Below are 229103 nucleotides of genomic sequence, written 5' to 3'. Positions count from 1 at the left end.
CAGGGGATTGTCTTACTGTGTTGTTAAATTGAGTTTGGTGTATGTAGGGGTCTTGGAAAGACTTCCTTTCCAGCTTCTTTAAGGAGGTTGAGGCCTTACCCAGAACATCATTTAGAATTGCATTTAAGTAAAATTCACTAATAGTATTATTTATTTATCAAGTGCTGTACTGTGGTATGGAGAACTTTTAGCAAATCCCCTTTTAAAGATGAAGAAATGGACTTGTTCAAGAACATACAGCAGGAGGAGCTGTTAGTGGGATCCACAGCCTGTGGGAGTCTTTCTTTAGTAGGGGGGAGGGTTCTTTATTCCTGAGAGAGTGAACCTGGAGCTAATGTGCAGATTTGTTGGGTGGTTAATGGAGATGGTCACATCAAAGTAAGGAAATGGCTAGGTTTGATTTAGGATTAGCCACCCTGACGTATCCATCATATAAATAGTTAAGTCTCTGGGAGGGATTTGCTTTCCAGCTTTACTGTGGAGAATTTGTATTAAATCCCCTTTTACAGGTGCTAGAGTCTTCCCTTTTTGTATTGCAGGGATCTTTATTCTTTACAGGGTGAAGCTGGCTAATATGCTGGTTTGTTGGGTGGGAAAGAGGACACAGTCACTACTTTGCACCCAGTAAGCATGTGATTTTCTTTTTTTTTTTTTTTGAGGGACAGACCTTCTGACTTGAATTGCTGGTGTGTTTTTTTCTTCACAGCTCTTTATTGGGGAGGGAGGAAGAAAACCAGCCATGACTATAATTGTTTTTCCTATTACATTTACTTTACACTTTTTGAAAATTGTACACATTCCTCTTTACGTGGGTTACTTGTGTAAAGTCTTAAGCATTTTGAGGTACAGAAACTTTCCAATACATGTCTTAAGTCATCTTGAGCTATGTGCGATGCTGTCACATCCAGCCAAAGGTACACACAGCCTTCTCCACAGTATGATTTGCCTTGAAATTTTCAAAGACCAAGAGAGAATGCACCTGTTATGTCATTGGGAAGGAAGTCATCATTTCCTTGGTACTCTGAGTTTCTTTCACCTCACACAAATTGTCTGCCATAGTATCGTTACTTCATAAAAATCAGTGACAGATCAACATTAACTCCCTCTTCTTTTCCCCATTGTAAGTACACACATACATGCCTTCATTTTCTGGAATAGGGACGATCTTTCTGCTGAAGCAGACTTGTGAATTCTGACCCATTAATACATCACCTGGTCAGCTCGCTCTGTGCGACTCTCTCCTGTCTACTAGTACACACCACAATGAAGTTCTGCTGGTTTGGAAGGTGACAGGAGCCATTTTCTGAGCCTTATTAAAGTGGGTAGAGCTTGGTTTGTCTTTACTGAGATGGCTTCTGTGCCACTATTCCATGAGCCATGGACTGAGAAGTCAGTCTTCAGGTAGTGCTTATCACAGTAGGCTCTAAAAACAACCATACTAGTGAATGAGTGGCCTAGCCCACTCTGCATTTTGGGCCTCAGTCTTTTCAAAGCCCTCTGTCGATCAACATACCATGCATTGAGCCCCATGAGCACCACTGCCTACCCCAATTTTAAAAGCTCAGTGTGAAAAACAGTAATGCACACTGCCACCCTAAGATTGGAGAAGTACCACAGAAAAACAATTAGGCATTAGTAATTCTTTTCCCAAGTAACCCAGTTACAGTACATTTGACTGCTTAGTGGGTATTTTCTGATGTCCAAAGGGTCGGGGGAAAGCTTCAGCGAGGGAGGCAACAGAACAGCTATTTTGTTTTCACCAAAGTAAATGTAAATGATGTTGAGGAGCAGAAGGAAGATGACTCACTTTATAATATATATATTGACCACTTGACCAGAGTGTTCATTTACATCATCCTGGGTCAACAGTCATGCCAGCTCTGTTCTACTATTGCAGAAACTCATTTTTTGTATTCCCCCTTGTTCTGATACAACCTGTGCAGTCTGGCTGTTTGCTGGACTACTGGGATTGGGTTTGTCCAATAAAGACTATAAAGAAGCTTCAACTTGGAGAAGTGATAAGCTGTGTTAAAGACATCTGAGTTTGCATTTTGAAAAGGGGATTAGGTTCAGGTAGATACACTGTGCTGGGCATGTTTCATCTCCCCCACTATTCACTCAATACACAATAGATTATCTCTTCTCATTTTTATAATGAACCCGTTTTCCAAGGACTGGCATAATTGTATGTTAAGTGCTTTCCATGTGTGTTAAGAACTGTATTAAGCCCCATGGTGGATGCAGGATAGTTACAATAGGTTAGAGTCCCTCTCCCATAAGGGGTTCACCGTTTAAGTGGAGGGAGGAGAACAGGTACTTAATCCCCATTTGCCATAGGAGGAAATGGAGGTACAGAAAAGCTGTGTGACTCATCTGAGGTCACACACCAGGCAAAACTGGCAGAGCCAAAATTAGAACTCAAGTCCCCGTAGTCCCACTGCTTCTCAGTGTGGTCAAATTCAGTGTTAGATGACTATAGTCATCCATCAGCAGCACTCAAATCTGTAAAACTGGGTGCTTTCCTAAACTATGATTTATACTGAAGTGCGGGCTCTCTTGAGGGCAACCGTCATGCCTACTTAAAGAAATAAAAGTATTGCACTGTATTGTAAATGTTGTGTTCTGTTCTGCACTGCCCTAACCTAAAGTACAATGTGCAGAATAGGTCCTCACATCTATTATTGACTGAAGTGACACTTTAGTACGGAATGACTCACCTGTATCGAAGTTAATATGGAGGATACATCATAGGTTGGACTCCAACAGTTCTGAGGAATATCCAGACATATACTACCATCTGCATAAATTAGAAGGGGGAATTAAGAAACTAGGTTCATTAAAGGACTGATTACTTTCAATTGGCTAAAACTTCTTTTTTTCACCATACAGCTATTAGTTGATGTTTTTCCTTTCACTTTGATTCCATTTTTTTAAATAAAAAAACACGGCTGGGTTAAGTGCGAAAATAGTTGTATCGGTTGAGGGGTAAAGGGATCATGATTTGAAAAACCCTGGTAAAAAACATCCCGACTTTTTTGCTTTCAAAAGTTTCAAGACAGTGTTTGTTCGTTACTCCCTTTTATCCCTGTGAAGTTTTCTGCTGCCAGCCTACCACCACTGCACATTCCCACTACGGTAAGTCTGGAAGAGGGTAACCTGAGCACTGAGCGCAATGCCTTCAAGGAAGATTTATCATTCCCCTTGCGTCGCCGAGAAATAAGAAGAGCCTATGTCTGGCTTAATGGGCTGTCATCAGCTCTCTCGATAAGTGAATAGAGCATTAGGTTCTTTGTACCCGTGACTTGTGCCACTTAGTTACTCTGCCTAAAGGACCGATGGTGACGAGCCCAACAAAGTGGCCTGAAAGTGCTCACTGAGCTCTCTTGCTCCTCTCCCACTACACTGCAGCTGCATACTTGGCTCCCTTAACACCAACCGACTTACTCTGCCTCCATCTCTCCTGCCAACCGCAATTTAACGGCCATCTCCACGTCTACTCTGAAAGTTCCTTGAGGACAGCCATCGGATTCTTGCCCTCTCACCCCCCTGAGCTCTTTGTAGACTGCTTTCCACACAGTAAGCACGTGCATGCCACTGATTAGGTTGTTCCTGTGATAAACAGGTTTTGCTTTAGGAAAAAAAGCACTAGCAACCCAGCCACAGAATTCACTCTGCCCTAACTTGAGAGGCCACAGCTTATTATGCTCCCAAAGGCATCGACATAAGAAGCGGCAGTGGTTTCTCTTCACCTCTGGAGGCGACTGCTGCTACGCATTCCCTCAGTTCCTGCGTCTACAAGAAGTAGTCGGCAGTGGTAGGGGTGCACTAAAAATGACCATCGCCACACCTACCTTTGAGTTCTTTCCAGTGGGCCAGACCTTAGCGGTACTTTCAGTTGAAAGCCACTGGCCTGCAGGGTCACCATTACTTTATTCACATCAAATGGAAGATTTCCAGACAGGCCTCGGGGACAAACACGTCTCTCACTAAGCCAAATCTAAACTCCCGCCCGCTCCCTAAAAGGTTATTTTCTGCTCCCTCTGACTGCTCTTGAAGTGAGAGGTTGGTCCAAGAGCAGTTGAAAGGACCCATGGTCCCACTTATAGTGAGGAATGGTTGAGGGAAAGGAAAGGGAAGAAGTGAGAATGTGGCAGAGAAAGTCAAGTATGCCAGGCACACACTGTAATTCCTCCTTTCCTCTGTATTGCGGACCAGGGCGTGGCTCCCATCCTGCCATGCTGTAATTGGGACTGTAGGCCTTTCAACTGCTCCTGGGGGAATTTATGCCTTCAAGAGCAGTCACTGGGATTAGAAACTGACCCTGTAGATTTGATCTTTCTCTAGTGAATAAGATTTCAAGAGACCATAAAGGCGTTGAACTTTGGAGTGTTTTTTGAGGACCGTTCTCTTCACATACTTTGATATTGTGAGAGGTGTTTACAGTAAATGTCTTCTTATAAATAGAACAAATTTGCTAAGGTCACATAAAATGGTTTTGAATGGATGTGAGTTTTCAAAACTGCTGAGGAAATGAGATATCCTACAACATTTTAGTTTCCTCTAATGAATATGCTTATATTAAACCAATTCAGGGAGTTATTTCCTTGCAATATTTTTCTTTGGCCACACGATGGCAGGATAGACAACCTATTGTGTGGGAAGTACTAATTGCTTGAGTACATATAAAGTGATCATAATTTTATCATTAATATATTTCATGGTTTTTCTGAAGCACTTAGTGTTGGCCAGGCACCATGCTGGGGTAGTTACAAGCCAATCAGGTTGGACACAGTCTCTGTTCCACATGGAGTCCATGGTCCTATTCCCCATTCCACAGATGATATAACATAGGCATAGAGAAGTTAAGTGACTTGTCAAGGCAAGTGGTGGTCAGAATTAGAACTCAGGTCCTTCTGGCTCCCAGGCCTGTGCTCTATCCACTAGGGCATGGTGCTTCTTTGTCATCTTGGGTTGGTTAAGGAAAAATGCACTCATCCTTTTCCTTTGCAAATAGTGGGGCATATTAACACTGAAAAATATAGCTCTTTACAGTGGCTAAAGGGCTTGGGGCCCATTTTGTCCTCACTGCCCCACCCCTGAACATCATACTTTTCCCACTCAGAAGCCAGTGATGGGGGAGGAATGAGGGGAAGGGGATGAAGAGGGAAGGGTTTCAGCATGGCAGTATAATAATTATAATAATAACTGTGGTATTTGTTAAGCAGTAACTCTGTGCAGCACTTTTCTATTTGATCTGAACCTCCTGCCCCTGACAACAGGATGGACGAGATAAACCCAGCCTGCTTCAAAGCATTTCTAACGGTGAAAACATGGCATGGTCAGCTTCAGTGCAGCACTAAGCCATCAAATTGGGCAATAAACCAAACGTAGTTCATGTAAAATATCAGTGCTGACACAGGCATGTCCATATAGATTTCTTCAGTCATAACCTGCCGAGTTTAGTTCCCCAACAGGCAAGTGACATAAAGGACACTCCCACCTAACTGTGTGCTGGAAAACACTTTGGAGATGCTTAGGCTATTTAATGACTCATAATTGGATAAGGAACTCTAGAACAGAATGGAATTATACACTTTTGTTTTCTTTTTTGGGATGGCATGGGGAGATTTACTGGTAAAGCTATTAGTAATAACCTGTCAGGGTATTAGTAATAACCTGTCCTGGGGATATGAATTACTGGTATCTTCAAAAGCAACTTTTATAATGAGCTTTTTGTCAGAATTTTTTTTTTAATCTAGAGAAGCAGCATGGCCTAGTGGAAAGAGCATGGGCCTGGTAATCAGAAGACCTGGGTTTTAATCCCTGCTCCTCCAATTATGTTTAGGGTGACCTTGAGCAAGTTGCTTAACTTTTGTGCCTCAGTTTCCTCATCTGTAAAATGATGATTCCATACCTGTTTTCCCTCCTACTTAGACTGAGCTCCATGCAGTCCAGGAACTGCATCTGACCTGATTAACTTGTATCTACCCTAGAGCTTAGAACAGAGGTCGACACCTAAAATGCACTTAAATACCATATAAGAAACGTGTCACTTAAAGATAAAACCATCTCAGAGACTATTAATAAAATGAAAAATTCCCAAATTCAGATATCAGATTAGTAATTCTAATATAGACATGAAAGAATACTAGATAATGAATATCCATGTTGAAAAGAAATATCTACATTTAAATAATAAATATTCCTCCAATGACATACAAATATTAAGAAGTGTCATTACCATCATTAATGGTTCATCCAGCTCAGTTAATATTGAATCCAACAGTTACAGCAGGTGACTTAGTACAATGCTCAAGCACTTAGTACAGTGTTTAATAAATGATTGATTGCTCTCCTTGGCATCATTTGTAATAGTTATGTTTTATCATCTTATAATCCTAACTTTACTATGTGCGTTTCTACTTTGCATCTGGTAGCCCATGAAATACATCTAAAAAGAAAAAACCTCCAACTTTAAAAAATTCTTTTGCAGCTTTTTCCTTATATGATCAAAGTTCCTTTTTTAGAATGTAGTGCCTTAGAGTGAATGATTTGGAGGCCTCCCTCTCCAGTGAGAAAGCTAAATTTAAAATTATTCATTATTGCAGAGTGGCTCTACCACATACATCATCAGCCTTGTTGTCCACTAATCCCCTACTTGATCTCTAGTACTAGTTTTCTAGAAAGTAATCAGTAATGCTATGCAAACACCTCATCTCCAACTTCTCTGAGGATCATCTCCCACTTTAACTAACTGCTCTAATTATATTACTTCCCTAACATTGTCTACCCTTTCCTCATTATTTTCAAGTGGTCTCTTTAGCAGTCCTACTCTATTTTTGTTAAGTTCACTGTTTCTTACTCCTTTAAGATTTCCAGACAAGAAGTTGATATTGTCAGCTGTCTCCTCACAGTCTGTCACCCATTTTTGTCTTTATTGTTTTTAGCCTGGCAGCTCCCAATCTGTCACTGAGTTTATTGAGCACCCCTGAGTGTAGAACACAGTACTAAGCACTGAGGATAATGTAATAGATGTAGGAGACATGATACCTGCCTTCAAGGAGTTCAATCTGAAATGGGTACAGACACAATTCACAGGAGGAAGACATGCTTCAGTAGCAGAGGATGGTAAACAATATGTGCAAGAGAAGTTTGTGAGTGCTAAATGAATAAGGCATTAGCTCTTCCTAAACCAGCAATTATGAGTTTGTCTCATCTGGAATGCAAGCAATTTTTTCCTTCTAAGCTGTAAACCTGTTGTGGGCAGGGAGCGTGTCTACCAACTCTGTTATATTGTACATTCCCAAGCGCTTACTACAGTACTCTGCCCACAATGGAGGGTTCAACAAATACAACTGATTGATTGTTAAAGTGCTGAGGTGGTACAAAGATACTGAGATGAGAACTGACTGGTTGCAACGTGGGAAGAAGGGAAATTAAGCAGGGACAGCTTCTGAGAGGTTGCGGAATTTCAGAAGGACTTAAAGAAAGGGAGAGCTGTGGTCTGACAGAGTTGAAGGGAGACCTGGTTCCAGCCAGGAAGGATGTAAACCAGAGGCTGGAGGTGAATAAGTTAAAAACAACATACTGTATTTAAGCACTTGGGAAAGTATATGACCATTGTTTTAGGAGGAAGCTAAATCTGACTTGGTGTGTTGTAGGAGGTCCAGTTGGTCTGTCTCCAGGTGGCAGCCCCTTTTCATTCAGTAGAAGCAGCATGGCTCAGTGGCCTGGGAGTCAGAAGGTCATGAGATCTAATACCAGCTCTTCACTTGTCTGCTTTGTAACCTTGGGCAAGTTGCTTTGCTTCTCCATGCCTCAGTTCCCTCATTTGTAAAATGGGGATTAATACTGTAAACCCAATATGGGATGGGGCTGTATTCAACCTGGTTATCTTGTATCTTCCCAAGTGCTTAGAACAGTGCTCAGCACATAGTAAACACTTAACAAATACCATTATTATTATTAGGAAATGAGAGTGAAAGGGGGAAATGACTTGATGGTGCCATAAAACCAATGTTCAGGAGTTTGATAGGAATGGATAACATTGAAAGGGTTTTTTTTTAATTTGGCAGATTTGGCAGAAGGACATTTTAGGAAGATGACAACCATCAGAGTGAAGTCTAGATGGAAAGGTGACCAGAAAGACCACAGATAAAGACCACTAATACAATGATCTAGCTGAGATATGACAAGCACCTCCAACAGGGTGGGAGCTATTTAGATAGAAGGGGATTATCAGAATCATCAAGCATTCCAAATTACTCTATATTTTTTTATCTTATATCAGCAAAGAAATATTGGCATATTTTGGTTCTGTTTTCACCCATTTCCACCTTGCCCAAGTAATAAAATGTTTCATTTGCCCTCTTCGTTTACCTCTAATGCTCTGTTTGTTCGTTTTTCTCTCTACAATCTCTCAGCCGCTCCTTGCTATTCATTTAATAACCTCTGGAATTTTGCAAATCAGGTTTTTGTGCTTTTTTGTATTCACTAGCTTTCTCCCAACTTTAAAAACATAATTATAGCTGTTAAAAATTCATGATTTAACTTAGAGCTGTATTATTGTATACCATTAAAAGCATTTGATTGCTTACTGTGTGCAGTGGACAATCTTAAGCACTTGGGAAAGTACAATACAAGAAACAATTCCCACCCTTATGGAAACTAGAGCTAAAGATACTAAGTATCCAAAGCAGTTATGAAATTAATGTCTCCCACCAGCAAACTAGTAGTGCCATATCGGCTCCACTAGCTCTGAGCCAAACTAAGCAAGATTAAAATCAGGATTTAAGGACAAATTGAAAGTTCACAATCCAGAATACTAAAAACATTTACCATTGGTTTAAAAGCACCAAGTCAGCTCACCTCCTCCTAATTTACCTTGCTGATTTCCTGCAAAGCAACCTACACACTTTGTACTTCTAACACCAGTTTACTCACTGTTTCTCAGTCTTGAGTATCTCATTGCTGACCCCTTGCCAGCATCCTTTGTCTTAGAAGTCCCACCCCCTTCATTTCAACAGACCACCACTTTCTCACTTTCAAAGCCTTATTAAAATCACATCTCTTCCAAGAGGTCTTCCCCAGTTAAGCCCTTTTTTCCCCTCCTCACCCTCCTTTCTCCATCTCCTACACACTTGATATTTGCCCCCTCTCAGCCCTACATTTACACATCTGTACATATCTGTAATTCATCTTATTGTCCATCTTCCTCTCTGGACTCAGCTTCTTGAATGCAGAGGATTGTCTACCAACTGTTGGATTGTACTCTTCTAAGCACTTAGTACAGTGCTTTGCATACAGTATGCACTCATACCACTGATTGAATACTAAAAGAGATATTTCTAGCTATCTACAGCCCCTAAAGTTCTGAAGTGTAAGCTCAAGGTGGGCAGGGAACATGCCAAACAACTCGTGGTTTGTACTGTCCCAAGTCCTCAGTACAGTACTCTGCCCACAGTAAGCACTCAACAAATCCTATTGATTGATTGATGGTTCCACAGCCAATATAGAGGCATTTAGGATTATAAGGTCATGAGGTTGTTCCAGGCTTGACTCTTTGACAAACACTGACAAACTGGGTTTAGAGTCAAATCTCCTGGAAATTACACTCACAACTAAATTAACTCATACTAACCTTCCTTTGTTACCCCCAGTGTAGCATAGAGAGAACGAGGCATACACTACCAAGTGCACATTGATGTGGTTGAAAGTCAGTTACAGGAGTAGGGCTTACAACAACAATCCCAACCTACACCAAAAACTGAAAAACTTCCCTAGCTCAGCTCCACCCATCAAGAAGATAGAATCCTCCCCCAGAATATTCCAAATGACCCAGGAGGAGGAAGGTGGGTAAGGGGGTGGATTTGCCTTCAATGAACTTGTCACAAAAGCATCTTGAATTCTAATTTTGATTATAAGGAGTACCTGCATAGTAACTTTTTAAGTGTGACTATGAAATTAAAATGACTTTTGAAGTGTTATTTTTCCTATTAGGTGTTTCATGAAAGTGTAAACTAGTTTTTTGGTTTGTTTTTTTTTCTTTGCTTGTTTGGTTGGTTGGTTGGTTTTTTTAAATGCATAAGACCCAGAGAAAGATTTAAAATTGGCCAGTCCCTGGCTGGGCCAAAGAGATCCTTAGGAACAGCAGGCTGACCTGAACCCATACAGATTAAGTTTGTAGAGAAATGAGCCTGAAGGTGTTTGGGTTTCAGCATAAATTATTTTGTGCACTGAAAGTGAGAGTCAGTAACTCTAAAATTCAGGGGTGCTTAGTTCATCAGTATGCAGTGCAGAAAGTGGTATTCTTACAATTTACTACCATTCTCTATGCCTGCCCTGGATTTCACAGATTTTCAGTTATAGTTCTTTTCTGAACACTGTGTACATATGCATATGATTTATATTGACTTATTATTTCTTACAATTGATTTCTGGGATCCGTATATAGATTACAGAAATTTTTTCCCATCAGTGTTAAGAGGAAAAACCATTTCTGGACATCGGGAAGCTTTTCTAGGAGTTTAGAAATAATTAATCCCAAGGATTCTAGGTGCTTTAAAAAAAAATCCATTTCCTACCTTCTTGGACCTGGATGCAAATTCTTCAATCCATACCCTTCCAAAACTAACACTTTTTAAAATCTTTTCTCGATTTTAGTTCAAGTTTACATGTGAAGGAAAATTTAACTGATTTTATTAAACTTAGTTTCATTCTTTTCCCCTGACAAGATTGTGCTGTCACAGATCTTATAAAAAGATAGTGATGTCATAATATATTGCATTCAGTCTACTAATCTCCAATGACATTCTAAGCTCCATGAAAAACAGTGTCCAGGTGTGGCGTCGACTCACAGCTAAAACATTCAACATGGATATTTATTTCAAAAACTTTTTACTATTCTCTGCCTGGATGAATTGTTATATCGCAGCAGGCAAACAGGGAACTTCTGAAGGTGTGTGACATTAAATTAAAATCTATAATTAAAAATCTATGTACAGGTATGTACAGCATCAGTAAGAGATTAGGAACATTGAAATTTAATACTTATCATAAGTTTTCTAGACTAGTTGAAAGGACCTTGGTCTGGAAATCAGGAGACCTGGGTTCTAGTTCCATTTCCATCTCTAACCATCTACATTGGGTCAAGACCTATCTACTCATTTTCTGCACTGCTTATCCCAGTGGAAACACAACTGGTAGGAATGGGAGAGTTTGAGAGGCACTCTAAGCCAGCCCGTAGCAATATAATCAATTCTTCTGCACAGGTTTTCAATCCTGAAATCTCAGGTCCAAGGCTCAGCTGTTGTTTCTCACAAGAGACTCTATCATTAATGGATTTTGAGATTTTTTTCTCAGCCCATAACTGATGTAGTCCTTGTTTCTTAAAGACCTAGTAGTTTTGTTTTTTTAAAATGGAATTTGTTAAGCAACTTGAATCAACCCTAGCGTAAATTCAAGTTTATATACCAGTATCACTATATGGGTAGCTATACCATATGGGGCTTACAGTTTGTTGGAGGGAGAGCAAATATTTAAATCCCATTTTATAGATGAGGCAGTTGAGGAACAGAAAAGGTAAGTGATTTAGGCTAGGGCATACAGAAGGTAATTAGTAGGGATTAGAAGTCAAGTCCTCTGACACCTAAGCTCTTTCTACTAGGTCACTCCGCTTCTCTTACCTTAGACTTATCTTGCCTTAGATGTATTTAACAAGGGTATTTATTGTGTCCAAGGCTAGGATCCAGCTAACTAAAGTTACCACTCACCTCCTGAAATCTTTTCCCAAAGCAGAAGTTGTAGATCTGGGAATTGCTGTAAATCTCAGAGGGCACCAGCTCTTCCTCATTCAAAGATTTCTGACCCATATTGACCCCTTCTCTCTTCTCCCCCTTCTCTCCTTCTACATCACAGCCTGCATATTCCGCTTGTCTGCTGCTAACCTTTTCACTTGTGCCTCATTCTTGCCTGTCCCTCTGTCAACCTCTGGCCTGGAGTACCCTCCCTCCTCAAATCTGCCAAATAATCACACTTCCCCCATTCAAAGCCCTACCAAAGGCTCACCTCCTCCAAGAGGCCTTCCCAGACTTAGCACCCCTTTTCCTCAGCTCTCTCTCCCCTCCCCATCGCCCCGACTCGCTCCTTTTGCTCTACCCTCGTTCCCAACATCACAGCACTTGTGTATATATCTGTGTACCTATAATTCTATTTATATTAATGCCTGTTTACTTGTTTTGATATGTATATATAACTGTAATTCTATTCGTTTGATCTATCCTTCCCTTCCCCACAGCACCGGTGCATATATATACATTTATTTATATTAATGCCTGTTTGTTTTGATGTGTATATATGTGTATATATATATCTATGATTTTATACCTTTGCTCTACCCTCCCCCACCCCACAGCACTTGTGTATAGATGTACATATCTATAATTCTATTTATATTAATGCCTGTTTACATCGTTTTGATGTCTGTCTCCAACCCTTCTAGACTGTGAGCCCGTTGTGGGCAGGGATCGTTTCTGTTGCTGAATTGTACTTTCCAAGTGCTTAGTACAGTGCTCTGCATACAGTAAGCAATCAATAAATACAATTGAATGAATGAATCCAGTAATGCAGACAGCTAAGCTGCTTTCCAAACCAATTTCAATCTGCAGTGGCTCATCGCTTAGATCAAGTGGCCTATACTTATTCTGTGCTGCCACTGTGAATCATCAGATGGGTGGCAGTGCTTTCAGTCGATTGTATTGAGTGCTTACTCTGTGCAGAGCACTGTACTAAGTACTTTCACCTGAGTCCATCCCAAACATGGGATAGGAGGAAGGCAAGGGAAAGGGGGACTTTCTCCCCATTGCCCATTTTTTATGCTTTAACATGTGGGAATGTTAGCCTAGTTCCTAAGAGGGCCTGCTTAATTGACTGGCTACTATATTTCCAGTGTACTGAGGGACTTCTCTAGATCAGCTTCTGGTTTTTAAGGAATGTTCAAAGAGGTGTATGGCTGGAAGAGTGAAGAAGAAAGGAGGGTATTTGGCTTGAATCCCAGGACAAATCCTGGGTATGAACATTAGTTTTCCTGAATCTCTGTTTCTTTTATCTTGGTTTATTGGGGCATATAGCTTATGCTCAGTAGACTGCCATAATAGTATTACTGATTTTGGGGTTTTTTAGCTTTAGCATTCAGTTATACAGAACTTCACCTCCCCTAGGTAAATATAAGCAAGATTATTCTGTTGTCTAATTCTATTTGGTGATCTATCTCTTTGACAGGGGTTTTGGGAAAAGGACCTGAAGACAGTGCGGTTATTAAGAGTGACTTAATCATTGCCATTATGAGTGTTCTTCTTTTGCTGGCGTTCATAACTATAGCCTGTTGCTGTTTCTTTCACTGCAAACTTGTGACTGACACTGTTCCCCAAAAAGTGTAAGTTTTGTAATTAGCATTAAAATGCTATTATTGTCCTGTGTGGTTCACCTGGGATTTGAGAATCAGAGTCTCTTCTCCACAAATCCAAGTCATTGATTTTGTAATCAATATTGAGTCTAGTGGAGCATAACTTTATAGAAATAGAGGCCTAGGTACTTTTTATTTGAATAATTAATTGGATAAAAAACACTAGGGGCAGGCTAGTCAGTGGATTTTTTTAATGTTAAATTGTTTTCCAGATAATCATTCTCTTAATTGTATTAATACTGGCTCTCTTATTGTATGAGTATCTCTTATTGTATCCAACACTTCAGCTCTCAGATACTGTGGTTGAAAAATTGAGTCAGACTAGAAATCCATTCTTCTTTCTATACTTGAGAAAAGAAATAGGCCAGATAGAAACTCTGCTGTACAAATATAGTATCAATGTGTTTGTTCTTGAAACTCTTACTTGCCTCTGACCCTTCTCAGTCTCTTAAACTGGCTCCTCCTCTCCCACCCACACTTTAACTCTGAAAGTCCTTCAAGGCTCAGTGTGAGCCCCCTTCTTGTCTCCATTACACCCACTTCCTTGGAGAACTCAGTCCCCCTTCAATTCTCATCTCTATACTGTAAGCTCATTGTGGTCAGGGAATGTGTCTGTTTATTCTGGCATTGTACTTTCCCAAGCATTTAGTACAGTGTGCTTACACAGTAAGCGCTTGATAAATATGATTGAGTGAATCTCTGTGCCAATAATTCCCAAATCTGCTGCTTCATCTCTGACCTCTCTCCTTATCTGCAATCTCACATTTCCTCCTGCCTTCATGACATCTCTATCTGGATGGCCCGTGGACACCTCATACTTAACATGCTCAAAACAGAACTTCTCATCTTCCCACTCAAACCCTGTCTTTCCCCTGACTCTACTATCTTTCACTGTAGACCTCACCAGTATCCTCTCTGTCTCACAAATCCATAATTTTGGCACAGGGAAGCATTATCACGCCCCCCCCCCCCCCATCCCCAAGACTGAGCTCGTTGTGGGCAGGGAATATCACTTTTTATTGTTGTACTTTCCCAGGCACTTAGGACAGTGCTCTGCCCACAGTAAGCACTTAATAAATATGATTCAATGAATATTGAAAAGGGCTTGGGTTTGAGAGTCAGAGGACTTGGGTTCTAATCCCTATTCTGCCATTTGTCTGCTTTGTGACCTTGGGCAAGTCATTCAACTTCTCCGTGCCTCAGTCTCCTCATCTATAAAACAGGGATTCAATACCTGATCTCCCTCCTACTTAGACTGAGAGACCCACTCTGGACAAGGGACTGTGTCAGACCTGATTAATTTGTGTCTACCCAGTGCTTAGAACAGTGTTCGACACATAGTAAATGCTTAACAAATACTGTTATTATTGTTATTATCTTCCTCATCTTTCTTATTCTACCCGCATATTCATTGTCACCAAATCCTATCAGTTCTTTCTTCACATCATTAAAAAGGCTTTCCTCTCCAACCTAGCAGCTACTACGCTGATCCAAGCACTTATATCCCACCTTGACTACTGTTTCCTGTCTCTACCCACGCCAGTCCATATTTCACTTGGCTGCCCAGCTCATTATTCTGAAAAACTGTTCAGACCACATCTCCCTACTCCTCAAGAACCTTCAAGGTTGTCCATCCACTTCTGGATCAAACACAAACTCTTTACCATTGGCTTTAAGGCATTGGATCAGCTTTCTTCCTCCTACCTGACCGCACCAATCCCTTACTTCACCCAACTTGCACACACCACTCCTCTAACACCAATCTGCTCTCCATACTCTGATTTCATCTATCCTGCCACTGACCCCTTGCTTACATCTTCTCTCAGTCCTGGAATTCCCTCCACCTTCATACCCCACAGCCTATCAGTCTCCCCACCTTGAAAGCAAGCACATCCCCTCAACCAGCTCTTCTCTGACTAAAGCCCTCATTTCTCCTACCCACCTTCCCCCCTATGTGGAATATGTACTTGGCTGTGTACCCCTTAAGCACTTTGCTGCTCATCCCAACCCCACAACACTTATGTAAATATCCTTAAGCTATACCATTTCCTTATTTTGTTATTTATTTTAATGCCTGTCTCCTCTTTAAACTGTAAACAATTTAGTTTACTGTGGGCAGGGATCTTGTCAAATGACTCCTAATTTTTACTCTCCCAAATACTTAGGACAGTGCTTTGCACACAGCATATCATTTATTAATTGATTAATTGATTGATTGCCCCCAAAGTGTAGGAATATTTTTCTCTAAAATGATTGGGCTGCTCCTTTTATATTTTTTTAAGTTTAAAGACTGACCATAGGTATTTGGTAAGGAGCAACTTTCAGTTATTCCTCTGATTTGAGTAATCAATCTATCTTATTGAGAACTTAAATGTGTCAGGAGCACTAAGTACTTGGGAGAGTACAATATGAGAGTTGGTAGAAATGTTCCCTGCTCACAGAGCTTACAGTCTGAGGTATGAGAAGGAAGTGTTTGGGAGGGGGGGAGGGGAGTATATTTGAAAAACTTAATGCTGAAGGTATTTGGTACTATTGTAAAATGGCAGTCCAGACAAACTTTAACAGGAAAACTCCAAAAAACAAAGAAGACCTATTCAGAGAGGAATGGAAAATTGTGGGTGTAGTAAACTGGACCTAAAAATTTGAATACATCTTAGGACAATTTTACAAGAAAGAACTTGTAAAGAAAATTTTACTACACTTAATTTTATTAATGGAGCAGGAAAAGTCTCCTGACATCCATCTCTCGTCACCTTAAGATCTGAATGCAGAAATTCTTTGGTGTTCTCAAGATGAAATGGTATTTTTCTTGCCTTAAGTTGTTTTAATTCAAACTTCTATATTTTTAGGACCACAAAGAAAGTAGTGCAGTCTATTGACACCAAGACTCTACCATATGGCAAAGAACAGTACACTGAACTTAAGTCAGAGTGTAAAGCTACGACCAAGCCTGTGCTCATCCATCTTTCTCAATCTGATAAGTCAAAAAAGCAAACTGCATCCCATTATAGTCACCATGATATTACAATGACTTTCTCCAACCCGCCTGCTGTCACTTGTGTAAAACAGTCTCTCTCTGATGATCGTTCAGATCCCGATTGTAGAATGGACCACTTAAAAAACCTTTTCAGCCAGTCAAAACATCCTTATTCCTTATTCCCTTGTGAGAGCTTTTTAGATGCCTCAGGTTATTATTGTTCAGCAAAGCTTGTAGATGATGGAAATCACACATATAATGAAGAAAATTCAGAAGAGGATGAAGAAACCATTTTTTGTCCCTCTGATACTCAAATTTTTATATCCCTCAACTCAGATTCTTCTGAAGATGATTAAGAAAAAAATGCCTCGATATGAAAATATGCAGCTTCTTGTGCTATTTTATAAGCTTACTGGCAGGGTAAAAGTCCACATATAATATCAACTTTAAGACAAACAAGACGTTTTTACTTAAAGTATTAGTAAAATAAGTAGAAAATGCACAACTTTTAGCCAAATTATTGTTTGAAAGGCCTGAGTTCTTTTGAAAATGGAATTTTACTTTAAAACAATCATAATTTTATACAACCTGATTTGCTTGTATCCACCCCAGCTCTTAGTAAGTGCAGTGCTTGGCACATAGTAAGTGCTAAATCAATAACACAATTGTATTTGTGTGCCTTCTGTGTGCAGAGCACTCTAATAAATGCTGGCAAGAGTACAATACAACAGAATTAGTAGTATTTCCTGCCCGAAAGGAGCTTAAAATCTAGAGGAGGAGAGAAACATTAAAATAAATTACAGATAGGTACATAAATACTCTGGGCCTGAGGGTGGGGTGAATATCAAGTGCTTAAAGGGTACAGATCCAAGTTTATGGCTGATGCAGAAGGGAGAGGGAGTAGAGGAAGTGAGGGCTTATTCAGTGAAGGCGTCTTGGAGATGTGATTTTTAGGAGTTTTGAATGTGGTGAGCATGATGGTCTGTCATATGTGAAGGGGGAGGGAGTTTCAGACCCGAGGGAAGATGCCTCAGGTTATTACTGTTCAGCAAAGCTTGTAGATGATGGAAATCACACATATAATGAACAAAATTCAGAAGAGGATGAAGAAACCATGGAAGATGTTAGCAAGGGACCAGTAGTGAGATAAATAAGGTTGAGGTACAGGGAGTAAGTTGACATTAGTATAGTGGAAGCACGCAGCTTGGGTTGCAGGAGAAATCGGTAAGGTTAGGTAAGGGGGTGAACCGATTGTCTTAAAGCTGATGGTGAGGAGTTTCTGTTTGCCACTGTAGATGATCAACCACTGGAGGTTCTTGAGTGGGAGGTGTAGATGAGCAGTTTTTTCAGAATAATGATGCAGGGAGCAGAGTGAAATATGGACTGGAATAGGGAGAAGCAGAAGGCAGGGTGGCCGGTGAAGGGAAGCTATAGCTGTTTGGATGAAGAGGAAAGGGCAGATTTTAGCAAAGTTATTTAAGAAGAACTGACAGGAGTGGATAACGGAGTGAATATGTGCATTCAATGAGAGATGAGTTGAGGATAACGCCAAGATTTTAGGTTTGTGAGACAGGGAGTATAGCGATGTGGTCTTCAGTGATGGGAAAGGCAGGAAGAAGCTAGAGTTTGGGTGGGAGGATGAGGAGTTTGGTTTAAGATATAATAATAATGTGTAGTATTTAAATGCTTACTATGTGCCAGGCACTTATCTAAGTCCTGGAGAAGCAGCATGGTGTAGTGGATAGAGCATGGGCCTGGGATTCAGAAGGTCAAGGGTTTTAATCCCGGCTCTGCCAATTGTCTGCTCTTTGACCTTAGGTAAGACACTTTTCTTCTCTGGGCCTCAGTTCCTTCATCTGTAAAATGGGGATTAAAACTAGGAGCCCCATGTGGGACAGGGACTGTCCAACCTGATTTGCGTATATCCATCCCTGTGCTTAGTACAGGGCCTGGCACATAGTAAATGCTTAACAAATACCATAATAATAATAGTTATTATAATAATAATTATTATTACAAGAGAATCAAGTTGGGCGTCATATTAACTTTGAGGTGTCACTGAGACATACAAGTAGAGAAGTTCTGAAGGCAAGAGGAAATGTGAGACTGCAGAGAAGAAGAGAGGTCAGGGCTGGAGAGGAAGATTTGGGAATCATCTGCATTGAGATGGTAGTTGAAGCCATGGGAACACAGGAATTCTTAATGGGAGAGGGTGAAAATGGAGACTAGAAGGGGCCCCAGAACTGAGCCTTGAGGGACATCGATAATTAAAGGGAGGGAGGCAGAAGAGGAGCCTGTGAGAGACTGAGTGGCGAGAGAGATAGAGAAGAACCAGAAGAGAAAGTGTCAGTGAAACAGATAATGTTTCCAAGAAAAGGGGGTGGTCCACGGTGTTGCACGTAGCTGAGAGTTTAAGGCAGATTAGGATGGAGTGGAAGCCAGAGAGAGCAGTTTTTGTGATGTGAAAGGGGTGGAAGCCACGAGTGAGGGTTTCAAGGAAAGACTCAGAGGTGAGGAAGTAGAGACAGTGGTGTTAATTTACTCAAGGAGTTTGAAGAGGAATAGTAGGAAAGAGGTGGGGCAATAACTGAAGGGAGCCTGAAATCAGGAGACCTGAAATGGTGTTTCATTGCTCTTTTCTATGAAAGGAAGGGATTTAAGGGACAGGCTGCCCCTGACCAATATGGATCCTGGAGGCTTGCTCCAATTCAGGTCAGGGTTTCATACTATTCTCAGAGGATAGAAAAATATGTGCTATTCTCCAATGAGTGGGTGGTTTGGAGCTAAGAACCAGATTTACCCAGAGACTACAAAGAGCTTCAGTCTAGGGGCCTCATCATACCCTCAGAATTGTGACCCCTCTTGAGTTTGCCTGCCTAGCTGCTGCTTGGGATATGACGAAGATGGCAGTTTCTCAAAATGTTTGCTACGTGACAGCCTGTGCTAGCATGAATTGCTATTAAAGCACTTATCCTATCCTGCCTTGATTATTGAATCTGTCTCCTCACTGACCTCCCTGCCTCCTGTCTTTTCCCACTCCAGTCTATTCTACCCCCTTCTGCATGGATCATTTTCTCAAATGTTCAGTCCTTGCTTCCCCCCTCCTCAGAAGCCTCCAGTGGCTGCCCATATGCCTCTACGTGAAACAGAAACCCCATACTGTCAGCTTCAAAGCATTCAATCAGCTCGCCCCCTCCCACCTCACCTCACTCATCTAATACAGCCCAGACGGCACACTCCGCTCCTCTTGTGCCAGCTTACTCGCTGTGCCCCTATATCGCCGCAGACTCATTTCCCATGTCCTCCCCCAGCCTGCAACTCCCTTCTCCATATATGACAGGCCACCACTCTCCCCACTTTCAAAGCATTATTAAGGTTGCATCTCCTCCAAGAGGCCTTTCCTGATTGAGCCTTCTTTTCTGGCTACACCCTTCTGCACTGGATCTGTGACTTTTGGATTTTTTATATTTGTCCCACCCTCAATCCCACAGCCCTTAAGTACATATATTTAAATTACACATTATTCATACTAATTTTGGTCTTCCCCATTATTCGCTAAGCTCACGGTGGGCAGAAAATGTATCTGCTAACTTTGTTGCATTGTACCCTGCCAAACTGATGATGATTAAAGGAAACCCTGTCTTTAAAACTGCAGGCTGAGGTGTCACAAAATAAAAGCAGGTTCCTGAGCTGCTTTCTTTAAAATCCACTACAGCAATGAACACAGATAGGTGCTAATGAAATAGGTTCTAATCACTACTCTGCCTGCTAACTTTTCATCTCAGTGCCTCCAAAAGGAATCTCACTTACTTCTTGGACAGGAGAGGTCATTAAAAAGAGAAATTATAGAAGGAGGAAAAAGTGGCCTTGATGTGTGAAGCATACTGGTGATTAGATGAAATGGCAAGTCAGAAAGAAGAGGTGATTTATGTTTATGTGCCTGTGTGTGTTTGTTTATTGGGGTGCTGTCCTTCAGAGTGTCATAAAAACTGGAGGAAAGAGAGGGACTCCCTATCACCCCCTTTGAGCTCTGTAACAATAATAACAACAGTGATATTTGTTCAGTGCTTACTCTCTGCCAAGTACTGAGAGTAGATAACTAGGTTAGACACAGTCTCTGTACCATACTTGGCTCACAGTCTAAATAGAAGGGAGAACAGGTATTTGATCCCCATTTTACAGATAATGTAAGAGACAGAGAAGTTAAATGACTTGCCCAAGGTCACACAATGGGCACATGGCAGAGCTGGTATTAGAACTCAGGTTTTCTGACTCCCAGGCCCATGCACTTTTCAATAAATTAAGTTTTCACCCAGGCAGAACTCTTTAGTGTCTGCCTCCTAAGGTAAGATTATGAACTCCTTGAGGGCAAGGATTGTGTCTATTAATTTTATTGTTTTCCCAAGCACTTAGTACGATGCTCTGCATGTACTAGCTGTTCAGTAAATACTAGTGATTAATGGATAACTGATTTTTCAAAGGAATGGTACAAAGAATAGCAACAGCTAACAATGACAACATGCTGGAAAACCTCAGAAAAGGGTTAAAAAATAAAACAAAAGCAGTGTGTCCTAGTGGATAGAGCATGGACCTGGGAGTCAGAAGGACCTGGTTATTATTATTGTATTTGTTAAGTGCTTTCCATGTGCCAGGCACTGGATTCTAATCCTGACTCTGCCACTTGTCTACTGTGTGACCTTGGGTAAGTCACTAAACTTCCCTGTGCCCCAATTATCTCATCTGTAAAATGGGGATTAAGACTGTGTCCAACCTGATTAGCTTTTATCTATCCTAGCACTTAGTACAGCGCTTGGCACATAGTGCTTAACAGTATCATTAAAAAACCCTTAAATTGACACTTTTTAATACATCAGGTGATAAGCATTTATATTTTCAGCAGGTGAAAATATTAACTATTTTAAGAAGGATTTCAATTAATTCAGGGACAAGAGATTGATAATGGCTACCAAAGAGAAAGGTAAAATGAAGAGGAAAAAATAAAGGACATTAAATGGTAAATTTCTAAACATTAGGATGAGGATGAATGTGGTCATTACACTGACTCTACAGACATCCTGTTGCAACTGCTGGTGGGAATCACTGGGATAGATGGATTAATAATCTAACTGGGAAATGGCCTTTCTTTTTTACCCTCTTTGGACAGCAGACTTCTAAGACAGTTATTCTGCAAATACCTCAGAGGTATCTTAGGGAGCTATTAATTAATGATCATAAAATGCTATGAAGTGATCAAATAATGAGCTACCATAGAAGCCTCATGGTATTTTTTTTATTTTGATCGGGTCTCAGTTGTGGCTTTACAAGTTTGAGCTGGCATTCTTTGATAGGAATATACTAGAAAAGTAAATACTGACTCTTAAGAACCCTAAATTCTGTTTGGTTGCCACAGGCAACCTTAGTAAACACCACCGTGGAACACATCAGTTCCAAGAACCAGGGAATGGAGACAGAAGGAGAAAACTTTCTCTCAGGTGAAAATGAAGTTCCGACTGTAAGTACATGTCACTAACGGAACTAAATTCTTATTCTTCGTGTCCGGATTTTAAAGTTAAGCAGGCCTGGTATGGGCTAATAAGGGTCAGTTTGACTGCTGCTTGGAGGGCAAGATTAAAGACAGTGAGGGAGACTAGAACACCAATTTCATCTATGCTGCTGACTGGAGAGAAGCAGACTTAGTGATAGGGCTGTGGGTGTCTGAGTCCTTCCTGGAGTAGAGGAGGGGCTGCTGAGAGCTGCAAAGGCAGGGAGAGGCGGCCAAATTTTTTCTGCCATGAAATAGGGTCTGGTGGTCCAGTGTACGGAGATCAGTTGTGGTATGGAGATCAGTTGTGGACTCATCCTGCTGATGGTGTTTTAGGACTAGGGCGAGCCAAGCAAGAGTTGCTGGTTGGCGGTAGACACCCAGTGCGGTTGAGAGCTCCATGAAACTGGCTGGTGTTTGGCTTAGAGAAAAGGGAAGATGGATAACAGACACAAGAGCTTGAAAGAAATGGGCCTAAATCTCAATATTTTCACGAGGCAGAGGGCTTGTGAAACTCAGTCTGGAGGAAGTGGGATCCATAGGAGATGGGTGAGAAGCAGTGGAATTTGAAGGAGAGAAGCAGAGCAGGAAGTGATGGGGTTAAGGGCAGAAAAATGGCACTGCTTTGTCCCACCAAGCTGCAGCCTGGCCAACACTCCATTTAAAGCACCCAGCCTTGTTGATCTACTACAACCCAGCCTGCATACTCCACTCATCTAGCACCAACCTACTTTCTGCACCTCTTTCTCATTTGTCCCACTACTGACCCTTTGCCCATGTCCTCCCTCTGGCTTGGAACTCCCTCCCCCTTCAAGTATGGCAGACCACCATTCTCCCCACCTTCAAAACCTTCCAAAAATCACATTTCCTTCAAGAGGTCTTCCCTGGCTAAGCCCTTGTTTCCTCTATTTGCCCTCCCCTCACCATGGACAATGTTCTTGGCTATGTACCCTTAAAGCATTTTGACAGCCACCCAAGTCCCACAACACGTAAATATCCTCATACTGACCTATCTGTAATTTATTTTAATGTCTGCCTCCTCTTATAGGCTAGAAACTCCTTGTGGTCAGGGATCATATCCATTCATTCATTCAATAGTATTTATTGAGCGCTTACTATGTGCAGAGCACTGTACTAAGCACTTGGAATGTACAGTTCGGCAACAGATAGAGACAATCCCTGCCCATTGATGGGCTCACACTCTATTGTGCTGTGCAGTCCCTTGCACAGTAAGTGCTTATTAAATACTACTTATTGATTAATGAGTTAACCCTCCTAAATAGAAGGTGGGGGATGGGTGGAAAGTGATAGATGGCAAGTGTCAAAGACTGTGATAAGAGGGAAGGGAGAGATGGTGGGATCTGTAGAGGGTTGGCAGGAGGGCCCAGCTGAGCCCTAGGACCTATTGAGCCTACTTCTGAGGCAGGAAGTAGGTGCCCCAGGTGGCCAGAGGCCAGTGAGAGATATTGAGGCCTAGGGCCGGAAGGAGTCACAAGAGCCTGATGACAAGCTTTGGCCCTTTGCTAAGCTGCATGCCACTGGGTTTAACTCAGGAGAGAGATGAGAGAGGCTCAAAGGAAGAGAGATGAGAGAGGCACAAAGGAAGGGAGATGATGGTGGCTAGGAGCAAGAAAATGAAAGAGACTTGGATAAAGGGAAGAGATGAAATATTGGAATGGAGTGTGGGGAGGAGAGAAAGGAAGTGAGGGAGCAGAGCACAGTTGGGACCATGGCCCTCCTGGAAAGCTATGAGTTCCCTCTTCCTTCAATCTTTGGGGCAGGGAAGATGGCTGAAGCCAGGCCAACTGGAACTAGTGCAACCTAGATGATGGCTTCACTTGTGGCTTGTCCTTCACCTTGCTGATTGGGTCAGCCCAGGTTTCATTCATTCATTCATTCAATAGTATTTATTGAGCACTTACTATGTGCAGAGCACTGTACTAAGCGCTTGGGATGAACAAGTCGGCAACAGATAGAGACAGTCCCTGCCGTTTGACGGGCTTACAGTCTAATCGGGGGAGACGGACAGACAAGAACAATGGCGATAAATAGAGTCAAGGGGAAGAACATCTCGTAAAAACAATGGCAACTAAATAGAATCAAGGCGATGTACAATTCATTAACAAAATAAATAGGGTAACGAAAATATATACAGTTGAGCGGACGAGTACAGTGCTGTGGGGATGGGAAGGGAGAAGTGGAGGAGCAGAGGGAAAAGGGGAAAAAGAGGGTTTAGCTGCGGAGAGGTAAAGGGGGGATGGCAGAGGGAGTAGAGGGAGAAGAGGAGCTCAGTCTGTGAAGGCCTCTTGGAGGAGGTGAGTTCTAAGTAGGGTTTTGAAGAGGGAAAGAGAATCAGTTTGGCGGAGGTGAGGAGGGAGGGCGTTCCGGGACCGCGGGAGGATGTGACCCGGGGGTCGACGGCGGGATAGGCGAGACCGAGGGACGGTGAGGAGGTGGGCGGCGGAGGAGCGGAGCGTGTGGGGTGGGTGGTAGAAAGAGAGAAGGGAGGAGAGGAGTTTCCTAGACTCATCCTGCTCAGAGTTGGCTGGGATGGGATTTAACTCCTTGTGGCTGTGGGAAGTTTCCTAGTTCCTAGTTCCCTAGCACTTGGAGACAGGTTGTTTGTTCATTCAATCGTATTTATTGAGTGCTTACTGTGTGCAGAGTACTGTTGACCCTGGGCCTCTCTTCTTGGCTCTGCTGTCCTCTCGGGAAGCCCCATGTAAATTCTCCCCACCATAAATATGTGAAGTTGGCACCCATGAGAAGGGCATGGAGGGGTGGGGAGGGGAAGGCTGAAACAGAAGCAGATTGGGAGAGAAGGGGAAGATCTGAGCTAAAGAGATCGATATAATTAAGAGAGGGATATAAAGAGTGAGAACCCACCGAAAGGAAAGAAAAAAAAATGTTTGGAAAGGAGACTGAGGAGACAATCTGGAAAGGGAAGGCAGAAAGAGACAAAAATGCTAAAATTCACGAATGCTTCACAGCTATTAGCTGGTAATGTATTAATGCACTTCAGCAGTGTTTGGACACTAGTGCCAGAGAAAATTGGTCATTAAGCCTTCCTGCTAGAAATGCCAGCAGTTTGCTGATGCAATGAGAACTTCATTTGCTGCAGTCAGCTGACCTCCTTGTGGCATTAGTTCTGTGTTCCTGGGGTGTGTAGAATCTAGGCTGAAGGCTGTTTTGTTGTTTTAGATATTTCTATATGGAGTTGCCTTTATGGAGCTACTGGATAGTGATCCATTTAACAGAGTCATGAACCAAAACATCATGGATCCCAGATTAAGTCCTGGCTTCCCTGGCGTCGCTGACCTCCTCTTCCTTCTGTCTCTCTGCACTCAGATCTGTGACCTTTAGGCATTTGATATTCACCCCACCCTCAAACCCATAGCACTTATGTACATATCTATAAATTATGCATTATCAATTATTTATATTACTATCTGTCAACCTCTTTGGACTTCAAACTCCCTGTGGGCAGGGATTGTGTCTACCAACTCGGTTGTGTTATACTCTCCCAAGCATTTAGTACAGTGCTCTGCACATCATAAGCACTCAGTAAATATCTTTGATGATGATGATTGATGATCTCTTTGGAAAGAGTAAAAGGACATGAAAAATAAATGAACTGTAATCCCATTCCTTCAAATAAACCTTTCATATAAATAAAGAGGCTCTCGCTTTCAAATTGGATTAGACAATGTAACCAAGGTAATTTGCATGTTGTTTCTATGGAACCATGCAACCAGCTTTTTGTTCCAGTTGATGTTTTAGTGATTAGATGTGAAGACTGTGATCTCTTTCAGCAGCAGTGTCTGATTAAGAAGTAACAAACCTAATAGGTATCCCAGAATAGAGTCTGGAGAAATAAAATTCAGAATTGCATTTTTTTTCTGTTTTGAATTTGCATTTTTTAATTCTGAAAGTCTGTAACTCCTGGTTATGGCCGGGAGAAAAGGCTCCCACCTAGATTTTCCCATTTAATTTCTGGCTGAAAGAAAGAATGACTCAGTAACTGCTAGCAGTCTATGCAGACTCCAGGAGAATTTTGCTAGATCCCTAGAAAGATCCCCTGCTAGGTAAACTACAGTAGATAATTAATTAATCAGTGGTATTTATTGAGCACTTTCTGTGTGCAGAGCACTGCATTAAGCCCTTGGGAGAGTACAATCATTGTCTAAAGAAACTTCTACAGAAGTGCATCTTCCAATTCCATTTTTCATGTTCCTGAAAGGAACAGATCAAATGTTAAAGAAATGAAGTACAGTTTGTCTGCCGTGGTGCTGGAAATGTGTACCCTGCAGAACCTCGTGTTCACAAAAACTTACACTGCCGCTTGCAACACCTCGCAAATATGCAAAATCCTTTCTTCCAGTGTGGGGTCTCACTGTATGCAGACAGACATGTTATTGGAGAAACATTCAACATCCTGTAACAGTAGAGAAAGCCTGAGTTTTGGAGGAACTGTCCATGAGTTTTAATGAAAATAGAAAATAAGTTCATTGTCATTTTTTCAGTTCACTGACTTAAGTCTACCTCTCTAGACTGTAAGATCACTGTGGGCAGAGAATGCTTCTGCTAATTCTCTTGCATGGTACTCTCCCAAGTGCGCTGCACATAGTCATACTCAATAAATTGCATTGATTGATTGCAGCTGGATTTGGAAAAAGCCAGACAAACAGCCAGGCTTTTAAGATGATCGTTTTATGTTTAGCCTCAGAACCAAATTTTGAAAATATTTTAACAAAATTAAATAATATAACCCCTTGTGCTGCCACTTTAGGAAACCCTCCTGTCACTTGAATCAAGCAGCCATCGAGGAATATGATCTGTGCTGAGAGTCCATTTGACACTCAATAAGTAATTATATTTGGAGTATTTGTAGTATATATTTGTAGTAATTGTGGGGTAGGTTAGATTTTTGACCTTTGGGCATCAGATATTTGCCCAACCCTCAACCTCCCAATACGTATGTACTTATTTTTAAATTATGTAATACACATTATTTACATTAATGTCTGTCACCTTGTCTAGACTATAAGCTCACTGTAGGCACTGAATGTGTCTGCCAGATCATATTGTACTCTCCTAAGTGCTTAGTACAATGCTCTGCACATAGTAAGTGCTCAATAAATATATTGATTTGATAGAAAAAAATCAGTACACAGTCCCTGATCCACATGGGGATCCACACAGTATAAGTAGGCGAGAGAACAGGTATCATCTCCATTTAGCAGTTGAGGGAACTGAGGCACAGAGAGGTTAAGTGATTTGCCCACAGTCAAACAGCAGAACAAGGATCAGAACGGAGGGGTCTGATTCCCAGGGCTCCTTTCACTGGGCCACGGTCCTAGCCAGCCACTTGTCAATAAGGAGAGTTTTTGGATCTTACATGTCACACTAAGGATCATCCAGTGCCAGAAGGAACATCCCACAGAAATAAGCCCAACACAGTAACCCCTGCAAATCTCAGTTCAGGGCCCAAAGCTATTTTGTGGCTACTGGTGGTTCAGTATACATCACTGTCCTGGAAGCTGCATTAAGCCTTTTTTTATGGTATTTGCTAAGCACTTACTATGTGCCAAGCACTGTTCTAAGTGCTGGGGAAGGTACAAGATAATCAGGTTGGACACAGTCCCTGTCCCACAGAGGGCTCACAGTCTTCATCCCCATTTTACAGATGAAAAAACTGAGGCCCAGAGAAGTTAAGTCACTTGCCCAAGGTCACACAGCAGACAAGTGGAGGAGCTGGAATTGGAACCCATGACCTTCTGACTCCCAGTCCTGGGCTCTATCCACTATGCAGTGCTGCTACTCATGTGCCTGTGGTACAGGTCTTGACTCAGTGGTCAATCTCTGCAGATGCAAGACTCCTCAGTGATGTTACTCTAGGATCACAGATGTGGAAATTTTCTGGCTTGGTTGGTTGCTGCCTCTTTCATGGGCTTAGTGGACACAGGTACCAGACCCAACTCATTTGAAGTGATGGTCTTTGCTTCCCACTATAGTGTTTCTCACACACACACACACACACACACACACACACACTCTGAGCTGTTGTTGGGTGGGGATTGTGTCTTGCTGAATTGTACTGTCCAAACGCGTAGTACAGTGTTCTGCACACAGTAAGCGCTCAATAAATACGATTGAATGAACGAACACACACACACACACCCTCCCTCCCTCCCCCACGCCCCCGTGTCCCATAAAGTGTGTTGTTTCCCACTTGGTTGTCCAGAATCTTAGGGAAAGAACGCTATGTAAAACTGTTTGAAAACCTGGTCAAATATGCAATTTGCATAAAGACTCAATTCAGCCACTAGGCAGCAGCATAAAACGGCAGTATAAAACGTCCTGCAAGTCCCCGTGTTACAAAAATATCTTCCAAGGTTTTCTGAGAATAATATTACCATCACCTCAAGCCAGGCCTCAGACATTGCTGCATCCCAGCTGAAAACAGTCAGTTGGTGGGGTCAGACTTGCATTGCACAGTGTCATGAGGAAGGGAATGACTCTCTCTTTGGGCAAAAGCTTTGCAAGGAGAGACTGACAAGGATGTAGAAGAGAAAACCAAGCCAGAGGCTGCAAACATTAAGCACAACCACACTATGAGGGACAATCTTTTTGGGGTACCCAGTTTGACTGAGACTGTGGATCCTGCATTGGCCTTTTCAGACACACACACACACGGTATTGATGCCTGTCTACTTGTTTTATTTTGTTGTCTGTCTCCCCTTCTAGACGATGAGCCCGTTGTTGGGTAGGAATTGTCTCTGTTGTCGAACTGTACTTTCCAAGCACTTAGTACAGTGCTCTGCACAGAGTGAGTGCTCAATAAATACAATTGAATGAATGAATGAACACACACACAGCAGTGTATTTTTCTAATACAAAGAACATATATATATATATATATGCACCAATTAACTAAGTACAATAGATCTATTTTCTCTTAGAATATGCTCTCTTCTATATTGCTAAGTGTTCAAGAACTGTGATCATTAAGCATGAGTAAAAAAACCTCTCAAAATGGATATTTAATGAAAACTATGAAAATGCCATACATTATTAACTTAAAGCACACTGTGAAGTGGTAAAGGCCCAAAGTCAAGTTTCCAAGACTAACATTCTGTTAAGACAAAAACAACTAAATGCGCATGTCCTTGCATTGTTAGAATCATGAACACACCCAAAAATTTGGATTCCATAAAAATCTAGGCCACTAAATTAAGCAGAAGATAAGGTAGGTGGTTGAATTGTGAAAATCCATATATATGGTATGTAGGAATAGCATAAAAAGTAAATTATTTTCAAATTTCTTCAGTCGATCATATTTATTGAGCACTTACTGCATGTGGAACACTGTACTAGGTGCTTAGGTGAGTACAATATAACAGAGTTGGTAGACACGTTTCCGGCCCACAATGAGCTCACAGTCTAGAGCAGGAGGCAGACTGTTCTATAGTATATATATATATAAATTACTGATATGTTCATAAATGCTTTGGGGTTGAAGGAGGGGTGAATAAAGGGAGCAAATTAGGGTGATGCAGAAGAGATTGGGAAAAGAGGAAATGAGGGCTTTGTCTGGGAATTCCTTTTGGAGATGTGCCTTCAAAAAAGGCTTTGAAGGTGGAAAAAGTAATTATCTGGCAGATCTGAAGAGGGAGGGCGTTTCAGGCCACAGGCAGGATGTGGGCAAAATGTCAGCAAGGAGATAGGATTGAGGTACAGTAGGTATCTGTGTTGGCATTAGAGGAGCGAAGTGTGCAGGCTGGCTTGTAATAGGTAAACAGCGAGGTGAGGTAGGAAGGGGCAAGGTGATTGAATGATTTAAAGCCGGTGGTAAGGATCTTCCGTTTGATACGGAGGTGGATGGGCAACTACTGGAAGTTCTTGAGGAGAGAGGAAACATGGTCTGAACATTTTTGTATTAAAATGATCCTTACAGCAGACTGAAGTATGGACTGGAGTGGGGAGAAACAGGAGGCAGGGAGGACAGCAAAGAGGCTGTTGCAGGAATCAAGGCGGGTTGGTATAAGTGCTTAGATGAACATGGTAGCAGTTTGGATGGAGAGGAAAAGGCAGATTTTAATGATGTTGTGAAGGTTGAACTGACAGGATTCAGTGATAGATTGAATATGTGGGTTGAATGACAGAGAGGAGTCAAGGACACCACCTTACAGGCTTGTGAGTCAGGAAAGATGGTGGTGCTTTCTACAGTGACGGGAAAGTCACGGGGAGGACAGGGTTTGGATGAAAGATAAAGAGTTCTGTTTTGGACATGTTAAATTTGAGGTGCTGGCAGGACATTCAAAAAGAAATGTCTTGAAGGCAGGAGGAAATGCAGTGGAAATGCAGGGAGAGATCAGGGCTGAAGATGTAGATTTGGGAATCATCCACATAGAGGTGGTAGATGAAGCCATGGGAGCGAATGAGTTTTCCAAGGCATGGGGTGTAGATGGTGAATAGAAGGACCCAGAATTGAACCTTGAGAGACACTCCCCCCCCCCCCCAGGTTAGAGAATGGGAGGCAAAGGGGCCCGCAAAAGGGATTGAGAATGAGTGGTCCAGAGATATAGGAGGTGAACCAGGAGAGGACAGCATCAGTGCAGCCGAGAGTGGATAATGTTTACAGAAGGGGGTGGTTGACAGTGTTGAAGGCAGCTGATGGGTCAAGGAGGATTAGGATGGAGTAGAGGCTGTTGGATTTGGCAAAAAGGAGATCATTTGTGATTTTTAAGAGGATGATTTCTCTGGTGTGAAATGGACGGAAAGCAGATTGGAGGGGGTTGAGGAGAGAATTGAAGACAGGAATTTGAGACTGCAGGAGTAGACAACTTGCTCAAGGAGTTTGGAGAGGAATGGTAGGAGAGAGATGGGGTGATACCTGGAGGGAGCTGTGGGATCAAGGGAGTGTTCCTCAGACTTAGAGGTGTCTTTATTTCTGTCTTTCTCTCCTGTCCCATATGGGGCTGACAGTCTAAGTAGGAGGGAGAATAGGTTTCAAGCAGCGTGACCTAATGGATACAGCACGGACCTGGAAGTCTGAAGGACCTGGGTTCTCATCCTGGCTCCGCCACCTAAGTACGTCACTTAACTTCTCTGTGCCTCAGTTACCTCATCTGTAAAATGGGGGTTAAGACAGTGAGTCCATTTGAGACAGGAACCCTGTATATCCCTATTTGCTTGTATCCACCCCAGGGCCGAATACAGTGTCTGGCACATAGTAAGTGCTTAAGAAATACCACGCTTATTTATTATTATTATCATCATTCATTCATTCAATCATATTTATTGAGCGCTGTTTGCAGAGCACTGTATCATCCCCATTTTATGGATGAGGGTACTGAGGCACAGCGATGTTGGTGACTGTTCTAAAGTCAGCTGGTAGGCAAGTGGCAGAGCAAAATGACTACCAAGACTGTACTCTTTCCACTAGGCCATAATGCTGAGAGAGATAAACCGAGAGAGAGCGTGTTTTGGGGGGTGGGGGTGGGGGTTGCAAAGGAAAGGAAGGGGTTAGGTGAGGAGGGGAAGGGTGAAAAGCAGCGTGGCTTAGTGGAAAGAGCCTGGGCTTGGAAGTCAGAGGTCATGGGTTCTAATTCCAGCTCTGCCACTTGTCTGCTGTGTGACCTTGGGCAAGTCACTTAACTTCCCTTTGCCTCAGTTATCTCATCTGCCAAAATGGGGATTAAAAATTGTGAGCCCCACGTGGGACAATCTGATTATCCTGTATCTACCACAGCGCTTAGGACAGTGCTCTGCACATAGGAAGCGCTTAAGAAATACCATAATTATTATTATTAAAAGAGGAGGGGAAGAGAGGGGTAGAAGAGAAGATAGGAGGTAATGGGAGAGAGAAAAATGGGGAAGAAGGAAAGTAAGAGTCGTGTGGAGGGGGCCAGGTCCCCGAGCAGCTGCCGGCGCCGCCGTTCCCGGGTGGCTCAGTGGAAAAAGCCCGGGTTTGGGAGAGAGAGGTCGTGGGTTCTAATCCCGCCTCCCCACTTGTCTGTTGTGTGATTTTGGGCAAGTCACTTCACTTTTCTGTGCCTCAGTTCCCTCCTCTGTAAAATGGGGATTCAAACTGTGAGCCCCACGTGGGACAACCTGATCACCTCGTATCCCCCACCGCTTAGAACAGTGCTTTGCCCATAGTAAGCGCTTAACAAATCCCACAATCTATATTTCATTTTGGGGGCAGTCCGAAGTCGTGGGTTCTGATCCCGACCCCGCCGCTTGCCAGCGGTGTGACTTGGGGCGAGTCGCCGTGCCTCAGTTCCCTCCTCCGGAAAAGGGGGATGCAGACGGTGAGCCCCACGTGGGACAAGCCCCTGACCTCGCATCGTCCGCAGCGCTGAGAACGGTGTTGGGCACAGAGTGAGCGCTCCACAAGATGCCATCGTGCTGAAAGGCTGAGAGCGGCCTTTCCCGTCCGCAGGGACAACGGGGCTGAGCGTCTGCAGAGAGGACGGGCTGCAGGACCGGCCGCAGCTCGCTTTAGGAGGGCAGCGGGGCCATACTACAGTTCCCAGCCTGCATTCGCGGGGCGGGAAGGCGGTGCAGCTCCCGCTCCGCCCCGCCCCGTACGACACAAAGCCGGGGCGGCAGTTTGCTGGCTAGGAAAGTGCGGGAGGCTCGGAGGAAGAAGGGAAGGAGAGAAGAAGGAAGGGAGGGAGGGAGGGAGGGAGGTGCGGGGGCCTCGCAGCTCGGCATCTGTGTCCGGGGAGGTGGGGAGCGGTGCAGGCCGGCTCGGCCCTCCGGCCCGCAGCCCGGAGCACCTGCCCGGGAGAGGAGGCAGGTCGGGAGGACGATGCGGGAGCGGCGGGTCCTGCGGGGCCCGGGCGCCTTGGAGGGGACCGTCCTGCAGGCGAAGCGCCGGGCCGGGCGGCCGCTCACCACGCCGCACTGACGGCCCGCTCCCACCCGCCCTCCATCTCCATCCCCATCGTCTCCGCGCCGAGATGTTCCGCTGGACCATTAATCGATTCGTAAGTAGGGCCGCCCCCCACCCCGGGGGGAAAGGAGGGGAGCGGCCACCCGACAGGGCCCGGCCGCGGGGCCTCGAGGGCCCTCGCTCTCTCTCCCTGGCTCGGGGGGTGTGTGCAAGATGGTACGTGTGTCTGGCCGCAGTGTGTTTGTGACTCTGTGCCTCTGTCCCTCTGTCCCTCTGTGTGTGGCTGAGCACTGTGGGTCCCTGACTGGGTGTACCTGAGCACAGTGTGTCTCTGACTGGGTGTGCTTGAGCACAGTGTGTGTCGGTGACCGTGTGTGCCTGAACAGGGTGTCTGCGTGTGTGTCTGTGACTGTGTGTCTGAGCATTGTGTCCGTGACTCTGTGTGTCTGAGCACAGTGTTTCTGTGACTGTGTGTGTCTGAGCACAGTGTGTGTCTGAGCACTGTGTGTCAGTGACTGTGTGTCTGAGCACTGTGTGTCTGTGAGTGTATGTGTGTCTGAGCACAGTGTGTGTCTGAGCACTGTGTGTCTGTGAGTGTATGTGTGTCTGAGCACAGTGTGTGTCTGAGCACAGTGTGTGTCTGAGCACTGTGTGTCTGTGAGTGTATGTGTGTCTGTGACTGTGTGTGTCTGAGCACAGTGTGTGTCTGAGCACAGTGTTTCCGTGACTCTGTGTGTCTGAGCATAGTGTGTGTCTGAACACAGTGTGTCTGTGACTGTGGGTCTGTGACTGTGTGTGTCTGAGCACAGTGTGTGTCTGTGACTGTGTGTCTGATCACTGTGTGTCTGTGACTATGTATGTCTGTGACTGTGTCTGAGCATAGTGTGTGTCTGCGACTGTGTGTCTGAGCACTGTGTGTCTGTGACTGTGTGTGTCTAAGCACAGTGTGTCTTTGTGTGTGTGTGTCTAAGCGCAGTGTGTCTTTATGTCTGAGCGCAGTGCCTTACTGTGTGTGTGTCTGAGCACTGTGCGTCCATGACTGTGTGTGTGTCTGAGCGCTGTATGCTTGGGACTGTGTATCTCAGCGCAGTGTGTCTGGCTGTGTGTCTGAGCGCTGTGTGTGTCTGTGACTATGTGTCTGTGTGTGATGTGTGTGTGTGTGTGTGAGTACGGTGTGTGTTGGCGCGCAGACCTGCCTGCCTCCCTTAATTGGGCGATGGTTTTTAAGATGGGAATTGCTTCGTAGGCCGGGTCGGTCCTGCCTAACGTTACCCCGCTGCCGATCATCTTGCCCCCAGGCCTCAGGCGTCCCTCTCCTACAGTAACCAGCTAAACATGGCGCCTGAATCTACGCTCCGCACAATCAGCCCTATTTATTGAGCGCCTACAGTGTGCACGGCACTCTACCAAACGCGTGGGTGAGCACGGTGGTGCAGAGTTGCTCCACACGTGCGCCGTCCACAACGATCTTACTGGCCCAGGGAGGGGCTGGGGGAGAGAGACAGATGTGAATATTAAATAAATAAATTCCCGATAGGTACGTAAGTGCTGCGGGGCCGAGGGTAGGGTGAATAAAGGGAGCAAATCCAAGGGCCAGGGCAAAACTGAAGGGAGTGGGAGAAGAGGAAATGAGGGCACAGTCAGGGGAAGGCCTGTTGGGGGAAATACCCATTGTATAAGCGCTCAATAAATACCGGTGACTGATAGGACGATTTTCTTTTGTTCACCATGCTCTGAGCACGTGGGGGAGCCCCAATGCCTCACTGCTGCCAAAAGAAGGCAGGAAAGACTAGAGAAAGCCGGGTTTCTGCAGCCCACTGGGTAGGGCAAAGGAGGAATTGGGGCAAATCAACTCTTAGGATGCATACGTGCCAGCGTTTAGAACAGTGCCAGTGCTTAGAGCAATGCTTGGCACGTAGTAAATGCTTACCAAGTACCATCATCATCATCACACAGACCTGAGGTTTACCTCCCAGGGATTATAAAATGTCAGGTGCATTTGCAGGGGGGCAGTGGGTGACGGGAAGAAGCCCAACAGCCAAGAGGCTGTGCACTGCTGCTGCGGGCAGCATTATGTCTGAAAAATTGCTGAGTTTCAGAAGCAAAATAATTTAATTCTGAAAGGGGAAGGCCACAGCAGAACCCCCCCGGGACTTGTTTGCCCCCCAACAGTGAGACTAAAGGAAAGGGAATCCATTTCTGTAGAACCTAAACTAATAATAATAATTGTAGTATTTGTTAAGCGCTTATTATGGCCAGGCAGTATACTAAGCACTGGAGTGGATGCAAGCAAATCAGGTTGGACACAGTCCCTGTCCCACTTGGGGCTTACAGTCTCAACCCTCTTTTTACAGAGGAGTAACCGAGGCCTGGAGAACTGAAGGGTCTTGCCCAAGGTTACATAGCAGACAAGTGGCAGAATTGGGATTAGAACCCATGACCTTCTGACTCCCAGGCTCGTGCTCTATCGGCTACGTCATGCTGCTTCTCCGATGATGGGGACGATGAAGATGACCTGGACCGTTCTCAGGCTCTTTGAAGATGACTTGTTAACTCCTGAAGTCTCCCTCCCCTTTCATATCCAACTGACCACCACTCTCCCCATTAAAATTAAATTGATCAAAATCCCATCTCTAAGAGGCCTCCCTGACTAAACCCTTCCCTACGAGAAGCAGCACGGCGTGGTGGATAGAGCCTGGGCGTCAGAAGGTAATGGGTTCCAATCCCGACTCTGCCACTTGCTGCTGCGTGACCTGGGGCAAGTCACTTCACTTCTCTGGGCCTCGGTTCACCTGTAAAATGGTGATTAGGACTGTGAGCCCCATTTGGGACAGGGATTGTGTTCAACCTGATTATTTCGTATTATCAGGATAATAATTGTGGTATTTAAGTGTGTACTATGTGCCAAGCACTGTTCTAAGCACTGGGGTAGATACAGGGTAATCAGGTTGTCCCACGTGGGGCTCACACTTTTAATCCCCATTTTACAGATGAGGTAACTGAGGCACAGAGAAGTTTAGTGACTTGCCCAAGGTCACACAGCAGACAAATGGCGGTCTGTGCCTACCCCAGGGCTTAGAACAGTGCCTGGCACATAGGGCTTAACCAATACCATCATTATTATAATTATTAATTGTATGCTGCATCTGTTGCCATCAGCCTCTTCTCCCCATCAGTCAATCAGTGATATTTATTGAGCACCTACTGTGTGCAGAGCACTGTACCAAGCACTTGGGCGAGTATAATACAACAGAATCGGTAGACACGTACCCGGATGGTCTGAAACTCACTGATGCACCAGGACCTGAGCTAAGCGAGAAGAGTCAGCCGAAGGCAGCAGCAGGATCAGGTTGGAGACCAGATAGGGAGGTTTTGCCTTCTCTGGTGACCTGTTTACTCTGTGAGGGTACAGGGAGAGTGGAGCTTAAGAGGTGATTTATTTCTCCTCTGCATCAGGTTCCTGCTGCTATATGTGGTAACTTCCTTAATTGCATGAGGAGGTGGTAGGTAATGGCATTTTAATTCTGCTTCTGAGATGAAAAACCACTGAAGACTTCACTTTGACATTTACTTTTATGCAGCAAAAAGGGATGTCTGAAGGTTTTGTTTACAGTGCCTTTTTTGGTTACAGTTGGACAATTTTCACATTTGTAAGATACAACATTCCCAAGTGTCTTTAACCTCTCAATACCCTAGGTTACTTTTTGTTATGTATTGTGAAGAGTCCTAGTAATACTGACTTCAAAATTTTTCCTTGTCAGGCATAAGTAAAATTTGAAACTTGTCTCAGTCAAGTGGATGAGAGATTGGTGAAACAAAATCCAACTTTCAAAATCTTTAGCTCCAGGTAATGTGAAAAGAGCCTGGGCTTCGGAGTCAGAGGTCATGAGTTCGATTCCCGGCTCTGCCACTTGTCAGCTGTGTGACTGTGGGCAAGTCACTTAACTTCTCTGTGCCTGTTACCTCATCTGAAAAATAGGGATTAACTGTGAGCCTCACGTGGGACAACCTGATGACCCTGTATCTACCCCAGCGCTTAGAACAGTGCTCGGCACGTAGTAAGCACTTAACAAATACCAACAATATTGTTATTATTATTATTAATACGCCTTGGAGAGAAGAATGCATATCTTCAAATCTTATTTTGCCTCAGTATTTGAGATTCTTGAGTGCCAGGAGGAACAAGAAGGGATATTTAGAATATTTTTGAAAATGGTTGTATGCTCTGGTGTTGAAAATCTCTGGATTTCACATTGATTATGATAAATCCAATATTAATTTTAAAACGTTTATAGTACAATGGAAATATTAAATATTTAACCAAATGTTGATAAAGAACCATCACAACTTTAGTATAACATTCTCGCCGTGTGTGGGAATTAACCAGACCTGGTGGGTCTTGAAAGCAAGGACATGCAGTAGAATTTACAGCAGTTGTAATGGTGCCAGCTTGCAGGTTTGATGCAACTGTTTCTCAACATCGACCAATATGTTGTTAGAGATCCTACAAACTACCTCATAAAACGGCTTTTATCTCAGTTGGACTTAACAACTGCTTATATTTTCCCATGCGGCAATGATTGTGGTAAATTCATATCCCTAGCATCAGTGCAGTATACTGTATAGATTTATTGTTTTTGAGCCCTAACCTAACATTCGTTCTACTGGGTCTAAATTTCAGATATTAGTGTGATTAGTTTTCTACACATGTAATTAAAGAAGGCATAAATATGTGATTTATTTTTCCTTTTGGGTCATTACACCATATGCTGCAGTAAAATACTCACGCATCTTTCTAGTTAGGAACTTTTAAGGACAGTTCTTTAGGTTCTGGAGTGTAAATTATATTTAGATTGGCTTTAGTGCTTTTAATTTTTTCTTTTAAATCATAGGATTTTTCAAAAGTGTGCTCTGTCTGAATATGTATATGAAGTGGAGTGAACTCTTATTTTTCTGTGACATGAGAATAATTGACTGATGACACCATTGGCCACTCAGAGTCTTAAAATTTGAATCTCCCAAATTCATTGTAACTGTGCCTCAGATAAAATATGCCTCTTTATATTGTCACTCGTGGAATGGCTTTTGCTCAGTCACTTCAAGAAATGTCATTTTCCTCCATGCCCCCTAACTTCAACTCAAAGAAATGTAGAACCATTTGCATCAAAGTAAAAAGATCAGAGATTTCAAGTTATTTATAGCTTGTGATATTTTTGCAAGAAGTGAGATGTTTTGTGCCTCATTAATGTCCAAACCAAGCCAAAGAACAATTTGGCGTAGCACCTTGACTCATGTATATCCGAAGATATCTTTTACATAGTGTGCTTATAAAGATGTGATTTGAAAGAGACATTTCTCCTCATCCCTGACATCTTCAGTCCCCAGGCCGTTCCTAAGTGCAGCAGCAAACTAGTACTCTACTCTTTTAAACCCCTTGCCTTCCAAAAGTAATGCTGTTTCTCAGAGTATTTCATCGTAATCAGTCATGTTTCCTATTCTATCACTTTTTCTAACTAAATCTCCAATGATTTTTGTAATGTACTCTTGAGTGAAAGTTATGTCTCCTAAAAAACCTCAAACAATAATAGGTTTGTTTTTTTCCCCTCCTGTGCTTTTTATATTTAAAACAGATTCTCAGAAGTTCTTTGTGTGGCTTTCCCTTGCCCAGAGATAGTAAATTTTGGGGTGTGAGCAGGTTGACAACATCTCCTTGACTTTTCATATTGTGCCTGTGAGTACTATATTTCCAGCCCTGTGTTTATCATACAAAAACAAGCCCACTGTCTCCTGCAGACTTTAACTTGAAGCAATAAATGCTGCTGCTTGGTATGCTTACTAAGTCCTTGGTACTTACATTCTGAACTCCTAAATCTATGGACTTATTTATATGGGCCCTGAAGGTTCCCAAGATGCTTGAGGTATTTGTTTTGTGTCATAGGTTAGTAATTTTGTCTTGAAATAGTGATATTTGACCCATGCAGATTAGCAAGGCCCTGAAAAAAATGAACGTCGCAGGCTAACCATTAACCTAACCATTATCTAGGTAGTTCACAGAAAACCTGGCTTTCCTCAGAGATAATTTGGTCAAAGGAAATTTTACATTATTCAGCTATTTTACTTGGTTTTCCATTTCACTGTACTAATATAAACCGTAGCTAATGTGGAAGAGGTTAGGTGTATTTTGTGACCTCTTTACCTATGTAGGGTGCTAGAACCAAGAGACCCCCAAATTAATATTACAATTAGCATTGCTGGAGATTTCACACATGCTGTATGTGTGAGGATTTTTGTGTCCCTTGTTCATTTGGCTTTTTTTCTTCTCTACAGGACAGGGAGTTAGGGATTGAGGAGTAGAGAAGCAGATGGGGCACTTATGATCCTACCACTATCACCTTGCTTTTCACCCTTTCCCCTGTGCCTCTTGCTGCCTTACTGGCCAAGGGATGTGCTTTTAGAAGGTGACAGAGGTTGGGAAAGGGATAAAACACGGAGTAATGTGTGTTGGGGCAAGGTGAGGGGAGAGGCTTTTGGAATACAGCAGAGAGTACTGAAAACCAAGTTTTCCAGTGCTGTTAATGTGCTTCAGAATAGACTTGAGGGTCCATCTTGTCATATGCTGTCAAGTCGTCTCCGACCCATAGCGACACCATGGACACATCTCTCCCAGAACACCCCCACCTCCATCTGCAATCATTCTGGTAGTGTATCCATAGAGTTTTCTCGGTAAAATTCCATTGACTCCTTCTGCACAGTAAATTTGAGTCTCCACGCTTGACTCTCTCCCATGCCGCCGCTGTCCAACACAGGTGAGTTTTGATTTGTAGCTGATTGCCTTCCACTCTCTAGCCACTGCCCAAGCTAAGAATGGAATAGCTGTGCCTCAGCTTGACTCTACCTCCTGTAGTCGACACTGGTAGAGTACTAGAAACTCTCCAGGTGTGACCCTAAGAGGGAACCCCACTTTGCGGATGAGTTCACCGCTGTTGAACTGATTAGTGCTTCTCTTTGCTCAGAACATCACAGAACTTCAGGTCTGCCTGGTGGAGATTTTTATTTAAATTTGGCTCCAGAGAGGGCCAATGACCTATCTGAGGTGTCATGGCAGGCCAAGGGCAGAGTCGGGACTAGACCGTAGTACTGTCAGAATATGTCCTTAGCATTCAGTTGAGGGTAAAGACTAAGTTTGCCTTCTCAATAAGTTCCAAGGGTCCAGTCCAATGCTCTATGCTTAGTAGATACTCGAGAAATAACCTTAAATGTTGGATAATTTTTTGAAACAGATCCGTGCTTGTTAGCCTCTTTTTCAAGATGACATATGATATTTAAGGAAGGATTTGTTTTGCAGCTAGAGTTATTTATTATGGGTGTATGTTGGCCTTACTTAGAGCTGAAGGAAACGCAGAGGAAGTTTAAAGTAGAAAAAGAATGGTACCTCTTAAAGGAAAACAATAAGGGTACTCCAGGGTGTGCATTGATATTATAAAATGGTTCATAAATAATTGGCAAGCTGGTAGCCAATTGCCTGAAAGCAAGTAATTATGGTAAAGAAACATGACTGGTCTTTTGATTCCCTCCGCCCCAGTGCTCCCAGTTATAATACATTTAATGAATTAATAGGTGTAGGGTTATTTGCACATATTTTTGCATGTATTTGTGCCCTAAGCATTCAGTTGCTACTTGATAGGGATGTGGATTTCTTGGAAACACATTTTTAAACAAGGTCTAATGATCTGAGAACTGTGGAGTGGTTTATGTGAAATGAATCGCTGATTTTAACTTATGTCAATTTCCTTTCAGGAAGTCTGCATAGGGAGATCCCAGGTAAAAAGAAGCTTGCATGGTTAATTGGTGGATCTTACCACATTAAGAGGTGGTCTCACAACTGAACAAACCATAAAGCTAGGTTTTAAAACGAAAAATAGCTCTTATTGGATTAAGTATTTAATTAAAGTGTATATTTTAGTAACTTATTTTTTGTGGCCCAGCTTTAAGTGGGCCACATTTTAATCTAGTATCTGGATATAACCCTGCCAGCATTCATAAGAGTTTTATTTGTGTGGCTCCAAATTTTTTTTAACAAAGATTATTTTGAAATATAGGTTTTTGAAGTGCAAATGTTTGCTTCAGCCTTTGTTGGGAAACAAATGTGTGTTTTGGACCACCAAACATGTTTTACAAATATTTCCAGGGGCCAGCCTTGCCTATGCCCAAGATCACCACCGTTTAACATATTAGTGCTTCTGTTTGCTCAGAACATCACAGAACTTCAGGTCTGCCTGGTAGAAATCTTTATGAAATAGGTCTGTGTGGATAAGGTGGTCCTGATATTTTCTAATATCTGTGCTTGACAGATCTCATTGTTCTATCACTTCATTTCCTAGGAGAGTACAGCTTTTTAACTTCTTACAGTGTTGTGCCTTGAATGAACTATTCACTGTAGCAATATGACATTCCTTGATTTGTTATTTCTTAGGCACTCAGTGCTGCCTTAAAGCATGTTTTCAAAAACATTTTGGCTAGAATATGATTAGAGAATCTGGGCATGTTCTCCTGACAACACAACCCTGTTTCGCCTTTGCGGATGGTGTTATCAAACTACTTGTGTGCAAGGTGACGCATTAGTTGAGTCCTGCAGTGTGAGTTTACCTTAACACAAGATTGTGCAAGAATTTGACTCTCACCTTACTAGAGAAGCGAGTTAGTGACCCAATCATTTTCTGTTCCATTTTGTACTGCAAAAAAAAGTGTCCGCTTTTCAATCCCTTGGCCAGACCAGTGTGGTGGGGGCTGGATAGAGTCAGTGACCATAAAATAGAATATTTCTGAATATTCCACAGCAGTAGATACTGCAGTACCCTCAACCTTTTAAAATGCCATTATTAATTACTGTACAGAGCACTAGGAAGAGTACAATATAATAGATGTGTTCCCTGCCCATGAGGCGCTTATGGTGTACAGAGGAAGACAGACATTAAAATAAATTACAGATAGGGGAAATAGTAGAGTATAAGGATAATTACATAAATGCTGGGGTAAGTATCAAAGTGCTTAAGCGGTATACGGCCAAATGTGTAGATGACACAGAGCATAGGGCAAGGAGGGGAAATGAGAAGCAGCATGGGCTAGTGGACAGACCACAAGCTTGGGAGTCAGAAAGATCTGGGTTCTAATCCTGACTCTGCCACTTACCTTTGGTTTGTCCTTGGGCAAGTCAGTTCCCTTGTCTGTGCCTTAAATTACCTCATCTGTAAAATGGGGATTGAGACTGTGACCCCTCTGTCTAACCTGATTATCTTGTATCCACCCCAGATGGTACAGTGCCTGACATATAGTAAGCAAGTAACATTTTTAAAAAAAAGGATTTAGGAAATGCATCTTGGGAGAGATGTGTGGGTGAATTTTTTTTTTTGGTGTTTTTTTTTTTACAGAAGGGTTTTGAAGGTGGGGGAGTAGTGGAATGGTCAGTAATTTCACAACTAATCCAGAAACTCTGGTGCAATTTTGAGTAGGCGAGCCAGCGGTCAGGGAGGAGAGAAGTGGCTGCTCTAGAGCTGAAGCTCCAGGCAAATCATGAATCCAAAGAGGGAAACAAGGAAACAACATCAGATATTGCACATAATGTTACTGCGCATGACATTGCCCTAACAAAAGACAATCAATCCATTGTCCACCAGTTGTTTTTTTTTCAGCCTCCCCCATGTATGTGTCTATATTTGAAGTGTCAATGTAGCAGCACCTTCTTATGCAAAGGATGGGAATAAATACATGGGCATATAAACCCACATGCCAAACATACAAATGTATGCATGAGCTATCTGCAGTTTAAGTTGGTATACCTTTAAAACTGAAGGAATTTTTAAAGGAATAGTTTATTGTTTAATGAAGTAGCTTCTTTCTGTGCGGGGAGTTCAGTGTAACCTCTCTTAAAAATTACTTTGTAAGAATTAAAGGTAGTGTAAGATCAATACCTGATGGAAAAAAGACTGCCCACTAGCATCTTGCTCAGGTTCGGCCCTCAAGTATTTTTAGTGAGATTTTATTTTAGTTTAATTCTTTAGTTTGAGCATTGGTTAACTCTACATTTCCAAATGGGCTGAAATAACTTAAGAATCTATTTCAAGCAACTAGTGAACAAGAATGCTGATGGTATTAAATTTTATCTTTCCACTTTTGGGAGGAAAGGTGGATTGTTTAAAAAAATAAGACTTTGGTAAGCCCTATTAATAAATTACTATAATTAGAGGAGAAGCTTTGCTGCAGGCACTATCTTTGCATTGTGAGTGCTTGTGGTTGGTTGTGACCTTAATTTGAGGCATTTGATGTGCAGAAATACCCACACAACGTGTGATTTTTAGGAACACGGTTTCGTACAACATTCAAGCTCCATTCAATTACTGATGAGTAAAAAGGTTATTTAGACATTGAACTCTTCAAATGTATATAAAGATGAAGCATGTTGGATTCAGCCAAGGCTTTGAATAGCTGGCAATTTCTCATGAGTGTTCTTGATTAAATATCTTGCTGCTTGGGACTGGAGTAATATCCTTTATGGGTAGATGAAACAAAGTAAGCAGTTTGATTTGGAGAGGCCTTTTTACGATAACTCTTATTATTGTAGCCAACGAGGATTTTTGATACTCAGGCCATCCCTTTCCTATCAGTGTTGTTGTTTTTAAAGACCAAAATATGTATGAGAAAAAGAGCAGAGCGTGTTTTTAGGAGAAGGGATTCTGAAGGCTAGAGACAAAGCTTGAAACCTGATAGTTCACCAGATTCCTCTTACCAAGTAGGTAGTGTTAGGTCTTTAGGGAAGATATTGTCTAGGGGCTTAGTCCCTAGTAACAGGTCCCTTGTGTCACCTGACTTCTTTGGAGTAAAGTAGCCACTTCTGCCCTGTTCAAGATTAATTGTGGACTGCTGTCTATGAATTTGTCCAACCGCTTCCCTGACTTATTAGTATTTTCATCCAAAACAACTTCCTGAGGTAATTAATTCTGCCTTTGTACTTCCTATTATATGAAGAAGTTATTCTGCTGATTAGTTTTGAGCTGACCACCCTCAGGTGCCAGAAAGTGACCCCGTGCCCTGGTATTGGGAATTTGGTGAACAGAATCATTGATAGTCTTCCTAAATGTCTGCTCTCTGAACCCAAATGTGACAATATTCAGGCCCCTATTGGAAGCAAAGCTGAAGTCCCTCTAGACTGCAAACTTGTTATGGGCAGGGAATGTGTTACCAACCCCGTTATGTTGAACTCTCCCTAGTGCTTAGTACAGGGCTTTGCATGCAGTAAATGATCAATAATCACCTTGGTTTGTTTAACGGGTCTGGGTGAGCAGGAGGAGAGGAGAAACGTAGCTGAGAACTAAACTTTCCAGAATCTGGGTGAGTGATCCAGCTGGGTGGTACGTTTTAATTTGAGGAGAAGGAATCGTCTCTGGCGGTCTGTCACATACAAATCTCCTTAGATACAGAAAGTTGAACAGGTATAATGATCCAAGACATCTGATAGAACATGAGATCCAACATAGTCACTTTTCAAAATGTAGTAAAAATAGTTCGTTCTTCATAAGGTAGGGGGTTATTCAATTTCATGTGTAGCATTTATGGAGTTTCTACTATGTACAGAGCACTGGACTAAGCATGGGAGAGATAATAGAATTCTAAACTCAGCTCCCTCTATACTGTAAGCTTGTTGTGGGCAAAGAATGTGTCTCCCAACTGCTAAATTGTACTTGCCCAAGGATTTAGTACAGCGTTCTGCAAACAGTAGCTACTCATTAAGTTTGACTAGGAGTCATGATTTCCAGTCCTCAGGGAGCTTACAGCCAGTCAGCGATTCAGACTACTGTAGTCTACAGAAATAGGAGAAAACTGGATATGTATAGTTGCCATACCTTCATGCCTTGCCATTAGCCTAATGCCAACCTACACTCTGTTCCTCATTCTCTTCTATCCCATCACTGACTGCCTTATACATGTCCTCCTTCTGGACTAGAACTCTCTCCCCCTTCACAGTTGACAGATCACCACTTTTCCCCCACTTCATAGCCCTCCTAAAATCCCATCTCCTCCAAGAGATCGTCTTTGACTAAGGGAGATCATTGAGGAAGCTGATGTGGGCGTTTAGGAGGAGTATGATAAGTGGGTTGACCAGCATGGTAGTAGTTTGGGTGGGGTGGAAGGGACAAATTCCAGTGATGTGGTGAAGGTAGAACCGACAAGATTTGATGACAGATTGATATGTCTAATAGACTGCCTCTCCCCAACTTCTAAGCCCTTCTAAGATTACATCTCCAAAAGGCCTTACTTGTGTGAAGCCCTCATTTCCCCTACTCACCCTCCTCTCAGCATCACCTCTGCACTTGGATCTGTACCCCTTAAACACTTGATATTCACCCCACTCAGCCCCACCACACTTATATACCTAACCTTACACTCTGCCATTTCCCCTCTCTGTAATTTACATTAATGTCTGCCTCCCCGCCTAGACTGTGAGCTCTTTATGGGCAGGGATCATGTTTATCAATTATATTGTATTGTTCTTTCCCAAGCACTTATAACAGTGCTCTCTGCACCTAGTAAGTACTCAGGAAATGCCATGGATTGGTTTTGTGCTTGTGTTCAAGACTATTTCTTCTAACATCATCTCTCCCTGCATACACTCAGTTGCTCATGGTTGGAATAACATTCCCTATTCCCATAATGGTGTTCCATTCAAGGCACTTAATGAAAGCATTTTATGGCCGGACTAACTAACACTAGAAATTACACTTTAAATTGATCAGAAACCTCATCATAATTGACCCTTTTTCTAATGAAATTTGGAATTTTCTTCTTGAAGAAACCAGGTGGTTTGGAAGAATATTAATACCACCTGGTATCTGTAGTATGTTCTTATTTTTTAAAAGTACTTATGGGGCACCAATTTTTCATTTCGAGTATGTGGACAACCTTGGGAATAGAGATTTGAGGGGTAGGACCTAAAGGAGGAGGAGGAAGAAATAGAGGGTAAGAAAAAGAGAATATAAAAGGTGCAAAAAGCGGAGTCTGTCCTGCTCCATTGCCTCACTTCTGCTTCTCAAGGGCACCAGAGTCAAGTTCCCTTCAGTCAATGGTATTTATTGAGCACTTACTGTGTGCAGATCACTCTACAACTGAGGTGCTAGACATGCTCCTTGCCCTCAAAGAACTTTCTGTTGGGAACTGGCAGTGACAGACAGATCTTGCTATCATGCAGCTCTCATAGATAATAATGTATTTGTTAAGTGCTTACTATGTTGGTATTTGTTAAGCGCTTACTATGTGCAGAGCACTGTTCTAAGCACTGGGGTAGACACAGGGGAATCAGGTTGCCCCACGTGGGGCTCACAGTCTTAATCCCCATTTTACAGATGAGGTCACTGAGGCACAGAGAAGTAAAGTGACTTGCCCACAGTCACACAGCTGACAAGTGGCAGAGCTGGGATTCGAACTCATGAGCCCTGACTCCAAAGCCCGTGCTCTTTCCACTGTGCCACGCTACTATGTGCCGAGCACTGCTCTAAGCGCTGGGGTAGACACAGGGGAATCAGGTTGTTCCACGTGGGGGTCACAGTCTTAATCCCCATTTTACAGATGAGGGAACTGAGGCACCGAGAAGTGAAGTGACTCGCCCAAAGTCACACAACTAACAAGTGGCCAAGCCGGGACTCGAACCCGTGACCTCTGACTCCAAAGCCCGGGCTCTTTCCACTGAGCCATGCTGCTTCCCATAGATGAGATGACATTTAAAAATCAAAGGTATCATTTATTCTAGTGTTATCCAACTCAGGGACATACCCCCCCCCCCCGGCAAAAAATCAAAACAAAAAACAAAAATACACAGTCTAGAAGGAGACAGATATTCAATCAAATATCTTACAGGATGGGGAAATAGAGTGTAAGAATCGATCATAATTAATGAATAAATCCATATTTGTTGAGCCCTCTCTGTGTGCAGTCTTCTTCAAATCCAAAGGAGGGGTCAGCTAGTTACTACTACCCTTTGTGTCCGAAAAACCTGTGAGGGTGAAGCTGCTGTTGGTGTCATTCCCTCCACAGAAACAACAGATGAGGACCATTGACTGCTTTCATGTTTTTAATTTCCTTCTATTCTTATTACATCCCTGTGAGGTGGAATGATGCAGGTATTATTCCATTTACATATGAATTAAGAGGCATAGAAAGGTTAAATTACTTCCCTGAAGTTCCCAGCAGGCCAGTGGCAGCGTGGAATTGTAGTTACTGGGTTCTTGTTCACTCAAGGGGCTTGTTAATTTATTAAAGGAACCTCAGATTCTGTTGAACATTGTACTGTTTGCTTGAGTGAAAAATGAAAGTTGATAAGCTACTCTTTAAACCTGTTGTTATTGGAAAAGATCCAATGGAAGCAAAGGACTGAAAGATAATAATAGTTGTGGTCTTTAAGCACTTACTATATGGCAGACACTATACTAAGCGCTAAGGTGGATACAAGTTTATCAGGTTGGATATAGTTCCTGTCCCATATGGGATTCAGTCTTTATTCCCATTTTACAGCTGAGGTAACTGAGGCACAGAGAAGTTAAGTGGCTTGCTCGGGGTCACCCAGCAGACAAGTTGTGGAGCTGGGATTAGAGCCCAGGTCCTTCTGATTCCCAGGTCTGTGCTTTATCCACAAGGCCATGTTGCTTCTCAGTTATAAATGATTCATATTAAGTACGACAACATTAAGAGGGTATCCTTAGGGATTTCTTTCCTGAAAGTAAACTGAATTGGTGGAAATGGAATTTTCATCCTCACAGGAAAGGCGCGGTATTAAAATAATAATAATAATAATTCATTTGAGTGCCGGGAATCAGAAGAGATCCAGATTTCTTGGATTAAGAGGACAGATCCGGGGGGGCGTCAGTGGTTTTCATAGCAGTTACTTAGGCCCAACTGAAGATCCCTTGCAGCTGTATTTCCCAAAGTAGCTTAATATGAAACAATCCAAAACCCTTCTGGAATCCTACAAGCAATTTGTGATTAAATTTATTGTTAGATTGATATTTTGTTATTCTAACTGATTGTTTTAGCTGCACTTTTTGGGCCTTAATTGATCTAACTACTTGATTTTTGAGTGCTTGGCCCTTGTGAAAGCAGAGGTCAAAGAAAGACAAATTTGGAGGATTTACATGAGAGCTTGTTTCTTAATACTTGTAACATTCCACTGCTCTTATTTGAGGGCATTCTTTGTTCTAATCAACTTATTGTGGAAAGTTTTACCTTCTCTCTCAAGTGAATCTAACTAGAGATGGTGTTGGCAGAATCATAAAACTCTAGATAGGCAAGATGGGTTTAAGCAAGCTTTGGTCTTAGTTGTGGATAACGAGTTATTCATTTTCTCACAGGTATTCTCACAGTTGCCAAAGAAAGGTATTTGGTATCTAATTAGAATGGAAAGAAAATATCTGACCCAACTGTCTAGCCAAATCAAATCTATTTGGGAGTAGTTGGGTCAAAGAAAATAAAGAAGGTTGAGTACCCAAGAAAAATGACTTCTCCCCAAGAAACCTAAATAATTATATTCTTTAATCACTGACGACCCCTTAGCCATGCCATCCCTCTAGATTGAAATACCCTCCCCTTCCATATTTGCCAGACCACCACTCTCCCCACCTTTAAAGCTCTCTTAAAATCACGTCTCTTCCATGAGACCGTCCCTAACTAAGTCCTTATTTCCCCTACCTGCCCTCCTCTCTCTGTTGCTCCTAAGTTGTCTGGGTACACTTTATTCACTTTGTTACTCACTCCATTCCCACAACATATATACACAGTACATATACTCTTCTATTTCTCCTATCTGTACTTTATTTTAATGTCTGTCTCCCATTGAAGTCTGGAAACTTCTTGTGGGCAGCAGTCTTGTCTACCCGTTGTTGTGCTGTACTTTCCCAAGTGCTTGGTACAGTGCCCTGAGCACACTAAGTGCTTAGTAACTATCACATTGATTAGAATTAGCTGTAGACCCAATTAGTTCAAGTAGTGGATTTCTACTACTACATAGCCTGTGAGCCCAACGTGGGACCTGATTATCTTGTTTCTACCCTAGTGCATAGTACAGTGCTTGGCGCATGGTAAGTGCTAATGAATACCAGGATTTTTATCATCATCATTTAACGTATTAGGACCCGTCAGTGGAAAGAATCTGATTCTGGGAAATAGATTTGGATTCTAATTCTGGCTCTGCAAGGAAGAGAATATTTGCTGGTGCTGGGATGAAAGGTTCTGACTGAAGAGCCATATAGGAAATTCTGAGAGAGCTGGCTAAAATGTATGTGGGGAGTGAACATTTGGGTGACCATCGAGGCAACTGCGTGCCTGGTTACAGTGCCACGGCACAGCCTCAGCACTGGGTGTGGTCATTCTGGCCTCAGTAGTGTGCTGCAAGCAATAAAAAAAAACAACCCTCTGCATGTACGTCACAGGATGCTGCATTCCTGTCCATTTACGTGCACATCAAATTCCATGCCCTTTTGGGAATACAGTTGGCAGAGGCCAGTCTGTACTTACCATTATTACTGTAATCCTTTCCTTTGGGGAGGTTCTACCTCTGTGTGGTTGATTCCCACATCTACATATCCAGCCCTGTTCTCTCCCTCTCTGCATTCTCACATTTCCTCCTGCTTCCAAGACTTCTCTACATGGATGTCCTGCTGTCACCTCAAATTTGACATGTCTAAAACAGAACTCCTTATCTTCCCACCTAAATCCTGTCTTCCCCTGACTTTCCTAACACTGTAGATGACACTATCATCCTTCCTGTCTAACAGGCTTGTAACCTTCGTGTTATCCTTGACTCTGCTCACTTATTCAACCTATATATTCTATCCATTACTAAACTCTGTCAGTTCAACTTTGACAACTTCACTAAAATCCACCCTTTCATCTCCATCCAAACTACTACCACATTAGTCCAAGCACTTCTCCTATCCCACCTTGATTACTGTATCAGCCTCCTTTCTGACCTCTCTGCCTCCTGTCTCTACCCCCTCCAGTCCACTTAATTCTGCTGTGCAGATCATTTTTCTACTAAATGTTCAGTTCATGTTTCCCCACTCTTCAAGAACCTCCAGTGGTTGCCCATCCACCGCTGCATCAAACAGAAACTCCTTACCATCAGCTTTAAAGTACTCCTTCACCTTGCCCCCTCCTACCTCACCTTGCTACTCTCTTACTTCTACACAGCCCACACACTTCACTCCTCTAATACTAACCTTCTTAGTGTATCTCTGTCTCACTGCTCACCTCTGCCCATGTCCTGCCTCTTGCCTGGAACGCCCTCCCTCTTCATATGCAACGGACAATTACTCTCCCCAACTTCAAAGCCTTATTGAAGGCGCATCTCCTTCTAGAGGCTTTCCGTGACTAAGCTCTCCTTTCCACGTCTCCCACTCCCTTCTGCTTTGCCTTGAGTTGCTCCCTTTATTCAATGCCCCCTCTCCCAGCTCCACACCACTTAAGTACGTAGTTTTAACTTTATTTATATTAATGTCTGTATCCCCCTCTAGACTGTAAACTTGTTATGAGCAGGGAATGTGTCTTATATTGTTGTACTCTACTAAGTGCATAGTACAGTGCTCTGCACACGGTAAGTGCTTAATAAATACGATTGACTGACTGACTCTCAGTCTCGCAGAGTTAAGACCAGAGTTCTAATCCCAGCTCTGATACTGGTCTGCTATGCGACCTTGGACAAGTCACTTAACTTCTCTGTGTCTCAGTTACCTCAATTGTAAAATGGGGATTAAGACTACGAGTCCTATGTGGGATGGGGACCTTGTCCAACTTGATTAGCTTGGCTCTACCCAAGCGCTTAGTATTCAGCCTGGCACATAGTAAACGCTTAAGAAATACCATTAAAAAAAACTCCAGGGAGAAAGGGGACCTGCAGCGGCCTTTTGCAGCTCTTTGAATCCCCCATGGCCCCCAATGTGTAGGGTCCTGCAGCCCAGCCGGCCAGGGGTATTGCTCAGCAGTCCGTGGAGAAGGAGGCTGAGGGACATACTGCTGCAGGCTCAGTGTCTGCGGCCCAGCCTGCACAGGATCTGTCGGGAGCGGGGCTCAGGATGTCGGGATGGGAAAGTGTCAGGATTCTGGTGTCGGTGTCATTAAACTTTCACTGGGTGTCAGGACACCCTGAGGGTTGAATGGGATGTGACCTGGGCATTTCTGTCCGTGTCTAGGGAAATGATGCAAGATGCAAGAAGAAACAGTTCTAAACTGCACAGGTTGTGGAAAGGATTCTCAACTCTCATCCTGCTCGGTAAATGTGTGATGTGACAAGCATTGCTTTGGTGATGGTCATCTGATTGCTTCCAATCCTGTTGGCTTTTTATCTTAAATATAGCATGTGGCTGGTGTTGGAAGAACCAATCTAGAAATTATATGAGACATTTGTACTGGGTCCAGGTCTTATAGCCCTAGAGAAAGTTGGGTACTGCAATTGCTTCTGATGCCATATTGTGGCTGCAGTAGATATTTGAGCCTCTCAAAGGACACACTATCCTTAATAATTATTATAATAATAATAATTGTGGTATTTGTTAAGCACTTACTATGTGCTAGGCACTGTACTAAGTGCTGGGATGGATACAAGCAAATCAGGTTGGACACTGTCCCTGTCCCAAGTAGGGTTCAGTCTCAATCCCCATTGTACAGATGAAATAACTGAGGCATAGAGAAGTGAAGCGACTTGGTCAAGGTCACGCAGCAGACAAGTGGCGGACTTAGGATTCGAACCCATTACCGCCTGACTCGCAGGGCCATGCTTTATCCACCTTGCCATGCTGCTTCTCCTTTCTTGTCTACTTCCAGGCTGTTCTCCTTACTTTCGTTGGACCAACATCCTACCCAGGCAGCAGACTTAGGGGGCGGTGTTCAACTTGGTTAGGCTGGTTCCTGCCCCCAGGTTTTTACACCAATTGTTGATCCCTTGGCTTTACTGAATTTTAAGGAATGGCTCATGATCCTTAGTGTGTTTTCAGTGACTGTTTCCAAAGTAATTACCATTTCTTAAGAGTTCTCGTACAACTGAGTCCAGTAAAATTAATCGACTCATTTTTGGTGCCCATGAAAGATTTACCCATACCGAGGAAGTAAAAATGGAATTTTTAATCTTCATTAATTCTGAGGATATGTATAGCATGGCTCTCAGCTTCCCCATTCTGCTCTCCCAAAATAGCATTAAGATATAGAAATAAATTGAGCAGAGTTAGATGGTGCTAATGTTTCCTGGACTGATTCCGAGTTTCTGCCTTTAATATTTTGGCTACTGTAATATGGGGTGAGTGAGTAGAAAAAAGAACATGAAGTGAATTTATTGCTATGGAGTATGTATTACGAACAGTATTCACTGGGAACAACAATATTAATAAACAAAACGTCTTATAGACCACATACCTTCTTAAAAATACTATTAGAATCTGGCCTGAAATTTTTTTGAAACAAATGGGAGATATCATCTTACAAAATAACTAAATTTATTTGGTAAATTAAAGATAAGTGAATGACACTGAAAGGGAAAACTAATCCATTCTGGACCTTCTAACTGGAAACTGGTGCTATAATTTGATAAGTATAATTGAGTAATTGTTGGAAAACTTGGTTATGTAGATGAAAGCTTAATGATTTGGAACAAAGTTGAGTTTTCATAGGAACTCTTTCCAACTTTTTCTTGTGCATTCCTGGTAGATATTGTTTATGTACTATCTAATGCAGTTTTAAATGATCATTTCTGTTGGTTTAGGGGTGAGGAGAAAATTTTGTCTTCCAGATAACTTGGCACATCTGATTGGAAAGTGGGTGTCTCTTTTCAGTAGTTAGGTGTTTTTTCCCCATCATAAATAATTAGATGTTGAAAATGGTTGATGGGACCAAAAGTACAGACTGTGGTGCAAACAGCTAAAAATAATAATAATTCTGGTACTTGTTACTATGTGCCAAGCACTGTTCTAAGCACCAGGGTAAATACAAGTTAATCAGGTTGGACATTGTCCCTGTCCTATATGGGGCTAATAGTCTCAATCCCCATTTGACAGGTGAGGTAACTGAGGCAGAGTGACAAGGTCACTGGTCACACAGCAGACAAGTAGCTGAGACAGAATTAGAACCCATGTCCTTCTGACTCCCAGGTATGTGCTCTATCCACTACGCCATATAAATCAGTTTTAAGTTAAAGGTAAATTCATGACAGGAAAGCCTTTCAGTTGAGAGTTTAACCAAACTGATTTTTTTCATCTTTTGAAGCAAGAGCTATAGTTCATAGACAATTTTACTATTTGAAAATATACAAAATGGAATACCCCTCCAAAAAATTAACTTGCAAAATGATCTTTTAAGAAAGACTTGCTTTTTTGATTTGCTCATTAACATTACTAATAATGCCCATTAATAATAGAATTTTATAAAACAAAAGACCATAGAAAAGTCAGAAACATAAAGAGAATCACTATTAGCTATTTGAACCAGTTTGAATATTTAATCTAGATTTTTAGCAGTCATGTTGGTGATTCATCGAGTATAATCACCCCTCTGCTGCTGCAGGTTTGGTTGACATCATTTATTTAATGTAACTAATCCACATATGAAGATGTAACATGTGCTCTATTGTGCTCTCTGTTTCTCAACAAAAATGAAAATAAGCAAGGGTAAATTTATAAAAGTGAGAATTGGCGGCTATTCATTTTAAAGTGGAATTCTTTATGACACCATACAGCTGAACTTACCAAGCAAGAATTCAGCCCAATGAGACTTCTTGGGGACCCCCACCAGCTGCACGACTCCCCTTCTTCCTTCCCTCCTCCCAGGGCCTGCCACCCTCCTGCCCCCATAGAGGCCCCCAACAAGGCTCTGTTCCTCCCACCACCATGGTGGGAAGGAGAGGCACAGCCATGGCCTGGAACCTTCTCCACAAAACCTCGGGAAGACCGTAGCAACTGCTTTTGTAGTGGCCACTGAGCTGCACCCTGAGCTGTGAGGTGCTTGAAATTCTTTTTCTCCTCTAGCCACAACACCGCTAAATCTCAAGTTGTCTTAGTGTTTGGTTTGATATTTTCTTATGTGTCTTCTGCAAGTTGCCCCTCCTATTTTATATTTTTAGATGGTGAGCCCCTTGGGGGCCAGGGACTATGTCTAATTTCCACTTGGGTATTCTTTATTGACTGTTTAATGCATACGTTACTACTACAACCGCTAAAAGAAACCCCAGCATCACTTTTGAAGTCAGATCGGGCACCCCAGGCAAGACCCAGGTTCCAATAATAATTATGGTATTTGTTAAGCTCTTAGTATGTGCCCGGCATTGTACGAAGAGCTGGGATCCCTAATCCCTCAAGGCTATTTTCTGGTGGGGCGCTTGTGGGGCTTTCCTAAAGGAAATGTCAAGATCCCCCAAAATAGTCACTATTCCCAGGAAGGGGAAACAAGGTGCAGCCCCCAGAGAGATCCCAAGCCACTCTCTCTCTCTGTCCTCTGTGACACCTCCTTCTGGAGCATGGCTCCTGTTCAGCTTCCCATTAGCAAACCCACAGTCAGATTAGCTTGTGAAAAAGTGTTTTGATTTTAATTGTGTAAATAGGGGATAACTTTCTTACCTACATAACAAACATGAACAAAAATTTGATTAGAACCACCTAGCTGTAGGTGTTCTGGTACTGTGCCCAGGATCATCCTTACATTTCTTGAGAGGTCTTGGAATTGGTCAGCTTGAGGTCAGGTGATCAGCAGACCTTTAATTTCATTCATTCATTTGTATTTATTGAGTGCTTACGTGTGTGCAGAGTACTGTACTAAGTGCTTGGGAAGAATACAAGAATAAACAGACATTCCCTGCCCACAACTAGCTTAACTTTTTTTTTTTTTTCTGTTTAATTTGCATTTCTTCATTGAGCTACAGTTCCCCCTCTTTATACCCTGGTCTTTCTGCCAGAAGAAGATCAGATTAGCTGTTTGAATCCTGACATTCCCATTTTCCTGCTTCTACTTTTCTACCATTTTCCCTCCCAGTTTTCTAAACTTCCTAAGTCAGGGTCCTTTTCTCTCTGATTGGTTGTCCCTGATTATTTAGGTGGGCTCAGCAGATCACCAATTGGCACCTGATACAAATTATCTTTTCCGGATTCAGTTTTCCTCCATCCCTTCTGTCTTTTGACTGTCTGGTCCTGCAAAAGAGTTTTCCCAGGATCATTTGTATTGTCATAGAATAACAGCTGTTTTGATAATCTTGCTTCCTTTGATGTTCATGGCTCTGAGAACTTGGTTTTAATATTATCTTTCTAATTGTTGATGTCTTTTCCCAAAATACCTCTGCCCTTCTATTTGAAAGGTGGGTTTTTTTGGTTATTATTTTTTCTTCCCACTGTTTATAGGTTCAAATTTAGGTGACCAACCATACTACTCAATCAGCTGATCAGTGGTATTTATTGAGCACTTACTATGTGCAGAGCACTCTACTAAGTGCTCAAGAGTACAGTATTGCCAAGTTGGTAGACTCATTCCCTGCTCGCAACGAGCTAGTAAAAAGGAGAGTAAAAAATCTTTTAAAGTATTTAAAAAAAACACAAACCTCACCTCATATCATTTTGACAACCCATTATCTTTTCCTTCTGTTTTGGTTGCTGCTACAATTTGTTCACACTGCAGAGTAGTTTGTATTATGTCCACAAGCACAAACACTAGTTCCCTGTTTATTATATTTAGTAGGACTGGAAGTGATCAATGTTATTTATGGAATGCTTATTATATGCCGAGCACACTTAATAAGCACACAGGAGGAGAGTACAATATAACAGAGTTGGTAGGCACATTCCCTTCCCACAGTGAGCTTGCAGTCCAGAAGGGGCGACAGACTTTAATATCAATAATTTATAAATATGAACTTAAGTGCTGTAGGACTGGGGGAGGGGTGAATGAAGGTTGCAAATCTAAGTAGCAATTCCTTCATGTTAAATTATTATGATATGAGTATTGTTTTAATACTTGGGTAGAAGAACTGAATACACAGCATTTAATTTTCTCAACGAACTGAGAATGCGAGAAGTAGATTGGGCCAAAGCAATTCCTATTATGCAAAGACAGAATCAGTCAAAGCCCTGCTGAACTTGAGATTCATTAGGGACTCAGGAATACTGTAAGTAACTTCCAGTGCAATAATATCTTAAGGGGAACAAGAATAATGGATGATCTGATTTTTACTAAATAAGGAATAGTGATGGTAGAAACTGGAACCTAAAATGAGATTTGAAAGTAAGAGTGCCTAGTAAGAAAAGATAAATATTTATGTTTCTTTAAAAGTCTCAGAGGAATTATCTTTACCCTTTCTGTGGTCAAGGAGAATTATGAGTGTTCCCATCTTGCCTTTTGTGAGTGTCTCCACCATGCCATGAATGATATGTGTACTTTTGCCTGTTTAGACTTTGATGTTTTTTAGATTTGCAGTCTTAACTCATTAGTGTAATTTCCTATGGATTTTATTGACACTCTGTTTGAGAACTTGTGGGGCGGAACAACTAGTACAACTAGTTCTTGGAGGTTGAAAAAAAAAGTGGGGTGGAGGTGATAGTGCAAAAAACCTGTGGCACTATTGATTTTAGGTGTTGCGTCTCATCAGTTTCACAACATACTTTCACATATATATCACACACATGTGCAAACCAATTTTTATGCAATTTTTGAATCCTTATTTTACCCTCTAAACCAAATTCATTGACATATGACTGGATAACTATAACAAGTCTTCATCATCAACAGTGTTTGAGCCCGTACTGTGTGCAGGCACTCTACTAAGTGCTTGGGACAATACAGTATAACAGAGTTGGTAGACATGTTCCCTGACCACAAAGAGTTTACAGTCTAAAGGGGGAGACAGACATTAATATAAATAAATAATTTATAATATATAACACGTGTTTTTGTTGGGAAAAAATAGTTATGATTACTTAAAATATTTTTAAACAAAACTATTTTGAGGGATATTAAACATGACACTGATAAGGGTAGAAATATTTGAAAGAAAATGCTAATATCTTAATGTTGCTTATTGCCAAGTGGTCAATAAATATAAGGTATTGGATTTGAGCATTAAGTAATGATATGCAAAGTATTCTGAAACTTATGGAGCACTGCCTCCATTTTTTTAAATGGTATTTGTTAAGCACTTATTATGTGCCAGGCACTGTACTAAACACTGGGGTAGATACAAGCTAATCTGGCTGGACCCAGCCCATGTCCCACTTGGGACTCACTGTCTTAATCCCCATTTTACAGATGAAGTAACTGAGGTACAGAGAAGTTAAGTGACTTGCCCAAGGTCACACACAGTAGACAAGTGGTGAAGGTAAAATTAGTTCTTCTGACTTCCCAAACCAATGTACTATGCAGTAGGCCATGTAAAATTATAACTCCATGAGTTGTGAAAGCCTGTGTTCTATTTTCCAAGGGTGAGGATTTGTCTCAAACCCTTCTGAAGGCTTTTTTTTCCTGTTTCTGAAGTGGGTTTTCTTTGTGTGTGTGGGTGTGTGTGTATGTGTGTTTGAGGGGGTGAGGTTTTTTGGTTTTGTTTTTTTTTCTATTTCAGGCCTTTTGGTCTCCCTGCAGTGGCAGGAGTTACTATGACTTTGCAATGCAATTTCATTATTATAGTGTGTTGCTGACTTCATTAAAATTTCAGGGAGTTAAGATATACAATAATAAATCAGTCAGATTCCAAATTGTTCATGGCATTCAATGAATCCTACCCTGGGCTAGTTGCCACTTGTTCTTCCTTTAATAGGTAAACATGTTTTGAAACAGTTTTTTGAGGGGGGGATGATCAAGCTGCAGAGTGTTGAGGTATTGTAGAATGTATTTAAAAAGTTGAGTGCATTGTATTAATTGCTGGCCATTGTTGACCTTTATGAAAGAACCACAGAGAATCAGGTTAGCACAGCACTGTTCCTTTTAAGAGATCAGTATTACTCATTGTACACTGCTCTCTGTCTTCATTCCGCTTCTTCCCATTCTAGAAAGATTGGATTTCTCTGGTTTCATTTCAGTTTTATAAAATTATTCCAGTAGCTTTCATTTGTGCCCAATAGATCATAAGTATCTGGTGATACTTTTTTTTGGGTCCATGATTCAGTGTTTTTCAATGTCAGAAATAAAGAAAATGTCCAAAATATTCCACCTTTGTAATTAGAAATATATCATTGATTGTTTGAAACACTTGGGTGTTTGTATCTCTTGCTTTCTAAAAAATACTTGGATTAAAATTTTTCTTTGTTGTTCATAGTTTGTGAAATGACTTCCAACATTATGTGTTATTCTTTATAGTTTTTAAGTGCTTACTATTTGTTAAGCACTGTTCTAGGCTCAGGGGTAGATCATCACCATTATTAGTGGTATTTACCGAGTGCTTACTATGTGCAGAACACTATCCTAAGTGCTTGGGAGAGTACAGTACAACAGAGTAGGTAGGCACATCCCCTGTGTGTAATGTTGCAGGATTTGATAAGACTTTGCTATGTAATTTCATTATTACAGTGTGTGGCTGACTTCACTGAAATTTCAGGGAGTTAAGATGTACAATAATAAACCAGACAGACCCCAAACCATTATGTGGCATTGATTGCATTCTACCCTGGGGAAGTTGTCACTTGTTTTTACTTTTACTATTTAAGCATGTTTTGAACTACCTTTTTTTCCTATGGGGAATGAACAAGCTGCCCTTTTCCTTCCTGGTTCATAGCCCTGTCTCCCCATCCCAAACAAAGCCTTGGGAACAGAGAGAGGTAAGGGCTGGTAAGTTGGTTGATTGGGGGCAAGTGGAGTGGACAGTGGAGATGGTGGACTTGTAAAGAGATGGCGTTACCTCCCTCTCCTAATTTTCACATCTCTGGTATGCAGACAATTTATTGAAGTCTAGCAGAATTACCCAACAGATATTACTTTACTGAGTGTGCTAGTGCAGTGCTCTGCGCACAGTAGGTGCTCACTTATGATTGATTTACAGTATTCTTGTCCCTAATAAATCTGGAGTTCAGCAGGACTTTGACTGAACATATGAACTAAAAAAACTCGATGGTTGTCTTCACCAAAATGAAGCATTATACATCCATCAATTTGAAGGCACCCTGAGCCCAAACACTTCAGCCCCTGTAATCTCATCCGCCGAGCCAAGCTTTCAGGATGTTTACTTCTTGCAGATCTTCACATTGGTTTCATTTCCTTCTCTCATCGTCTTTCCTTTCCCAAAACCGCATTTCCAGGAGTCACCAGAATGTTACATATATATATATATCTCTCAGTTGCTTCTCAGTAGATGGCTACTATATTGTATAATTTGAGATTGTTTTAAGGTCATGATGCAGTGCTTTTCAAATGGAAGTAAGGTACTTAAAGCTACTTTACATGTTGGGAAATATTTTTGGTTGTAAAGGACCTGGAGTTGCCACTTCCTAATTCCACCCTGTTGTGTGTAGCAAAAAGTACACACTTGTATGAGGAGGCTAAAACTTTTTTTTAACAGTATTTGTAAAGCGCCATCTCTGTGCCAGGCACTATAGTAAACGCTGGAGTAGCTACAGGCTAATCAGCTTGGGCCCAATTCATGTCCCTCATAGGAGTCATAGTCTTAATTCCCATTTTACAGATAAGATAACTGAGGCACATAGAAGTTAAGTGACTTGCCCAAGGTCATATAGCAGGTAAGTGGCAGAGGCAGGGTTAGAATCCACGTCTCCTGACTCCCAGGCCCATGCTCTCTCTTCTAGGCCATGCTGTGCCTAGAAATACAAACTTCTCTTTCTGTTTTTATCGTTATCATTATTATAATTATTATCATCAGTAATAAGATTTCTAGGCATTTACTGTGTGCCACTCACTGTACTGAGCATTGGGGTAGATGAAGGATAATCAGTTTGGACACAGTCCCTGCCCCACATGGGGTCACGTTCCTATTACCCTTCTTTTGATGGATTCTTACTTCTGACCTCTACTGTGATTTTAGCAAGAAGCAGAGCCGGTAATAGAAAAATTCTGCCACCATCATCTCTGCAGTTATCATTGCTCCTCTATTCTAGTTCCTATTTTCAGCTCAAGATGCTGTGACTCTCTTTATACCTGCACAGCTTTGTCGGTGACAACTGCACTCTGGGTGAATGTACAGTCAACCTACAAAGTAGGAGTTGCTTTCCTCAAGATCCTTGAATTAATCAGTTGTATTTATTGAGCACTTACTTTGTGCAAAGTAGTGTATACTAATAATAATGATGGTATTTGTCAAGCACTGTTCTGAGTGTGGGGTAGATACAAGCTAATCAAGTTGGACACAGTCCCTGTCTCCCACAGGGCTCACAGTCTTAACCCCATTTTACAGATGAGGTAACTGAGGCCCAGAGAAGTTAAGTGATTTGCCCAAGATCACGCAACAGACAAGTGGTGGAGCCTGGATTAGAATTCAGGTCCTTCTGACTCCCAGTCCCAAACTTTATCACTTGGGAGGGTATAATATTCAGGAAAACTTGTATGTCAGACATCACGTATGTGTGCCCAGCCGTTTCATCTGACACCCTGTCAGAGTCAATTTAGGCAGATGTGTATGGTTAGAAGGGCATTCCCTGATTCTGCTGTTACGTTCTGTCAGAACTACTTCTCTGGATCATCCTTTCTCCCTATATCTTCCCTTATCTCTGTCTCCCTAATTTGGTTATCGGCACAACCAGAACTAGGTCTCTGGATCATCCTTTCCACCCTGTCTCCCTGTGTCTTCCCCCATCCCCGTCTCCCTAATTTGGTTATCAGCACAACCACTGTCAATGCTTCCCGGGCCCTTTTCCTTCCTGGCGTATAGACCTGCCTCCCACCCCAGACAAAACCAAGGAGACAGAGAGAGAGGCATGGACCAATAAGGTAGTTGGAAAGGGGCAGTGGAGGTGGTGTCTTGGGAAAAAATGGTGTTCCCACCCCATCCTTATTCCCATACCTTTCGTATGTGGGTGATTTATTGTAGTCTCGCAGAATTACCCAGATTAACTCAGAGCCAGCAGAGTGCTCCACACAGCTCTCTGCTCCTTACACCCTCAAGGAGATAGAGGTGTATGGGAGTATAAGGAGGTGGTAGAGTGACAGATATGTCCTAGAGGCAAAGGGAAGAAGGTACAGGCAAGAACAGGAATGAAACACGTTTTACCCATATGCTTTTCTCCCAAGGAACATAAGTGGGAAAATGAGTGGAGGTTCTTTTTCTTAGGAATGTAGTAATAAGATTAAACCTTCACCCATAGCCCCAAGGGATGTGGAGCAAGGCAAGAAGCAATCTGTGCAATCCCTTTTTTTTTGTTTTTCATTTTCTAATAATATTTGCTAAGTACTTACTATGTGCTGGGTACTGCACTAAGTGCTAAAGTAGGTACAAGCTAATAGGTTGAACATAATCTATGTCCTACGTGGGGCTCACAGGCTTAATCCCCATTTTACAGATGAGGGAACTGAGTCACAGAGAAGGTAAGTGGCATGCCCAGGGTTATGCAGCAGGCAGTTGCCGGGGTCAGGATTAGAGCCCAGGTCTTTATTCTCACAGGAATGGCCTACAACTTTTAGGTGGTCTGAAAGTCAGATACAGTCCAGGGCCACATTTACGCTAGGTAAGAAGTCTAGAAGCTCTAAAAAAAAAAAATTGGAAGAGTTCATTTCTTTTCACACCTCTTGTATTGTCTGTTGGTTATCATCACAAGGCAGCTGTGTTGCTTATAGTGCATGGCCTAATGGATAGAGCACAGCCCTGGGAGTCAGAAGGACTTGGGTTCTAATCCCAGTTCTGCCACTTGTCTGCTGTGTATTCTTCGGCAAGTTACTTAACTTGTCTGTGCCTCAGTTACCTCATCTTTAAAATGGGGATTGAGATGGTGAACCCCTTGCGGGACAGGGACTGTGTCCAATCTAACTAACTTGTATGTAGCCCAGCGCTTAGTACAGTGACTGGCATCTAGTAAGTGTGTATCAGATACCACAGGTATTGTAGTGGCCTTTTAAAAATATATAATTTTAAGTGGGTTTTTTTTAAAAAAGTTTATATCCCTACCATATAAATAACTAGGAAAAAAATATATTTCTCAAGGGTGGGGCAGATGCCAGAACAGTGCTTCAGCACTTAGAACAGTACTTGGCACATAGTAAGCACTTAACAAATACCATCATTGTTGTTATTATTATTACCCATGGGTAAAACTGACTCGTGAATATACAAGAGATTGTGAACTCATTGTGGGCAGGGATTATCTCTCTTTACTTTACTGTATTGTACTTTTCCAAGTACTTAGTAGAGTGCTGTGCACATGGTAAGTGCTCAGTAAACATGATTGAATGAATGAATGAGACATTTGACAGAATGATGGCTACAGGGCAAAAGAGGGCAGGGATCATGTCTGCATACTCATTTGAACTCTCACTAGTGCTTATAGTGGTGCAAGATATCATGTGCTCAATAAATACTATTGACTGAGTTCAAAGAATCAAAGTCAGCTCTTGCTCTGCTTGACTTTTCACCATGCCTGCTGCCTCTAACACAGTTGCTGTGGGTGAAGTCAATTAATCAATCAGTGGTAACCACTGAGCATTTGCCATGTGCAGAACAATACAACAGAGTTGTACAGGAGCTTTCGGTCTACAGGAGGGGCAGATATTAAAATAAATCCCAGATATGGGAAATAGTAGAGTATATGGATATTTACATAATGACTAGACCTGGGATGGGTCTTAAAGTGTATGAGGGGGTACCCAGCCAAAGGCACAGGTGACACAGAGAGGAGGACAGATGGGGAAGTGAAGTCTTAGGAAAGGTCTTTTGGAGATGTGGTTTTAGGATGGCTTTGAAGTGGGGGAGCAGTGACAAGCTACATATATATTTATGTACTATACTATATTTATCCCTTTGTGGATAAATTGAGATCAAAAATGCTTCATATGGAAAGAGAAAGTGCATTTCAGTTATGCAGAATCTGGGTGAAGGATTCTTTTTTTCAGTCAGCTCTAGTTTTTTGGAAGTTGAACTTTAATCTTTGCATTTGAGAAGATAACTGCTCTCAACTCATTGGATGCTATCTGTTTCAACTTTTTTTTAATCTCCCCTGCTGACTCTTCCTATCTGAGGTCATTTGTTGTAGGTCACTATTCCTGTAAATACATTGCTCCGTGATCCTGGTCAGGTTGGGTCTGGATTTTTTTAAAGTTGGGTATTTTCACTTGCGTTTAACAGCTGCGCTGGAGTTGAAAACGAGGTAGTTCTGATATACCTTTAAAGAGCATGCCATTCTTTAAAAGACAGCAGGTATGGTCTAAATATTACTGGTGTTAAATATATGCTATTTAATTGATTAGCAAAGCTTAATGAGGCCAGTTACTGTCAATCAGTCAGTTGTATTTACTGAGTGCTTACTGTTTGCACAGCACTATACTAAGCATTTGGGAGAATTTGGGAGTTATTAGAAATATTTGTAAAAACAATTATCTGTTGTGATTTTGATTAAAAAATTAGAGGGTTTTTTCACTTCTGCAACAGAATAATGACATTGGATCAGGTGTTTCTGAATCAAGTAAAAAGCTAACCAGTTAATGGTATTTACTGAGCACTTACAGTGGATAGAGCCAGGTTCTAAGTACTTGGGAGAGCACAGTACAGTAGAGTTGGAGGCAAGGTCACTGCCCACAAGGAGCTTGCAGTCCAGAACAGGTGAGAGACATTAAATTAAGGATGTGTACAGAACAACTGTGGGATGGAGGGTGGGTGGAATATCTATTGTTTAAAGGGTACAGATCCAAGTGTATAGGCAATGCAGAAGGGGAGAGGACACAGGGTAAATGACGATTTTGTTGAGGAAAGCCTCTTGTGTGTGATCTTTTTCATCAAGCTTTGAAGGTGGGGAGACCTGAAGATTTTTTACTGCCATTTTTTGTATTCCTTCATTTGAATAAGAGGTGTTTCTCTGATTACATTGCAGAGCAGAACATTGTTGCCAAGAATGTTTGAACAAGCCGTGGGTTTAAGCTGGTTTCTAAGTTTCCAATAATATAACCTATAAGTTAACTTTAAATCCTGTGGGAAGCAGAGTTATTCTTAGAAACCTTTCATTATAAGCTCATTGTGGGCAGAGAATGTGTCTACCAGCTTTGTTGTATTGTACTCTCCCCAGCACTTAGAACAGAGCTCTGCACCCAGTAGGTGCTCAATAAATGCCATTGATGATGACGATTGTTGCTTGTCATAATAACTATTCTATTACAATCTCATTGAACTGAAATGAAGCATCATGCAGTGTCTGTACTGTTTCATGAGTTTTTAGCCATTCTAAACTTCTGGTTTTTGAAGCAAAGGCTTTGAATTTCTATACAAGTTCTAAGAGATCTCTATGTGAACTTTACAGATATGCTACTGATATTTTCAGATTCATATTTTCAGGCTTAGAAAGAACTAAAAGCTTCTATTTGTTTTGCCTTTACCAAAGGCCAGCTGGACATCTTTTTTATTTATTTTGTAGATAACTTGTTTAGTTTGGGGGAGGTGTGACCTCTTAACTACAAAATAAATTCTCAGAAACAACCATATGCATGCATTTCATGTGGTTTTTAAAATAGAGGAAGTAATATAATTCAGGAATTGTGTCTTGAAAACCCTCATAGGAAAATTGTGTAATAGTTACCACTGATTCATTGGAAATTAATGTATTTAAAGGGAAGATGTTTAGAAGATCTTGTCTTATGCTGAGTTGTCATCTCCAACCCATAGCGACACCATGGACATATCTCTCTCAGATCGCTCCACCTCCATCTTCAATTGTTCTAGTAGTGTCCCCATAGAATTTTCTTGGTAAAAATATGGAAGTGGTTTACCACTGCCTCCTTCCGCACAGTCAACTGGAGTCTCTGCCCTCCACTCTCTCCCATGCCGCTGCTGCCCAGGACAGGTGAGTTTTGACTTGTAGCAGATTGTCTTCCACTCACTAGTCACTGCCCAAGGTAGGGATGGAATGGATATGCCTCTGCTTGACTCTCCGTCCTGTAGTTGAGGCTGGTAGACTACTGGAAACTCTCCAGCTGCAACCCTGAGAGGGGGATTAGAAGGTAAAAGATCATTAAAAAATGCTACCATTACATTTTTCAAGACAAATTCCTATATTATTGTTATGCACATCACTAACAGAGTACTTCACAACTTTGTTGCACATTGCTAGCTTGCTTTAATTAGCTGGTGAAGAAGGCAGAAGTGTATGGTGGAGTATTTTACTATTTTAAATTCCTCACCACACCTTTGCTTTCTTCACCCAAGTTGACCTTTTTGTACCTCCCAAACTAACTTTGGAATTGTAACTCTCTCACCACTCTTCCAACTTTGTCTCATGCTCATGCTGTTCTCCCAGATAGGAACTCCCTGCCAGAATTCCACAGACCATAGGTTTCTCCACTTTCAGAGACTTACCAAAATCCGACCTCCTCCACCAACCCTTGTCTGTTTAATTCTCACTACCCAAAATTGTACCATTCCTGTGGCCCTGTACTATCTTTGCCCCAGAGATAGAGCATCCATTCAGGCTCTGCAAGCCTTTTTTCTCCATTCACTAGAAATGTTGTGTTTGATATGCACTTTTACCTTTCTTGTTCCTGAGGTCATCATTCTTCATTGCTAAGGTCTGTGTAAAATCTAATGATTGGTCTGTGTAAACTCTAATGATTTTTTAGGAAAGCATCCTTAGAGGAGAAAGTGCCTTTATCACTTTACCAAGGAAATTCAAGCAGTTCTTTGTTCCATAGCCCAAAGCACCCAGGTCTTTAGGGTCTAGTGCCCCCCTTTCTGAACGGCTCCACCCCAAATGCCCTGCAGAACTAATAATCTGTAGTAACACTTATTGGAGACTCTTTGGGGAGTACAAAGTGGTATGTTCCCTGCCCACAAGTAGTTTACATTCTAATTGGAGGCACAGAGATAAAAACTTATCAGTAGAGTTATCCTAATGCATAAATGAATGTACAGTTAAATATATGTAAGTGCTAAGGTGGGTTTAGAAAAGTACCTACGTACTAGAGATTGAGGTTTAAAAGATGATAGATTATTCAGGAAAGGCTTGTTGGATGAGGAGGGATTTCGGGGGAGCTTTGAATATGGGGAGGGCTGTAGTCTTCTTGGATTTGGGGAAAAAGAGAGTTCTAAATCAGGGGAACATTGTGAAATAGGGGACAGACTGGAGAGGCAACAGTGAGGTATAGCTAGAATGTTAGTTGGTGGGTAACACAGAGAGCAAATTTGGGAGTAGCATATGAAGAGAACAGATATGCAGTAATGTAAGTATTAAGACCTATTGAGAGCAAAGCATTATACTAAGCCCTGGGAAAATTACATGGGTGAGAATTAGTCATGCTCCTTGGTTCTCAAGAAGCTCTCAGTTCTAAGAATGGGAGCTGGTGAGAAGAAGCTTAGTGAAAGGCACATAAGGAAAGATAGAAACCAAAACAAAAAACACAAGCCTCAGAAGCCACATAGTGCGTCTAGAGTCCAGTCACATTCAAAGCCTCCTCAAAATTCAGAAATGTGTGGGAGTTCATAGCCATGGCTTCAGCCCTTTGCTGGCCCAAAGGTTCAGGGAAAGTTCATTCATTCAATCATATTTTTTAAGCGCTTACTGTGTGCAGAGCACTGTTCTGTTTGGGAAAGTGCAATACAACAATAAACTGTGACATTCCTTGCCCACAATGAGCTCAGAGTCCAGGGGTTGGGAGCAAGGCCCCAGGAGATCCAGCAGGAGAATGGCGGGAGTTGCTAGTAGCCCTCCGTGGAGTGGGAAGCTGAGGGGCTTGGTGTGCAGCTTGAGTGATAAATAGCTTTGCCCCTATAGCTTATTTAACACAGCAAGTTGCACTAGTTACTCACCCCTGCTTCTTGCAACTGAGATGGGGCACTTTGCTTTGCCCCTATTTACTGGACACAGCCCCTGGCCTGACCCTAGTATTTCTGGGATTCCTATTTTAATTGGGCCAGAGAGCCAGGACAGAAGTGTGCTTCCTTCCCCTTTCCCCCTCAGCTTCCTCTCTCCCTTCCTCTCCTCCCCCTACTGTGGGATCAGGCCATCTAACTCCACCACACAGCAAAGTGCCAGGAACCATTGTCCCCAAACCTCCAAGAGGCCAGCAACCGGGTCCCAGCCCATTTTGGGATTGACTCCACCCACCCCTCAAGAGGGTTCCAGGAAGGGGGCCACAGACTCAGACATGTGGTCAATGTCACTGGGGTCAGCTGAGTTGGGAAGCCAGTGGTGAGGTGGTTTTGCTTCATCCAGAGGCTCACGGGAAGTCAGTGAAGAGATGTGAGGAGTGGATGTGTGTACTGAATGACACCTCAAGAATCAATCAGTCGCAATTTTTGAGCATTTACTATACTAAGTTCTTGGGAGAGTACAATATAACAGACACATTCTGCGTGTAGTAAAGATCGGAGGGGAGAGGCACTGAAGGCAGGAAAGCCGATGTAATAGACCAACCCACAATATTACCAGAGCTAGTATCAGAGTGGTAGCTGTCTGGGTGGAGAGGAAGGAGTGGGTCTTAGAGATGTTGTGGAGGAAGAACTGACAAGATTTGGTGACATTCTTAATATGGGGTTTGAAAGAGAGGAGTAAAAGATAACGCTAGAGTTGTGGACTTGGGGGATGAGGACTATGATGACAACTGTGATAGGAAAGTGAGGTGGAGAAGAGGATTTGGGAGGGAAGATGAGGATTTCAGTCTTGAACATAATGAGCTTGAGTGGCATGTCCAGATGAATGGGAACCTGGCACATAGTAAACACTTAATAAATACCATCATTATTATTTTTAAAATTGGCAGGATTTGGTGTAGATTTAATATGAGAGTTAAGGGACTGTGAAGGATCGAGAGGCATCAAAGTTATGGCCTTCTGGGACAGGGAGAAGGGAGTGGTATCACTTTAGAGAGATCAAAGATGCGCAGGATTTTCCCAAACTGAAACACAGATTTGTGCCATTTAAAGTCAAAACTTTATCAGAAGACATCTCCCCTCAGAATCTTTTCACGGAAAACAAATGGATAGAATTTTTTTAGATTAGCAAAACACAAACTAAAGGACAGTGCTCCATTTCCTTTGCAGAATCCCAAAGACAAAATTGAAGAGCGTGACACAGTCTTGAAATAGTGGGATGAGAAATGCCAGGCCAGATCATTTTATTTGAAATCTTTAGGAAGTGTGCAAAGGAAGTTAAGGGAACGGAACAAGAACTTGAGTGCTCTTTTCTCCTCCTCCAAACTGGGAGTGCAGAGACTCGCAAACCACATTTGGCTCTCTTCCCTACTTCTGGGAAACTTTGGAAAGATTGCAGTGTTTGGTTCAAGTTGCTCGATAATCTGCAGCATTCTCCTTGAGATTTAGCTGGTATTGTTACAGAATTAATGCTCCCTCTTCTGCAAATGGCTCTATCTTTAGCTCCTGTTTCTAAGGTTTGTAATGTTCAAAATGTGTCCCCATTTATTTAGATAAGTTTTGATTTCTGCACTTTTGGGCCTTCTTTCTGCCTACGTTCATTTGGATATGTATTTTGATTCACTTCCTGTCTGCCATAGAGTGTTTTTGCTGGATTGCCTGACTGTCTTAGCTGTTGTTGCTCTCATTTTAGAGAGACTGTAGTACTTAACTACATGACCAAGATAGAGCTTAAATTTGAAAAACACCTACAATAGAAGATGATAGTTGTTGATGACGGCCTTTCTTTCTCTATCTGGTAAAACAGAGCTCTCTCCCAAACTCTGAATTGTGGATTATCTTTCCTGTTTAGGTTTTATGCTTATTGACATTTGCTTGATTGTTTTGTTTGTTTTATGGAAGGGCCTGGTGGAATGAGACCTTAAAAACTGAGAGCCAGAGAAATCAAGAGGAACTTAAAAAGATCTGTTTCACTCTTATCCATAAATAGTTCCCAGGGGTTAATTTTTCTAGCCTTGTTGGAATCCATCAGAAAGCGAAATTTCATCTCGATCCCAAACTTTGCTGCTCTACAACTTAACAGAAAAAAATTTAAGAGCCACATAATTAGGATGAGAAAGTCTTTTTCACTGGTAAAATTTTAAAGGCCAGCAGATAGGTGGATGTGTTTTGTGCAACTATAACCCCAAGTTCATTTATTTTTTTAGAAGGAGGAAAGGAACAATTCTGTTTTTCCAGGCAAAGTTAGCAGTGGCTACAGCCTTTGTGTTTTCAAAGGCCTTACTGTCAGAAGCTAAATTTATATTCCTATTTGTTGTTTTCTGTATTGTTTCTCCAGGTTGCCTCATGTGATGAGCTCTACGATTTGTTTTGATTCTAAAATGCACGTTTGATGTGGTGATCTTTTTCCAAAGCAGTTTCTCTTCAGCCCTCAGGATACCCTAAGGACTATTTGCTAGCTATAGTGAAGACGTCTGTGGTATATCTTGAGAGCTTTAATGTTTTAGCAAACATAATTACAATTCAGAACCAGTATCTTTAAGAAATGGGAAAGCACCCAGTTTCAGTTTTGTGTCATTTCCTCTGGCAGCAGTTCTTTAGGGAACAGTTGTAGAAGGAAATTAAAAGCTGGGGAAAAATATCTTAATAAGGATCAACGCATTATTTCAACTGGAAACTGTACATTTAACTTGAAGTTCTTACTGACTTAAGAAATTTAGCCAAAGAGATTGTGAACAAAGTTACATGAAAAATTGTGGTAATTATTATCTGTCTGTTTTCCATAAGAATAGTACCTACTATAAGTGGGTGGACATACACACTATGGTAGTATAACTTGAAAAAAGAACAAAAAATCATCTCTGGGTCTTTCAGCTATTTTGACTTTTAATATTTCTGCTAATGTTGATTGAAAACACTGCTACTCCAAGAAAGGAGTAGTTTTTATCACAGTTTACTTCAAAGAGTTTTGTAAATACCTATTCACTATATTTTGTGGGAATCAAGAGAAGTCAGTTTTAAGTTCTAAATATAACAGAATTTTGTCCTGGGATTGTTTTAAAAAAAGACTTTATTACTTGTTGAGGAATCCCCATATGGAAGTAAATTGATCTCACAATGTTAGATTCTCTTACTGGCAAGTGTCTATTGGTGTATAAAAGAGAGAAATAGCTAATTCCTGAGATTCAGTTAATTATTTTAATTTCCAGGAGTGTTAGCTGTGGGGTTAAAGATTAAAGCTGAAACCTGGAAAATTTTGTATTCACCAATATTTATATTCTGTTTGTGTTATTTAAATAGTTTTCATTATTTTTTGAAGTGAAGCTGTGAAATTTATGATGGTTAGTTTCAGTCCCAAAGACCATAAACTCCTCATGGTCAGGGATCATTAATACCGACTCTGTTGTACTTTCCCAAGTGCTTTGTGTGCTGTGCACACAATAAATGCTCAAATAACACTGATTGATTTTTATGTGTGCAACTGTATACATTTATGTGTCTTCTTGTTTGCTTATGTGGAGTTCTGTGACTTTTTTATTTAGTTAAGTGAGTGTCACCACCTTAAAAATTACTGAACAGAGACAGAGAAGGGGCACTGTAACCTGGTGGAGTCCCAAGCTCTAGTCCCAGCTCTGCCACTGCCTGCAGTGTGACCTTGGATAAATCTTTACTCTCTGTGCTTCATTTTTCTCATCTGTAAAATGAGAATATGATTCTGATCTCTGTTGTTCAAGGGATTGTGAGTTCCTTGAGGGATGGGGACTGTGTCTGTTTGTGATCCCAGTGCTTAATATAGTACTTAGCATTCACTCAGTTGTACTTATTGAGTGCTTATTGTGTGCAAAACATTATACTAAGATCTTGGAAGAGTACAATGTAACATCAAACACACACAGTAACAGTTAGGAAATATATAATCATTATTGAATGTTAAATGGTTTCTAGGTTTAAATAGCACCAGAAGATTTAAAATATTTTCTTCATATTTTAATAATTTGAAGGGAGCAAGATTTTGGTACAGTTTAAAAACCATTAGTTTGCTTGAAGGCATTTATTTGTAGGTTTGTAGAGATTTAAGTATCATGGTCATATTCTCCCAGGTTACTGGCCCTGAGGTGAATAGGTGGAATCTGTTCTCAAATCTCAGTAGTTCTCTGTGCACTTTGTTTTCTTAGTCATTTGTTTTATTCCATGCCATTTCCAAGTTCTGGAAAAGTTTATTCTAAGGCAACTGGAGGTCAGTGTGATCAGAGTAACCTCTTTCTGGGCATGTGATGAAAGCAAGAGAATAATCTTAAATTTAATAAAGTAAAGATTTGCAGAGCATCTCACCAGCTATCTGAACAAAGGGTTAATATATTTTATTTATGTAGATGATCGATCCACTTTACTTATCAGGACCTCAGGTTTCCTTTTCACATTCAACAAATGAACAGCAAGTTTAACTGGTAAATAATATCTCCCCCACTGCTTAGAATAGTGCTTGACACATAGTAAGTGCTTAAAAAGTTTAAAAAAGTTAAAGAAACCTCAGCATCTGTGTGTCCAGAATAAGTTCTCTGTTGTTTCTTTAAGTTTTTGTTGGTATCGACAGAGGCAGCAGGAGAGAGGGAGAGGTTGTAGACAGAGGCAGAAGAGGATGGAACAAAGATACCAAAGCCAGGCCAGATTAAGCCCCCTGTGGACCCTAGGGCTGATACTAATGATTGTAGTAAAGTACTTTTAATATGCCAAGCCCTATACTAACACTGGAGGAGATACAAGATAATTAGGTCAGCTACAATCCCTGCCCCCACAGGGCTCATGATCTAAAGGAAGTTGAACAGGTATTGAATCCCCATTTTACAGATGAGGAAACTGAGGCCCAGAGAAGGTAAGTGATTTTGTCCAAGTTTCACACAACAGGCAAGTGACAGAGGTGGGATTAACCTCAAGTCTTATGACTCCCATAATTCTGCTTTACAGGCCATCCCACCACCTTCTTCCACGCTCCCTTTGGGTGCAGCCTCGGGACCTCAGAATGGGCCAACCATTAGAAGCCCCCCCGCCCCTGCACCCCCCCACTTGCATACTTATTGAAGGCAAATCTCCTCCAAAAGGCCTTCCCTGACTAAGCCCTCATTTCCTTTTCTTCCACTCCCTTCTGCCTCACCCTGACTTGCTCCTTGTATTCATTCCCTCCGCCCCCCCAGTCCCACAGCACTTATGTACATATCTGTAAGTTATTTCTATTAATGTCTGTCTCCCCTTTTAGACTGTAAGCTCACTGTGGGCAGGGAATGTGTCTGTTTATTGTTGTATTGTACTCTCCCCAGGATTTAGTACAGTGCTGGGCACATAGTAAGTGTTTAATAAATACGATTGACTGACTGACTGACACATCACATGGGGGACCCCATTCTGATCCTGGCCAAAGACAAGGGGCTAGAGAGTGAATAAGCAAGCTAGCCTGAGTGGGAGCCGCAGCAGCAAACCCCACTGGCCAAAGCCAAGACCACTGCAGCTGCCTTGTTCCCCAGCCTTTCGGGACCCTCCTCTCCGGAGTGAAGATTTTACTGGGTCGGGGAAGGCATGGAGGGGCAAAGGGGATCTTAAAGGCATCCCACATCTGCTGGCTCCAGGACATAGAAGCTTGTCTTTCTGTCTGTCTGTCCCCTGCTTTACCCCAGCAATAACTCAGCCACTTAGGAATCATTAGGAATCAGGTATCAATCAAACAGTGGTATTCATTTATTTTCCGGTGGTATTTGTTAGACACTTGGAGAAGCAGCATGGTAGAGTGGTTAGAGCATGGATCTGGGAGTCAGAAGGCCATGGGTTCTAATCCCACTCTGTCACTTGTCTGCTATGTGACCTTGGGCAAGTCACTTCATTTCTCTATGCCTCAGTTATCTCATCTGTAAAATGGGGGTTGAGACAGTGAGCCCTTCATGGGACAAGGACTGTGTCCAACTCAATTTGCTTGTAATAATAATAATAATAATGTTGGTATTTGTTAAGCGCTTACTATGTGCCGAGCACTGTTCTAAGCACTGGATAGATACAGGGTAATCAGGTTGTCCCACGTGAGGCTCACAGTCTTAATCCCCATTGTACCCTCCCTAGCGCTTAGTACAGTGCCTGGTATGTACTTAACAAATACCATAATTATTTTTATTCTGTGTCAAACACTGTTCTAAGTGCTGGGGTAGGTACAAGTTAATTGAGTTCTTACCGTGTGCAGAATACTGTACTAAATGGATGAAAGAGCAAAATAGGTAGACAGTCCCTCCCCTCAAGGAGTTGACAGTCTAGTTGGAGACTCAGGTGCTGTATTCATTAATTCATTCATTCAGTCATATTTATTGAGCGCTTACTGTGTGCAGAGCACTGTACTAAGCACTTGGAAAGTACAAGGCTTTTGACTTGGTTGGGAGTGGGTGTGGGGAGACGCTAATGACAGCAAAGTTAAGGCGGTACCTGGGAGCCAGAGCTGAGTTGCAAGCACACAACCCCATCCCACTCCTCCATCAGCCACTGCCTCGTTCACATAGCGGAGAAATTTAAAATGGCCACCGGGCCTGCCCATCATCAGGTGTGCCTGTTGGGTGATGGGGACTTTGGGTCAATTTCAGTGCCTCTCCCCACAACTGACATCACAAATGCATGTCTGCCAATTTGGGAAAGTTTATTTTGACCATCAGCTTTGTAATGTCCTTAAAACCTCTAGTTTACTCTAGCCATCTGGCCTGCAAGGGAGAGGGATGAAACAAAGAGACTGGCAGAAGGAGGAGGAGGATGAAGAGACAGAGACAGAATTCTTATGACTTGTTCTGGCAAGTCACCGAAATAATCTCTCCATTTTTCCACTTGTCTTTTTTATTTAGTGGGGTCGTGAAATGTTAGAGTGCCAGGATTCAATAACTTTGTAAAATTTTGATCACAGGCTTTAAAAACACTCAGATCAGATTAAATGACTTCAAATTCGAGGGTGATTGTCACTTTAGGGCTTGGGCTTCGTTATGAGATTTCAGAATTTTGTTCGCACTCCACACGGCATTGTTTCCCATCCAAATAGTAAGTTGTGAAATTAATATTTAGAGTTTATCCAGCTTGGCACACTGTCCACATAAAATTGAGGATGACAAACCACCAATTTTAGTTTTTGGATAAAAGCATGCAGAAAATAGTGGATTTCTCAATAGGCTACCATTGCCACTTGAATCAACCAATCAGTTCGTATTTATTGAGCAGCTACAGAACGGAGAGTACTGTACTAACGCTTGGGAATACACATCAGAAAGAGGCACTTGTTCCTTGTGCACAAGGAGCTCGCAATGTAAAGTTGTGGGAGAAGCAAGCAAAATGATTTATAAATAATGGGAGCAAGTAGTAGCACAATTATTTCAGTGTAAGCAGCTGAATAAATAATAAAATACACAGAGAAGCAACATGGTGTAGTGGTTAGAGCACGCGCCTGGGAGTCAGAAGGTCATGGGTTCTAATCTTGGCTCTGTCACTTCTCTGCTTTGTGTCCTTGGGCAAGTCACTTCACTTTTCTTTGCCTCAGATACCTCTTTGTTAAAATCGAGATTGATACTGTGAGCCCCATGTGGAACAGAGACTGTGTCCAACCTGATTTGCTTGTATCCACTCAGTGCTTAGTACAGTGCTTGTGCACAGTAAGCACTTAGATACCGTTATTATTATTATAAATGGGAGAAATTTTCCTTTGGGAGGTGGAATTTTAAGATAACTTTGAAGGTAAGGAAAGCTGAGACTAAGCAGATTTAAAGTGGTAGACTTCCAAACCAGGTAACATTCTGAACAAGGTGTTGGAGGAGGGAGAGCCCAGCAAGGTTGTGTTGCAAGATGTATATGCTTTTAGCAAAGCCGTAATCTCTCGTGATTCTGCCATGCCAGATTGAACCCTACAGTGGAGAATCCCGCTATTCTAAAATCTAAAGTGCCGTGTGGAGGTAATCTAATCTACCTGAGCTCTATGTGATGGGAGGGCATGACTTCCAGGAGGGAATGTAGCCAAAAGATAAAGATAGGGTCAAGTGAAGGTGGAGGAAGGAATCAGAAAGGAAGAGAACTGGATAAGATAGAAGCAGATGGAGAGGGGCAGATAAAGAGGAAATGGTCAGATGGAAAGAGAGAGAGATAGACACAGGATGGAAAGGTAGCCCCAACAAATGGCAATCTATACTGCTTTTTACAACTCTCCAAAAGTGAGTCCAGATCCCTCTTGAGTAAGTCATTCCTAATGTTTTTACTATTCTCTCTTTTGGGAAGTAATTACACACAATCACACACACACACACATATACCCACCCACCCACTAGCCATAGGAGAGGAGTGAAGTACTGGTACCCAGTGGAATCAGGCAAAAACAGTCTTCTCTAAAAGCACAAAAGTTTTCATTCCTTTTCAGACTCTTTTTTTCTGAATTTTCCACCACCATTCTGCAATCGTAGCAAACACATAAATGCCATCTTTGGTTTTATTTTGGTATTTTCATCTAAAATGCAAACATTTTTTTAACTCTTGGCATTCTTACAGGACGATTTAATTTGTAATATGTCCATGCATCTGTGGGTGTGGTGCGAGTAGGAGGAAGAGAGAATTTATCATTTTCCTCAATTTGGATTTGTTCATTGATGTTGAAAATTGCATAGGCAACATGGAGGTGGGGGCGTGTTCTAATGAAAAGGGAGTTAACTGTTTCCTTCTTGAAAGTGCATTAACTCCTTCAGTCAACTGAAAGGTCTTTTTGTGTTCTGAAAGAGATAATTGGTCCAACAGTCTGTATCAGTCAATAGCATTTATTGAGCACTTACTATGTGCAGAGCACTGTACCAGAAAACATAATGAACCTCTCCTAATTGAGTAATTCTACTTCCTCATTGAGAGTGTAGGGCTGACACTTCCAGAAAACAATTTTGGAAAAACCCCAAATAAATACAACCATCAAGTCGGAAAGCTCCTCACGGGCAGGGAATATATCTACCAACTCTGTTATATATTTTTATATATCGTTCTCTCCCAAGCACTTCCTACAGTTCTCTGCACACAGTAAGCACATAATAAATCTGATTGATAGATTTTGTAAAAGTGACTTAAGTCTGTATTTAGTAGCTTTAGATTTTGGTCTGAGTCTAGTAAAATGAACCATACAGTGCCTGGGTTTTGGGAGAAAGAAATAAGGAGACAAAACACTTACCTGGGCAGCCACAATTACACCCCTCACCAGAACCAACATCCTTAAGTGGGGATCCAAGTAACAGTGGGAATTTGCTGCTCATTTCACTACCATTCTCCCAGTTAGCCAAAGCAGGGTGTGGGATTCCAGAAGATGGAAACTTTGTATATTTTTAGATATATAAAATAGAATAAATCAGAATACTGCTATTTGCAATAGTCATTTGGGTAAGAACTGTTGATATTCAGTACAGGTTTGAGACCCAGGTCATACAGGCATACTTCTGGTATTACAAAAGGAGAAAAGGAGAATTTCCTAATCAGTATTTGTACCTCAGATTGTTTTCAGAATATGCTTTCCAGGACTTTTAGCATTTACGTAGGACAGAGGAAGGAGAGAAATTCACATGATGGTAAAGATGTTTTATAGTTTTACAATTCCACATTAGGTCAGTGAACCTTTGAGAGTTATTCCATACATCATAGTGGAAATACTTAGCTATTAAATTTCTTAATGGTTATTTAAATTACACTTGTAGTGGATGCAGAATATTTGCCAAAATAAGTAATACCACTTTGAAGTTTGAATAACCCCTTTTTCCAGGGTTGTTATTGCTTTATCCCCTTCCCCCCGAGCTAAATTGAGAACAAATACTACATATCTAATTTTATAGATGAGTGAATTGAGGTCTCATGTTGCCTCTCTTGTCTTGTGTTTAGATTGTAAGCTTCTTGGGGGCAGGGATCATATCAACTTACTCTACTGTACTGTCCCATGCACACAGTTCAGTTCTCCGCACACAGTAAGTGCTCAATAAATACCACTGATATATCGATTAGTATGCAAAAGTGGGAATATCTGTTGTTTAAAACAATATAGCATTTTGAAACCCAATGGGATGATCTGCTTCAAAAAGATCTGTTTGCTATAAAAGTAATAAATTATAATCAGGTTTTGATGATCACTATTGATTATTGAACAGGAAACTTTCCATTTCGGAATGTTACTTACTGGCAGTAGTAGTAATAGCATTCATTCAGCATTTACTGTGTTTAGGACATGATACCAAGTGCTGGGGAAAAGTGTACAGAAGAGAATTAGACATGGTCTCTGCCCCTTAGGGGTCTCACAGTTACAGAAATAGAAATCATATGTTTAGAAATAATTTTCATTTTAGTACAGTAGGAGTGTATTTTTCTTGACAAGGATATTCCTCAAAATGGAAGTCTTATTCACAAATTCAGTTTTCTGACAGACAGTAAGAGCAAATCCAAGATGAGACATAAGTGACTGATATAGAAAGATACTGGTTTCCTTCCAATTTCATATTTAATTAGAGCTTGTAGCAATGTGCTGGGCCCAGGAGATTGTGGAAGAATTTGTGCCTACAAACCTATGAGACTGGGTTTTTTAGTAGAATGGGCATTTAGAAAGCTAAGAAATCTTATACTGAGCAACAATGCAGCATCTTTAGATGGGGCTCTTTCTAAGCTTGGAATAGACATACAATCATGTGATGAAAAACTTTGACTGTTTTTCTTTGTCTTGCAGTGTGCTGGGGAAGAGAAACGAGTTGGTACTCGGACAGTGTTTGTTGGCCATCGACCAGTTTCCGAAACAGATGCTTACATTGCCCAAAAGTTTTGTGATAATAGGATAATCTCATCTAAGGTAAGTTTGTTCATCAATCCAAGAAGCATAAAAAATTAATTGGATTTTGGTTTTTGACTGTGGGAGACTTTGAGCTTTCAGCATATCAGCATTTTATTTTAATCAGATAGTATTTATTGAGCACTTATTGTATGTAGAGCACTTGGGAAAGTACAGTGCAACAGAGTTGGTAGACACGTTCCCTGCCCATAACAAGCTTACAGTCTAGAGGGATCCAGTCATGAACATAAATAAATTACAGATGTGTACACAGGTGTTGTGGGACTGAGGGTGGGGTGAATACCAAGTGCTCGAAGAACTGAGTGCATAGACACAGGCAGGAGAAGGAGTTGGGGGAGGCCTCTTGGATGTGACCTTAATAAGGCTTTGAAATTGGGTCATATTTCCCTAAAGATGTACATATATAGTGTCAGAGATGATGCTGTTGATCATGCCATTCTAACCACAGGTGGAAATGAGAATAGGGTAGGGAAGGAATTATCACACAGCAGACATTGAGGTTTCCTAATCGTGGTGATGGTTTGCACGGAGCCATCCATACTGTCTTGCCTAGCCTTCTGTCTGTGACCAGCAGCAAGCATCAATTAATCAACCAGTCATTATTATTGTACACTTCCTGTGTGTAGAACAGTGTACAAAGCACTTGGGAGAGTACAGTATAATAAAGTTGGTAGACATATTCCCTGCCCACAGTGAGCTTATGGTGTAGAGGGGGATTCAGTCAGTTTATCAGTCATATTCATTGAGAGCTTACTGTGTGCTGTGCATGGTATTATATGCTTGGGAGAGTCGGACATTAATATAAACAAATTATAGATATGTACATAAGTGCCGTGGGGCTGAGGTAGAGTTGAATAAAGGTTGCAAATCCAAGTACAAAGGGAATACAGAAGGGAGTGGGAGAAGGGAAAATGAAGACTTAGTTGGGGAATGCCACTTGGCAGAGATGTGTTTTTAGCAAGGCTTTGAAGGTGGAGAGAGTAGTGGTGTATCAGATATGAAGAGGAAGGGAGTTACAGGCCAGAGGCAGGATGTGGGTGAGGGATCGGCAGTGAAATAGATGAGATTGAGGTATAGTGAGGAGCTTGGCATTAGCTAAGCCAAGGGTGTGGGCTGGGTTGTTGGGAGGTAAGATAGGACGAGGTCAAGTGACTGAGTGCTTTATAACTGATGATAAGGAGCTTCTGTTTGATTTGGGGGTGGATGGGCAACCATTGAAGGTTCTTGATAGTGGGGAAACATGGACTGAAAGTTTCTGTAGAAAAATGATCCGGGCAGCTAAGTATGGACTGGAGTGGGAAGAGACAGGAGACAAGGAGGTCAGCGAAGGGGCTGCTGCAGTAATCAAGAAGGGATAGGATCATTGCTTGGATTAATGTGGTAGCAGTTTGGAGAGGAAAGGACAGATTTTAGTGATATTGTGGAGGTGGAACCAGCAGAATTTGGTGACAGATTGAATATGTGGGCTGGAAGAGAGATGAGTCAAGCACGGAAAAGATAAGAGTTAAAGGTGCAGTCTGTAGCTGTGAGACAGAACCAGGTAGTCAAAAGGTTTTTGTGGTCAGGGCAAGAAGAATGTTGAAAGTAATAGAATATTTAAAAATCAGGAGGGATTTTTTTGTAATGCTTTAAAAACTGTTCAGAACTTTTAAAGACTATTTTATAATATGTTGTACAATAGGCACTCTTTGGATTCCCTAAATGAACTATAGAATCCAGAAGCCAATCATTAAGCAGTGCCTCTTCTTGTGTTTTATTCCTCCTTTTAAATTTTAGAGAAGCAGTATGGCCTAGTGAAAAGAGCACAGGCTTGGGAGTAAGAGGACCTTGGTTCTGAACCCGACTCTGCCAGTTGCTTGCTGTGTGACCTTGGTCAAGTCACTTAACTTCTCTGAACCTCAATTTCCTCAACTATAAAATGGGGATTAAATCCTACTCCCTCTTACTTTGACTGTGAGCCCCATTTGGGATGGGGCTGGGTTCAACCTGTTAAACTTGTATCTACCCCAGCACTTAAAACAGTGTTTGATACCTAGTAAGTGTCTAACAAATACCATTAAAAAAACCTAGAATAAAAAAACAGTTTCTAAGGAATTAACGCTTGTCTTAATAAGTCATGTGGAAAGAACTAAATATGTTGAGAATAACAAGATTTTTTACTGACAAGTGGTGTTATTGTTTCACTGCATAAAAAGTTAATGGGCGTTGCTTTGTAGCTGAACAGAAGGCTCAATTTTGTATTCTATAGAACGTTTTGAAAACCTTCCCGGTTTGTGTTTTGCATTCATGTGACAATAATAAATAGAGGGAAGCTTTTTCGTGTGATTAGTCCCTCTGTGGGTGTGACTCTGCAGGCAGATATTTTTGCCAGGTGGTATATGATAGAAGGTAAAATGAAGGGTAAATGTTCTATTCTTAGGCTTTGCTAGGGAATTGAACAGTAAATTAGAAAGTGTGACTTGACAAACATCTTGAAGTTGCCCTTCTACCACTGAGTCATATGGCTTTATTTCAATTTTTAAAATTAGTCCTAGATTGATAGATCAATCAACCAATCAGTCAATATAATTTATTAAGTGCTTGCTGCATGCAGAACCACTGTAGTAAGCACTTAGGAGAGTACAGTACAACAAAGTTGGTGGGCAAATACCTTGCCCACAATGAGCTTACAGTCTATAGTGGGAGGCAGACATAAATATAAATAATTTATATATAAAATTTAATATATAATTTATAGATGTGTACATAAAGTATATACATTTTTGCATGGAATAGCATAAAAAAAGGCATGTGTTGGATCTGGTAACTTCAAAGGAGGATTTGCAATCATGATGAAACTAGGTTACAGTGTGCAGAGTGAACTTGTTTTCCTCTAAAGATTTCCCAACTGTTGAAAGGGCTTTATTTTTACAGGTGAATCTGGGATCCTTTCAGCACTTAGTCCATAACATTCCAGTTTTGGGGATTCAAACTAAGAATCCAGTTGTGTTTCCTGCTAAATCTGTCAATTAATTGATATTTACTGGGCACTTTGTGCAGAGCACTGTACTAGGGGCTGGATACAAAACAGTTGGTGGACAAGGTCCCTGCTCACAAAGAGCTTCCATTCTAACAGCCAAGTGTTTTTAGTACTGCCAGACCCATATTTATTCAAGATTAATAAATTAAAGACATTAGAATCTGTTCTTTGTTGATTTTGGCCATTTAGTATTTGATCTGGTTTAATTTCCTTTCCCCATTCCTCCATGGAGGTAAAAATAACTTCATCTTAATTGGGAACTTTTGTTTTTTCCCCATGTAATGTGAGTGCTGTAAGTGTTCCATTGGAAATGAGACTTGTTAACTGGAAACACTGAAGGATATTCATTTTGACCTAATTTTAATTTAATTTTTCCCCATTTGAAGAAAAAAACTTTTTCAAAAAAAGCCCCAAAAAACAAACTTGTCCTTTCCAGCCTGGGACACTGAAACTTGCTCCATGGCTGTCTAGCATCAAAGGTCATCAGAAAGTTGCAACTCAAGCTTGTGTATTCTCTGGCATGTGGAACGGAATACTAAGTTCTCGCTGTTAGTATCTTTCAACTCCATGTTTGTCCATTGTCTACATTTTCCAGTTCCCAGTTTTGATACTTATCTTGGTGGTGCTTAAACAGAATAGAAATCAGTCACCCAGTAATCTCCTGGATCTATCAATTTGAAACAGAATTCTGAGAGTAGACTAACAATGTTTGGTTGGACTACAGTTCATTTATTAGGTGCCGATGAAAAATTTTGACTTTCCAAGATTTTAGACAAGGAGCCATCATAAGCATTTTCTTGCTTTTTTGGGGGAAAAGACAGACTCACTCTTGCAATTTCCTGTCAAGTCCAGGAACTATCAATCAGTAGCATGTACTGAATACCTACTCCATGTCAGAGCACTGTGCCCACTACTCTTACCACTTGCAAAGAGTTAGGTAGCATGGAATGACTCAAGCAGCAGCTAGGCAGAAGGAGAGATGAAAGCAAGGCATGGGGAGTAGTTTAGCTTGAGAGAAAAGTGTGCAAGATGGGGTTTCATGAGAGAAGAAAGATATATAGTGGGGAGAGAAATCTGATTGAGTGTACTAATGCCAATGTCAGGTGCTTCTGCTTGATGCAGAGATGGCTGGGCATCCATTGGAGGTTTTTGAGGACTGGGGTGCTGTGTATAGGACACTGTTCTAGAAGTTTCCAGATGCTAGAGTGAGGTTTGGATTGGAGAGGGGAGAGAATGAAGGCAAGAACATCAGCAAAAAGACTGATGAGGAATTCTTTCCTTGGTAATCAGAACCTCAAATCTATTTGTTGTATATCCTGTGGGGACCCACCTCTCCCAGCAAATAAGGCTAAATTACATGATTTAGTGATTCACTTAATAGCTGTGGTATTTGGTAAGCACTACTAAGTGCCAAGTATTGTACTAAGCACTGGGGTAGATGCAGTGTTGATTGGGTTAGATACAGTCCCTGTCCCACATGGAATTCCCAATCTTGATCTCCAATTTACAGATGAGGTTACAGAGAAGTGAAGTGATTTGCCCAACGTCACATAGCAGATAAGTGGTGGAGCCAGGATTAGTACCCAGATCTTCTGATTCCCAGGAGGATGAAACTTAATTCTCACTGGAATGAGTATCAGAGCAAAGGGAACAAAGGGATTACTTAGTTGTTTAGCCTGTATATACAGGCCAGCCACAAGGCAGACTCGAATAAGAACCAAACAAGGCAGAAAGCAGCATTTTATGGGGTCATCCCCAAAATATACATGAAACCTGGTTAAATTAAAAAAAAATAGCTCAGCAGTGGAAAAGCCCATCAGCAACATAATGTGTTCACCCTCCATTGCCCTCCTTTGCTGCATTAGAGAAGCAGTGTGGCTCAGTGGAAAGAGCACAGGCTTGAGAGTCAGAGGTCATGGGTTCTAATCCCTGCTCTGCTGCTTGTCAGCTGTGTGACTTTGGGCAAGTCACCTAACTTCTCTGGGCCTCAGTTACCTCATCTGTAAAATGGGGATGAAGACCAATGTGGGACAGCCTGATTACCTTACATCCCTTTACCTTAGATTACCTTAGAACAGTGCTTGGCACATAGTAAGCGCTTAACAAATGCCATCATCATCATCTTTGCCTAAGTATGCTTGACTGCATTTTTGATTGAGAGCTGATTTCTATTGTATGAGTGCTTGTTTGCAGCTGACAATAAGGAAATTTGAAGGTCTAGGATCAAGTCCCAAATTAATTTCATCATTAGAAACATCCTAAAAATTAAAAAAACTGACTTCCCTTATCAGACTGTAAACTCTAACCAGTAAAGGTTACACAGTATTAATTCTGTTACTGATAGGAAAGTGGAAAGTCACCGGAAAGATGAAGTAAAGAGATGAAGGGAGAGCAGCTAGGAATCCAGGACAGGTTAGAAGCTCAATAATATTACTTGATGTTTCTAAAAAGCATTTTCAGTTGATAATATATATTGAGTGCTTATTCTTTGCAGAGCACTGCACTACACACTTGGGAGAGTACAATAGATTTAACAGACAATAATCCCTGCTCTCTAATACTGGCATTAAAATAACACGTTGAGTAAAAAGATAAGCCCATAAGTGTAAATGAGGAATAGGAGAGAATAAGTACCTAAGTGTTTAGGTGATGGAAAAGTGCTAAAGTGATAGTAGTGGGGGATATAGGTTGGAGACGAAAGAGATGATTCAGGGAAGACTTCCTGGACGAAATGTGACTTGAGAGCACCTTGAAAATAGAGAAGTGTATGAACTGGGTGAAATGTCTGCCAGGTGAAAATGAGAAAGGAGTTCCAGACAGAAGGGAGTGCATGAGCAAGAGTTCAATAGGGAGAGAGATAATGAGGCACTGCAAGAGGTTGGCTTGAGAGGAGAGAAGTGTATGAACTGGGATGTGGTAAGAGAGGGGTGAGGAGAAGTAGTAGGGAGAGAGTTGACTGAGTGTTCCAAAGACAATGGTCAGGAGTTTCTGCTTGGTGCAGAGAGGAAAGGCAGCCATTGGCAGTTTTGGAGTGGTGACTTGTAATAACAAATGCCATAATTATTATTGTTATTGTTGTTTACAATGTGTCAAGCACTGTACTAAATGCTGGGGTCTGTGCAGGATAATCAGGTCCCACATGGGGCTCCACCCTAAATTTGTCCTGTGACAATACAAGAATGCAGTTTCACTGGGCTCTCTCTCTCTCTCTCTATAGAATAGCGACTTATCTTCTTCCTGGAACTATCTTATAATTTAATCACAAAGACAAATGTTTTGCTTGTGATTCACTAGAATTCTTAATCATTTTCTGCCACCCATACTTATATGTAGGTATTCCTTTCCTTGTGGTGAGCCCCTCCCTATTTAATTGTTCTGTTTTTCAGTGGTCTCATGCTACTTTCCATCCATATTGTCTTTTTTATTTAATGGTATTTGTTAAGTGCTTACTATGTATCAAACACTGTTTTAAGTTCTGGGATACAAGCTAATAAGATTGCATACAGTCTCTGTCCTGCATGGGGCTCACAGTTGAAGTATGAGGGAGAACAGGAGAACTGAGACATAGAGAAATTAAGTGACTTGCCCAAGATCATAGAGCAAGCAATTGGCAGAGATGGGATTAGAACCCAGGTCCTCTGACTCCCAAGCCCGTGCTCTTTCCACTAGGTCATGCTGCTTCTTGTCTTTTTTCTCACATTCATTTTCTATGGTCGTTTTGAATGTAAATCCTATTCTTGAAGATACTCTTCTTGTCAGTGGCATTAAGAGACTGTAGCTCATTGTGGGCAGGAAAGGTGCTTACCAGCTCTGTTGTACAGTACTCTTCCAAGAGCATAGTACAGTGCTATGCACACCATAATCGCTCAACAAATATCTTTGATTAGACCGAGATTGCCATCAGTTTCTTCCGTCAAGTGTTTTCAAATCTATTAGAAAGAACTTGATGCCTTGGAGACATAGGCTGTACTAACAGTAGAGGGCAAGTTGTTGAAGTGACTGTGTTTTAATTTAAAAAGTGGGGTAACTTTGAGAAATGAGTATAATAAAATGTATGAGTTTTTTGTGTTCATTTGATAGTTGCAGTCATTTCTGCTATAAAGTGTTTTGTTATATACAGTTTGGATATAAACTGTTCATGAATGCAACTATCACAATGACCGTATTTATATTTGGGAATGTTAAAAGGTCATTATCTTTGTTTGACCCAGTAATTTTTTTGAAAGTCCAGTAAAGCTCATCCTAATTTGACTGATGTTTGCTATGAACACCCACATCATGTTAAGAAAGTTCTTGAAGAGCCAAGGATTTCATTCAAAGGCGTAAACTTAAAAGCAGTGTTCTAGGCACCATTTTGTATTTGTGAAGATCCCCACTACACCTAGGTTAGGGATTGTTCTCAAATATCAGAGGATTTATTATGAGTCATTGTGTATTCCTAGAGGAGCAGTGTGGCTTAGTGGAAAGAGTATGAGCCTGGGAGTCAGAGGACCTGTATTGTAATACCACCTCTGACATTTGCCTGCTGGGTGACCTTGGTTAAATCACTGACCTTCTCTGATCCTCAGTTCCCTCATCTGTAAAATGGGGATTCAATACCTGTTCTCACTCCACTTTACAGTGTGAGCCACATGTGGGACCTACCCCAGTGAAAAATACAGTGCTTGGCACATAGTAAGCACTTAACAAATACCACATTTATGTCTGAAACTCTCTGACCCCTGGAAGAGTTGTATCTGTTCATTTTGGAAAAGTTTGTCTTACTATCCAAACATTGTGTGCATTTATACAGCTTCAAAATAGTGGACTTTCTGCTTATGATTTAGTTACTTCTCAAAGCATTTTTGACCTTTTCTTTTCGTTTCTTTCAGTATACAGTTTGGAATTTTCTCCCAAAGAATCTTTTTGAACAATTCAGAAGAATAGCAAATTTTTATTTCCTCATCATATTCCTTGTACAGGTAAGAGCTCTATAAATAAACACATATCCCCTTTGACACTTTTCTGCTTCAGAGGACTTAGTTACTCCTTAATTTCATTCATTAACTGGTTGCAAATGTGAATAACACCTCTTCAAAGGGTGTATATTTAACACCTCTCATCTTTTTAAAATGTTCTTATTGACAGGGAGTTCATTACTGAAAGATCTTGGTGAGAATTTTTCTGTTCATTATTCTCCATCCCTTTATGTTTTTGTCTTGTTTTAGTTTATTTTTTCTATCTGCAGTATTAGATAGGTTATATGTCCTTGTCCTGAATGGAACACCCTCCAGTCAATCAACCATATTTATTAAATGCTTACTGTGTGCAGAGCACTGTACTAAGTGCTTGGGAGCATACAATATAACAGAGTGAGGCCGACATTAATATAAATAAATAAATTGCAGTTACCTAACTAAGTGCTGTGGGACTGAGAGGGGGTGAACAAAGGTTGCAAATCCAAGTGTAAGGATGATTCCAAAGGTAGTGAGAGAAGAGGAAATAAGGATTTAAGGAAGGCCTCTTGGAGGAGATGTGCTGATAATAAGGCTTTGAAGGTGGGGAAAGGGAAAGGGAAGAGGGAGGGATTTCCAGGCCAGAGGTAGAATGTGAGCAAAGTGTCATCGGTGAACTAGACGAGATTGAAGTATAGTGAGTAGGTATGATGTTAGAGGAGCGAAGTGTGCCAACTGGCTTGGAATAGGAAATCAGGGAGGTGAGGTAGGAGGGGGCAATGTGATTGAGTGCTTTAAAGCCAATGGTAAGGAGTTTCTGTTTGATGTGCAGCATGGCATGGTGGGTAGGGCACCAGCCTAGCCACCTGCGTGGCTCAGTGGAAAGAGCATGGATTTAGGGGTCAGAGGTCGTGGGTTCTAATTCCGGCTCCGCTATTTGTCAGCTGTGTGACTTTGGGCAAATCACTTAACTTCTCTGTGCCTCAGTTATCTCATCTGTAAAATGGGGATTAAAACTGTGAGCCCCTCGTGGGACAACTTGATTACCTTGTATCTCCCCCAGCGCTTAGAACAGTGCTTTGCACATAGTAAGCTCTTAAGTGAAATAATAATAATAATAAGGCAGAAGGATCTGGTTCAAATCCCTACTCCACAACTTGTCCGCTATGTGATCTTGGGCAAGTCACTTCCCTTCTCTGGGCCTCAGATAGGTCATTTGTAAAATGGAGATTAATACTGTGAGCCCCCTGTGGAACAGGAACTGTGTCCAGTCCAATTTGCTTGTATCCACCCTAGCACTTCGTACAGTGCCTGGCACATAGTAAGCACATAACAATATTATGTGGTGTCGGCTTGGTGAGCAAAATGTAGACTGGACTGAAGTTGAGAGAGGCAGGAAGATCAGCCAAGAGACTGATGCAGTAATCTTCATGGGATAAGTTAATTGCTTGATCAGTGTGGTAGCAGTTTGGATGGAGAGGAAAGGGTGGATTTTAGCTATTTGTGAAGGATGTGAACTGGCAGGATTTAGGGATAGATTGAATATGTGGGTTGAATAAAAGGAGTTGAGGATAACACCAAGGTTATGGGTTTGTGAGACAGGAAGGATGGTGGTGCTGTCTACAGTGATGGAAAAGTCAAGGGGAGAACAAGGTTTTTGTGAGAATATGAGAAGGACTGTTTTGGACATGTTAAGTTTGAGGTGTCAGCAGGACTTCCAAGTAGAGATGTCCTGAAGGCAGGAGAAAATATGAGACCGCAGAGGAGGAGAGAGATCTGAGCTGGAGATGTAGATTTGGGAATCATGGGAATCATTGAAGCCATGGAACAAATGAGTTCTTCAAGCGAGTGGATGTAGATGGAGAATAGGCGGGGACCCAGGACTGAGCCTCGAGGGACTACTCCCACAGCAAAACAGTAAGGAGATGGGAGGAAGAGCCTGTGACAAAAACTGAGAATGAATGGCCAGAGAGATAAGAGGAGACCAAGAGAGGACATTGTCAGTGAAGCCAAGGTTGGGTAGTGTTCCTAGGAGAAGGGGGTGGTCAGCAGTGTCAAAGGCAGTTGAGAGATCAAGGAGGAAGAGATGTGGAGTAGAGGCTGTTGGATTTGGCAAGAAGAAGATCATTGGTGACCTTTGAGATGGCAGTTTTCGTGGAGTGAAGAAGACGGACCATCATATGCGGGACAGACCATATACACCAGCTCACTACTCTCCCCACCTTCAAAGGCTTATTAAGGTCACATCTCCAAGAGGCCTTCCCTGATTAAGCCGTCTTTTCCCTGACTCCTTCTCCCTTCTGCATCATCTGTGCACTTGAATCTTTACCCTTTGGTCATTTGGTGTTCATTCCCGCCCCGCCGCACTCATGTGCATATCAGTAAATTATTTATATTAATGTCTGTCTCCCCCTCTAGACTATAGCTCGTTGTGGGCAGACATGTTTACCAACACTTTTGTAATGTTCTCTCCCAAGCACTTAGTGCTTCTCCACATATAAGTGCTCAGTAAATACTAGTGATCAAATGATATCCCCAGATCAGGATTTCATTCGTCCTTGAATCTTTAGTTTCCATCGGGATTTTTTTCATACTGGATTAGTTTTTTCTCAACCTGCTCTACATTTTAATTTTTAAAGTTAAATTTTAGTACTCTATTCAATACCCCATGGAAATTTTAGCAAATTAAAGATTTAAATGTTTTCATTATAGCTGCATTAAAAAAATAAAAGCATTTGGTCTTTCAGTTTCATTCTAGCCCTTGGAACTAAATCCTGTAACATTTATAGTTTCCATTGCGTGTTTTGGGAGGGGTGTGGGTGTTTGGGCCAGGGGGAATCTGCCTACTGCACACAGTTAGCGCTGAAGACTGGTTGACTGATACAGTGCAACAGAGTTGGTAGACACTGCAGTCCCTGCCCACTTGATTCTATTTATCGTGATTATGTTGTTTTGTTTTTGTCTGTCTCCCCAGATTAGACTGTAAGCCTGTCATTGGGCAGGGATTGTCTCTATCTGTTACCGAATTGTACATTCCAAGCGCTTAGTGCAGTGCTCTGCACATCGTAAGCGCTCAATAGATACTATTGAATGAATGAATGAATGACTTTACAGTCTAGAGAGAGAGAGACAGGCAAATAATTTCTAATGTAAAATTTTATAGATCTAACACAGTGCAGCTCAAAGTGCCACTTTGCAAGAGGGTGACTTTATCAAACCAATAGTTTACATTATAAACCATTAGTAGTCTCAAATGAAAACCTCATTTTCTATAGACATAAAACAGTGGTAGAGAAGAGCTATACAATTTCAGAATGTTTGCTCTTAACTGATTACACTGTTTTTCCTGTGTTCAGTCATTGTTTCCACATACCAAGCAAGGCAGGTACGACCAAGAAGAATATTGCTGACTTGTTCACGCTTCAAATAAAGTGCTAAATCCAAATTTTTGTGAAATATTCCACCTTATGGTGTAAATTCTCATCTCTTTTATGTGTTATGGTGCCTTCTTCAGTGCCCCTTCCCTCTCTCACTCCCTCCCCCCATTTCACCCCCACCCACTCTCTTTCCATTTTCATTAAAGGGACTGATAAGGCAGGATGTCAGTGGAAAAATTCTTTTGTGGTGAACTCAGTGTTCATTTTCTTATCCTCTTCAGACATATGCTATTCCCCTCCAGTTCCAAAGAACAAATGTCCTTTATATAGTGATCATTTTCATTAAAGTTTTAAAATTTGTCCCTGTTTTTATCTAGGTAATAGTAGATACTCCAACCAGCCCAGTAACCAGTGGACTTCCACTTTTCTTTGTAATAACTGTTACAGCCATTAAACAGGTAATAATTCTTATCAGTTGCCACTAAAAATGTGTTAAATTAATACTGTAGTATGCTTCTTTCTAATTTCTATCTCAGGAATACTGTATAAACAGAAATAATAGATTTGTTTCACAATACTTATTTGAATAGCATTGTATTTTCCAAAAGCTTTCACACAGTTATCTCGTGATAGCCTCACAACACCTTTGTGAGCTTGGGTGAAACAGGAATTCTTTCCCCATTTTACAAATGAGGAAACTGTGGGCCTGAGAGACTAAGTGATTTGCCAAAGATCACAAAACAAGCCCTGTCAGTGACCAAGCTAAACAGGACTAGAACCCAGGCTTCCTCCTTCTTAGATCTGTGTTCTTTCCCCTAGACCACACTCTACTCTTCATATACCTCCTAAAAACATCTGAACAAATTCTTGAGAGAATTGCAGTTAGAAGCTCTTCTCTGGTGTCTCTGTATTTCCTTCTGACCCCTCTGAAAATTGGGGTGGGGAAAATGTTATGCTCCAGGTGGCTTAAATTGCAAAAGTTCTGAAATGGGCTCTAGAGATAAGTAGATTACCTCAGTTTGGCTTCTGCAACCAAACAAGGATGTCTAAAGTACCTTTGTTTTGCTTTGAAAGAACTTCACTTCTTCCATTTCTTGAAGATCCCTATGAAGCATAAATAGCTATTTTTGATGGGGCAGGTGGGGAGGAAGAAGGAAAAAAGCTAACAAAAAAACCACAGTCCTTAGATGGTATTCTATACGAGGTTGTCAGTCTAAAAATCACAAAATTGCAAGAGGACTACAGGAAATCATTTTATTCCTGAGAAATACCAATAATTCAGTAAAAAAAAGGCTTGTGTTGGTGTTTGAGGTGTAATTTATCTTTCTACAGATAAAATTCAGGTTTTTGCTCTGTTTCTGCATTTACATGTCTGGTTTTATTTGTTTATAAACAGTACCACTCATTTGTCCCCTTTAGCAGTCCGTGGTATTCTACCTAGAATTTGCAAATGTAAACATTCCCTGTGCAGTTCCTTCTTCTGTCTTCCCTTGCATGTCAGGGTTTTTTTTGTCCGTTTGTTTTTTTTCTGTGTTTAAATTTAGTTAAGTGCAGATATTGCACTAGAGGCCTTGCATGCCAGTTTATTTTGTTGGGTCTAAATTTAGTTAAACACAAACATTTCCCTTTGGTCCTTGCATGCCCGTGCTTATCAGTTTATGTATCAGTTTTAAGTTTCTGATCATCCCAATCCATCTATTTAACTTATTGTTCACAAATGAAATCCACATTTTTCTAAATGTTCTCTATTTCTGAATTTATGAGCCTGAATTTATTGCAGTTCAAATCTTTCTAAGGAAAGGCAAGTTGTATAGTTTGTAACTGCCTTTTGCTAATTCTTATGCTTGGAGTCCTGTATATGTGTGGTGTGTGTATACAATTAGATTAAAAAAAATTCCCCAGATTGTGTGTGTGTGTGTGTGTGTGTTCATGTATATACATTTATGCATATGGAAATTTGGGGGGAATCTTTTTAAAAAATAAAATATCAACTCTTTTTTTCAGGGCCCATTGCCTTGGATCTAGTTATAATTTTCCTTTTATTAAAGTATTAACATAACCAGCAATTCACAAGCCTGTATTCAATCTGAAATCTAATAGTGTTTTAAGACTTAACATTTACATAACTTGACCTGTCTTTGAAGTATGATTGAGGGAATTAAGCTGGAAAAAATTGGGAAGCCTTTGAGGGATCACAGGAAACCCAAATTGTATTTCTCAGAATGACATAGAAGAGGAAATTGTGCTAATTTATGGCACAGTAATAGTTTCTCTATACTTCAGTTTCCTCATCTGTAAAATGGAGATACAGTGCCTGTTCTCCTTCCTACCTTCAGTTTCCTTATCTGTAAAATGCCTGTTCTCCTTCCTACTTAGACTGTGAGCCCCACATGGGACAGGAATTGTGTCCAGCCTGATTATCTTGAATACACCCCAACATTTAGTACAGTGCTTCACGCATACTAAGTGCTTAACAGGTATCACAATTCTTCTTCTTCTTCTTTTCATTATTATTATTACCAAATCTAAGCTTTGGCCATGCCTGGCAGTGAGTTCCACTTCTATATCATTGTCTTCTTTCTTTTCAGCCCTTCAGTTTTATTGGTTCCCACAGGGACTTTATTCTTAATTATGCAGCTTTCATTGCTCCTCCTGGGCAAGCCTGAATCTTAATTGGAATTTTGGCAAGATGACATCTCCCATTTCCTCCGAGTCAAAGAGCAAAACTTTTACTCTAGTGTCTTGCAAAAATAGCCCTGAAATAAAATTGTCTGCAACTCAATAGTACTTCTGAAAAATAATCATATTTAGGTGAAGCTGAGCATAAATGCATTTTGGTTCAGATATAGGCATTTGGTTGAAAAAAAAATTTTGACATCCCTCTGAAAGAGTATTTTTTTACTGGTATTTGTTAAGTGCTTATTACATATCAAATATTGTTCTAAGCACTGAGGTAGATACAAGTTAATTAGGGACCCTATCCCTGTCCCTCATGGGGCTCACAGTCAAGTAGGAGGGAGAAAAGATATTGAATCCCCATTTTACGGTTAAGGAAACTGAGGCACAGAGAAGTGAAATGACTTAGTACAGTGCTCTGCACACAGTAAGTGCTCAATAAATATGATTGACTGACTGACTTGCCAGAGGTCACACAGAATTCAAGTGGCAGAGCTAGAATTAGAATCCAGGTCCACTGGCTTCCAGACCCGTCCTTTGCCTACCAGGCCATGCTGAGTTTCAATATATTTTAAGAAGAGTTCCACCAGAGTGTCCTCCCTAGAGTGTAAAACTGAAGGTTTTTCCTTTTCAAACAGGATTGAGAGAGTCCAGCAGAGTTATATTTACATAGTGTGCCCTTGCAATATTTATCCTTTACCTTTCCCAGACATTGAGGGTGTGATGATGAGGAAAGATTCATAATGTTCTTCTACAGCCTATAGGCCACAAACCAGGTTTGGTTAGAAGGGAGCCTGGGTGCCATATTCCAGTGATCTCCAGACCAGCTGTTTCTATCCTTCAGGTGTCTCTCCCTCTCTGCTCCACAGTCCAATTTTGGTAGCAAACTCCTCCCCGGCCTCCCAGCAGCACTCAACAGTCCCAAGAGCTGCATCTTGTGGGGGTTAAGGCTGAATCCATGGCTGGCTCTGAAGCAGAGAGGTGTCACCAAATAGTGCTAGTAACCACTTTTCCTCCTCTAAACCTTCCACATCACCCTGCCCTTCACAGTAGTTTGCCACTCTCAACAACCTCACAAATTTGGCACATGGCCACTAGACCAAAATATTCCCCTCCATCACCACCCCCAATGGCCTAGTCCACTTTAAACGATTACTTTTAAAAATAAACTTATGAAAAATGGCTTCTGAGGCCATTTCTGAAGTGACCTCAAATACCTTGCAAAACTACACCCTGCTGTTGAGAACAGAGATACTTTCCCTCCTGAAATTATCCAGTGTCTTGTATCAATGCCCAGGATCTGCAAGGATATTTTATAAAGGAGGGCACTGAGAAATGAAGACTGCCAGAAATCTCTTTTCCTGGATTATTAAAATTGTAAAATTATTTTCTTACTCATAATTGAATTGCCTGTTTGAAGAATGGCATAGACCTTTTTCTACACCTTTTACTGATTCATCCCTGTTCCCATTTTACTGTTATTGATGATTCTGCAAATACTTTCTGGAATGGTAGCTTGATTTTCTGAAAAATAAAGAGTAAAAAAAAGAATCCTCATAAAGGTTTTTCATACAATTTCAACCTAAAACAAGCAGTGTGGCCTAGAGGAAAAGGTGTAAGATTAGGAGCCAGGAGATCTGAATTCCGTTCCTGGCTTTGCCACTTGCCTACTGTGTGATCTTTGGCAAGTCATTTAACTCTCTGTGCCGCAGCATCTTCATTTGTAAAATGGGAATCAAACAGATGTTCCTCTTCTTGCATAGACTGGGATCCCCAGCACTTTTCACAATGGTTGGCACATAGTAAGTGGTTTACAAATACCATTATTATATGCTATATTAATAATAATGGAAACAGAATTTACTCCATGGAGAGATTAAATGTTGCAGGAAAAAGAGTGGTATGTGATTAAGCAATATGATTTGTGTCTATTTTCCTTAATTTATTGATTAGATAAACTAAAATAGAAATTAAATGTTGAGGACATTTTCCTCTTTACCACTAAAACTCGAAGTGGTATTTTACAAAGGTTATCTCCAGGGCACTGGAAAAGTTGTTCATTGCAGGTTCTCTTAGCAGTCTGCTTTGTTATCTTGATTGATTTGCCAACAGGAAATAGTTCCTCAGAAATGACATCAACCTCCCTCAGAATTATCATGACAGTTCAGGTTGGGCTTAAAGAAGCCGTGGGAGCTGTATAGCTGCCGCAGAAGCGTTTATTTCCGCCCTGAATTTCCTTGTCCTGGAGCCTCAAGGAGTGTTGGGGAGATAATGGATCTAGAAACTCTGAAACAGTATAAAGATCTTGCTCTGCCTCAACCTATTTGTGAGTCCTTGAACCTGCTGGAAAAAAGCCTGCTCATTCATTCATTCAATCTATTTATTAAGCATTTACTGTGTACAAAGCACTGTACTAAGCGCTTTGGAGAGTCCAACAACAAACAGCCACATTCCCTTGCCCACAACGAGCTTACAGTTTTGCCCAGGACAGGCTTCACTTCATGCATGCTGAGGCCAGTGTGTCCTGTTCTAGGCTGCTGAGACCTGGCAGCTGCCTGTGAAACATGGTATAGTGGATAGAGCATGGGCCTGTGAGTCAGGAGGTCATGGGTTCTAATCCCAACCCTGCCACTTGTCAGCTTCACTTCTCTGCGCCTCAGTAACCTCATCTGTAAAATGGGGATTGAGGCTGTAAGCCCCGTGTTGTACTGTGTCACCCAGTACAGTGTCTGGCACATAGTAAGCACTTAACAAATACCAGAATTATTATGACTACTACAATGCAGATGGTATTGTTCATTGACTTGATTTTTGGGTATTGGGTGATCCTTTAGGTTCTACCTTGTTAGAATGAAACTATTCCATACGGATGGTGTGTAGCATAACTATGACTCTTGGTTATTTTACTCTAGGAATACACATTCATCATTTTACATTATCCTGAGGAGAATGGAAACTCAAACAAAATTGGGCCAAATGATTAATACTTTTGTGTGTTTTCAAACACTTAAACTTTTGGGGATTTCCACTCTTAATGCTCTATGGCCATTTTCATTTTTTTTTTTCTCTAGGATAATTTATTGTGTGATTTTCCTTAAAGGGGCACATTTAAGTGCACAAACAGGGAAACAATCCAGGAACAGAGCCTCTTTTTAAAATACCAAACAAAAAAAACCTAATCTTCAAATAAGGCTGCTTGCCAATAGTAGACCCATAGACCTTTACTCTGAATCTTTTCATTACATTGATTCCTATCTTCAGAATGCAAAACATTTTAAAGAATGCATTCTGTTCATATTTAAATAAAGGATGTATGTCAATATTTATTTGTTAAATTTGCAGTATTTATATTTTGTAAATGTTCCAGATTGTGCTAAGAATGAAAAATTCAAATAACCTGAATCTAGGGTAGATTATTCTTTTTTTCCTTTAGCAATTTAATTGATGTTTTTAACTCAGTTTGATTTCATATTTTTTTAACGCACCTAGGGATATGAAGATTGGCTAAGACACCGAGCTGATAATGAAGTAAATAAGAGCACCATCTATACCATTGAAAATGCAGAAAGAGTGAAAAAAGAGAGTGAAAAAATCAAGGTAATGATTTAGTTTAGAAAAGGAATGTTTACAGTCTTTATATGTTAGGGTTCAATGAGTGTGTGTTCCAGAGGTTAAAATGACTTCTGTGTAGATCATGTAAAAAAAATTGTGGAATTATAAAATTCTCTACTAAAAACTCTTTTCTACATTCCCACTTGTAACATCCCTGCTTTGTCTAAAATACAGTTTTAAAGTGTAACATTAATAGATTTTTTTTTACAATATTATGATGTTCAACATTTGAATATCAAACTCCGTGGCTCAGAGAAGCAGCGTGGCTCAGTGGAAAGAGCACGGGCTTTGGAGTCAGAGGTCATGAGTTCAAATCCCGGCTCTGCCACTTGTCAGCTGTGTGACTGTGGGCAAGTCACTTAACTTCTCCGTGCTTCAGTTACTTCATCTGTAAAATGGGGATTAGGACTGTGAGCCCCACGTGGGACAACCCGATTGCCCTGTGTCTGACCCAGTGCTTAGAACAGTGCTCTGCACATAGTAAGTGCTTAACAAATACAAACATTATTAAAGATAATGTAAAGGTGTTAAATGCAGGAAGTAGATGCAAAAAGACTTCTGGAAGTTATTGTATAACTTTGCCTCTTTATCTCACAATTCCCTTGTAATTTCTGCTCGCAAAGATTCTTTCAGGTTTGGTTTATTCATTAGTAGTAGTAGTAATCATGAGAAGCAGTGTGGCTCAGTGGAAAGAACACGGGCTGGGGAGTCCGAGGTCATGAGTACAAATCCCGGCCCTGCCGCTTGTCAGCTGTGTGACTTTGGGCAAATTGGGATTAAGACTATGAGCCCCACATGGGAGAACCTGATCACCTCTTATCTACTCCAGCCCTTAGAACAGTGCTTTGCACATAGTAAGTGGTTAATAAATGTCATTATTATTATCTGAGAAGAAGTGTGGCTTAGTGGAAAGAGCACGGGCTTTGGAGTCAGAGTTTGTGGGTTCTAATCCCGGCTCCAACACTTCTCTGCTGTGTGACCTTGGGCAAGTCACTTCACTTCTCTGTGCCTCAGTTACCTCATCTGCAAAAATGGGGATTAAAAAAAAAATGTGAGCCCCACGTGGGACAATCTGATTACCCTGTTTCTACCCCAGCACTTAGAACAGTGCTGTGCACATAGCAAGCGCTTAACAAATACTGTAATTATTATTATTATTATTAGTAGTATTTATTGAGCATTTACTGTATTTATTGAGGGCCCACTTGGTCCATTGCCTTGGACTAAGTGTAATCTGCCAGTTTACCTGCTTTCTCCCATTTTTCAGCTGAGGTGCGGCATTATCAGAGTTGTTTTTTTACTGTATCCTTAAAATGTTTCCTCGGTCCACTGAATTTTCACATGTCCTCTCCGGCAGAGTTGTGTCAAGTGGCATATAGGCTGAGAGCCAGAAAACTCTTTCAGAACGTTATGCTCTCATTTCATTTTTTGATATTGATTTTTCCCTAATAATAAGGATAATTGTGGTATTTAAGTGCTTGCTTCGTGTAGATACAAGATAGTCAATTCCCACATGGGACTCTCAGTCTAGGAGAATGGATATTAAATCCCCATTTTGCAGGTGAGGGAACTGAGGCACAGAAAAGTTAAGTGACTTGCCCAAGGTCACACAGTAGGTAGGAGCCAGAATTAGAACCCAGGTCCTCTTTCTCCGAGCCCTGTGCTCTTTCCACTAGGCCATGCTGTATTGAGACATGTGCCACTTTTATTCTTCATAGTATAGTGATAATATTTTAACTTCATTAATGATTTATAAGAGTTCGTGGTTTATCACACTGCGCAGCCCTGCTTCTTTGGTTTTGCATTCTACCACCTGCTGCATGTCAGAGCAAGTTGCTGTAACCCTCTATTTTTGTCTGAGTTATGAGATGCTGTAAAGTGTTGACACAGTGTTTGTTTTAATTGTACAGCAGGTATTTGAATAGAAGCTCAATCCACATTCTCTCCTCAAAACCTTGGAAAGCAGAGTGGTCTAGTGGAAAGAGCATGAGCCCAGGAGTCAGAAGAACTTAGGTTTTAATCTCGATTCTGCTACTTGTCTGCCATACGACCTCAGTTACCTCATCTGTTAAAATGGGGATTAAGACTGCAAGCCCCAGGTGGGGCATGGCCTGATCCAACCTGATTATCTGTAACTACCACAGCACTTAATTTAGTGCCTGGCACATAGTAAGTGCTTAAAAAATACCATATCTTTACAAATAATTGTGGTATTTGTTAAGCACTTAATATGTACCAAGCATGTACTTAATCCCTTAATATGTTAATTTGTTAAGCACTTAATATGTACTAGGCTTTGGGGTGGATACAAGATCATCACATGGGTCTCACAATGTAAGTCTGAGGGAGAATGGGTATTGAATCCCCTTTGTAAGATGAGGAAACTGAGGCCTGGAGAAATGAAGTGACTGGCCCAAGTTCACATGGCAGGCAAGTGGCAGAAACAGGATTACAACCCAAGTCCTCTATGCTTTTTCCACTAGACCATGCTGAGTTCATGCAATTCATTTTTGTTCTTTTTTAGGTGATGTCTGAAGTCCAAGAGAGAGGTCACTCTGTTTATCTTTTGTGTTCCAGGAGCTTCTGTTGACTTTTTGGCAGTTTCTGCACTTGTAATGAACATATTGTCAGAAATTAAGAATATAGTTATGTCTGTTCCAGGTTGGTGATATAGTAGAAGTAGCAGCAGATGAAACTTTTCCCTGTGATCTTATCCTCTTGTCTTCAAGCAGTGATGATGGCATCTGTTATGTCACAACGGCAAGCCTTGATGGGGAGTCCAATTTCAAGGTAACACTCTGAATAAAACTGTTTGGTTACTTATCTAAAATTCAGAATAATTAATGTTACTGCTTCCCTTTTTTCTTCTTCTCTATCCTTTTCTTTGGATGTTATTATTTACTAGTGGTTCAGGCCAAGTACAACCCTCATTCCCTCATATGCTGTAAAGAGAATTCACATTATTAATGTATTTCCCTTTTTTAAGGTAGTATTTGTTAAGTACTTACTGTGTCCCAGGCACTGTACTAAATACTGGGGTAGATACAAGATAATCAGTTTGGGCACAGTCCTTGCCCCACATATGGTTTACAGTCTTAATCCCCATTTTACAGATGAAGTAATGGAGGCACAGAGAATAATAATAATAATGATAATAATGTTGGTATTAAGCACTTACTAAGTGCAAAGCACTGTTCTAAGTGCTGGGGAGGATACAAGGTGATCGGGTTGTCCCACGTGGGGCTCACAGTCTTAATCCCCATTTTACAGATTAGGTAACTGAGGCCCAGAGAAGTTAAGTGACTTGCCCAAAGTCACACAACTGACAAGTGGTGGAACCGGAATTTGAACCCATGATCTCTGACTCCCCAGCCCATGCTCTTTCCACTGAGCCACGCTGCTTACTTGCCTAAGGTCACAGAAGTGGACAAGTGGAGGAGCCGCAATTAGAACCCAGTTTCTCTGACTCCCAGGACCATGCTCTTTCTGCTAGGCCATGCTGCTTCTCTGATACCTTGTTTTTTAATTTATCTTTGGGTTTTGTTTTCACTTATTAGTGAGTGAGGTTATTTCACTATTTACTAAAACTGGATCAGAACCATACTGACTTATACTGAAGGCATGAGTTGTACTTTGGAAAATTGTATTAATTTCTTTAGTGTATTTAGTGTATTGCTGAAAGCATACTAGGTTAATTACAGAAATAGTTTACCTGAATAGCAGGTTTAAGGACAATATGTAACTGAGAGCAAAGCACCCTCTAAAATTTAGGTTTGGATAATAGAAACTTCCCTTTGAACAGGAAAAATATCAAGGTAACATTTTGTGAATGAATTTCATTTTGAGTACGCTACACTTAAAAGTGGAAGTACATTTTGTGTATATATTCCTAAAATAAATTTTAATACTGTAAGACTCCTTTTTTTTTTTACAACTTTAAGTGGCTTCCTCTCTAAAAACCTTATCTTGGTCAAAGTAGGTCATTAAGTTTCATTAAGTAGGTCTAAAAATAAAGAAGTGATTAGCTGTTTCCACTTCTCCTCCAATTCTTTCCTTGATCCCCTCCAATCTAGTTTTGCCCCCTTCACACCATGGAAACAACCCTCACAGAGGTAACCAGTGACCTTCTTCTCACTAAATCCGGCAAACTCTACTCCCATCCTAATTATCTTAGCCTTCTCAGCTGCCTTTGGCTATGTAGTCCTCCATCTTCTCATGGAAACGTTATCCAACCTTGGCTTCACTGACACTGTCCTTTTTTGGTTCTCCTCCTATCCCTCTGATCACTGCTTCTCAGTCTCTTTTGCCAGCTTCTCTACCTCCCACCCTCTGACAGTGAGGGTCCCTCAAACCTCTGTTCTGAAGTCCCTCTTCATCAACACCCACTCCTCTGGAGGATTTATTCACTCCCAAGGCTTCATCTACCTTTTTTAGGCAGATGATTCCCAAATTGACTTCCCCAGCCCTGACCTGTCTCCTTCTCTGCAAGCTCGTATTTCTTCCCACCTTCGGGATGTCTGCCCTGCCAACATCTCAAACCCAAGATGTCCAAAACTGAACTCCTTATCTTCCCACCCAAACCCTGTATTCCCCCTGCCTTTCCCAACACTCCCTTCCCTATATCAAGCCCATAACCTTGGCATTATCCTCAACTCATTTCATACAATTCACATTTGCAGTCTGTCACCAAATCCTGTCAATTTTACCTTCAAAACCTCACTAAAATCCAGTCTTTCCTCTCCATCCAAATTACTTCTCTGCTAATTCAGGCACTTATCCTAATTCCACCCTGACTACTACACTTGCCTCCTCACTGACCTCCTTGTCTACGTCCCACTTCAGTCCATACTTCACTCTGGATCAGTTTTCTGAGAAAGGTTCAGTCCATTGAAGCTTCACTAGATAAGGAATCTAAGTCTTGTTCCGGAGGCAGTAGCAGCATCAAAATTAGTGTCTAAAACCCATATAGTCTTCCAGATTACAAAATAAGTGTTGGAGTTAGGTGGTAACATTACAGGATAGTGCTTGACTGGTGGTTTCAGTCAGTGGTGTTTGTTGAGTGCCTACTGTGTGCAGATCAGTGTACTCAGCACTTGAAAGTACACCAGAGTTGGTAGATGCTGTTATCTGCCCATAAGGAGATTACAGTCTATAGGGATGGAGGCTGGAAGCAGTTTTATTGCCCACATTCATTCAATAGTATTTATTGAATGCTTACTATGTGCAGAGCACTGTACTAAGCACTTGGAATGTACAATATGGCAACAATCTGCTGTTCTTACTTCAAAACCCATGACATTCATGATTGGGCCTGCAGGTAACCAGCTACTATATTATGTGTTCAAGGAGAATTCATCTAGATTTGTAATAAAAATAGGCACGTGATCCCTCTAGTGTAAAATGCTACATGAGGCATATTAAAATTCATTAGTCAAGCTGTTTGTGAAATGGAACTGTTAATGTCTTAGCTTGCTGAATTCTAGCATTAAACTCAGAATTGTCTGTTCAATTCATATATGAAGATCTGTCAGTAGACTAAAGTGAGTAAAACTGTAGCATTTTGTACTCTAATTAGGACAAAATACAAAAATATATTGAAATTTTCAAGGACATTTCAGGTAATTGCATACGTACAACACATGCTAACAAGAATAGCTTTTAGCTTTTTCATTGCCATCAATCCTGAAGCAGAAGCTTTCTTTTCTAATTGCCGTCTAATACTTAATATGAATGACATTTTACAATTAATTAACTTGTAGGGAATATTCATCATTATTAGTAATAATCTGTCCAGATCACTAGCTGGGCTAAAGTATATGTCTGGAAAACCTTAAATATGAAATGTGAGAAGCAGCATGGCCTAGTGGAAAGAGCAAGACCCTGGGAGTCTGAGGACCTGGGTTGTAATCCTGGCTCTGCCACTTGCTTGCTGTGTGACCATGGGCAAAGTTACAGAATTTCTATGTGCCTCAATTTCCTCAAGTGTAAAATGGGGGTTAAATCCTGCTCCTTCATACTTAGACTGTGAGCAGCCCCATGTGGGACAGGGATTGCATCCCCCCAATTAACTTTTATTTACCCCAGCATTTAGTACAGTGCTTGACACACAATGAGCAGTTAACAAATGCAATAATAATAATGATAAAGAAACATTAAAATTACTTTCTCTACTTTCATTTTCTACTAGACTCATTATGCGGTACGTGATACCATTATGCTCTGTACAACTGATTCCATTGAAAACCTCCGTGCCACAATTGAATGTGAACAACCTCAACCTGATCTCTACAAGTAAGATCTTGCAGTAGACCTTTTAGTTTCATTGATCTCGTTTTTTGTTTTAGCTCTGCTCTGTAAGATTCTACAGTCCTTGAAAATAAGGAGAAAAATTCCACCATCACCCTCTGATTTCTTTTTGTGGATTCATCTCTCCTGGCTGTAGTATTAACACATTGACACTTTATAATTGGCCCAGAATAGCTGCAAGTTATTTAAGCTCGGTTTATTTTGTGATTTCTAAGCATGTCTATCAACTGATCTCTAGCAGAATTTGTAATCCCTTTTTTCTCATGTGAACCAAAGTTAAATACCAAGAATAAAGAAGACCTTTTCTGGTGACAAATCTCTGTAGACATGATGCCATGCAACAACCAAGACAGGTCAGCCGATAGCCAATTGAGGTGCACAATTAATAGTGTTCCTTGTTGTAAGGACATCATACCATGTAGGCTTTCTTGTATTTTTGGATTTTATTTGCAAGGTGTTGTAATGTTGTATGTCGCTTTTGTAACTATTGTCCTTTTTCCCAGAGAAATTCAAACTGCTTTAAAATTGTGTCTTTAAAAATTTAGTTGCTCCTAACAATCATCTTAATAGGGGACAGGAATTATCGAGTCATTTTTCTGCGTGGATGAACCATAGTAACCTTTTCATGCAGTAGCTAGAGCTGAGAATAGAAACCCTAATGGTTTTTAAAAACAGTGAAAAATACACATACCATGGCACTTTTTCAGCCTGGATTATTTTAGAGCTATTTTTTCGTTGCTGTATGAGATTTTAATTTTTTTATGAAGTTGCTCAGAGTCTACATATATCTATTTTTAGATGATCTGCTCTTCTTTTCATCCTGGGTTTAAACTGAATCCAATAGGGGAAAAAATCCTTTCATTCTCTTTGCAGGTATGTTGGGAGAATCAATATCTATAATGAAGGTGCAGAAACAATTGCCAGGTTAGCTTTCGTTTCCACTACATTATTCGTTGTTATGTTGGTACAGACATAATAGGTAAATCGTTTCTAATTTGTCTTTTTGGGCAAGGATGTTAAAGTTAACAGAAATAAAGCAGCTTAGCCACACTGCAGGAGCTCATGTGCTTCTTTGGTGTGGGCCATAGGTGACTTGGACTGCAGGTGGTGATGACTGGAACTTGGGGTTAGTGGCTGAACCCTGCCCTGTGATGTGAATATGGATTCTTCAGGTCTAGTTTAGTCTTGTGTAAAGCTCAGAATTGTGGCTGATAGAGAAGATGGAAGGGCAGGGCAGTACCGGGAATCCAGATAATCAGTAACTGGAACATTGTGGGGAGTTAACTATCTAACTCAGGGGAAATTTCATATAAAACCACATTTTGAAAAATTTGAATTGTCCACCTGATTGCATCAGTCCCATTTACTTTCCTTTGGCTTTCTATTCACAGTTAATCACGGAGAGGGGAGTTTAGGGAGGGAACTGCAAATTGATATAAAGTGGTTTATTTTAGTTAAGCAATACTTGTTTTCTGTTTAGGTCTCTAGGTCCTGAAAATCTGTTGTTGAAAGGAGCAACACTCAAAAATACCAAGAAGATTTATGGTAGTGTATAGTCTATCAGAAATACTGTATGTCTTAAGAATAACTTCATTTTAGCTGGCTATTAACACAACCTATTTTTAATTTCTACATTTATGAAGGACAATGTTTAAGAAAGTTGTTTTCAAGTTATTTGAATGTTTTTAAATGATAAAATCATACATGATAAAGCTTGATGGACCAGTTGGAGCAGAGGGCTATTTTGAATTTCCATTAATGATTAATAAACAGTGGTAGATATATAAATTCTTGTGGGTCGTATGATGGGAGTAGGCTTAGTTAAAAAGCTAGTTTTAATTCATTTATTCAGTCGTATTTATTGAGCGCTTACTGTGTGCAGAGCACTGTACTAAGCACTCGGAAAGTACAACTCAGCAACAAATAGAGCCAGTCCCTGCCCAACATTGGGCTCACAGTGTAGAAGAGGATAGACAGACATCAAAACAAGTAAACAGGCATTTAATTGTACTTTGAATTGAACATTTAATTGTACTTTAATATTCTGTAGGAGTAGCTGTTTACACAGGTATGGAAACAAAAATGGCTTTGAACTACCAAGGAAAATCTCAAAAACGCTCTGCTGTAGAAAAGTAAGTTCTTTTCCCTCCCATTGGTGCGGGTTAAATTCCTTGTAATCACCTTAATTTTTGACTTGAACTTTGTGCTGAAGCCACAAGAAGCCCGTTTAATTACGATGTAGCTCAGAGATCTCATGGCTGGTCACAGGAACAAGCAGATTTGCTCACTTGTGAAGATGGCGATAAGGTCTTACAAAAGGGAATATTGTGGAAAGATATCATTGAAAGCATTTGCTTTTCCTCTCCCCAAATGATGGATACAGTGCCCAAGGCCTTAAGAACCAAAGTACAGCAGTCCTCAGGTATTCATGAGGGACTAGTGAGAGAAATTTCTGTGAGTAAGGTGAAAGTGTGAATATATCTGTGAACATTATGAAACATTTACAAGTGCCCGAAGAAAGCTGCACTTACATCTTTTGAGAGTTTCTCCAGAAATTCACAGTTGTCTGGCCATTCCAGGAGAGAGTGACAAGCCAGGTACCAGGCCTAACAACCCAGGGCCTGGGATGGAATAAAATGGGAGATGAGAATGCAGCTACTGACAGCTGGAGAGAGAAAGGACAGTGGGGTGGGGCCATGACGGTGTATCCAGCCAAGCTCTAATAGGTAGAGTCATGGGCACGAAATCCATAAAATACCAAGGGACTGCTCAGATTTTATCCATGCATTAATCAGTCCTGAAGTCTATGTCTTACTGGTGCTATTTGCATTAATCTTCTTAAAGGTACTTTTAACCTTGAATGCCATAGAGAGAGTGCAGGTAAAGCAAAACATTCGGCAGGGAGCTGTAACTCTGTTGTTCCCTAAATCCCATCCTTAATGTTGGCCAGTGGAGAAGCCTCATCTCTCCCATCGCTGACCTTGTTCATGCCCTCCTTCCCTTCTGGAATTTTTCCCCCCTTCACGTTCAGCAAACCACTGCTGTGCGCATCATCAAAGTCCTTCTGAAATCACATCTCTTCCGGTAGGCCTCCCCGGACTAATCTCTTATCTCTCTACCCTACTCCCCCCCACCCCCTACACTGCCACTTCATCAATTTTCCATCCTCTAAAACCTTTGGTACTCACACCCCTCACAGCACTTACAGACACATTTTTATAATTTATTATTTTTCTCCTACCTGGAATGTAGTTTTGTGTGTCTCCTGCGATATTATAAGTGCTTTGTGGGCAGGAACCTGGTCATTGTTATTCTGTTCTCCTAATTGCTTAGTATAGTGCTTTGCGCTTAATAGGAGCTCAATAACTGCTACTGATTGATCGATTGGAGGGGGGGAGGGGAAAATAGCAATGGTTGGTGAGTTAGCCCTGGAGCACTGGGAAATTGTTTTGTTTGCCAGCAGCTTATCCATAGTCATTTCACTACTCTGCTTTGGCTAAAATTGCTTTGAGAGACCCAATTCTACTAGAGTTTAGATGAGTGATTTTTCCTCTCAAAATAGGAGTGATATTATTTTATTCTTGGTTGAATTTTTTAAAAGGCTGCATCTTATTTTTCAGATCTATCAATGCTTTCTTGATAGTTTATTTATGCATTCTTCTGACCAAAGCTGCAGTATGCACCGCTCTGAAATATTTCTGGCAAAGTTACTCATATAATGATGAGCCCTGGTACAACCAAAAAACTCAAAAAGAACGTGACACTTTCAAGGTAATTAATTTCATGCTTGGAATATTAATTTAATATATTTTGAGGCCAGTCTTCTAGTAGTTCAAAGTTATTGAATTATTGTTCATTGAAGCATGACCTCTGTTTTGCTTCCAAAGTTGAAAACCATTTGAAAAATTGGGACTTTGAAAAATCAGCTAATGTTCTGGTTTCCAACTCATTAGCCAAAAGCGTTAAGTGGTTTGGAAAGAAACTCTTCTTTTTCCGATACAAAATATATGCAGAGCATGCTGCAATAATGACATCTTTGTATTTCTGCTGGAGTTAAATTTGGTTTTCATTTTCAGGAGAAGGGGAGGAAGCAAAGAGAGGGAACAAATCCAGTGCCTTGGAAATCAAGTTTGACTATAGAAGAATAATGAATTTTTGCTTTTAGGATATTTTTAAATGATAGATTTAAGTGCCGTGGACCTCTGACGTATTGGGTTCCCCTCAGCCCTTCTCTCACTTGAGAAAACTCCAAAGTCACCACTCAGTTGCTGGGTGACTCCCTGGAATTCCAGAACCCTTCAGGTTTTCCCTTCCTGAAATAGGGGTAGTCTTTAAGAGTCCTAGAGGTTGGACTCTGAATTTCACTACCACTACAGCTTTGAATTTCCAACTAAGCGCCCCAAGCCAAGGATACCTAATATGAGAGCATACCCCTACTTTAACAGGCTGCTGTTGATTAAAAAGCAGAGATTACACACTCCCCTTTGTAATCAGTTCTATTTTCAATGCAGCATGCCTCTCTCTAGCAATCCTTGGGTTCTTTTCCTTCCCTAAAGCATCCTCACCTAGGTTAGTGTTCAGTACTTGGGGTTTAATATATCATACACAAAGTTAAAATCTGGTTTACCAAGGTAACAAGGTTAAAAAAAATGGATTTCAAACCACTCCACCTTCACATTTTTGGTCCCTAAAAATAGGTTTAACATTTTCTCCGTATCCCAGGGTCTGTATACGTCATGTCTGAGACTCTCTCTAGGCAGTTCATGACTGCAGCTTGCAGCATCCCTTGGCAACCCCAGCCTCACGACAACCTTCTGGTTGGACACTGGTCCTTCATCACAAAGCCTCAAAGAAGGGTCAGACTCTCTGGTTGATGCCAAAGATCCTACTTTTTTCCTTCATTTTTACACAGTGTTTGTTTCTTACTCCTGATTATTTCTTGCTCCTTATCCCAAATCCTCCCTTATTGGTTCTGCGGGGATTCTAGGAGGAAATACTTAATAACATCTCTTGCCAATTCCTCCTTCACCCTGCTAGTTATACTAGCCAGCACTTTCTTTCTCCATGTACTTGGATTTTTCTTTGGGGAAAATTTCCCAAGGTCTTTTATTATGTTCTGGAAAATTGCCAACTAGGATACTCCCCTTAACTAGAATGAGAATCTTCCTGTTCACAGTGTAGGTATAGAAAGCAAGCATTGCATCTCTCTCCTCTTTGTCTCTGATTTCCCATCCACAGAGAATTCCTAACTCTGTTTTTCAGTATCTTTTCCCACCCTCAAGTTGCCAGATGAATTTTGGGGGGTGGGGGGCCCACCACAATGTGCTCATTTGGTTGTGTCCCCTGCATATTCTTGAGCAGTTTAAAGTGTTCTTTGATAAGACTTTTCACCTTTATAAAGTTGCTCTTTTCAGTTTTATGTTGTACTTACTTGAGCAAAATGTGCATCTTGTTAGCATGAACTATTTATTTTGTTTTAGGTTTTGAAAATATTCACAGACTTCCTATCATTTATGGTTCTGTTCAACTTCATTATCCCCGTCTCCATGTATGTTACAGTAGAAATGCAGAAATTCTTGGGCTCCTTTTTCATTTCTTGGGATAAAGAATTGTTTGATGAAGAAATAAAAGAAGGAGCTCTAGTTAACACCTCAGATCTTAATGAAGAACTTGGTCAGGTTAGTATTTTTTTGGGGTCAAAATAAACAGTAGATTTGTGTAATATTTTTTTAACGGTATGTGATTTGATTCCTGAAAAGAAATGATCAACAATGAAATCCCTACCTGGAATCCTACATGTAAGGAAATGGCTTTTCACAGAGATAGTGACAATCATCTGCCTGGCATTTTTGAAAGCATGTTTTTATTACCTTTTTAGGTGTAGTGAAATATTTTATAAAACCCATCAAGTTTATATTACTAGTTATAGCTTGAACATTGAAAATAAAGAGTGAAACACTTAGAAATACTTAGAAATATTATGCAGTTCCATGAATATATGGCCCAGGAGTGTTTTTGTTATGGCTTTCCAGATTTGTTTCTAATCAGATTGGACAGAGAAGAAGAAAGCAGTTACTCATTTCTGCAAAGGAATTTTAATAGAGGAAAGTTTGATAGAATGCAGAATTAGTTCAATTATTTTTCTGTCTCTGATTCCAGTGTAGAACAGTTATTTTCTGAGTCGAGTCCAATGTGTTTTATCTAATGAAGATATCTAATGCACTTATCTGCATGGGAAATAGCTTTTTTCCCCTTAATCTTTGTGTTCATTATGTATCCTCTATCTAAATAAACTGGGAAGCTTCTGGCATCTGTTCAGTTTTCATATTTAGAGTAAGAGAACCAAGAGAATGTCATTTCAATTAGGCTGCTGCCTTTGTTTTGTGTTTTGTTTTATTTTGGTTGGGTTTTGGGGGTTGTTTTGTTTGTTTTCAGATATTTGTTACGCACTACTATGTGCCAGGCACTGTACTAAGTGCTGAGGTAGATAAAACATAATAAGGTTGGACACAGTCCCTAACCCACATATGACTCACAGCCTTAATCCCCATTTTACAGATGAGGTAACTGAGGCAGAGAGAAGTGAACTGACTTGCCCAAGGTCACACAACAGGCAAGTGGTGGAGCTGGCATTAGAACCCAGGTTCTCTGACTCCCAGGCATGTGCTCTTTCCACTAGGCCATGCTGCTGCTGCTTTTTTTCCCCTGCATATTATAAAAAAAAAGGATTTGGGGATACTAAGGTTGAATTTGTACTGTTCAGTTGTCTAACCTGTTCAAGATGCCTCCTAAGTGCCCACTTAAATAAAATCTTAAAAAAAAAGTCAACACTCTAGTGGACAATGGAGAATCAGTGATAACTACTTCATTGTTTCACTCCCCGGAGTGCAAATATATCCCCCAAACAGATTAAATATTCCTAATATGACAACGATGGAGAAACAATAGATACTTCACGATCAGGATTTCGGGAGATTTGGGCAGCACAAGCTTGTTCATCATCATCTTGTCTAGGACAAGAGAGGGGTGGATTTGGTCTCATTTTTTTTAACCCTCTTGATGGTAGTAGTTGGTAGTAATAGGAGTATTGGGAGAAGTAGTATTAAGCACTGGGAAAGAATACATCGGTAGGAATTAGACACAGACCCTGTCTCTTGGGGGTTTCAGTCTAAAAATAAGAGGGGAGTGGGGATTGCTGTCAAATTCATAAGAAAACCCAAAATTGATACTGTAAAAGATTATTTTATGAAGTAGGTATCTAAGAACATATTGGCCATGCACAGAATAGTTTGTGAATATACACGTATGTAATTAAGTTTTTAAATATAACAATCACAAGCAAGTTATAGGAAGCCTGCAGACTTTTTCAAATTTTAGAAGTGCCATAGTTTAGGAATGGACTACTACCTGTAAAGAAAAATGAAGATATGAATTGGCACTATGAAGTTAATTTTGGAAGAGGAGCAAACTTACATAGAATTGTTGACATTTTATTTAATTTTAAAAGAGAAGACATTCTCAAACATTGCTTCACAAAATCCAGAAGGCAAAACAAAAGATTGAAGTGTCTGCCAGATCTCTTGCCACGAGACATTCAACTTGGAGAAATAATTAGAAAGTTACTAATGCATGATTTCATCTCTTTCTTCTTTAAATAATGATAAAAAAATTAATCTTCATTCATGTTCTTGTCAGCCCATAATTTTAGCTGCTTAAATAAAAATTATACCCCAAAAGAGGATAAAATTATAGGCTTCTAAAAGTGGAATGGTATAAATAGAAGAGATAAATATAGTGAACCTCAGTGGGATTCTTGTGATGTTATTTCAATCACATAGGAAAGTATCTACCAATAAACCTTCCTTTTGCTCATGTGGGAAAATATTCCCATATTCCATCCTCGCATATTTCAATCAACAGAAATATTGCAGCTGTTAAATGTTAAAAGAAAATTGAAATTCTGTTTTTCCCTTTGGGAATCTTTATTGCATCCTACTCAGAATTATGGAATTGCCTTCAAATCCCAAAACAGAAGCCTCGTTATTGTCATTCATACATATTCAGGAAATACGTTGCCTGCATATGTGTAGTATGAAGAAACAGTAGATAAGACAGCACACAACTTTCTCTAACTTATTTTTGAAAGGGAGAAAACTAAATGAAATTAATCGAATCACATTTGTACTCCTAAAATTATGAATATCATTTTTATGGTACTAACTGAAGGCTTCCTGTTACGTATTAGTTTAGTAAGGGCTCAGTAAACATAACTGATATGCGTCAAGTATATTTACTTTTCCCCACTCATGAGCAATGGGGCTTTATTATTTTGAAGATTTGGAAAGCCCTTCAGCTATGTAATCATTTTTGTATAAAAATATCTAGTATGTCATTCTTATTTTCAAAATGGACCTGATTTGCTTTCCTCCTTGAGCTGTTTCAAAATCGAACTGCATCCTAGATATCTTGGTTTCAGTTTTTAGTTTACTAATACTTTGCTCTTATTGAAATGAAAGACTTCCCTTACAGTAGTAATTGTGAAAAGATTAGTCTATTAAGGATAAAGCTGCAATTTCTTTCAAAATGTAAAACTGATTTTCTTTCCATTTGTGGCCTTCCTCTGAAAAACTAGTTATGAAAAAGAAAATGGACTGTCTCTGAATTTATCCTTTTTATTTCCTTTAGGTAGAGTTTGTATTTACAGATAAAACCGGAACCCTTACAGAGAACAGCATGGAATTCATTGAGTGTTGCATAGATGGACACAAATACAAAGAAAGCATTTCAGAGGTCGATGGGTTCTCTCAAACTGATGGTCCCTTAAAATACTTTGGAAAAGCTGAAAAGGTCGATCCTTAATTTCCTTTAAGCCTGTATCAATCACAAATCATTTCATTTGGAATTTACCATAGAATGAAAAATCAGATGTTGCTCTATGCTGCCACTTGTATCTGTCGCCTAACAAATATGAATATCAGATCCAGGAAAGGAGGGGTTTGTAGGTCAGGAGAATTGAATAGGGACATCTGAAAAAAAAGCAACTATGGAGAATGTCTGTCCAGAACAAAGTGAATTAGCAACTTATTTAATCAGAATGTCAAAGTAGAAAATGCAAGCCAAAAAAATATTTTGGACCTAGTGGAAAGAGCACGGGCCTGGGAGGCCAAGGACCTGGGTTCTAATGCCACCTCTGCCACGTATTTGCTGGGTGACCTTGAACTCAATTTCTCTGTGCCTCAGTTGGTTCATCTGTAAAATGCTTTTTTACTTAAATGGTATTTTTTAAACGCTTACTATGTGTAAAGCATTCTTCCAAGTGCTGAAGTAGATATAAGTTTATCAGGTTGGACACAGATCTTGTCACATATGGAGCTCACAGTCTGAATTGGAGGGAGGAGAATTTAGTCTCCATTTTCGGATAAGGTAACTGAAGCCCAGAGAAGTTGCCAGAAATCACACAGCAGACAAGTGGCAGATCCAGGATTAGAACCGAGGGCCTCTGACTCACAGGACCATGTTCTTTCCCCTAGGCTCTACTGCTTCTACTCTCTCCTACTCAGACTGTGAGCCCCATGTGGGATAGGGACTGTGCCCAACCTGATTATTTTGTATCTACCACAGCACTTAGTATAGTGTTTGGCACATAGTAAGTGCTTAGCAAGTACCTTATTTATTATTATTATATTAATTAATTATTATTAATAATAATAAATGATCTTCCTTGGCTCTCTGCAGTGATCAAATCAACAAAATCTCATGCTATTTATTTGTTATGTCTTTCAATTCTAAACTCTTCAGTATGATGGGCAGTATCTAGTACGCTCATTCAGAGCTTCTTACAGTGCTTACACATAGTAAGAACATAATAAGTACTTTTACTATTACTACCCTGAGACATTTATAAGAATGGTTTTCAATGGCTAACCTAATTCTTGGCTTTTAAGCACCTTTTGAAATTATAATACTCTTTTAAACCACTAGCTATAATAGAGTTCAGTATATCAAAGTGGAAACTTCCTAACTGATTATTATTCATCTTTCATGTAACTTCAGAGATGCATATTTTACAACTAGAGAGCAGTTGGTTTTCTTTCTCCAGTAAGTGTTAGTACTAATATGAAATCTCTTGGGTTTGTACTGTTCTGATTATTTAATGGAGTGGTTGTTTTACTGCTAGGCAGCAAGTGATGTAGAAGTACTTTAAGAAGTATTTGGCTTGTCAAAAAATGACTGCAGAAATATCGGGTTAAATGTAAATTTTCCATTTTTTAGAGTCGAGAAGAGCTGTTTCTGCGAGCTTTGTGTTTGTGCCATACTGTGCAAATTAAAGATTGTGACAGAATCGATGGACCAACAAGAGGAACAGAATATACTTACATTTCCTCTTCACCAGATGAAGTAGCCCTGGTGAAAGGAGCCAGAAAGTAAGTACAGTTATTCTGATTGGGGTTGGTTTCAGTAGTTTAATCTTGCTGTATCTTATTATAGTTTTCTAGTGAGTCAAAGGGCACAGTGTCTTGGGTAAAAGATTATCTTCAACAGTTATAGGAAACTTGCTTTTGGACAGTGAAGACCAAAAGAAAACTGTTGCTGTACCTTGAAGAGTGAGGCTGTTGTTATGTATGTTGTGATGGTATTATGAAGTGTTCTGCCATCATTTTTAATCTCCCAGCAGCTCTGTTCCTTGGATAGATGGAGCAGATCTATTTTATGGACAAGAAAGTCGGGGATAGAGTTGGTTAGTCGACTTGTGCACGATCACATAGCATGTTAGTAGTATAGCATGTTAGTATATTTAGTAGTAGTAGTAGTATACTACTGCTATAGTAGTATAGTATAAATAGAAATATCAGTTCCTGAGTTGATGCTTGTTGTGTAGTCACCGACCTTCATTTTTATCCACCCTGCATCTCAGTTGGTCCCAGAGAAGAGCAGAGGAAATCCGGATTATGTGAATGTGTCAAAAAGAAAATCAGATGTTGTGTTGTGAACATGTGAAGAGAAAATAAGTAATTCTTTTTGAAGTCTGGCTTTTTCTTTCTTTCTTTGGATAGGCATGGGTTCACTTTTTTAGGACTTCATAACCACTGCATGAAATTAGAAAATCAAAAGAAAGAAGTAGAAGAGTAAGTACTGTTCTTCCATGGCCAATGATATTTGCCATTATTTCACTGCCTCAGAAGAATTAAGGAGGTACAGCAAAAGAATCTGGATCGAAATGTAAAGGAAAGCTATTGGCTCCGAAACTGTGGTAGGATGTATGTAAATAAATTAAAATTGGTTAGGCTGTTGCCAGTGAATGAGGCAAAACTGATCTCAGTATTTATTGGTTCATCAGTTAAGCAGAAAACGAGGCAGGTGATCCTTGCTAAACTGGACTTTGACATCGATTTTATTGGAAGTTCACAAGGAACAGCATTTTCATGGTGAAAGTTACCAGCAGCTTATGCTGCAGGGAATTTCTGTGAGCATTGGTTTAAACTTGTTTTTACCAATATAAGTGTTCAGTTCATGCGAGAAACACCATAACTTAGTGGAAAGAGCCCAGGCCTGGAAGTTAAAAGTACCCAGGTTCTCATCACTACTCAACCACATGCCTGCTATGTGAATCTTTGGCAAGTCACTTAACTTCCTTGTGCCTCAGTTTAAAATGGGGATCTCTTCTTCCTCTTACTCAGGGATTTTGTCTGATCTAACTATACTCTACCTTCCACAGCACTTAGCACAGAATAAGTGTTTAACCAATAGCGTTACTGTTGTTACTGTTAATATCATCATCAGCATCATTGTCATTAGCTCTTAAAATATCTCAGATAGAGGAGAGCAGATAAACTCATCCACTGAAACTTGTTATATAGGGCTTAGTCAGGTGAGAATTAGAAGTTCTTCGTTTTCCCCAGCCATCCTCAAACTATTTCTCATCTCAAATACAAAGTTTAACTTTCATTCTGAGTTAGGAATAAAAAGAAGAAAAGACAAGTAAGATCCAAATGCTTACATTCCCCGGTGATACAGTCTTCAGTAAATACAAAATCTTCCATAAACATGCAGGCAAATTTCTGTAAATACAGAGTTCTGTAAACACTGCTTTCTTGGACTCATGAAAATTACTCATGCTTTTCACTGTGTGGATCCACCATGTGAAGGGAGCTATAGAAGGCCCTTTAATCAGCTGGCAGAGTGACTCAGCAGGTACCCAAGGTAGGAAGAGAGCCTCAAAGCTCCTCCATTCCCAAATAATCAGTTATTTTAATTGAGCGCTTACCACGTTCAGAACATCGTACTAAGTACTTGGAAGAGTACGATGCAGTGGATCTGTTAGATACGTTCCGTGCCCACAACGAGCTGATAGCTCTTCCCAGTTGGCTATGAGGGAAAAAAATGGTTTTTGACTTCGGGGAAATGAAGGTTTCATGAAGAGGGTTCTGAAAGATAAGCCTCCTACTGCTCTTTCAGTCCTTATTAGCCTTAGTTCTTTTTTTATGGTATCTGTTTAGTGTTTACTATGTCAGACACTACTAAGTATCAGGGTGGATACAAGCTAATCTGGTTCCCATATGAGGCTTGCAGTCTTAATCCTCATTTTACAGATGAGGTAACTGAAATACTGACAAGTGAAGTGACTTGCCCAAGGTAACACTACAGACAAGTTGTGGAGCCGGGATTAGAACGCAGATTGTGACTCCAGTGGGGTTCTGGACATTTCCGTAAACTGGCTCTCCCGGCAGTAGGCATCTGACATGGTAAATGGGACATCTTAGTTCTGCTCAGGTAGAGTGAAAATTGGATTATTCCCCCAAACCATGATTTAAATGCAAATTTTATTTAGACCTTGTATCTTGGTGATCAATTTTAATTCTTTAATCCTCTTCTCTGTTGACCAGTCTCACAGCTAGTAATAGCTGTAGTAGTAGCAGCAGTAGTAATAATAATAATAATTGTGGAATTGTGAAGTACTTACTGTGTGCAAAGAACTGTTCTAAGCATTGGGGTAGATACAGAGGTGATCAGATCGGACATGGTCCCTGTCCCACAAGAGTGACGGTCCACCAACAGCATTATTGAGTGCCTTCTTGATGCAGGGCTCTAAACTAAGCACTTGGAAAGTAGAGAATTTTGAAGCGATATATTCCCTGCCCTTGAGGAGTTCACATTTTAACAGACTGGGGGGCAATATAAAACATTTACAGCATTGTCAAAATAAATCATTTGAGCAGACATTTTTACATGAGTGCTAAGGATTTTGTAAATTAGTTCATAAGTGTTTCAGCTGGTTGAGGGGATGAAATTTAGTATGCTGGGAAATTAAGCAGGGAAAGCTTGTTGGAGGAGGGATTCTAGGAGGGATTCAAGCTCCCTCTAGACTGAGAGCTCATTGTGGGCAGGGAATGTGTCTGCCAACTCTGTTATAGTGCTCTCTCCCAAGCACTTAGAACATTGCTGTGCACACAGTGAGTGCTCAATAAATGTAATTGATTGATTCAAATGTGTTGGGAGGGCTGAGATCTCTCTGATGTGGGGAGGGAGTATTCTGCATCCAGGAGGAAACCAATGGCCCAAGTGGACCATTCTTGGGATTGACAGCCACAAGCTGAGCCAGGAGCAGGGCCAGACTAGAGAGGGAAACAACATGGCCTTGTGGATAGAGCACAGGCATGGCTGTCAGAAGGACCTGAGTTCTAATCCCAGCTCTGCCACTTCTTTGCTGTGTGACCTTGGAAAAATCACTTAACTTCTCTGTGCCTCAGTTACCTCTTCTGTAAAATGGAGATTAAGACTGGGAGCCCCATGTGGGATAAGGAACTGTGTCCAAACTGGCTAACTTGTATCTTCCCCAGTGCTTGACACATAGCGCAAAACAAATACCATTATTATTATTACTATTTATTTATATGCCACACCTTCCAAATGAGGACGAGCTGAATGACCGTTTCATAAAAACAGTCGTTCTAAATGCCAAGCAACTCTTTTGGGTCAAATGTGATTTGTTCGCCCACGTCCTGCCTCTGGCCTGGAATGCCCTCCCTTCTCAAAACCGACAGACAATTACTCTCCCTTCAAAGCTTTATTGAAGACACATCTCCTCCAAGAAGCCTTCCCTGACTAAGCCCTCCTTTCCTCTTTTCCCACTTCCTTTTTCGTCACCCTTACTTGCTCCCTTTATTCATCCCCCCTCCAGGCCCCATAGCACTTATGCATATATTTGAAATGTATTTGTATTAATATTTCCCCCTCTAGACTATAAGCTCATTGTGGGCAGGGAATGTGTCTGTTTATTGCTGTACTGTACTCTCCCAAGTGCTAAGTACAGTGCTCTGCACACAGTAAGCACTCAATAAATACGAATGAATGAATAAAAGAAAATGATTTTATTTTTAAGAATTGTCCTTCTGCATTTTTTCTGCATCTTTTCAATGCTTTGCTTGGTGCCCATTTAGTCTTCCATTTATGTCTTCCTGAGGTAGGCACCACTTCCCCCAAGCAGACTTGGGATTTCCTTCAGTGCTCAGGGGTTGACAGTTGTTCCTGACCTCTATTCCTAGCCCATTCCTTTTGGATTCTGGGAAGCAGCTTTTGGTCCCAGCCTTCACTCCTCCTGCCTCAGCCATCGAGTGAGAGATTGTGAGAGGAGACAGAAGAGGTGCAGGGGAGGTTTCAGAGCAGCGATATCCCACCACTGGAGGGGAGAAGGGACCGGTGCCAGAAGGAGACTGAGGAAGGAGAGAGTCAGCATAGTTGTTGTGGGCTGGACTCAGATTCAGTTTGGATGGGTCTCAGAGGTAGTAATGGATAAGCCAAGTGGTCCCAGACGAAAATTCGGAAATATGAGCAAGAAAGATCAGCATTATGTTGCTTGGGACACTCCCGTGGAAATTTAAACTAACTTTTTTTGGTATTTGTTAAGCACTTACTACGTGTCAAGCACAGTTGTGCATGCTGTGATAGATACAAGTTACTCAGTCTCTGCCTCACATGGGACTCACAATCTTAGTAGGAGGGTGAACAAATATTGAAAACTCATTTTGTAGTGAGAACTGAGTCTCAGAGAAGTAAAGTGACTTGCCCATGGTCACATAGCAGGCAAGTGGTGGAGTTGGGATTAAAACCAGGGTCCACTGGTTCCAGGCCCGTGCTCGACTGGGCCTGGGATTTGGTGGCCTAGGAAGGGAAGAGGAGACAGTGAGGTGCTTCTACATATAGCACATGCATAGGTCATCCCATTGACCTGCTGGAACCATGTCTTATACTTGTGCAAACACTCTGTGCAGAAGACTCTGCCATCCTGCAAATGAGGCCTGCATACCTTTCTGGCCCGTCAAGAGCTGAACACCACAGTCTTGAGGCTAACTCAGAACGAGCAGGGCAGATGCGTCATTTCGCTGTTTTCACACCTTGAAACTTTTCGTGTGAGTTTGACCATTTCCCAGGTGCTCTGGAATGTAACAGTTTCATTTTTTTTCTCCTGAAGGTATGAACTCCTGCATGTTTAAACTTCGATCCCGTCCGTCGGCGGATGAGTGTAATTGTGAGAACAAAGCAGGTATCCCTTTTAAAATATCTCCCATAAAGCTCTGCATCTATTCTAAACATGCTACAAAAGGAAAAGGCAATCACTGAGGTTCTAGTCAGTATCCTTTCATTAGCCAAAGACCGTTTTGTCGCTTGAATTTTGGATCGTTCATAGAGGGACCAAAGGCATGAGTTTGAAAGCGAGTTAATAAAATCCATGCTCTTAACCTTAATTCACAAATATAGAAATTTAAATTTTCAGCTACCCATTCTTGGAAACCGAACAAAGAAATGTAACAGTTTCCATATGTGCAAATGAGTCAGGAGGACTGTGACTTGGTGGATGTTGGTCTGAGTAATGAATGAGAGTCACCACCGTTAGTGAGGACCCAAGGTTGGCTTTGGCTGAACCTTTCTAGGTCAATAACAGTAAGTCTTCTGTAGTTATCTGTCGCAGGAGCTTCAGAAGAATTGAAGAGCTATAATATAGTGTAGAGGCCACCTACTCTAAAGAGTCCGAAACTTCCAGTTTCTGGGTAGTCATTCTGCTAAAATTGACATGAAGGCTGATTTTGATGGAGAATGTCGAAAAAAACTTCTATTCATTGCAGTACTAAAGACCATGGGCCACTAAAATCGTTGAGGGCAGAGAACGTTGTGCTATTATAGTGAACCCCTCCCAAGCGCTTAGTACAATGTTCTGCACAAAATAAGCGCTCAATAAATACTATTGATGGAATAATTTAGCTCAATTTCATTTGAAAGAATTTGAGTGAGGAATCATCTGTTTCTTTGATGTTCTTTGATCTTGCCAATATCTGAATGGATCATTTCTCATAGACTCCTTTCCAAAAAAAATCTTTGTCAGAAAATAAGATTTTTCCTTTTGCATTGAGTGTAGTTATAAATTCCCAAATCAAAGATTTAGAAATAAATTTTTGCCATATTTTGCACTATAAAGGAGTGACAAGAGTATGAACTCAGCAACTGACTGTGCTTCTTTAGCAGGCTCACCAATTACCCTAGTACTACAGGATGTTTAGATCGTCTAATCTTCTTTTTTTCTGTGTGCTTGTTCTTTGTTTTAGGAAAGATATTTCTCTTTTGTAAAGGAGCCGATTCAGCGGTTTTTCCCAGGGTACAAGCTCACGAGATAGACATAACTAAAGTTCATGTAGAGCGCAATGCATTGGTGCAGTCCAGAAAAAGGAAATCTGTTTTAAAATGTTTGGGAATTTTTCACAATATTGAATTTCCAAGGTAGCTAAATCAGTGTAGTCTAGAGTGAATTTAGGCCTACTGTTTGAAGATTGCAGTCAATAATAAATAATATCAAACTCTGCACTCACCTGGTTCTTGGTAACATTTTAAAAATCCAAAATGGATGATTATTAGGACATAATGCAAATATGTTGGCTTGTGTTTAATACAGGAACTCTTAGATTTCTATGCAGAGTGACATTTACCATCTATTTTGGGAAAAGTATGGTTTTAATATAACTTTCTTCTGTTGTCAGGATGGGTACCGAACACTTTGTGTGGCCTTCAAAGTATTAACTCAAGCTGACTATGACAAAATTGACCAGGAGCTTTCAGAAGCTAAAATGGCATTACAGGATAGAGAAGAAAAGCTGGCCAAAGTTTTTGATGATATAGAGACCAACATGAATTTGATTGGGGCCACTGCAGTGGAAGACAGGTAAGCGACGATACCACTGCATTTAAACTGAATCTGTCCTACCTAATAGAATGTTGATTAGGTAGATAAAAGGGTTTTTTTATTAGGAAATGTGAAAAACATCACCACATGTTGTATCAAATAATTACAATTATTGATAGGTTTTAAGTGATTTCATGGAGCCTAAAAATCTTCTGGCTACATTTCCATTACTAGGGAAGACACTGGTGCAGGAATTGCTGGCATTTTTTTGCTGAAGAGCCAAACTAAATAGATTGTTTTTGCAAAGAGCCATCCTTAAATCACGCTCCCCATGGCTCAAAGTGATAGCATTGTTTTTCCATGTGGCTGGTTTCACAGCAACAGATGTTGCTGCCTGGGAAGTTGAGAAAGGGGAGAAGAGAGTAAAGGGAGGGGGGAAGGAAGAATCTTGGTTGATGACATATTCTGGAATCAGTGCGTGATCAGTGTAAATGCAGCAGTAACTTTTGAGATAAATGAAATGCTAAAATGATAAAAAAAGACTTGACATTTTCAAGCATGTTGGGCTTTTCCTTTTCTCATTAAAGGTTAGTTTCTTTGTTACTTTTGGAAACATGAAAAATATTGTTTCCTAAAAAATATTTTGTCTGTTTCCCCACTCCTCAAGAACCTCTAGTGTTGCCCATCCAACTCTACATCAAACAGAAACTCTTTACCATTGGCTTTAAAGTAGTCGATCACCTTGGCCTCTCCTGTCTTACCTCTTGACTTCCTACTACATAATACACTTCACTCCTCTAACACTTCACTCTAACACCACCCTACTCGCTGTACCTCTGTCTCATCTATCTCTTCACCCTACCTCCCTCCCACATTCTGTGTCTATTCTGCAACTCCCTCCTCCTTCGTATCCAACAGATATTCACTACCCCCATCTTCAAAGCCCTATGAAAATCATATCTCCTCCAAGAGGGCTGCCATGACTAAGCTCTCATTTCCCCTACTCCCTGGCCCTTCCGCATCACCTTTGCACTTGGATTCATACTCTTTATTTACCCCAGCCTCAGCCCCAGAGCACTTCTGTACATATCTGTAACTTGTCTTAATGCCTGTCTCCCCATCTAGACTGTAAGCTCCTGATGGGCAGGGAACATGCCTACCAACTCTGTTATATTGTACCCTCCCAAACGCTGCACTCAGTAAGTACTCAATAAATGCGAGTGAATTGATTGGGATTCGAGAAATCTGGATTAAAATAGTTTGCCATCATTTTCAGACTTCAAGATCAAGCAGCAGAAACAATTGAGGCTTTGCACGCTGCAGGGATGAAAGTCTGGGTGCTCACCGGAGACAAGATGGAAACTGCAAAATCCACCTGCTATGCCTGCAGACTTTTCCAGACGAGCACTGAACTCTTGGAACTAACAACAAAAAACCTTAGAAGAAGTGAGAGAAAAGAGGATCGACTGCATGAATTGCTGCTGGAGTATCATAAAAAGTTAGTGCAGGATGGTTCCAAAAATAGAAACCTTAAAAGGTAAGAAAGACAGCCTGGGCACTTTATATTTCGTGTCAGTGAAGACATCAATCATTGTTGCTTATGCAAAAGACACACCATCTTCTTTTGATAGTTTTGGGTTTGCAGTTTTTCACTCTGAAATCACAGTCTCTTCAATAATGAAGTTGTAACTGCTTTTTCCTTCCCAGATTTTCTGTGCTTTTTATATATAGATTTTGTCAAAGCTTGAAAATTAACTTAGCTTTAAGTCCTTGAAAACACTACATTAGTCTTGTTTCTGGTAGAATACACGCATTAACCTTCCATGGTAGGGGGCCCTATTGTGAATTTTTAAAAATCAGTTTCTTTTAACATTTAAATCTCAGTTCATTTTTCAGGTTTGGATCCGTTCTGGAATGCTACCTGATGCATGGAATATAGGGGGATTTTTGGTGGAGCTGTTAATAACACTACAATATGTTTTGTTTTAAATTTGAGTTAAAATCATGTAACACTCAAAAATGTTGGGTTTAATTTTAGATTGTATTTTCAGGCTTCACATACTACAAAAGTATCTGTGTGGCAGATGTTTCTTTGAAGCCACTATTGCCTTCTGGCTTTGGGAAATGAGGCAAATAGCTAAATGAATGTATTCCAGCCAACTTTAGCAAACTAGCAGTATTCCTTAATTTAGAATATCAGACACCAACATCAGTCAAAACTTAACCATTTCCAAATCTTGGTTTGGAGTATGAGATCTTTATATTGGAGCTAGTAGAATCATGATCCGTGAGGTAATTCCAGACTCTACATTGCCATGAAAAGAGAAATATCCAGAAAAAGTGCATATTTGATCATTCAAAAATGACCAGATAGCCCATTCCACAGTACATGTTGCTTCTTTGACAACAGTGGATGTCCTGATATTTAATCACACAGTCAAGCACTAAACTGGCTTCCCAATACATTTTGGGCATTGGAAATGTTAAGAAAATGTAAAATTTTGGTTCTAGGGCTAATACTAAAAATAGAATGTGCAGGTTAGAAATCAGGTTAAATTGGGTGAAATCCAAAAACTTGTATACCCCTTGTTCTTATTAACTGCTGCTGTATCCCTCAGTTATCTGATTTGCTTTGATGAGTTGCCCACCCATGCCCTTTACAGAAAGCATAAAGATAGGGAAAGTGAATTTCTATCTGCTGCCTTAATTACCTACCTGGCATAAATAAACCTTCTCTTAGGTAAGGGTCTATCTCAAAAGTGTATGTGAATTGTGTTTTCTTACCCTTGTTTGTGACCATACTTTGGAAGCAATATCCTAGACTTTTTGAAGATATTAAGATTTGTCTAGGACGAATCTATCGGTTAAGATTTTTTTGTATTAGAAGAAAATTATATTGGTTGGACTTGATTTATTATTTGCAAAGCTATGTGGCCCATAACTTAGAATGGAATGATTTTTTAAAGGACTTATTCCAGTATTTTTCCTAGCTATAATAGTTACATGGGATGGTTCTATAATTTCAAATGGGTTTTCTTTGCTGCTTAAAGACAGAAAAAGCATTCCCCCACCTGAGGTTTCTCATTTTTCTTTTTCTTTTCAATACTGGTTTTGGTAAGTCTTCCCATTTCAGTGTTGAAGTCATTTTCAATGACTTGTTAAAACTATATGAAATGATATTGAGTGTGCTCTACCCAATTTGCTTGTATCCACCCCAGCACCTAGTGTACAGTGCCTGGCATATAGTAAGCGCTTAACAAATACCATAATTATTATTTACTGATGTCTTGGTCAAGATAGAAAAATGGTAGACTTCAGTTTGATCTTCTTTTGGGAAATAACTCCCATTATTGTATGCATTATCGCCTGAGATAAATTCCATTTTATTATTATAGTAATAATAATAATACTGTTAAACACACTTGCTGTGTCCAGGCACTTTACTAAACGCTGGGCGGATATAAACAAATCTGGTTGGACACAGTCCTTGCTCCACATGAGGCTCACAGTCTTAATCCCCATTTTACAGATGAGGAAACTGAGGCACAGAGAAGTGATGTAACTTGCCCAAGGTCACACAGCCAACAAGTGAGGACCCAGGGCCTATCCACTAGTCCATGCTGCTTGTCAAACAAAGGTTCAGACAAATTTTGTTTTCATTTTCAGAGACTGGGCAATACATCAAGAGTATGGATTAATTATTGATGGCTTCAACATTATCACTTATATTAAATCCTAGTCAAGATTCCAGTTCAAGTAATTACAAAAGTATTTTTCTACAAATTTGCCTGAAGTGCACTGCAGTTCTGTGTTGTCGGATGGCCCCTTTGCAGAAAGCGCAGGTAAATGATTCCTGAATTTTTTTTCACTGTTCATTAGCAACCTATGGGCAAGCATGATGGTGGATTTCAACTGTCTCTTGGCACAGATAATGAAAAAGTGGCTTTGTTGAAATGGCCTTGGTTGATACAGCTTTTTGTGTTTGTAAGCTCAGGTAATTGCATATGCAGTAGTGTCATCTTCTAAAAAGAACCTTGGTTCAATGAGCAAATTCTTTAGAAATTGATATTTTAGGGATATCTGCTTTCCTTTGTCAGTGGTGGGTATATTTCCCCTTTAGCAGTACCTCTGTGCTCCCTTCATCTTGCTTGCATGCCCCTGAATCAGCACCACAGATCCTCCTTTTCTCAGTTTTATCTACCAATCAGTTTTTCAGGAGTTTACTCTGAGTGTCTACTATTTGTAGAACATTCTACTAAATGCTTGGGAATAGAGTGAGAAGCCACAGTCACTGCTCTCAAAGAGTTTTAGCAGGGAAGCCAGACCAAAAAGAATTTTAGATAGGGGGAAGAAGAGAATGGAAAGATGGATTTGTCTCTAAGTGTTTAAATAGCAGACTATGTAAACTGATTTATGTGGAGGTGCTTGCTATAGATAGTTATAAGGGCATAAATGCAGAGTTGGTGCAGAATAGTAATTATAATAATCGTGATATTTACTCACTTACTGTGTGCCAGGCACTGTATGAAATGCTGGGGTGGGTACAAGTAAATCAGGTTGGACACAGTCCCTGCCCCACATGTGGCTCACAGTCTTAATCCCCATTTTACAGATGAGGGAACAGAGTCACAGAAAAAGTTGAGAGGCTTGCCCAGGGTCACACAGCGGACAAGTGGTGGAGTCAGAATTAGAACCCAGGACCTTCTGACTCCCAGGCCCATGCTCTAACCACTAGGGCCATGCAGAAGTGCTGAGATTTTCAAATGCCAATTTTCTTTCTCAACATACTACTGCTCAGAAGAACCCTACTGTTCTACAATGAGCACTTGGGGGTGAAAAGGAAGATACGCAGGAAGATTAGAATGCAAGTACCATCAGGAGGACAAAATCGTCTCACACAACCAACTGGACTGTGCGCATGCCACTTGTCCCCATGCCTTAAATGGCAGGGGAGTTATGGAAAGGTCTAGTGAAGCTTCTCTTTCTTTCTTCGTCCTGTTAATTCTTCCCCTTCCAGCCCAGAGTCCACTACCTGCTTCCTATTCAATTGAAAACTGGTGCCTTCAGTCTGACGACCCTTCCGTTCTCCCTTCTGCATCCTGGTCGGGGATGCCGCTGGGGAGGGGAAGTGTGGAGGGGTGGAACAATAAGATTTAAAAAAGAGTATGTGGTTGGGAAGACAGGTGGGAGCAATTTCAGGGTACATGGTGCAGAATGGATCCCAAGAATAGGGGAAAGGAATAAATGAGGGAAAAGCAAAAAATTGGCAAGGAGCAGCATGGTGTAGTGGATAGAGCTCAGGACTGTGAGTCAGAGGTCGTGGGTTCTAATCCTAGCTCCACCACTTTTCCGCCGTGTGACCTTGAGCAGGTCATTTAACTTCTCTGTGCCTCAGTTCCCTCATCTGTAAAATGGAGATTAGGACTGTGAGCCCCAAGTGGGATAGGGACTGTGTCCAATCTGATTCGCTTGTATCCACCCCAGTGTTTAGTAACAGTGTAATTGTTACTTTTAGGACTTACAGCATCACAGCTGATCCTGGAGCAGAACCTTAATAAAAACACCACACAATTCAACCATTTGCAGTACAGCCCCATTTTCAAATACCACCTCACTGCTGTATCAGGGCATATGCTTACACAGGAATTGTTGTGTATCATTGGTGTGTGTGCCCTTGAAGATCCTTGTATTGTGGCAAAAATTGTGTTTAACCATTGATTCTGTGGGAATTACTGGGGTAGAGAATAGGTATTTCAAAAATATACCACTAAGACTAACATTTTTGATATACATTCCTATATTGTTGTCATGCCCACTGCTAGCCAAATGTTGTATATGTTTTCCATTCACTATTATTTTATTGCATTAAATACTGAGATGTGCTGCCTTTATGGGTTTGAGAAGGGTATCTCAGCTTGACCAACACCCACAGCTCAGAGTTCCTCCCCCCAAATCTACCGGGATCATGTGAGTTTTGGTGTGCCAGAAAAAACCCATGCTGTGGGAAGATGGGTCCCTAATTCCTAATCAATCACTAGTATTTATTAAGCCCTTATTGTTTGCAGAGCATTGAACTAAGCTCTTGGGAGAGTACAACACAGTAGAGTTAGTAGATACGATTCCAGATCACAGTGAGCTTACAGTCTGTGGGGGAGGCGGACATTGTTATAAATACAGATAGGGGAAATAGAGTGTGAGGATATGTACATTAAAGTCGTGAAAGTTGGGGGGAGTATCCAAGTGCATAAGTGCTTCCATCATTTTGTATCCAAATCGTGCACTAAAAATATGTGTATGAGCAGAACCGGGTTTACAGTTAAGCATCCCCGCATTTGTTTTTAAGTGAAGATTACAATGTGTTTTTAAGTGCTATGGAATATTTAATCATTTCAGCTGTGGGAACTTATTTTATGTTTCTTAATCAGAGAGACTAGACCTAAGAATACATTTTGACAAGTATTAGAGCTATATTTCAAAGATGTGGGATTTTGTGGGAGTAGGGGAGGAAATATGGAAAAATTAACACTTGGATACTTAACAGGACTAAAAAAGCATACCCAGAGGAGGTAAAAAAAAAAATTCCTGGTTGTGGGTGTATGATTGTTGTGATCCTATATATGTATTTTTTACACATTTAATCTTCCAGCTCTCCTAATATAGCAACTTGCGTGGGCAAGATATGTTTGCTTTGCAGCCCCGCCAAAGCAAGTGTAAAATGAATCTTAAGTCCCAAGTGTAGTCACATTCCTCTCCTGGGTGTGACTTTTCTGAACATATTTTTATTTTAACATTTAGATCGTGGAGGAATGGTCAAGAATACAAGAGGGAGTCCAATTACACTGTCAATAGGCGATGGTGCCAATGATGTTAGTATGATCTTGGAATCACATGTGGGAATAGGTAAGAGATGTCTAATGAGCTGATTACTTAAAGGACCTTTTCTATTCTTTTCCTTGGTGGGGTATTTTTTTTATCATCCTTGAACCTCTTCCCCATTGTTTGGTTGAGTGCTTTACAGTAAGTGCTGAACAAATGGAAAGCAACATGGCCTACTGGGTAGCATACAGGCCTAGGAGTCAGGAGGACTTGGGTTCTAACCCCGGCTCCACCGCTTGTCTGCTGCGTGACCTCGGGCAAGTCACTTAACTTCTCTGTGGCCCCAGTTACTTCATTTGTGAAATTGGGGTTAAGACATGAACTGTGTCCGACCTGATTGGCTTATATCTACCCCAGAGCTTAGTACGGTGCCTGGAACATAGTAAGTGCTTAATTCAGTCCCATAAATGCAGGTGTGTAGCAAATAATCATATTTATTGAGCATTTACTCTGGGCAGAGCACTGTACTAAGTGCTTGGGGATTGCAATATAACAGACGCATTCCCTGCCCACAACGAGTTTACAGTCTAAAGGGGGAGACAGACATTAAGATAAGTAAATTACGGATATGTACATAAGTGCTGCGGGGCTGGGATGTGGGGGATGAACAAAGGGAGCAAGTTAGGGTGACATGGAAGTGGAAGAAAAGGAAAAGAGACTAGTCAGGAAAGGCCTCTTGGAGGAGATGTGCTTTCAATAAGGCTTTGAAGGCAGGGGAGAGTAATTGTCTGTCAGGTATAGAAGAGGGAGGTATTCCAGGCCAGACACAGACATGGCGAGGGGTCAGCATGAGATAGATGAGATGGAGGTACATTGAGTAGGTTAGCATTAGAGGAACAAAGTGTGCAGGCTGGTTGTGTTGAGAAGCAGCATGCCTAGTGGATAGAGCACAGGCGTGGGTCAGAAGCCATGGGTTCTAATCCTGGATCCACTGCTTGTCTGCTCTGTGACCCTTGGGCAAGTCACTTCTCTTCTCGTTGCCTGTTACTTATTTGTAAATGTGAGACTGTGAGCCCTATGTGGGACAGGGACTGTGTCCAACCTGGTGATTTTGTATCTACCCTAGCTCTTAATACAGTGCCTGGATGTAGTAAGCGCTTAATTAACCAAGTACCATCGTTATTATTAATACGATAGTAGCAAGATGAGGTAAGAGGGGGCAAGGTGATTGATGTCCTTTAAAGCCAATGGTAAGGAGTTTCTGTTTGATGCAGAGGTGGATGCAACCCACTTGGTGTGGGGAAACAATGGCCTGATGTTTTTATAGAAAAATGATCCAGCCAGCAGAGTTGAAGTATGGACTGGAAATGGGGAAGAGACAAGAGCAGGGAATTCCAGCAAGGAGCCCGATTAAGTAATGAAGGTGGGGTTAGGATAAGTGCTTGGGATTACGTTCCGTGGTAACAATTTGGATGGAGGGGAAAAGGCTGAAATGTCTTTATACTTGGGGCTCAGCTAAAAGGGAGTAGTACACAACCTGAGGAGACAGGTCCCATATAAGGTTTCAAAGTCTACACCTGGCTCCACGGCTTGCCTGCTATGTGACCTTGGGCAAGTCACTTACTTCTGTGCCTCAGTTTTCTCATTGGTAAAAATAGACATTAAGTCATACTCCCTCCTACTTAAACTCTTTGTGGGCAGGGGACATGTATACCAACTCTTGTGTTTTGCTCTCCCAAGCACGTAATACACTGCTCTGCATACAGTAAGTGCTTAATAAATACAATTGATTGATTGATTGAGTAGACTATGAGCCCCATATGGGACAGGAAGGTGTCCATTCTGAATACCTCACATATACCCCAGCACTTAGTACAGTGCTTGGCACATAAGTGCTTAATAAATACCATAACTATAAAGGCCATACTTCCAATACATTTGGCAACTGTAGAGGAACAGCAATGGTAATTGGCTATCCTGAAGTGAATCTCCCCTGGAACCGGGGGTAAAACCCCCAGGGATAGGAGCAGGAGGAGGTTATTTTTCATTATTGATAGCATTTTGTAACAATCTCCACCACCTAAAGATTACCAGAATTCTAGCCACGTGGAAATGGCCATAATTGATGTCAGATTCCCTTATTATCTTTAGTTGGCTTGAATCAAATTGAAATTCTTGGAGTCTAAAAATGAAAAATTCACCCCAATTACCTGTTGGTTTTTAACCATTTTTAACAATGTAACAATGTTTTTGGTTTTGAACCAGTAATCAGTTAAAAAAGAAATAATGTGTGCCTTGGTGTTTTAGTGCCAAACTACTAAAATTCAATGTAATTCAGTGATTGAGAAAGTGATGTAGAGAACAGCTGAAACTGCAAAGCTAAGCAACTTTACTTCCCACTATTTGCCTGAATTTGAAGATTGCTGTTCTGTGAAATGTTTACTAAGCGAAAAAACCTTTTTTTAGGAATAAAAGGCAAAGAAGGACGTCAAGCTGCAAGAAACAGCGACTATGCTGTTCCTAAGTTTAAGCATTTGAGGAAGCTGCTTCTGGTTCATGGACATTTATATTATGTGAGAATAGCACATCTTGTACAGTATTTCTTCTATAAGGTATGTGACTAAGTATTCGTCGCTTTGGCTTTTCTAGATTCTGTTAAACACATTTATCTTTTTGTCTAATTTTGCTTCTTTTATGGTATTTTGGGATTATACATATATATACAGGCCATCCAGTGAAACCATCGATCCTTTATGCTTTGCTGTATTGCAATGCCTAGGTTTTCAGGGTAGCTTAATAACGTTCCACTTGATGCTTAATGAAAGAGCTACAATTTTTTGGCATTTATTTTATGGTATTAAATGCTTAATATGTGCCATGTACTGTACTGAACACTGAGATAGAGAAGAGCTAATCTGGTTGAACACAGTTCAAGTCTCCCATAGGGCTCACAATCATAATGCCCATTTTACAGATGAGGTAACTAGGGTATAGAAAAGTTAGTGATTTGCCCCTCTTCACAAACGAGACAAGTGGCAGAGCAGAGATTAGAGGCCTGGTCCTTCCTACTCCCAAGCATGTGCTCTATCTACTAGGCCACACTGCTTCTCTATTATGGTTGGTTTGTATTGCAGCAAGGTGGTTTGAGAATAGATTTTCCAAAATATTAGCCATTTGATACTGTGTTGTTTCGGTTTATCTCTTGTAGCATTTCATGGATTTCATATGACTTCATATGACTTTCATATGACAGTAAACTACACAAAACACATTTTTAACTTTATGCTTGTTTCTTACAGAACTTTTGTTTTATTTTACCACAATTTTTGTACCAGTTCTTCTGTGGATTCTCACAACAGGTATTTTCCAGTATTGTGACATGATTTTACATATCTTAATTTGCTTTCCAGTGACTACTCGCATATTGATTTGATTGGTCAATAAATTGCATTAATTGAGCACTTATCATGTGCAAAACATTGTAGTAAGTGCTTGGGAGAGTACAGTACAACAGAATTAGCAGATACGTTCCTAATGAGTTTACAATCTAGAGGGGATTAATGAGACTGTCTTAAGGCTAAACACATATTATTTAGTCATTATCATTGTAGATGCAATTTTTTTAATGTAAAGTAGATGCATTTTCTTGATGGCTGGACTTTGGGTATCAGAAAATGTTTATATTGGATATTGATATTTCTTCTTGGTGGCACTTCACTCTTGATAAATTTATGATACTTTCTTACCCTTGGAAGTGATCTGGATAAAAGCAATACAGTCCTACCAGGGGGAAAAAAGCATCTCAATATATAACATAAATGGTTTAATAATTCTACAAAAGGCAAGTTACTCATACCCTTATTAAAATATGCTCATTGCAGCTTCTCTTACCTAAGTTTCGATGAGAAGTTAGTAATTTGATTGTCTTTTAAAACCTTGGATCTGCTAAATGGTACTTTCTCTTGTCTGCCCTCCCCTCTATTCGACAGTGCACTTGGCCTTGTTCTCCTTGAGCACTTCGATACTCACCTTAGCCCCACGGCACTTAAGTTCAAATCCTTACAATCTACTATTTCCCCCCATCTGTAGTTTATTCGAGTGTCTGTCTCCTCCTGTAGGCTTTAAGTTCCTTGTGGGCAGGGATCACGTCTACCAACTCTATGTAATTACTTTTCCAGGCTCTTGGTACAGTGCTCTGCGCACAGTAAGCACTCAATAAATACCATTCATTCAGTAGTATTTATTGAGCGCTTACTATGTGCAGACGCTTGGAATGTACAATTCGACAATCAATACCATTGATTGATTGATGGGACTGATATTCAAATATCTAGTATAGTCCTCATCATAGAGTACATGCTCAACTGCATGTTGGTGATAAAATGATAGAGTAGAAACAGTTCATAAACTAGTCTTGCCTTCTCTAAGGACAAGGGATTCCTCAACTTCAGTTACTTCCTGTTTCTGTTCTAAAATAAAAAACAGTTATGCTTCATGGTCCAGAATGTTTGCAACTTTCATAGTGGAAAGAGTGGGGAGGAAGATATGATAACTGAAGAGAATTAAGAGTTCTTTTCTCTTGGGCTGTGGATGAGAAGAGATGAATACTCTGATGTAGAATATTTTTCTGGGGACTTTGATTTTGGTGGCACAGATCCACTGGAATTTGGGGAGTATTTCTTCTCAACTCTGAATTGTGTTCATTGCAGTATTTAGTGCACTCTTCTCTAAGGTATAACAAAGATATTTAGGGGAAGTAGTCTATGTGCATCACCGTATACAAAGCATTGTGCTATGTGCTAAACTGAACTCTACAAAATGTTTTGAATGCAAGACAGTTGTTTTTACTTTATTGTGACTTGATGCCTTCTGTCTCTGTGATGTTACTCAGGTAAAAATGGCAGAAAGAAAACTTCTGAAAAATTTCACCCAATTTTGGTCCCTTTTCTCTCCACCCACCCCTCCCCACCCTCGCTTGTAACAAAAAATTGCAGAAAATCTCACTGTATTCATCATCTTCCTGATCCCAAAAGCTCTGTGTGAATACAGGAGTTACAAAAGTTCTCTCTTTCCTCTCACATTTAGGCTATCACTAAATACTAGTACCCATCAAACAGTCGACTCTCTCAACATCTCTTGGAATTTATTGAGTGCTTACTCTGTGTCGAGCACTGTACTAAGTGCTTGGGAGAGTGGAATACAACTGAGTTGGTAGACACCTTCTCTGCCCACAATGAACTTACTACAGTGTAGAGGGGAAGACTAGTCCTTCTGGTATATTTATAACAGAAGTTTGGGTTCCAATGCTTCCCAAATTGCCTGCCCCATCCCAGTATCTCAAACAGTACTCTGATCACCACATCCTTTACTCCACATCCACCACCCCTGTCTTCCATTGACTAATGCATTATTTTTGACAATTCAGATTCAGTTCTTACCCCAGTTTCCTCCCCTTTTGCTATCTTTATTGCTATTACTGCAAAGTAAGTATTGATCTAATTTAGAATGTGTTTGTTTATTAACATGTCAATTAACTGCATGTCAGCAGTAGCCCTACCAATAAATTTATAAGAAGTAGAGAAAGTGACAAAACAATAAAGACACCAGGAAGATGAATTTTGCAATACACTCCCCCATCATGGTACTGTAGCAAAATTGAATTTGAAAAACGTAATTCTGCTGGGCAGGCAGACAGTATTTCTCCTTCATATACTTATAATCTAAATCAGTAGGATTTTATTGAAACTGGACTGTAGTTTTAAAAAACAAAATAGTTAAATGTATAGAAGCATTCCTTTACAGCTGTTTGTGTCTGAAAGTAACTCTATGTGTTTATTCATTCCCTCCGCTGCTGTTTAAGCCATTATATGATGCTGCTTACCTTACAATGTACAATATTTGCTTCACATCATTGCCTATCCTGGCCTACAGTTTGCTGGAGCAGCACATCAACATCGACACTCTGACCTCAGATCCAAGATTGTATATGTAAGTCATGAGTTTAAAATACAATTATAAATTTTCACTAAAGTTCTGTAGTTAATTGGTATTGGTCTAAATTGTTGAAATGCGGGCTTCAACAAGATTGGCTCAAGAAATTTGTCCAGTTGACTTTTAGGTGTCCAAAAAGGAACAATTAGCAGTCTTCATTTATAAGGTGTATTAATATGTGAAGTAAAGGTACAAAAATGTGAAACACAAAACAAGGAGGATTTTGAAAGTACCAAAAAATGTTTGCGGACATTGACAAGACTTCCAAATCTATTTCTTTTTTCTGAGTCACCCCAAAAACTTGAGGAGTGGCCCATTGCAGGTCTAAGGAAATGTGGAAATAAGCTGACATAAGTCTTGATCATCTATTTGGAAAGAGAACATTTCCTGAGTTTGTGCTGTGCATACACAGACAACACACTCTGTCATCCGCAAGTGCCCATAAAAACAACCAATATGGTGATGACAAGGATACTTAAATCACCCTGATATTTTTCAACAAATCAATTGAGATCCTTTGAATTAAAATATTAAGATAATGATGAAACTTTTAAAAATAAAATACAAAGTAACTTTAAATGTTAAACTGTAAAAAGGTGCTAAGTTACTTTGCTGAAGATATGTACTTTTTAATAACCCTGCTAATTATAAAATGTGCCTTCGATAATATAGCAATTCAGATACAAAAGAAATTGTATCTATTATCTGTTCTTTATTTCTAGTTAACTTCTTGCTATGCTTTTTTCATAATCATTGTGTAACTTTTACATTTCATCCTATTTAATATTCTGTATTGTTCTGTATTAGAAATTTTCCTTTTTGGAGTTGTGTCTCACTTGTCCTGAATACAGCACCATCTGGTTTTAAACTATAGCATGAATTTGTCATTCATAAGGGTGAAAGGAATGTGTTCAGAATTAGAAAAAGCAAAGTAAGAAATTCATCAATTTTTGAAAAGCAAGAGATTGCTCTATTGGTTTTGTTTTGTTTTTTACTGTGTACCAAAAATATTACTAGGTCATTATTACTGGCAGGTTACACATTTTAATGGCTGAGCACATTTTGATAAATGTCAAAAATTCTATACAGGATATGCTAAAAGTAATAACATTTTTACATGCTTGGCTGTTTTCCAAGAAGTGGCTTTTTTTGTTTTGTTTCCCTATCTCTGCTCTCCTTGTTTGGAGAGGATGGATATGGTCTTTGACAGATTCAATCTGTAATTCGTCAAACTGCCATTTAGTAGGACACAGAGATTCTGAACCTAATTCTATACCTATATTCTCCATCATAAATGTGTGATTGTTTTCCTCTTTCCAGCAATATTTAGGGTTAGATAAGTATTGTGCACTTGATCATTTTGCTAATGATTAAACCCATTTCAATTTGGGAGACTGTAGGTTAGTCTTACACTAGAAAAACATACAATTTAAGTACATTCTCATGTAATCGTCAGTCTTGTATTGCTCTCATGTGAGTTGTTTAGAAAAAAGAAAAAAACTCTAATACACTGGGGGGTGCTCACTGGTAAATGATCTACTGATAAAGACACTGCTGTATGTCCTTTTTTTGTGATATTTGTTACGTGCTTACTATGTGCCAGGCACTGTACTAACCGCTGGGGTAAATACAAACTAATCAGGTTAGACGTAGCGCATGTCCCACATGGGGCTCACAGTCTTAATCCCCATTTTACATACTAGGTAGTTTAGGCACAGAGAAGTGACTTTCCCAAGGTAACACAGCCGGCAAGTGGCAGAGCCAGTATTAGAATCCAGGACCTTCTGACTCCCAGGCCAGTGCTCTATCCACTAAGCCATGCTGCTTCCCCTCAATTCTGTGGGTTTCTCAGTTTCTCTTTTATTGACTTCTCAGACTATGAAAGTGACTTAATTTCAGGAGGGTTTTTTCTCTTTCTCTGCCTTGTGTCCTTTTAGGAAAATTTCTGATAATGCTATGCTGCAGTGGAGCCCTTTCCTATATTGGACCTTTCTGGGTGCCTTTGATGGAATCGTATTTTTCTTTGGGACTTTTTTTGTTTTTCAAACTACAACGTTACAAGATAATGGAATGGTAAAGAGATGTTTAATTTCATGTTTTTGTTTATCAGCATATATGTATCTGTCTACTTGTTACAAATTATTACTGTGTTCTGAAATGCTGTCATTTACAGGATCGGTGTCCCCAGTGAGTATGGGGTGCCTGTTGTGCAAAACACTGCTCTGGGGATATATACAAAGATGTAATCCTTGCCTTCAGAGCGCCTCCAGTGAAACTGGGGAAGAAGTTGTCTATAAATTGAAGAATATTATATCATAATTAAGACTAAGAAGTAAATCTGCAAAATAGACACAAGTGAATAATAATGATAATTGTGTCATTTGTTAATTGCTATGTGCCAAGCACTGTACTAAGTGCTGGGGTAGGTACAAGATAATCAGGACCCACATGGAGCTTACATCTTAAAAAAGAGGGAGAACAAGTATTGAATCTTCATTTTGTAGATGAGGGAATTGAGACACAGAGAAGTTAAGAGATTTACCCAAGATCACACAGCAGGTATGTGGCAGATTCCACATTAGAACCCAGATCCACTGACTCCCAGGCCCATGCTCTTTCCTTTAGGCCACGCTACTTCCCATAAGCAGTATTGCTGCTTCCCAGAAATACATAAGTTTTGAGCCCCATGTGTGACACTGACTGTATCCAACCTGATTCCCTTGTATGTACCCCAGTGCTTAGAACAGTCCCTGGTACATAGTAAGTGCTTAGCAAGTATCATCAGAAAAAAAAAAAGCCCATCAACCAGCAGATCAGTTCATGAATAACGAACAGGCTTTTGGATTGGTGTGACCAGGAAAATCAGATGAAGCCATTTGGCTTCTTGAATCTCCTATCGGTTCCACCTTCACAACGTCGGTAAAATCCGCCCTTTCCTCTCCATCCAAACTGCTACCGTGTTAATATAATCATGCATCCTGTCTCACCTAGAATACTGCATCAACCTCCTTGCTGACCTTCCCATCCTCTTGCCTATTCCCACTCCAGTCCATATTTCACTCTGCTGCCTGGATCATCTCTCTAAAGAAACGTTCAGGATATGTCACCACCCTCCTCAAAAATCTCCAGTGGTTTCCTATCCACTTCCATATCAAACAAAAACTCTTCACCATTGACTTTAAAGCACTCCATTACCTCACCCCCACCTACCTCACCTCCCTTCTCTCCTTCTACAACCCAGACCGCACACTTGGCTCCTCTGGTGCTAACCTTCTCGCTCTGCCTCGATCTTGCCCTTCTCGCCGCCAACCCCTGACCCACATCCCACTCTGGCCTGGAACACCTTCCCTTCTCAAATCCTCCAGACAATTACTTTCCCCACCTTCAAAGCCTTACTGAAAGCACTTCCAAGGGGCCTTCCCAGACTAAGCTCCACTTTTTTCCTCATCTCCCACTCCCTGTGTCACCCTGCTTTGCTCCCTTGACTCTTCCCCCTCCAGCCCCACGGCACTTTATATATCTGTAATTTTATTTATTTGTATTGATGTCTGTCTTCCCCCTCTTCCCCAAGACTGTGAGCTCATTTTGGGCAGAGATTGTCACTCTTCATTGTTGTATTGTACTTTCCCAAGCACTTAGCACAGAGCTCTGCACAGAGTAAGTGCTTAATAAATACATTTGAATCAATGATTAGCATATTCTGGCCCCTGTCTACAAAAATAATATGTGTACTATTGTAAAAAAATAAGAAAATATTTTATTTTGCCTATAATCCACCACTTCGTGGACACTCACTTGAACCATTTAGAAACCTGAAGTTTTTTACTATGGCTTTCCAATCTCTGAATTTAAGCCCCACTTTTTTCTTTAATTGTGAAATACTTCAAATTAAACTGATATATGCATGATAAAATAGTATTTCACCATAAATATTATATATTTTTATATTTCACTATATATTTCAAGTCAGGATAAAAAAAAGAGTATCCCTTAATTGGACTGGGATATTTTTTATGTGACAGGGATATCCATGAACATGCCTAATAAATTTGAATGAGGTTCATATGCCTTGGTAATCTGTTTTGTTAAATTTCTATAAATGCGAGACCTGCTTTCAGCAAGTAATCACAATACCTAGTTACTACTGAGTGCTTTTGTGCTTCAATAAACTCTTTTTTGGGAGGGATCTTTTAAAACTTTTACATTTCACTTTGTGTTTTAATATTATGCATGCAGATCTCGACAGCATTGGGTAAGCATCTGTGCCATTCCTTACCATTATTTGGATTTATTCTCCATCCCTGCTCTTCTTTTTTCATGCATATATGAAGTCATAGCATCTCCAAACAAAAAGTAGATTGTAACCTGCAGATGTAAAATTCACACAATTCTCCATGTAAAACTTTCATTGTAAACCATATTTACTATGGTGTTTCTGCATTTTAGTGGGAATCTCATTCTAAAATCCTAGTGATCCAAGTGATTTGTGCTTCTGATGAATATAACTGTTGAGAGAGAAACGTTTTTCTGTCTCAACCACACTGATGTATGAATTATGCTATTGAAGTCCTGGAGACTAATTTTGCAAAATCAGATGTGAATTAAGTGAATTTGAAAATGTAGGTTAATTCTTAAAGTTCAAAGCATGGTCTAATTTAGGTTCTGTGACTCAGATTTTTCCCTAAAACCTCAAGCAGAAACCCAGTACTCAGAATAGAAATTGCTCTGAAACCTGATTTTTTCAGTAAGAGAATGAAAAAAATATGGTATGATAAATTGTTGAACTTTTTTCAGGTATTTGGAAACTGGACTTTTGGAACATTATCTTTACCATTTTAGTGTTCACCGTAACGCTAAAGGTTAGATTTTTTATGTTGAAATAGTAAATATTAAATCATTGATCTTAGTACATTCAACAGCACAGTCTTATGAAGCCAATCATTTTCTGCAAGCTTTCCCAGAGACACCAGAGAGGCCATATGGTTTGACCAAGACCAGGATTAAGTTAGTACTAAAACCAAGTAGTGGTCACTTGTCTTCTGTTTTCCTGTCCAGACACCCACTACTCCCATGCTTTCAAAACAACTGGAACCTCAATTCTCAGACCTCCGTCTAAAGATCCATTTGATATGAGCTGGGTAGTACAAAATTTTTGCTCCCTGGGAGCTTAGAAAATCGGTCACGGTAGCAAAATCTTGATTCCATTTGATAGAGTTTCCAGGGCATTTTGATTTCTAGTTTGGTTATTAAAACTCTCCCAAGCTGTCCTTTGGGCTTCTATATAAAGGGTTCTAAAAGCGGTTAGGAAAAACCAGCGTGCATTGTCCCGTTTAAAATAAACAGTTTTGCAGTCAGTACAGTCAGTTCTCCAAAATCTAGGGGTTGTGTTCTCAAAGAAATTCACATTAAGGAAAACTTGAGAAAAACAGTGTAAATTACCCGTGACCAATGTGCATGGTCTCTTCCAACACCACATCCACGTTCTGTTCAGTAAAGATGCGTGGAAAGTTGGTGGATAGAATGCTCCTGGATTCCCCAACTGTGTTCTTGCCAAAGCACTTGGTGAAAAGCGCACATTCTAGGGGAAATGGTGATATTGAGGTCCCAAATTAGTATACCCAAAGGGTGGTTTGGCAACTCTCTGGAGTGCCCAGAGAATTTCGGGCAACACCATCTAGGCCGTCTTTTATTTGTGTTTACACAAGTGGCTACATGTCTGGAAGTGTGCCCTGCCTATCTCAAGTCAGATCGGAGATGATGGCAAGGGGTCACAGGAGCTCTGCCACACACAGTCTGGGAGCCTGTTTGTCCTCTTCCATTCTTCCTTCTTGTTCCCTGTCTTCTCTTCTTTCTGGGCTTTTGGGGTAACTTGGTGGCGGTGTACTTAAATAAGACCGATTCCTCTACTTTGCGAGGATACCAGTCAGCAAAGTTCTGCAGTTGTTGCATCTGTGTTGTTGTTTTTTATCTTTTCAGCTTGCATTGGATACTCGATTCTGGACGTGGATGAATCACTTTGTGATTTGGGGTTCTTTAGTCTTTTATGTATTTTTCTCATTCTTTTGGGGAGGAATTATTTGGTAAGTATTCGGACATTCATAAATATGCACAATATTGTACTTCATTTTTCTCCGCAGTGGAACAAATACTTCATTGAATAAAAATGCTTATTTTATGAGTTACATGACAAAAGAAAGCTCCACAAATCAATTAATACTTTTTACTTTGAAGCTTATTTACATCAGAACAGTAATGTAAATTTCTCAGGACTCTTGAGTAGCACTTTTCTCCTCCTTATTCCCCCTCATTTGACTTTTCCCCAGTCTTTGCACAGTTCTAGCTCCAGAACACAGTGTAGCCCCAAAACTGTGTTTTTACTGTGACTCTGCTTACAGAAAGCCCTGAGTCAGCATCTATCCCCTACATGTAGGAAAAAACAGCCTGAAGTCCATGTGGCCTGAAGAACAGTGGAGGAGGTGGGAGAGGAATCATTTTGTCCCTCTCAGTCTGCAAAAGGGTTATCCTCCATTTGCATCACCGTCATTTGTGACACATAGCCTTTTTTGTGGCTTAACAGAGCGTGTTTATGGTGATGGAATGGGGGGAAGCTTTCCTTGGCAGTATGTAAATTGACATGGGTTCTAAATTGATGGTTATTTTCTCAGCCACTTTTATGCTGAAGGTGCAGATTCACAGTTGTGAACAAAATGTAAAGTCACCATATTTTTTTAAAGGCTTGAGAGCAAAAGCTAAACGTGTTTTTGGCCAGAATGCATAATTTGTATAAATTCTCAAGTTCTGACAAATATGGTGCTTTTAATAAATCTGGAAAATGAGAGTAAGTAGAACAAGAAATGCATATTGTTGGCAGGTTTATATAATTATCAGATCCCTTTGAACACCTTTGTAGGTAGTAGAGAACTCGAGACCTTAAGGAAGGTGGTGGTTGTTTTTTTTATTTACAGAGAACAAAATTAAAGTTGGACTAAACACTAACAGTTTGACTAAAAAGTGAATAACATTAACTTTTAACAGTGCCTAAGTTGTAATTTTCACTGAGAGTACCAAATAAGAGGTTGTACAACAATTCGTTGAAAGTGTTGTTTAACAATTTCAAAATATTGAAATGTTACTGACAAATAAAACAAGGACCTAGTTATTCTGCAGTCTCCATTTCTTATCAATTAAAAATGGTATAAATTTAAAAGTATCCTTTTAATGCTATGATACTATGTCTAGGAATTTTATTTTTTATTGTTTTTAAATTGAACTATAAGAAGCACATGAATAGTCTGTTGCATTATGCTAAGATTTGAATAATAAATGTAGGGAGGACATATGAGTATCAGTGAGCCAGTAGACAGCACTGATGTGAAACTTTAGCATTCTAGCTCATATTAATATCTGTGGACCAAATTCTAAGCTCAAAGAGTGATATACACCTCCTCCCTCTGATGAGGCAGTGAGAGATGTGAGCTCTTGAGCATAATATCAAAATTGTATCTGTCATTTTATATTGCTTTTCACCTTTTACCTCAAGTGTGTTCATAGTAGTGAGAGATATTAAATACAGAAATTCTCTGAAACTAAGGATTTTCCCCTTGTTTTGGAAGCCTAATTAAAAATGGTCAGTTCAAAAAACAATGTTAAGTAATTGCCAAAAATACTCTAGGGTAATCCAAAATTTGGAAACAGATAATTGAATGGAATCAAGTCATTCAATTTAATTTTCTAATCATAGAATTGTAACTAATAACTGCTTTCAGAAGATTCTTAATAAGATGATATTGGTGTATATAATGGTATGGTATTATTTATGTTAATATGTGAAAGAAGTGTCATGATTTTTTTAAACTTATTTAGATTGGGTTTTTCATTCCAAATATACTTGGATATTTTTCCCCTCTCCAGGCCTTTTCTCAAGCAACAGAGAATGTATTTTGTATTTGCTCACATGCTGACTTCAGTATCGACATGGCTGGCAATAATTCTTCTGATATTATCAGTTCTTTCCCTGAGGTTCTTTCTGATAGTTGTAAAAAATGTAAAAAGAAGAAGTGCCAGGGTAAGAAATAAGCTCATTTATATTTGTTTTGAAAATGTAATCTGATTTCTGCCATGAATTAAAAACTTTCATTGTAGAACTGCCCAATTACAGCATGTTAAACCCCTCCCTATAGGTTCATCATTTCATTTCCACTTCTTAAAAAAGTATTTTTAAAACTGCGATCCTCCTGACTGTGGTAAGTAGATTCATTAACAATTTTACCATTTAGCCTTTGCATTCATATGGAGCATCTTCTCTTTTCCATATGAAATCTATAAATCCTTTACCTTGCATATCACTTTCAAGGTTTTAGTGTTGTTGCTTGCATAAAGTTAATTTGTTGTTTAGAGTTGATTTGATGACCTCTATGGTCATCTGTCATATTGACAATAGCCTGTATATGTCTTCACTTCTTTTCCACCCCTACCCCCCCATTCCTTTCTCCTCTCCACAAAAAGAAATCAATCTCTGATATTTATTGAGTGCTTACTGTGTGCGGAGCACTGTATTAAGCGCTTGGGAGGATGCAATACAACAAAGTTGGTAGACACTATCTCTGCCCACCAGAAGCATACAGTCTAGAGGGGAAGACAGACACTTAAAATAAATTACAGCTAGGGGAAATGTCATACATAAGTGCTGTGGGGCTCAGGGTGGGGTAAATATCAAGTGCTTAGAGGGTACAGATCCAAGGTCATAGGTGACAGAGAAGGGAGTATGAAGGTGGGGCTGGGGGGGAATGAGGATTTTAGTTCAGGGAAGACCTCTTAAAAGAGATATGATTTTAGGAGGGCTTTGAAGGTAGTGAGAGTGGCGGTGTGTCGCTTATGAAAGAGGAGGGAGTTCCAGACCAGAGGGAGGATGTGGGCAAGGCATTAAAGGAATAAAATATGCAGGATGGATTAAGGCCAGAGGCAAATCTGAAGGAGTAGAGTGGGCAAAGAGCTGAAGCAAGAAAGGGGTTTATGACTGAGAAGGAATTAAGATTATAATAATGTTGGTATTTGTTAAGCGCTTACTATGTGCAGAGCACTGTTCTAAGCGCTGGGGTAGATACAGGGTCATCAGGTTGTCCCACGTGAGGCTCACAGTTAATCCCCATTTTACAAATGAGGTAACTGAGGCACAGAGAAGTTAGGTGACTTGCCCACAGTCACACAGCTGACAAGTGGCAGATTATAGATCACGTAGAATCAGAAATGACACAACTGTAAATGGAGTTAGAGCAACTGATTTTCAAACATGCTGTTAGGTTGAAAATTGTCATAACTACCATCTACAGCCCTAGAAAAACTAGGAGTAGCATCGTTACCCCAGCTAACTGAACTCTGTTTCAGTTCCTGCGTACCTCGGAAACCTACTTTTTTTTTCCTTAGCTCCTGAGCTATGAGAGTTAATGGCAATTTTTAGCATTATATGCATTGGGGCTTGTTGACCACACATGAATCAGAGTGTCTTTCTGAGATGGATTCCAGCTAAAAATGGGTCAGGCAGATTTTCTTGAAGTAGAATGAAAATCATATCACAATAAGAAATTTTTTTTAGGACAAAGAGATTGCTCTAGGTTTTTTTTTCTATGCTATTTTAGCTTCATTATTTTGAATTAAATCCTGGTGCTTCAAATTAAAAAGACACATATAATACAATTTTATATACACTGATTGAAAATAGAAACTCATCTTGTAGCCTTAACTAAATGACCTGTCCCTTAAAGTTAAAATTTAAACTAAGAAAATCAAAATATTTTAAAGTGTGACCTCACCCTTACCAAACCTAATTATACACACTGCTGAAATTGTGTCAGCTATTATGTATACTATTTAGCAAAGAAAAGTATGCAAATCTAACAGCAGCAGGAATTCTGATTGCAGGCTTGTGCCTGTTTATAGGCAGAAGAGTGTAGGGAATTTCACCAGGTTTTTGTTGTATGGTGAATTTTGTGTTATCCAGAAGCAGGCGTGGCCTAGTGACTAGAGCACGGGCCTCAGAGTCAGAAGGACCCTGAGTTCTAATCCCAGCTCTGCCACTTGTCTGCTCTGTGACCTTGGACAAGCCACTAACTTCTCAGCTACCTCATCCATAAAATAGGGATTAAAGACTGGGAGGTCCTCATTGGACATGGAGTGGGTCTAATATGATCTGCTTGTATCTACCCCAATGCTTACTTAGTACAGTGCCTGACACTTGTAATTGCTTAACAATACTAACGGAGTGGGAAGGGCGAGGAGGATGGGGAAGCCACAATTGGAAGCAGAATGGAGATTAGATTCTGGGTGGAGACCTAAATTTCTAAAATGACTTTGAAGAATTTCCTATTCATTTGATGGAATTTCTCCATCTTGCATGTTCTAAAAGCCACATTGACTGGTCAGTCTTCCAGATCCTGAGAGCACCCAAAGTGGGAACACTGGTTCCCCAATGGTTCTTGACCTTCTGTTGCCTGTAAAAAAAATGTGAAAGAGAAAAATGATGAGGCAAGGGCAGTACACAAGACACAAATACACAAAGGCCATTGGCAGCACGTTCTACTTAAGTTCACAATTGTTGACCGATGACTGGATGGAACCATTTAAAAAAAACACCAAAGTCCAAGAGGCCCCAAAATAAGGAGCCCCTGGACCACCACCCAAACATGGCTCATTGAATCTGCTCTTCGGTAGCTCTAGAACTAGAGTGCAGCCACGTACTTGGGCTTGAGGGAGTCATGTTAAAATTCTATAGGTATTTAACAAGGATGAAGAAGAAAGAAAACTTCATTATAGCAAGAGGACTCAGTGACACTATTGTACTGAATGGACTGTGGAATTATTTCTTGATTCCTATACAGCAACGCACAATCAGCACAGCACAATTCAGCGCAGCACAGCACAAGCACAATTCAGTGTTCTCTAACACCAGCCTGCTCTCTACCTCCATCTCTTTCGCCACTGACCCCTTGCCAACATCCTCCCTCTGGCCAGAAACTCCCTCCCTCTTCATATCTGAAAGTCTGCCTCACTTCCCACTTCATATCTGACAATCATTCTCCCACCCCACCTTCAAAACCTTCCTAAAATCCTATCTCCTCCAAGAGGCCTTCGCTGACTAAGCCCTTATTTTGCCTAACCACCCTTCCCTCTGTACTGCCTGTGCACTTGGCCCTAAGCACTTGAATGCTTACCCCAGCCCCACTGTGTTTATGCACATATCCTTATTCTGTACTATTTCCCCTACCCCTAATTTATTTCAATGTCTGTTTCTCCCCAAAGTCTGTAAGCTCCTTGTGGGCAGGGATTTTGTCTTCCAACTCTATTATATCAAACTCTCCTTAGTGCTTAGTACAATGTATATAATAATCATCATAATAAGTTATTATTTTATAATATATAAGATCTGGGGAGAGTGCGTTTAACAGAGTTGGAAGACAAAATCCCTGCCCACAAGGAACTGACAGTCTTCGGGGAGAAACAGACATTAAAGCAAATAATAAGTGCCATTGATTGATTAGTTGATAACAGTCGCCTTTTCCTCTTTCATCTTGCTTTGACGTCCTGACACATTTCTTTCTAGATTCTCACACACTGGACATTTGAGCTGTTCACTGTTCTTGGGAGGCAGGAAGTGACTGAACTTGTCTGTCCCTCCCCTAATAACAATTCAGGCTCTCCGAGGTTGCGTGATTAGTGATTCAATCAGCTAATCGTGTATATTGAGTCCTTACTGTGTGTGGAGCACTGTACTAAGCACTTGGGATTGGTACAATACCAACAGAGTTGGTTAGACACATTCCCTGCCCACAACGAGCTCACAGATTTGTTTGACAACACTGTCCCTCTACTATGATTTGCCATTCTGTTGTCAACAGTATTTATTGGCAAGTATACTGTGTGCAGATCATTGTACTATGTGTTCTGCATTTTCTCAGTTCTCAAAGCAGATTAAAAAAAACCTGAAGTAGTGAATATGTGTCCTAATGCACTTATTTCTTTTGCCAGGTAATTTGGAATACCAGTTTCAGGGAAAAGAGGAACAAAGATTGTATTGGGCCAACCTAGGAAGGCTCTGCCTTTCTCTCTAGCTGAGACCTCATTTTGGAAGGAATAATAATTTATATTTAAGCATGCTTACTATGTGATAGTAGATAGATGGGGTAGATACAAGACAGTAATCTCTGTCTCACATGGGGCTCACAGTCTGAAGTAGGAGGAAATAGGATTTAATCCCCATTTTATAGATGAGGCAGCTTAGTTACAGAGAAGTTGAATAATTTGCCCAAGGTCACACAACAGATGTGGCGGAGCCTGGATTAGAACCCAGGTCCTCCGATTCCCATGCCCTTTACATTAGGCAGTGCTGTCTCTCAGTTAAAGAGATAATGATAAAACAGATTCCTCCACTTTCCAAAGAGCCTCTGTTCACAACAACACACATAACTCATTCATTCATTCATTCAATAGTATTTATTGAGCGCTTACTATGTGCAGAGCACTGTACTAAGCGCTTGGGATGAACAAGTCGGCAACAGATAGAGACAGTCCCTGCCGTTTGACGGGCTTACAGTCTAATCGGGGGAGACGGACAGACGAGAACAATGGCACTAAACAGCGTCAAGGGAAGAACATCTCGTAAAAACAATGGCAACTAAATAGAATCAAGGCGATGTACATTCATTAACAAAATAAATAGGGTAACGAAAATATATACAGTTGAGCTGAGCGGACGAGTACAGTGCTGTGGGATGGGAAGGGAGAGGTGGAGGAGCAGAGGGAAAAGGGGAAAATGAGGCTTTAGCTGCGGAGAGGTAAAGGGGGGATGGCAGAGGGAGTAGAGGGGGAAGAGGAGCTCAGTCTGGGAAGGCCTCTTGGAGGAGGTGATTTTTAAGTAAGGTTTTGAAGAGGGAAAGAGAATCAGTTTGGCGGAGGTGAGGAGGGAGGGCGTTCCAGGACCGCGGAGGACGTGACCCAGGGTCGACGGCGGATAGGCGAAACCGAGGACGGTGAGGAGTGGGCAGCAGAGGAGCGGAGCATGCGGAGTGGGCGGTAGAAAGAGAGAAGGGAGGAGAGGTAGGAAGGGGCAAGGTGATGGTGATGGGATCCAAACTCCCTTTTGGATAGTTGCATTTCCCTTTTTTTTCTTAAGGAAACAAGGGACCTTCTACCCAGTGACTATCTAAGTGGGTTTTCGAATGTAAGGTGATGTCTGGGCAGGATATAGCTTGCCTAGTGGAAAGGTGGGGTAGAGGCAGGAATGAGGGAAAGAGGAAATTATGGAAAAAAAGGCAGAGTTGAAATCCTTGGATGGGTTTTTAATGGGATTCTATACATATCAGGCATGTTTACCCCCTCTCCAATAAGATGTCTTCTTCTTTATTTTCCCCTCTAGGTAGGCCAGTCAGTGAGGGTAGCTCCAAGCACCCTGGATAATATTTCCATCAAACCTATTCCCAAGTGCCTAGATGGAGCTATAGCAAAGGAAGCTTCAAGTCCAGGGAGTTATGCCCGAATTCTCCTTCAGCTTGTCGTCGGGCCCGCGGTTCTCAGGAACTGGCAGGGCCGTGTCTCCTATCATGGGTCCCCTCATCACTTGGCTCTTCCTCCAAATGTGACAGCTTACCTTGAAGCCATGCTTTATGAGCACTTTGGTGAGCTGGACCAACAGCGTTTATTGGAAGTGTACCTGGAAGTGAATAAAGTTTTGGATGGCTGATAGAATTGGTAATCTTGTCGATAGGAGTCATTAGCCACATACTGTCCAGGAGTCTTGCCATCTAGAGTCACTCAAGACAATGGCAGCATCTACTGCCTTTACGAAACTCCTTCCTATTGCCTACAAGTCCTAAATCCCCGGATAATTATCAACAGGAATAAAATTTCAAGTTATTACATTGATTGTTTTGTGTCGTTTTCTCTGAAGGGTGCAGTGAATCAGAGATCTCGAGAAAACGAAACTGATTCATTCTGTGGTCGTCATCTCAATTCCCTACGTCTCCCAAACTTTTCCACTTCTCCCTCAACTTTGTATTTTAGTTGCTTTCTCTCCCTGAATGCTTCCTTCTTCTCTAAGCCTGCCAGCTCTGAGAAACTGTCCGTTGCATCCGAGAATAAATTTATAATGAGAAAAGGCCTCTTGTGCTGTATGTGGCTTCACTGATAGTTCTCTTAGAATGTACGATTCACTACCCAGTTTTATGGAGCAAAATTATGGAACATTCTTTCAAAAATGTCTATTTATGTCGAGGCAACACGATGCAGTGTAGAAGGAACAGTTGAAACCAGGTGCCTAGTATCGGACAAAGCATGAGAGTCATAACATGAGTTTTCCTTAAACGTGTTAGTCAAGAGTGAAGCCCCCATGTTCTAGAAGAATTGACAATATATTCCACTCTGGGACTAATCCAGAAGTACTTTAACTTCATTTCCCATAACTTGATGAGGACATTTTTCATCTCTGAGGTGAGTGTTCAACCTCCCTCTCCTCCCATTCACATTTTATATTGATTTTCAAAAATTCAGAATACTCTCAGTATTTCTCAGCTTAAAAAAACGTCAGAGTATTCAGGTCACTGCCCTGTCCCCAAATTGGCATACTGAAAAATCCTCAGCACTGTAAAGAAAGGGTGAGGCTTGGGGGGAGAGGGCATACATGGACAAGGAAATAACTTGCCACGACCGTATGTTTATGCCAGGGAAGAAAAGTTGGTTAGGGAATGCTTACCATCAGGGAGGGAGGGGTGCAAAGTTGTCTAAGAAATAGACATTTACACTTCCAAAACAATGTTGGGCTCATAGTTCACCTGATTGAGGTCTCAAAGAGATCTTGGCTCTGCTAATATGGTGTTTTAGATAAAACCAGTGGATTCATGATTAATGCTACAGAATTGCAAATGTAGAACTACTCCAGTGGTTGCAAAGTAATGTGAAATATAATATGTTTTAGATCCTTTTTTTCTTCTTAGTAGTTAGCGTCTCGAGTTTGTAGAGTTCATTATTTTCACTTAACATTTCCTTAACATTTCTTTCCTAAACAGTATTTTACTGTCGTTATAACCCAGTTTACTTGTTCCTATTTGGTGTGGATATAGTCTAGGAATTACCTTATTTTGGTTCTTTTTAGTTAGAAGTTGCAGAACAAACTTCACATCATTTTGATGAACAATTTTAGGGATGGGAGGTCAACTTAAATTTTTCTGATTCTTTAAAATTTAAAACCCATCTGATTCAAATTTACTTTCTAATAATAATAATAAGGATGATTTGTGCTTTTTATATATCAAGCACTGTTCCAAGCACTGAGGTAGATTGAAGTTGGGAACTCATGTACCAACTCTGTACTCTCCTAACACTTAGTAGGGTGCTTTGCACACTGTAAGCACTCAGTAAGCGCCATTGATTGATTGACACAAGTTGATCAGATTAGACACAATCCCTACCCCAAATGAGGCAATTAGATCACAAGTTTTCTGCGTGAAGTCCAACTTTAAATATGAAATGAATATTGCATTTTCAAAATTGAGGCTATTTTTTACCTATTATCTAGGTGTTTTTCTATATTTTTACCCAAGTTTTACCCATAGAACACGTAGCCCCATATGCACTTGAGTTAGATAATAAAGATTTGTTCTGTGGCTCATCAGACTGAAAGGCTTTTAGGATGAAGGGTTAATAGAGAGTGTGGTATAGAGTAGCAAATCTGATTAAAGAACAACTGAATCAAGAAGTATATTTTATATGTAGATTGATGTGTTCAAAATTGTAATTGATTCATTCCTTCCCCATTCTTCACCTGCAATTTTGGTTTCGTTTTCCAGTCCATGTTCATTAGGTCTGGAACATATATGTAATGTTCCCTACAATCTTTACTGTCACAGGATACCTATTACTACTAAAAGTCATCATATTCCCTCATGTGCTTTCCTTTGGCTGTGAAGACGGGTGTAGTATTTAGAGCCAAAAAAAAAACTAAGAATATACGTTTTATTTTATACCCAAGGCATTAGGGAACAAGCCTAATTTAAGCTTGAGAGTCCCAGGACGCAGGTCAGAGTTCTGGGCCATTTGAGTCTAACATTAACATTGAAAACTCAGAGTAGGAAATTTAGACCCATATGTTACCTATAAAAGGAAAAAGTCAGGGGTTTACCAAGCAGTAAATATAACTCTTTTCATGGTGTCTGGTTTCAGGTGATGTGTTAGGCAGCTTTGTAAAGAATCGGAAAACATACATCAGAGAGAGAGAGAGAGACTTGTCAGGAGTGGCATTCACTGTACTCTTACAAATCCTGAACTAGTGGAGAGAGTGTTATCAAAACCAGCAAAATCATGTGACCTTGATTATCCTAGCATTTTTCAGGATTTATTTTTGTGAAGAGTACAAACTCTAAAACTGGAAAAATGGGTCATTTTCCCTCTTTACAATCCGAAGGTAACTAGAAGCCTCACCGATTTACCATGGTTATCCAAACAGACGAAAGGGGCCCAACTAAAAATAGGTAAAGGATAGTAGATTGATGGTAGGGCAGCTGTAAAATGCAGCATTCTGGCCAATGCACTGAGATTAAGTAATCTCCAGATTGGTTAATAAACTGGTAGCTATGGGCTTGATTTTGCTCAACAATGTTTTTTTTAAGTGTATTAATTTTAAAACTACCATTTTACCAAGGAGGTTTGAATTTCACTATAGAATTTTTATAAATCAAAAAAAAATCACAAAATGTCAAAAGTAGGGAAAGCAAGAGTTTGCACGGAAAATGAATATTCAAGTTTCTGATTCAGTTTCTGTTTCAGAAATATAGTTTGTCCTTAAAGCCTGCTTGCCTTACTGGACTTCTAATTCTCAATTGTTATTTTTTTTTCCAGTGTGTAAGATTTGAATGTATACTTATATTACTTTCCTTTCTACATTTCTCTTTCTCTTTTTTTCTACTCCAATTCTCACCTTTTGTGCAATTGTGAACAAGGTAACGAAAGGCCTTCCTTCCTCAGGAACATCTACTATCTTCATGCTTTCTCAAACTTCCAGCAATCACAGTTTCTCTTGGAGTGAATAAGGTGATTTTTTTCTTAATGCACACCCCCTAGCATTTACATTGGTTTTTTTGGTGTTTTGTTTCTGCTAATGAAAAATTGTTTTGGCAGGTTCATTTTTACATCTCTGTCCATGTATAATTTGTCATCCATTTTTCTTCCTTTTTTTAAATTTTTTGGGGGGAGTGTTTACATTTTACATGATCTCTTTGGGAAGAAGTAGTTTTCAACGATTTATATTAACTAGCAGGAGAGTTGATCGGGTGTTACATTGGTAGCATCCAAGATGGGTAGATAGTAGGCTTCTTTTTAGGTATTTTTCCAAGTTTTTGTCATCTTGGCTTGCCAACTTATTAACTTCTACAATAAATAACTCCCTATATTCTAATGAGTCAAGAAATGCAGTCCACAAAGGAATTTAGTACTTTTGCAGAAAATGAGTGCAAATGCTTCCTGCTTTTCCACATTTCTTAGGCAGCGGTAAATAAGCCATATTTTTTACTCTAGCTAGTTATGTAGCTGAGAAAAGCAGTTTGGAACCTAGTTATTTGTATAATATATTAATGACGGTTTGCTTCAAGAAAGGATCTTTGGTTAAATGCTATCAGTGCATCAGAGAAAAAGTTTTAACTACTCACTAATTAAACACTTGTTTAATTCCACCATGTGCTCACTAATGTCATTTTTAGAGACCAATTTACTTTCTACTCTCTGTGCTAATAAAATGAGGGAAACATTCAAGTTTCTAACCAAGAAGAAAAAAATTATTCTTCCTCCTACCCCCCCCCCAAGCCCCATCAGTGGATTATGTTATTTTGATTATCCTTCAGGACATTTCACTTTGACAACACAAAGCTTGAAGAAACTTCCAGGATTTGATTTATACAAGTATCTTGTTGTGAACCACCAAATAGATTTTTAAGAATTCGAATGTTTTAAGTATTTTTGCCTCACTGTTACAGAAAAAGCTGAACTGTAGAAAGACATCTGATTCAATGTCGTCCAGACCTTCTGTCAGACCTCTTCTTTTACGAACATTCTCAGACGAGTCTAATATGTTTTAACAGGTACCAGGTACTAAAAAGTAGGATGGCTTTAGAGGAGAAGATTAATAACATTCCTAGAGGGCATTAATGTTTGTCTTCACATTATAAAGATGCAATAATTGGAATACATTTAAAATGATGTATAGTACTCACAGGGTATTGAAAAATTTCACAGGCACTTTCAGAATTTTATTCTAATGCAATTTGCCAAATAAGAACAAAACAAACCATATAATGATAACCAGGGACAATTTGGAATGGCAGTACCATTATTAATCATGCTAGTTAAATTGCTAGTCAAGAAATGCTAGTTGATATTTCCAATTGAACTTCAAATTTCCAAATTTTTTTATGTATTCCAAAATTGTATTAGCATCTATCAAATCAATTTAGCATTGCATGCACTTCTGATCGATATATCTGATTCCAGCTAAATGTGTTTGTCTTCATGTACTGTTTGTGTATTTACAGATGTACATCATATCTTGAATGTCGTTCTGAATGTCTTATTCAAACAATATACATAAATGTGTTGATTGATCCTAATCAAAGAAAGAGATTTAAAATGTCAAGTTTTATTCAAACTATCTCAGCTCTTTCGTGGTGAAACCTTTGCTAGCCATTCAGGGGGATAGGTACAAACTCCTACTCCAAGGCTTTTCCATACCCGAAGACAGCAGTTAGATTTTTTTTACAGAATAGCAGGGATTATTTGGAAGTGATTGCATTCATGCTGCAGAATTGTTCATGAAATTTCCCTTTATTATGTACTAAATGTGTCAGCGGTGAAGCCCAGTTATAAAAATGAACCCAATTTTGGGGGCGCCTCTCTATAAATCATAGATGCATATAAAAGAATTGTGGTATCTGTTCATGCTTACTATGTGCTGAGCACTGCTGGGATAGATACAAGATAATCAGATCAGACATAACCCATGCCCCACATGGGGACCTCAGTTTAAGAGGGAGGGATAGGTTTTGAACCCCCACTTTACAGATGAGAAAACTGAGGCACAGAAAAGTTAAGTGCTGTGCCCAAGGTTACAGCAGACAAGTGCCGAGTGGGATCAGAACCCAGGCCCTCTGACTTCCAGGCCCTTGCTCTCCCTCCTTGGCCAAACTGCTTTATCTAAAATTGTTCATTTATAAGCCTCATAATGCTTGTTAGCGTAACTGTAACTATAGTCTTAGATCTAGCCATCTGTAGCAAAAACTAGAAAAGCTGGAAATTTAAAAGTAGAAATGGACCTGAAAGTTAACATTGGACCTTTAAACTTTCTGTATTGATTTCATATAAATCGCCAAATTGCCACCTGCCTCAAGGATATGTTTTGCCTTTGGTTATCAAATCATGTTATTTGTAACTATTTGGGGGCCAAGCTGTTTCAATTTATTTTTTTCATTTCTTTACTTTTTTCAATGACTCAGCTGCTCATTAAATGCCCTATTAGATTATAGACTTCCCTCTGTTCGCTATATACATTTCTGATCTTTTCCAATGGTAGGATTTCCCCATGCTTTGTGACTACATTGTACCCTGTCAAGTATTTTATCCCCCTGTATTGCTGTCTCTCAGCATTCTCTTCCAGTTTGGGATTTAAGTGGTGTAAATACATTTTTATTTTTCTAGGTTATTCTGTTGGGTTTCCTGATGCTTCAGTCATTTCTGTAGCTGAGAGGGGTTTTTTAATTTTGTTTTTTAAGGGGCTTTTTTTTGTAGTTGGTGTTTTTTGTTGTTGTTGTTTTTATGTGGTTGTCCTCTCCAGGTGATATTTTCTTGCATGGAGCAAGGAAATGGTTTTCCAAATCATTTTTGCCAAAAATTGGTACTGTATTGGCATGGTTACTGCCTGATTTCTCCCTATATAAAGTCTTCTCCCATTGATTTCCTATTAGGGGCTTAATTGTGAAACTTTAAAAAATGAATAAAAGTACTATATAAAACTCATTGGCTAGACATTGTGCAATATGGTATGCTGAAGAGTTCAAAGTGCCCAGCTAATTTTCAGGGAGTATTTTTTCTGAAATGGTAGACCTTGTCAAACTAATAATGTCCTAGAAGTCACATCGGTCATTATTGTTATCCCACTAAGATCACAGATTAAATGACAAAATAAAGTCACTGGGATTAGCAAATAATAGATATTTTGAAAAATAAGAAACTGAAAATTGGGTTTAAAAAGTGATGAAATAAAAACACTTAAGAACTTTTAATATAACATAAGTGTTATATTTTCTCTTTAAATAATTACTATGTTGAGATTCCCTTTTGGCAAAAACTGGTAGGAAATCCCTGGAGCAGGCCAAGAAGGGAACTAGTCAGAAACTAAATTTCTGAATGTTTTAAATGTTCTAATTATGGCTTCATTCTTTTCTTTTCTGTGTGAATAAAACTTGGCACTCAAGGTACAATCATTAATCTCTTAACAAATTCTACTTGATTTATTTTTAATCGATGTCAAGCAGATGGTCCCAGATTTTGATAAAAATCAGCTTGTGATATGTCTTATTTCTGTTTTTCAATTTTTCAGAATCTACATTTTGAGCTGCCTATGCTATTGTCCTACAAACATATTGATAATGGTTACATCTAAGAAATGAAGCTTGAAGAAGCTGCTATAAAAAGTTATCATCTCAGGATACTTGAAATGCAACAACTTTAAACAACAATGCTCGTTACTAGTTCTGTGGGGCAAGATAAATGCCCATTAAACTACCAAATTACTTTACTTAACATGACACTGACATCTTAAGCAGTCTTGCTTGCAAATTCATCAAAGCCGGAAGCGCTGGTCAAAACAAGAACAATTGTTGGCTGTGTTCATATGCCAAATGGGTGCTTTAAAAAAAATATATATATAATCTAATGAGTTGCCAAACTCTGAACTTAAACTCAGAAGTGTAGATTCATGCTTTGAGAAAGTTAGATTTTCTGGATATGACTTTTTGTCTGGCTAAAAAAAAAATATCTGGATTGCCACAGAATGAGTTTAAATTGTTTTAAGTTTTCAAATTCATCTAAAAAAATACTCGAAAATATTGGAGTCATTTTTCCATTGTAAAATATGCCAATGGCAAAACTTCTGTGTATCGAGTGAAACAGTTTAATAGTCCCTTCACTTACATGTGAATGTGTACTGGTATTTAAAAAAACAAAGCCTAGATTTAAAAATATTAGTGCATTTCAAATAGCAAGAAGGTTTGTTTGGTTTTTTAATGGAATTTGTTAAGCGCTTACTATGTATCAAGCACTATTCTAAGCGCTGGGGTAAATACAGATTAATCAAGCCAGATATAATCCTTAGCCCAGTGGGGTTCTCAGTCCAAGTAGGAGGGAGAACAGGTATTGTCCCCCATTTTGCAGTTGGGGAACATGAGGCACAGAGAGGTTAAGTTACTTGCCCAAGGTCATACAGCAGGCAAGTGGCACAGCTGGGATTAGAAGCCAGATCTTTTGGCCTCCAGGCCTGTGCTCTATCCATTAGGCCACGTTGCTTCCCTAAGAAAATGGCCAGGCATTTTGTGGGGAAGCATAAAAAAAATGAATTTCGTAACACATTTTGCTATTGGGGTTGCTTTGGACATATTAGTGTGAGTGGAAAAAAATACACCAAATCCAGTTATGAAAAATTTTTAAATTTGCTAAAAATGAAACATAACTGTCCTATCATTTTTACCAAAGTAAGAGGTCTGGTGGGCATAATGTGTTTCTTCAAAAATGAACAACCCTAGAACTTAAATATTTGGTGTTTTAATTGAAAGGAAGGCAAAAAAAAAAAAGATGCCTATGGAAATTTTACTGTCTTTTGCGTGGATGTGGGAGTGGATGTTGATGTCGGATCTCCCACGATGTTGCCTCTGCCACCAGGTAGGCCCAAGTCAGAGGTTGAGTGACCAAGAATGCTCTCTTGTTCATTAACTTGGCTCATGTCAGGTGTTTACCGAAACATCCTCCTATGGTAAAATGCTTGCCTGGAGGCTACAGCTCCTGAAAAGAGTTAATAGACATTGTATAGATGAGAAGTGTAGTTGTTCGTTGTTAAAAATATATATATATTTTTGATATGGGTTAGTACATTTGATTTTGAAGTCCTTTGAAAATCCCTCATGTTTGTTTTCATTTGTTTTATTATATTGACGAGCCAGACGGGGTATCATCGTGTACATTGGAATAGTGTACAGCTGCCAATGTTATTATTGGATATATTGTATCTTAGGAAAAATATCAGATACAGTGCCTAGCAAGACATATAATGTGGCCCATGTAACATGTTTACTTTCTTACATGCACATTTTTGAATGCAGTTTTCATAAATCATTCCAGTTTGTTGATAATTTTCCATTATACCTTACAATGTCATCTTCATATTATTTGTATTCTGGTTGTAATTGTGCACAGTTTTTGTAGGTATAAGAATTGAACACAGTTGTTTCACAATCACTACCTAAAGATTTTGCCAACTACAGATTATTTTTAAAGCTCATCTCAAGAAAATGAAATCCCCACCCCTCCTTTCCTCTCTCCATCTGAAGGACTCAAGTAGTCCAAAGAACAATATAGATTGTAAACTCGTTGTGGGCAGGGAATGTGTCTACCAACTCTCATGCATTGTACCCTCTCTCAAGCACTTAGTACAGTGCTCTGCACATAGTACGTGCTCAATAAAAACCATTGTTTGATTAATTATATGTACCTTGGGAATTATAGGTTTATTAATACTGAGTGACCTCGGTGACAGGCTTGTCCTAATTAGTACCGAATTGCAGGCAAAGGCCAGGGGGCAGAAATATTATCAGTCTACCGGGAAATACCAAATCCCAACCCTTCTCCAAGGCGAAGGGCCAACGTGGCGTTTCTACTTCTGGGATAAGTGAAAGAAGACAAGATAGAAGCCATACCCCTCCTCCCCCCAGCCACACATGACATAGCGCACAATTGAGAATGGCAATAATGTGCAACAATAAAACTGTGATGCTGTTGTATACATCATTTACAGGTACATAATTCATTTAAAGTGAGCATTTCATTAATGAACTTTTACGAGTGCAGCGTGGGATAGCGGATGGACACTTGAAGAAGGCCATCAGGTGTTTCTGCCAACAGCTCTTGGAAGGCTAACCACTCTTGTCCGAGACTTTGAAAAAAATGGGACTATCTACAAAGTTTGAAGAATTTTAAACTATCTGAAAGAAAATAGCCTCATTTTTGTTTTCGAAACCGTTCTTCATTGTATGAGGATATTCTACGTGGAATTTAAAAATTGAATACGAACTGTATACACACCAGCGAAAAAGCATAACTAATCTTAACATTGCAAGATTCATCAAGATTCTTTGCTCTGGAATTTTTTAATAACATGCAGTATGTAAAGACATGCAAATTTTATGCAAGGGAAGATGAAAACATTTTCGGCTTGCACCAGTGGGACTGCAATAATACATTTTTCACTTAAGTAATTTTATACACATATGTTGTTGCTTTATATAACAAATTGAATGTGAATGCTACCTTTTATGAATGCAACCTGCCTTTTTCATTACAGGAACTTTTTGTTTGAAGTAATCAATAAAATTTGGTATGATCTCATTCATACTTTGACTTCATCTTTTTGAAACGTCTTCACCTGGAAGCGTATTAAGATGCCAACCATTTGGATGAAGAGGATTGAACCTATCTTTTCTTTCAGGGCGGTATTTCAGATTCATGTCTGTTTATTGTTCTATTGTACTCTTCCAAGCGTGTAGTACAATGCTGCGCACCCAGTAAGTGCTCAGATAGAATTGAGTGAACATCTGGTGGTTGGGCCACATTATACAACTTCTTCACCGATGTTATTTGGAGAGCCCAAAGCAAATGTAACAATGCCCTAGTTGCTTTTGAAAAATGTATGAAAGAAGTAATAGATGTGCCCAATAGAGCAGACAGTGGAAATAAACTGATGAATATATAATGGCTGACAAAGTGCCAGAAAAAGCATAATGAGCCCAACTGAAAATAAAAAACAAATCAGTTGAGGTGGCTGATGAGTTAACGTGACCAGGAAGGTGGATACCTAATATGGATGTAGTATGGAGGCATTCTGGTGATATTTGTCTGGCAGAACTTACCAAAGTGCCAGTGATAATAGTCGAGGAGGAGTGAGAAAGCATTTATACCACTCTTTTCTCCTAAGATTTGAAATGCCTTTGTTTTTATAGTATTTAAGCTTATTGTGTGCCACTCACTGTATTAGGTACTGGGGTGGATACAAGCAAATCAGATTGGACACAGTCCTTATCCCTGGTTCTAGGAAGCTTGTGTTTGTAGGCAGGGATCGTGCCTACTCTTAATCCAGAGACCACTGGTGAGATGCACACCACATTCCTCATCATCAGTGATATTTATTGAGAGTTTACTAATGTGCAGAGCACTGTAGAAAGGGTTTGGGAGAGTACAGTACAACAGAGTTGGCAGGCACGTTCCCTGCCCACACGAGCGTATAGTCTAGAGGAAGAGATGGATGTCAAGGAGGTTGATCATAATAATAATGTTGGTATTTGTTAAGCGCTTACTATGTGCAGAGCACTGTTCTAAGCACTGGGGTAGATACAGGGTAATCAGGTTGTCCCACGTAGGGCTCACAGTCTTCATCCCCATTTTACAGATGAGGTAACTGAGGCACAGAGAAGTGACTTGCCCACAGTCACACAGCTGACAAGTGGCAGAGCAAGGATTCGAACTCATGACCTCTGACTCCCAAGCCCGTGCTCTTTCCACTGAGCCACGCTACACAGTTGTTGTTTGTATGGTATTTGTTCAGTGCTTACTATTTGTCTAGCAATGTCCCAAGCACTGGGTTAGATTCAAGTTAATGAGGCAGACACAGTCCTTGTCCAAAGGGGCACTAACCATCAAATAGGGAAAACAGGTATTTAATCCTCTTTTGGCAGGTAAGGACACTGAGGCACAGAGAAGTTATGACTTGCCCATGGTCAAACAGCAGCAGGGATTAGAACCCTGGTCCTCTGACTCCAAGCCTGTGTGTTTTCCACTAGGCCATGCTGCTTCCCTGTAACAAATGATCAATTGTGAAATCTATTACCAGCTTTTCATCCGTTTCTCAATTCATGATTCTATAATGTGTTGCCTACATATGTCTTCGAATTAATCCCCCAGTGTTTCAGCACCAATTACACCACCTCCTCATTCAGGAGTAGAGTAAATAAGCAGTCTTTCCCACTGCTGTGAAGAGTAGAGAGTCTGGTGCACTTGAGGCAGGAAAGAGAGACGGCTTCTGAGACGTAGAGGTGTTCATACTTGAGAAGGAGATGGGAGAGAAGAGGAAGAGGAGCCAGTGGAAGGGAGATGAGTTGAGCAGAATCCAGGCTAAGCAATTAGTGCCAAAATGCTGCAGCACAACACTGAATTAAATCATTGAATTAGTACAATGAGTCCGATTAAGTTGCTGTAAAGTAAGTTTAATTAAGAGCCTGAGTCTCAAGACTAGGATTTCTCAATATCGTGGCAACTACTTCTAAGGAACCAACTGAAGCTTCCTCTAGGAAGAAGAATAGAGCAAATGAAAGGGAAAAAAAGGAGTTAAAGAGGTAAGATAACTGCTTATATGAATTCGAATCCTAAATCTGTTAAGAACCTGAGAGGTCATTTTAGCTTCTCTCTCTGATTTCAAAAAAGAGCCCATCTAGATTGCACCAGGCAAAATCAATTCTCTGTTTACGACAACTTTAATGCTGTAGGGATACATTTTTAGGTTTTGTTGTGGACCGGGAATGTGTGTACTAATTCTGTTATGCTGTGCTCTCCCAAGGTCTTAGTACAGTGCTCTGCACACAGTAAGCGCTCAATAAATACCATTGATGGTTGATTATTCCCTGAACAGAATTTAGAATTACCAAACTCCTGCAGTCTGTTTTGTCCATTCAGAATTAAAGACTATATTAAGTAATGTGTTTATCCTCTGTTTGAAAAAAATCACCGATGAATTGTCATTCTCAAAATATTAATCGGCAAGAACCAGGAGAATTAGAAAAATGATTTATTAAATCCCCTTTTAAGTGGTAGAAATGGCCTACTTTAAAAGGATAAAATTTGGGAACTTAAGGCCAATATCCTGTAACATGTTTGCCCCTTTTCCAGCCCTTTCTAGGGTTATATTATGACTTGCTTCCCTAATGTGGAATCTGGTTTTTAAAAGTCATGTTAAAAAAAAGTTGGAGGGTAGGATAGGTTTCAGTGGCAGCTGCCAACTGAAACAAATCAAGACTTTGCTTACTCTCAGCTAAATCATTTCAGTACTGTCCACTTGTAGCCCCAAATAAAATTGCTAGAAAGTAATTCAGTAGAATTAATTATACTAGAAAAATAAAATCACTTATTTTTAAGCCATTAAGAAAAAAAGTGTTTTAGAGACTAACAACTGAAGAGAAAACAAAAGCAAAGAAAGCAACTTAACCTCCAAGACTGAAATTCTAGTTACTGTTATGGAACTCATGTTCAGTTAAGGCTTAAACTGTAATTTCGGTGTGCCCTAAGAGTGAATTATGTGACATTTTAAACCTTACCCTATACTGGGCCATATCCATAGAAAGACTGTGTATGTATTAGACAATGTATTTTCTAATTTATCAAAGTCCAGTGGATTATGACAAGGCTAGTGTAGTGAAATGATTTCAGGTAGTTCAAAATCTCACATTCAAGAACAAATACAAGCCCCATTTTGGAACGTAGCATTTGACAGCAATTTGCAATAAGTAGAGTGAATTGGCAGGTCTGTCATTACAGGTAGTGTAAGGGAAAATTGAAAGGTATTTGAGAGTAGATACCACCCTGACCACAAGTTCCCAACTAGATAGGACTACTGGCCAACTGAATTTAAATTTGGGACCTCCTTGCATGTAACTGGTGGGGAGGAATAGGAGAAGGTATGAGGAGGTAACTTTTAAGTTTATGGTGTGCGGGGAGGGGGATGGTTAGGTGTTTTTTGGCGGGGGGGAGGGGAGTAGTAGGAAGGAAAGCGCTTTGCTCACTTATCTCTCTCCTGAATGGAATTTCCACCCCACTCAAATCCACCAGACCACAGCTCTCCCCATCTTGAAAACCTTTCCAAGATGACATTTCCTCCAGGAGGCCTTCCCGATTCATTTCTCTTCCACCCAGCTTATATCTTCCAACTGCTACTTCCCAACTGGCATTTTGCATCAACTACTCATTTGTAACCACCTGTAGCCTATGTAGCTCTTCTCTACATAGTAACATACATACCCTATTACTTTAAAAGCCCACTCATCCTACTTGCCCAGTTACTTTCAAGCGAACTAATTTCTGTGTATTCATTCATTCAATTGTATTTACTGAGTGCTTACTGTGTGCAAAGCACTGTACTAAGTGCTCGGGACAATACATTATAACAACAAAAGACATTTATTTCTGCCCACAATGAGCTCACACTCTAGAGGGGAAGACAGACATTGATATAAATAAATAGATATATAAATTACAGATATATACATATATGCTGTGGGAATGGGAGGGAAGCTGAATGAAGGAGCAAGTAAGAGTGGTGCAGAAGGGAGTGGGAGAAGAGGAGAGGAAGGCTTAGTCAAGGAAGGCTTCTTGGAGGAGATGTGCCTTCAGGAAGGCTTTAAAGTGGGAAAGAGCAATTATCTCTCTGCTCTGAGGAGGGAGGGCATTCCATGCCAGAGGTAGGATGTGGGCAAGAGGTGGGAAGCGAGATGGACGAGTGAAGTACAATGAATGTAGAAATCTTGCATTGCTGTTCTAGTTTACAGAAGATAAAGGTTAGATCAACAGTCTTCCGCCATCCCAGCTGTTGAAGGAGAGGTCCTTCATAATAATCATTATTATTATTACTGTGTGTACTATGTGTCAAGCACTGTTCAATGTGCTGGGGCTCACAGTGCACATGCATAAACGTTTTTGTTGATTCAGGTGCTCAGAAGCACATAATTTACTGCTACAAGCTGACTAAAAGATATTCCTCACTTTTCTGAAGTAAATCAAATCACACACACCTTAGCAGAACCTTCTAAGTGTCTATGAAAACACAGCCAAGGAGATGAATCATGCAGAGCCCAAATCAAACTGTGAGTGGCCCTGGAGCTATTTTCTAGATTTTTCACTGGCTTAGGTTGGATCCAGAATTACCTTTGTCCAACCCTGCCCCCAACACATCTTTCCATGCAATTGCTAATCATTTCTTATGCTATCCATTAAAGGTTAAAAGCAAAAATGGGACTATAAACAGGTATTTCAAATTACAGTGGGTCAACAACTGTGGTCTTCATCTGACCTTTGCTTTTTTCTCCACCTGCAACCCCCAAACAAGCAATCAGTCGTATTACAGGACGCAGAGGACTGTTGGAAGCATTTGGGAGAGTACAATGCAGTTGAGTTGGTAGAACTGATCCTTGCCTTCAAGGAGCTTAGCCTAAAGTGGGGGAGAAAGATAATAAATTACAGACAGGGGAAATGGCAGAGTATAAAAGATGTGTATGTAAAGTGCTGTAGGTGGAGAGAGGTTGAGTAACAAAGTGCTTAAGAGGTGCAGACCCGAAGTGCTTGGGCAACCAAAGGGATTAGGATGGGGAAATGAAGGCTTAGTCAGGAAAAGCCTTTTTTTAGAAGATGATTTTTGGAGGGCTTTTCAGATGGAAAGAGGGCTCCATCTGTCTGATATGAAAGGGATAGGAGTTCCAGAGCAGAGGGAGGATGTGGGCAAGGGGTCAACGGGGAGACAGATAGTGGGTGAGATAGGGAGATAGTGGTGCAACGATTTGTTTAGCCCAGAGAAGTAAAGTGAGCTGCCCCGGGTGACGCAGCAGGGTAGTGTTAGAGTGGGGAATTGGAACCCAGACCCCCTGATTCCCAGACCCGAGCTGGTTTTTCTCATTCCCCTGCTGCCTCACCCCTTGTCAGTTAGGCCTTGCAAAATGAAGCAATGGGGAGAAATGTTTCTTGCCTGGGCAGTAAAGCAGGATCCTTTTCAAAACTCTTTGATGATGCCGATGGTATTTGTCAAGTACTTACTATGTGCCAAGCACTGCTCTAAGCACTGATGATAATAACGATGGTATTTGTTAAGGGCTATGTGCCGAGCACTGTTCTAAGCAATGATAATAATAATGATGGTGTTTGTTGGGCGCTTACTATATGAGAAGCACTGTTCTAAGCAATGGGGGTGGGAGGGAAGACAAGGTGATCAGGTGGTCCCACGTGGGGCTCACAGGCTTAATGCCCATTTTCCAGATGAGGTAACTGAGGCACAGAAAAGTGAAGGGCCACGCCCAAAGTCACACAGCTGACAATAGGTGGAGGCGGGATTAGAACCCACGACCTGACTCCCAAGCCCGGGCTCTTTCCACTGAGCCACGCTGCTTTGCCCAACGTCAGTTAGAAACACATGTATTCATTCAATCGTTTTTATTGAGAATTTATTGTGTACAGAACACTGTACTAAGCGCTTCAAAAGTACAGCATGGCTCAGTGGAAAGAGCACGGGCTGGGGAGTCAGAGGTCATGGGTTCAAAGCCCGGCTCCACCTGTCAGCTGTGTGACTTGGGGCAGGTCACTTCTCTGAGCCGCAGTTACCTCAACTGTAAAATGGGCATTGAGACTGTGAGCCCCCCGTGGGCCACCCTAATCACCTTGTATGCTCCCCTGCGCTCAGAACAGGGCTTTGTACATAGTAAGCGTTGAACAAAGCGCTTCCCCCGATTAGACTGTAAGCCCGTCAAACGGCAGGGACTGTCTCTATCTGTTGCCGACTTGTTCATTCCAAGCGCTTAGTACGGTGCTCTGCACCTAGTAAGCGCTCAATAAATACTATTGCATGAATGAATGAACAAATGCCATCATGATTACCGAAAGAACACAGGGCCGTGTTATATTGATTACAATGGATTTACGAGGCCTGCTCCCCTTCCTCCTGCCCTGCTTTTCAGACCACCCTCTTCTCAATGCATCCAATCGTATCCGCCCTTTCCTCTCCATCCAAACTGCCATCTTATTGGTACAGGCTCTCATCATATCCCCGCTGGATTATTGTCAGCCTTCTCTCTGATCTCCCTTCCTCCTGTCCCTCCCCGCTCCGGTCTATTCTTCACTCTGCTGCCCGGCTCATCTTCCTGCAGAAACGCTCTGGGCCTGTCACTCCCCTCCTCAAAAACCTCCAGTGGTTGCCTATCGACCTCCGCACGAAACAAGGACTTCTCACTCTAGGCTTCGAGGCTGTCCATCACCTTGCCCCTTCCTACCTCTCCTCCCTTCTCTCTTTCTACCGCCCACCCCGCAAGCTCCGCTCCTCTGCCACCCACCTCCTCGGTCTTGCCCATCCCACCGTCGACCCCTGGGCCACGTCCTCCCATGGTCCTGCAAAGCCCTCCCTCCTCACCTCTGACAAACTAACTCTCTTCCCCTCTTCAAGGCCCTACTTCAAGCTCACCTCCTCCAAGAGGCCTTCCCACACTGCGCTTCCCCTTTTCCCTCTGCTCCTCCCCCTTCCCCTCAGCACTGTGCTCATTTATATATTTTATTTATGACCCTATTTATCTTGTTAATGAGGTGTACATCCCCCCTTGAGTCTATTTATGGTGATAACGTTGTCTTGTTTTTGTTTCTTCCTGTTTGGCTCTGCCGTCCGTCTCCCCCGTTTAGGCCGTGAGCCCGTCATGGGGCAGGGATACTCAATCATTCATTCAATAGTATTTATTGAGCGCCGACTATGTGCAGAGCACTGTACTAAGCGCTTGGAATGTGCAAATTTGCAACAGATAGAGACAGTCCCTGCCCTTTGACGGGCTCACAGTCTAATAATAATGTTGGTATTTGTTAAAACGCTTAGTATGTGCAGAGCACTGTTCTAAGCGCTGGGGGAGATACAGGGGAATGAGGTTGCCCCACGTGAGGCTCACAGGCTTCATCCCCATTTTCCAGATGGGGGAACTGAGGCACAGAGATGGTCTCTGTGGCCAAATTGTCCATTCCAAGCGCTTAGTACACTGCTCCGCACATTATCGGTGCTCAATAAATACGATGGGATGAACGAATGGAGCGCTGACTGTGCAGAGCACTGCGCTGAAGGGGGGGGAAGCAGCGTGGCTCAGTGGAAAGAGCCCGGGCTTGGGAGTCAGAGGTCACGGGTTCGACTCCTGGCTCGGCCACTCGTCAGCTGTGTGACCTTGGGCCAGTCACTTCACTTCTCGGTGCCTCAGTGAGCTCATCTGTAAAATGGGGATTAACTGGGAGCCTCACGTGGGACACCCTGATTCCCCTGTGTCTCCCCCAGCGCTTAGAACGGTGCTCGGTACCTAGTAAGCGCTTCCCAAATAGCAACATTATTCTCGGGGCCTCAGTGACCTCATCTGTGAAATGGGGATGAGGCCTGGGAGCCCGACGTGGGACCACCTGACTCCCCTGGGTCTCCCCCAGCGCTTCCCAGAGAGCAACATTATTAATGGTCCCTCGTGGCCCCTCCCTTAGCCCCGCCCCTTCGGCCGTCCGTCATCGACCGCGCCCTTCCACTTCCGCCCTCGCCTTCCTCGACCACGCTCTTCCCCTTCCTCCTCCCTCCCCGAGCCCCGCCCCTTCCCAACCCTGACCCCTGCCTCCACGGCCCCGCCCCCTTTCCCGCCCTGACCAATCCCCTCCCTCCCTGGCCCCGCCCCTTTCCCGCCCTGACCAATCCCCTCCCTCCCCGGACCGAGTCCCTCCCGGTCCTCCACCTCGCCCCTTTCCTCCCTCCCCGGGCCCCGCCCATTTCAAGCCCGACCACGCCCCCTCCCCCTCCGGGCCCCACCCCTTTCCATCTCCGAACGCGCCCTCCCTGACCCCGCCCCCTTTCCGTCCATGACCACGCCCCCTTCATCTCGGGTCCCTTTACATCCCTGACCACGCCCCCTTTCCTCTCTGGCCCCTCCCCTTTCCATCCGTGACCACGCCCCGCCTCCCTAGTCCCGCCCTTCCCGCCCGGCCACGCCCCTTTCCCCTCTGCCCCCGCCTCCTTCCATCCCTGACCACGCCCCTCCCACCCAGGCCCGTTCCGTTCCCACCCTGACCACGCCCCTTTCCTCTCTGGCCCCTCCCCTTTCCATCCGTGACCACGCCCCGCCTCCCTAGTCCCGCCCGGCCACGCCCCTTTCCTCTCTGCCCCCGCCTCCTTCCACCCCTGACCACGCCCCTCCCAGCCAGGCCCGTTCCGTTCCCACCCCTGACCACGCCCCTTTCCTCTCTGGCCCCTCCCCTTTCCATCCATGACCACGCCCCTCCCCCAGTCCCGCCCTTCCCACCGGCCACGCCCCTTTCCTCTCTGCCCCCGCCTCCTTCCACCCCTGACCACGCCCCTCCCAGCCAGGCCCGTTCCATTCCCACCCCTGACCACGCCCCTTTCCGCTCTGGCCCCTCCCCTTTCCATCCATGACCACGCCCCCCCTAGTCCCGCCCTTCCCACCGGCCACGCCCCTTTCCCCTCTGCCCCCGCCTCCTTCCCTCCCTGACCACGCCCCTCCCACCCAGGCCCGTTCCGTTCCCACCCCTGACCACGCCCCCTTTCGGCTCTGGCCCCTCCCCTTTCCATCCGTGACCACGCCCCATCCCTCCCTGGCCCCGCCCCCTTTCCACCCCCCGGACCCCGCCCCTTTCCTCTCTGGCCCCTCCCCTTTCCAACTCTGACCCCGCCCCTCCTCCCTGGCCTCGCCCCGCCCCCTTTCCATCCTTGACCCCGCCCCCTTTCCCCTCTGGCCCCTCCCCTCTCCCTCCCCTCCCTCCTCCTCCTCCCATGCCCCGGTCCGTCGCTGCCCGTCCGCCCGCCCGTCCGTCCTTTCCTTCCTTCCTTCCTTCCTTCCTTCCTTCCTTCCTTCCTTCCTTCCTTCCTTCCTTCCTTCCTTCCGTGCGCCCGCGGTGGTTGCCGTGGTCGTTGCGGGGCGATGGCCCCGTGGCGGCGGGACGTGCGGCTGAGCTGGGGCCAGCGCTTGGGCTGCGCGGGGCTGTCGGGGGCGCTGAGCCTCAGCCTCACGGCGCCGCTGGAGGTGGCCACGGTGCTGGCGCAGGTGGGCGGCTCCGGGCGGGGCCCGGGGGTCCCGGCCCGGGGGTCGCCGCCCACCGGCCTCCTCCGCCTCGGCCTCCGCCTCGGCCGCGCCCAGGGCCTCCGGGCCCTCTGGAAGGGCAACGGGGTGGCCTGTCTGCACCTCGGACCCTCCGGCGCCCTGCAGCTGGCCGCCTACCGCAAGTAAGACCCGCGCCGGGGCAGCGGAAAAAAAAAAACAACACACCGAAGCCCCTCCGGGCCCAGGGCGGGGGGGGCGGCCGGGCAAAACTCGTGCAATCGCCTTTATCGAGCCCTTACTTCGTTCAGAAGCACGTATGGAGCGCTCCCCCTGTGCGGAGCACTGGACTGAACGCTTGGAATGGAAAACTGGGCAACAGAGAGAGACCCTCCCTGCCCCACGAGGGGCTCGCCGTCACCCCAAAGCCACCAGACTAATAACGTTGGCATCTGTTAAACGCTTACTATGTGCCGAGCACCGTTCTGAGCGCTGGGGGAGACACGGGGTCATCGGGTTGTCCCACGTGAGGCTCCCTGTTAATCCCCATTTTCCAGATGAGGGAACTGAGGCCCAGAGAATAATGTTGGTATTAAGCGCTCACTATGTGTCGAGCACCGTTCTGAGCGCTGGGGGAGATACGGGGTCATCGGGTTGTCCCTCGTGAGGCTCACAATCTTCATTCCCATCTTACAGATGAGGGAACTGAGGCCCAGAGAATAATGTTGGTATTTGGTAAGCGCTTACTATGTGCCGAGCACCGTTCTGAGCGCTGGGGGAGACACAGGGTCATCGGGTTGTCCCACGTGAGGCTCCCAGTTAATCCCCATTTTACAGATGAGGGAACTGAGGCCCAGAGAATAATGTTGGTATTAAGCGCTCACTATGTGTCGAGCACCGTCCTAAGCGCTGGGGGAGATAGGAGGTCATCGGGTTGTCCCACGTGAGGCTCACAATCTTCATTCCCATCTTACAGATGAGGGAACTGAGGCCCAGAGAATAATGTTGGTATTTGGTAAGCGCTTACTATGTGCCGAGCACCGTTCTGAGCGCTGGGGGAGACACGGGGTCATCGGGTTGTCCCACGTGAGGCTCCCAGTTAATCCCCATTTTACAGATGAGGGAACTGAGGCCCAGAGAATAATGTTGGTATTAAGCGCTCACTATGTGTCGAGCACCGTCCTAAGCGCTGGGGGAGATAGGAGGTCATCAGGTTGTCCCACGTGAGGCTCCCAGTTAATCCCTCTTTTCAGATGAGGTAACTGAGGCACAGAAAAGTGAAGTGACTTGCCCGCAGTCACCCAGCTGACAAGTGGCGGAGCCGGGATTCGAACCCATGACCTCTGACTCCCAAGCCCGGGCTCTTTCCACTGAGCCACGCTGCTTCTCTACTCATTCAGTCGTATTCATGGAGCGCTGACTCTGTGCAGAGCACTGGACTGAGCGTTTGGAATGGACAGTTGGGCAACAGAGATAATCCCTGCTCCTTGACGGGCTCACCGTCTAATCGGCTTGGCTTTGGACTTGTGGGCCTTAGAGCCCCCCAAAGGGACCAGACTAATCATTTATTCCATAGTATTTATGGAGCGCTGACTCTGTGCAGAGCACTGGACTGAGCGCTTGGAACGGACAGTTGGGCAACAGAGAGAGACCCTCCCTGCCCCACGAGGGGCTCACCGTCTCGACGGGGGAGACGGACCGCAGGGCAAAACAGGACCAAACAAAAACAAATCAACATTATCAAGAGGAATAGAATCAAGGGGAGGTACAATTCATTGAGAAAATAAATGGGATCATAAATAATATATATACAAATGAGCACTGCTGAGGGGAGGGGAAGCGGGAGGAGCATTCATTCAGTAGTATTTACTGAGCACTTACTATGTGCAGAGTGCTGTGCTAAGCGCTTGGACTGTACAATTTGGCGACAGATAGAGATAATCCCTGCCCATTGATGGGTTTACAGTCTAATCGGGGGAGGCGGACAAAAACAATAGCAATAAATAGAATCAAGGGGATGTACATCTCATTAACAAAATAAATAGGGTAATAAAAATAGATACAAATGAGCAGACGAGCACAGTGCTGAGGGGAGGGGAATGGAGGGGGGGAGGAGCAGAGGGAAAGGGGGGGAAAGGGGACTTAGCTGAGGGAAGGTGAACGCGGGGGGGCAGAGAGGGAGCAGAGGGAAAAGGGGAAGCTCAGTCTGGGAAGGCCTCTTGGAGGAGGTGAGCTCTCAGTAGGGCTTTGAAGAGGAGAAGAGAGTGAGTTTGGTGGAGGTGAGGAGGGAAGGCATTCCGGACAGCAGAAGGACGTGGGCCAGGGGTCGACGGCGGGATAGGAGAGAACGGGGGATCTTGAGGAGGTGAGCCACAGCGAAGCGGAAGGTATGGGGTGGGCTTTAGAAAGAGAGAAGGGAGGTGAGGTACCTCCTCTGTGCAGAGCCCTGTACTAAGCACTTAGAATGCACCATTCCGCAACAGAGACCATCCCAGCCCCGCCACTTGTCAGCTATGTGAGAGCCCGGGCTTAGGAGTCAGAGGTCGTGGGTTCTAATTCCGGCCCCGCCACCTGTCAGCTGTGTGACTTTGGGCAAGAAACCTCACTTCTCGGGGCTTCAGTGACCTCATCCGGAAAATGGGGATGGAGATTGTGAGCCTCAGGTGGACAACCTGATTATCCTATATCTGCCCCAATGCTTAGAACAGTGTTCGGCACATGGTAAGCGCTTAATACCAACATTATTATTTGGGTAAGTCACTTCACTTCTCTGTGCCTCAGTGGCCTCATCTGGAAAATGAGGATAAAGACTGTGAGCCCCACATGGGACAACCTGATCACCTTGTATCCCCCCCGCCCCCCGCAGCACTTAGAACAGTGCTTTGCACATAGTAAGCACTTAAATACCATCGTCATTATTATTATTATTAATCCCTGCCCAACAACAGGCTCACAGACTTTAACAACCCAAAAGACATGGGTTCTAATCCCGGCTATGCCACTTGTCTGCAGGGTGACCTTGGGCAAGTCACTTCACTTCTCTGGGCCTCAGGTACCCAATCTGGAAAATGGGGATTAAGACTGTCAGCCCCATTTGGGTTAGGGACTGGGCCCCACCTGTGTTCTAATCCCGGCTCTGCCACTTGTCCAGTGTGTGACTTTGGGCAAGTCACTTAACTTCTCTGTGACCTCATCTGTAAAATGGGGATCAAGACTGTCAGCCCCAAGTGGGACAACCTGATAACCTTCTACCTATGCCAGCGCTTAGAACAGTACTTGGCACTAGGTAAGCGCTTAACAAATACCCTCACTACTATTACCCCAGCTCTTAGAACAGTTCTCAGCACATAGTACGTGCTTTACAATGCCATTATTATTTTTTATTATTATTATTAGATGGGGGAGAAATACCATGTTTCTCCCAAAACAGATTCAGCAGAGCTGGGACTGTGAGAACTAGGAGCCTGTAACCCCCAGATCTTGGGGTGTGATTATAAGTGGAGCAAGAGAGAGAATTAAATGTTAGGGGGCTTAAAAAATAGTTGAGAGGGCACATCTGTCGCCTTTCCAGGATCCTTACTGAAGCCCAATGAATACTACTGATAATAATTATGGTATTTGTTAAGCACTTACTATGTGCCAAGCACTGTACCAAGCACTGGGGTAGGTACAGGCGAATCAGGTTGGACATAATTATGGTACTTGTTGAGCACTAACTATGTGCCAAGCTCTGTTCTAAGTGCTGGGGTAGATACAAGGTAGTCAGGTTGGGCACAGTCCCTGTCCCACATGGGGCTCATAGTCTTAATCCCCATTTTACAGATGAAGTAACTGAGATCACAAGATCTCACAGCAGGCTTGTGGTGGAGTGGGGTTAGAACCCATGACCTTCTGATTCCCAGGCACGTGCTCTATCCACTGTGCCACACTGCTTCTCCAAATAGCTTTCTTCCCCTCCTTTCCCCCTCCTTGGAAAGATGATAATAAAAGTAATGATGGTGTTTGTGCCAGGCATTGTACTAAGTGCTGGAGAGATGCCAGTGGAATGAGGTGTGTGGTATCTCATCCGAGTGGCATCCTTGCCAAATCAGAGTGGAGCAAGCAGCTCTGGAGGAGGTTCTAGACTTCCCTCCGGGGTGGCTCCACCTTGCTCAGGTGTGGCTATCCCAGTGAATTAAGAGGCTATGCAGCCCCAACAGCTGATAATGTCATCTGATGAGCAGCTGACATGCATGCCTGTCCCTTTTACCTCAGCCTGTGTGTGACTGCCCCTTGCCCCAGAATGGTGCAAAATCTCAGAAATGAAAATGGGAAACAGAGAGAGTCTTCAGGGAGGGACAGCAAGGGGTGTGCCAACAAAACCTGATAGAAGAATGCCCAGCTTCATCCTAGTTCCCACAGAGCTCTTTTTGCACAGTTGATGCCTCAAAAAGCCGTGGAGTTTGTGTGCGTGTGTATGTGGAGAGAAGGGCAGCCTTAGGGGAAATGGCTAGAAGACCCAAGGCTAAAATACTAGACTTGTGCAAATAGATAGAATAATAGCCTTGAGAAGGTCAGTCCCAGACTGGGCAGGACTGCTGAACCATATTGCCTTGACCCCTTGGGCCCCAGAGTTGGAAATATATTCCAAAAAACTGCTCTGCCAATGTAAATCCACAGGACCTTCTCTCCAGGGACGGGTACAGTTCTCTGTGGTTCCAGTGCCTCCGTCTGGCTTTGAGCAATCTCTACACACACTGGGAGAAGCTGATCAAGCACTCACTTATATCATCAATAGTATTTGTTGACCGATTAATGTATGCAGAGCATTGTACTAAGTGATTGAAAATATAGGTATGTGGCGCTTCTCAATCCATGCTTGAATCAGTGATTTTAGAAGCACTGTAGAGCTTTCTTTTTCCTTTAAAATGTTAGCATTTTCCTTTGAGATGTGCTAGATTGTACCTGAGAAGGTGATGATATACTCTGGAAAATCTGTAGAGGTCTTACGAGCTACTGCTGTTGTTTTTGCTTATCAAATTATTTTTATCCAGAAAGCTATTGAAGAAGCAGAGTTAGACAGAGGGAAGGAGGGAATGACTCTGCATTGAAAAATGTATTGTCTTAATAGCAAAGCAGCTTACCTGGCCCTTTTCAAACTGAAGCAGTGTGGCCTAGTGGAAAGAACACAGGCCCAGGAGTCAGAGGACCTGGATTTGAATCCTACTCTGCCACTCATCTGCTGTATGCTCTTGGGCAAGTCACTTGAGTTGCCTGTGCCTCCATTACCTCATCAGTAAAATGGGGAACTGTCACTGTGGACGGCACGACCATCCTGCCCGTCTCACAGCCCGCAACCTTGGTGTCATCCTTGACTCAGCTCTCTCATTTACCCCACACATCCAATCCCTCACCAACGTCTGCTGGTCTCACCTTAACAATATCCCAAGATCCGCCCTTTCCTGTCCGTCCAAACGGCTATCGTGCTGGTACAAGCTCTCATCATATCCCGGCTGGATTACTGTGTCAGCCTCCTCTCTGATCTCCCTTCTTCCTGTCTCTCCCCACTCCAGTCAATTCTTCATTCCGCTGCTCAGAGCATCTTCCTACAGAAACAGAAACGCTCTGGGCCTGTCACTCCCCTCCTTAAAAACCTCCAGTGGTTGCCTATCGACCTCCGCACGAAACAAAAACTCCTCACTCTTGGCTTCAAGGCTCTCCATCACCTTGCCCCCTCCTACCTCACCTCCCTTCTCTCTTTCTACTGCCCACCCCGAACTCTCTGCTCCTCTGCCGCTCACCTCCTCACCGTTCCCCGTTCACGCCTATCCCGCCGTCGACCCCTGGCCCACGTCCTCCCGCGGTCCTGGAATGCCCTCCCTCCTCACCTCCGCCAAACTAACTCTCTTCCCCTCTTCAGAGCCCTAGTGAGAGCTCACCTCCTCCAAGAAGCCTTCCCAGACTGAGCTACCCCCTTTCCCTCTGCTCCTCCCCCTCTTCCCTTCCCCTCCCCTCAGCTTGTGCATATTTGTATATATTTTTTATTACCCTATTTATTTTGTTAATGAGGTATACATTCCCTTGATTCTATTTATCGTGATAATGTTGTCTTGTTTTTGTTTCATTCTGTTTTGCTCTGCAGTCTGTCTCCCCCGATTAGACTGTGAGCCCGTCATTGGGCAGGGATTGTCTCTATCTGTTGCTGAATTGTACAGTGGTCTGCACATAGTAAGCGCTCCATAAATACTATTGAAGGAAGAGGGAAGGAAGGAATAACCCCCCCTTCCTCCAACTTAGACTTTGAGCCCCATGTGGGATAGAGTCTGTGTCCAACCTGATTAACTTGTATCTACCCCACTACTTAGGACACTGTTTGACACATAAGCACTTAAACTGTTTCAAAGCTGTAAAATACCAGGGGCTCTTGCACTTTGCACCTGCCCTCCAATAGTCAGTAAACAGTAGCTCAGGTGCAGCAGGCCCTAAGATAGTTCTTAATAACTGGGGATTGCTTTCCCAACTACCTGTTTTTTGCTGCACAGCTCCCAGAGATGATTTCCTGGAATGTGTTTCATTTGAGTCCTTGAGGGAGTTTAGCCCATATGTTTATGCAGATTACCTGAATGAGTTTTTATTATCTGTACTGAAGAAAGGACGGTTTACTGCGATTCACTGAAAACCCAGGAAGGCTAAGGATGCACCAGTGTTTGCATAGGCGATGTGGAGGAGGGAAGGAATGCTGGAGGAGGAGCAACGATGGGCATTATTACAGTCCAACCAATCAGGCCCAGACGGGAGGTGTCAGACCAGGGTGACGCCATTGACTGCCTGTTATGTTTTTGCAAACTCTAGAGAGAAAAGAGTTGCCCTGAGTCAGATGGTGGGTGCTGAAGGGAAGAAGATGATTTATTTGATTCTAAGCTCTACTGATGTTCTGAAGGGAAAATGAAAGTTCATTTTTAAGCATCCCTCCTTTGCTTTCTCCATTTTCCCTTCCTCCCACAACCCACCCACAGTCCTGAAGGGGTATTTTTTTCCCCTTCTGCTGTCTTAGTTCTGTTCTGTTTTGAAACATAAAAGATCCCCTCGCTGCCATTAATTCAAGTGAGAAGCTGCTGTGATTTCTTGCCAGTTCATTATGCTGTACTGATAGTGGAACTAAATTCTAGAAAGAGGGAAAACGATAGGACTGGGAAAGTATGGAGGTTGTGAAGCTGCAGACAGGCAAATCGCATCTTAGAATATATTTAACAAGTGGTAATGCACACCTAGAAACAAGTGGAGTAGGCAGTGGAGGAAAATCCATTCCTTAGTGGAGATTTGAGAGCAAAGGTATCTTTAAGGGAAGGAATTTTCGATGGAAAAAGTATGCTGTAGCCAGAGGAGTCAATGATAACCCTAGTGAGGGAAATGCTATTTAAATTGATAACATCAAGAAAGCACTTAATATCTTTGTGATTATATTGCCAAGTTTCAAGCTGCTGGGAACAGAGATAACTGCTGGTACTTCTCCCTCCCCTGTCCCACACAAAATCCCAGCGACTTGGGTCCTGTAATGCCAGGACATTTTTTAGCAAATGTGTTGAGAGTACTACAGAAAGCACAACAGCCAGCTGTTGGAGGGGCCTATAAAGTGATACATTTTGAACCCTTACATAGTAAAATGCACTCTGGGCAAGCCCTACCATGCAAAGCCAGTTTTTAATTGGTATAATTCAGGGATCTAGATTATTTCAGAAGTATTTTAAACCACTTGTGTCTGGCAAACCTGTTTGTTTTCCATTTTAAAAAAAAATCATGATTCACTTCTGCTCCAGCTGACCACACTTACATGTAGGGTGCAGAAGAAAAGGAAGACTTTTTTTTTAAAAAAAATTTAACTTACCATTATTCTGACTACCAGTCATTGCATCCTCTAATCAATAAGACATGGTGTATCATTAGTCTTTATGTGCTAAAGGCCAATGTTTTTCCTTCTTGAAGTACTTTGTAGTTTACCGAATGTCCATTACATGTGGAGAACTTTTTTGTGCACAGAACTGAGCACTGTTTTTTGAGCATTATTACTAGATAGGAAGCAGAATCCCCGGTCTTGAGGAGTTTCATTCTGACGGGAGAGACAGGAGCAAAACAGGAATTTCCTCCCCATAGTTGTCAACAACCTTAAACAGTCAAATTCAGGAAAGAGTTGATAAATGTACTAATGACAGTACGTGAGTAATAACAGTAAGGCATTTATTAAGGGCTTATTATTTGTTAAGCCTTAGGATATATACAAGATTGTCAGATCAGACACAAACCCTCTCCTGCATTGGGCTCACAGTCTTCCTTCTCCATTTTATAGGTGAAGAAACTGAGGCTCAGAGAGGTTAAGTCACTTCCCAAGGTCACATGTAAGTCAGTGGAAGAGGCCCAAGTCTTCTGACACCCAGAGGTCCATGCTCTTTCCACTAGGTTACACTGAGTTTGTCACATGAACCCTCAAACTACAATCTAACTCAACCACAGAGTTTCACAGTGTAGAACTCTGCCGGACTCAGATTTTTGAGGCCCAGCTCAAACTCAGCAGGTACATAAATTTTACGTTTTGTCCTATCTGACTCACCCCCAACCCAATTTAAAAAGGGTTTACATAAAGAGAGACAACTGATAAAGTTCACAGTCACTGAATCCCATTTCATACTCAGACTGTAAGCCTATTATGGGTAGAGAAAGTATCTACCAAAGCAGTTGTGCTGTACTCTCCCAAGTGTTTAGTACAGTGCTTTACACACAGTAAGCGCTTAGTAAATACCACTGATTAAGGTAAGTCATAGTGATAAGGGGGCGATAGGAATGGAAGACATTTACCAGTGCTTTTAATTTTCCTTCACACTGTGAAGAAATAATAGCTCCATTAATACTACTACTAATAATAGCACTGCTATTGAGTGCTTACTCTGTGCAGAAGACTGTATTAACTGCTTGGGAGAGTACAGGAGAGCTACTAAACATGATCTCTACCCATAAGGGGCTTATAATCCAGTGGAGGAAACATACCCTAAAACACACAGCACTTTTGTATATACCTGTAATTTATTTATATAAATGTGTGACTCCCCTTTTAGTTTCTATCAACTCTTTTGTGTTATAGTCCCCCAGGGCTTAGTTCAGTGCTCTGCACACTGTAAATGCTCAGTAAATATGACTGAGTGATTGCTTCAATCAGAGAGGGGAAGCAGTAGAGTATAAAGAGATGTACAAAATTGCTTCATTGGTGAAGGTCAGTGCCCAAGTGCTTAGGCGAGACGGAAGTGGCGAAGTGGCATTTGGGGAGAAATAGGGAGAGAAGGTAAGGGATTAATCAGAAAAGGCCTTCTGGAGCGGTTGGGATTTCAGGAGAGGGCTGGGACTGCCCAAATGGAGTGAGAACCCAGCCTACTATAGCCCATGGAGTTCAAGGTCCAAAGTCCCTTTGGCTCCAAAGTCAAAGATGGGTCAATTGCTCTCTTGACTCCACATTTTCCAACACTTTATAGTCACCCATAGTAGTGGTATTTATTGAGAGCTTGTTGAATACATTGTGTGAGAGCTCAAACAGAAGCACAGGACATGTTCCATATCCACAAGGAGCTTTCACTCTTTCCGGAGAGTCCCGTAGAACTATCAAATGTGTGTATATTTACCCAGGTGCTGAAGAAGGACCCTAAGTGCAAGACATGGTTGAAAGGTTGATGAGAATTGAAGTATTGATAATTAGTTGAGGAAATTGAGGAAGTGGCATTTCAGGACTTTGAAGATGGGAGGGTTGTGATTGGGAATGGAGTCGCCTGCTTATTACTAGTGTTGTCCTGGGGAAGACAAGAGTGGAATATAATCAGGAGGTGAGCTTGTGAGCATCAGAGCGTGCCAGGAGGGAGTAGTGGGTAAGTAGAGGTGATAAGGAAGGTGGTGGAGACGGGCAAGCATTGGACAGTTTTGATGAGAGGGGAGACCTGTGGTGAACGTCATTTCAAGAAGGTGATCTGGGAATAGGGTGGAGTGAGGGCTGAATGGGGTAGAAGCTGGAGATAGAGGACTAACAAAGAGGCCAATAGAACAATCCATTCAAGTGCTAGAATTAGGCAGGGGGTGACTTGTGTGAGTGGAGAAGGAGGGGTAGATCCATGATATTTTGAGGTGATGTAGTTGATCTTTTTGGTAAAGCAAGGATCAGGACTGCAGAACTCATATTAGAAGTTTGGAGACCCAGGCACAAGTATTTCCTTAGGAGAGATGTTCATCATCCTCATCGATGGTATTTTTTGAGCACTTAATATGTGTAGAGCACTGTTCTAAGTGCTTGGGAGAGTACAATACACCAGACTTGGCAGACACATTCCCTGCCCACAACGAGCCATCAAGCTTTGTTGGTTGAAATTGGAACCGTTATTCTTATTTTTCCGTGCTCTTAGGAAGCGTAAAGCAATAGCACAGGGTTGAGGTATTTCTTAATTGTGCATTGTTCCAAGTAGTAGCTGATCCTACCTCCAATAAAAAGAAGCCACTAATTTCTGGGAGAGAAGTTGAAGGGTTGCATTAGAACTCTTAAGTCAATAACAGGATCTTAAGTGGAAAATAATATTCTAATATTTTTATTATTGTTAATATTCTTAATGGCTCTTTTTCTGGAATGACTAAACTGGTATTTTGTGAAACTAAACTTGGTACTTTGAAAGAACTGTTGATTCTACTAAGAGTGAATCTGTTCTTGGAGAGAAGTTCCCAGCCATGGGATGGATATGCTTTATGGCGTAGAGTCCTCTACCAAACAAGGCAGAGTTTGATCCCGAAAGTAACTTGGGCCTTTTTTTCTTCTTTGATTTTAGGCTTGTCTTACTTTTCATGGATGACCTAGGCTGTGTTTCCCAGTGGAGCGCTATAGTGGCCGGGAGTCTCGCCGGCATGGTGGCTACTATAGTGACTTACCCTATAGACGTTGTCAAAACCCGGCTGATCGTTCAGAACCTGCTGGAGCCCTCTTACACAGGAATTCTCCATGCGTTTTACACAATTTATCATCAAGAAGGCTTCCTGGCACTTTACCGAGGAGTTTCCCTCACTGTTTTAGGTAAGTTGGAAGTTGCCATCTTGGACAGCTTTATGTTGTAATGAAAGTTGACATGCATAGAAACATAAGCCATGTGATTCCTGGGCTGGGCCAGTGACCCCTCCATTCAAGTGGTATGTCTTGCACGGGGGCAACCGAAGCTGTTCAGAGGAATAGACTGTTGGTTGTTGCCATTCTTCACATCTATCACATGGTTAAGTATGAGTCATCAAACACCCCTAACTTTCTGCCTGATGGTGACAGTGATAATTATTATAGTGATGATGACCATCACTGTGGCATTTGAGGGTATATTCTGTGCCAAGCACTGGGGTAGATACTAGATAATCAGTTTGGATACAGTCCCTGTCCCATTCGGGGCTCAGAATGTAATCATCAAAGCTATTTTCAATCAGTGGTATTGGTGGAGTACTTACTGTGTGCAGAATACTGTTCTAAGTACATGGAAAATACGATATAATTGATGGACCCTGCCCACAGGGAACTTACTGTCTGCAGTGGGGGACAGACATTTAATTACTGTTAGGGAAAATAGTAGAGTATACTACACGTAGCATATACACTTAAGTGCTGTGGGACTTCAGTTGAGTATCGGTTCAGTTGAGTGCTGTGGGACACAGCTAAGTACATAAGCGACATGGTAGTGGTGGGTAAGGGAAATAAAGGTTTAGTCAGGGATGTCCCCTTGGAGAAGATGTGATTTTAATAAGGTTTCGAAGGTGAAGAGTGATGAACTCTCGGATGAAGGGGGAGGGATTTCCAGGCCAGAGGGAGGATGTGGGCAAATTGTCTGTGGTGGTAGAGATGAGATCTAGGTCCAGAGGGTACAGTGCTGTTAGAAGAGCAAAATGTGTGGATTGGATTGTCATAGGAGGTCACTGAGGTAAGGTAGGAGGGAGTGACCTTACTGAGTGTCTGAAAACTGATGGCAAGGAGTTTCTGTTAGATGCGGAGGTGGATGGGCAAACACTGGAACCCTGTGAGAACTGGGGAGATATGAACTGAATGGTTTTTCAGGAAAATGATATAGAGGGGAGAGGCAGGAAGCAGGGAGCTCACCAAGCTATTTCCCTGTTCTCACTACTTGTTATGTGAAAAGGTTTTTCTCGTTTTGGAAGGTGTCCTGTTTAGAGTGAAAGTGAGAAATCCAAAAATTGTAGATAGTCACATGGGTTGCTAATTTTAGTGAAATAAAATAATTGGCTATTTCTAATTCTCTCAAAAATAGTGTAGTAATATGTATTAAGCACTACTTTGCTTTGTGCTAAGCACTGGAGTAAATCCAAAATTATTAGATCTGCCCTGATCCTTATCCCACATAGGGCTCACAATCTAAGAAGGAGAAAAGCACTGTGACATAGTGGAAAGAGAATGGGCCTGGGAGTCAGAGTACTAGGGATCCAATCTTGGCTCTGCCATTTGCCTGCTGTGTGACCTTGCGCAAGTCACTGTGCATCTTTATGCCTCAGTTTTTCATCTGTAAAATGGGGACTCAATGCCATTTTTCCCTCCTACTTAGACTGTGAGTTTCTGGTTGGACAGGGACTGCATCCAACCTGATTATCTTGTCTCTACCCCAGCGCTTAGTAAAATATTAATCAGAGTAAATGCTTAACAAATGCTCTTACTATTATTATTATTAAAATTATCATTATTATCTCTCCTACTGTGAGCTGTAAGCTTATTGTGGGCAGAGCTCACGTCTACCATCCCTGTTGTACTTTCTCAAGCACTTAGTACTGTGCTCTATAAATAATAAGCATTCACTAAATACCATTGATCGACTGATTATTACTAAGTGGGGCAAGATAGATTCAAAGAATAGTTGGCAGTGCAGTGAGGAACAAAAATAATCTACAAAGTAAACAAACCAAGATAACAGTGTGACAACTGTTCCATTTAATTAATGGAGAGAAGATCCAGCTCTTCCCTACCAGAGACAAGTGTCCTCAGATACAACTGCTTGAGCCATCCAGTCTCCCCAAATTAGTGGGGGCAGGGTCGGGGTTTAGGATGCTGCGTTGGGGTCAGGTATCAGCAGGGTGGCCTCCACCCTCATGGTGTTATACAACCAGTGTGGAATGTACCACTCTAGAGCAGCCGTCTTCTCCCCCAGAACAAAAACTATTTGCTCATGAGCCATGATCCGGTGTCTCTCACTTAACTTTCAACACAGGCTATTTTAATAGCCAGGCCTAGAACTCCACTGGCCAAATTTCCCTGGGCCACGCAGAGCCGGCTTTCGTTCTCAAACCAATAAATAACATCATTTTCTCCCTGTTATCTCACCGTTTTTCCGTGCCCTTGTGTTGCAGGTGCTGTACCCTTCTCCATTGGCTCCTTTCTGGTTTACATGAACTTGGACAAGCTGTGGAATGAGCCCCGAGATCGTTTTTCTCCCTTGCAGAACTTTGCCAATGGGTGTCTGGTAGCTGGGGTGGCCCAGAGTCTCTCTTTCCCCTTTGACACGGTGAAGAGGAAGATGCAGGTAAGCATCAGGTTACCAACTGACATTTCCAAGCCATCCAAGGAATTGGCTTTAAGACAGATTTAGTGAGTAGCTTCCAGTCCTTGGGAGCAATGACTTGTGCTCCAGAGCTATTTCTGTGAGAGACTAAGTCCCCACTGACACAAAGGTCATTAGTGATAATCCAGCTGATTTAGAAGTAGGTTAAACTCCTTTCAGCAATGTAATTGGTTCACACTCCTTAAGTTTATAGTCCAGTAGTCATCTCATCTGCTCATGAAAAGCTCCCTCTGACAATACAGATAACAGCATCAGACACTGGAACACAGAAGAAAGTTAGTGGCTCTGGGGAGAACCAGTCATATTGTATCAAAAAGAAACCCACCAGCCAGTACCAATGAGGCTTTATAATTAAAACTTCCAAAGCATCTCTACCTCCTTGGTCAGTCATGTATCAATCAATGGATCATATTTATTGAGCACTTCCTGTGAGCAGAGCATTGTATAGAGAACAATATAACAGTTGATAGACACACTCCCTGTCCACAACAAGCTTAGTCTAGATTAATGCCATGAACACACTTGCTCCTCCTTTAACCAGGGAGTTGTGTTCTTGCACCATCCTGTGTTAAGGGAAACACTCACACTTATAGATCCTACACCACCCACATATGCACAAACCATTTCTTCTGGAAACTGCAACATGCTGTTTCGAAAGAGGCTCATGGTGTCAGTCTCATGTTCCCTGATTTCCTGAAGTACTCTAGCCAGTATAAGGAGTGAAAACATGTATTAGGACAGAACTGAATGAATATTGGTTTATTCCACATAGTTATTTTGAGTGTTTGTCTTACCTTTCTGCACCTGTTTTTCTTCTTTTTCCCCATCATAAATATTCATATTGTGTCTGTCACTTGCCCTCATTAGATTGAAAGCTTCATGAGGGCCGGGATTGTGTCTCCTACTCTTATTCTATGCTCCCAAATGCCTAGAATAGCGCTCTGCCCACAATACAAACTGAGGAGTCTAATAAATGAGTGATGATGAAGTTGAGGGAAGATTTAGGGTGGTACAGGGTGGACCGTGGCCCAGAGACTGCAGTGAACACAGTAGCTTGAGGACGGCTGTGCGACTCTCTTGGAGGTGTAATAATGATGATGATGATGGTTTCTAGGTGCTGCTTACGTGCCAGACACTGGGATGGATACAAGCACTAAGTCCTCACCTGGGTCTTGTCTTTGGAACGAGTCAAGGTGTTCTTTTAATCGTATGTTGGGTGCCTGTGCACCCTGAAAGCTAGCAGGAAAATTGCGAATCATCAAACCATTTGTGTTTGGACAGGGCTTTGACAACACTTCAGGGAACAGATGGACCTCATGATGTAAAAGGCCTGGAGTTCTAGTTTAAATCAATCAATTATATTTATTGAGTGCTTACTTTATGCAGAGCACTCTACTAAGTGCTTAGAAGAGTCCAGTACAGTTGGTAGATACTATCCCATCCCTCCAGGAGCTTCCATTCGAACAGGGGAGGCAGACCCCTGTAAAATAAAATACAGGTAAAGGAACAATGAGTCTAAGGATATGAATGTAAATCCTTTAAAAACTTCTGATGGTATTTTTTAAAAATATCCTTCAGAAAGAGCCCCCACCAGTGAGCAGAGCCGACCTCACGCCGAGTGAGTAAGGCGGCCTTTCCGGGCCTGCCGGCCATAGAGGCAGCAATGGTTAAGACCCTCAAAATGTCAGCCTGAGTCGGAAGTGGAGCTGTGTGTGAACAGGAACCCAGGAGGGAAAGGGTTCTGAGACTCTGAAGCAAAGGAGATGGGAGGAGTTGGGGCCCCTCCCCAGGGAAGGATTCCAAGTGCCGGAGTCTGGCCCAACTTCCATGTGGTATCCACAAGGACACTCAGGGTCATGTGATAACGTCACACCAAAGGAGACTGATCTCGGACTGATGAACCGGAATGGCTGTGGGAAGTAAAGGTTAATATTTCCTCTTCTCAGAGAAGCCAGATACTGGGAGCCAGCCCTGCCCTGAGCCAAGCCCAGGGGAACAGCTGCTCCCATTTTATTTCACAGTCTGGGTGTGCCATCTCTGACCATTGTACTTCACAGTGGAGCTTTGGACTGTGCCTCTCACGTACATTCTGCTACAACACATGCATAAGCACACATCCACGTTCCCCAACGAACCAATCAGTCATATTTATTGAGCGCTTACTGTGGGCTGAGCACTGTACTAGGTGCTTGGGAGAGTACAAGACCTTGGGCAAGTCACTTAACTTCTCTGTGCCTCAGTTACCTCGTCTGTGAAATGGGGATTGGCTGTGAGACCCATGTGGGATAGGGACTGTGTCCAACCTGATTAGATCGTATCTGCCCCAGCACTTAGAACGGTGCTTGACACATAGTAAATACTTAATAAGTAGCACCATTAATTATTATACGGTAGAGTCAGTAGATATGATCCATGCCGTAAAGGAGCTCACAGTCTAGAGAGACGCTTAGAGGAATGGAAGCAAGGTGGAACATTCAGGGTGAGGCTCCATTAAAAAAAAACAAGGACTGATACTCCCATTCCCATTTGAGGTATTTCAGCCAGTGGGTGCTTGGTTTTTTTTCTTATGGCTTCATGTGGCATGGGGTCTGAGCCACCCCTCCCTGGTGTGGGCCAGTGACCAGACTTGGCCGGATGTGCTGCTAGCCCGAGGCCGCAGGTCTGGGCCCGAGCAGCAGTGGGCCAGCCCGGCAGCCAGTGGGCCATCAGCAGCTTTGCTAGCTCCCAGAACGAGAGGGAAGTAGGGGGGGAAGTGGCTTGCACCCCAGCCTGAGGATTTGAGGAATTCCTTCCCCTCATCCTCACTGGATTGCAGAGTGAGTGGGAAACATCACTGCTCCCACAGTTGAAACCTTGCTTCTCCCCACCACACGCACACCTGAGCAATGCCTTGTCTTAGATTGGGGCCCCCACGGAGGAACACGGCCCATGGCTAATTCCCTCCTGTGTTTCCTCTCGGTGCCAGCCGCTTAGTACAGTGCCCCATTGTATCCAACCTAATTAGCTTGTATCTAAGTATAAGTGTTTAACTTAGGTATTACCACTAGTCTTATCGCAAAGGCCAGGCACCTTTAAATGCTTCTGCCCCGCCCAGGTTCCGGCTTGAATCGCTTTTTACTTTGGGTTGTGCTGACCTTCTAGAGCTGGGAATGATTTTCCTGTTTGGTACACAGCTTTCCTGTTTGGTCACCTCCATTTGTGGTCCTGGACCTTATTTATTCTTCCTCAAACCACAGCCATTTATGCATCAAATGTTCAGAGGGAACAAGAAGCCCTGTGTGATAACTGAAGCAGATAAGAGAAGCAGCATGGTCTAAGTGGATAGAGCATAGGCCTGGGAGTTAGGAGGACTTGGGTTCTAATTCCACTTCTGCCACTTGTCTGCTGTGTGATCTTGGGCAAATCACTTCACTTCTCTGTGTTTATTACCACATCTGTAAAATAGGGATTAAGACTGTGAGCCCCATATGGGACATGAATTGTGTCCACCCTGGTTAGCTTGTATCTATCCCAACACTTAGTACAGTGGCTGGCTTAAGTACAGTTAGTGCTTAACAAATACTATTAAAAAAAATAAAACAACTGAAAACAATTTATTCGTGATTCTGCCGTGAAGGCTGTTGCCTGAAATAGCGTCATTTTACCACTAGAAAGAACGGGTTTCTTGGTTAAAGATGGGCTTTGCAGCATCCTCATTCTTGGTGCTTGAAAAATCGGAAGATGAAAACACGACCTTGTGATCATGGTTAAATATGCAGATCATTCAAATAACCAATCAATGGAATTTATTGACGTTTGCCCTGTGTACAACACTGTACTAAGTGCTTGGGAGAAGACTGAGGCAGAGACTTCCAGAGGTCCAGTTCCCAACAGCTCAGACAGCTGTGCTGAAGCAGCACAGACCTACTCTGAGCCAGGAGTCTTTGGAAGATCATTTTTACCTCAAATCTGAATGGGAGAAGCTTCACAAGCAGAGCTATCTGTCATGGTCAGTGACTGAGAGTGCAATCTAATATATACTAGATCCACAGAGCTGAATTGTAACAAAAAGTATCGGGGATTAGTCCCCCTTTAATTCCCTGGCAGGCAAGTGAGGTCATGCTAATTGCAATAAGAAACAGTGAATTTGATAAGAGATTATTTTCTAAGAATCGATGACCATTTTTTCACCCCAATATCAGATTTATTTTAGTAGACATGAACATACCCTGGAAAACCACAGTCATGCTGGTATGCTCATGGAAACCATTTCAAACAGGACTCATTTGGTGAAACATGCTAATCTCACCCATCCAACAGTCTTAGATACTTCTCAGAAATTGAAATTCCTTAGGGTGGTTCCCGGTTTGCATCCCTATCCGGTTTTCTGAATTGGAGGCTTGTGAGTTGCTGTATTTTTAAGCTGTAGCCCATATCCGATCATTGAACATGCCATGAGTTCTCAGGTATATTTCTGAGTGGAAAATATTACCTCTGTTAATGTGAGCATTGAAACTCAATAATCAATCAGTGATGGTCATGGAGAGCTTAATGTGTGCAGAGCACTGAACTATGCCCTTGGGAGAGTGCAGTACAGCAGAGCTGGTAGATACTGGGAGACACGTTCCATGCCCACAACGAGCTCAAAGTTTAGAGGGACAAGCTTGTAGAAGTTAATACTTAGGCTAGGAGACCCATGCTACCATGGAAATGTATATTTCTTTCCCCACAGGTGCACAGTCAGCTCTGAGAGGAAAAGAAAGCAGTAGATCCAAGCATCAGAGTTTTCACTTTTGGGCTGACACAGTAAGAAAGGAAAAAAACCACCATCCTCGAAAGGATCAATTTTTATGGGAATGTTGGATGAATAATTTCCAGAGTGAAGAATCCTGACATTTAGTATATAACTGCAGTTCCAGAGAACTTGACTAGCAGCTCTGTGGTATTATGGTCTCCCAAGCCCTTAGTCCAGTGCTCTGCACACAGTAAGCACTCAGTGGATATCATTGATTGAGTTCCTACTAGATGTTTTTCACTGCTCACTTAACAGTGGCAGGGAACATGTCTACCAGCTCTGTTGAATTGAAGTCTCCCAAGCCTTCAGTGCAGTGCTCTGCACACAGTAAACACTCAAGAAATACTATTGATGATGATGGGTGCATCCATTCTGATCACTATAACCAAGGCATGTTGGGAAAATTATAGTGACATTGTTCAGGGAGCATTTGAATTGGAAGTTTGTCAGGCTTTTCATTTCATCGTTACCTGTCTTTGCTGGCTTTGGAAATAGGAGCTGATTATCTTTTCTTCTAGCGTTTGGTCAACACCAAATCTAATGATTCTTCCTATCCTGTTGCCCAGTACACTACATTCTGAATAGGAGTGTTAATAACTTGCATTTAGGGAAAACCCTGATTATCACCTGAGGAAATAAGTAATCTCTCTGAACGTACATATTGTAAGCTCCTTGAGAGTGGGGATTGTGTCTACTTATTCTGTTGTAGTCTCCCAAGGCCATAGAAAAATGTTCTGCACTCAGTAAGTGCTCATTAAGTACTGTGGATTGATTCAGTACTCTGTACTGGGTGCTGATTTATAATTTTGAACTTACAGTAGTAGGAGTAATAGTATTTAATAAGTGCTTAGTATGTGCAAAGCACTATATTGAGCATCAGGAAAAAATTCCCAGGTGAGAATTAGACATGGTTCCTGTCCTTTGGGGGTGCTCACAACCTAATAATAAGATGGGGGAAAGGGGATTGGAGACAAACACATAAGGAGATGTGAAGGAAACACAGGGCAACGTAAAGACAGAAACAGAGATCAGGGGACATTACGGTAAAAGGAGCAGAATTTCAGGCTCCTCACAACTCCCGAGTCCACAGCTCCACTACAGCAGCAGTCACTGCAGTCTCCTGGGGGTCTTGTGGAGGCAGCACCAGCCTGGGGGCTGCAGGATAGGCTGGGATGGAGGCTACTCGGTGACACGGAGGAGAGCCAGTGCGGGATCTCAGGGAGGAAGCATGGAGTACAGTCCATTTGGGAAGGATGCCGATGGTCCCGAGAATCAAAATGGAGGGGCAGTACAGAACTTTAGAAGCCACGCACCAGTCCTGTCTGGTGGAGAGAACTATCGGGGACAGTCAATTGCGGCAGAGCCCTGAGAGTCGAAGCAAAGAGGGAAGGCGCCAACTTGGAGGACTTCTGGTGGAGTGGTCTGGGAGGCTCAGTGCGAGCCAGGATCGGAGTGCTTTAGAAGAGGATGCTCAGAGGTCAAGTGATATTCTTGGTCTTAATTTGTAATACAAGAATAACCAAGCATTATTCTGAATAAGGTCAGAGAGTTATCTTGGAACCATTTTATATTTGTGGTAATAATTGTGATATTTATCAAGCATTTACTATGTGCCAAACATGGTACTAAGCGCTGAGATAGATATGAGCTAATTAGGTCAGACACAGTCCCTTTCTTAAGTGGGGTTTTAAAGGAGGGAGAGAATTCCCATTTTACAGGTGAGGCGACTGAGGTACAGAGAAATGAAAGAACTTGCCTAAGGTCCCATAGGCAAGCAGTGGAGCAGGGCTTAAGATCCAGGTCTCCTGATTCCCAGGCTCTTTCCACTAGGCCACTGTGGACATGACATTACAATTTCTAAGCCCTTTCCACTTGAATACTTCAGTCCCAAATGACTACAGTAGCATTTGAATTCAGATATGAAATATGCTATAAAAAATTCCTAATGAATAATAATAATGCTGGTTTCCCCCTCTCTAGCAGGGAAAATTAATGGAAGATTATATGTAAAGGAGGTTTGATAAACTCACATAGCTTAGCACTGTGTCCTAATTTGTGACACCTCTGATCACACAATACCAAATGCCTGAATTTACCTGCCAAAATAGGAGAGAATTAAACATTAACAGGCCTGGAGCAATTGATGACTTGTGGGAATGAGCCTATCACTTCCTCCACTAGTTAGATCTGGTGCTCCATCCTCTCCCCAGAGGGCCTGCAGTTTGACTCCATACAAGCCCTCCTCCTCCCCCCACATCCATGTTCATTCAATTGTATTTATTGAGTGCTTACTGTGTGCAGAGCACTGTACCAAGCACTTGGGAAGTACAATTCATCAATAAGTTGGCACCCAGAAGTCCAGTGGCTCCTAAAATAAAGACCGGAACATGAGAATAAATGCTTATGCAGAGCTAAGAAGCAGGCCCTTCAGGGGAAGGATGAGCCAGAAATCTCTGTGGAGGAAAATTGATGCTATCCTCCTGGCAGCATCTTTTCCTCTCTCCCCATGACTCTGCTGACGGTGGGTGCCTTCCCCAGCCTTTAGTTTTATGTCGCTTCCCATTATTCTCCTTATAGGCTAAAAGAAATTTGCAGAATGGGGGGCATGAATGCAGAAGAGAGAGCATCAGATGCCACTGTGAGGGAAAATGCATAATCTTATCGCCATCACCTTCAGAGCACCCAAAGTCCTGTTCACTTCACTCTATTGAAGTTGCATTCTTTTCAATCAGTTGTATTGATTGAGCACTTACTGTGTACAAAGCACTGTACTAAGCACTTGGGAGAGTGAAATATATCACATTTCCTGCCCACAATGACCTCAGTACAGTGCCTGGCACATAGTAAGTGCTTAAATACATAATTTTTCATTATTATTATTAGAGGGGAAGACCCGTTAATAAAAAAAAAATAAATAATGGATATGTACATAAGTGCTGTGAGGCTGGGAGGGGAGGTGAATAAAGGGAGCAAATCAGGGCGATGAGCAAGGGAGTGGAAGAAAAGGAAAAGAGGGCTTAGGAAAGGCCTCTTAGAGGAGATGTGCTTTCAGTAAGGCTTTGAAGATGGGGGAGAGTAATTGTCTGTTGGATATGAAGAGGGAGGATATTTCAGGCCAAAGGCAGGATATAGGCGAGAGGTAGGCAGCGAGATAGACGAGAAGGAGGTAAAATGAGTAGGGTAGCATCAGAGGAGCAAAGTGTGTGGATTGTAGTAGGAAAGTAGCTAGGTGAGTTAGGAGTGGGGCAACATGGACTGAACGTTTTTGTAGAAAAATGATCCGCTGAGCCGAGTGAAGTATGGACTGGAGTAGGGAGAGAGGAGGCAAGGAAGGTCAGCAAGGAGGCTGATACGGTAATCAAGGAGGGATAGGATAAGTTCTTGGATTATTATGAATACTTGATTCAAAATGTTATTGTTATTTTCCCCCTCTAGATTGTCAGTTCACTGTGGGCAGGGAATGGACCTACCAACTCTGTTATATTGCACTCTCCCAAGTGTTTAGTACAGTCTTCTGCACGTAGTAAGTGCTCAATAAATATGATTGATGGATTGAATATTGGGGCTAGATGTTTAAGGTGAGATTCTATCAAATTATTACCTGTGGGGGAATAGGGGAAGAGAGGGAGAAGGTCTCAGGCAATCCCTAGTCCTTTATTGAGCACTTGCTCTGTGCAGATCAGCCTGCTAAGCAATTTGGACAGCGCAGTTGAGTTTAATAGACATGATCTCTGTCCTCAAGGAACTGTCTAGTGTGTTCCAGCTTTGCAGGGTATTTTCTAAACTTAAAATTAATTCTCAGAGATTTTCCCTCTGGGTCATTCATTAATTCAGTCAGTCATTCAGTGCATAGCACTGTACTAAGCACTTGAAAAGTACAATGCAGCAATAAAGAGAGACAATCCCTGCCCACACAGGCTCACAGTCTGGGGGTGGGGGGAGGACGACAGACATCAGTACAAGTAAACAAGTATCAATATAAATAAAAAGAATTATTGATATATAAATATATACATAAGGCCTGTGGGGCAGGGAGAGAGGGGAAGAGCAAAGGGAGTGAGTCAGGGTGATGTGGAAGGCAGTGGGAGCTGGGGAAAAGTGGGGTTTGGCCTGGGAAGGCCTCTTGGAGGAGGTGTCCCTTCAGTAGGGCTTTGAAGGTTGGGGAGAGTCGAGCTTTTCTCCAGTGTGGTAGTCGGGGGGAGGTGGCTGGGGGGCGGCCGGGGGGAGGGTGGAGAGAATCCCCTTGGATGAACTTTAAATTTTATTACAAAGGCAAAGAAAGGCTCGTTCCTTCCATTACCCCATCCCTCCTCCTCCTTTGCCACCCCCAGAATGAGGACATTCTGAATTACTTCTCGCCAAGTAACACTTTGAGAGGGATTTGTTGAGAAATTGACTCAAGTGGAACCGCTTCATAAGTTTTCAGTGTTCAAAGAAATAGAAAGTGAATTCTTGGCATAGCGGTTACAGTGTTACTCTCTACCGGTTAATTGGCACAGTGCTTGGTCATTCTTGAATTAAAAATAAACCCCAGCGATTTCATCGTAGGCTGCTTTGAAATCTAGGTTTAGCTCTTACTAGCCAGGAGATGGTGCTGTAATAACAGAAAATTTCTTGGAGGATCTTCCCATCCCTGGATGTCTGATAGAGCAGAGATCACTAATGGGGGTTTTTTGTTGTTTTTTTGCGGAGGGCTTTTTCGTTATTATTTCTTTATGGTATTTAAGCGCTGACAGTGTGTCAGGCACTGTACTAAGCGCTGGGGTAGATACAAGTTAATCAGACCGGACAAAGCCCTTGCACCACATGGGGCTCACAGTCATAATCCCCACTGTACAGATGTGGTAACTGAGGCACAGAGAAGTTAAGTGACTCCCCCAAAGTTACACAGCAGACAAGTTAGTGATGTTTCTAACTTAAAAAAACTCACTTGAGAAATAATTAAATCTTCGTTATGGAAACAGCAAAAAACAAAGTACAAGCCTTTTTCTCCTTTTTTTTCCGCAAAGCATGTAATCGAGATTGATGTTTGTAAACACGTTATGGACAAGTGATGTATCTGCTAATTCTGTTGTATTGGGCTCTCCAAGTGTTTAGTACACTACTCGGCGCATACTAAGTGCTTAGTGAATACTATTGATTGATTGCAATTAATTTTTTTCGGGGGGAGGGGGGCAGGGGAAGGTGGGCCAGCTTATTGTTTCATGAAATGGCAGAAAGATTTAGCCTTTGTTGACTCTGTCACATTCAGAAATTATTCTATTCCAATCATGAAGTCAATTGAGGTCAAGGGTGTTTTTCATAAATAGTTAACTACCCAGGTCTATAAATGGCTCCACACCCACCCTCCCCTATCTTTTCATCTGCCTGACTTTCCTACCTATTGTGGTGCAGTAGCTTGTGTTTCATGTCAAATGCGGCTGGGAAAATTTTGGAAAAATGTGCTTTCATACAAATGACTGATAAGTATTTTCTTTCCTTTTTTAAAAAATGAATGACTCCTTGCCACGTCTCATTTGTAAGCTCACTTCTCTATTTGTCTTCCTTTTTCTCTTTGCTTCCGAAGGGCACGCTAGAGACGTGAGAGGTATAGTATGCATGTTTTTGGTGTGGGATGGTATTAGGTTTTCGAAGTTATAGGATGGAGAGAGTTGTGTGAATCCAGTCCCTGAACGCCCTCCTTTTCTAGTGCAGCAGACCATGCCTTTTAGGTGAATGACACTATCTGTTTCGAAAATGATGACCTGTAGGTGGGACTGCACAAACTAATTTACCAAACAACAGTGGGAATAGCTAAGTGTTAAGGCACAAAGCAGAACAATGTTGCTGCCTAAATTCCTCTCCCTTAAGGTACACCCTCATTTAGAAGAGGTGCCTCCATCAGAAAAGGAGCCCTTCTTTCCTGTCGCATCCTCATCATGCCTCCAAGGCAGTATTGGGTTGGGGGTTATGCCAACCACCTCCACTAGAAGAGTTTGGGGTACATTCTAGGAGCTTTCGCAAGTGGGAACTACTCTGGAAATAAAGAGGTTGCTTTCATGAACAAAAAACAGCGTTCAAAGAATCTGAGTAATGAGTAATGAGAACAAAAAAGAATTTTTGCTGCTCTAGCCCGTATGGTGTTTTGCTTAAATGATCATATCCATATTAGAAGTTTTTTAAAAGGCAGTTTTCTCTGCTTTCTTCCTAAGCAAAATATCTGTTTTCTCCCAGCTAAAATCTGTTCTAATACATCTCAGTTAAGGAACTGCCATTGACCTTCCAAGACAAGTAGCATGGCCTAGTCGATTAAAGCATGGGCCTAGGAGTCAGAAAGACCTGGGTTCCAATCCCAATTCTGCCACTTGTCTGCTGTATGACTTTGGACAAGTCATTTAACTTCTCTGTGCCTCAGTTAGCTAATCTGTAAAATGGGGATTAAGGCTGTGAACCTCATGTGGGACAGGGACTGTGTCCCACCTGATTCTCCCATATCTAATAATGTTAATAATAATGTTGGTATTTGTTAAGCGCTTACTATGTGCCGAGCACTGTTCTAAGCGCTGGGGTAGACACAGGGGAATCAGGTTGTCCCACATGGGGCTCACAGTCTTCATCCCCATTTTACAGATGAGGGAACTGAGGCACCGAGAAGTTAAGTGACTTGCCCAAAGTCACACAGCTGACAAGTGGCCGAGCCGGGATTCGAACCCATGACCTCTGACTCCAAAGCCCGTGCTCTTTCCGCTGAGCCATGCTGCTTCTGTATCTACCCCAGTGCCTAGAACAGTACCTAGCGCATAGTAAGTGCTTAAAAAGTACCATTATTTTTTTTTTTAATAAGCGATCTAATGAAATGCTAAAAAAGCAGGGTCATAGTTCAAGAGTTCAGATTCAAAGTCGGAAAGCTAGATTGCTGTATATGAATTCAGGCACAAATCTCTGTCACCCTGACGATTAAAGGTTGGAAAATTAGATGTTTCTGATTTTTTTAAAGAACTAAAAGTTGGGGAATGGTGATAATGCTAAATATACCGTAGGCCCCACTGTAACTTCCTCAAGTGTGACACTGATCCAAATAGGTTGAACTTGTGCATGTGGCTTTGTATGGAAAAATGTGGAAAAGACTTTATACTCAGAGATTGAAAACATTTTGGGGAAAAGAACCAATTAACCATGTGATAGCATATGGCCATTATATAAGCTGCCGTCCGGACAAATCCGTAGGAACACCAGGGAGCCACAAGCCAGCACATCGGAACCTTTGGCCAGCTGATTCCCGAGTTTGCACTGAGAGCAGGCTATACAGTGAAAAAAGGGTGGGGCTGAAGATTTCAAGGACAGTACCAAAAGAGTTTTATACACTGGGAAGAGAAGTCAGGTATGATTAGAGTAAGTTGTCCCTTGCAGACCTGATCTGATAAGATAATCAGCTGAGAAGGGATCTTGAAGTTGTGTTGGAAGGAGCCTGGGTCTAGGAGTCCAAAGACCTAGATTCTAGTTCCAGCACTACTGGGTCTTGTTGAATGACTTGGGGCAAGTTACTTCACGTTTCTGGTTTCTTCATCTATAAAAAAGAATAATTTTTCCTTCTCTGTAATTTTTTAAATTATATTAATGTCTGTCTCCCACTCTAAGCTGTAAGCTCATTGTGGACAGGGAATGTGTCTGTTTATTGTTATATTGTACTCTCCCAAGAGCACAGTACAGTGCTTTGCAAAAAGGAAGCACTCAGTAAATACGATTGAATGAATGAATGATTTCTCCTTAACTCCCTGGGGTGTTGTGAAGACCAAATAAACTATTATGAAAACGTGTGGAAAAAATAGGTGCTATACAAATTGAAGGGAAGCACCATGGCTTAATGGAAAGAACATGGGCTTGGGAGTCAGAGGACATGGGTTCTAATCCTGGCTCTGCCACGTGTCTGCTGTGTGACCTTGGGCAAGTCGCTTAACTTCTCTGTGTCTGATACCTCATCTGTAAAATGGAGATTTAAAGTGTGAGCTCCACATGGGACAACCTGATTACCCTGTATCTACCCCAGCATTTAGAACAGTGCTTGGCTCATAGTAAGTGCTTAACAAATACCATAATAAGTATTATTATTATTTTTTATTATTATTTCTGTCATGTAATAAATAGAGCTCACAGTTTCTTGCTCAGGCACTGGCCACATCAAAATTTAACTCCATTCCAAATGTGATTCTCCTCCACAAAAGCTCAGTTATCTAGAATGCAAGGAATGAGAGGAGTACTTGCATGAAACATGGAGCTGTTGCTTCATTAAGGGTCTTTATGGAACTCAGGATCCTTTGCGGTCAGCACACTAAACCATAGTTTCTCCCCAACAGCTCTGAACACGGGGCTTCATAAGTTCTCCTCATTGGAACATAAGGAGACTAACAAAGCATGCCTAATAATAGTGGAATCAGTTAAAAGCCAGCTATGTCCCAAGCACTGGACTAAACTCTGCAATAGATACGGGGTAATCATGTTGGACCCAGCCTCCATCCTTTCACAAGGCTCACAGTCCAAGTAGAGTGGAGAACAGGTAGGTAATGCCCATTTTACACTTGAGGAGACTGAAGTACGGATAAGTGACTTGCCTACTGTCACACCGCCGTCAAGTGGCGGAGCCAGAATTAGAACTCAGACCAGTGCTCTTACCACTAGGCCACGGTGCTTCCCCGGCTTATTTTTTTGATAGCTATTATCATAGCAATACTTTAATGCTAGATCAAATCCTGAAGGAATGATGAGCTGTAGTAGAAAATCTGCTTGTTTGATCCGTTAGTTTTGAACCAAGATTCGTTTACTTGGAGGAACTCTGTCTTACAGATTCGGTACTTAGATATACGTAGGGAAAAAGAAGTCATACTTGCATAGTTAGATCATCCTTGCCCCCAGCTTGAAGTCTAAATCCAGCTGTGGGTGCCTACTCTGGGAACCTCTCAACTTGACTCTATTGTTCTATTGTCACTCTATTGTTCATTCCCAATCAATCAATTGTATTTGAGTGCTTACTGTGTGCAGAGCACTGTACTAAGTGCTTGGGAGAGTACAACACAACAGTAAAACTGACAGGTTCCTTGCCCAAAACAAGTTTACAGACCCAAGTGTCAAGTACAATGCTTGTCAAACAGTAAGTGCTCAGTACATACCACTGATTGGTTAGGGAAGCAGCATGGCCTAGTGGATAGAGCAGAGGCCTGGGAGTCAGAAGGATCTGTGTTCTAATCCCAGCTCTGCCACTTGTCTGCTGTGTGACCTTGAGTAAATCCCTTAACTTCTCTCTGCCTCAGTTCCCTCATCTGTAGAATGGGGATAGATGATGTTGATGATGATGATGGTATTTGTTAAGCAGTTACTATGTATCAAGCACTTTTCTAAGCGCTGGGGTAGATACAAACTAATCAGGTTGGACACAGTCCCTTTCCCACAGGGGGCTCACACTCTTAATCCCTGTTTTACCAATGAGGTAACTGAGGCAAAGAGAAATTAAGTGACTTGCCCAAGGTGGTATAGCAGACAATTGGCCGAGTCAGGATTAGAACCCACATCTTCAGACTCCCAAGCCTGTGTTCTTATTGCTAGGCTATGCTGATTAAGACTGTTTAGGACCTTTGATGATGTACCTTTATGGAAATCTAGGTAATAGCTTTTTTACTTCTTCCTTGTCGGTGGAGTGTGTCAGTCTACCGTAAAAGAAAATTAAAGTTGATGGCATAATTTTTTTTCCTTACAGAGACATGTTCTTCGCTCTATACTATCATAGAAATTTCTAGGTGGTGGCAAATCGTTTGTGTGATCATGTATTTGAGACTTATATGTATTTCCCAGATATGGATGTTAAGCTGACTGATCTATAATTACTTGTGTCATCATCCCTTTATCCTTTTTTCAAAGACAATTAATTTGCCGTGTTCCTATTCTCAGGGTCTTCTCTGTGATTCCCCAAAATAATTGATGATAGCTCAACAATAACATCTGCCTGTTTGATAAGTACCTAGCCTGATTTTGGTATAGCTTGGTTTTTTCTTTAAATACTCTTGAACAGTTTCTTCCCTAATATTTGTTCATCTTTCTATCTTCCACTGCCAATGAAATTTATCCTGGTCCAACTATTTACAGCTGATCATTTTTGAAAAAGTAGAATAGGAGATGCTGTTTTTCTCTTTAGTATGAATGCTACAGATAAGCAGATTAAAATCATTTAAATATAGAGCTGATAAAAATCCTTAGTTTTCTGGACTTGCATGGTGTGTTTGCTGATTTCATAATACAGTATTTTCCTGCTCTTCCTTTTTCCAATCAGTCCCCCTACTCTGCAGGCCATTTTTCTGCCCCCGTCCAGGCTTTGCTCAGCTCTGCCTTGTTCCTTTTTTTTTCTTTTCTATTAAACTTTCCCTCATCTGATTTCATTGCCCTTCACAGCCCAAACATCCCCGGTCCCATGGCACCCTGTACACCTGGTGGCATGTATTCTAATGTTAATCTCTGGCTCACTGAGAGTTCCTTGTCTCCCGGTTATGTGGGATTTACTGTTTTGTATTCAGTCCAGCTAGCGCTGGCTTCTGCTGCTGGAAGATGGAGGCGAGAGCTCACACCTGATTTGCTGCTTTCCGCTGGCACGCTCAGCATCCCTGCATTCCCCCTTTGCTTCCAGCCCCCAAGTCAGAGTGCAGGCACTGAGCATGTCCCCTCATTCGCCAAATCGCAGCGGGCTATTTCTTGCAAGGTTTTAACCCGTTTGACGATCTAGTTGGCCTCACCCGGTCCGTGCTAAGTGGGATTTGGGCTAGCTTGTCGCTCCCGCTCCTTCAGAACGTGAACAAAGCGGACAGTAACCGGGGGGTGACGGAGGGGAATGTTTCCTGAGCTACGGAAAGCCGCATGCCAATACGCTTAGAGTAACCACTGACGCTGTTGGAATGGGCTGGCTGGGAATTGCAGAGCTATTTGAGGCCTAGCCAGAGCCAAAAGAAACATGGGTCATATGTTTCTCATGTCATGGGAAAGGCTCTTTTTGCTTCCAGACTAAGTGGTAGGATTGATTGATTCTTATTTTATTTTTTAGGTAGGGAGTAGCCCAGAGATTAAGTTCGATCGGTTAACTCCTTGACTTCCTTTGCAGGCTACTTTTTCAAGATGCAGCTATTTAAGTAGTCTCCTGAAAGGAGTGACTGTCTCTTACTGATGTTGGAAATAAGAGCATTAGCAGGTGACCAGCCTGAAAGGGCCTTGCGTCCTTTACCTTTCCCCCCCACCTTTCACCAAGACTTCTGCAAGGGTGTTTGCATGAGGAAGACCAAACCTTGAATCTGTATGAAGATTCTTATAACACCCATCCATGTAGCACTTGGATGACCTATTATTAACCATTCTCTTCTCTGTGGCCCTTGCCACCCTTGACTCCCCCCTTCCCTTCTTTTGTCCAGTGAGGAACAGATTGAGGAGTAAAAAGAGCTACATTAGTTGCTCTAGTGCAGGAGGGTAAAGCTGAATATAAAAGCCCCTTTAGGGGATTATCCCAAGTAAGAGTTTGAGTCTCCAGAACTGTGCTACTGCAGGGATTCTGCCTTGGTCCCTGTCATTCAGCAGCTGGGAAGCAGAACTCTTTCCCTTGTCCACCCCAGGAATGGGATCGTGATGATAGCACAGCCGCCCACTACCATCCTTTCATCTTTCCACCCTCAATTTGTGATTTCTTCTATATTATCATTGCTTTCCTAATGAAGACTAGCAAGGATCGGTCAGATTCTTCCTTCTAGTGATTCCCAAGATTAAACACTGGAACTGAATTTCCCGCCTTGAGCCAGGGTGGTCCGGAAGGACTTTAAACCCACCTTAGTCCTCCACAAATCTCAGAATGCTGCGAAGAGTCTGGCTGTGGTTGTGGCTGTGGCTGTCATGAAGTCTGAGCCGAAAGGGCCCTGAAACTCTGCACCTCCCACCACCATACCCTACTCCTCTTGTTGTGTTTATCATTTTCCTTGCCTTATGTTTTACATTTTTCTCCTTTAATCTTTCCTTATGCCTCTGTTGGCCACCGCCAACCCTCTCCATCCTGTGAGCCCTCTTGGGGGCCAGGTCACCGGTATTCTTTACCCAGAGTGGAGGCACTTAATAAATATTGTTACTACTATGATCAATCAATCAATGGTACTTACTAAGTGTTAACTATGTGCAGAGCACTGTACTAAGCACTTGGGAGAGTACAACAGAATTTGCAGACACATTCCCTACCCATAATGAGGTGATGGTAATTGATGGTATTTGCTAAGCATTTACTATGTGCCAAGCACTGTGCCAAATGCAGGAGGTAGATAAAAGATAATCAGGTCGGACACACTCCCTGTTCCACATGGAGCTCCCAGCCTAAGAGAGGGTGGACAGCTATTTTAATCCCTATTTTACAGGTAGGGAAAGTTAGGCACAGAGAACTTGCCCAAGGTCACTTGGAAGGCACATGGCAGGGCTGGAACTAGAACCCTGGGCCCCTGATCTTTCCAGTAGGGTACACTGCCTTCTATCACTGCTGTTAATATTGAGTTTGGCTTGGATTTGGGATTACTTTGGCATTTATGGTTTTTGGTCCAACAAACCATAGCTTGCTGACTTTTAGGGGCCAGGGGAAGTCCCCTGTAGTCAGTGTGACAGAAATAAGAGCCCCTGTGCATGGCAAAACCTGTCCTCTCTATCTGCTGGGTGTGATTGCCCCAGAGGGTTTTTTGATTAGGTTTTAAAAGCTAGTGTTTGTGATCATAGTATGTTTCACCAAGTGTAACATCTACCTGAGTCCTGCCCCTTCCAGTATTAAGCAAAGAGTTATATTTTGGTCACTGTTAGAAGAATTGCCAATGTCATTGAGAAAAAGGAAGATGTGTTAAAAACTACAAGACTGATAGAATCTAGGTAGAATTTTAATGTATCTTGAGTAGTGGTCTGTACGTGTAGTAATCTGGTTGTAAAAACTGTATCCATAGGTTCATTCATTGAATCATATTTATTGAGAGCTTTACTGTGTGCAAAGTACTGAACTGAGCAGGTAGCCCAGTGGTAGTGATTTGGCATCCGCTGTTCATAGTAAAGAGAATTAGCTACTTCTCCTTACAGCCGATTACCGTGACAGACCTTTCCGGAATCGGTCCGAAAGTATTAGCTGCCTAAACTCTCATGGTGGAATGGGACAGTTCATTTCCTTTAGCATCCATTTTAAACATAGCCCCCTTCAGCTTTGCAGCAGAATGAGGAAGTGATCTTGTAGGATTAGGCAACCTTTCTTAAAAAGAAAATGAGGTTCATATACCCAGTCAGCCCCCAGCTCTCCACTGATAGTGGGGAAAACACCCCGTCTCCTAAAGGAACAAAACCAAAACTATATTTGGAAAACAGTTTTGAAACAGTGCTGTATTTCTGAAAACATTTGCCAAAAATTTAAAATAATTGAATTCAGATCATCCTAGGACAGAGAGACTAGGATGTAGGTTTCACTTTCTATTTTCTTTCATTATTGCATTGTGGGAAAAGTCTTAAAAATACCTCTGTTATCGCCTCCCCCCTCACTCTACCAATAGTACTTATCAGATCTACCAACTTTGTTATTTTGTATTTTCCCAAGCACTTAGTACAGTGCTCTGCACACAGTAAGTGCTCAATAAAAATGATTGATTGATATTGTTCCCTGTCCCACATGGGCCTAACAGTCAAGGGGTTGGGGGAATAAAGGTGTTAATCCTTCTTTTATAGATGAGGAAACTGAGGCACAGAAAAGTTAAGTGACTTGCTCAATGTCACACAGCAGATAGGTGGCAGATCCAGGATTAGAACGCAAGTTCTCTGACTCTCGAGCATGGGCTGTCTCCACTATGCCACACTGAGATCTGTGAATGCTTCCCCCTTCTCATCCGAACTCTTTAGAAGACACTTTCAATGAAAAATGTTTACAGTTCAGGCTTTACAACTGGCTACTTTCTGAGTTCAAGCAGAATTAAGTCTATCACAGTGTAGGACCGGAGAGCTCTATTTCAGTGCATGTAAATGCACATCTTACACATGTGGTATCAGGTAACTACTGTGACCGAGCTCCCTGTCGTAATCCTGACCCAAAGTAAAGCTATTTCCTGGTTCATTTGTTTCTTGTTGCCTAAACTGTACTCTCTTCTACCGCTCCCCAGGCTCAGAGCCCCTGCCTTCCCCATTATGGCGGAGTAGACGTTCACTTCTCGGGAATGGTAGATTGCTTCAGACAGATCGTCAAGACCCAGGGTGTGCTTGGACTCTGGAATGGATTGATGCCCAACTTGCTTAAGGTGAGTACGGTTGGCAGTCTATCCTACTGTTCTCATCTCCTTTTTTTTCTTGTACACTACAAACTTACACTCCCTCACAGATACGTACACACACACACACACACACACACACACAAATATGTCACCGTTAGACACCACTGCCAGAGAAATGTATCAATGGGTCCCCCATTAGCCTGAGTGAAGACTAATGGATGTAGGATAGGGCTAGCTAATACTGCACCGATGGCATTTGAGCGATGGGAGAGAGGTGTGTTGCTAGGACACATGGGGCCCAGGGTCCAGCCTGCACTCAGCAGCCAACCCAAACTGAGGGAGATTTGCTAGGGTGCCTGTAACCTAGAACAGACACCGTCAAATACCATGGTAGCCCAGGGTCCCCCCCCCCCCCCCCGACTCCCTGACCACCACGGGCCTTGAGCCCTGGACAAGTGATTCAAAGATTGAAGCAATTCTGAACTTGTGCAAGCCACTGCCCAGGAAGGTGGGTGGTAAGGGGCTGGAGGAAGAAAGCTCAGTGCCCCCAAAGCAGTGTCTGGAAGGTGTTCCGCTACAAGAACCACCTGGGGATCGCCTTTAAGAGAAATGGCTCAATTAGGTATATTTGTGTGTAATTATTGTTTGAATGAAGTGAAAACTTTCATACCTCAAAATTTCACCAAAAGTAAAATCTCTACATTAGTCTGTGGTTCATTCACATATATGGTTTATGTTCCTAAAGCTATAAAATAAGTGTGGGTCTCATAAGGAAATAAAATTATTTCCATTTTTTCCCCATAATCTCAGTTCCTAAAAAATGTATGTTAGCTTGGTACTGGGATGAGGGATTATTACTAATATTATCATTATCATTATTATTATATGTGTTAAGCACTTACAAAGTATCAAGCACTCTTCTAAGCACTGGGCTACATACAGGTTAATCAAATCAGACACAGTCTCTGTCCTACATGGGGTTCACAGTCTAAGTAGGAGGGAAAACAGGTATTGAGTCCCCATTACAGTTGAGGAAACCGTGGCCCAGAGAAGTGTAGTGGCTTGTCTGAGGTCACACAGCAAGCGAGTGTTAGGGCTGAGATGACAACTCAAGTCCTCTGTGTAGAAAAGCCTGCAATGCTTAACTGTTGATCAGGCATTTGGATGATGTCATTGTGTGCTCAAGAAGGCCAAATAGTGAAGCTAGAGATAGGTGGTTCTAAAAATCCTGATCATAGCTGAATTGAGCAATCCTTAACAACATTTGGTGTGTGCTTAGCCGGAAGCTTGGGCCCATCCCGATCTGATCCAGAAATGGAATGTTATCCAAAAAATTTTGCTCAAAAAAGCTCTCCTGCTCCAAACATACTTGTGCAAGTGTGTCTCAAAATGGACTGTCACACAAATCTAAATGAAACCCAAGTTTAAAGCATTTTGGTTATGAACTGACAACTGATTTGTTTTTTCTTTCCTCTTTTTTCCAGATAGTACCATATTTTGGTATAATGTTTAGCAGTTTTGAGTTCTGCAAGAGGGTTTGTCTTTACCGAAATGGTTACATCGTGTCCCCTTGGAGTTCCAAGTTGACACCAGGGGTGGACCAGAGCTTACGACCAGAGGAGTTGCAGGAATTTAAAAAATTCCTCAGAAATGGAAATTTTGAAAGAAGAAAACCCACTATAGAAAACTGATGGAGATGCTGGACATGTTCTTTTGAAAAGCTGGCTAAAACCAGTCAGCCAAATGCAACCTCAATCTTGTATTTGTGAAACTCAAAGAAAGTGCTTGTCGGAAACCCCGAAAGATGGAACATTTCAACCCACCCCTCAGCTCTGTGACTGAACTCATCCGCACAGTCCCTAAAATGTGGGACACTGTGATGCCACCGGTCCTGCATTGCTACATGGCCTCAACTTCAGGAGGCTGGGACTCTTGTTGGTGCTAGCGTACTCCGGGGAGACATCCGCAGTTGCCTCATAGACTGCACGTGACCTGCTGGTGATATGTTGTGCAGGGGGGCTGATGGGCTTCCTCAGAACCTCACTGCCTATCTCTAATAATAATAAATATTGAAAGGGAAATGGTGAGTAAATAATAACTGTGGTATTTGTTAAGGGCTTACTGTGTGCTAAGCGGTGGGATACATAGAAGCCAGTCGGGCCGGGAAGTGTCCCTTTCCCACTCAGAAGCCTGAGAAATCAATGGGCCACGATCCTAACCTCTGAAGAAAACGTGAGAGCCAAGAGGTGGAATAATTGATTTCAGACTGTGATCTCTTGTTTGCCTTTCACCATTTGAGGTACAGACCAAATAATTGCAGGTGTAAAGCCTGTACCACATGCACAGATCGCAGTTTGGACCTTGTTAGACGCACACCTCTTCACATGAGCGTAGATTCTCCTTGCCCTCCACTGGATGATGAATCATAGTGGGGACTTTCGAAGTTCCCATTGTGACAGTACAAGTGCATTCTGTGAAAAGTTTTCCAGTCTAGTCCTAGTAACAGAACTAACCCCTGAAGTGAAGGAAGTTGCCCCGAGATCAGTTTCGAGGTATCTCAGGAAGAAAATAACAGTTGCTTCTGCCCAAACCCATGTTGTCACAACATGTTTTCTACACCGGGATGGCAGAATTAGGGAACGTTCTTTTGACAGTGTATATCTGTACGAAGAAGGTGCGATGCAGTGTCAAAAGAGACGGTTGTGGGCATGTGAGTGGTGATGGGCATAGGAGGAACCCTAATGGGGTTTGTTTTTTTTTCAGTTGCCTCCCATTCCCATCCTTTCTCCAAACCCTCCTCATCTCAGCTGGCCACCCAGTGAGGGGTCAGGCAGCAGAGAACATAGGCATCTTGGTTCCCCAAGTAAAGGCCTTACCCCTCATCTTTATTATGTGGGCAAACAGGAGAAAGTAGAGAAACACACCGGTGTCAGAGATCCCTAATGTAGGATCAGCCCATCTTTGTGGTCATGAGCCAGGTTGACAGGTGGCAGTCAACATTTCTCCTCCTCCCAGCTACTACACTGTGAAGTAAAACAGCACATGTCTTAAGAGGAAATCCTCTGGGACAGGCTTGTGTGTGTATTTGAGAGAGAGTCACAGTGGCAGTCTTAAAAGGAGATTTTTAAAAAGTTATATGCTATTACTTTTAGCATAATTCAGCACTGAAGGAATTTAAAAATGTTGAGACCCAACAGGGAGACTACATCAATCAATCATTTAATCAATGGTATTTGAGTGCTTTCTCTTACTAAGCACTTGGGGAAAATACAACAGAGTAGATGCAATCCCTGCTCACAAAGAACTTAAGGTCTACAGGAGGAGTTTACAGTCAACAGAGGAGTTTACAGTCTGCAGGGTAACTTACAGTTTACAGGGGAACTTCAGTCTAAGGAGGAGCTTACACTCTGTATCCTTTCAACCTGTATACTCTTTCCCAGTGCTTAGTTCAGTTTCTGCACATAGTAAGTGCTCAGTAAATACAATTGAATGAATGAATGAATGAATGCTTAAGCACTTAATAAATACTATTACTACCATTCAAATGGGCATGGTAGCCTATGGTTCCATAAACCACCATCCTGACTGTGGTGCCCAATCTGCCCCTAGAGCCAGGAGGCTGCTAAATACAATTAGGCTTCTAATTTGTGTTTTCATTAGCTGACTGGGGTAGAGTGCTGCTGAGGAATTTTTCTTCCCACAGTGCACACCTCTGGATACAGTGAAATGAGGTGTTGGAAGTATCAGTTTTGTACATGTGATGGCGTCACTGGGAGTATGAATGCAATAATGCATACGTCCTTGAATGTGCGGTTTTTTGGGGACCCAACCTCAGCATTTTAGAAGAACTGACCATATCAGGTAAGCACTATGAAGATTTGGGCCAAAAGTATTGTTCCCCAAGGAAATGATTTCCAAATACTACACTCAATTCAAGTAATCATGCTTCAAAAATAATACCAGATGAACCCTTTTAGCAATAAGTGAATCCTTGTGATTTTTTTTGTTCCGCATTTTTGAAGTTGTTTTATATTAAATAATTTTCTCAGATAAGAAACGAGGACGGTTTGTTTCTGGCTAAAGTTTTAGGGCCTGATTTTACGTATTATCAGCACGTGGTTCTGAGAATCACAGTCCCATTCAAGAAATCTGCCATCCCAAATCATTTTCAAGCTGCCAGAGCAGTGAAAGCACCACCTCATTGCAGTTCAAATGGTTAGGGAAAGAAAGCGTGCGGTTTCTTTTACTGAACAAATCTTTTAGGTTGAATAGTATTTAGTCTCCTTAAAGTTTTTTCCAACAGTTTTGAAAGCAGAAAAGGCTCCTTTTTATCATTGAGATTTGGGCCCAGGTTATTGCGCTTCCTTTTCATTCCTTCTGTTTTCCTTTATCACTTAGACGGAATGCTGGGTCACCCCCCACCAGTTTGTTTTGACTTTTCTACTGATTTGTCCAGGTCTGCTCCTTAAGTAGAAGGCAGATCTGAAATTTAAATCCAAAAATAATCTACTGAAATAGTAATATTTCACTAAAAATGATGCCCTGGTGCCCTCTCCCAAAAGGGAAAGGTTGTTTACCCGTGAGATGTAGCATTTCCAAATTTTAAAGAGCCAGTGCTTTGTACCGGAAAATTTAAGCCACAGCACCAAGGATCAGTCCATATACTCCTGGGCTCCCAACCAACTACAAGAATTTGCTGGTGAAATATGCCAATGGAGACTCCAAATTCTAATCAAGCAATACAGTGACCACTTAGTGGATGTAGAACACCGTGCTAGGCCCTGGTACTTACTGTGTGTGTATATGTTACTGAGCTAAGCATCAGGGACTGTATCTCCCACCTCCATAGTCTTTCCCAGCACTTAGAAGAGTGGTCTGCACATAGTAAGCACTTAATGAATACTATTACTAGGTAGAGTACAATAATAAAGTGAGATGCAGTCCCCGTCCTTGAAGAGTTCATTCATTCAATAGTATTTATTGAGCACTTACTATGTGCAGAGCACTGTATTAAGCACTTGGAATGTACAATTTGGCAACAGGTAGAGACAGTCCCTGTCCAATGACGGGCTCACAGTCTAAACGGGGGAGACAGCAAGGAAAACAGAACAAAACAAAAATAAGACAACATCATCAAGATAAATATAATCAAGGGGATGTACACCTCATTAACAAAATAATGAGGGGAAAGGGGGAGGGGGAAGGGCAAAGAAATGGGGGGAGGGGGAGCAGAGGGAAAGGGGGGCTCAGTCTGGGAAGGCCTCTTGGAGGAGGTGAGCTCTCAGTAGGATGACCTTACCATCTAGCGGTGCTTACATTCTAGAGAAGGTTCTGGCTTTGCTGGGTGGCCTTAGGGCTAGTCCATTCACCTTTTTTATGTTTCCTCACTGGTACTATGAGTGTATTTTTCTACCCAAAGGATAAATAATTAATGATTAGAGAGCACTGCATAAATGCTTGGAATTACTATTTCATTACAACTTTCTTTGATGTAGTGCCACTGTCAGGCCAAGTTGCATGGTTAAACTTGACCAAGAGCTGAGTAGAAACCTCACATACCTTAGGTGCTCAATAAAAGTATAGTGGGAATGACCTCAGTCACTGAGGCCCTGCCATCTGCCCAGTTACTATTTGATGATATTCTCTAACCTGGGACATTTAAGCCTTGGTGGCGTTTAAAGTATTACAATGAAAATCTTTTTTCCAAGGGGATTGTTGTTTTCTGAAACTAAATATTTGTGCAACAATGTCTTAGCAAGAGATTTTTTCCCTAATCGTAATTGATTCTGTACTCAGAGGTTGATCAGGCATGCCACTTAATCACAGTAAGAGAAGCAGCGTGCATAGTGGATAGATCACGGGCCTGGGAGTCAGAAAGTCATGGGTTCTAATCCCAGCTCTGCCACTTGTCTGAAGTCACTTCACTTCTCTGTGCCTCAGTTACCCCATCTGCAAAATGGGGATTGAGACTTTGAGTCCTACGTGGGACAGGGACTGTGCTCAACTCGATTTGCTTGTATCTATCCCAGCGCTTAGTACAGTGCCTGGCACCTAATAAGCACTTAACAAATGCTGCCGTCATCATCATCAGTAGCTAGCTCAATGTGGAAATCTGAAGGGCTAGGAGAGTTTCAAAGGCTGCCTGAAGGGAGATGTGAATGTATCCCAGGACCCCAAGGTCCCCTTGCTACTATTTTGATTTACCATCCCTTCATTCTTATCCAGTGGGTTGGACAATAACCAAATGGCCATGCTCCCTGATATGTTTGGATTGTACCGATTTTGCTATGAGAAATCAAGTCTTCATCCCCTCAGCAAGGTGAGAGTAGTATCAATAATAATAGTGTATCTTCGAGTGCCTATTGAATGCAGTATACTATGCGCTTGGGATTTTCAACAGAAACAAAGTTTTTAAAACAATTAACATTTTCATTTGGGATCACATAACAGCCTCCCTCGTGAGATCTGTTCTCAGACAAAGCAACTTGTCCTTCACCTCCCCTTGTCCTCCCCTCACAGCCTGTGGGAGAGAAAAGTGATGGACAAAACTGGATATAGCAATCATATTGTGTGGTGAGGTAAGTGCTGTGCACAGAGCAGTGGGAGAGTACACTATAACAGAGTTGCTAGATACATTCCCTGCCCAGAATGAGCTTACTGCTGTAGCCATCTAAAAACTGCCAGAAAATGTAGCAGGCTTCTCTTTTTCTAGGCTTGGGGAAGCAGCATGGTGTAATGGATAGAGTTTGGGCCTGTAGTCAAAAGGTCGTGGGTTCATTCAATTGTATTTATTGAGCACTTAGAGCGTGCAGAGCACTGTACTGTGCAGAGCACTGTACTGAGTGCTTGGAAAATACAATACAACAATAAAGAGAGACAATCCCTGCCCATAGCGGGCTTACAGTTTGGGGGGGCGGGGAGAGACAGATAGCAAAACAAGTAAACAAGCATCAATATAAATAAATAGAATTATAGATACACATATACGTAAGTGCAGTGGTGTGGCGAGGGGAGGAGGAAGAGCAAAGAGAACGAGTCGAGGTGACGCGGAAGGGAAAAGGGAACTGAGGAAAAGGGGGCTTAGTCTGGGAAGGCCTCTTGGAGGAGGTGCGCCTTCAGTAGGACTCTGGAGGAGGGAAGAGTGTTTGGCGAATCTGAGGAGGAAGGGCGTTCCTAATCCCAGCTCTGCTACTTGTCTGCTGAGACCTTGGGCAATTCACTTTACTTCTCTGTGCCTCAGGTACCTCATCTGTAAAATGGGGATTGAGAACGTGAGCTCCGCATAGGACAGGGACCGTGTCCAACCCAATTTGCTTCTAACCATCTCAGCGCTCAGAACGGTGCCTGGCACATGGCCAGCGCTTAAATCATTAATAATAATAATCGGGGACATAGCCAGTGCTTAAGAAATTATTAATAATAACAATCGGGGGCCACAATTTCACAAAGAGAAACTTCTCAAGAGGAATGGGGACGCACATGGACCATTCCGGCCTGCCCTCGAAGAAGACCTGAACAGCTCCTGTCCCCCAAGATCTCCCCAAAGATGAGTCGGGGTTGCCCCAGATGGGAGGAACCCCTGCTAGACACCACAGCCGGGGTAAGCATTGCGCTAGGCCTTGGGGTGACATTTGAACGAAAAGGGTCGGGCCTTCGCAGCGAGGAGTCTTGAATGCCGGGGGTGGGGGGTTTCCTCTGTAAGCCCGTCAAAGGGCAGGGTCTGTCTGTTACCGATTTGTCCTTTCCAAGCGCTTAGTCCAGCGCCCTGCACATAGTAAGCGCTCAGTAAATACTACTGAATAAAAAGGTCTTTATGGCTGCATGAAACTGCCACTCGGGCCGAGCCCCTGGGTGGCTGGGGGCTCGCTCCTTTTGTTCTGGGGCTCGGTGGAGCCGCGGCATTCCTTCAATCCTATTTAATAATAATAATAATAATGTTGGTATTTGTTAAGCGCTTACTATGTGCCGAGCACTGTTCTAAGCGCTGGGGCAGACACAGGGGAATCAGGTTGTCCCACGTGGGGCTCACAGTCTTAATCCCCATTTTACAGATGAGGGAACTGAGGCACAGAGAAGTTAAGTGACTTGCCCACAGTCACACAGCTGACAAGTGGCCGAGCTGCGATTCGAACTCATGAGCCCTGACTCCAAAGCCCGTGCTCTTTCCACTGAGCCACGCTGCTTCTATTTATTGAGCGCTTCCTATGCGCACAGCACTGTACTAAGCGCTTGGGATGGACAATTCGGCAACAGCTAGGCAATCCCTGCCAATGACGGACTCATCATCGAGGCGGGGGAAGCGTTTTCCCCCCCTCCCCGACCCTAATATTCGTCCGGTTTTCCGAATGAGGGCAGGACACCGATGGGCGCGTCCGAGGCCCGGCCGTTGGGGTCGGGTTCATTCATTATTGAGCGCTTGCTACGTGCAGAGCACTGTACTAAGCGCTTGGCATGGGCCATTCGGTGAGGGAGAGAGACAGTCCCTGCCCATTGACGGGCTCAGAGTCTAACTGGATTCACAGAGAGCGGCGGGAGGGAGACAAAGCAAGGCGTTGCTCCTTACTGGGGCGGCTTCTTCCCGTCTTTCTGCCTCCGTTTCCCCCACCCGCCCCGCTTCTTTGGCGGGGTTGGGGAAGCCCAGTTTCGGCGGGACCGAGGAGCCGGTGTGGCGAGGTTCATTCATTCAGTAGCATTTCTTGAGCGCTTCCTCCGTGCGGAGCACTGTACTAAGCGCTTGGAATGGACCCATCGGTAACACAGACAGCCCCCGCTCTTTGACGGGCTTACAGTCTCATCGGGGGAGACAAGGACAACGGCCAGAAATAGAATCGAGGCGAAGAACGTCTCATTAAAACGATAGCAAATAAACAGAATCGGGGCGATGTCCATCCCATTAGCCCAAATAAATAGGGTGATGAAGATATATACGGAGGAGGGGGGAAGAGAAGAGGGTTTAGCAGCGGGGAGGTGAAGAGGGGGGGAAAGGGGAGCTCAGGGTGGAGGGGGTGAGTCTGAAGTAGGGATTTGCAGAGGGGAAGAGAGTGAGTTTGGCGGAGGTGAGGAGGGAGGACGGGGGTGGCGAGGGGCCGGTCCTTGCGGCGGCGGGAGGCGGGGAAGGGAGGGAGGGAGCGAAGGCCGGCGGCGAGGAGGGCGGGCGGGCGGGCGGGAGGCGTGCCTGAGGGCGGTCCCCGTCGGCCGGTCCTCCCCCTCCCGGCCCGCAGCCACTCAGCATCGGCGCCGGCCTCCGCCCCGCTCCCCGGGCCCGGCTTCCCCGCCCCGTCCGGCCCGCCTCGGCGGCGACGACGGCGGCGGCGGCTCCTCCCTATATAAACCGGCCATTTCCTCCGCTCCTTCCCACAGTCCCGGAGTCGCCGCCGCCCTCCGCCCCTCGCCGCGCTTCCCTCATCCTGACTCTTGCTTTTTTTCCCCCCCCCGCCCCCCGCCCCACCCCGAGGACCGCCACCGCGCCACCATGACCGACGCCGCCGTGTCCTTCGCCAAGGACTTCCTGGCCGGGGGGGTGGCCGCCGCCATCTCCAAGACGGCCGTGGCCCCCATCGAGCGGGTGAAGCTGCTGCTGCAGGTGCGGGCGAGGGGAAGGGCCCGGGCGGGGGGCCGCCATCGGGGCGGGGGGGGGGGTCCAAGGTCGCGGCAAGGAGACGGGGCCCGGCAGGAGGAGGAGGAGGCCTCGCGCGCGGCCTCGGCCGGAAGTGGCCGCCGGCGCGAGGAGCGGCGGGCTCGCGGGCGGGCTCGCGGGCGGGCGCGTGGCGCGGGGTGTCCCCGGCCCCGCCGCGGGGGGCGCTGGCGGGCGGGGCGCCGGGCGCAGGCGCGGTGGGCCAAGGTGACCGCCGGCCCCGGCCGGTGACCTTGACCCGGGGGGGGGGGGGGGGGGGAGGCGAGAAGAGGCCTCCGCCACGGCCGCCCCCGTTGCCCACCCCGGCCTCCCTGTCCCCCTCCAGGTCCAGCACGCCAGCAAGCAGATCACCGCCGACAAGCAGTACAAGGGCATCATGGACTGCGTGGTCCGCATCCCCAAGGAGCAGGGCGTCCTGTCCTTCTGGCGGGGCAACCTGGCCAACGTCATCAGATACTTCCCCACCCAGGCCCTCAACTTCGCCTTCAAAGACAAATACAAGCAGATCTTCCTCGGGGGCGTCGACAAGAGGACCCAGTTCTGGCGTTACTTCGCCGGGAACCTGGCCTCGGGAGGCGCGGCCGGCGCCACTTCGCTGTGCTTCGTCTACCCGCTTGACTTTGCCCGGACCCGGCTGGCGGCCGACGTGGGCAAAGCCGGGGATGCCAGAGAATTCAAAGGTCTGGGCGACTGCCTGGTGAAGATCACCAAGTCGGACGGAATCAGGGGCCTCTACCAGGGCTTCAATGTGTCCGTGCAGGGCATCATCATCTACAGAGCCGCCTACTTCGGCATCTACGACACCGCCAAAGGTAGGTGTCGGCCATTTGAGGACGCCCCCCGCCAGGTACGACCACGCCGTCGCCTCCCCGTCAGAGGTGGCCTCCCCCCGACCGCTTGCCGAAACCCGCCTCGCTTCAGACGCTTCCCTCCCTTTCTCTCTCCCCTCCGCAGGAATGCTTCCGGACCCTAAGAATACCCACATTTTCATCAGCTGGATGATCGCTCAGTCGGTGACCGCCGTGGCCGGTCTGACCTCCTATCCCTTCGACACGGTCCGTCGTCGCATGATGATGCAGTCGGGACGCAAAGGAAGTAAGTCCTCGATGCGGGGGCGAGACGACCGCCGTTTTTTAAAAGGCGGTGCTGGTTGGCAGCCGTACCCAAAGATCTGGTGCTCGCCAGGAGAGAGCTCCTAGCGAGAGGCGTGAATAGTCGCCTCTGAGGGTGCAGAAAGGGACGGGGAGGCTAATTCATCCAGCTGTTGGAGTGATAATGTAGCATTTTTTTTTTTTTTACCCCTTCTGGTCTGTAGTCTCTTCTGGGAGTGTCCTGGTGCTAGAAAAATAAAACGAATCTTTAGGCACTTAAGTGGGGCCCTCCTCCAGAAAACATCAGGGTGACCGGTGACCTTTAGCCATTCACTACCCTCTTTACTCTTCACAGGTGATATCATGTACACGGGCACGATTGATTGCTGGAAGAAGATTGCTCGTGATGAGGGATCCAAGGCCTTCTTCAAGGGTGCATGGTCCAATGTCCTCAGAGGAATGGGTGGTGCTTTTGTGCTTGTCTTGTATGATGAAATCAAGAAATACACATAAGCTATACGAGTTGATTTTTCTGTGAACTGGCATGTTGTATTATGTAACATATTTTGAACATTCATGATGGACTCTTTGTCAACTGTCTTTATTTATCAATGGCAACCGGTGGTACCTCCTGGTTGAAAATGGGAAGCAGTAATATTCACCTGACCAGTTTCTTTCAAGTCATTTCCCCACTGATGATGATGATGATGATGGGACTCAAATAATATTTTTTATTTCAGTCACTCCTGTTAAATAACCAAGTTTGAAGAAATAAAAGATCTGGAACTAACTCTTGTGTTTTGGAACTTTTTGTGACACTGATCAAGAAGACTGAACTCACACTTCATTTTTTTTTAAAAACACCTCCAGGTTGCAGTGGACTGGGGCTGTCTCTTAGTCGGAAACTCCAGTCGCATTTTATCGGCGGGCAAACAACTTCACTGCTCCTTAAGATACTTTTATTTTTTTAACAGTGGTAGGATTATAGCTGGCACAGTTCTATAAACAAACACAATCTCATCAGGAAAAACATCTCTATCAATTGGAGTACCCAAATTTTGGGCCCAGTGTTTTGCCTGTCTGCCTCCATTTAAAGAATCTGCTTTTGAACCAGCTCTCCTGGAGTCAAAAAAGCTATTGTGGGTAACTGCCTGGGCCCACCACGTTCCAGAAAAGCCCTTTGAGTGCCAAGGTCAGGTAGCTGGTAGGGAAGCCTAGCTGCTATAGCTCCAAACTGGCCAACGTGAGAAATACCTTCTGGCTGGCATCACAATGTACTGATAAATCCCACTTGGTGGTATTCACAATGCTTCACAAGTGTGACATTTCAAGCAGTGGTATTGATTGCTTGTGCAGAGCCCTGCACTTGGGAAATCATAATACAATCACAATTAAGTGCTTAGTACAGTATTCTACACACAAAGTGCTCAAATACAGAGAAGCAGCCTGGCTCAGTGGAAAGAGCCTGGGCTTTGGAGTCAGAGGTCATGAGTTCGAATCCCAGCTCTGCCACTTGTCGGCTGTGTGACTGTGGGCAAGTCACAACTTCTCTGTGCCTGTTACCTCATCTGTAAAATAGGGATAAAGACTGAGCCCCACGTGGGACAACCTGATTCCCCTGTGTCTACCCCAGCGCTTAGAACAGTGCTTTGCACATAGCGCTTAACAAATAACATCAACTGAAGGGGGAGGATGTGCAATTCCTGGGGTCAAAGGCCATTTGGTGTGGGGAGGGGGGTGTGTATATATAGATGGGTTCTTCCTAGTCCAGGTGGAAGGAGAGATTAAAATGCCAGTAGTCTTTGGTTTGTGTTTTTTTGCATTTTTTAAAAAAATCCACACTTAACTGTATTGAACTCAATACGTTAGGATTACCAAGATGGCTTTTCAACACAGTGGGTAGGTGGATCTTGATCTATAAACTCAGAATGTGGTTACTTAAATCTGTGGCATGTAGGGACTTGAAGGTGAATCCCAAGTCTTAATGTGGGCTTTCACTAACAATTTTTGCTCTTCCGGGAATGTGGTCAGTTGAAAACAGCTGCCTAGTAATGTGAGGATATGAGTACTCCCTTTCCGGTCACTTTTCACCAGCTAGCTGGCTGTCACTAATGTGACCTAGAAGGGGGCATTTAGAGGGCACAAGAGGCAAAGGGGTTCCAACTACCTGGCTGAAATAGTAGTATTTATTGAGCACAAAGTATGTGCAGAGCACTGTACTAAGTGCTTGATTATTCATTACTCTCATAGGGCTCTGCAGTTAAAGCTGGTTGTTCTGAGCATGCTCCTCCCCCTGCACCAATCAGCCTGAGCACAACTGAAGAGGATCTGCCTGATTGTCAGCTCCATTTCAGTAGGGTCACGACATCAGAATGAAGGTGGTATTTCAGTCATGTCGGAGTTTCCTGGGGCTACAGAAGGGTGAGTGAGACTTCACGCTTTGTGGTGCTTGTAGCAAAGATAATTTAATAGGGAACTTTAAAGAATATACTTTAAAAAGGCAGCTGCAGATGATGAAAAGCCTTTTGAGATCACTGCTTCCTCCCCCCAAATTGTAAATGGTTTCTCAACCTCTGGAATCTATTTTTTGGGTTTTGATTGAAAAGTCCCACCTTGGAAGCAAGTTCACCTTATGCTGCTGAGGTTTTAGTAAGTTGTGAGAACTGGGGGCTAAAATTCCCAATTTTAAAATGTATCATTTAAGAAAGCAAGACAGTGTTAAGGCTGATTCTTTTCTGTGGACTTCAGCATGGCAGCTGATCACCTTTCCAAAAGAGTAGAGGCTCACTTTTTACAGTCACAGTCTTAATCCCCTTTTTACAGATGAGAGAACTGAGGCACAGAGAAGTGAAGTGACTTGTCCAGGGCCACACAGCACTGGTTGAACTTGCAAGGGTGACAAAAGAGTCCTGCAGGGATTGTGAAGTGCCGTGGTCTCTGTCAAGATAACCGTGGTCTCTGTCAAGATAACCGGCAGGATAACGGTGAGATTGCTTCCAAGTGGGTGTCCCAGGATCATGTGTCCCAGGAGCAATGCTGTGATGCCATCAATCAGGCAGGCCCCGTGTCCAAATTCCTGGAATGAGTTTGGAAGTGGGACTAGGGGGAAATGGTTCAATCACTGTAAACTTTAGTAAGTTGTAAAGATACCTTAGCTGAATCGACCCCAACGAGTCAAAGTCGACTGTTGAGCAGCTGTTGATGTAGATGAGCTTCAGTGAAGCTCACGGCTGCCCTGGCCCCTGTGGAAGTCAGATACCGATACACTCCTAGTTTGAAATGGCTATAGGAGCTAACGAAGAGCCAGCCTTTCTAGATCCAGGTTTTATGTCCCGGTGACTGTCGCCCTGACAGGAAGGGCCCACTAAAGCTATCCCAGCTGCATGCTGTCTCCCTCTCCTCTGCTCTCAGTGGCTTCTTGTCTATTTCCCCCTCTTTTTTTTTAATAGTATTCAGCACTATGTGCCAGACACTGAACTAAGCACTGGGTAGATGCAAGCTAATTGGGTTGGACACATTCCATGTCCCACATGGGGCTCACAGTCTTAATCCCCACTTTACAGATGAGGGAACTGAGGCTCAGAGAAGTGAAGTGACTTGCCCAAGGTCCTGCAGCAGCCAAGCGGTGGGAATAGAAGCCAGGTCCTTCTGACTCCCAGGTCCTTGCTCTATCAGGCCATGCTGCTTCTTAGGTCTCCCTTTTTTTCCTCTGTCTCTCCCTCCCTCCCTCCACTATCTGCCAAACCTCTCCAACTCCAGCTAGGGGCTTCCCCCAACCTTTCCCTGGAGATCCTTTCACAGCAAAAGTCTCTTCAGCAAAGTTTAGAGAAGACCAAAAGTGCAGCAGGGTCAAAGATTGCAAGCTGGGTCAGGTGCTCTTGCCTCATCCCTCCCTTCCCTGCTCAGCCTGGGACCTCGTGCCCTTAGGGTGGCTATTAGTCCAGTTTGACAGTGGACAGGTTGGACTTCAGCAGGCCTGTCTTCAGTCTGTCTAGTACACATTCAGCCCCAGGTGTTTTTAATTTTCAGTACCCAGCTTCCTTCCACCGGATCATGTGGCTTGGACACAGCACCGAAGTTCACATGGCTCCAGCGTACATGTTGCCCCAGAGAAATGCTCTTGGGTCTCCCAAACTGGGCATGCTTCCCGAAACATAGTGTCTGTAATGACACCACGTTACTCTGCATGCCAGCAGGGGATGTCACTGGCTGCTCCTTACCCTCGTGAATACCGGGCCATCAGTGACCATCCTACCTGCCCCTCACTTGGTTGAGGGGGGGAGACAAGGGAACAAGTGAAGCTGAAAGGAGGCAGGAGCCATCGAGAGGTGGCTGGAAGAGTTAGCTCAGGTCTTTTGGGCCACTATCTGCAACTCACCGTTCTTTTCAGAGCTGCCGGGCCCTGCTTAGAGATTTTTAGGGCTCGGTGGAGACATGAAAAAAACCCCGAGCGACTCGCGTGGGAGTGAATCAAATAGCTTTGTCTCCATGGTTCAAATCCTACTGGACCCAAGTCCAAATTCCACAAACCAGAGAAATCCGGACTGACAGAATGCACAGTCCTTTTGTGTGTTTGACAGTGCCTAGCACCTTGCTAAATACTAACTAGTGAATAATCATCAATATTCTTCCAGGATATGTTTTTGCTCACATTCTGCAATTAAGGCCAAAGGAAATCTGACTTCATCTACTTTTCAGAAAAAAGAGAAATCTGTCAGAAGACTATGATGAAACCTGTAGAATTGCCCTTTCCCCTCTGACAAATGCATAGGATTAAGGGGGTTTGTTGACAAAGAATCGAACTCTTGAGAAGAATAGGAAGTAGCTTTATCAATTGGTTTTGATTACACATCATTTTCCCCACTTGAAAATGCACTTCACTTTTCTGGAGTCAACAAATTCCCTGCTACTGAAAGTATTGAGAGGAAATCTGAGTTATTTCTTTGATCTATAGAAGGATGCAGTACAAGTCAGGAAGCATCATTTAGGACTACTGGGAAATCTTTCTCTATCTGCTCTAGTCATTCATTCAATAGTATTTATTGAGCGCTTACTATGTGCAGAGCACTGTACTAAGCGCTTGGGATGAACAAGTCGGCAACAGATAGAGACAGTCCCTGCCGTTTGACGGGCTTACAGTCTAATCTGTAAGCTAATCTGTGACTGACAGTCACAGGTCATCGTCCTATTGTTCAAGAACTTGTGACTTTGCAGAGCTGAACTCATTTCCCCAAAGACTTAAGGGGAAGTTAGAGCAGAGGGAGAAAATAGGAGTTGCAAGTGGCCACTTTTCTCCAACATCTCTCCACCTTGAGCATCTAAATTATGATCTGAAATTCTAGGCTGAGAAGACAGATGTGTTTCATTTAGCTACCTGGCATATGTGCTCAGACAGGCAAGACATACCATTGTGAATAGTAGTGGCAGGATAGAGTACTGGCTAGGGGCTGGTGAGAGAGAGAAAGAAAGAGAGAGTGCGAGAGCAACATTGACTGTGGTGCTTTGGGAAAGTCACTTCACTAGTCTTGGTCTGAATTTAAAATGGATTTATTCCAGTAACCTCCCTTCGTGTGGTGCACCTTGGGAGAAGAGATGGCAGAGGTGGTAATTTCTATAATCTAGATGTTGAGGGGGAATCCTGGTGATAGTAATGGTAATAATAATTATGAGCGTGGCATTTAAACTGGGGTGGGTATAGTTCAAGCAGATCAGATGCAGCCCCTACCCGACATGAGGCTCACAGTCTAAAGGGGAGGGACAACAAGTACTGAATCCCCATTTTACATATGAGGAAACTGAGGCAAAGAAAAGTGAAGTGACTTGCCTACGGTCACAGCGCAGGTAAGTGGCGGAGCTGGGACTCCTGTCTCGTAGACCTTTGCACTTTGTCTAGGCCAAGCTGCTTCTGTGGTCTGGCCAGAGCTGTACCTAGAGTAGGGCTTTGGAAGGACCAGTGAGTCAGACACCATTCACCTGCTACCAGGCAGGTTGGTGGGGGAAAACGGGAGAGGCTTTTCTCTGAGCCTGAGGCTCTAGCATTCTCTTGCCCTACACTAAGGTCTGATTTCCATTCCCTAGTAAGGCATGAAAGGTCCCTACCAATCCCCTTTCCTAAACATACAGTAAACATCCAGCACTTATAACAGTGCCAGGCACTTAGTAAGTGCTTAACAAATGCCATTTTATTTCTTTTAAAGTGATCGTCTGACTTTCTGGACACTTAGTCCTGCTCCATAGTAAGAGGGAAGCTCAATAGAAATCTCAGGAAATGACTGCTTGGATTAGGCCAAACATGGAGAGTCGCCCTCCCTATAATACCCTTCCCCAACCCTCCTGCCCCAAACACACACACACTCTCTCTCTCTCTCTCACACACACATGTGTATATATATATATTTCCCCCACCCCGCTGATGGTTGAGCAGAGAAGCCACACAACCTAGTGGAAAAAGCACGGGCCTGGGAGTCAGAGGTCATGGGTTCTAATCCCAGCTCTGCCAAATGTCTGCTGTATGGCTTTGAGCAAGTCACTTCATTTCTCTGTGCCTCAGTTACCTCATCTATAAAATGGGGATCAAGACTGTGAGCCCCATAAGGAACACGGACTGTGTCTAACCTGATTACCTTGTATCTACCCCAGTGGTTAGAACAGTGCTTGGTACATAGTAAGTGCTTAACAAATACCACAATTATTGGTATTATTATTACTGAGCAGGAAGATCTCTCAAGTTTATAATCCACTTCTTGAGTCAAGAGAGCAAAACTCCACAGTCACAGGTTCATCTACGTACTAATTACTAAGGTGACAAGGGATATTATTAGTGGAGTGCTCAATCAAGGAACACTTCATGTAGGTGGTGGTTTTTTTTTTTTGGTGGGTTTTGTTTGAAGAGCTTTGAGAAAGGGGAGTGTGTTTTTCTGAAGCTAATGTTGGCGATGGGGTGAGTGACAGTGTTGGAAGATTTCCTACAAATCAATCACTCAGTAGTATTTGAATGTCTATTTTGAGCAGAGCACTGAATTTAGCACTTGGGAGGGTCCGATAGAACTAGTAGACATAATCTCTGCCCTCCAGGAATTAATTTCTCTGTGCCTCAGTTTACTCACCTGTAAAATGGGAATTAACTACTTGTTTGTCCTCTTAGACTGTGGGACAAAGTGTTCAATCTGTTTATTTTATATCTACCCCAGTGCTTAGTACAATGCTTGACTTAAGGAGTTTGCTAATTCTTATTGTTATTAAACTAAAGTAAATTATAGATAAGAGGAACTATAGGGTGTATAAAATATGTACCTGTATCACACAAGTGCTATGGGGGGTTGTGAGTACTCCAGTGCTTGGCTGGTGAGAAAGTGCAGATGTGGGAGTTGGAGGGATAAAGCAGGGAATTCAAAATTAATGGGGGAAGGCCTCCAGGAGGAGATGTGATTTCTATAGGCCTTTGAAGATGGGGAGATCTGTGGTCTTTGAGATGTGATGGGAGTTGCAGGCCAGGAGGAGAAGGCGTAACCAAGACATAAGAGGGCGGAAGAGATGAGATTGAGGCCCAGTGAGTAGGTTATCTGGAAAGGAACAAATAGACTGAGCTGGAGTGTAGAGGTAGAAGAGAGTGGATGATAAAACCAAATTATCCAGTGGGGAAATCAGTTCTAGGCAGCAAGGGCAGGGGGAAACTTCAGATTTCTCATCTCCTTAACTAAGATTCAGATGACTCGATAAGAAGCGGTCAGAACCTCACACTCTGCCTTATTTATGTCCATTTACATTCTCTCAGTTCGCAGCCTGCATGAGGGCTGAAGTTCACTTTCCCTGAGAGAAGTATACAACTTTTGGCATTGACCGAACGGGTGGGATCTGGGCCTGTGATCCGGCGTGTGTTGCCGGAGATAAGCCCAGCTCAGGCCATTCATTTAAACATTGATGAGGAAAGGGAGCAAAGGCCAAGAATAATCCCTTTCACCTCAGGTCGCCGATCTCCCCATGAGCTGGCCTGGAGCGAACTTTGGAGCGGCCACTATGCGGAGCTCCCTGTGCGGCTCGCTGCCCCTCCACAATTCTTCCCACGTGGCTCCCTTTGCTGCACAAAGCGCTCTGGGCTCCTCCCCTGAAGCAGCTGACGTGGATCCACAACGTCGGATCCGGGAAGCCGCGAGGTTTGGATTTCCCAACTCCGACTCGACTACTTTGGGAGAAGCTAGTTGCCGGATGTTATTGCCGGTCTCTTATAAAGGGAGGTTTTTTGGGATTACTTTTAATTGGGTCCAAAGTTGGGGAATCACCTTGTGGCAGGAGCAACAGGAGAAAGGTCTGGAGTGCAGGTCAGGGAGCAAAGGTGAAGGGGGTGGGTTCTGAGGAAAGGAATGTGCTTGCAGATTAGAGTGGGAAGCCGAGCTAGGAATGCTAATCCTGGTTTGGCGGTTGGCTTTAAACAAGCCATCCCACAGCACAAGTCTCCTCCTGAAGCCCAGGACTCACCGTTGCTTGCTTTTATTTCTTAAAGCAGCGGCAATCTTATTTTTCAGGGTTTCTACACAGGCAAAATGTGAGAGAAGGAAATCATTTCTCCTGACTAAATGATAGACTGAATCAGAGCACTGGGGTGTTAAAGGGTCAGTGTTTACAGAGACACTTGTACAAATGGGAAACATTCCCATTTCAACCAGAATAAGAAGAGTTTTTGAAAAGTTGTTCAAGCTGTACACTTCAGGCCTTAAAACTTCCTCAGTTGTTTCTAACCAAAATTCTGTTCAGCATCAAAATGAAATAGGGGTAAATGTAAGAAGGAATGTGGCATTGTCAAGAAAGAGGATATGGTTTTGATTTGCAAATATGGGATCTGTTCTGTAGCCTTGCAGGATGTTTTCAAAATGTGTGTACACACGTCTCCCACTCCTCAAAAGCCTCAAAGGGTTGACCGGTCTTCTCTGTATCCAGTGTGTCAATTAGCTCTAAGACGCTCAGTCAGCTCTTTCCATCCTTCTTATCCATTCTCTTCTCCCGCCAGCCCCCAGCTCGCATTCTTCAAAGCGCTCAAGCTCTTTAAAGCACTCAATCACCCTGCCCCTCCCACCTCACCTCACTACTCTCCTACTACAACCCAGCCCACACACTTCGCTCCTCTAAATGCCAACCTTCTCACTGTACCTTGATCTCTCCTATCTCGCCACCTACCTCTCGCCCACGTTCTGCCTCTGTCCTGGAATGCCTTCCCTCTTCATATCAGACAATCTCCCCACCTTCAAAGTCTTATTGTAGGCACATCTCCCCCAAGAGGATTTCCTTGACTAAGCCCTCCTTTCCTCTTCTCTCACTCCCTTCTGTGCTACCTTGACTTGCTCCCTTTATTCATCGTTCCTCCCAGTTCTAAGGCACTTATGTACATATCTATAATTATATTTATTTACATTAACATCTGTCTCCCCCTCTAGACAGTAAACTCAGTGTGGGCAGGGAATGGGTCTGTTATGTTGTACTCTCCCCAGTGCTTAGTTAAGTGCTCTGCACACAGTAAACACTCAATAAATATGATTGACTAACTCTTCATTCTCCAGTCCTCTCAAGCTCATCTCCTTACTGCAACTTGTTCTCATCTTTCCTATAACAAATACCAGTATTATTATTGTTATTATTATAGTGGAATTTGTTAAGCACTTACTATGTGCCAGGCACTGTTCTAAGCGCTGAGGTGGTTACAAGCAAATTGGGTTGGACACAGTCCCTGTCCCATAAGGGGCTCATAGTCTCAATCCCCATTTTACAGCTGGGCTAACTGAGGCATAGAGAAGGAAAGTGACTTGCCTAAGCTCACACAGCAGACAAGTGGTGGAGTCAGAATTGGATCCCAGGTCCTTCTGACTCCCAGGCCCATGCTCTATCCACTAGACCAAGCTGTTTCTCCTACAAACTGACCCCATCATGACTGCCAAACTCTTGCTGGGGCCCTCTTTCCTGTCTGGACTGTCCTATCCCTTCACGTTCAGTAATCTGTAGCTCTCCATCTTCAAAGGCCTTCCTTAAGTAGCATCTACTATCCCAATCCATCCATCAATCGAAGGTATTTATTGAATGTTTCCTGTGTACAGGGCACTGTACTAACCATTTGGGAGAGTTCAGTCCAATAGGGTAATTAGACATGATCTCTGCCCACAAGGAGTTTACAAACATAGAGGGAGTGTCATATTACAAATGGATATCAATCAGGATATGCACATAACTGCTGTGAGATCGGGATAAAAAATCAAAGTGGCTTAAGAGTGCAGACCCAAGTTCTTAGGTGACACAGAAGGAAGGGCAAAAAGGGGAAGTAAGGCATAAGGAAAGTGAGGCCTTAGGGAAGTCCCCTTGGAGGAGATGATTTTAGTGGGGGTTTGAAGATGTGGAGAGGGGATGATCTGTCAGATATGAAGGGGGCATGAGTTCTGGACCCAAGAGAGGATGTGGGCAAGGAGACAACCCCAAGAACGAGATGGAGGTATAGTGAGTAGGTTGGCATTAGAGGAGCAAGGTGTATAGGAGATCAGGGAGGTGAGATAGGAGGGGCAACGCTGATTAAGTATCATAAAGCTGAATGGTAAGGAGTTTCTGTTTGATTCAGAGGTGGATGGGCAACTACAGGAGGGTTGTGAGGAGCATGGGGAAACATGGTCTGAGCAGTTTTTTTAGAAAAATTATGCGGGCAGCAGAGTGAAGTATTGACTCTAGAGAGATAGGAGGCAGGGAGATCAGTGAGGAAGTTGATTCCGTAGTTGGTAGGATATGATAGCAGTGGGGCAGCAGTCTGGATGGAGAGGAAGCAGTATTTCCTAGTGGAAAGTACACAGGCCTAGGAGTCAGAGGACCTGAGTTCTAATCCCAGCTGCATCACTTGCCTCCTGTGTGACCTTGGGGAAGTCATTTAATTTCTCTGCCTCAGTTTTCTCAACTGTAAAAAGAGGATTCAATAACATTTCTCCTTTTTAGATGTGAGCCCCTTGTAGGAGAGGGACTGTGTCTGATCTAATTAACGAATATCTATCCCAGCACTTAGAATAGTACTTGACATATAGTAAGCACATAACAAATACCTTTTTTTGATGGTAGAGGTGAGGGCGGGGTGATAATCACTAGATATAAGGTGCAATGTAAATATATTTAACATGAGATGTAATAGGAATGTCAAAGGTATTATTAAGAAGGACCTGATATGAATAAAACTGTGAAAATAAGGACTGGTCCTCGGGGTCCAGGAACAAAAGAAATGAGGAAGTGATTTTTAGCGAAAAATTCTCTATGCGTGTCTCCGGCTTCCACGGGAATCTTTGTGGTTGGTGAACTCTGCTTGCATTTATTACTGGCGCAAGGGGGACAGTAGGAGATGCAGATGGTTGGGAAGAGGAGGGAAAGGTGGGCAGGATCACTACAGATTTGGGGTGGGGGGTATGGGGCTAGTGAAAACTTTTGAAAACTCCCTGCATGTCTTGTTTGAAGTAATTAACTACTCAGCAGCAAGGACACTGAAAAGCATTCATTTATCCCACTTGGATTGAGTGCTTTGTCCCAGGAATGGCACCATTCCTGATGGCAGGAGGTAGTGTGGCCTAGTGAAAAGGCCACTGGGCTGGGATCAGGAGATCTGGTTCTAGTCCCGGCTCTGCCATTCATGCAGTGTGGCCTTGGGAAGCTTCCTCATCATATAATCATGTAAAATAGGAATAAAATGCTTGAGTGTATTTTTTTTATTTTGCTTTAATGTATTTGTTCAGTCTTTACCATGTGGGAGGTACTGTACTAAGCAATGGGGTAGATACAAGATAATCGGGTTGGACACAGTCCCTGTCCCACATGGGCCTCAGTCTTAATCGCCATTTTATAGATGCGGTAACGGAGGTCAAAGAAGTGAATTGACTTGCTCAAAGTCCCACAGCAGAAGAGCAGCAAAGCCAGGATCAGAACCCAAGTCCTCTGACTCCCAGGCCCTGGCTCTTTCCACTAGGCCATGCTGCGTCTGTTCACCCTTCCTATGAAACTGGGAATCATGTGTAGGGCAGGGATTATGTCCAATTTGATCACCTGGTAAGTACCTCAGGACTTGGCATATAGAAAGCGCTTAATAAATACCATCATTGTTGTTGCAGTTATTAGAAGAAATAGAGGGTCGAGGATAATGTCATTCACCTTTAATCCTTATTGGCCAAGGCTGCAGCCTATTTCCCGCAAACTAGATTCTCAAGAGTAGGTTTGGGGAGAGACGCAGAAAGTATGGAAGCCTTTTGAACAGGGAAAGAGTTTGGTGAAGCCAAGAATTACAAAGGGAAAATCAAATCATTGTTCTAGTCCTGAAACAGAGACAGACCTGCCCTGAGTTTTTTGGCTAAAGGTTAAGAAGGAGAAACATAAGATCTGGTTGATGAAGCTGATTGCTGTAGTGTTCTGATGATTCTAGCTAGAAATCACGGTAATCTGGTCATAGTTGCAGTCATGTTTGCTGTGACATAGGTCCAGTAGAGTTCCTAGTCAGTTTCATTAGGGGAAGCAGCATGGCATAGTGGATAGAGCACCGGTCTGGAAATCAGAAGGTCATGGGTTCTAATTCCAGGTCCTCCACCTGTCTGCTATGTGATCTTGGGCAAGTCACTTTACTTTTTGGTGCTTCAGTTACCTCATCTGTAAAATGGAGATTGAGACTGTGAGCCCCATGTTGTACTGTGTCCAACCCCATTTGCTTGTATCCACCCATGCGCTTAGTACAGTACTTGGCACCTAGTAAGCACTTAATAAATACTATTATTATTATTATTATTATTATTATTAGATTTGGAATTTTGGGCAAAGGTGTCTTCTCTCATCCCCTGGAGAAATGTTGGAAAGGGTGTTCCCCTCATAAGGAGAATATGAAAGGTACAGCCTTGGGGGTTGGAAGGATGAGTAACTGAGTTTGAAGGAAAGGGGAGGGCATTCTGAGGGTACCTTTCTCTCATAAACAGTGGAGCCGAGTAGTCTATTCAAATGGATAGCAACTGTTTTAAGATTTCCTTCATTTTCTCTTTTGATAAATCAGTAGCGTTTATTGAGCATCTCCTCTGGGCAGAACACTGTACTAAGCACTTGGGGGAAAAATAGTGTCGATATTAGGGTGGGCTTGAGAAGAGAAAAGAGTATGAGCTGGGTTGTAGTGGGGAAGGAGTGCAGATTAGTAGGGGGTAGAGGATTGATTGTCTAGCTGAGAGTCAGTGGTAGGGAGATTCTGCTTGATACGGAAGCCATCGAAGGCTTTTGAGTGTTGAGACGTTTGCAAGATATCTTGGTACAATATTTACCAGCTTCAAGCTTGGCAGGGTTAAAAGCGATTGAGTAGCAATCCATCAGTGATATATATTTGAGCATTTACTTAGTACAGAGCACTGCATTAAGTGCATGGGAAAGTACAAGAGTTGAAAGGCACTATGACTAGGTTCTTCCTCTCATGTCTACTTTCTCTCTGCAAAGGACTTGGGACTCCAGCTAAGGAATGGCATTGGAGTTCTCATGGTTTTACTGGAAGTACAATGTAAACTAGGTTGAGAGATCACTGAGGGAAGGGATTGTGTCTACCAATTATTTTGTATTGTACTGTGTACCCAGTAATTGATGAATAAATGCCATCGATTGATCGATAATGTTTTTTCCCAAACCAGGTTGGCATTTTTTCTCTAAGCCAACTTGAGGGAGAAGGTGAAATCCAGAACCTTTGCCCGGTGGTATTTCTATCTATTCCACACTGCACCTCACTCGGAAATCCAGAAATAATCCCCCAATAAACTGAATGGAAACAGATTGTGGAAACACACTGAACTGGGAATCAGGAGACCTGGCTTCTAGTCTAGTTCTGTCAGAGTCAATCAGAGGTATTTTTTGAGCTCTTTACTGAGAACAGAGTATTATACTATGAGCTTGGGAAAGTACAATATAATAGAGTTGGTGAATATAATCCCTTCCCTCAAGGATCTTACAGTCTAGAGAGGAAGACAGGCAATAAAATAAATTGCAGATTGTAAGGGTGTATGTATATATCTAATATTAATAATCAAAGCTGTGGCATTTGTTAAACACCTACTATGTGCTGTGGGGCTGAGGGTGGGGTGAATATCAAGTATTTAAGGGGTGCGGATTTTACTGTGTGCAGAGCACTGTGTTAAGCTCTTATGAGAAAACAATACAACAATAAATTGACACATTCCCTGCCCACAGTGAACTGTGAGTGTGAGTTTAGAAAGGTGAGTTTTGAAGGTGGGGAGAGTGGGTCTGTCTTATACAAATGGGGAGGGAGTTCCAGGCTAGGAGACAGGGACAGGCTATTTGAGAACAGTAGGTTGATGTTAGAAGAGCAAAGTGTGTGGGCTGGCTTGTAGTAGGAGATCAGTGAGGTAAACTAGAAAGGAGAAAGCTGATTGAATGCCTTAAAGCCAACAGCAAGGAGTTTTTGTTTGATGCAGTGGATGGGCAACCACTGGAGGTTTTTGAGAGGTGGGGAGATAGGGACTGAACTTTTTTGAGAAACATGATCCAAGCAGCAGAGTGAAGTATGGACTGGAGTGGGGAGAGACAGGAGGCAGAAAGATCAGCAAGAGGGCTGATGCAGAGTCGAGATGGGATGTGTTAAGTACTTGGATCAGCAAGGTAGCAGTTTTGTTGGAGAGGTAAGGGAGGATTCTAGAGATCTCATGAAAGTAGAACAGCCAGAATTGTGTGACATATTTGAATATGTGGGTTGAATGAGAGAGATGAGTCAGGAATAATGCTAAGGTGATTAGGAAATCTGGGAAACTGTAAGCTTGTTGTGAGCAGGAATGTCTCTGCCAACTCTGTTGTATTGTATTACTCCAAATGCTTAGTACTGTTCTCTATACATAGCAAGCGCTCAATAAATACCATTATTGATGATGATGATGATAGGACAGGGTTTGGGCAGCAAGATGAGGCGGCAGGACATCCAAGCAGAGATGTCTTGAAGGCCTGAGAAAATGAGAGATTGTAGGGAAGGAGAGAGTTTCGGACTGGAGAGGTACATTTGGGAATCATTTGGGTAGACGGAAGTTGAAGCCATGAGAGAGAATGAGTTCTCCAGGAATGTAAATTTATTCAGGTAACACAGATAAAATATGATCTAGAAACAGCAAGGAAGAAGGGGCATAAAGTTTTTTAGCTTCCCAATGTATACACTGTAAAAAGAGAAATAGCGTGGCTTAGGGGAAAGAGCACGGGCTTGGGAGTCAGAGGACATAGGTTCTAATCTCCGCTCTGCCACTTGTCTACTGTGTGACCTTGGGCAAGCCACCTAACTTCTCTGTGCCTCAGTAATCTCATCTGTAAAATGGGGATTAAGACTGTGAGCCCTACGTGGGACAAGCTGATTTCCTTGTACCTACCCCAGTGCTTAGAAGAGTGCTTGGCACATAGTAAGTGCTTAACAAATACCAGAATTATTATTATTAGCCCTTTTTGTTCCTTTAGATTCCTCACAAACCAGAAGTCAACAGCCTGACTCACCTTGGCCATCCTAATTCTCAGTCTTCACTCACTTCAACCAGATTGTCTATTCCTGGCCTGAAAAGAGGGTGGCAGAGGCTGCCCAGAGGCACTCCTGAATGGATCAATTAATGGTATTTATTGAGCACTTACTGTGTATTGAGCTCTGAACTGAGTACTTGGAAAATGCAATATCAAGTACTTTACATCAGAGTTGGTAGAGATGTTCCATGCCTGCAAGGAATTTACATTCCCCCATTGGGGGGGGGAGGTGGGGGGCAGGGGGAGAACGACAGGGGAAATAGTAGAGTATAAAATATAAGAATATTTATTTAAGTACAGTGAGGCTGGGGTGAATATCAAAGTGCTTTAAGGGATAGTTCCAGCAGCCCCAGGGACAGCCAAGTGTGAAATCCACATGGATGTGTATGCCATTTCTTAAACCCCTTCTCGATCCAAAAATCTCAAAAATGCAAGGGCTGAAGAGGTGCAGAGTTACATCTGATCTGGTGAGATTCAACTCTGACCTAGTCAGCAGGCTCCAGACTCCACTGACTGACCTAGACGGACTCTTTGGCTTCCATGTGAATTGAGAAATACAGGTGCCAGTTTTTAAAGGTTTCCAACTGGTGAGATTTCAAAACTGCCACTGATGCATTATTTCAATCCTTAACAAACTTCGCTGACTATCAAATAGAGGAGTGAGGTCTAGTGGAAAGAGCATGGGCCTGGGAATTGAGGACTTGGGTTCAAATACCGGCTCCACGACTGTCTCCTGTGTGACCTTGAGTAAGTCGAGAAGCAGCGTGGCTCAGTGGAAAGAGCATGGGCTTTGGAGTCAGAGCTCATGGGTTCGAATCCCAGCTCTGCCACTTGTCAGCTGTGTGACTTTGGGCAAGTCACTTAACTTCTCTGTGCCTCCATTACCTCGTCTGTAAAATGGGGATTAAGACTGTGAGCCCCACATGGGACAACCTGATTCCCCTGTGTCTACCCAGTGCTTAGAACAGTGCTCGGCACATAGTAAGCGCTTAACAAATACCAACATTATTATTATTATTATTAAGTCACTTGACATCTCTGGACCTCAGTTACTTCACGTGTAAAATGGAGATTAAGATTTTGAGTCCTATGTGGTACTGGGACTGTCCCCAACCCAATTATCTTGTATCTACCCCAGTGCTATTACAGTACCTGGCACATAAAAAATACCTAACAAATACAAAAAAATAGGGGTTGTTTCTTAAAACTAATGTATAGTCCTCTTAGGCTGCAATTTAAGATAACTCTCTCAGCTGTAGTGGAAATGGTCCACACATTCTGTCAATACAATAGAAAGATCCAAATATCGGTTATAGAATTTGACTTTTTTGTGAACCACAGCTAGTTTGGACCAACACAAAACAGGATGGCTTACTAATATAGCCAATAACCAAACATAACTTTGTTCAGTTATGGGAACTTCAGTCTTAGCCAAGCCAGCCTCCAACTAATTTGAGTGGTCAGCTTGACACACTATCCTTCAAGTAAAAGGCTATGGATATTTTAGAGGGTGCCACAAGTGGAATGTTCCTTACTGAGTTTCTTTGGGTGGCCTGAAAGTTTTATATGTGACTCCTTTGATATGCAGAAGGATTGACAGATCTCTCCACACAAGCCTCTTTGAGTTAAACAAGACACCCTACAGTCACGCTGTGCTACAGTTCTCTCTTCCATAATGTGGATAATATCTGCCTCTCCTTACCTCATGGGGATGTTATAAGGGTAACATGAGATAACTGATGTGAGAGCACTTTGGGAAGATAAGTACTATACAAAAACAAGGCAATATCATGATTGTTATTTAGATTTCCCAAGGACTGGAACATTATTTTTTAATGGTATTTGTTCAGCACTTACTATGGGCCAGGAACTGTGCTAAGCACTGGGGTAGGTAGAAACTAATCTGGTTGGACACAATCCATATCCCACACAGGGCTCACAGTCTTAATCCCCATTTTCCCAATGAGGTAATTGAGGTACAAATAAGTGACTTGTCCAAGGTCACACAGCAGACAAGTGGTGGAGTCAGGATTAGAACCCACGTCCTCCACTTCTCATGTTCTCTCCACTTCTCTGGACCTTGGTTACCCCATCTGTAAAATGGGGATTAAGACTGTGAGCCCCATATGGGACGGAGACTATGTCCAATCTGATTAGCTTTTATCTACCTAACTCTGAGTACAGTGTCTCGCACAGAGTAAGCGCTGAACAAATAACTTTAAAAAATAATAAATAAATTGGGGAAGCAGAATGACCTAGTGGAAAGAGCACGGACTTGATAGTCCGAGAACCTGGATTAATCCTGGCTCAGCCACTTGTCTGCTCTGTGACCTTGGGCAAGTCACCTGACTTCCAGTGCCTCAGTTATCTGTAAAATAGGAATTAAAGCTGTGAGCCCCATGTGGGACAGGGGCTGGGTCCAACTTGATTAGCATGTATCTACCCCAGTGCTCTGACAGTGCCTGGCATAAAGAAAGTGCTTTACAAATACCATAAAATATGTGTGGATATATAAGAGAGAGAGAGAGAGAAATTAAAGCCACTGTGTAAATGGCTTTGGCAGAATCTCTCTGCGGAAAATCTGATTTCTGGGAACCTGCTGTCTGGGCTCTACTAGTCACTCAGCAGGTTTAGACCAGAACAAGCAGGTGTGGGATGTCCTTGGCAGATCCAAGCTGAGCCAGCAGTGAAACATTTATCATTCACTTTGCTGGGGAGCCAGGTGAGGTGACCTAAGTGTTCTTGTCATCTTATGGGTCTGGCTACATTATGTGAGGTTAAGAGTGTGTTTGAGGGGGTTTCAACAAGATCAATTAGAATGAATATATTCACCTGTGACAGCTCAGAAGGAGGAGACAGGACCCTAATGACATTGAACAGAGTAGTTGAAAGGTTGCAAACAGGTTTGAGCTGCTCTGGCATTCTTGTCATATTGTAGGTTTTTGTTGGAGGGTGGGGACAGAGACTGGAAATCGTTCTTTTCAGTCTCTACGGGAGTGGGGGTAGAATCCCTGTTAGATATTAGCTAAAATATCTAGATGATTGTTGTTCTCTGCTCCCTAAGGAAAAGAACACAGGCCAAAGTCAAGTATATATATTTCCAATGAAAACTGAAGGATTATCCTACGTTCTTGGTGTGTATCTGAGACCTAAGTTACGTTTCCTGAAAAGTGCTGAGCTCCTATCTCTTCTCTCCCTCTCTGTCTCCATCTGGCAGATGCCTGGGGAGACACTGTGCTGGGGTAGATTTGAGAGAGAAGGTTAGTCTTGTCTCTGTCCCTCTCCAACATCTGTTCATTTACTCGTTCTAAGCCCTCATGGCTTTCATGGGGAGAAACCCAAACCATGAGCCTGGGAATCCTCTGGCAGTGCCTCATTGTCGTCCCCTGGTTCCCAGGCCTGAAGTGGCTCTTTCAGACCTCTCCCTTGTTAAACTCAACAGGGGACAACCATGAATCTTGGCATGCTGTTTGTTCTTTATTCCAGATGTTGGCATCTTCCAGGGTGAAATGGCAGATGATGCGTCAGGCTCTTACTAAAAGTGTCTGCCACTTTCTTGTGTAAAGACTATTCCAATTAAAGCCCTCGGTGAGCGGCTTCAGTCTCCCCTGCTCTCTTTGAGCCCCTTCCCACTAGTCATCACCTCTTCCGCCACGGGAGACTGACGAGGACTTTGAGGAGAGCTTTCCAAGAGAGCTCTTTCAGGCCTCTGAAAGGATTCTCTGTTTAGCATTCTGAGACATTGGGTCTCTCTGAGAGCTGTAGGCGCTGCTGTGGCCATTTGCCCAGCTACAGCTGGCCCAGAAATTAAGTTGCAACGACCGGCAACCAGGTCTTTGACTTCCTGGCTGCCAAGGATCATTTCTCCAGGTCAGTGGGTTAAGCCTCAGGGAGGAATGTTCAGGGATATGTTCCTCACTCCTCCAGGCCAGATGTACTGAAGCCCAGTATTTCCCGGGCATGTGTTTTTGCCTGTGTTTGCTGCCCCATGCCCAGGAGCGGACGGAGCCAAAAATTATTTTCACTTTGACTTGGGCTCACTCCACTCCCAGACGATACAACTGCCATGTGCTCTTTCCAAAATAAGGCGCAGGGAATCACCTAAGCTTGCAGCACAGAGGGTGTATGAAAATGGATTAAATGGAGAGGGAGATGAGGGGAATGCTGGAGGATCTATCTCTGCCTACTGACCTTTTCAGTGGCTGCAGCTAAGTCTCAGGGTCTCAATTGCTTGTATGGTGCTCATAATCCAACACTTAGAAGAGTGGACCTATGGAAAGGGATCCCCAAAATAAGTCACGAGAAGGATTGTTATATTAAAAAATCACCATGTAGCTATTAACATCCCTCCACCCAGTCCCACAGTACTTTGGTGTGTACCTGTAATTTTGTTTATATTAATGTCTGTCTCCCACTCAAGACTGTAGGCTCATTGTGGTCAGGGAATGTGTTAATATTGTACTGTCTCAAATGTTTAATACAGTGCTCTGCACACAGTAAGCACTCAATAAATACAATTGACTGACTAACAACAACCATGAGAGATGGGCACTGCTTTAAGAGAAGCAGTGTGGTCTAGTGGAAAGAGCACAGGACCAGGAGTCAGGAAACCTGGGTTCTAATGCCAGCTCTGCCTTTTACCTGCCGTGTGACTTTGAGCTGGTAGCTTGAATTCTCTGTGCCTCAGTTTTTTCATCTGTAGAATGGGGATTAAATGCCATTTCTCCCTCCCCTTCAGACGGTGAGCCCCATGTGGGGCGGGGACTGTATTTGATCTGATTGTATCTACCCAGGCATTTAACATAATGCTTGGCACATAGTAAATGCTTAACTGGAGAAGCAGCTTGGTGTAGTGGATAAAGCATGGGCCTGAGAGTCATGGAATCCCATCCCAGCTCTGCCACATGTCTGCTGTGTGACTTTGGGCAAGCTGCTTATCTTCTCTGTGCCTCAGTTACCTCATCTGTAAAATGGGGATTAGAGTCGGAGCCCCATGTGGGACCGGGACTGTGTGCAATCTGAATAACTTCTATCTACCCCAACAAGTGCTTGACACATAGTACCACACATGTACCTTACCATATACCATGGTATACCATGTACCATACCATACCATATCATACTAGTACCATAGTACCACAAGTACCACTATTACTATTATTATTATTATTATCAAGCACTATTATTATTAGATTAGGCCCCTTAGGCTCTAACCCCTGAAAATGTAAATAGCAATTGAATCACACCCGCATCCTAATTCTCCAAAGGTTAGGCTGAAGAATAAGAGAATAGGTTTAGGAAGTCACTTGCTGTCCTGAAATGCCATTGGCCTTCAGAGCTGGCTGGAGTGATTGGAGCTTCTTCGGTTTCCACCCAGTGGCTCCGTCAGTTCCTCCTCCACCAATGTCACATGAGTCAGTCGGAGCTG

At 42.3% G+C, this 229103-nt stretch overlaps 4 protein-coding genes and 1 non-coding gene across 6 annotated transcripts; 4 read left to right on the top strand and 1 right to left on the bottom strand.

Moving 5' to 3' along the window:
• Nucleotides 1-10809: 10809 nt before the first annotated feature.
• LOC103170658 lies at nt 10810-16819 on the top strand. 2 transcript variants are annotated; one of them, XM_007669597.3, is made up of 3 exons: nt 10810-10957; nt 13279-13432; nt 16312-16819. In XM_007669597.3, the coding sequence occupies exons 1-3, from the start codon at nt 10822-10824 to the stop codon at nt 16793-16795; spliced, it is 774 nt and encodes a 257-aa protein (XP_007667787.3). In that variant the 5' UTR covers nt 10810-10821; the 3' UTR covers nt 16796-16819. The 2 variants fall into 2 exon arrangements, with proteins under 2 accessions (XP_007667787.3, XP_028923756.1); XM_029067923.2 differs by having other exon boundaries at nt 10810-11003.
• Nucleotides 16820-21863: 5044 nt separating this feature from the next.
• ATP11C (ATPase phospholipid transporting 11C) lies at nt 21864-145785 on the top strand. The gene is given in 32 exon segments (XM_029067502.2): nt 21864-21951; nt 77617-77736; nt 85627-85716; nt 89444-89524; nt 95232-95339; nt 98016-98144; nt 101542-101645; nt 102534-102584; nt 103141-103205; nt 103711-103792; nt 105281-105431; nt 107141-107338; nt 110346-110498; nt 111933-112084; nt 112715-112786; nt 117108-117201; nt 118264-118362; nt 118688-118869; nt 120107-120367; nt 122497-122539; nt 122541-122672; nt 124147-124153; nt 125635-125730; nt 128113-128258; nt 128946-129005; nt 131507-131634; nt 133575-133710; nt 136432-136459; nt 136462-136496; nt 137614-137717; nt 139549-139702; nt 145046-145785. Coding segments are annotated over 32 exon segments (3636 nt in total). The 5' UTR covers nt 21864-21900; the 3' UTR covers nt 145370-145785.
• LOC114812982 lies at nt 39701-39838 on the bottom strand. Its single transcript, XR_003760595.1, has one exon. It is a non-coding gene; the product is annotated as a small nucleolar RNA SNORA7 (small nucleolar RNA).
• Nucleotides 145786-164602: 18817 nt separating the features above from the next.
• SLC25A43 (solute carrier family 25 member 43) lies at nt 164603-199506 on the top strand. The gene is made up of 5 exons (XM_029067945.1): nt 164603-164974; nt 175616-175857; nt 178173-178345; nt 197318-197452; nt 198910-199506. The coding sequence occupies exons 1-5, from the start codon at nt 164673-164675 to the stop codon at nt 199114-199116; spliced, it is 1059 nt and encodes a 352-aa protein (XP_028923778.1). The 5' UTR covers nt 164603-164672; the 3' UTR covers nt 199117-199506.
• A 7305-nt stretch (nt 199507-206811) lies between these two features.
• On the top strand, nt 206812-208940 carry SLC25A5 (solute carrier family 25 member 5). Its single transcript, XM_029068010.2, has 4 exons — nt 206812-207008; nt 207385-207871; nt 208014-208154; nt 208506-208940. Exons 1-4 carry the CDS (start codon nt 206898-206900, stop codon nt 208661-208663), a joined length of 897 nt encoding a protein of 298 aa, XP_028923843.1. The 5' UTR covers nt 206812-206897; the 3' UTR covers nt 208664-208940.
• Nucleotides 208941-229103: the final 20163 nt, after the last annotated feature.

Source organism: Ornithorhynchus anatinus, chromosome 6 (assembly GCF_004115215.2).
Source record: "Ornithorhynchus anatinus isolate Pmale09 chromosome 6, mOrnAna1.pri.v4, whole genome shotgun sequence".
NCBI lineage: Eukaryota > Metazoa > Chordata > Mammalia > Monotremata > Ornithorhynchidae > Ornithorhynchus > Ornithorhynchus anatinus.
This window is presented reverse-complemented; position numbering and strand designations above follow the sequence as displayed.

Excerpts from the sequence above, each read along its gene's own strand:
- LOC103170658 (XM_007669597.3), top strand. The coding sequence starts at position 10,822 with ATGAAAAACAGTGTCCAGGTGTGGCGTCGACTCACAGCTAAAACATTC. Across the intron at positions 10,958-13,278 it reads CAAACAGGGAACTTCTGAAG|GGGTTTTGGGAAAAGGACCT; the intron begins GTGTGTGACATT and ends TCTCTTTGACAG. Across the intron at positions 13,433-16,311 it reads GACACTGTTCCCCAAAAAGT|GACCACAAAGAAAGTAGTGC; the intron begins GTAAGTTTTGTA and ends CTATATTTTTAG.
- SLC25A5 (XM_029068010.2), top strand. The coding sequence starts at position 206,898 with ATGACCGACGCCGCCGTGTCCTTCGCCAAGGACTTCCTGGCCGGGGGG. Across the intron at positions 207,872-208,013 it reads CATCTACGACACCGCCAAAG|GAATGCTTCCGGACCCTAAG; the intron begins GTAGGTGTCGGC and ends TCCCCTCCGCAG. Across the intron at positions 208,155-208,505 it reads GCAGTCGGGACGCAAAGGAA|GTGATATCATGTACACGGGC; the intron begins GTAAGTCCTCGA and ends TACTCTTCACAG.
- SLC25A43 (XM_029067945.1), top strand. The coding sequence starts at position 164,673 with ATGGCCCCGTGGCGGCGGGACGTGCGGCTGAGCTGGGGCCAGCGCTTG. Across the intron at positions 178,346-197,317 it reads CGGTGAAGAGGAAGATGCAG|GCTCAGAGCCCCTGCCTTCC; the intron begins GTAAGCATCAGG and ends ACCGCTCCCCAG. Across the intron at positions 197,453-198,909 it reads TGATGCCCAACTTGCTTAAG|ATAGTACCATATTTTGGTAT; the intron begins GTGAGTACGGTT and ends TCTTTTTTCCAG.